This window comes from Tiliqua scincoides, chromosome 4, assembly GCF_035046505.1.
Source record: "Tiliqua scincoides isolate rTilSci1 chromosome 4, rTilSci1.hap2, whole genome shotgun sequence".
Lineage (NCBI taxonomy): Eukaryota > Metazoa > Chordata > Lepidosauria > Squamata > Scincidae > Tiliqua > Tiliqua scincoides.
Genome location: NC_089824.1, coordinates 50,219,083 through 50,431,299, shown reverse-complemented (window position 1 = coordinate 50,431,299; position 212,217 = coordinate 50,219,083). Strand labels below are relative to the sequence as shown.

The window sequence follows — 212,217 nt, the reverse complement described above, 5'->3', positions numbered from 1 at the left end:
TTTTTTATTCATTTTAGTGGCAAGAAGATGGAAAGTTTGTAATACTTTTACATTTACTGCATGCTGGCAGGAGTACAAAGCCATTTTTGGAGCTGAGGTTTTGTCATTTAAAGGAAATCTTTATGTGCTCGAAATGTTTCTTAACACCAAAGCTTTGGCCAACAGCTGTCTTTGTAGAAGCAATGTGTTTGTTAAGCATAAATCAGGAAGCAGCTTTGATGGGGAATGCCTGTCAGAAAAGTGCCCCTAGCTCAACATGGGTGTTAGAATAGTCCACTCTTACCTTTGTCCAACTCTGCTTTTAGTCCCCCCCTTTAATACAATGTTAATGAGTAATACAACCCAACACATAACTTAGTAAGAAAGCAAAAAAACTGAACCACTGATGTACACTTTGTTGAAAACAATTACACAGCAAAACATTAAAAATGGATTTTTATTACAGAAGTATTCTGGAACATAATGGCTGCTGTTTAAGACTTGTAAAGAGCCCTGTTTATGAAGCTGAATATCTTTCTTCACAGGGGACTGTATGACAGCCTGTTCTCATGTTTCAGAATAGTGTCCAGATTAAGGGTACTTCAAATGCAGCCAGCAAGCACTGCCATGTACAAATTAGAGTGCAGCTGATGGGTAATTGTTATGTTCAGCTATTTCACATTACTATATTTTGCTAATATGTTCTGGGAAGGTAAAATTGGCTGTGGCTTCTCAGTAAGCGTACACTACACATGAACTTGATCTACATATAAGAATGAAGTAGCCTTAATAATTATCCTAGTTAAAGAATCTCTTTGGGTTTAATGCCATATTCTCCAGTTTCTCTTCCCCTATATAGGGAGAATGTTTTCTTCCGAAACAAAAACAATCAAGGCTTCTGTTTCACAGTGTAACTTTTCCCCATGTGGTTAGATAATGTCACTCAAGAATGTGGAAAGAACTGACTTTTAAAACACAAGTAGTTTTATGTGGGGAGAGGGACATTTTGATCACTTATATCAAGTAACCCATTGTTCTCTTCATAGAATGTAAAAGTTGAAAAGGACCTTGGAAGTCATCTAATTCAACCCCCTGTTCAATGTAGGCAGCTGCTAGAGCAGCTCTGACTGTCTAACTGTTGAGAAGAGAGAAGAAAGGGAATATACCCTATGAGACAAAAGCTTCTTTAAAAAGACTAGACATAACCTGATGGCAGAAAACCTAAAGAGAAGGAACCGGCAGGCCTCTGTTGGTAGAGGGTTCCACAGTTGTAACACAGCCACCAAGGCAGCCTTTTCATATGTCCAGTAAAACAGACTTTAGATACGAGTCAAAAGACTAACAGCCCAATCCCAACCCATGCTGGAACAGGCAGGCCAGCGGGCATGCACTTTATCCAGCGCAGGGTTGAGGCTGGCTGCTGCACAACTTGCACAGCAGTAGCCCAAATGGGATAATTATAACAATACCACCTTAAGAGGTGGCGCAGATCTGAGCAGTCTGATGTTAGGCCAGGCTGTCTGAGAGAAGGGTTAAGATCCAGCCTAAGTGCATCACCCTCCTCCCACGTCCAGACCACACACGGACCCTCCTATCACCTTCCCTGGAATACCCCCCCTTTACCACCTTCCTCCTGCCCTCCCTGAACGCCCCTGCTGGCCAAGACAGGTCGGCACATACTTACCTATCCACTGGCGCAGCAGGTCCATCTGTGCACCAGCCTACCTCCTCCTGCAGTGGTGTAGTAGTGCCTTATGGCACTTTTGGAACACCTGGAGGTCTGGGGCACAGTTTGGATTGCATCCCCAGGCCTTCATGTAATATCTCACTTGCTCCCAGTGTGGAAGGGATTGTCACTCCTGAATCGGCCTTTTCAGCCACACTAGACGCTGTGCCAGAACCACCATCCAGAGCGCGATACCATAGTCTTCCGAGACTGAAGGTTGCCAACAACATATTTTCTTCTATAATGGGTAGGTTCTATAGCAGCTTCCATGCCTCTGTATGTGCATGTGGAACAAAATATTTGGATTTAGTTTCACTTTACTCCACAACAATTGTACCTGTGGTAAAATACTCCAGTGAGTGAAAAAATTCTTCCACAAATGGAAGGGTACCTTTAGATCCAACTGAGTGTATTTAAGAAATGAGGGCCAATGGGGTGTAGTGGCTAGAGTTAGACTAAGTGGAGCTAGGTTCAAAAATCCTGACACAAAGCATTCTGGATGATAACAACCAAACCTTACCACGCAGACTTCTTGTAAGGATAATAAAAAGTAGGGAACATTTGTTAAAATATTTACATCCTACCATAGATGACTCTAGGCAGCTTATTACATTGCTCTCAGCCCCTTGTATTACCATGTTACAGAAATAACATGAAACTCTCAAAAATGTTCTATTTGTGCAAGAGAGTGTACAACCTCTTGTGTGAACGAAAGAATGAAAACTGCTGAAGAACCTGTCTATTATAGCTTCACATGAATTCTTGTGTTACACACAAGAATTCTGTGTTACACAAGAATTCACGTGAAGCTATAATAGACAGGTTCTTCAGCAGTTTTCATTCTTTACTATCTTGTGGAACAGATAGTGGATATTTAATTTCTGCTCACCGTTCTTTCAAAACTACCTAAAAAACAACAAAAATACCAATTACATTAGCACATACGTTACCATGCTACAATCTGCTGCTAAGGAAATGTGTAATCATCAAATACAGCAAACACAGGGTCATCTTTGAGAAGTGATAGGCTGTGGATGCAAAGGCAAAAATGTAACAGAAGCTGACTTGCAAATACTTTAATGTTAACCATGGTCAGATGGAACCAAGCATCAAAGTTAAGGCAAACCAGGGAAAACTGGGCGGAATTCATGCAGGCGACAGAATGCTCCATCTCCTATTCATGGCCAGCTAGCATTACTTTGCCTACATTGTTATTTGTGAGCGACACACACTCAACTGCAAAGTTAATACTATCAGAATTCGCTAGCCTGATCTTAGTGATACATATGCTATCAGTCTTAGAAAATATTTATACATATACTTTGCTTTGGTTGTCAATGGCTTAGTTACTTTTCACTTTGATTGTGGCAACACCCAACACTGGGGCTGACCCAGAAGATCATTTGAGAAATTACAGCTGGGGCAGAATGCAGCCATGAAGTTGATAATGGAGGCAAGATATTGTGGCCATATTATTTCCCTGTTATTCCAGTTGCATTGGTTACCAGCATTTTTTTGGGTGCCATTCAAGGTGCTGATGATATCTTGAAAGTCCTTAATAGTTTGAGGCCTGGGTATCTCAAGGACTGTCTTCACCCACATGAATCTATCTGTACCCCAAGATAATCAGGCAGGGCCCTCTTGCATATTTGTTACAAGATCAGAAAAGGCACACAGTCTCCTCCTAGTAGAATCTGCTCCCCTAATGTTTGTACATTGGGGAAACTGTATTCAGAATAAAGGGAACTGTACTTTGAAGTTCCCTTTATTTTCATTGTTTTTTTCAGGGTATGTCTAAAATGTTTTCATTGTTTTGGTTATTCCTTTGCACTCCCTGCATCAGTTTTATGCTATGTCGATTTTTTTTTTTGGTTGCTGTTTTATGGTCTTTTTTATAATACAGTAAATAAGCTTGATATTGTCGTAAGTTCTTACAAACACTGTAAGAATGAGGACAGATAAAATTATTTTATAAAAGGATATCTATTTTCAGACAAAGATATGAGTATCGTGCTTGCGCACTTGAAAACCTTTGAGAAGCAGGTTGAAAACAGGTAAGATCAAAATGTTTAATTAGACTAAGAAATCTTTTAAAAAAACCTAATAGGTTGTACTCCGAGGCTGTGAAAACAATCAAATTCATTTTGAAAAACTTCTGTTTCATCTTCGGTTGTCCAGGATCAAATGATTTATCCATTAAGTTCCCAATCGTACTCAACTCTTCAGTACTGATGCAGCCATACCAACAGAGTGCACACTACATCCTGAGGTGGGGGAGGCTGTCACAGAAGCCTCCTCATATTAAGGGAATGTTTGCTTCCTTACCTCGGGGCTGCATTGGTGCTGGACAGATTAGGCCCTTGGTCCCTAGTATCCAAATACTGTATATTTTAATCTATCCATAACCTAATGAAATCATGCAACCTAATGAAATGAATGAACTCTACCCATTTAAAATATCATGAAAATAGTATCTTTAATGTACAATTATATACTTACAATACACCATTGACATTTGTTCATCTACATTAGAGGGTTATTTGCATACGGTTTAAATAAATGTTGCCAGTCACAAATCTTATATAGAGATATTCAAACCAGCTTAGACTTTCACAAGAACACACTTCATTTAAACAACAGAATGTTCACCAAGTCAATAATTTGGGGTTTGTTCTGAGATTTATCTTTTGACAAACACGAAACTAACTGGAAGCTGAACAGCTTAACCCAGAAACTGTTTTTGTTTGAGACAAGTGGAGACTAGAAAATAAATATAAAATTTTACACCTGGTCAGCTTCTGTATGCAAGAACTGGAACTATTTTGAGATGAAAAGGCTCTTTTTCCTAGATGTATTTAGTGATGTACCACCTAGCATTCAGATTTCTTGTTCATGTAGTCTCATGAATTCAACTACAGGTAGTCCACTATGTTGTAGTAGGAATTTTAATGCTCAGAGTTTAAAGAATGATTTCTGAAATTAGAATTTAATGCTCAGATTACAACTGAACCAGATAAAATACTAGTGGTGGTAGGAAAGTAAGCATAAGGCTCCCTGTGCACTGATCTGTCCATGCAGGCATCACCTTTGCAGTGTTACGATGTTTTAACATTGCAAACGCACACTTTACAGCGAGTTGAACGAAATTTGGTTTACTCACCTATAATCTCTAACACAGATGTCTCCAAACCTTTGAGTGCCTCAGAAGTTGTGAAAAGGAATGGCACTTTCCACTGTAAAGTGGTCACCAAGGATGCAGGACCACGCAGAAAATAGCTGTCAAGTGGGTGGGGTCAGGCACAAAATGTGATCTCATGCACATGCTTACCACCCATCCGTATGCACATAGCTTGCAGTCACCCACCCAGGTACATGCACAGATTTTTCAGCTCTCCTCCTCCACCCATCCAGGTTAGTGTGCTGCTCTTCAAAGCTCTGGTTTGCTCAGCACATGCTTATATTGCAAAGAAGCGTGGACAAGAGGGAGATGATCTGCTTTTCTCTCCCCCTATGCTCTTTACACTTCCTTTTTCACAATACAAAGCCCACAGAAGCTAGGTGGCAATGTCAGCAGCAGGCAGGCACAAGACATTTTCACATGTGCATATGCACTTGTGTGTGGAGGACCCTCTAACATCTGGCTGCAGCTTTCCCCCCATTTTAAATAGTGGCCTCTAGTTCCCCTGAGACAAAGTACATATTTAAGCAAGTGTAGAATTCCTCTAAATTTGTTCCTTTTAAATTCCATTCAGGAGATTGGGTAGTTAAGGCACAAGTTTCCATGGCCTGGACTGAATCAGGTCTCCCTACCACTGATTTTCACAACCCAATCAATGAGATCCCCTTTGGTAATACAGTGTAGTAATATGGATGAAACGAAACATGAACCCACACCTCACTAAGAATGTCATCAAGGACCCTGCTTTGCAAACACATTTCTACTCTCAACTGTATCAAGAATAAATTATTTTCATTAACATATTTTAAATCAGGAGGGGAACCTTCAAGACAAAAGCATTTTGGTTTGAAATAGCTTTGACAGACATTGCACTGATCCCTACCATCTACTTCTAATGAAGCTACTGCCATTAAGAAATCAAGATATAGAATATTAAAATTACCATACTGTGTCTGTGACAAAGCAAAATAAAACTAACTTAACCCACAATTTCTTAGCTGCAAACAGCTTTTAAAAGTGCATTTATGAATTGTTATCCAAGTCTTTAATTTTTGTCAACAAAATAATCCTGATCCTGCACATACTTACTGAGAATACCCCACTTAACCCATTTCTGCCCAACCCACAGGTGTGCACATTTGATCCCTGTTGTGTATATGCAACATTGGGCAGAAATGGCTTAATACAATGTGTCTATTCTGTGAAAAGAAAGTGTCTGCAGTTATCCAAAATGAGCCCCATTTGAAATAGTGGGAGTTACTTCCAAGTCAACATGTGTGGGTATAGTTTTGCACATGTCTAAAAGAAACTGAATACAATTCATTGCAATATAGTAGGACTTTGGTTAATCAGAGACAGTATCAGAGTAATCATTACAGATGGACTAATTCTAGTTTTTTTAATTTCCAGAAGAAACCTAACTGAAATCCTGTTGAGAAAAATATACAATAGTACTTGCATACTATTTTTGAAGTATGCTGCATGTAGATTCTGCAGCAAGGATGATTAAGAGTAGGTACATAAATCAACTGCACTGCTCCTAAAAAGGAAATACTGTAAATGCTGCTCTCAATCAGTGCTTGAGTTTGATTTTTGTATTCAACATGCAAAGGATTGCAAATTTATGCTGGGAAGGTACTTAAGCAAAACATGGGAACTCTGAAACCTTATTGAAAATTCCATTGTGTCAGGAAGGTTCATATCTCCAATCCTACTTCATGCTAGTGTTAAAAAATTCCAGCTTGACCTTACACATTAGGGAGTGAACTACAAGAATGCAGGCTGATGCCCTGAGTAATGTCCCGGATTTAAAACGTTACTTATATCATGTCATAGGGGAAAAAAAAATAGTAATCAGTGTCAGATTTTCGTCTCTGGTCCAGAAGTTGTATTTCTAAACGTATTAGGAGCTGTTATGTATGCGGAATGGGTTTGAAGAATTAGTACCATGACTCATTGCAGGGTGTAGAGAGGCTTATGAATGTTTCTCCTATCATTAATTCTCCAGTAAACTAGATTCAAAAAATTACAGATAGCAGGATAATGGACTCTTCAAAGCAACATAGAACAGTAACTTGTAGCAAGAATAGGGAGAGCAACATTCAAATATAGGAATGAGAATCACTATGTGGGATGGCAAAGCATGCAGGGATACTGATACAGATCAGATGTCCACATACAGAACTGGTGAAGGGGAAAATAACTTACCATTCTTGAAGTGAATAAGAAAACAAAAGCCCATTGTCTATAGCACCTGGTTTCTTAAACACGAGAACCTCAAGACAATGATTTTTAAATAAATGTAAGTTACAATCTAAATACTACTTAGATGCCGTGAATAAGAATGTGCTATGCTTCAATAACCCCAGTACTTTAAAAAGTGTGCCAGAAGTAGTGACTTATCAAGAGAAAACTTGCTAGAAATTAATATTTTGCTTGCATCCTGCAGAAGCAGACTTCTCTTAGCAATTAATAGTTTCTAAACTTGTGGTGAGCACAACGTTGCCCCAGCCACAAGGCAGACTGAATCAGCTGTTCTAAGCAGCAGGCTGGAGGAGGCAACATTGATCTAATGTGAGGTGCCCCACATCCTGTATCTGTCTTCTGCACCCCCCAGCCAGCCTGCAAGCCACTCCACCCCACACTCCAATTCCATTCTTGCTTGCTCACAGTTAACATTATTCTTTAGTGTTGGAGAAAGGAGGTGGCAGACGGATCCTGTTCTTAGGATTATCTTCCCACCTCTCTCCTTGCTTGAGAGGGCAAGAAGGCAGTGGAGGGAGAGCAAGCCCTGTACACTCTTACCTTAAGCTCCACTGCCTGCTGATCCCTACCATGCCACTTCTTTAAACACGTGGACTGGTGGGAACATGCTGGGAGCTGAGTCCACTTCTACTTTCAACACACTCCACCCAGCATGTGTTTGAAGAAATGACTAGGTGGGAACCGGCAGCTAATGGGGGGCTCAATGGAAAACAAATGTGGCCAATCCTTTTCAGTTCAGTTTGTTTTAAATGGCTAGACAAGCAAGGAGGTGGTGGTGGTGGGACATGTACAAGCTAATGAGTATGCAAAGCATAATGACAAAAGGGGGAGAGTTGGAAATTAAAGAGCATGCTGCTACCACTGTTGTCTCTCCTGTAGTTAAGTTGATGTGGGGGCATCCTTTCCATGGAGGGCAGAGGCAGCAGCGTGTGGGAGGCAACAGAGGACGGGTACAGCTTCATGTACTGCGTTCATTTGGGCTAGGCCTGGATGGCCATTTCTCAAATCACAAGGGAGAAGCTAGAAACCCTTAGCTTTAATTACATGCCAATTTCTAAAGCAGAGTGGACAGATTTGAAAGGAATTGAACAACTGCAGTTATCAGGCTGTTGCACTCTCTCATTAAAAGGTTAGAAAGGCTGCAATTCTCAAAACATTAACTTAGTTCAGACATGTCAAATCATGGTTTGTACTAAGCAGTTTCCAACCCAAGTCATGATCTAAGCTTCTAGGCATACAACAGGCAAGCCATGGTTTAAAACTCCTTGTCTGCTTCTGTTTTCATATACATGCATTATAAGTGAACTGCTGTTTACATGATGAGGCAGCTTTTGGAGATGGAATAATGACTGTCACTATGATTTGTCAACTTCATCACACCATACCAAATTCAGGTTTGCCAGCCAATATCAAATCATGGATTAATTTAGATGCAGACCAAAACATAGTTAAGCTTTCTTAACAATGATTCGGAATATCTCAATTGAGCCACTGAACTGAAAGTATGGGTTGGTGCATTCAGAAGATTTGCCTATATGGGTGAAGGCCAGCGCTGTCCTTGGTCACACATGAAATCAGGAGAGGGAAAGAGAGAAACCAATACAGGACATTCAGCAGTACTTTTCAAACATTTAAATTACCAGTTTACAGCTCCATTACACTGATTTCTTCTTGCAAGACCACTCACACCTAATAGCATCTCTGTTCACGTGCAGAGAAAGTGCTAGGTATATACCAGTCCTAATTATTATTAATTTTAAAGGAGCTTGTTTTGAAGGCACCATATGCAAAATCAGGATGCAGGATGGGAACTATTCATATGTGGTTAAATCCCCCACAGTCAAAATCATGCACCTTACAATCTCTTGCAAGTGTTCACTAGTTCCTCTAGATTTCTCCATCAAATATAGCATGTAGTATAAATGAATCAGTGGATTCAAGGGTGACCTGTACTGTTTATTTTGTCTTAAAATATAGACAGGAATATTTTATCCTAGTTGTTCAAACCTTTGTGGAAAAGCAATGGAATTAATAATGATGCGGCAGATCTAGATTCCAATGCCAAGACTTCAATATGCTTGCTGTCTATAATAAAGAAAAACTGATAAAAGACATTGTACTTTCCTATTGTACAAAGACTATCCCAGCTTTGCAACAGGTGTGTATCAACTGTGAGGAATTTAAAACACATTTTTTCAAGAGGTGTTGTGCCTCAGGTGCTCTCCATTCCTTAAACTTTTATTTAAATATATCATTAATTCAACTATTTAATTTTGATTAGACTAGTGTTACTTTTTGGGATGTGAATATTTTAATTTAGGTTAAGATTTTAAATTCTGCTATATCCTAATTTTTTATAATATATAAGATCCTTAAAGAAACAGTAGCAACACAAAGCATCCAGGAGAAAACACTAACTGCACTGCTGCACTGTCACCTCCTAATGTTACACTTTGAGCCAGACTCTTCCATCCACATAAGACAATGAGGTGCTGATTCCTGACAATTTGTTTACACAAAAGCAGGCATCAAGATGTACCCAGAAACACAGAAAAGTATTTTGACTGTCTGCAAAGTAGTTGAACATTTTTGCTCATTCTGTGCCAACTTTGAATGCTTTTCTCCAAACAAGTTATTTAACAGCACAATCCTATTCCTTTCTACTCAGAAATAAGCAGTGAGACTAACTCCCAGGTAAGTATGTATAGGGCTGCAGCCTAAGAACGTATAATGTCAGCATTATACACTTCCAGGGGCTGGTGATTTATACTGTATTTGTTGTAAGCTATTCAAAAGAATTCTGTTTGCAAGCAAAGGTCTTTCTAGGCTATAAGCAAACAAGAAAGATGGAAAAATCAAACTCTTATTCTGTGTGAGAAAGAAGTACTGTAGAGCTAGGGCAGCTCATCATATACTTTGCTTGGGCCAGATTTCCTCAAATCCTACCTTTTCTTCCTGGTCATGAAAGAGCAAACACAGAGTGCCAGCCAGTCATGTTAAGTGGTGGCGCTATCTCAAACTCCTTATATCAGGGGTGTCAAACTCATTTCATACAGAGGGCCAAATAGCATTCATAATGTCTGCTGAGGGCCGAAAGTGATGTCATTAAACAGGCCATGTCAAAAAATAAGCACTTTTTCTCACTTAGGAACTCATTAGCTGTAAATGACTGAAGAGAAAATACACATATTTTGATCATATTCAAGATATGGAAGAGCTCAATTTTCAAGTGGGCTTCCCTTTCAGCAGTTAACACCTCAGCACTATTCAGCAGCTGAAAGCCTGAGGGCCAGATAAAAAGCTTTTGCGGGCCGCATCCAACCCCCAGGCCTTATGTTTGGCACCCCGCCTTATATCTTTGTCTCCTCTTAATCCTTTATGTTGAAGAAGGAAGAAGCAGAGAGTAGTGTGGTTTCAGTATCCTTTTGATCCCCTCTCTTCTTTCTTGCCTATCTGAAATGGTAATGACTAAATACAGGAAGGCCACAACAGTGAGAAAGGTTCAATGCATAACAGTAAAGGAGGGGTGCCTGTGCGAATAGAACAATGGCAGCTCATAACAGGATTTAAAAAAAGTTAGTACTGCTCTCATCAAGTCCAGCAATTCTTTCTGAATCAAAGTTCTTTTTCAAGTAGACAGTGCAATATACAATGAACATAAATTTCTTTCTCCATGAGAAATCTTCATGGTCTGGAGATGAAGCTGAGCTGATGTTTTGTATGTTTGAGCTTCTGCACTTTTAACTGGTGCATGGGCTCAGTCAGAAAGGGCTTTTATTATAATCCATACAAAATGGGAGCCAAATCCCAGGGAGGCTCTGCTTGCATAAAATAAATTGCCTCAAATTGTGATTTATCAGATTTGTATCTGCACATTTTTACAGGCAGCATTTCAAAATGCTAAAAACATTGACACTTTCCATTGGATAAGTAAAATTTAAAGGCAAGGTATGCAGCCATCAGAACAAAATCCAAGAGGAAATACATTTATTGGTAAACACACAAAATCAAACTGATTTAATGTGCTGCTGTTCAGCATTGCCTAATCAATAATAATAAATATGATGTCTTAACAGACTACATGAGTACAAATTAAATTCTCTTTAATGTTCACTTTTAGCAGCTGCTGAATGTTCAGGAATGCACAAGGCACACCTTTATGTTTCTGCTATGTACAAAAGTATCTGCGCTCACCACTTAAAACTATGCATAGTAAGAATTTTGTTCTGCTACTATTTACACAAAAGAGAGAGAGAGAAAGATTTTAGTGCAAAAAAATGGGAGACTGTATGTTAGCCTCATTGCTTCGAGCACATTTCTCTGAGTTTTGTTGAACAGATTAGCACTACATTTTAGGTCTCCAGCCGTTAATGAACTGCAGTATTTTCTTAACCTGCAGTTTGCTTAGTTTGAAGTCCTCAGATAGAATGTCTTCATTGAGTTGAAGAAGCAAGTTGCCATCAATCTTCTCAGTAACAAAAAATGATATGATATCTTCCGATAGGCCTATAAATCTCAGGGATTTGGAAACTTCCTCTATTGAGAGTCCAGACAGATCTATAGGGGGCTGCCAAGGAGAGCCATCACCACAAGACCTTGGTGCTAGCTGGAGATGAAGGGGAGATGAGAAAGGATAAGAATTTGCCAGGATGTCCTGCATGCCCGTTTTACCAAGGTACTGATCTTCAGAAAGGTCTGGTGAGCCTGTCTGAGGCTCCTCCTCAGCCCCATCTATCTTGAGAGGGAGTGGACACCGGTCTAGACTTGACTTTTCATCCATCATTTTCAGTGCACGAGGAGGTAAGGCAGGGCATGAGAGAGACTGCAGAGAGCTACTTACTGCCAGGTTTTTCTCATCAGTGCACTCAAGAGAATAACTTGCTGACTTTGGACAACTGGATACAGCGCATCCAAGCTCTGCTGTGGCTGACAGAGTGTCCCCAGTGGAGAGTTCACATTGGTCAAAATCAAATGTAAAAGGTGCTGGACAGTTTATCTTTGGCGTGCCAGGAGTCTTCTGCCTTGGATAACTGTAACTCCGGCTTGGATCCATAAGGAAGTCAGTCCTATTAAGGCCTTCAGCAGCTCCAGAAAAATGATTTGGCCATGACAGTCTACATGACAGCGCATCAGCACAGGGGCTTCCACAAGGCAGTTTGTTGCCAAGCTCTTTCAGTTCAGCTTTCACATTGCCACATGGATAGCAAGCAACAGGAGCACTCTTGGGATTTTCGGCTTCTCCTTCTGCAGCATTGCTTTTGGGTTATTTTTAAAAGAGCAAAAATAATAGTTAGAATAAAGGGTTGGTAGGTAGCAATGCTCTTCTTTATTACCTAGAAGAGTAGTTAACTTTATTGACAACTGCTTTTCACTTCTTAGCTTTAAGCCTGTGTATACTGGACAAAACACATATAACACCGAGTATCTTTACATCTAGCTTATACAGAGTGTTACCTTCATCTAAAAACTAGCCCCCATGGTTTTCTTTGGCCAATAGCCATGGCATTAGAACTTGGACTATGAAAAAAAAGTCAATTAAATTTAAATCAGAATGCATATTACCAAAACCACAACAAAAAGGAACATTACAGAGGTAGTGAAGTACAAGAAACTTCTCTCTATCTTTGTGCAGGTACAAAGTTCACATACGGAGGAATCCTCATAAGGCGCAAGAGAACCCCTCTTTGCCTCAAGTTGTGCGCAGACACTGCACCAGACCAGATGCTCATATTCCTTGACAGAACAGGCTGGATGTGTACATGAGAGGCATGCATGCATGTGCCTGCTGAGGGTGAGAGAAGAAAAGAGCTGTTGTGCCTGTGCAGATCCCTTCATATGCAGGCACTTAACATGAGAAAGAATCTTCTTTATACAACAAACAAAAGCAACATCACTCATTGTTCAAAGGAAAAACAACTGAACATTTTTCTCTCTCATTTGCCTTTTTAGCAATGTATCAAGACTAAAATAGCCCCCCAAAATAAAAGGGCATTCTTAACTTGCATCCATGTTGATTAGAGTCTGCTCTCAAAGCCACAATTGCTTAATTCACCAATTTAACAGATTAAAGTATCCAGCTCCCATGAGAGCTCTCTACTGCTGTGTGCATAAACACATCATAGGAATAAGCATTGTTTTCATATGTATTCACATTATTGTAAAGTAGGGTATATATAATATACATTTTTGGGGGGGGAAAAAGATTGATGTGAAAGCAAAATGGTAGAATAAAAGTTTGGCTGATGCTGAAACTTTTTCCCCACCTAGATGTCACCGAATCCACATTTTAAACATCTCAAAATGAGAAGAATTCATTTTTTTCTTTATACTTTGACCTAGTCAACTGACTTAAGTTTTGAGGTCTATGCTGCAAACTGTGACAATCTAAAGAGTTACCTTCACCTGTTGCCATCCCAGATCCCACAGTTGCCAGCATTATGAAGTGTCAAATCTCACTACAAAACTCCCCAGTTAGGAATGATTTATGTGCAAAAAGTTCCTGCTTTTTCAATCCCAGTTGCATCCTAGGTCTCCACTCCTATCAGCCACTGTAATCCAACTGCTTCAAATGACAGTACCTGTCATTTGCTGCAATGTAGTAGTTACTCCCTTGGATGGCATAAGAGAAGATCTATTTTTGAATCTGCAAAGATTAAATGTTAGTAGGCAGGTTTCACCACACTGAAGATCTCTATCATCTGTTATCTCTAGCTTAGCAAATTTCAAATTGCTATCATTACAATCACATGTATGTTCTACACCAGGAGTGCACAAACCCCGGCCCGGGGGCCACTTGTGGCCCTCGGGAACTCTCAATCAGGCCCTTAGGGAGCCCCCAGTCTCCAATGAGCCTCTGGCCCTCCAGAGACTTGTTGGAGCCCGTGCTGGCCTGACGCAACTGCTGTCAGCAAGAGGACGACTGTTCGACTTCTCACCTGAGCTGTGGGACAAGGGCTCCTTCCGCTACTTGATGCATGTCTGTGATGCAGCGAAGGAAAGGCTGGCCTTGCTTTGTGCAAGGCCTTCATTCATATAAGTTCCATTTCCAATATATTCATTTATGTAAATTTATTCAAATTTTCAATGGTAAATTAATTCTTTTTTCCCCGGCCCCCGACACAGTGTCAGAGAGATGATGTGGCCCTCCTGCCAAAATGTTTGGACACCCCTGTTCTACACAGTTGTGCAGGAACTTAAGAAGCTTACTTACAGTATACTAGGTTAAATCACTGATCCATCTGTTGTCTACACTGATAGTAAATAGCTTTTCAGAGTCGCACGCAGAGAATTTTCTATGTAAGATACAGTAGCCCCACCACAGGTAATACGCTCAAAGACCTGCAGTAGATAGTAGCTAACCCTATATACTGTACTGTATTTTCAGATTCTGGGCTTAAGACACAGAGGCGGCCTGTCTGACAGGATGGTTGACTGCTTTCATGTTGGCTAGAGGGAGCCTCTGGGTGAGATACTGCAAGAGGCAAAGAGGGAAGTGCAGTGGACTACCCTTGCGCTACCTCAGCATGGCCTTCATGGAGAAGCTGCCAGCTGGTAAAATGCTGCTGAGCATGGTTACTGAGACAAGCCTGGGCCTACATTCATACACAATGTGCTACAAAGGGCAGTCCTGATGGACAGGGGAGGCGAGAGGAAGAATATTCCCCCCCCCCAATTTTTGATAGGTGGGTGGCTGAATCTGCAAATATGGGGGGGGGGGGTGCTACTGTAGTTTTTTCTTCTTCTCTTTTCTTCCTAAAGATGTTAGGGATTGAATCTGAGACATTCTGTATGTAGACTATGTGCTCTACAAAAGAATTTTTGAAATGCACATCCAACGCGATACAGTCCATAGTATGTCACATCTGAGCAGGGACAATTTCCTACTGTAGTGAAAATTTCTCCCTGTGCTCATTTGCTCTTCCCTTAATGAGTTAAAAAGGTGGTTGAAGTACAGATACAGCAGCCAAAATAATTATACTGTAGTTATCTTACCTATTAAAGGGAGTGAAAATGGAGAAATTATGTAAAACAGTTTCAAGTAGTAACTATGTTCTGCATAGTTAGTGCAATTACCCATTTCTGAAACTAAGCTCAGCACCAGAAGAAAACACTCAGTACTTACATGCTGTGCAGCCCTGAAGAATAGTATGAGAGAGTTGGACTAGGAGAACGAGTCTGCTGCTGACGTGCTGGTTTGCTTGTCCGAGGAGGAACAGAGGGACTAGTAGATGTAGGCTTTGAATTTCGTGGCGGGACAGGTGGAACATTCAGGAGCCTGCATTCCTCTCTGACCTAGAGTGATGATAATACTGAGCCATTATGTAGCTCTTTCATGGGTTCAGAGCACTCCACATGAACATCTCAGTAATCTTTACAACTCTGCAAGGTAGGGCAGTACTCTATATTGTAGCCAGCCTAAGATCACCTAGCAAATGCATAACTGTAGAAAAATTTGAACCAAGGACCTCCTGGCTCATGGCTCATTCTCTTAGCTCCATATCACATTATATCACTTTATAAACATTTTTAAAACGCCTGAAAAGTAAGAAGGAATAATCTAAGTTGGAGAATCATCTAGTCCTAGTTTGTGAAGGAATAGAAAACAAAGCAATGGCAAAGCTCATCCTTGATAAATCAATATCTGCTAAGAGACTATTTAAAAAATCTGAATACTGGTCAATCTTGTATTCTTGTTAAAAACAGATTCTTGTAGAAAATAGAGCTTGTCCACTTATACGTTGCCAGCAGAGGGCGCATGGCAACTAGTGGAGACAATTCTTTCACTACAAAAGCTGGTACAGGTGCTACTGGAGCCAATTTAGCCTGACAGAACAATTGATAGTGCAAGTAGTCTATTTGAGTGAGTAGTGGAACATCTGTGGAGTGGTGGAACATCGGCAGGGAGACACTGGTGAAAATGAACATTTCTAGCCTATTGCATCCTGATTTGGGTACATAATAATTGCCTCTGTTATCAATATACATTCATTTGCTTGTTTACTGTGACTTGTAATCAGAACAAGAAGTAGGGAAGGAAAGGGATTCATTCACTTCCAACCTTTAGGCAACCTGTTCCAATTAAAAGGCAGATATTGACATTATGTTCCCCTACTTGCATTTGAAAGACTTGATCTAGGGGTAACTGGCAGAAAATGGCCAATTGCATCTTTGTAAGAGATTGTCAGAGATTTGTAAGTTCTGGAGAACATATTGGGAACTTAAAAGCAGTATTTTATCTGTATCAAGTTCTCCTGACATTAAATAAGTGCCTTGCCAGCCAGCTTCTGGCTACTTTCCCACATATAGTTAACCTCTTATCTTGAAAATGTAGCAGAACTGACAGAGTTGTTAAATTCAAAAAAAAAAAAAAAAAAGGCTTTAATTGACTGAACATGAGACATTACTTCATATGGAAAAAAGAGTAACCTCACCTAGTTTTTGAGAGACAAGTCTCATGCAGGAGTCTACTGAAACAATGGTGGATAGCTTACAGACACAACGTGAGTTTCCATCACTATAATTCTTTTCCCTGTAAATACTTACCAGAGGTTACTGCTAATGCAACTCTTCAGTTTATTTTTAATGGTGGGAAGCTTTAGAATAAGCTGCATCAACATATCTGGAATGTGTAACACTGGTGTTAAGTTGCCATTTTGCAAGCAGTTATGCATGTCTAAGTTATAAGGATTTTAAAGGGCTTTAAATATCAGCAACTGTGCAAAGAAATGCAGCCTGAGTATATATATTTTAAAACAGCAAAATATTAGGCCACTGTGGATAACAACGTGGAAATGAAATAAAACTATTTCCAAAGCCTTTGCTTAGGACTTGTTTAAACACTATAGAATAGTCCATAAATGAAGGCAACCAAAGTACACTGTTCCATGGAGATACTTCATGTGGCTAGTGTAAAATTTAAAACCCTCATGTATCCACCCAAATGCACACAGCATATCAAAGGAATGGGAAGTGCTCCAGAAATGGTTCATGCATGGGGGTAAGAGGCTTAGTGCCATCAAGTAGTAGTGCTGCCAGAGAAAATTTTTCTAATGATGGCTACGCAAGGCTGCAATCTTTAAACAAGGTCTCCGTTCCCTAACAAAAAAATTATCAGAATTAGTTATACTTAGTGGCTGTTACTGAATTCAAACATTAAACCTTCAACCATTTCAGAGCTGCTTCGTAGGAAAGCGCAGAATTGATTGAACTCAGACTCAAAAGTCAATGCAGCCTGCTAGGTAATATATGTCCAAGGTTATACAAGAGGCCATTCAATGGAGCTCATCACTACATATACAGGCTTTCGCTGACAGAATGATGCAAAACGTATTCAAGGTTAAAGTTTTCAGGTCAGCTGCAAAACAGCTTCTTATTAGGAAAAAAAATTATACAGCCGTGTTACTAGAAATTATCCACAAGCTACCTATAATTGTTTGATAAAGATTTTCATCTGAAAATCTTTCCTGTATCAATGACATCAACTCACCTCTCCTTTCCCATCAGTACTTTCTAAGTGAGCCATTAACACAGTCCTAAGTACAGGTCCACACATGCATGTACCGTCTATGAATTAACAAGGACTTGATGACTTGCCGTGGAATATGCGAGATCACTCAATTAATACTCACTGTGTCTGAAGCAACATGAAAGTTCTGTCTGGTAACTCGTCTGTGAGGGATCGTTCATACTTTCGATACTATAGCCATCAAATAATGAATGATGTGCAAATTCTCTCTCTATTAAATTAATAATGGACTGTGAAATCTTAAGGCTAATCTCTGCTTGATCAGTTCATCTGCCCCCCCCTCCCCAATCTAAGCAACATAAACACAGCCCTTTGTTTGGTACAACCATACGTAATTATTTTCTACTACACACATCTCTGAAAAGTGCTCTCTCCATTTCTGGGGAAAAAACAATTCAATACTAGAGTGCCTGTTCCTTTTCTGAAGGAAGACCAAGTACAAACATCTGCCATGCACATTAGAAATTCACAAAGGAGTAACATTTCAAAACAAATAAATGACTAAAGACAAATGTTCAGCAGTGACTGAGTTGAACTTGCACTCCAAAAAATAAAACTATTTTACCATGACAAAAAATCTCTATTTTTTTCCATACAATTCCAAGTCCTTACATATTTTTAAAACATGTTTTACTTAGTATTTTTAGGGCCTGATTCTGAGGCCAGTGCACCAGCTTTCTACCAGTGTACACTGTCGCAAACAGGCTGCAAGGCACATTTGCAAGCCCTACTGTGGGCCCAGTGCGAGAGCTAGCCCAGTGGGAGGCCACGCTGGGCCAGCTCTGGCACTGGGCTTCCTGATGTCCAGTAGCTTGTCTGAACCTTCAGGTGGCAGAGAGGTGAGCGGGGGCATGGGGAGAGGTGTCTGGGGTGGGGAGAGATGGGGGAGGAGGCATGGCAGGGAGGGAGGGGGCAGGACTGATGGAGCTCAGCTCCACAAGATCCTAAGCCCGTGCTGGGCTGTGTGTCCTGACACAGAGTTCCATGATTCTCCAGAGCTGCCACAGAATTGAGCAACCCCATTGTGGGGCTACTTCCCCTTACCCAGGGGAAGTGGGTGGAAGTTCTCTTCCTTTGAGGAGCCACTGCAGGCTGCCCAGTGTGCACAGGATACCGCAGCAGCTATTTTTGGCGCTGCAGTAGTAACGCGCACCGGGCAGCTCAGGATTGGGCTGTTAGTTACCAGACATGTTCCCTCTAAGGTGCATGGCTGAGCAGCAGTCTTAGTGGTTATTTGAATGTTACCTTTATTAAATAATTACCAGTCACAAAACACAGAAATGCAGCAAGCTATATCTGGATACCTACTGTGCAGTACATGAAAAGCATCAGAATGTTGTAGTCTAACTGCCCAATCCTAAGGGGCAGTCCAATCCTGAGCTGCCCGGGGAGCCCCCGCTCGGTGGCACCATGAGGGCTGCCGCCGAATCTAGCGGTTACCGCGGGAGGCACCTTGGGAGTAGGGGACATTTGTCCCCTTCCCCTGGGTAAGAGAGGCAGCCCTGCATTTGGGTGCCGCTAAAGTAAAGGCGCTCGTGTAAGGCATGCAGCCTCCATGAGCTCCGAAGATCCTGCGGAGCTCCACGGATCCTCCTCCTTCCCGCCCCTGGGCATGCCTCTGGTACGCACCCCCTCCTGCGTCATGCCGGCCTCCCCGCCCCCTCCCCGCATCATGCTGGCCTCCCCGCCCCAACGGAACGCCCCCGTCCCAGTCCCATTCCCCGTTTCACAGCCCAGCGATCGCAGGCACCGCCGAGCTGCGGAACGCAGGCGCCCACTTGGTAGTGGCTCAGCACCGGCCAGAGCTGAGCCACCTTTGGTGGGAGCCTGGTGGTGAGCCCTGCAAACGTGCCTTACGGCATGTTTGCGACAGTGGTCCATGCTGCGGAGGCACGGTGTGGACCACAGGATTGGGCTCTGAGGCTACTATGATGAGTTTATTGCAATTCCTCCTCCCCCCAAGATTGATGGAATTTATCATGTTTCTGAAAATGGAGCATTTCATTCAAGGTACTTCATGGCATCAAAGTAAGACTGTAATTGTCAATACAATAATGTAATTGTCAATAATTGTCAGATGAAGCAATCCCATTTGGTATTGATACTGAATGTTCTGATATGTGTATGTAAGTGTTGTTTTTTTTTTAAACAAAAGGTGCATGGTTTGCAGCCACAGACTTAAAGAATGCCGATTTTTCACATTGCAATGTATCCCCAATATCCAAAGTATCTAGGTTTTGTGGCTGGCTTTCACTATCAGGTGCTTCCTTTTGGCATTTCACCAACACCAAAAGGAATAGCTATGGACTTATGCCTGTTCACTTTCAAAACTGTGTATCTAACAGCTATTACGTGGGCACGGAAGGTGAATGAACCACATGCTCTACTCTCCAATTCTCTATTATCCTTTTCCTATTATCCATCAGTTTCCAGCCAAAGCGGTGACCCGACACTGCCTTTTCCTAAGGTGGTCTCAACATTCCACATCTACCAAGACATGAAATTGCCAGTATTTCTTTTAAAGTCAACCTCAGCAAGAGAAATAGTTCTGCTCATGTTGGGCTTTAATAAGCAAATCCTTTCCTTCTGTGTTCATCAGAAGGAGCACATCTTCACTCACCAACTAGTTTTAGCCTGTCTTTCAAGATAAGTAAAATGAAAGCGAAGAGCATTTCTTCATGAATGTTTTAAAATACAAGCTTTGTTCAGCAACATAGTGCATGGAAAATACACATTCTATGGGGAAAATGATTTTACTGGTAAATACAGTAAAATCTCATTTATAAAAATTTCTTTCCAAAACAATTTAGAAAAGTAGCAACTGGCAAAATACAGAGTCTTCAAGAAGTTTGTAAAGGACGTCACTTAGATCAGGAAGTAAGGATCTTGCTATGAGGCACAAAGGAAAAAAGCCTCAAAGCAAGTAAAATAAAATAATTCACACTTTTAAAATAATGAGTGGTATTTACCGTAGAAGAATTTGGTATTCTAGGACAGGGGTTTAAACTGATCTCTTACCAAGAATGACTCTGAAGTTTACATCTAATTGAAGAGAATCTCTCCTCCAACTCTGAGTAGAAGATTGAATCAAAATCACTTACCGCGTCAGATTTGGGAGGCACAGGTGGTGGAGGTAGGCAGCCATCTGAAGACTTGGATGTTGTGGTTAAAGGTCCAGGTGCTGGAAGAGATGAAGTGCCACACTTGGAACGGAAAGAACTCCTAAAGTTGTCACATTTGTTCTTTTCACTTTGTGATCGTGTAAGAGGCTGATCGTTGGTTTTTCCACTCCCTTGGTCCAGCCACAGTTCTTCATAAGGAAGTTCCGGTTTGGCAGATAAAAACAATGATTCTTCACTAACTTCTGGAAAAAGGTAGTCACTGCTACCATCCCCAGAATCCTGGTACTGCAAAGTATCGTGAGAAAACAGAGCCCACTCATTACACAAGTCCCTACAACCATGAAGGTTCACCTCACTGTTTCCATGGAGGTTGTTTCCATAAACGCACACAGAGAGGCGGTGGAAAGATTGCGTCAATTCATCCCGAGCATAACTAAGGGAGTTTGGTACGTGATTGTGGCCAGTGGACCGGCCTTTCTGGGGGCTTTTGCAGTCTTCATTCCAGTCGGCTTTCACATCTCTTACAGCACGGGAATACTCATCTATATCAAACTGCTCTTGAGAGAGGCTGAACCAGTGCTTAACAAAGACTTCATGCCACATCTCCCCCTTCACAAGGCTTTCTGGGAGGATAAACTTTGGAAGAGCCAAATGTAATGGAAAGTGCATTGGAATAATTTTGTTACTGCGCAGAGCACAACAAACCACAACAGTCTTGGTCTGAATGTTAACAAACTTGTACCTGTGCCCCTCGCGGATGAAATGCAAGTCGTAAGGATTTCTTGGGGGAGGGCTTGGTACAGTCACATTCACAGGCAGTCGGGTTTTCTCTACAATATTGCGTATGGTGTGCTCACCTTCTTGCATCTGCAGCTCAAGGGGGCTGCGTGTACTGAATCGGCCCTTGCACTGAAAAGGAAGGCTAATGCTTTCATTGGTCCTGTGGTTCATGCAGATCAAGCACGGCATTTTGCCTTTGCCTAATTTGCTGATGGAATTAAGCTTTCCAATTTTCTTGAAGATGGTGTTGAGCCGGGACTTTTCCTTGGAAGATTTTGCATAAAGGATTTCAGCTTGTCCCATTAGAGTTAGCTCATCTCCAGTGCAGAGGGTGATGTTGTAAACTTCGGTGTCTTCATTGCATTCACCCGAAGCCACCTGCAATGCAGAGAGTTTAAAATTAAAATGCTGGAATGAGCCATCTCAAACACTGAGGAGGTAGGGTAATACAAACTGTAAACAATGGTTTTCAACCAAAACAAAAACACCTGTTGTCATTTGACTCTCTAGATTGGTGATTTCCAACATTTTTCACCTCATGGCACACTGCCAAGGCACTAAAATTGTCAAGGTGCACCATTAGTCATTTTTACAATTGACAAGGCACACCCTGCTGCTAGTGGGGAGGCTCACATCCCCCACTGGCCCTACTAATAAATGATCACCAATCAAATTCCAATGGCACACCTACAGACCACTGGTTGAAAATCACTGCTCTAGATAGTGTAATCTATTACTTACACTAGGTTTATGCTTCTAGGGTCTTTGGGAGCTACCAGCATAAATTGGTGGTTTGGGGAGGCAGAGAGCATTACAAAATGGTGGCCTGTATAATTACTTATTTTGTTGTTGTTGTTTTTACCCTCTCCCCATTGACTCAGTAACGCAACCTGCTCTGTATTCTGCTCATGCTCCAAACAAGGATGAACTACGATCTGAAACTAGGCTCCCAGATAGTAGACAAGAAAAAAATTCAAGCAACAGAGACAGGGGATGAGCAGAAGGTTTGGGAGTGATTTGATCACTTCAGGAGCGAACTGTAGCTTTGGAAAGACTTTATCCAGTTCCTATTTTACACTAAGCCCTTCATGAAACAAAGCGCTTATAAAGATGACTGTTCAAGGAAATTCATACACCAACACAGACACAAACCAGAAAAAAATTATGCCCTATTCATAGAAGAAAAGAATACGAATGATTCCTCTATGGAACTTGCTACACAATATAATAAGAGCAAGCATTTGAACAGAGTAAATCCAAACCCCAATTCACACCACCTCACATATTAGTGGTTTAAGGAGTAGCCAGTCCCCTGATTTGCTTTGCTGGACGTTCCTCTTCATCTTTCCTTTACCATGTTGTAATACAGTCTGTAAATTTCCCTTTTTTTAAAAAAAAAATTTTAATTTTCAAAAACTATAAACAAATACACAATATATAACACAAAAAACATAACACAGTTGCCTACACAAAAAACACAAAGGGTGCAGGAAATCATATATCATTATCACATATCACTAAAACTAATAAATCATTACATATCTTGATCAATTCTTCTTCTAAATTTAATATCATTTTTCATTCATCATACATGTATCATATCATATCAAATATAATATATATGTAATACAATCATCTAAATGCCCTATCATATTTCTAAAACTTCATTTTCAACCAAGCATAAAAGGGTTTTTTCCCTTGCTCAATTTGTGTCGGTTTTCGTTGTTAATCCAAAACTTCTAAAAGTCTGTCCATTTCCTTCACATTCATTATTTTCTCTAATAGATAAATAATAAATAAATAAATAGATAAAATAGATAAAAAATAGATAAATAAAATCTAATTCATTTTTCATTAATATTTTAGAATCCTTCCATTATCTAACATATAAGATCCTCACTACAATTAAAATCATAATAACTAAATATACATCATTTTCTTTTTCTATAATATCTAAAATAGCATAAAATTTGTTGCTCTAGTAAATTTTTTTTTATAATGCTTCCAAATCTGTTCCAATTGAACTATTGTGATATTATGGCCTATATTTTACGCCCATTTTATCATGCATTGTTTTACTGTTTCTTCTTACATCTCAAAATCCAATAGTTCATCTTATAATGCATATATTAATTTTGTTCTCAATCTTTCTTTAACATAAATAGCAACACTTTTTCTCATCTCAAGTCACAAAAACTTCTCCTAATTTTTTATTCACCAACAATGCCCTATCATTTAGGACTATCATTTAGTCATCATGTTTCTTTTTACTGGTCTTCCTCTCTTTTTGTCTTTTTCTTGTTGCTAATGGTGAGCGCCTCTTACTCGCTCCTCTGATTCATCTGTTGTTCCTAAATCATCTGATTTCTTTTCATCCGACTCCATCTCTGGTCTACATTCTTCTAATCCTTTTCTCCTTGATTTCTCTTTCTCCTTTTCTTCCTTTCTTATCTCATCTTTCATCACTGTACTCAAGAAGTTTTCTGCTTTCATTGTTGAATTATGTTATATCTCCGTGTCTGATATTGAAGAAACATACCTTCCGGAGAAAGCCATCTGTATGGTATTTGCTTTTCTCTTAAAATTTTTTTCAGATTTTCATATTCTTTTCTCTTCTTCCTCACTCTCCATGGAACATGTCTCAAAATGTTGACTTTATTATCATCCATTGTCCATTCCTTTTCCTGTGACGCCTTCAGTAATTTATCTCTGTAAAAGGTTCTGATGAATTTCACATGGATTTCTTTTGGTAATTCGTGTTTTCTCAGATAAGAAGTGCTCACTCTTCTCACTGAGTCCAATCCTTTAGATATCTCCTCCATCAGTGTATCAATCCATTCTGATATTACTCTGACAATCAGTCGTGATGTGTCTTCTCCTTTCTCCTCAGGTATATTTTGTATCCTCACCACTCGAGCTGCACTATCCATCTGAATTTCCATTAACGCTATCTCCACATCATGCTGATTTTCTTGTATCTCCAATATTTTAGCTTGATCTTTTCTTATCTTTTGTCCCAATGTCTCAATCTTTTGTTTATTTTCTTCTGATGTAATTTTCACCTCCATCAGTTGTCCAGTAAGATCATCTAATCGTTTAATTAAATAATCCACACTAGCTTGAGTTTGTACAGATTGGTTTGATAGTTGCTGTACCATCACCAACAGTTTTTCTATGTTGTCTTGCAGTCTGTTTCCAGTCTTTCCCTTTTGGTTCCTCTTGTTCCTCCTCTTTTCCAAGTCCCGTCTCCAACGCTGGCGAGGCTCGGACTTTCACTGTTTTGCCCGCCATCTTAGCTCTTCCTTCCTTCTATCGCAATGTTCTTTAAGGCCACTAGATGTCCTCAGCGTATTATCTTCTTTGCTTCAATTATAAACACAAACCCAGTTCTTACAATGTCTTTTAAAATCCACTAGATGTCACTGGTGCTGTTTTATTTGTATTTCTCTTATCTTGTTTAGACTTGTAACCTTGGCAATACAGGAATGTCCGACCGCAGGAATGTCCAAAACATCCAGCCGCTCCTTCAGGCACTCCCGAACGATAGTAACAAACCAAGGCAATAAATGCTCCAATACACAAACTTTTCAAGGACAGTTAATCTGTAATCCACCGAAATTCAAAGTTGTAAAGTTGTAATTATATTTTCATATATCCACAGCAAGCTTGGTAAATCTCCTCACACCGATAAACAGCTGGGGGGGAAACCTTCCCCCCCCTTCTCACAGCAAAAAAACAAATCAGGCAATCAAATTACTCAGTCCACGCCAGGCATACACAAACGGAATAATACTTACTTAAGTCTTTCAGCGTCTTTCCCTGCAGGGGCCTTTAGCTTGATTCAAAATGAATTCTTCACCATTGCTGCCAAGACGGCGGAATCTCCTGGGAAAGCCCCCTGGCCAGGCTTTATCTTCTCAGGACTCATGCCATCACATGGAGGAGTTTGTCTCTCCTGACAAACAATCCTCGGATCCGCAGTTTTTTTTTGGGGGGGGGGAACAGAGTGCCTTTTAAGAGCCCGAGAGAGGCACGTCTGTTCAGCTGCTGGCTGGCCCCTCCCCCCCATACATTTCCCTGATGGGGAAATGTAGCCCTGCATTGTGTTAGCTGCCACTTCATCTCTCTCTGGCTCTCTAATTTGGACAACACCAGAAGAGACAGTATGAATGTGCATACATCCACAGGTCTGCCTGTGGATCCCTGCACAGGAAACAGAGTGAACTGTTGTGACAGGCTGACTACTCTCACAACCTGATCCTATCCTGAGCAGGCTCATAGTGTGCAGCAGTGCTGGTGCATCCTCCATTGTATCCTATGGACTGGCTGGGGACCAGGCAGCGATAGAGAGATAGGTAAAAGTTTTATTAACTTACGTTCTCCACTGCAGCATGATTCCTAATGGGCCAAGTGGATTTGTGCCAAGTAAATCTGTGCTGATCCGAGCTGGTGTAAATCTGAGCGAGTCCTGAGGGGTGTGTCAAGGTCAGGTCGAGGGTATAGGATCAGTGCTGCTGCTGCTGATACCTAACCCAGTCCACCCACAACACACCCACAGCAGGCCCCAAATCACTGCCCTGATCCTCCCCTGCCAACTTACCTGCTCTAGTGGGGGCTTGGTACCATTTGCACTAGTGGCTCCAGCCTATGCACCATCGCTGCGGCTGCCACAGTAGCGGCCAAGGCCTTATGCTGATGGAACACAAGTTCTGTCATTGCAAGGCCCAGATAGGATTGGGCCATTAGTCTCCCTTTTCTGAGCCTCAGAGGTTAAAAGCAGATAGACAGAGGACGATGTCAGTGAAAATTTCATACAACTGAGCTACTGGCGCTAGCACTTCCCCATGCTAGGAAACATAGTGCTGTGCTAAGGTGATGGGAACATTTGTAGGAACAGTTCATTAAATGGCTTGTCAACCCATCTGAGTAGTCAAGTGGCAAACTGCATGGCTGAACTAATCATTCACGAAAGATCAGGAGCAAGTCATATGCAGTACTTCAAGCTATATTGTAGTCCAGTGGTTCTCAAACTCTCCCAGAGAGTTTGAGAGCCACTAAGTCTTCGCTGTAGGCAGCGGGGGCAGGGAGAAGGCAGAGACGGGATGCTCAGCATCGTGCCTCTGATCTGGGCGCAGGGGCGCGCTGCCACTCATCCCTGCCTGCAGCAGCCTCCCAGAGGTTGGGGGAGCCCGGCGCCAACCTCAGCAGGGCTTTCCACACAGCGCAGAGCCCTCCAGAAGACGATCAGAAGTGGTCACACACGCTCCAGTCTGAAAACCACTGTTGCAGCCCATCTCTCCTTGATAAATGCCTGTGTTTTCACACATACATGGGTACTCTTTTGGTGCAAGGCCAGAGAAATATACATGCAGTCAATGATGGTTAGCATTTCCAAAGGTTGGCATGTGAGGAGATGCCACATTTTTATAGATAAACTGAATAGCTTCCAAAAATTTCCTGCTCTTTGATAGCACGCACATTTTTGTTGCCAAGAATTAAATGTAAACAGAGATCTCAATCCGACAATCAGCCCAAGCACCACCCCTTCCAGTCACACTGGAAACTGCAGAAATTGAATGCAGGAGAAACAGATCACCAACCCATCAGACTTGCTCGGGCACCCACTATATTCATATAATTCTATATTATAATGGTAGTTGCACCCACCAATGAAATGGTGGATAACAATGAAATAAGTGGGCTATACTCCTCAGCTCCACATATATTTTCCAATGCAGTCCTTCTACAGCACTTTGCCACTTAAGGTTACAAGAACAACACACTTTTGTCAATAGGAGAATGATATAATAGAAGATAGGAAAGATCCTCCCCCAGAACTGTTAGCATGGTGTATGAACAGAGTTCCAAAAGGAAGATTCAGCTTTAAATGTCTGCTGGTACCATCTCTTAGCTTAATAAATTACACAGGAACTTGGTGGTGGTGGTAAATGAAATAAGACACAGGTAGCTCCTGACCTATATCCTGTTTCTACACCAGATGTATCTTCAGAAGTTGGAACTAATATAAGTTGGAACAGTGCTATTGTGCCAGTACAAAAACACAAGACCTGATGGACTGCACCTGCACAAAAGCACCTATGCATCTGACTAGTTGGTTCTTGCCAGCTCAGTGCTTTCACACAGGTGCAATATCCACCCTGAGTATCCAAGATAGTGCATGGAACTGATTTAGTGTTATTGCAGACTGTAAGCAATAATGGAGATTTAAGTTCTCCTTTAGCCTAAGGAACACATTTAGACAGTAAAGTGACATCATTCCAATATTGCTAAAGATAGCTTACTTCCCTTCAGGGAACATTTCTAGATATCAGAGATTGAAATATATTTAGAACCCATCTCTTTGGGGTGAGGGAACATATCAACAAATTAAACAGACAAAACAGAGGTCCTCCTGGTTCAGAAAACCATGGCAAAGGTACTAGACTATTGACTTGTTCTGGATGGAGTCTTTAAAGGAACAGGTGCACAGCTTGGGGGTCCCACTGAATCCAAACTACTTATGGATCATCAAGTGGTGGCTGTGGCAAAGTTGGGGGCTTTTGCCCGCTTCAGCTGGTGTGCCAGTAGCAGCTGTATCCAAGTCAGTTGAACCTGATCATAGTGCTTCAAACCCTTTTGCAGAACTTCACCAGGAAGGAAATCTTGTTTCAGTTAGCTTTTGGGAGTGGGTAGGACAGTGCGGTTTTTATGGTGCTTGGCCTTTTCTCCCTCCACTTACCCTTTTATTTAGTTGGTTTTACCACTTTTACTGCCACTATCTTATTGTTGCTATTTGTCTGTCTGCCTTTATGCTTTAATTCTGCAGTTTTCAAACTCTCTGGGAGTTTGAAAAGTGCAGTAAGTTCTTGCAAGGGAGGGGAGGGAAGCAGCGGAGCAGGGGGAAGGCAGTGCCGCTCAGGGGGGTTGCAGGATCGTGCCGTTCAGGGGGGCTGCAGGGACTGGGATGCACTCACCAGTCCCTGCAGCATCGTCCTAGGGGTGCGGGGAGCCCTGTGTGAGTGCCTGTAGGGCTCCCCAGCTGGTTTGAAGTGAAAGTAGAGTGATTGCGCTCCACTTCCACAAAACCAGAAGCTGGGGAGCTCTGCAGGTGCTTGTGCAGGGTTCCCCGCACCCCAGGAAGGCTGCTGCAGGGCCTGGTGAGTATATCCCAGTCCCTGCAGCCCTTAAGGGGGCAGATGCCAGGGCCCTCAGGCTGGGGGGTCGCAAATACCACTGCTGAATATCTCTTTATCCCTCACACCAGTCTTTTATAAATCTTTAAAGGAAGAATACCACATTTCTGCTCTCTGCAAGCCCTGCTCACAGTGGCACTTTGTTGATGCACTTTAATTCTTTGATACTTATGGTATGTGGATGGCCACTGATAGCAACAATTTGCTATTATTATTGATCTAAAACGCTATGAAAATTCAGCTCATCCCTTGATAACTACATAACAGCAAACAACTTGGTAGAAATGTAAATGTGCAGAAGGAACGTTTTATCATATGTGGTGGACACGTAAAAAAACGCAAATTTATTGGAGGATGGTAAGAAATCTAATACAAGAGATTGTTGGATTTACTATTCCATTGAAACCTGAATTATTTTTGTTCAATATTACTTTAGATGTTATAGATAAAGAAAACGATGCGTACCTAGTTATTATGATTTTAACTGTGGTGAGGATTTTATATGCTAGATATTGGAAGGACTTTAAAATACTAATGAAAGACGAATTAATAGAGAAAATAATGAATGTGGTGGAAATGGATAGACTTTCAGAAAGTTTGGACCAACAACAAAAACTGACACAAACTGAGCAATGGAAACCCTTTTATGCTTGGTTGAAAATGAAGTTTTAGAAATATATGATAGGGTATTTAGATGATTTTACTATATATATTTGATATATGATATGATAGACAAATGATGAATGAAAAATGATATTAAGAGGTAAATTTAGAAGAGGAAATTGATTAGGAGATATGTAATGATTCATTCGCTTTAGTGATATATAATAATGATATATGATTTCCTGCACCCTTTTTTTGTGTAGTAAAGTGTTATGTTTTTTGTGTTATGTGTGTTTGTTTATATTTGTTTTCGAAAATAATAAAAAAAAATTTTAAAAATAAAAAACAGCAATAACTTGGCAAAACTAGAGAAGATGCATCATCTTTGTGAACCTCTGATAGAAAATTGGAACTGTGTTTCACACTGAACACTTTGGTATGTGCAGATGCCTGGCTAATATCTCAGTGTTACAGTTTCCTGAGAGGAAGCTATTCAAATGCTGTGTTATCTAAATATCCTCAGTGGAGTTAATCCAGGAAACAATCACATCCGATCATTCTGGACGTGATACTCATTCAACAAGGCAGTAACAGGAAACAATATTAAAGGATGATATTTATTTATTCACCTTTCTAGTGCAAAGTTGAACCACTCAAGGCAATTAAAGCAAGACTTAAAAACCACTACAAAAAATTAAAAAGCAAGCAAGCAAGCAAGCTGCAGATAACAGCCAGCAAACTAAAGGATATAACAAACAGAAGTTGTTAAAAAAAAACCCGACCAAAGTTCTGCCTGAACAAAACAACATTCAGCTGGTGTCAGAATGACACCAGAGAGAAGATCATAAGAACCTTTCAGGACAGGGCTATCACCAAGAGAGGGCATTGTTGGGTGGCTACTGAGGGTTCTCAGATAGCCCACTGCCTGAACTCCGTCATCACCTCTCTGTTCACAGCATCTCTAAACTTTCTTGGGGCCCAGTCAGGTTGAAGTAGGTCATTAAGGACAACTCATCAAGAGCCCTCTGACACAGCCAGCCTGTGCCAGAACAAGGAACTCCAAAAGATAGGTACCACAACTGAGAATGTGTTATGTCTTGTTCAAATATGTTATCCCCAACTGAGCATTGGATAAAGTTGGGCTTCCCCTGCCCTCTAAATGTCTTTTAAGAGCAGAAAAACATCACTTCCGGTTTTTGAAGGAAAACCGGAAGTTGTGCTTTTTTGCCTCTACACAGAGGCTGTGGGCAAACAGCTTCAGAAAGCCCTCTGAAGGTGACTGGAGCATAGCTCTGGTTGCCTTTGCAAGGCTTAAGGGACCAAAAACGATGGATTTGCTTATCCACGGTTTGTGAGATCTGCGGGGGTCCGAGAATGGATTGCCCATGGATACCACGTCCCCACCTGTACAAGCAACTTTGTCTGCACAATGTCTTGGAAACTAATAACAAGGAACACTATAGGTTGTTCACCTGCCTCCCCAAGGGCCAAAATGAAGCACAAGCCCACTGTTGCTTGCTTGTAATGTCTACAGAGCTGCAATTCAGTGTTACCTTTGTTATCTGAAGCTGCATACAAGACACTGTGTTTCTAGCATTTGTTATCATTATTGTATTTAGTATGAGTATGGCAGAGACAAAGGTAAGAGAAAGGGATGCTATTATAATCAATATTTTTTGACTGGCCCTGCAGATAGTTTGATTCCCTAGAGCAGTGTTTCTCAAACTGTGGGATGGGACTCACTAGGTAGGTCACAAGCCAATTTCAGGTCGGTCTTCATTCATTTCAATATTTTATTTTTAATATTAGATGATGCTACCATGCTATGTGACTGCATTTAGGGAAATGTTACAGCATCTGGGCGAGGAGAAGGCAAGGAGACCTCTGAGTTTTGGAGAAGGAGAGGAGGAGGAGCAGGAGGAGGAGGTAAGTGTACTCATTCTAACGCTTTGTCTTTCTAACTCCCTGTCTTCTAACCTTAACCTTACCTTTAAAGCAACCTTAAATCAAAATTGAAAGTTAGCACCTAAGGGAGGTACATAGGGCTACTCTGAGCAGGAGCAGAGTCCTACTCGTGAGTAAGAGCAGAGTCCTACTCGTGAGTAAGTGCCCAAGGGTCAGGCATTTAAATCAAAATTGAAAGTTAGCTGCACCTAAGGTAGCACTTAATCGAAGGAAGGGAGGAGGATAAAGTGAAAAGCAGGTTTTCTACTTGTTTAAATTAAACCTATACTTAACCCAGGTTAAACCTAATCTAAGTTAGAACATAACCTAAACAGGTCAGTAAATTGGGACACAGGATCTAGAGAGCAATAAATAATTAAACAAACCCAAATAAAAACTAGCTTGAGGTTACAAAAACAGTCCAGCCTAAGAGAACAGAACTAGGAGGGGAAGGGCCAATTCCCAACCCATTAAGAGCCCCATTAGGCTAATCCAAGCAGTCCATTCAGGAGCCTGCAGAGTAGGTCACGCCCATCAGCAGCCATTTGCCTTCCTGAGCTTTTGTAAACTCACCTGGGAAGGCCAGCCCCCTTTCAATCAGGAAGGAAGGAGGGGGGAGGAGCCAGCCAGGAGTATAAAGCTAGGCAGGCCATCACGTGAGGCTCTCTGCAGACGCGTGTGGCCTCTGGGAACCAAGTGCCAGGTAAGGCACAAGAGTTTAGCATCTGGGCGAGTTCAGCAGCAGGGTGAGGAGGCCAGGGCCCCATACACTGCCCTTCCTCTTCCCTAGAGAAAAGGGCTGCTATCCAGTGTACGGTTTTTAAAAGGACCCCTAAATAAAACAACAACAACAACAAAAAAGCTATGCAGTCAGACAGCCAGCAGCAGGGTGGGGGCTATCCAGTGTTCTGCATCGAGTGCCACATGTATGATTATATGCCTCTGGGGCATAAGTCATGGGTGTGTCCTCGATGCAAGGAGCTCCAGGCTCTCAGGGAACGCGTCCGCTCCCTTGAAGCCTTGGTGGCCGACCTGGAGAAGCGCAGGCAGCCAGAGGAGGACCGTGGGGAGACTTCTGGGGACGATCAGGCTTCGTCCCAACCTCAGGCGTGCAGCTCCTCGGCTGCCCGGGTGGGAAGTCTCGGGACTGGAGGACGTCATCCTGGAGAGGAGGGAAACAATCCCCTAGGGGGGATCCCTTCTCCAGGGGATGGGCCCGTATCCGAGCGCACTCGGGATACTCCTCGGCAGGAGGGGGGTCGGGGCCTTCTTGTAGTGGGGGATTCGATTATTAGAAACATAGAGAGGGGGGTTTGCGACGGATGTGAGGACCACATGGTGACTTGCCTACCTGGTGCGAAGGTTGCGGACATCACTTCTCGTCTAGACAGGCTGGTAGACAGTGCTGGGGGAGAGGTAGCGGCTGTGGTGCATGTCGGCACCAACCATGTGGGCAAGTGTAGCTGGGAGGTCCTGGAGGCCAAATTTAGGCTTTTAGGCAGGAAGCTGAAAGCCAGGACCTCAAAGGTAGCGTTCTCTGAAGTGCTACCTGTTCCACGCGCAGGGCCAGCTAGGCAGGCGGAGATCAGGGGTCTCAATGCGTGGATGAGACGGTGGTGTAGGGAGGAGGGGTTTAGATTCGTTAGGCACTGGGGAACGTTTTGGGACAAGCGGGGCCTGTACAAGAGGGACGGGCTCCATTTGAACCAGAATGGAACCAGACTGCTGGCGCATAACATTAAAAAGGTGGCAGAGCAGCTTTTAAACTGATCCCTGGGGGAAGGCCGACAGGAGCCGAGGGGCATCCGGTTCGGGACTCCTCATCCCTATGGGATGAGGATGGGGAGGTTAGAGAACAACAAGACAAAGGCAGGGTAGGAGAAGAAATTGGGAAAGGTAGGGAGATGGGATGTGATAGACGGTTTGGCACAATGAGAGGATGCGGGGACAAAGGAGCGAATAAGCAGCCCATCCTGGGGCATTCCATGTATAAATGCTTTTATGCGAATGCCCGAAGTCTACGAGCAAAGGTGGGAGAACTGGAATGTCTGGTGACAAGGGAAAATATTGACATAGTGGGCATAACGGAAACCTGGTGGAATGCGGAGAATCAGTGGGATACCGCAATCCCGGGCTATAAACTCTACAGGAGGGACAGGCAGGGGCGTGTTGGAGGTGGGGTGGCCCTTTATGTTAAGGAAGGGATAGAATCCAGCAAAGTAGAGATTGAAGGTGGGTCCGACTCCACCGTAGAATCTCTGTGGGTTAAATTACCAGGCTTGTGCAGCGATGTAATACTGGGGGCGTGCTATCGTCCTCCAGACCAGAAATCTGATGGGGACCTTGAAATGAGGAAACAGATCAGGGAGGTGACAAGGAAGGACAGGGTTGTAATCATGGGGGACTTCAATTATCCTCATATTGACTGGGTCAATTTCTGTTCTGGTCACGATAAGGAAACCAGATTTCTTGACGTGCTGAATGACTGTGGCTTAGATCAGCTAGTCACGGAGCCCACCAGAGGACAGGTGACTCTGGATTTAATTTTGTGCGGTACGCAAGACCTGGTTAGAGATGTAAACGTTACTGAGCCATTGGGGAACAGTGATCATGCTGCGATCCGTTTTGACGTGCACGTTGGGGGAAGAATACCAGGCAAATCTCTAACAAAAACCCTTGACTTCCCTCAAATGAGGAGGCTGGTTAGAAGGAGGTTGAAAGGGAGGGTAAAAAGAGTCCAGTCTCTCCAGAATGCATGGAGGCTGCTTAAAACAACAGTAATAGAGGCCCAGCAGAGGTGTATACCGCAAAGAAAGAAGGGTTCCACTAAATCCAGGAGGGTGCCCGCATGGCTAACCAGCCAAGTTAGAGAGGCTGTGAAGGGCAAGGAAGCTTCCTTCTGTAAATGGAAGTCTTGCCCTAATGAGGAGAATAAAAAGGAACATAAACTGTGGCAAAAGAAATGTAAGAAGGTGATAGGGGAGGCTAAGTGAGACTATGAGGAACGCATGGCCAGCAACATTAAGGGGAATAATAAAAGCTTCTTCATATATGTTAGAAGCAGGAAACCCGCCAGAGAAGCGGTTGGCCCTCTGGATGGTGTGGGAGGGAAAGGGGAGATAAAAGGAGACTTAGAGATGGCAGAGAAATTAAATGAGTTCTTTGCATCTGTCTTCACGGCAGAAGACCTCGGGCAGATACCGCTACCCGAACGGCCCCTCCTAACCGAGGAGTTAAGTCAGATAGAGGTTAAAAGAGAAGATGTTTCAGACCTCATTGATAAATTAAAGATCAATAAGTCACTGGGCCCTGATGGCATACACCCAAGGGTTATTAAGGAATTGAAGAATGAAGTTGCAGACCTCTTGACTAAGGTATGCAACTTGTCCCTCAAAATGGCCACAGTACCAGAAGATTGGAGGATAGCAAATGTCACGCCTATTTTTAAAAAGGGAAAGAGGGGGGACCCGGGAAACTATAGGCCGGTCAGCCTAACATCCATACCGGGTAAGATGGTGGAATGCCTCATCAAAGATAGGATCTCAAAACACATAGACAAACAGGCCTTGCTGAGGGAGAGTCAGCATGGCTTCTGTAAGGGTAAGTCTTGCCTCACTAACCTTATAGAATTCTTTGAAAAGTTCAACAGGCATGTGGATGCGGGAGAACCCGTGGACATTATATATCTGGACTTTCAGAAGGCGTTTGACATGGTCCCTCACCAAAGGCTACTGAAAAAACTCCACAGTCAGGGAATTAGAGGACAGGTCCTCTCGTGGATTGAGAACTGGTTGGAGGCCAGGAAGCAGAGAGTGGGTGTCAATGGGCAATTTTCACAGTGGAGAGAGGTGAAAAGCGGTGTGCCCCAAGGATCTGTCCTGGGACCGGTGCTTTTCAACCTCTTCATAAATGACCTGGAGACAGGGTTGAGCAGTGAAGTGGCTAAGTTTGCAGACAACACCAAACTTTTCCGAGTGGTAAAGACCAGAAGTGATTGTGAGGAGCTCCAGAAGGATCTCTCCAGACTGGCAGAATGGGCAGCAAAATGGCAGATGCGCTTCAATGTCAGTAAGTGTAAAGTCATGCACATTGGGGCAAAAAATCAAAACTTTAGATATAGGCTGATGGGTTCTGAGCTGTCTATGACAGATCAGGAGAGAGATCTTGGGGTGGTGGTGGACAGGTCGATGAAAGTGTCGACCCAATGTGCGGTGGCAGTGAAGAAGGCCAATTCTATGCTTGGGATCATTAGGAAGGGTATTGAGAACAAAACGGTTAGTATTATAATGCCGTTGTACAAATCGATGGTAAGGCCACACCTGGAGTATTGTGTCCAGTTCTGGTCGCCGCATCTCAAAAAAGACATAGTGGAAATGGAAAAGGTGCAAAAGAGAGCGACTAAGATGATTATGGGGCTGGGGCACCTTCCTTATGAGGAAAGGCTACGGCGTTTGGGCCTCTTCAGCCTAGAAAAGAGACGCTTGAGGGGGGACATGATTGAGACATACAAAATTATGCAGGGGATGGACAGAGTGGATAGGGAGATGCTCTTTACACTCTCACATAATACCAGAACCAGGGGACATCCACTAAAATTGAGTGTTGGGCGGGTTAGGACAGACAAAAGAAAATATTTCTTTACTCAGCGCGTGGTCGGTCTGTGGAACTCCTTGCCACAGGATGTGGTGCTGGCGTCTAGCCTAGACGCCTTTAAAAGGGGATTGGACGAGTTTCTGGAGGAAAAATCCATTATGGGGTACAAGCCATGATGTGTATGCGCAACCTCCTGATTTTAGGAATGGGTTAAGTCAGAATGCCAGATGCAAGGGAGAGCACCAGGATGAGGTCTCTTGTTATCTGGTGTGCTCCCTGGGGCATTTGGTGGGCCGCTGTGAGATACAGGAAGCTGGACTAGATGGGCCTATGGCCTGATCCAGTGGGGCTGTTCTTATGTTCTTATGTAGACCTGTTCTCTTAACAAGCTATTATGTATATTCTTTTAACAAGGATAGTCAATGGGACTTACTTCAGGGTAAGTGTGGGTAGGAATGCAGCCTAGGATTGTTTAAAATTTTCCTGTCACTTCCGGGCAAGACATCACTTCCGGTGGGTCCAACAGATTCTCATTCTAAAAAGTGGGTCCCAGTGCTAAATGTGTGAGAACCACTGCCCTAGAGATCTACAGTACAATCAGTCCAACAGGGCACAAAAGGTTCAGCCAGCTATTAAGTAACTGACGTGATTCATCTTATGAATTCAATACAGTGAATACAGTTTAGGGACATGTTGAAATAACATACTAGTTTATCAAGAATGCCTAACTTATTTTTAAAAGAGAAACAGTATTTAAAACCTCCCATAACAAGTAGATTAATCAAGTAGATAAATTACAGTGTTTGCAAGATTTCCTCTAAACCATGACTCACAGCTCCTAACTCCTCTGCAGCTTACTAAGACAGGCCACAATTGCAATCCACAGACAACTGCAATGAACTTATCTTTAAAATGTCAAGGGGAGCTACAGATCAGAACTCAAACTATAATAATGTTAACTTCTTTCAGTAGGCATGCACATTTGCGCGTGCCTATTGCGTTTCAATAGCAATCTTGCTCACTTAGTCTATCCCATTTCCAAATCTCCCTCCTTTGCAATGGCATGTACAACTGAGTTCAAAAGAAATAATGCATTCAGTACCACCTCCACATTACGTTGTTATAGTCAAAGCCCTCTATTGATACCTTTCAGCAATCTGTAAGCATTTGTCGTCTGGTCACAACTGGAGATCAAGGTTCCAGTGTACTTGGTCTGACTCCTCTGCTTCCTCCCTCCCACGCTAGGATACAGCAAGCGTCTCAGCCACAGAATGACTCTTTTTGTTGCCTTGTTGTACTCTTTCCAGCCCCCTCTTTTCCAACGGGTTTGGTAAAAATGTTAGTGTTGACTTGGGGACAAGGCCTACTGCTGAACTGGATGCAAGGCAAACTAAAACTTGTTCCAAATCTCTTGCATCTCACAGAAGAAATCTTTTGAATTAAACCATTTCAACCAGAAAGTTTCAGACCTAGCTTTTTTTGGCCTTGTTACAGGAAAAAAGTGCATCACCAACCTGCATCCCCAAGTTCTGCCTTAACGTAACACTCTGTCACATTGAAACTTCAGTTATGCTTGAATGCTATTCATTTCCTTGATCCCTACCAACACAGCTTCTAATTTTGACCATGCATTTGAAGATGCACAGAGTCTGACAGATAAATAAGATAGGATTTTGATATTTGTCATATCCTACTCTTTCTCCAAGAAGCTCAGAATAGCTTACACGAGGCCATCCCATTATACCCTCACAATAATCCAGTGACAAAGGGTAGGATGAGAGGCAGTGACTGAAACGTTAGCATTAGATCTAGCATTAGAGTGTGGATTTCCCATACTCTAGAGCAGGGGTGTCCAAAGTTTTTGGCAGGAGGGCCACATTGTCTCTCTGACTCTGTGTCGGGGGCCAGGGGAAAAAAAGAATTTATATTTCAAATTTGAATAAATTTACATAAGTTTACATAAATGAATATATTAAAGATGAACTTATATGAATGAATGAAGGTCTTGCAATAGCTCAAGGCCTATAAAAGGCCTTGCACAAAGCAAGGCTGGCCTTACCTTTGCTGCCGCTACTGCATCACAGAGGTGAACAGCAAGCAGTGGAGGGATCCCTCATCCCACAGCTCACGTGAGAGGTCAAACAGTCACCCTCATGCTGAGAGCAGTTGCGTCGGGCCAGTGTGGGCTCCAACAAATCTCCAGAGGGCCAAAGGCTCATTGGAAACTGGGGGCTCCCTGAGGGCCGCATTGAGAGGCCTCGAGGGCCGCAAGTGGCCCCAGGGCCGGGGTTTGGGCACCCCCGCTCTAGAGCAGGGGTCTCTAAACTTTTTGGTCGAAGGGCCACATCAGATATCTGGCACAATGTCGAGGGCCAGAAAAAATTTAAATAAATACGTTAGAGATAGAACTTAGATGAATGAATGGGTTCAAATGTCCAGAATTTCTCCAAGCACCAACACAGCCCAAGAAATAAAGCACACACTTAAATGGACCCCCATTGCCCCATCCCACAAGCACAATTCTGGTTGTATTAGGTCAACTGGGCCAGAGGCTCTTAGGGGATCAGAGGCTGGCTGCGGGCCAGATAGAGGCTTGCCGCGGGCCGCATCTGACCCCCCAGGCCGGGGTTTGGAGACCCCTGCTCTAGAGTACCAAGAGTGGTGCGGGGGAAAAGTGCAGGCAGTAAGGAGGTGCATTGAGGCACAGGCAGGAAAGCATGAAGGGGGAAATGCAGGAGAAGAATCACCTCTCTCTCTCTCACTCACACACACACAGCTCAGCCTGGAAGCCCTAGACCCTCTTCTGCCCTTCATGGAGTATCCAGATGTTGAAAGCCCTGGTGAAGGGAGCAGTAGCAGGAGAATAGCAGCAGAACCCGAGACTTCTGTGGAGGTAAGATGACAAAGACGGAGGGGGGGGTGGCAACCAAGTGGCAGCTCTGCTAGCACTAGGGACCAGATGGGCAGCTAGGCTGCAACCAAACTTCTCAGCACCAGGACCCACTTTTAAAAATGACACTATTGGGACCAACCTAGCTTTGAGACTTTTTAAAAAGGTGGTCTAGAAAGTAATATTTTTATTTACAAGTAATATTTTATTTATTTATAGTTATTTATATTTATTTGGAGAAAACACTTAATCCATTTCTTGTAACGAGACTGCCCTAATAAATAACTTCAAAGCCTGAGGGGTTTAATTATGTGACCCAGCCTTCACCTGCCCCCACTACCTGTCATTGACAAACTTGGAAAAAAATACACCAGAAAAAAGACACTCACATTATCTCCTTATATTTACACAAGCTTGCAAACTGCAGGAGCTCAGCTCTTTGCAGGGCAGTTGGCTGATTTCTGAATAGCCTCAGGGCTTGAGGCAATAAGTTATCTGATCTTTCCATCACCAATGTTTTCACTGTAGGCCCTGTAGGACCCACCAGAAACTGGATCACACCACACTAAATGGGTCCTGACCCACAGCTTGAGAACCGCTGGCTTAGTCCCAGACTTGACTCAGTTCCCCCCCCCCCCCATCATGAGAGGAAAGTGGAAGGACTGTGAGAGGAGAGAAAACACACAATAAGAGGCAGCAGGAACTGAGTGGTTGGATGCAACAAAGATGCTGTTTTGAATCTGTGGTATCACTTGTTTTGACCACATCCACAACGATGACATCCGACAGTGGTATGGCGTTGCGCCAATTGCTGACAAGTTGAAAGAAGCCTGGTTTCAATGGTACGCCCACGTTCTGCACGCTGACAACGATACACTGGGGCAGAAGGGCCTTCAGTTGGTGGTAAATGACAAATGACTGAAGGGCCAACAGAAGCAGCACTGGCTTGACATGCTGCATGGCAACATGAAAATCACCCACCTACACCCGGACCAAGCCAGCAATCAAGAGAAATGGTGGTGCTTCATTAGTGGAATTTTCTCCTTGGGTGATATTCCTTAAGTCCCTTCTCTTTTCAGTTTTAAAGTAGTAAAAACCCTCCTGCTCCATAAAGATTTTAATCTCTGGCTTTAGTTAATACATTTTACTGCCATTTCTAATGTTCTATCTGGTTTTTGTTGACAGCCCTAAGAGAACTTATCTTAAATGAATTGCTAACTGGAAAATAAGATCTCTTCTTTGAACAACAAAGAGAGTGATGGTGCCTAACCTTTACAGTTGTTCAATAACCAGAGTTTTATGATTAGCCACTTAATTTCATCAAATAGCCTGGATTAAATATATCAGGTCTTCTAGAGATGCTCTTCAAGCTGTGTGTTAAGAAGGATAGAAATGGAGGGGGGCAGGGAAGAAGACAAATTTGCATATGAAGGAAGAAGCAGTAAAGCATGTGTTTTGCATGCAGGAAGTTCGAGGTTCAATCTCTGGAATTCCCAGGTAGGGCTAGGAAAGTTCCCTGCCTTAAAACCTGGAGAGCTACTGCCAGTCTCTTTAGTCACTACTGATCCAGTTACATCCATAGTACATAAGGCAGCTTCATACATGTTCTCACTGAAAATTCTGTATTCTCCTTCATTCATTATTGATATCCATAATGTAAGTTTAAAAGGAATGCTCAGGGTGAAAAGGGGGCATGACATATTAACCATAGGCAAACCAGCTTCTTCACTTTTCTAAGGGCATCAGACCTGCTTGCTAAATTTGAATAACTCAATTATATGCACAGAATGTAGCAGTGGTACTACAGTCCAACTGGGACCCCCACTTTGCTTTGTTGGATGCTAGATGATAGCAACCCACTTGAACAATGTAGTACATGTGGCAATAATTTGACCTCACCAGCTAGGTTCCTGCAAAACATTTTAAAATTTTTTTCCAAGACAGAAAATGAAGTGTTACTGTAATCTGCACCCTGCATTTCAGCGGCTATATGGTCCGAACTCAATGATACACAGGAAGTTGATATGATAACAAGACATGGCCGGTAAATAAAAAGTTATTCCCTTACCAAAACCTATGAGAGCTACAGGAAATAAACTGCTTCTCAAAGTGACTGTAAAAATATCTTGCCAAGAGCTGACGCAATATGTTGAGTTCGGACTGTCCTAATCTGTTACAGTTTGACAAGGTCAGAGATGATTTTTCCCTTTCACTGACACAATACCCCTTGCATAGCATAGTACTCACTTTGAAGCATTAAACACACAACTCCTGCAAGCATATTAGTATTAGTTTACACCAGTGGTCTCCAAACATTTTGGCCAGAGGGCCGCATCAAATATCTGGCGTGGTGCTGAGGGCCAGAAAAATAATTTAAATATAAAATTTAAATAAACAAATTTGAAATAGAACTTAGATGAGTGAATAAATGAATGAATGGGCTCGTTCATTCAACCTCTCTGGCCCTCAGAACACCCTGCAGACACAATCAGAGCACAGTTCTGGTCATGTTCAGTTGAGTGGGTCAGAGGCTTTCAGGGGACAAGAGGTTGGCTGCGAGTCAGGTAGAGACATGCCATGGGCCGTATCTGGCCCTCGGGCCGGGGTTTGGAGACCCCTGGTTTACACAATAGTCACACATATGGTATACAGAAATTGTGCAACATGATATACAGTACATGCTTAAATCAGATGCTTTCATGAGTCTAAGCCTGAATTAACATTCTAGCCAGTGGGCAATCTAGGGCCATTAAAATTTTTGCCACTATTTAGCAAGGTTAGACATGTATGCTCTGTATGTGGGCACATGAATGTGTGTACATACGCACACACAATATTTTAGGCTTTCTACATACTGATGAAAAAAGAAAAAACAGTCTTGAAGTCACCTAGAATATCACTGAGATTACAATTAGAATGGAGACAGCCTGTAACCCTAATCATGCCCTAGAGTACACGGTCCAAGTCCCTTCCTTCCTTTCCTGCATTAATATTTGACATACTTAAGATATTTTATTATGAGGCAGCAATCAAGGATGCACACTTTAATTTAAAGATCAATTCAACCTTAAAAGCATTATTAATAATAATGCTGTTTCACCCAGGATTACAGTTTTTAATCTTGATTGCAGGGAGACTTGCTTGAATGCAAGCACTGTACAGGTCCAGCCTATTTATACACGGATCTTTTATACACAGATTTGACTCAACACAAATGGCCCCTGCAAATGAGAAAGAATGTGCTGATCCCTGGAGAAGGGGAAAAATGTATCCCTTTAAAATCAGTTTTATAAACTGAACAGTCCTTTAACAACAGCCTCCTTAATGGGAGAGAGAGAGAGAGGGCAGCAGGCTAACAATCCATCAACGCTTCTCTCTCCTTCGGACCCCTCCCTTCCCCCAGCACGTGAAAGAAAGGTGATCATTTTGCATTGGTGAAGGGAGGGGCTGAGTGAAGTGCTGATGGATTGTCTTCTTAATGACTCTTATCTTACAGTCGAAAGGTCAGCAAGGCAGTTTTTCAATCACTGGAGCAAAGAAACTTTGTTTTTTAAATTGATATGCTATAGTGCATTTTTTTTAAATCCATGAGTGCTTGGAACGGAACCCATGCGAATAATTAGTCTCAACCTGTATACGTGCTGCTTCACTAAATAATGTTTAAAGCCTTTTTTTCCTGGAAGAAAGGAAGCATCCTTAGCCTTACCATATTTAGTTCAAAACAATGTAACATGTCATAGAAGAATTTCTGGCACCCTCTGGGTCCGAAGTATCTATACTTGGTGCTCCTAGACCTGGCCTTGAACCTGGACATCCAGGTGATGGCTGTGTCCAGGAGTGCCTTCTGAGCAGCTTATGGTGGTGTGCCAGCTGTGCCTTTCGGACTGGATCGAATAGACAAGGGTTACGTATGATCCAGGCAGTGGTTCCCAAACTCTTTGGCATCGTGACTCACTTCATCCTCTGTGTTGGACCACGACACACCTGGTGGTACTTGAGTTTAAACTCAAATAAAAAGCAGCTTGAGGTTAAAAAACAGTCCAGCCTAAGAGAGCTGAATTAGGAAGGTAAGAACCTAGGAAGGGCCCATTCCCAGCCAGCCAGGGCAATTTAACTTAGCATAGTCATAAATCTAGCAATTTAGCAAATTAGCATACTCATTGTCCTTTAGGAGGTGATAAGAGCCCCATTAGGCAAATCCAAGCACCCCATTCAGGAGCCTACAGAGTAGATTAGGCCCATCAGCAGCCTTTTCTCTTCCTAATCTTTTGTAATCTCACCTGGGAAAACCAGCCCCTTTTCAATCAGCAAGGAGGTAGGGCTAGCTAGGGGTATAAAGCTAGTGCCTGCCACTGCGTGAGCCCACTGCAAAAGCGCGCGTGGCCTCTGGGACACCAAGTGCCTTGGGAACAAAGTGTCAAATAAGGCACTGCGAGTTTATCCTCAGCATGAGTTCAGCAGCAGGACAAGGAGGCCAGGGCCCCAGACACTGTCCTTCTCTTCCCTTGAGAAGAGGGCAGCAAACCAGTGAAGGGTTTTTAAGTACCCCTAAACAAACAAACAATGCAGTCAGATAGCCAGCAGCAGGGTGGGGGCTATCCAGTGTTTTGCATCAAGTGCCACATGTATGACTATATGCCTTTGGGGCATAAGTCATGGATGTGTCCTCGGTGCAAGGAGCTCCAGGGACTCAGGGAACGCGCCCGCTCCCTTGAAGCCTTGGTGGCCGACCAGGAGAAGCAGAGGCAGGCAGAGAAGGACTGTGGGGAGACTTCTTGGGACAACCAGGCATCAATGTTAGAGACATCAATGTTACGGAGCTGTTGGGGAACAGTGATCATGCTGTGATCTGTTTCGACATTCACGTCGGGGGAAGAATATCGGGCAAATCTCTCACAAAAACCCTTGACTTCTGACGAGTGGACTTCCCTCAAATGAGGAGGCTGGTTAGAAGGAGGTTGAAAGGGAGGGTAAAAAGAGTCCAGTCTCTCCAGAGTGCATGGAGGCTGCTTAAAACAACAGTAATAGAGGCCCAGCAGAGGTGTATACCGCAAAGAAAGAAGGGTTCCACTAAATCCAGGAGAGTGCCCGCATGGCTAACCAGCCAAGTTAGAGAGGCTGTGAAGGGCAAGGAAGCTTCCTTCCGTAAATGGAAGTCTTGCCCTAATGAGGAGAATAAAAAGGAACATAAACTGTGGCAAAAGAAATGTAAGAAGGTGATACGAGAGGCCAAGCGAGACTATGAGGAACGCATGGCCAGCAACATTAAGGGGAATAATAAAAGCTTCTTCAAATATGTTAGAAGCAGGAAACCCGCCAGAGAAGTGGTTGGCCCTCTGGATGGTGAGGGAAGGAAAGGGGAGATAAAAGGAGACTTAGAGATGGCAGAGAAATTAAATGAGTTCTTTGCATCTGTCTTCATGGCAGAAGACCGCTGCCTCGGGCAGAACGGCCCCTCCTGACAGAGGAGTTAAGTCAGATAGAGGTTAAAAGAGAAGATGTTTCAGACCTCATTGATAAATTAAAGATCAATAAGTCACCGGGCCCTGATGGCATCCACCCAAGGGTTATTAAGGAATTGAAGAATGAAGTTGCTGATCTCTTGACTAAGGTATGCAACTTGTCCCTCAAAACCAGGGGTGCTCACACTTTTTTGACTAGAGAGCTACTTTGAAACCCAGCAAGGCCTGGAGATCTACCAGAGTTTTTTTTACAATGTTCGCGCCATCATAACATATAACATTTATGTGTACAATGTATGTTGGTGTACCTTGCATAACCGCATGAGCCAATATTGCACAACACAACATAATTAACTATAAACATTTTTTGTAATTACTTGAGTTTACTTTGATGACTTGCAGTGAAGTGAATCAGCCAAGGATGCATAGTCCGGACAGTAGCTGCTGACAGCCAGCCTCACGCACTCTTCCAAATGTTCATCAGTCATGGTGGAACGGTACATAGACTTAACGATCTTCATGTAGGAAAAGGCTGACTCTTTTAATAATAAGTGGAGCCCTTCCTGCCTCAGGTGCTCTTATATCCCTGAGGGCCCTATTGCCTTCAAGTGGCTGCAGCAGTGCAGCACACTCTGCTGGATGCCCAGGCCTTACCCTTAAAGGGGCCACTGCTGACACCACAGCCTACCTCCTCGCCAGTTCTTCCTCGATTCCAATACAAGGGGGGGGGGAAGCAGATCTCTATACAGACCAGTGCAAAAACAGGGGAAAGGTGTGGGGGAGGGAAGATCTCTATATAGACATCACAGCAAGACCAGTGCATAACCCCTTGCACACAGAACCAATAGAAGGAAGTTGGGGGGGGGGCAGATCTCCATACATACCAGTGCAAAAACAGGGGAAGGTAAGTCAGCCCCAGTGGAGTCAACGGGGCTCACTCTCAGGGATGCGTGGACAGGAGAGAAGCCTGCCAGAGGCTCCTCTCCAGGTCTACTCACAAGTCAGCCCCAGTAGAGTCAACGGGGCTCACTCCCAGGGATGCGTGGACAAGAGCTCACTCCCAGGGATGCATCATTCCCAGGGAGCTCACTCCCAGGATGGGGCTCACTCCCAGGACGGGGCTCACTCCCAGGGATGCGTGGACGGGAGACAAGCCTGCGATCGACTCATTTTGCCTCACGATCGACCGGTCGATCGTGATCGACGTATTGAGCACCCCTGCTCAAAACGGCTACGGTGCCAGAAGGTTGGAGGATACCAAATGTCACGCCTATCTTTAAAAAGGGAAAGAGGGGGGACCCAGGAAACTATAGGCCGGTCAGCCTAACATCTATACCAGGTAAGATGGTGGAATGCCTCATCAAAGATAGAATCTCAGAACACATCGACAAACAGGCCTTGCTGAGGGAGAATCAGCATGGCTTCTGTAAGGGTAAGTCTTGCCTCACGAACCTTTTAGAATTCTTCGAAAAGGTCAACAGGCATGTGGATGCAGGAGAACCTGCAGACATTATATATCTGGACTTTCAGAAGGCGTTTGACACGGTCCCTCACCAAAGGCTACTGAAAAATCTCCACAGTCAGGTAATTAGTGGGCAGGTCCTCTCCTGAACTGAGACCTGGTTGAAGACCAGGAAACAGAGAGTGGGTGTCAATGGGCAATTTTCACAATGGAGAGAGGTGAAAAGTGGTGTGCCCCAAGGATCTGTCCTGCAACTGGTGCTTTTCAACCTCTTCATAAATGACCCGGAGACAGGGGTGAGCAGTGAGGTGGCTAAGTTTGCAAATGACACCAAACTTTTCCAAGTGGTGAAGACCAGAAGTGATTGTGAGGAGCTCCAGAAGGATCTCTCCAAACTGACAGAACGGGCAGCAAAATGACAGATGCGTTTCAGTGTCAGTAAGTGTAAAGTCATGCACATTGGGGCAAAAAATCAAAACTTTAGATATAAGCTGATGGGTTCTGAGCTGTCTGTGACAGATCAGGAGAGAGATCTTGGGGCGGTGGTGGACAGGTCGATGAAAGTGTCGACCTAATGTGTGGCGGCAGTAAAGAAGGCCAATTCTATGCTTGGGATCATTAGAAAAGGTATTGAGAACAAAGCGGCTAATATTATAATGCTGTTGTACAAATCGATGGTAAGGCCACACCTGGAGTATTGTGTCCAGTTCTGGTCGCCACATCTCAAAAAGGACATAGTGGAAATGGAAAAGGTGCAAAAGAGAGCGACTAAGATGATTACTGGGCTGGAGCACCTTCCTTATGAGGAAAGGCTACGGTGTTTGGGCCTCTTCAGCCTAGAAAAAAAGCGCCTGAGGGGGGACATGATTGAGACATACAAAATTCTGCATGGGAAGGATAAAATGGATAGAGAGATGCTGTTTACACTCTCACATAACACGAGAACCAGGGGACATCCACTAAAATTGAGCGTTGGGAGGGTTAGAACAGACAAAAGAAAATATTTCTTTACTCAGCATGTGGTTGGTCTGTGGAACTCCTTGCCGCAGGATGTGTTGACAGGATCTGGCCTGGATGCCTTTAAAAGGGGATTGGACAAGTTTCTGGAGGAAAAATCCATAATGGGCTACAAGCCATGATGTGTATGTGCAACCTCCTGATTTTAGAAATGGGCTATGTCAGATGCAAGGGAGGGCACCAGGATGCAGGTCTCTTGTTATCTGGTGTGCTCTCTGGGGCATTTGGTGGGCCGCTGTGAGAAACAGGAAGCTGGACTAAATGGGCCTATGGCCTGATCCAGTGGGGCTGTTCTTATGTTCTTATGGTGCTGTTTACTTTTCAGAAGCAAACCAGAAGTGGCTTTACGAAAACTGGAAGTGGTTCCTAGAGGCTTCTGCAGGCCTCCAGAAGCCTATGGAAGCAGATAAAGTAGGTCCACAGCCCAGCGTGACCCAGAAGGGCCCCCTGGAGGCTCCTAGTAAGTTGTTCTTCTTCCAGAATGGCTCCTGCTTTGAGCCATTCAGGAGCAAGGGCAGGTAGAAAGGCCCAATCCGCGACCCACTGTTTGGGAACTCCTGCAGATCTGTAATGCACTCTACTTGTAAAGGCATGTAAAGATTGTTCAAACAATTGGTACCGAACACAGCCACAAGGATGTTGACTTGTGCCACAATTGTTTCCAAGACACCCCTGTTAATACTTTGGTTGCCTACACTGATTTCTGAGCCCAATTCAAAGTACTAGTGTTGATTTATAAAGCACTTATCTGCTTATCTTTTCCCATTTACCAGGAACAAACTACACTGCACAATCTAGGACAGCTCTTCTTACTGGCCATCATTTCCATGCCCTGGCTGACCACCACTGAAAACAAAAGCTACCTGAATACCCAGGGTCTCTTCCAGCAAGATGATCCTCATCTTTTTATTTTTGATTTTACAACATTTTGATTTTAAAATATTTTTTGTCGATTTCTATCAGTGCATTCAACCATCATTACCACACCAGTTTGAGTAGCACTGCTAGGAGATGCAGATCTGATGTGGCAGGATAGGAAGAAGGAAGAGGATGTGCCATCCTGAGGTTCAGTGCTCTATGACACAATCCTCTATGTCAACAGTTCTCTTGAAACTACACACACACAGCAACCCAGAAATTTTACAAGCAATTACAACCACCCAAAGTGCTGACAACGCAGTTGTATTTTGTATTTGACATAAAATCAATGTTTGTTCCTACAGGCACAGAACAAGAGACGCTGGATTCTGTCAAATAACAACAGAAGGTCTGCCAGCCAGTGCACTTTTGAAGAACCCTAGAAAAATTGAAGCAGGATATGGAAGTTGAACTCACTTGGCCTTTCTCCTGTCCTGAAAGGAAAAGGTCTGAGATCAATAGGGATGAGTGAATTTTCCAACATAACTTTTTCCCCTCAAACCTTGCCAGTTTGGAGTCCCCAAATTCTCCCTGAACTCTCACTGGCTTCCCAATATACTAAATGTGGCTGAGCATAGTCAGATGACTTGCCAAGAGCATGTAACCACATCCAGAATAGTGCTAGCTACTTATTCTATGGTTCTACATATTTTACGTCATCTTGGATATACATGACCCTCCACAGAAAAATAAATCTCTTGCCTTTCCAAGTCTCAGGTACACGAGGAATTAGCTGGCCCCAATGTATAAAGGCCTAATTTGATCAATATATTTCAGGTATATTCAAGAAGAGTATGGCAACAGCTCAAGGCCATTCTATCTAGCAATGCCACTCCAACATATAGAAGTGGGAGGGGAAGTGTCCCGTCTCCCCCAACCTTGGGATTAACTGTAGCTCAGAAGCAGAACAGTGCAGGTTTCAAGTCCAATCTCGAGTCTCCAGCAGGGTAAGACATATCTGTCTGAATTCTGGAGAGCAACTATAAACCAGTGTGAACAATGTCAAGCTAGGTAGACCAGCAGTCTCATTCGGTATAAGGCAGCGTTATACATTCTACATAGCATCATATTCTACATATACTGCAGCCAAGGTTGATGTGGGCAGTTTCAGACATTGCTCTATTTAATATTGTGACTGCTGTTTACAGTTAGTTTTAACAGTAGACCTGTTTGCTCCATTGCCAGTAATTTTATTTTCCTTGGGAACTGTACAGATTTAAAGTCAAGATACTTTAAATATCTTTCCTTTTCCATATAATGTTGATCATCTTCAGTAGTCTGACTTATGAACAACTTCATCTTATTTTATCTCTCTGTGTAGCCCATGACATTTCCCAGAGTGAATGAAGCAGCTGCTGCTTTACCAATAAAATCTAAAGGGTTGGTGGAGGGGGGAACAGGGTGCACAACAAAAGACCGTTTGTTTAAAACCGTGAAGGCAGAATTCCAATTAAACAAAGTTATTGGAGGTGGTTCTCTCCTTGGAAAATGCCTGCATATGTCTTTCATCGAATAGCACAGACTTCAACTTAATTTTAGGAAAAAATGTATACAATAAGTTGCAGTTTAAAAACCATAAAACTACAATGACTCAGTAAACCCAAATTATTTTTCCCACAGCACATAGTTGCTCAGTTGCCACATATATAAAAAGGGTTTAACCATAAACCATTTCATTGGGAATAAATATTTGTTTAGGGGCTACCTTAACGTTGAATGTTATTTCCTCCATGACGTAAACTCGTTCAGGAAATGCTTTAGCCACCTCCTCCACACTGTTAAAATACTGCACTGGCTCCTTAATATCACGGTCTTGTTCCAGCAGCTTAAACTGCCCTGAAAACAGATGATAAATAGAAGAGCAATAAGATATTTATACTGGATTGCTGTTTCTGTGGCAACTGCTAACGCACTGCCTACACTATTTAACTTGGTCAGTTTCCTTGAATTAACAACCGTTAGGCAATGGAAGAACAGATTGCAAAAGTTTTTGCAAACCTGAAAAGGAAAGAGCTACCAAGCTTGGCTAAACCGGAATTAGAAGAATGTGTGGGGGCTGATGTGAAACTTAACAGAACTTACAGGCAAGCTCTCTGGAAGTGGGCTGAAAGTATTAATGCATTTTCAGGGTGGAATTACACATAGACTTCTGTACACTGAGACAGTTTTCAGCATATTACAACATTTCAGGATTTCAAAGTACAAACTCAACTTCAGTTTAGGGAATGAAAAAAGATCACCTCAGAAAAAGAGAATCACAGATATTTAACAGTCTTTTAATCAATTCACAAAACAAGATTCCAAGAACCCCTGTGGGGCATAATTCAGTTTCAGAACCTTTATGGGCATATCGCACACACATATATATACACAAACAACCAGTTCACAGACTTGAAGTGTAATAACGATACCTTGAATGTTAGAAGATACAACCCATTTTCCTAATGCTGTTGACTTAGTTGCGATGTTTCAGAAGATGCTTTAGAAAGGCCCCCAAAGCCTCAATTAAAGTCGGATCCTCAGATGACAACAAATTCCTCAGTTGAATATCGTCTGAACAGTCTGCCCACTTGCTCAAATGGGGGCTAAATATTTGTTACGGGTCATTACATGGAGCATACTATGCAATAAAATGTGGGAAAGAGTCTACCTTACACGGCTCACATCTACAGCATCTTTCATTATATGGGGTCTTATTAAATTTCCCTGTGGGGCATAAAGTTTAGGTGCGCACATGCACACATTTCCCTGCTCCTCTCTTCTGGAAGGAGTTCCTTGTGCTGCATCAGCTGCCCCAGGCTTTCTTGATACAGGTTGAGTATCCCCTATCTGAAACCCGAAATGTTTTTAATTTATCCCATTTTTTTCACTGTATTAATGTACTATATTAATGGCATGCCATATTTTTACTGCCAAGTACTTAAGGGCGAATAAATGTAAAGAAACAATTGCTTATCAGTATTATAAATTCAGAGTTGGGAATTACGGTGATGCCAAAGAACCATAGGTTGTCCACATCGGTGGCTGAGATAGTGACACCTTTGCTTTTTGATGGTTCAATGTAGACAAACTTTGTTTCATGCACAGAATCAGTAAACATATTGTATAAAATTACCTTCAGGTTACGTGTGTAAGACATATATGAAACAAATTTTGTGTTTAGGCTTGGGTCCCATCCCCAAGGTATCTCATTACACATCTGCAAATATTGCCATGCGGCCACATCTGTGCCCCCACGGTTAAGTGAAACCGCTGAAACAGGTGAATACCTCCCCCACACCATCCAGAGCTGAGGGGGGCTCTGCTTCCCTTGCCTCTGGAGAGTCCACTGAGCCCAGCAGAGACCACAGACATCCATCTGTGACCATTGCTGAGCTCAGAAATACAGTTAAAAAACGTGACTGCTGAGCTCCCTTTGCCTCTGGAGGGGGCACATGCAGGGGGCCCTGCGGACTCAATCTGCAGATAAGTGAATCCACGGATATGGGAGCCTCTGCATTCCAAAATAATAATAATAATAAATAATATACAGTATTTATATACCGCCTTTCTTGGTCTTTATTCAAGACTTTATTCAAGGCGGTTTACATAGGCAGGCTTATTAAATCCACGCAGGGATTTTTACAAATTGAAAGAAGGTTCTTTCTTTCAAGAACCACTACATTCAAGATGTTACACTCCGATCTGGTTTAACATTCTGGCCTCCATCCTCCAACGCTCCGAGCAGATGGAACAGCTCAGCTGCAGCTTGCCAGCTGCTTCAAGGTCGCACGGTGCCGGTGGCCTCGAACCGGCGACCTTGTGGATGTTAATCTTCAGGCAAATGGAGGCTCTACCCTCTAGACCAGACCTCCTGGGCACTTCTGATCCCAAGCATTTCAGATAAGGGATATTCAACCTATAGTTTGGCAGAGGTGGTGGAAGCTTCTTCCAGATAGATACTGGTTGGGAGGACTGAATCACACACAGTGAATTCAGCACTCAGCCCTTTGTATTAGGACCAAACAATAGTGCATGGAGTGAATACAAAAATGGTTAACCTGCTGAATACCTGGAGTATTGTGAAACATAGGAAATACTTCGAATTTTGAAGGACTGCTGATATATTTGCTGTATCTTAGGATTTCAGCAAGACAGCTTTTGGTAAATCTAATCTAATTCCTGGGCTTGGAGTTTACCCCGTACAGCAATACAAACTAGTCCAGAAATACAGTCATTGATAACATAATGAATATATATCCAAGGAGTATGTACACCCCCCCCCACACACACTGCCCTACTCCAGGATTTGAACAAAGCAGTATTACATGTAGATTACTTCTTATATATAAATATGGACATATGTGGAAAAACACTTATCACCCTATTTGTATTGGTATAATGGTAAATTAGTATAATGCAGTTCTCATGTATTGAAAAAGTATGTTAAAGACTCATTCTCGCATGGTGTAAGAGGTGGTTAAGTAAAAGTAGCATTCTTAGGCTTTAATCACACAAAGAATACATTATCAGTAATTACATCCAGGCAAGTGATATCAGTGCATCAGTTGGTTATGCCAATTGAATCATGGGATGAGCCGAGTTGTATAACATAAATGAAAGTAAATTTAGCATGAATTAAGCATATCATTTGATGAATGCCTCTACAGTAATCATTTACTGAATTTGGCCTTGACTTCAACCCCTTTAATTTACAAGAACATTACTGGTATAAACTATTACTGTATGCTTTTACAATACTGATGGAGTACACGTGAAGTAGAAGCCACCAACAGTTTATACTTTGATTTCATGTGGATAGAGCTATGTTTCAGCTCATGACAATTACTAGCCATATTCACAGCTAGACAAAGAAGCACGTAATGAGAAAAGCTTAGCCTGTTACCTATTGCGCACTTGTTTGACACGAAGAACATACATGCATTTAATACATTTCCCAAGTGCAAGAAGTCATTTGAAGGAACAAACCACCCATTTACTATATAATCTCTGCTCGAGAAATCCTACATAGCTATTCTAACCACATAGTGAGCCTCTTGGTAAGGGCCATTGCGTGTTGGTGCTTGGTGAGGTGTGTCTTGCTAGTGCATCACGCTTTTCCATGGTTTAGGAAGCATGGCCATGCTCAGCTCACAGCATGGCAGGCACTTACAGACAACTTGCTCTCCAGGTGATTAGAGCTGCTATATGGGGCTCTTGAAAGCAGTGATTATGCAATGTTGCTTGCATAATACCTAGATATTTTGACAAAAAGGACTAAATTTGTTACACTTGTACAGCATACTAACGTCATGCTACAGAGACTTTAGTAGCGGGGAGTGTTGGCTTTGCAGTTTATTCTTTTGCTGAAAAGGTTTGCTGCATTTGTTACTCCTACATCAAGACTCTCCTTTTGAAACAGAATGGATTATACTTCATTCATTGCAATCTTGCTTATTGAGCATTCTTCTGTGCCTTTCAGATTTTAGCCCTGATCAATGTTAAACAGACTATGGCAGAAGTGAAGGATGCGGTACAGTTGAAAAAAATTCAGTCAGACAGACAGTTATGTAAACATTTCTGCCTGGAATCCTGAATAGCATACACAGGCTGAAGAAGAAACCACTGCTTTCAGAAAGCAGCAATTCTGAAAATGCACATAGATCAATTCTATGTAAAAAGACTGCTTTTGTTTCATGGAGCAGGAAGCTTTTAAATTTATTTAATGGAAGACATTTAAAGCCAAAACAAAGAGTATATACTCCTTGGTTAACACACAGTCACAGCATATTATGATGAGAGATTATGTTTATTCAGAGTTTAGCATTTCAAAAAGCTAGTTTTCCAAGTATGCATATACATGGCAGAGAATATTAAAGAACAAAAAGTTTCTCCTGTAGATTCTTAAACAGAAGATAATTCTTCAATGAATGATTTATAATCTGGAGCATGCAAGGAGTTTGCATTTTTCCCTTATAGAACACACCCACACAAAAAAGAATCTGGAGACATTTACCCACCAGCAGAGCAAGTTTCACTATATCTATTTTCAACTCCTAAGTCAAGAGTGACAAGAAAGTTACCAATACCTGCTCATGGGGCGTGAAAATCAAGGTAATGCAAATGTTAACATTGTAAATGTACACATTTTCTGTACTATTGTATTACAACGAGAGTGTAAAATAGCAATTTTTAAAAAAACAAACACCAGAACATAACATAAGAACATAAGAACAGCCCCACTGGATCAGGCCATAGGCCCATCAAGTCCAGCTTCCTGTATCTCACAGCGGCCCACCAAATGCCCCAGGGAGCACACCAGATAACAAGAGACCTCATCCTGGTGCTCTCCCCTACATCTGGCATTCTGACTTAACCCATTCCTAAAATCAGGAGGTTGCGCATACACATCATGGCTTGTACCCCATAATGGATTTTTCCTCCAGAAACTCGTCCAATCCCCTTTTAAAGGCGTCTAGGCTAGACGCCAGCACCACATCCTGTGGCAAGGAGTTCCACAGACCGACCACGCGCTGAGTAAAGAAATATTTTCTTTTGTCTGTCCTAACCCGCCCAACACTCAATTTTAGTGGATGTCCCCTGGTTCTGGTATTATGTGAGAGTGTAAAGAGCATCTCCCTATCCACTCTGTCCATCCCCTGCATAATTTTGTATGTCTCAATCATGTCCCCCCTCAAGCGTCTCTTTTCTAGGCTGAAGAGGCCCAAACGCCGTAGCCTTTCCTCATAAGGAAGGTGCCCCAGCCCCGTAATCATCTTAGTCGCTCTCTTTTGCACCTTTTCCATTTCCACTATGTCTTTTTTGAGATGCGGCAACCAGAACTGGACACAATACTCCAGGTGTGGCCTTACCATAGATTTGTACAACGGCATTATAATACTAACCGTTTTGTTCTCAATACCCTTCCTAATGATCCCAAGCATAGAATTGGCCTTCTTCACTGCTGCCGCACATTGGGTCGACACTTTCATCGACCTGTCCACCACCACCCCAAGATCTCTCTCCTGATCTGTCACAGACAGCTCAGAACCCATCAGCCTATATCTAAAGTTTTGATTTTTTGCCCCAATGTGCATGACTTTACACTTACTGACATTGAAGCGCATCTGCCATTTTGCTGCCCATTCTGCCAGTCTGGAGAGATCCTTCTGGAGCTCCTCACAATCACTTCTGGTCTTTACCACTCGGAAAAGTTTGGTGTCGTCTGCAAACTTTGCCACTTCACTGCTCAACCCTGTCTCCAGGTCATTTATGAAGAGGTTGAAAAGCACCGGTCCCAGGACAGATCCTTGGGGCACACCGCTTTTCACCTCTCTCCATTGTGAAAATTGCCCATTGACACCCACTCTCTGCTTCCTGGCCTCCAACCAGTTCTCAATCCACGAGAGGACCTGTCCTCTAATTCCCTGACTGTGGAGTTTTTTCAGTAGCCTTTCGTGAGGGACCGTGTCAAACGCCTTCTGAAAGTCCAGATATATAATGTCCACGGGTTCTCCCGCATCCACATGCCTGTTGACCTTTTCAAAGAATTCTATAAGGTTTGTGAGGCAAGACTTACCCTTACAGAAGCCATGCTGACTCTCCCTCAGCAAGGCCTGTTCATTTATGTGTTTTGAGATCCTATCTTTGATGAGGCATTCCACCATCTTACCCGGTATAGATGTTAGGCTGACCGGCCTATAGTTTCCCGGGTCCCCCCTCTTTCCCTTTTTAAAAATAGGCGTGACATTTGCTATCCTCCAATCTTCTGGCACCGTGGCCGTTTTGAGGGACAAGTTGCATACCTTAGTCAAGAGATCTGCAACTTCATTCTTCAATTCCTTAATAACCCTTGGGTGTATGCCATCAGGGCCCGGTGACTTATTGATCTTTAATTTATCAATGAGGTCTGAAACATCTTCTCTTTTAACCTCTATCTGACTTAACTCCTCGGTTAGGAGGGGCCGTTCGGGCAGCGGTATCTGCCCGAGGTCTTCTGCCGTGAAGACAGATGCAAAGAACTCATTTAATTTCTCTGCCATCTCTAAGTCTCCTTTTATCTCCCCTTTCCCTCCCTCACCATCCAGAGGGCCAACCGCTTCTCTGGCGGGTTTCCTGCTTCTAACATATTTGAAGAAGCTTTTATTATTCCCCTTAATGTTGCTGGCCATGCGTTCCTCATAGTCTCGCTTGGCCTCCCCTATCACCTTCTTACATTTCTTTTGCCACAGTTTATGTTCCTTTTTATTCTCTTCATTAGGGCAAGACTTCCATTTACGGAAGGAAGCTTCCTTGCCCTTCACAGCCTCTCTAACTTGGCTGGTTAGCCATGCGGGCACTCTCCTGGATTTAGTGGAACCCTTCTTTCTTTGCGGTATACACCTCTGCTGGGCCTCTATTACTGTTGTTTTAAGCAGCCTCCATGCACTCTGGAGAGACTGGACTCTTTTTACCCTCCCTTTCAACCTCCTTCTAACCAGCCTCCTCATTTGAGGGAAGTCCGCCCGTCGGAAGTCAAGGGTTTTTGTTAGAGATTTGCCTGGTATTCTTCCCCCAACGTGCACGTCAAAACGGATCGCAGCATGATCACTGTTCCCCAATGGCTCAGTAACGTTTACATCTCTAACCAGGTCCTGCGTACCGCACAAAATTAAATCCAGAGTCACCTGTCCTCTGGTGGGCTCCGTGACTAGCTGATCTAAGCCACAGTCATTTAGCACGTCAAGAAATCCGGTTTCCTTATCGTGACCAGCACGATAAGAACAACCAGCATGACTGCACCACAGTTAGAGTGTTTCTGAAACAGTTTTTTTTTTTTAGAAACAGCTTTAAGTCACCTAAACGGTGTTAGATAGTGGTTTACAATAGTTTCATATACTTTAATTTCTTAAAGGACTGATACATTGTGAGAAAGTAATACAGGGCAAAAGCACCCTTATTATGACAGAGTAGTCATTATTATTTTGTAGTTTTAATTATTATTAAAATTAGAGTAGATCAACAGGTAGAGGCGTTTGTTTTTGTTGATAATGACATCAGAACACAAAACACTGCACGATATTTTCCAGAACTTGAAAAATTAATAAAATGTAATGGAAAATTACAATTACTTTTCCAGTTAGAAATAATATTGTGGCTGTATCTGCTGACACTATATTATCTACACAGTACAATTTTAAAGTGTTTAATAAACATGAAAACTTGGAATAAAAACCACATAACACTGCTTTCTGCCTTTTTCATTTTTTTCAAACCATGATACATACAAAAAATAAAACAATTTTCAAATACCTCTATCAATAGGCCATGTAGGAACAACAGGACAACCAATTTTCTTATATCTACCACCTGGTATTAAACTTTCTTCTACAACCCTTACATGGTCCCATCCTTTGAAAAGTAAAAGCCTGGCCAGAATGTAATGCCACCACTTTGCTAACTCCAGTCAAAAGGAAAGGTGAAGCTATTATTCACTGTGGCCCCAATTCACTGTGCCCAGCCCTAAACTTGCAGAAAAGCTTGATGTAGGCCCAAGGTGTCACTGACCCCATGATTGTCATTTGTTTATAACTTTGGAAACTTTGAGTTCAAACCACTAACCATATCAGGACAAGGGAAATAACTGATTTGAGATTTTTAGTTGTGCTGCCAGATTGACTGCCAACTCCATGGGTAGCCCAATCCACCATAACTCCCCACAAAGTGAAGCAGTGGCACCAACATGGCATCTGCTACATCCCCTTGAGGTGTTTTGGTCTCTGGAGGCCTCCATGGGGCAAGGCCCCTGCTGGCCTGTTGGGTCTGTTGCTGGCTGAAGAGCAAAGATTTTCAAAAAATCTTTTCAAAAGATTTCTGGGTGGTGGCAGTGGTGAAGGAGAAAGCATTTATTATGTTTCTGTAACGTTTTAAATAAGTTATTCTTCCACGAATCCTTTCATGGAGTTGCATTCACAGAGTGAAAGTTTCACAGAGAATGGAAGGCTTTGGTAAGAACTCTTCCCTTACTCCCTATCGCTACCATGAACAGGGGTGCAATTTAAATCCTTTATTTTACCATTTTTATGGGGAACTGGTCTAATACAAGACTGGCAGACACAACTAAACACATTACAAATATGAGCATTAGTATGAAGACAAGAATTCCTAGTCTTACAATTTACTGTCTTACATAGGATTACTGATAAACTACTCGTATTTAGGAAGCTGACTCCATTATCCCACTAAATGACTTTGTGCTCAGAATTTATTTAAATGAAAAAGATGTTCATTCCCACTCTCCTGCACAAGAAGCTAGTGTCTCAATTACTGCCAAAAGTAAAATAAAATAAAATAAAAACATGTCACAATTGTAACAGATGACATGAGTGAAGAATTGGAGTTACCCACACCATTCATGTCTTTCAACACTTTCCTTACTCCCAGTAAAGTGTTGCAAGATCAAAACCCTACACAAGTAATTAGTTAAAGCTAGAGAACTTCATTTGCCCATTTCTGTAATCCTGAAAGGAGAGTTTTTAAGGGGTTACTTGAACTAACCCAAGACTAGTGGAAGGAAGGAACATTCCCCTCAACTTGTCTTGTTGTTGTCTTCCCTTTACCACTGTTTAAGCCTTCTGCATGTGGTTGTGCTCAAGAGAACCAGTAAGGCATAGTGGTCTGAGTGCTGGACTATGACCAGAAAGTTCAAATTCTGACTCAGCAATGAAGCTCAATGGGTTACCTTGGCCAGCTACCACCTTTCAACCTGGTTTACCTCATAGGGTTATTAGGAAGGTAAAATGGGAAGGGGTTGTGCACATCACTTCCTTGGGGAAAGGATAAAAATGCAATAAATAAAATATGGCAATTTGCATTTCAGATGGTTCGGTTACAATATATATTCAGATGACTAGAAAGGCAGTAGCTATGAGGATAATTAAAACCTCTTGTTCTTTGCTTTCAAGGCTTTTCCAGGTACTGCCATCAACACTACAGTCTAACACTAGAAATGGCAGGATTTCAAAATTTGTTGATCACTTTCAATCATTCTAAAAAACAACAAGATTATTGAACCAGTTCACACACAAGTAAACTATTTCAAACAAGAGAGGTATGTGTACTGGCACTTGCATTTAAGCTCATTACAAAGTGGTACTGGGGAAGTGGCCAAATGTGGCTGGCACAGTAGACCTTTCAGGAAAAAAATAGCTTCCGTGTAGGGTACTTTGCTTCTAGTTAATTCAAAAACGAACTCTCTACAGGAGAATGAATTATCACACATAATTTATAATATACTTTCCATCATGTAAAAAATACTTAATTGGTTTAATGTTTCCTCAGGGGTAGGGAAAAATCACAATTTAAAAAGAGACAAGTCAACAATATACACACAGAGAATATACGCACATAAGTGTAAACTCAAGGGAATTCTACTAATAGCTGATCAAATGCTGTCTAATAGCTGATCAAATCAATAGCACCCAGAGAGCAAGCGAATCAGACCACTCAGACCAACTCATGCCAGTGGGGAGGACTGCATGCCCTGTTGACCCCACAGTGGGAGCCCCAGCTGCCAGCAGAGAGCAGGTAAGTGCCAAGGGGGGAGAAGGTGGGTAGGTGTGGGGGACATAAGAACATAAGAACATAAGAACAGCCCCACTGGATCAGGCCATAGGCCCATCAAGTCCAGCTTCCTGTATCTCACAGCGGCCCACCAAATGCCCCAGGGAGCACACCAGATAACAAGAGACCTCATCCTGGTGCGCTCCCTTGCATCTGGCATTCTGACTTAACCCATTCCTAAAATCAGGAGGTTGCGCATACACATCATGGCTTGTACCCCATAATGGATTTTTCCTCCAGAAACTCGTCCAATCCCCTTTTAAAGGCGTCTAGGCTAGACGCCAGCACCACATCCTGTGGCAAGGAGTTCCACAGACCGACCACGCGCTGAGTAAAGAAATATTTTCTTTTGTCTGTCCTAACCCGCCCAACACTCAATTTTAGTGGATGTCCCCTGGTTCTGGTATTATGTGAGAGTGTAAAGAGCATCTCCCTATCCACTCTGTCCATCCCCTGCATAATTTTGTATGTCTCAATCATGTCCCCCCTCAAGCGTCTCTTTTCTAGGCTGAAGAGGCCCAAACGCCGTAGCCTTTCCTCATAAGGAAGGTGCCCCAGCCCCGTAATCATCTTAGTCGCTCTCTTTTGCACCTTTTCCATTTCCACTATGTCTTTTTTGAGATGCGGCAACCAGAACTGGACACAATACTCCAGGTGTGGCCTTACCATAGATTTGTACAACGGCATTATAATACTAACCGTTTTGTTCTCAATACCCTTCCTAATGATCCCAAGCATAGAATTGGCCTTCTTCACTGCCGCCGCACATTGGGTCGACACTTTCATCGACCTGTCCACCACCACCCCAAGATCTCTCTCCTGATCTGTCACAGACAGCTCAGAACCCATCAGCCTATATCTAAAGTTTTGATTTTTTGCCCCAATGTGCATGACTTTACACTTACTGACACTGAAGCGCATCTGCCATTTTGCTGCCCATTCTGCCAGTCTGGAGAGATCCTTCTGGAGCTCCTCACAATCACTTCTGGTCTTTACCACTCGGAAAAGTTTGGTGTCGTCTGCAAACTTTGCCACTTCACTGCTCAACCCTGTCTCCAGGTCATTTATGAAGAGGTTGAAAAGCACCGGTCCCAGGACAGATCCTTGGGGCACACCGCTTTTCACCTCTCTCCATTGTGAAAATTGCCCATTGACACCCACTCTCTGCTTCCTGGCCTCCAACCAGTTCTCAATCCACGAGAGGACCTGTCCTCTAATTCCCTGACTGTGGAGTTTTTTCAGTAGCCTTTCGTGAGGGACCGTGTCAAACGCCTTCTGAAAGTCCAGATATATAATGTCCACGGGTTCTCCAGCATCCACATGCCTGTTGACCTTTTCAAAGAATTCTATAAGGTTTGTGAGGCAAGACTTACCCTTACAGAAGCCATGCTGACTCTCCCTCAGCAAGGCCTGTTCGTCTATGTGTTTTGAGATCCTATCTTTGATGAGGCATTCCACCATCTTACCCGGTATGGATGTTAGGCTGACCGGCCTATAGTTTCCCGGGTCCCCCCTCTTTCCCTTTTTAAAAATAGGCGTGACATTTGCTATCCTCCAATCTTCTGGCACCGTGGCCGTTTTGAGGGACAAGTTGCATACCTTAGTCAAGAGATCTGCAACTTCATTCTTCAATTCCTTAATAACCCTTGGGTGTATGCCATCAGGGCCCGGTGACTTATTGATCTTTAATTTATCAATGAGGTCTGAAACATCTTCTCTTTTAACCTCTATCTGACTTAACTCCTCGGTTAGGAGGGGCCGTTCGGGCAGCGGTATCTGCCCGAGGTCTTCTGCCGTGAAGACAGATGCAAAGAACTCATTTAATTTCTCTGCCATCTCTAAGTCTCCTTTTATCTCCCCTTTCCCTCCCTCACCATCCAGAGGGCCAACCGCTTCTCTGGCGGGTTTCCTGCTTCTAACATATTTGAAGAAGCTTTTATTATTCCCCTTAATGTTGCTGGCCATGCGTTCTTCATAGTCTCGCTTGGCCTCCCCTATCACCTTCTTACATTTCTTTTGCCACAGTTTATGTTCCTTTTTATTCTCTTCATTAGGGCAAGACTTCCATTTACGGAAGGAAGCTTCCTTGCCCTTCACAGCCTCTCTAACTTGGCTGGTTAGCCATGCGGGCACTCTCCTGGATTTAGTGGAACCCTTCTTTCTTTGCGGTATACACCTCTGCTGGGCCTCTATTACTGTTGTTTTAAGCAGCCTCCATGCACTCTGGAGAGACTGGACTCTTTTTACCCTCCCTTTCAACCTCCTTCTAACCAGCCTCCTCATTTGAGGGAAGTCCGCCCGTCGGAAGTCAAGGGTTTTTGTTAGAGATTTGCCTGGTATTCTTCCCCCAACGTGCACGTCAAAACGGATCGCAGCATGATCACTGTTCCCCAATGGCTCAGTAACGTTTACATCTCTAACCAGGTCCTGCGTACTGCACAAAATTAAATCCAGAGTCACCAGTCCTCTGGTGGGCTCCGTGACTAGCTGATCTAAGGGGAGGCATTCCTGGGCAGAGGTACAGGCTTGGGAAGGGGTAGAACCAGCAGAGGCCTCCTGCACTGAATCCTATCCCGTGGTGGGTTTGGGAGCCCAACACAAGGCTTCTTAAATCTGCACCAGCAAAATAGCTGGCACAGCCTCAAGTAGTCCCATTAAACAGGTTGGGGCGTTATAGGGGGAAAGAATATGAATGTCCCTTTCCTCTGAGACCTCTAGCCTGCTCAGATCCAGCACAGGTAGCCATTTAGCACTGCTGAGCCTGTGCTGGATAGGATTTGGCCCCAATTAAGTGACAAAACAATTTAACAGTATGTGTGTTGGCTGAAGAAAGAATGTTTGAGGCATGTATACAAACCTGGGTTGAAAATAAGCCAACTTAGAACTAATTCTAGTTCAGTGCAGTCAAGACTACTGTGATATTGTGGATGGCCACACTTTTGACAGAAGAAACCAACTCAGACCACCAGCTGGGTTGACTGGGGAAGAAGAGTAGCATGAAACACTGGATGGTTTGAGACTTCACGGCCACACCTCTGCCTGGATCAGGCCCCCCTGATCATGAATCCACTATGGTCCACCATTAGTCCTCCCCCCCCACCAGTACCAAGTTATGATGAGAAAGCTGTTAGCATGTAGCTGGCTCTCATCCTGACTGACCAAAATCAAGATGCATGAAAAAATACCCAACCCCAAGCTTGCCATTTTCTCTTCCCCATTACTTCCTCAGCTCATGCTCTAGGGCAGTGGTTTTCAAACTGGGGCATTGCGACGCCCCAGCCTGAGAGCCCTGTGCTGTTTTCCCTTAAGGGGCAGGGTAAGGTAGAGACGTGATACCCACCATCACGCCTCTGATCCGGGTGCAGGGATGCACTGCCACTCACCGCCACCTGTAGGAGCCTCCCAGGGGTCAGGGGAGTCCAGCGCCAGCCTCTGCAGAGCTCCACACACAGTGAAGAGCCCCCCAGAAGGCAATCGCAACCACTTCTGGTTTTGCAATCAGGAGGCTCCTGCAGGCAGCGGTTAGTGGCAGTGCGCCCCTGCACCCTGATCAGAGGTGTGATGCTGCCACCCCCCTGCCTTCTGACTCGAAGACTCTGAGGCTCTCAAACTCTCCTGCTCTAGGGAACAACAGTTTGCCTGCACAAAAGCTCCACGTGTCATCTGAACTCAAAACTGTTTAACTGTGGTTTAATCCATTCCAGATTTCTGGTTTGACTGTGGTTTGAAAACTGCAGTTAAAATGGTTTTCGGATTCAGATGACATCCAGAGTTATCTGTTGAGCAAACCAAGATGTTGACGTTGTAGCTTCACATAGGAGCTGGAGGGGCGTGGAGCATACAGACTTGGGAGATTAGGGATGCATTCATGGCTAAATGAGTCCTAGTCTGTTTGGTTGTTTAAGCTGACTTAATGAATCAGTGCAAGCACTGCCTCTTCAACTTTCCTAGACTTAAGGAGCTACACAATCGATAAGTACTATAAAACTGACAGGATCTTCAAAAAAAAAAAAGAGAGACATTTAAGATCCATTGTAGACCTGTGTACTAGATAATGATATGAAAAAGAAAAGCCGCATGGTCTTGGAAACAGCCTCAAGACAACTGTGAGTGGGAAGTTGACTGATGAGCAAGCATAGACCAAGGACATAGAAAAAGATAAGTAGAGCTATTGGTTTAAGACCTAGTTGTACTTACAATATGGGTTTCCAATAAGCCTTGACAAACTTTAAAGTGTGTTTGGAAAAATCTCTGTTGGAACCGGTTTCTTTGCTCTTCAGATATTGATGATGTGGAAATTATAAGCTCCAATATATTAACTTCCAAGCACCACAACATTGAGGCACTGTTGTAGACAGTTGTCCTATTTGGCCGAATTTGTTGCTTCTCTTCAAACCAAAGTAGAACCAGAAAATATATTTGGAACTGAGCCACTTGCCATAGCAGATATGGCAGAAAAAGCAGAAGTATTTAATACAGAGAGGTATGTAAATTTTTATTTTATTTTAAGACCCAACTTTAGAGGCTAACAACTATAACTCAGCAAAAGAAATGAAGGAAGAGGAGCAATAAAGAATATTTCTTATGGAATTTCTAGTAAATTCACCTGGTATTCTGTATACGAAGATTCATAGGCTTTAGCTACCCCTCAAAATCCTTCAAGGCTGATTCAAGTATGTGAAGGGGGAATGCAGTGGGAAAGAAACAGAGCCTTCATAGTCCAACATGCTATCCCCCTTTGTGAAACCTGGCATGCTCCCTGCTGGAGTGCCAGCTTCGGCTATGAAGTTCACCTGAGACTTGTCCACAGACCACAAAATTGCCTGAAAAGTATGAAGCTAAGATCCATCAGCTGGCCACAGACATGCAGCAGCTAAAACCAACAAGCCCATCCAGCAGGGACCAGCTGTTTTTACTTTGTTTGGTAAAACTAGAGCATGCCATCTGTCTCTCTCATCAGGTAGGCTCATCTTTCTTCAGTTCTGCTTACACAACACACTTTTTTCTGCAGAAGAAATTACAGTTTCTTATAAAATGTATTTGTATCCCTTTTTAGACATGTAGAAATGGAAACAAACTGCCATGGGAATTAGAAAGGAAAAATAAGTACAAGACCATGTGTTCTTATCCCATTTTTCTTTGCTACTGCAAGGTTCTCTCCCAATGTATGCTTTTGGTTATTTTTAATCTAATCTAAGTTGACAGAAGTAAGGGCGCAATCCTAACCCACTTTCCAGCACCAACATCAGGGCTGTGCAGCTCCTAGGTAAGGAAACAAACATTCCCTTACCTTGAGGAGGCCTCCGTGAGTGCGCTCCAACTGCAGATGCAGCAAACACCCCATTGGCACAGCTATGCCAGGGCTGGAAAGTGGGTTAGGATTTGGGCCTAAATGTTGCTGCTTAGTTAGACCTTCAGCAGCTCTCAAACTCTCAGGAAGCTTGGGATAAGTATTTGCAGGAGACGGTAGGAACGTGATCCCCAGGATCACTCTGCTGCCAGGGAAGAGGGCTTTTTCCATTTCCCTACAGCCAGCGCCAGACTCCTGGAGGTCTGGGGAAGCCTCTGCAGGGCGCCCCAAGCCTCCAAACGTCTGGAAAAGTAAAAAACAAAAACAAAAAAAAACCCACTTTCTGTTTTTGTCAGGTTGCTGCCTTCCCCCATTCCCTTCCCCATAGTGGACCAGAGACCGTGCTTCTCAGCCTGGTGGGACAAGGCGCTTTGAGAACTCCTGTTCTAAAAAAACCCCAAACAATTCACTCATTAAATTTCATTCCACAATTGTTACAGCCTTCAAAGAGATCTCAAATAATGTAGAAATTTGGTGAAACAACGGTTTCCCTTAAGAAACATTACCTTGTACCCCTTGACTTGTTGATACCATTAATCAGTTTTGATAAGTGTGTCAATTGACGCTTATAGAACTGTGGCTATACTTTTAACTGAATGTATATGCATTAATGCCACTAAATATGCAGTTCATTGAACTTTATTTTTTTTAAAAATAAATGAACTTTTAATTTATATTACAAAACATCTCTCAAGGTCATTTAACTCAGATATGCCATATTGAGCCTCTTCCTAAGGAAGGCAGACATTTTTTGTCTGAGGTACTACAACTGGGCAAGTTTATTAGAAGATGGAGGGTGTACGCTGTGTTTTACAGTTAATCAAAAAGCAAAGTCTCAGAATAACTGGGATAATAGCTGCATTGGCCTCCATGTCAATCCACAGAAATGGAAAACAAGGATAAACACAGCTGTCCATTCTGCAGGGAGTACACTCATCTTTTTCAATGAAGAGAAGTACACAATTGGAGGGTAACTATGGGGGAGAAACCTACACTAAGCCTGTGCTGTGATGAGCATTTGTCACATTTCACTTTTTCTTGTTGCCCTGGTAGCAATTGCTTGGCACTTCCTATTCAAACACACTTCCTCCTCTCAGAATTATGTAGGTTTGGGATGATTCTGTTGTTTTCTTCTAAAACAATACCAAAATTGAAAAATTGCTCTTCAGTTCCCCTACACAATCAAATCAATTAGATGCAGCATGGTAAGTAGAGAATCTTTGGTCCAATCCTATGCTGACTGGGTGCCAATGTACCAAATGCTGCAGTGGTTGAGGTTGCTTTACAGCAGTTGCAAAGCAGCCTCTACCAGAATGTGCTGCTATGCTGCTAGCTGGGAGGAGAAGACTCCTGTCTCCCAGCAGGCAGCCAAGAACCCACTGGAGCAAGTAAGGCTGTGAAGAGGGTGGAACAGGGAAGTGACAGGGTGGGGAGGAGGGAGTATCAGGCCCGGGAGGGGAGGGTGGGATTGGCAGCAGCGCACCCCTTTCCCTGACCTGATCTGCCTTCTTGAGTCAACATGGACTTGCGCCAGTGATTGAACTGGCACAGGTTCAAGCTGACCCATGGCAGCAGCTGGGGGTTATCCTGTGGCAAGGGAACTAATGTTCCTTCACCCCAAGGAGGCTTTCACTGGCCAAAAATCCCCTGCAAGATACAGCACAGGCTGCACCCCTGCCACTGCATTGCCATGCAGGGGTTTAGTTGGGATTCGACTGCTTGAGAAAAAACTGTGAAGGGCAAGTGATGAGCGATTGTGAAATAGCCAAGATTAGTTTCTACTAACAGAAAGTGATTTGCATAGAAGCAATGGTACAATAGCACAAATTTAACATTAAAATAATGTGCCTTTGGGTTTTTAAAAAAATCTCTGGCAATAACCGAAGAAATAGCAAGACAACAGATGGAAAGAGAGGCAGTGCAAGGCTGCTGTCCAGGCTAACTGCAAGGACTGCACCTCTAATAAGGTTCAAGAATCCATGGCCCGTCAAACCAACAAGGAAATCACTAGTATCAAGGAAATCGGAGGCCAGAATGTGATACCAGATCAAAAAGATCCATCTGAAATATTGTGGTTCTTGAAAGATAGAACCTTTCTTCAATTGTAAAAATCCCTACGGGAATTTAGAATAGCCTGCCCATGTAAACTGCCTTGAATAAAGTCTGAGGAGAAATCTGATGACCAAGAAAGGCAGTATATAAATACATGTATTAATTATTATTATTATTATTGTTAGTATCAGATGGTATCATGATTTACAGTTAGACTAAGCTGAATTATTGAAGAAAATTAACCCATGATTTTTAAAAAGTTAGCCAATTCCTTTCCTTTAAGAAGAAAATATCTTAATTGAAGTTCAGGTATGTACAGGTTGTGTCTCGTTATCCATTGGGATTCAGTTCTGTAACCCTCAGTGATAAAAAAAATCAGTGGATACCAAATCAGTGGAAAAATAACTTTAAAACCCCACTAACAGGTTTCTTGTCCTCCATTATCACTCCAGAATGCATTGGTATATAGACCAATGCATCGCTTCACCATTCTACCTCCTTCACAGCCTTACCTGCTCCAGTGACTTTCTGGCTGCCTGCTGGTGCACAGAAGTCTGCTCCTCCCAGTAGCACATGCTGGTGGAGGCTGCTTTGCAACAGCCGTAAAGCAGCGTTCAGCCATTAGATGGGGTGAATAATGGAATGAAATTATGGTTGGATGTGGTACAGTGTCTATACTGATGCATTCTAGGGTGACAACGGAGGAGCAAGAAACCCAAAAGTGGGTCTTTAAAGCTATCATATCTGAGAAGCTTGAACCCAGTGCTGTTTAACATCACAAAGACAGGAAATGGGATTTTCGCACTTTTTTTTTTTTTGTAACAAGACATTTAAAGGTGGACCCTGGTATCAGTGGTGTGTCAAATCAGTGAATAACGAGGCACAACCAGTATATCTAAAAACAGGAGAGAGCTGCTGTAGAAGATTACATTTAATGTTGTGTTCAGATATAAAATCTCTCCAGAAACTGAAATCAAGGGAAACTGGTTCTACCAGTTCTACCAGCTAGCTTTGGCTGTACAGAGTGCTGTTGATTGGCTCATTCTCAATCAGGGGCTCATTCTGTTATCTCGTTGATTGAACAAAACTCTTACTAGCTGTGGAAAAGGTGAAAACAGGGAAAACCTAGAGAAAAGGAATCTACTCCCAACACCTTTCTTTCCCCCCCTCCAACCATTGCAATGTATCTGACACCATTCTTGTAAAATGAAGAGTTTTAGAATTGCTTTAAATGGCTAATGTGAAATGACAGTGAAATTATTGAAGCCCTTCCTTGGTTTGTTTACTGAAGCACCACTTAACCATTTGCTTAACAACAGACCACACATGTGACAGTGGTCAAAGCACAATAAAGATACTCTTAGGCTGAAATCCTAACCACACTTTCCTGAGAATAAGCCCCATTGAACAAAATAGGACTTACTTCTGAGCAGACCTGGTTAGATTGTGCCCTTAATGAGGCAATTGTGTCTCCCTTAGCCTGCAGCAGATTGTCTGTTTACGCAACAGAGAGGCTCTAAATGCAAAGAAGAGGCAATCCATCTCCAGTAGCCTGTGCAGCCGACCAGTGTCTGGCAGGGAGTGTCTGTTTACACAACAAAGGCACTAGATTGGAGTGAATGTTCATTTAATGACCTAATCGCATAACAACAGGGATCAGAGAACGTATCTGTGAGGCATACCTGCATAGATATTGTTGCCTCAAAATGAGAGGCACCTTGTGAATGCAGCAAAATGAAGAGGTGAGTGGGTGAGTATACAAGGGTATGCTTGGGGAAGGACAATGCATCCTCCTGTCTTTTATACGGTTGAACCTGTGTAATGGTAGAGGTGGGAAGGAGAAAAGATAAGAGTCTCTTCTCTGGTTTCCTTCCTACCTCTGAATTTTCTGAGTCATAAACCAAACTAAGTGGAAAGTTTTCAACACTATGATTACCATATGAACTAACTACAGTACTTCAAAAGTGGCTCATTACAATAATAATTATTAAAGAATATTTATACTGCACAGATGGGACCTCAGTATCCATTGATTTGGTATCCACTGATTTGACTCGCCACTGATATCAAAGTCCACATTTAAATGCCTTATAAAAAGGAAAAAAGCATCAAAATCCAATTTCTTACCTTCGTGCTGTTAAATAATTATAATTTCATTCCACTAGATTCTATTATTCACCCCATCTAGTGGCTGAATGTGCTATAGCATCTATACCAGCCATTTTCTACCACTGTGCCGTGGCATACTGGTGTGCTGCGAGTGGTCCACAGGTGTGCCACAGGAAGTTGGGAGAAGGTCATTTATTAGTATGGACAATGGGAGATTTGAGCCTCCCACTGGCAGCATGGTGCGCCTTGTCATTTGTCAAAAGCCTGATGATGTGCCTTGACCGTTTTAGTGCCTTGTCAGCGTGCTGTGAGATGAGAAAGGTTGAAAATCATTGGTCTATACCAGGGGTGCCCAAACCCCGGTCCGGGGGCCACTTGCGGCCCTCGAGGCCTCTCAATGCGGCCCTCAGGGAGCCCCCCGTCTCCAATGAGCCTCTGGCCCTCCGGAGATTTGTTGAAGCCCACACTGGCCCAACGCAACTTCTCTCAGCGTGAGGGCGATTGTTTGACCTCTCGTGTGAGCTGTGGGATGAGAGCTCCCTCCGCTGCTTGCTCTTTCACATCTGTGATGCAGCAGCAGCAGCAAAGGAAAGGCCAGCCTTGCTTTGTGCAAGGCCTTTTATAGGCATTGAGCTATTGCAAGACCTTCATTCATTCATATAAGTTCATCTTTAATATATTCATTTGTGTAAACTTACGTAAATTTATTCAAATTTTAAATGTAAATTAATTTTTTTCCCCGGCCCCTGACACAGTGTCAAAGAGCTGATGTGGCCCTCCTGCCAAAAACTTTGGACACCCCTGGTCTATACCATTGGTTTTCAAATCTCTGGGAAAATTTGAGCCACTCTAAGTTCTTGCATAGGTGGGGGGAGGCAGCTGCATGATCCCCAGGATTGCACTGCTCAGGGGTGCTGCAGGGGCTTGGGTGCACTTACCCAAGCCTCCTGCAGCCTCCCGGGGGTGTGGGTGAGCCCTGTGCGACCTGTGCACAGGTGAGCCCTGTGCGACCGTCTGAAGCCCTGTGCTTCAGAAGTGAAAGTGGAGTGATCATGCTCTACTTCCACTTTAGCTGAGGTGGGGTGTGATCACTCTGCTTTCGCTATCAAAGCTGCAGTGAGACGTGCAGAAGGCTTGGGTAAGTGCACCCAAGCTGCTGTACCCCCCTGTGTCCTGCCTCCTCCCTGCCTCCAGGTTGCCCCCACCCCTTAACGTGAAAGTGGCCAGGGCCCGCAGGCTGGGACATCACCAATGCATTTTGGGGAGACAATGGAGGAGCAAGAAACCTGAAATGGGTCTTTAAAGCTATTTTTCCACTGATTTGGTATTCACTGATTTTTTTTATCCACCTGGGATTCCGGAACAAAAGTCATTTTCATAGCTAAAATAGTTTACATAGCTGAAAGTCATTTATATAGCCAAACTGCAGTTAACAATGAGTTTTATAGCTATTGCAGTTACTCACTGCAGTTGCCAATGAGTTATTTGTTGATGGTATTCCATGGTGGTCACCATATGGTTGGTTGGCAATTCACTGCTTAGACCACTGATTTTCAACCTTTATCATCTTGTGGCACACTGACAAGGGGTCAAAATTGTAAAGGCACACCATGCTGCTGGTAGGGGGCTCAAATTCCCCAATTGCCCTACTAATAAATGACTTTTCCCAAAGTCCCGCAGCATACCTGCAGACCATGCGCAGCACACCAGTGTGACATGGCACAGTGGCTGAAAATCACTGGCTTAGAGCCCAAACGAAAACCGCCAGTCCTCTGCCAGTGCTGAGTGTAGACATGCCATAAGGCATGTCTGCAGCCCTCAGCACCGGCCCGGCACTGGGCCAGCATTGGTGGAACACTGGTTCCACTGGTTCTCCCGCTCAGGAGTCAAGCGGATCGCCTTGCAGCAGAGAGGGGGGTGAGGCGGGTGGTAGACGTTCTGGGGTGGAAAAGTGGTGTGTCGAGGAGGGAACGGGGCAGGAGGTGGAACCGGTAGAGCTCTGCTTCACTGCATCTAAAGTCTCCGTGTTGGAAGCTCGTGATTCTACAACAGCTCAAGGGTTGCCCAGAATTGAGTAGCCCAATTGCGGGGTTACGTGCCTTACCTGGGGAAGGGGACTAAAGTTCCCTTTCTTCGAGGAGCCACCCGCAGCTGCCCTGTAGTGTACAGGATGCCATGGCAGCTGTTTCGGCACTGCTGTTAGACTATTCTTTTGCTAAACTTTTTATCACATAAACCAGTGTTTCTCAAACTGTGGATCAGGACCCACTAGGGTCTCCACTCAATATTTTATTTTCAATATATTAGACGATACTACCATGCGATGTGACTGCATTTGGGGTACTGTTACGGTTCTGTACTTTTAACAGGCTACTATGTATATTCTTTTAACAATGACAGTAAATGGGATTGTTAAAAATGTTCCTGCTTGATGATGTCACTTCTGATCATGACATCACTTCTGATGGGTCCTGAGATTCTCCTTCTAATAAGTGGGTCCTGGTGCTAAATGTATGAGAACCACTGATATAAACCATAAATCAAAGACTCACTATTCTGAATATGATTTTAATTTGAATTGGAGTTCCCATCACTCATATGTTTTAAAGATGAGGGTGTAGGTAACCTACTGATCTGAAAAGCAAGGGTTCTAATAATCAGTATGAAATACACTTGCACTTTTCTCAAATTTACTGCCTTATCCGCACGCGCTCTCTCTCTCTCCACACACACACACACACACACACACACACACACACTTTAATGAAGTGAAAAACTATTAATGCTAAAATCAGGATTTACTTCACTTGTTTCATCATTTCTGGCTTTTAGCCACATGCAAAATTAGTGCCACTAAACTTAGGGACCATGCGAAACCAGTTTGTTTGATGCACTGGCAGTCTCTGAGATTCTCATTGAGCCTTTTTCCTCCAGCACTTTCCATCTTTCAGTTGTCGTGCTCTACAATGTTCCACATTTCAAGTTCATTGCTGCTCATTTCAGAGGCCGAAGGCACCTGTTTAAGCTCACATTTCAGAACTGCATATAAGAAGCAAGGCCTTTGCTTATAAAAATCATAGGATCAAAGCTTTGATTCCAAGATGCTACAGAAAAGTCAAGAAGCTGCCAGACTTGCGAAATCCAGAATAGACATAACAAGTTGTGTGTCAGGCATATTACAACCAATTCAATGCAACAAAATTCATGATATACATTTGACCATTTTTCCCCCTCTTCAGTTTATCCAACTGTTTGCCAACTAACTGGACACTGATGAACTGAATTAGGAACACAGGAAGTTCCTTCATAATGAATTAGACCAGTGGTACTCAAACTTTTCTGGTCAGTGGCTCCCTTGACCCCCGTGGCTGTTGGCCATGACTCCCCACCATGTTCCTGAGGACTGGAAGTGACATCATTAAACAGGAAGTGGCCAGAAATATTAACTATATTAAATATATTATATTTATTATAACATAATATTAAATAGTAAATATATATTAACTATATTAATATTAATTATATTAATCATTTCATTAAATGCAAATCTTAAAAAATTATTAATACACAGCAATATACATGCTTTATAAATGATCAGCTGCTGATCACGGTTGGAGACAGGATGCTGGAGCAGGTAGATTTTGTCTGGTCCAGGAGGACTCATTTTTTTAAACTTTGTAAGCATACCAATAGAATTGTTATATCAAATGAACTTTGTGAACAACCAGTCTGATCAACATCACACACACACACCCCTGTGGACCCCAATCCAACTAGTCATTTCTCCCATTCTCCTTGGATAGGATTGAACCCTTTATTAATTTAATTAAATTTTTCCAGCAGCTGGTGGGGAAAACAAAAATAGACCATGAAAATATATCAGAGCTGATAAGGGTTTGGTTAGGAAGCTGATTTGTCTCCTATACTAGGAGATGCACAGCTCAAGCCTATGCATGTCTACTCAGAAGTAAGTCCCATTAGAGTCAATGGGGCTTACTCCCAGGAAAGTGTGGATAGGATTGGGCTGGCCATCAATGGCTGATAAGTATTCCCTTCAAATAGCAAGGTTCATCACTTTAAAAATACAGCCTTTCCTCTTCAAACAACAAGATTAATAAATCACTTTAAAAACAGTACCCTTTTTCTGCTCCTGGCCAAGTAAAGTGTGTGCTTGTCTCTCCCCTCCCCCCTTTGCCAACTACATGGAAGCTACTTTAAGAGTCCTGATGACTGGTAAAATAGGAAGCATTTTATTTGGGGAGGGGGAGGAAAGCGGGAAGGTTTGGAGATCGAAAGGGGGGAGTGGAAGAGGGAGGGGGTTGAAAAGAGAGATTTCACTTTGATGAGAAGCGATCGCAGGCTGGGAACTAGGAGACAACCAGACAAGGATCAGCGAGGGTTAAGGACTGCAAGTTGAGCGTGCTCGGTACTTGCCAGATGGGGGTTGGAGTCAAAGAGCTTTGGAAACAACATGCAGGGAACACAGAAGATGGCAGCCTCCGAGTGGGCGGGGCGGCAGCAGCCACTCTCGAAGCTGAGCAACTCCTTCTTCTGCTTTAAAAAAAAAAGCGCAGAGATGGGCAGGACGGGCTCGTATTCTGCCCAGGGTGTGACTGTGTCACTGCAAGAGGACATCCCGTGCCTCCCCTTTGAGTTCCTGGTGCCTCCCTAAAGAGCCGTGCCTCACAGTTTGAATAACATTGAATTAGACCATTGTTTCCTGTGGCTGACCCTAACTGGCAGTGGCTCTCCAGTGTTTCAGAAGGGGGTTCCCCCCCCCCAGCTCTATCTGGGAAGTGCCAGGGCTTGAATCAAGATCTTTCTGTATGTAAAGCAGATGCACCACCGAAATAAGGCTGCATCTCCATGAGAAATGGATGAATTATTGCATCACTAATGATCTGTTTCAGCTGGGCTTGCTTGCAAGTGTGCAGAGGACAAGCATCTTAGTTACACTTAACTGTGCTCAAGACCAATGTGGAAGTACATTTAATATATTTCCACCTCTCGCAACTGAAGTAGGTTTGCGGAAGCATGAGGTACTTCGTTCATCCTTGCTAGACAGAGTGGAAATTACTTGACACAAGAGTTCAGAATGACATATTCAGGTGGGCTACGAAGCAGCTGTGGCACAGTGAAAAACTATTCAAGCATGTCAGGAAGCACGTGCTGTGAACCTATCAAGGGACCCAGAATTTCATTTCCCAAAGATTTGTCACCTGTAAGTTTCAGGCTTTCAGCATGCCCATGTATACTGCCAAGCCCTGAAGTATTTTTTCTTGAATGAACACATAGTTAAACCAAGATGGAGCTGCCATATTAGGTTATAAGATATTAACTTGGGTTAATACCACACTGAGAAATTCATCTGAATTGGTGGCAAATACCATAACTATTGTTATAGTGCTCATAACAAGGGTTTTTTTCTGGGGCGGGGGAGAAACATATTTTGGGGTAAAAACTGGTCTTAATCTCACTATTCAGATGCACAAACAGTAGGATAATTATCAGATTGCGACACGCATACTTTTCGACATATCTGGATAACTAAACACACAAAAACACTTTGGCAATCCAATCTTGCAGGGCAGGCACATTCGCCTTTCAAATGCTACTTGGCAAAGATTCAAAGCATAGTATTCTGAATAAAATCCATGTAATGCAACCCCTTTAAATGAGGGAAGTGTTTCTCAAGAAACAGTAAGTATTATTTCATCAAACCGCAGAACTCCAGATAGGAACTGGAAGTAGTACCTATCTGATCTGTTCTATCTCAGTTCTCATTAAGCTTTGACATTTTCTGAATTTAAAGAGCTTCCCCTCCCCTGCACAAAAGCTAAATATACTTTGGCAACATTTCTTCCCTTTAAAATAGGGGTATCCAAACTTTTTGGCAGGAGGGCCACATCATCTCTCTGACACTGTGGAAAAGGACGCTGTGGCCAGGAAAAAAAGAATTAACTTACATTTCAAATTTGAATAAATTTACATAAATGAATATATTAGAGATGGAACTTATATGAATGAATGAATGGTCTTGCAATAGCTCAAGGCCTATAAATGGGCTTGCACTTCACTGCAGCTGCTGCATCACAGATGCAAAACAGCAAGCAGTGGAGGAAGCCCTCATTCCACAGCTCACGCAAGAGTTGTCCTCATGTTGAGAGCAGTTGCATCAGGCCAGCATGGGCTCCAGTAAGTTTCCAGAGGGCCAGAGGCTCATTGGAGTCTGGGGGTTCCCCATGGGCCGGATTAGGAGTTGACGAGGGCTGCAAGTGGCCCCCGGGCCGGGATTTGAGCACCCCTGCTTTAAAACAACAATTTGGTCAGGTGAGCAGGTCCCCTTTTTGTTTCAGGTTTTCATTGACTGAAGTGGCTATTCAAGAAGGTAAAGAGGATGAGGTAGAGTACAATACAAACTCATGATTGGATTTTACCTCTGACATTTAAACATTATTTTCAGATGCATACAATAATCTAGCTTTTGGTAAATTGCAAAGCACCTTCGGTTTTTTGAAAGCAAGGAATAAAGACATCCTGCAGTTCCAGCAGGTCTTTTCTAATGCAGAAAAGAAATAGTTCAAGACAAAGACACAAACTCTTCCCAATTCCTAATAGACAGGATACTCAGTCAATGGGGCATTTTATCTCCAAAGCATAAAGATTTCACCCTTCACCTCCAAAGACAGACTAAAATTCTGCACCATTGGACTTCAACATTCCTTTCAAGGGAACATTAATTTAGGGAGTTAAGAACAAGGAAACTTCAGCACACTTGTTCAGCACACTTCCTCTCAAAGGTGTCAGATGAATATCTTTCTCACAGACAGCAAATCTGCAAGCATTTAAAGAAACCTCCCCCCCCCCCCAAAAAAAAAAACTATAGGAAACAGAAGAGATCAAGATGTCAGCTATATAAGTATGCCGCCTCCAATTTATAACATATGATTTTTCTGGTTTATGATTAAAGTATAGGCATTCTGGCAATTGCAACCTAACATGTCAGACTTGGTTTCCTATGGAAAAGGATAAGTTCATATGAATGAATTTCTCTTCAGCATCTAGAGTTTGTTAGCCCAACAAACTAACAACCAACTATTAAGGTTGGTTAATACTTAATACTACATTTTAAAACTCTGTCCAACAAGATTGCCCCAGCAGAGCTGTAAACAATTCTGAATCATGTTTTCTTAGAAGATGATGAAAGTTATTAATAAATTTGCTATCCCGCTGAAGGTTTAATGGTTTCCCATGTAAACCATAGTGCTCTGGCATCAGATCCAAGTTTGGAAAGCAGAAAGTATGCAGTTGGTTTCTGTTAACCTAACTGAAAAATATCATAACAGAAAACAGTACAGTTGAATTATAAGACTAAGGACAAGAACAAAAGATTTCTGACTTGCTTGCTCGCTCACTCACTCTTATAACAAGCATGCAAAAAGGACTGAGATAGTTCACTTGCTCCTCTACAATGAACCCAGAAATGCAATACAACATCTGTGCCAAGGGGTTAACATCTTTTTAAGGCATAAAAAAGGGAGACATAAGATAACTCCAAATGTTACAGAAAGGCAAATCTAGGTTTGCCACCAAGTATTCACTGAAGAAAGATGCAGTCAATCATGGCTCCTTAAGTTTCAGTGCATACCTAAAAATATTACATGAGAAGTGATCTGGAGCACACCACATGGCCTACATCTGAGGTATTCAATCTGTGCATCGGGACTCCCTTGGGAGGTGGGGAAAGCCCCCAGGGGCGTCATGAGGTATCTTGGGGAGAACGGTGGCCATAACTGCTCAGGTCAGCTGCACATGCTGCCTCCCTACTTGCTGCTTTTCTGCAGATGTGAACAAGGTGGGTGGGGCAGTGTGAGGTGGGGAGGACATGTGAAACATGGTGGGGGGAAGTGGGGGAGCCTCCCAAGCATCGGCATTGGGTTTACCTCCGGTAAGAGGGTCGCCAGCCTGACCATTCCAGCTTCCTGTGCTGCATACACTTGGGCTTCCCTCCCCATCTGGAGAAAGCTTGCCAGAAATTGTACTGAGCTCTGAGCAGAGTGTGACTGCTGTCCAGGGCTTCCCTCTCGGTCTGGAGAAGCTGGCTGGGTGGCGTTGCGTGTGCTTCCCAGCCAAGCCCTCTCCAGTGTGCTCTGGCACTAGAGAAAGCTTGGCTGGAAAGCACTCAGTGGCGCTGAATCTCGTTGCCAGTCAGCCTTCTCTAGTTTCGGGCTTTTCTCGTGCTCCACAGAGGACCCTCCAGCAAGCACGGGGCATCTTGCCACCTCGTGCTGAGCATTCTTGCTGGCCGCATCCTCCCTGGAGCAGGAGGGAAGCCAAACCGACAAAAGGCTGGCTGGATAGCTGTGGAGGTGCTGCATCTCATCAATGCAGGGTGCGCTCCTGGCAGGCTTCAAACTGGGAGGGAAGCCTGACCTGGAGAGAGCTCCACCAATAAGTGCAGGCAGTGCAGCGCTTCCCTCCGCTTGGGAAGGAGGGAGCCCAGCCTGCTCTTCATAGGGGGGGGTGTGTCCAAACGCCACAGCCTGCATTCCTCCATCTTGCCTGGGGGGAATAGGGGTGGCATCTGCATGTTGGGGTGTATATGTGTGTGAACATGCCTCCATCTACTTTGGGGGTGAGTTGTAATCTTGCTCTGCGTGGCTGCGATCCACACTTTCCTGGGAGTAAACCCCATTGACTCAAATGGGACTTACTTCTGAGTAGAACTACATAGGCTTGGGCTCTGTGTCAGCTTAACCAAGGATCTTCACCTTTCCCTTTTCCCTCCCCCATCAAAAAAGAAAAAAAAGCCACTCTTGATCAGTGAAGCTTTGTCTCCAAAAATTGATTAAAAAATAAAAATACCTATTCCTTTTCAGTCATCTGCCTTTTTCCTCCTGCCTCCTTTGGGGGGGGGGGGACTTCCCAAGTTGGCTGCTAGTATTAGACAAAGGGCACAATCCTAGCTGGGTCTACTCAGAAGTAAGTCCTATTGTGTTCAATGAGACTTACTCCCAGGAAAGTGAGGTTAGGATTACAGCCAAACAGTCTCTGGGTCTCAGTTTCACATCAGTTTGTAAATAGCAGATACACACAAAACAAAGTCTTCCCCCCCCAGCAAATTTCATCACTTTCCCCCCCCCCCTTATAAGAAAGAAAAAACATCCCTTTCCAAAAAACCCAGGTGTGCTGCTAACAAACTCAGGGCAAAATCCTAGCTGGGTCTACTCAGAAGTAAGTCCCATTTTGTTCAATGGGGCTCACTCTCAGGTAAGTGTGGTTAGGATTGCAGCCTCAGAGTGCTGGCAGCTCTGCTGAAGATTTGGCTTCTCTGGTTTTTTTTGTTTCTAGTGTACAATTATAACACCTTCATTCCCATTTTCAGGGTAACTGAGGTGAGGTGATGCTTTTGCTCCCTTCTTCATCAGACTCATCAGGAAGGAAAGCAGGAAACAGAGAGCATGATGAAACGACCTCAGCAAGCTAAGGATTTCCTATTTAGCTTCGGGAGCCTGAATGGAGTCAAGAAAACAGGCAGGATCATTGCATTCTGATCCTCAGAGCACACTGATCTGGCCCACTGCATTCTTCTCACATTGCTCCAATAAATGTTGGCTTACATCTTTCGCAGATACAACTGAAGCTGCTGCTTAATTTCAAAGTGATTGCTTAAATCTATATGTCAAGAAAAGGAAACAGTAATTTAGGACCTGCTGCAACAGATTTTTACTCAGTTATCACTCAATTCAAGCTGCACAGGAGTCCTGATAATAACAGCTACACTGGCTTGTCTGGGAGGGGAGAAAAAGCAGAAGTAGGCAATGAAGGCAAACAGTGAAGGCAATGCACAATAAAACTAAAGATTTATTGCATGCTATACCAAGGTCAGTGCCTCAAGAAGTCTCAAATTAAGTTTTATCACTTCTTTAGTAAAGCTTTTAGCTCATATCCAGCAGGGCTCAGTCTGGCTCTCTATGTTTCTTGTGCTTGTCCCCTACTGCCTTAACGTAGCCAATAAGCTGCATTCAGCATGCACAGTCTTAACTCTTGATCCTTTTGTTTCTACCACACTTCATGAGTTCCCAAAAATAGAGTTGAAGACACACACAGAAGGGAACTTTCCTAAAACCTGTCATTCCTGTGGACACGTTCACTCTGCATTTCCAGATACCATAGCACACTCTACAGAAATAGCATGGCAAAAACACAAGGGCCTGCTTTTTCTAAAATGTGCAGTGCAGTTCTTGTGGCCTAAGTAGGTGCTATGAAGGATGCATGGCTGTCATGTACCTGCACCTCCCCCATGAATCTTCTAAAAAACAGCACACATGATGGGACATCACATGGCATTTTTATGAAATACTGTTGGGGAGATGTCTAGAGGAGATATGGGTTGTGATAGTCATGCATTCCCTAATTAACACCTTAAGTTCCTTTAAAATGTCAATACAGTGTCTGTTATGAATTTTTGGAGTCTTCCTGCTTGCATCCCTTTGTACCATTTCATATTGTTTGTCACCAGACTTCTGCACAACTGAAGGAATTTAGGACAACGAAAGTAGAGTAAGAGGAGAAGAGGAGAAGAGAACTCCTCTCTTATGAAAGTTCTCATAAGAGGAGAACTTTCCAAGAAAATAGCCAAAATTATGTTTTTACAGTACTATGATACGAATGCAGCTTCACCAAACAGATGAATACAACCAATTCACTTAAGGATGTAAACAGATCGATGATGGCTATGGAAAAGCCATCTCCACACATAACTAGTTGCTTAATTTACAAAAAAAATTTAAATAAAGGGGGACATTAGAAATAGCTCTTCTAAAAAGTGGACCTAGGATGATGTTTATCATGTGGCAAAGCATTTCACAAGTATTATCTGGATGTAATCCTTTCATTACCCTGTAGGGGAAATAAGTATTATCATCCCCATATTACAACTGAGGTTGAGAGGAAACGGCTTTCCTAAGGCCACCTACTGAGATAATGGCAGAGGCAAAATTCAAAGTGAAGACGTTCTGATTCAAGGCTCAGTCTCTTAGCCACTATACACTGTGAAAGTTTGAGCTAAACAAACGCATCGGTAAAGCAGCTACCATGTTTTCCAGACTCACAAAGAGAGTCTGGTCCAACAAGAAGCTGACAGAACACACCAAGATCCAGGTCTACAGAGCCTGAGTACACTTCTGTACTGCAGCGAGTCATGGACTCTTCGCTCACAACAGGAGAGGAAACTGAATGCTTTCCACATGCGGTGCCTCCGACGCATTCTCGGCATCACCTGGCAGGACAAAGTTCCAAACAACACAGTCCTGGAATGTGCTGGAATCCCTAGCCTGTATGCACTGCTGAAACAGAGACGCCTGTGTTGGCTCGGTCATGTCGTGAGAATGGATGATGGCCAGATCCCAAAGGATCTCCTCTATGGAGAACTCGTGCAAGGAAAGTGCCCTACAGGTAGACCACAGCTGCGATACAAGGACATCTGCAAGAGGAATCTGAAGGCCTTAGGAGTGGACCTCAACAAGTGGGAAACCCTGGCCTCTGAGTGGCCCGCTTGCAGGCAGGCTGTGCAGCATGGCCTTTCCCAGTCTGAAGAGACACTTGGCCAACAGTCTGAGGCTAAGAGGCAAAGAAGGAAGGCCCATAGCCAGGGAGACAGACCAGGGACAGACTGCACTTGCTCCCAGTGTGGAAGGGATTGTCACTCCCGAATTGGCCTTTTCAGCCACACTAGACGCTGTTCCAGAACCACCTTTCAGAGCGCGATACCATAGTCTTTTGAGACTGAAGGTTGCCAACATATACTGTGAAAGTTACAAAATACTGGGTTTGAAGGAAACCACACCTTCTGACCTAGAAACCATGACTCATTAATCTCAGATATGTTGAAGTATGTTGCGGTTAGCAACAAATGGTAAAAGAAATGTACACTGCACATACAGGCACATGCACAATCCAGAACTCAGCACTCAAAGCACATTCCAGAACTGATCGCACAGGTCCTGGAGCAGCGCCCTGGAAAATACAGGCTCAAACTAGTTCCTAAAGGAATATAATACATAAAGGAAAAGGAGTCAATAATGAGAGTTTGGGGTCATATTCAACTTCCATGCATAGGGACTGATTCACATAATAGTAGCTACATATTTGTTGATTTGGGACCCACAGACTTAACTCACCGCAGGTTCTGAACCTGTGGTGGAGGGCCAGACTTGAGTTCCCAGATGCAATCAGAGGTATTCTCCAGTTGTGACCAAGAGGCTTTCTGAAGCCCACAGAGCCGTGTGCGTCTGAATGCCTCCAGACGCAACCTATGTGGTCATGTCAGGAGCTAATATTGGTCCAACTCGCAGATTCGCTTATCCTTAGGTTTTGGTATCCATGAGGGACAGGGAGCGGATCCCCTATGGACCCCAAGGTCCAACTGTACCTTTAAAAGGTCCAACTGTACCTTTATATAGCACAGCCTTGCTGAGAGCCCAGAGTTAATGGATAAGAACAATGTGGAAGTCAGCACAATTGTGATCAAACCCCAACATACAGTGACACAGATACTACTCAATATATTCTTAATTCCCAACCTGTGTAAGGCAAACAGTTTTAGGCTAACATGCATATTCTGCTTTGTTGTAGAGAAGAATGAACCCCTTTTCACACAGTTATACATTTGCAAGCTAAGCATCTTTTAAATACATCTTAAACTGAACTATTTTTTGCTTCTTTCATGACCCTCGGGAAGCTTTCATAGAAGAGGCAAAAAGCACTTACTGAAAATAAGCGTATTACAATCAGTCTCTGTTGCCAACAATTTGATCGCAATCATCAGAAGTGTAAAAAAAATTTTGGCACTAGACCACACATATACTGAATGAGCAGCCAAATAAGGAGTGGGAGGTTTTATTACATAGTCAACAGCTTGCAGTGTCTGTTGCCTCCTCAAGGCAACTAACATCGGTTTAGTACTCTTAACATTAGAAGTTCAATCTAGCTGGAGAACCTTGCTAAAAGTTTCATAAAATGACTTTCATATTAACATAAATATACAGATCCATTTCAATGCAAGATTAACCTAGTAGCAAAAGTAACGTATGCCACAAGGGCCCTGCATTAATGCTTGCAAGCTGTCTCTGGTGAAACTGGCATCCCACAAACTGGCAACCCTGTTTTTCATGCCAGGAGAGCTGCATGGCACATAATCGTTACATACATCATTAATAACATGATACAAATAGATATTTTCATTTAAATTTAAGTTCAGGCAGGATTCTATTGTGCCTCAGCACCAGCTGAGAGCATGCTTTGCTGGTGCTGGTTGTCGCAGGCATGCTAGAAAGCAAGTCACAACAGCAGAAGAGTTTGAGGCACTGGTGGGAAGGCCTGCACCGACATGCTGGCGTCCGCAGAAGACAAGCATGTGCTGGAGCAGGTAAGCTCCCTGCAGGCCAGTGGAGAGGGGAGGGGGAAGTGGTGATGGGGGTAGGGTGGGTGGTTCAGGTCCCGGAAGGGGGCAGGAATGCAACAGCAGTTCCCACCATATCCTATTCCTTCCTGAGCCCAATTTGAATTAGTTTATTCTGCAAGTAAATAATTTATGTTTTAATATTTATGGGCATTTTTAAAAATTTAGAGCCCCTTTATAACATATGCAACAGGCCTTGCACAAGCTTAATATGGCCCTGGTTCTTTTACTGTTTTCAGTCTATAAAGTCAGCTGTGACTGTCACACGATTGCACAGTACACTTTAATGTCCAATGGGTCACCAGCTTGACATAAGGACTGCCTGTGACGTTCAGATTACTTAAATTCCAATTTATATAAGGCCAAAGTAATCAGGATTCATACTGAAGCGCATTACATTGCCATCTGTCACATGCAAGTGTTACATATGTCTGGATTATACATTTCTCCAAACTCTGACACTATGTGCAGCATAAAGGTGGTAGTGTTTTTCCTACAATGGCAAGATTAGTAGTGCTCAGACATATACTTAAAATTAATCCAGGTTAATTGAAAATACACAGTGCATCTGTGAAGGTCTGTTTTTCAGACTACAGCACTTTAATTTTTCTTGCTTCTCATAGTTGAAAATGGAGCCCTCTCATCCACTCCGAACACAGAAAGTGTCCAACCACTGTGGGTTAGTTTTCAGAGACTATAAATTGTGGGTTTACACAATACACATTTGTTCACAAATAGCTAAGGCAGAGAGCTCCAGTTCAACAAGCACTGCCTGGTACCACAATTCAGTCACAGTCTGAGAAACCTATGAGGTCAGTTGCTTTAATAGACAAGGCTGACGTGACTGGCATTGGTTCCCAGACATGAAGTGCTTCTGGTTTCCACGGAAAGGATGCTGACAGAGGTATTCCAACCATACTTCCTACCAGTATTCCCTAGACCTAGGCACATATTTTTGGATATCTGAGCAAACATTAAACCCAATGCTATAGGTGTTTTTCAGTGCCCTCCTTTTAAAGCACAAAGAGTCTAAAATTCACTGCACATTTAACAGCCATTCAGTTTAAAACAGTTCTTTTTGTAATGGAATTAATGTGTTTGGAAAGTAAGGGTTGTGTATGGTTTCCTTTATCAATGATTCTGAGACTGAGTCAGGATGAAGGGAGGATATCTATAGAGATATCAATGTGAAACAACTCCAGAGAAGTACCTCTCTTTCAGATGTGGTCATCTACAGTACAGAATACTTGTTTCAGGTTTATGTTGCAGGAGAAATTTCAGCAAGGGTAAAGATACCACTACTAGAAAACATCCATCTAGGTATTAAACAATGACAGATACAGGTGTGCCCCTGTATCTGTGGGGAATCCATTCCAGGGACCCTATGGAAATAGAAACTGTGGATATAGGGAACCCTGTCTTGGTGGCCCCCCCCACACCCCATAGCTATTAGTGTTATTCAGGGATGGGCAAGTCCAGTATGGCTTGACTCAAGATGGGTTCGAGTCTCCGTCCCCTGCAGCTCAACTCAAAAACGAGTCCTAACGGGCAGACTTTGAGACTCAAATCTTTCCCCCTTTAAAAAGCCAGTCGCAGCTCTGTAGAAAAAGACAGGGCTGCTGCTAGGCTGTGTGTTTCTGAGTTCTCTTTAAGCACTCCCCTACTGTTCTCACCCATCCCATCTGCAAGGCATCAGTACAAAACAAGCCAATCTGTTCCCTCAGTACGATCCCACCCCAGCTGTGACAAAATCCACCCGCTTCACTTCACAGGAGAACCTAAGGGAGGGAAGGAGGGAGGAAACATCCCAGCTCAGCAAAGCGGGAGGAGACTGTTGCAGTGTGTGAGTGAGCAATGCAATGAGGATGTGAGCCATGGGTGGCTCTTTATTGCTCCAAAACTGCCTCCCCCAGCTTCTTTCTGCCTCCTCCAACCCCTCCCGCTTGTAAACCCCACTTGTCCCTATGGTGAAAAATGGTTCCTCCTCTCCCCATCCTGGGGACATATCCTTTGTCCAATGAATGGTCTGGGGACAAGAAGAAGCGCCTCCCTCCCCTGTGTTCTGTACACATGCAGGACCCTCATGTGGAGTACCCAGTCAGCTAAAATTAATACTTTTGCAAAGGTTGTAACAAGTTCTGCAACCCAAGACCCTGCAAGTTTCAAGACGAAACAAAAATAAGTTAACCATTTCACTCCACTCTCCCAGCATGTCTCTGAACATAACGTACCCTGCTGTTGGTGCTGCTGCTTGCACGCGCAAAGCCCAACTTCTGGACTGACACAAGAGGCTTTTTCGGGTGAGACGGAGGTGGTGCAATCCTAGCCATCTGTGGGCAACTTGAGTCACCCAAACCCATGGCGACTCCCAAATGGGAGCCCCAGACTTCTTTGCCCAAGTTTCTGACACACATGACTCGAGTCTGCACAAATAAGTGAAACACACACATTTTTGTGACTTGACTTGAGTTCCCATCTGTGGCAATATTTAAATGTTTACCCCAATGAGAATATTCTTCCTTTACAGGGTCACTATAAGCATTCAAGCTTATAGCTAAACTGCTTGGGTGCAACATATTCCAAAAGCAGGTGAGAAATAGAAGTATGAGTCCACCTTCATTAATCTTCCAGAAAATGGAGAAAGGTATAACCTTTTCACTAGGGTCAACCCTGAAAACTCTAAAAAAAAAAAAAAAAAAAAAAAAAGAATATATGTTCTACATGCAATCCTGATCAGCTTTAGAAACTGCAAGAAAAGATGGTGGGAAGTGTCATGTCTTGAGAGATCATTTTTAGTTCCATAGTTTTATGTCCAGAGATGGGCATGATTATGGAAAAGAATAACGGAACTGATGACGCTCTCTAGATGAACTAGGGGATTAGTTTTAATAACCACATGAAGCATGTGGACAATAAAATGCAAATAAAAAAATTGGTTGAATTTTTTCCTAGGCTAAGACAATCCTAAGCAGCTGGAAGACAGCTGTTGGATCTCACCCACCCTCCTCCTCCCTCCTACACACAGGCACAGATCTTCTCTTTTTGTTCCTTTCATGCTTGGCTGTTAAGCGATCCTTGCAAGAAGCACCCTTGGCTTGTACACTTAAGTGTACTTAATGTGCGGCGGCAGTGAAGAAGGCCAATTCTATGCTTGGGATCATTAGGAAGGGTACTGAGAACAAAACGGCTAGTATTATAATGCCGTTGTACAAATCTATGGTAAGGCCACACCTGGAGTATTGTGTCCAGTTCTGGTCGCCGCATCTCAAAAAAGACATAGTGGAAATGGAAAAGGTGCAAAAGAGAGCGACTAAGATGATTACGGGACTGGGGCACCTTCCTTATGAGGAAAGGCTACGGCGTTTGGGCCTCTTCAGCCTAGAAAAGAGACGCTTGAGGGGGGACATGATTGAGACATACAAAATTATGCAGGGGATGGACAGAGTGGATAGGGAGATGCTTTTTACACTCTCACATAATACCAGAACCAGGGGACATCCACTAAAATTGAGTGTCGGGAGAGTTAGGACAGACAAAAGAAAATATTTCTTTACTCAGCGCGTGGTCAGTCTGTGGAACTCCTTGCCACAGGATGTGGTGCTGGCGTCTAGCCTAGATGCCTTTAAAAGGGGATTGGACAAGTTTCTGGAGGAAAAATCCATTACGGGGTACAAGCCATGATGTGTATGCGCAACCTCCTGATTTTAGGAATGGGTTATGTCAGAATGCCAGATGTAGGGGAGGGCACCAGGATGAGGTATCTTGTTATCTGGTGTGCTCCCTGGGGCATTTGGTGGGCCGCTGTGAGATACAGGAAGCTGGACTAGATGGGCCTATGGCCTGATCCAGTGGGGCTGTTCTTATGTTCTTATGTTATGTTCTTAAGTGCCTGCCAAGTTTTTGCCCTGACCCAAATATTATTCATTTGGCACAGAGATTCTTTCTTGCTAGGAATCCCAAATCCAGCAGCAATATATACATGCACATGGATTTTCGCTGCAGCCTATATACTAACAGGAAACCCAATGACACTGAAATAATAATTTAAAAAACCCTTAAGTTCCAAGTCTGCAGTCAGCCATTAGTTTCAGGTGGAAAAACTTGATCCAGTTAGCAATCTCTGCCCCATATTTCTAAGCTGAGAAGTTGCAAGAGTCTAGGTTTGCCCAAAAAGTGAACTTTAAACCAAGGAGTGTTTATGTCTTGGTCTCAGATGCATGGTTACTGGTTACTTTATAACAGCGCCAGTTCATCATTACTATTGTACAATATGTCAACACCTACCATTTTTTTTAAACAGTAAAAACCCAACATCCTATACCAGTGTTTTCCAAACTGTGGATTGGGACCCACTAGGTGAGTCATGATCCAATTTCAGGTGGGTCCCCATTCATTTCAATATTTTATTTTTAATATGTTAGACTTGATGCTATCATGGTATGTGACTGCATTTGGGGAAATGTTACAGCTCTGTACTTTTAACAGGCTAATATATATATGGTTTTAACAAGGATAGTCAATGGAACTTACTCCTGGGTAAGTGTGGGTAGGATTGGAGCCTAGGATTGTTAAAAATTTTCCTGCTTGATGATGTCACTTCTGGTCATGACATCACTTCCAGTGGGTCCTGACAGATTCACATTCTAAAAAGTGGGTCCTGGTGCTGAAAGTGTGAGAACCACTATCCTATACCATTCTTAATATCAGCGTAGATAAGTATAACTAGTTGATAAAAAAAGAAATTTGATGCTCGACTCTAAGTTGGGGTACTAGCACAGTATACAAAGAAGAGTTCACAGTGTTCTTCCGTGCCTGTTTCTATAGAGGAGGGCAGAATGCTAAATGCTTTCATGGTTTTCAAATAAGACACCAGAGAGAACAACATTTCTGAGGAGGACCTAAAATGGCTAGTACCAATTATTCTTAAGCTAACTTTAATAAAATCAACACCTTTCTATCTGGGCTGAATCTTAGTAATAATCATGTATGAGAAGATTACTCAGCGTGTGGTTGGTCTGTGGAACTCCTTGCCACAGGATGTGGTGATGGCGTCTGGCCTGGACAAGTTTCTGGAGGAAAAATCCTATACGGGTTACAAGCCATGATGTGTATGTGCAACCTCCTGATTTTAGAAATGGGCTACGTCAGAATGCCAGATGCAAGGGAGGGCACCAGGATGAGGTCTCTAGTTATCTGGTGTGCTCCCTGGGGCATTTGGTGGGCCGCTGTGAGATACAGGATGCTGGACTAGATGGGCCTATGGCCTGATCCAGTGGGACTGTTCTTAAGTTCTTATGAGTCTGTAACTTGCAAGTAGATTTTGATTTCTATTATCCTGTTAAGTATTTCACCTAATATCAAGTCCTCAAACTGAAAAAAAAACAACTGGTTGCTCTGTAGAGCACAAGCGAGATTTAGCGGTGAATAAGCCATGACAGATCATCAACAATGCAGAAATGTGTTTTTATAAGTGCTATTTGTGTTCCGTCTTTGCTGACATTAACAGCCAACTCTATTGAGAGGGGAGATACTCTGGAATGGAAGTACCAACAGAACAGTCTCTAACACAAACCTATGCATCCCTAAACAGTAATTGTGATTTGTGTTTCTCAAGAAATTGTGTATACCAGTGGGTCCCAAACCTTTCAGTGCCGTGACCCACGTCGTCCTTCCCAACAGGTCATAATGTGCTGCTGTGTCTTGCCAGGCCCCAGAGGCCTCTTTTGGGCTCGTGACCCATCTTACTAGCCTCTGCAGGCCTTAGAATAGCGCACAGAAGCCTTGGAAAAATCACTTTTCCAATTGATTTTTTGAAGTCACCAGGACCTGATGGCATCCACCCAAGAGTTATTAAGGAATTGAAGAATGAAATTGCAGATCTCTCGACTAAGGTATGCAACTTGTCCCTCAAAATGGCCACGGTGCCAGAAGATTGGAGGATAGCAAATGTCACCCCTATATTTAAAAAGGGAAAGAGGGGGGACCCGGGAAACTATAGGCTGGTCAGCCTAACATCTATACCGGGTAAGATGGTGGAATACCTCATCAAAGATAGGATCTCAAAACACACAGACGAACAGGCCTTGCTGAGGGAGAATCAGCATGGCTTCTGTAAGAGTAAGTCTTGCCTCACGAACCTTACAGAATTCTTTGAAAAGGTCAACAGGCATGTGGATGTGGGTGAACCCATGAACATTATATATCTGGACTTTCAGAAGGCGTTCGACACGGTTCCTCACCAAAGGCTACTGAAAAATGTCCACAGTCAGGGAATTAGAGGACAGGTCCTCTCATGGATTGAGAACTGGTTGGAGGCCAGGAAGCAGAGAGTGGGTGTCAATGGGCAATTTTCACAATGTAGAGAAGTGTAAAGCGGTGTGCCCCAAGGATCTGTCCTGGGACCGGTGCTTTTCAACCTCTTCATAAATGACCTGGAGACAGGGTTGAGCAGTGAGGTGGCTAAGTTTGCAGACAACACCAAACTTTTCCGAGTGGTGAAGACCAGAAGTGATTGTGAGGAGCTCCAGAAGGATCTCTCCAGACTGGCAGAATGGGCAGCAAAATGGCAGATGCTCTTCAATGTAAGTAAGTGTAAAGTCATGCACATTGGGGCAAAAAATCAAAAATTTAGATATAGGCTGATGGGTTCTGAGCTGTCTGTGACAGATCAGGAGAGAGATCTTGGGGTGGTGGTGGACAGGTCAATGAAAGTGTTGACCCAATGTGCGGCGGCAGTAAAGAAGGCCAATTCTATGCTTGGGATCATTAGGAAGGGTACTGAGAACAAAACGGCTATTATAATAATGCCGTTGTACAAATCGATGGTAAGGCCACACCTGGAGTATTGTGTCCAGTTCTGGTCGCCGCATCTCAAAAAAGACATAGTGGAAATGGAAAAGGTGCAAAAGAGAGCGACTAAGATGATTACGGGACTGGGGCACCTTCCTTATGAGGAAAGGCTACGGCGTTTGGGCCTCTTCAGCCTAGAAAAGAGACGCTTGAGGGGGGACATGATTGAGACATACAAAATTATGCAGGGGATGGACAGAGTGGATAGGGAGATGCTCTTTACACTCTCACATAATACCAGAACCAGGGAACATCCACTAAAATTGAGTGTTGGGCGGGTTAGGACAGACAAAAGAAAATATTTCTTTACTCAGCGTGTGGTCGGTCTGTGGAACTCCTTGCCACAGGATGTGGTGCTGGCGTCTAGCCTAGACGCCTTTAAAAGGGGATTGGACAAGTTTCTGGAGGAAAAATCCATTACGGGGTACAAGCCATGATGTGTATGCGTAACCTCCTGATTTTAGAAATGGGTTATGTCAGAATGCCAGATGCAAGGGAGGGCACCAGGATGAGGTCTCTTGTTATCTGGTGTGCTCCCTGGGGCATTTGATGGGCCGCTGTGAGATACAGGAAGCTGGACTAGATGGGCCTATGGCCTGATCCAGTGGGCTGTTCTTATGTTCTTATGTTCACTTCCAGTTTTACCAGAAGTGACTTTCTGAGGCTCCTGTGGGCCATTCTGAGGCCTGTGGAGGCCAATAGGGTGGGTCACCAACCCAGAAGAGGCCTCCGGGGCCTCCAAATGCTTCCGACATGGTTCCAATCTGGGAAGCACAGATGGGCGGGAAGGCCCAAGTTGTGACCCACTAGACATGGGCTCATGACCAACAGGTGAGTCTTGACACACACTTTGGGAAGCCTTGGTGGATACAACTGCAGCTTTATTTTTGTTGGGAAAAAAATGTTTCACTTGGATAGTTGTTTGAAGGTTGAATCTTCCCTACTGGTATTCTATTACCAGTTACAATAGTTACAAACGGTGGTGAAGCAGGGTGATATCCTCACTTCATTCCTGCTTCATGTTTTCATAAATGCTGTTTTAGAACTGAATGGCAAATATATCTGTTCTATCAAAGAGAAATTTATATTATATGGTGTTTCAGTGATATGCAGCTGTGGATTTTCAAAGCTCAAAGCCCTAGCTGTAAAAGATATTTGCTGGTAATAAATTATGATGATCAGAAAAGGCTTATTCCTGAACAGCATATAATGCATCCCTTGTGTAGTTTTACTCAGTTTCTCAAGGTACCTGCTCTACCTTTTTAGTTATTTCCCCACTTGCAGACTGCTTCAGTTGTATCACAGCTGTAGTCTGTACTTGTTTGAGCCACAATGACCAGATATTCTGTGTGAATGGTATTTCATGGCAGCAGGGGACTTGTAAGCACATGCAACAGCTGTATGCCTTTAGACAAACAAAACATCTTCTGTGGGCTTTGCCTCCAGACATGTAAGACTCTGCAGTGTTATTATTATTAACAATATTTATATAAGTTCTCCATTGTCTTAAGAGTTTAAATGGAAGAATAAACCTTGCAACATGATGACATATGGTGGGTGTTAAGAGCATTAACACTTTGGAGTACATTAAAAGTATGCAATCGGCACATGCCCTAGCATGTTGCTTACGTGAATATTTTCAAAGTTCTCTGCGCATCTATAATTCAACTTATTTAAAGTTGAAGCCTACGTCATACACAGTGAATCAGCTGACGGGATGAATCACAGAACGTATTTACCAGTTTTGTTGGCTGGGTCGCTGAAGAGTCATGTTGCAGTTAGTAACCTCCAATACACTTTAGCTTGTTTTGTGACAAGACCATTTCTAAAAGACTCGAGCTAGTTTGAACACTACAGTGCTATGGATTTTACAGGGGGCAGGAAATTCACAAATCATGGGATGAGTGAAGTTTTTTGCTTAAACAATTTACAAGGTGCAGAAGGGAGTTTTCCCTCATTCAGCTGTATGAAATAAGGTGGATCCAACAAGAGCCGCTAGTGATCTAACTACAGCACCATCCACGCCATAGCCTGATGAAATTATATAGCCTACAGCAATGTGGATAAGGCCTTCTCACCTAAAACGTGCAGGACTATGAAAAAAGACACAGCTCTACACCTGGCACCACCAATACTTAAAACAAAAAAACATTGACCTCATGAAGTACAATGCTGCAGAGGCATTGACCATAACACAAAAAGCAAGAAAAGAGATGCCTTGTGACAGACCTTGCCCACAACTGGCAAAAAGCCAAGATACCATGGCATGGCTACAGCTGCTCAGTTTTTGAAATATTTCTGAGAGTTATAGCAAGAAGTTTGAACATAGGTACTAAGAGATCAAGCTTATGCTAAAACTCCATTCCAAGACCTAAACAGACGCAGATAGTTGGGAGAGGAATCATGCTAGCCTTCCCCACCTTCCTCCAGCAGCTCTAAGAATACATTTTGAGAGAACTGGTAACCTCCAGCTCCCCATCTTGCACCATCATGTTTCACAGACTCCGAGGTGCCCGAGAAGCCAAGCTGAGAAAAGTATTAGCAACTAGGCTGTATGTGTAATCAGCACAGTACTGACCCATATTAAAATTGGGCAGGAATGCAATTAACTGCATATATAGTTTGGCTTCTCTTTTTTCTAGATTTAAAGAGTTACTGCTTTTCCATTTACAAAAGAGGTTATAAACCACACATTCATTTAATGCAGTGGTTCTCACACATTTAGTACCAGGACCAACTTTTTAGAATGAGAATCTGCCAGTGATGTCATGACTGGAAGTGACATTATCAAGCAGGAAAATATTCAACAATCCTAGATTGCAATCCTACCCACACTTACCCAGGAATAAGTCCCGTTGACTATCATTGTTAAAAGAATATACATAGTAGCTTGTTAAAAATACAGGTCTGTAACATTTCCCCAAATGCAGTCACATACCATGGTAGCATCAAGTCTCGTATATTTAAAATAAAATATTGAAATGGGTCCCGATCCACAGTTTGAGAAACACTGGTTTGATGTATAAAAGGAATTAAGAAGTATTGTAATACCTCCAAATGCATACGAGAGCTATTGAGAACATCTAGATTGATATTCAGTGGTTCACCTGTGCTTAAATCAATCCATATGATTCAACACTAAGGTGAACTGTCAAGGAAACAAGTATCACTTTGTTCTGAAAAGTATACTGAGCAGCAGGTGTTCCTTGAACTATTTCATAAGATGACAACTCCCTGACACAGATTTTCACTACTTAATGAAGAGAGACTTGGCATCACTTACCCTGGGAAAAGACACTGTACTGTCAAAACAGCAATACTATTGTCTTTGAACTCTCGCAATGTTTACTGTTTGCAACATACTCCAGAGGCAGATATGCGGAATATATTTTGATGCAGAACATATTTTGATTCCAACACAGTACCCTGGATCTCATTAAAATATCGTCTTGAGGAGAAAGGCAACATTCAGCCTCTTTTAATTATTTTAAATTGCACTGACTAGATAGTGTCTCAAAATATTTAGATGGAATCCAGAATGGCAACTAAACTACAAAAACCAAACACAACCACAAACAGAAATCATGGCTTCCCCAAAGTATCCTGCAAACTGTAGTGCTGTGAGGTCATCAGGGAGCTTTAGAAGCAACAATCACATTCAGGGTACCTTGGAAAAAAGTCACAACTGTTTTCAGTTTGTAGTATAGATGTGGCTTAGGAAGCAAATAGAAAGGAATGTTAGTAACAGGATGTCTGAAGTAACTATTAACACTGGTAACTGCTTTGAATAAATATCCCATGGTAATTATTCATATAATGAAGAAGATTAAGGTTCAGAAACTGAAGATGGAACTGGCTCTCAAACATGCTTTTTATATGACTCTGTAAACTGGATTCTTGTATATTTTAGCATTCACTTGCACAACTCTAAACGCAAAAGCACATCTAGTGTTTAGGAACACCACAAGAAATGCAACACCACCATATGGTGTTCAACTTATAAAGTCCTCAAAAGTACTCTTTAAAATGCTGTTTGGTTTAATTGCCTGCCCACTGATCTGTGCAGCTTCTGAGTATCCACTGTGGCCTCTGGCTGTCTGACATTAGACCAAATTGTGGCAGATATTATTACAGTAGAATAGCAGTAAGATTAATTATTGCCAGTGCTGTGCCTACATGCCCCCTTAGGCCCTCCTTCCTCCTCCTCTCTTTTGTACTTCAAGAAAAAAAAATACTTCACATTCCCCTGAAAGACAGGAGTTACCATTTAAATATTTGCTCTTTAAGATAAAATGTTTTAGGTCAACTAGGAGTAATCAAAAGTGTTTCAAGGCTAGAGGCACTTAACAACACTAAATAGTGCAATGTGAATAGAAATTTGACCAAATTTTTGAAAGACTTGAAAGGAAGACAGTTAGAGAAAATTTAATTCATAGTCCATATGTGAGAGTAAATCTGCTTTGAAAAAATTGGCGGCTTAGTACAAAGAAGAAAGAAAAGACAGACAACATCTCCAGCACAGGGGCAGGGCAGAAGACTACCCTGTAGGAAGCACCACAAGCATCTGCTCTAGCCAGACGTACCTTCTCTAGAGTTCTAAGTTGCACAGCCACACACTTTGTGAGCTCTGCGCAGCTTGGCTTTCCCAGAAGAGGATGTATGATGAAGTCACCAAACATCTAGACACACTGCTGTGCCACAGAACAGCCACAGGAAGGGTCTGTGCAGTGGCATGGATCTTTTAGAGGGAACACAGACACTCTTAAAACTTGACAGAAAAAGAATGGTATGTATGAATTTGCAATGACTATAGGGTAGATGAACAATAGTTGCTCACAAGAGACAATAAACAAAAAGTGAACCTCAAACTGGCACTCTTTCAACAGCGTGCATTCATTCAAAAGTACTTACTGTTGCTGCCAGGAACTGACCAGAGCAGGCTGTCATGTGAATCAATAAATTTTCAGACATAAAGTAGCCAGTATATGAACATTTTCCAAAGCAACTTAAGAGGACAGTTTTGGAAAAGAGTTATGGCATTTTTTTCACCCAGCAGTTGAGATGTTTACTAGTAAAGTCATACAATTAAGTTGTTACAAATACATTTCTTATTTTTGCATTTACTTCGCTAAAAACATGACTGTGTCCTTTAGTGTCAATTTTATTTTCTTTTGCTAAGCAACCAAACAGCTGGTGTAATTGGTAGGCAACTCATTCACCTTTTATTTTTATCAGAGCTGAAGCCACACTTACCAGCATAATGCACAGGGATTTCTATTTTCGGCCCTATGACATAATGACCTTCCTCCAGACTATGAGCTGTAATTGTCGTCCACTGCCGGCATGAATGAATCAAAAGGTAATCACTCTCTCTAAGACCATCTATGGGTTCACCTATTTAAAAAAAAGATAGAATTTCAAGTGAATCAATGAGCAAAATAATTTCAAACTTCAACACATAAGCTAATATCAATGTAGTAACTAAGAAATATAAATCAAACCTTTCCTAGTAGAAATCTAGCTGCTGCTATGAATTCACCAGGTGGTCTTAGGCTTTCAACTTGTTTCCCAGATCTGAAATGTGGAGTTAGACTAAAGTCCTAGTAGAGTTGTTGGCAGGATCCCCAAGATTAAGATCAAGTACTGTGCACACCCTGAAGTGCCACTGAGATCCTAAGTATTTTCAGAACACTGCTGCTTGCTTTTCAGACCTATTCACATCACCATTTCAGTGCCTGATGACCTTAGGGACAAACCTGTCTAGGACAAGTCACTCACAAGCACCCACTAGCAGATACAGATTTGCTTTTCATTACACAATCGTGTTACTTTTCAAGTCTCTGCTATGGCATGTCAACGGTTGTAAACAGATGTATACATGGTTTGCCATAGGCCTAAGCAGCTGGTAACTAATAGGTAAGAGTTCTCTCACAGTTGCCATGTAGCGCAGTGATTTTTAACCTTTTTCATCTCATGGCATACAGACAAGGTACTAAAGTTATCAAGGCACACTATCAGTTTTTTGACAAGGCACACCGCACTGACAGCAGGGGCTTGCATCCCTCAGAGGCTCGACTAACAAATGATCCTCCCCCGAACTCCCACGGAACACCTACAGACCATTTGTGGCTCGCCAGTGTGCCACAGCACAGTGGTTGAAAACAGCTGATTTAGCGAAGTAGTAGCGTGAGCAGAACATGAATTAAAGATTTTAATACACACTATATTTACTTATTGGTCAATTGAGAACTGGATTCTATAAGCCGAACTTTAGCTATCACAGCAGCAGCTTGCATTACGGCAACTGGAATGGCAAGGAAGGTAAAGCTACAGGGAAACCTCTTTGTGAACTTTTTGTTGAAAAGCGGTATATAAATACTGTTGTTAATAATAATAATAATAATAATAATAATAATAATAATAATACAGTGTCTCCATCAAAAAATGTTCAACTTTGTACTTTTCCAAAAAGAGAAGGTACAACTCTGCACTAGCACATAGGTCCGTGGAAGAGTCTCATGAACTTCATAATGTGCCTCTTCTTACACCAACAACTAGGTAACTATTCACATTAGTGAAAAAGTGGATGGTGTAGTAAAAGTACTATGTCAATGGGTACTCTTGTTACAGCATTAGAGTTGGGTGCATCATTAGTACCCTTCCAGTAGCACTGGATTCTTAACACCCAATCCCAAGAACTTCTACACCAGTCATCCAAGCCACACAAATTCTTTATTCTTTATACTTCCAAATTTCACTTCCAGGTCAAGGCTACTTTAGACCAGGGGTGAGCAAATCCTGGTCTGCAGGCCATTTGTGGCCCTCAGGGACCCCCAATCCGGCCGACAGGAAACCCCCAATCTCCGATGGGCCAGTTGGAGCCCACGCTGGTCCGCAACTACCAGTCACAACTGCCAGACGTGAGCTGTGGGTCAAGTTAGAGCAAGGCCTTTTATTGTTTCCATGTATTTTCTACTTTTCCCTGGGCATTATTTTAAACCCACCCCCCCCCGCCACTGCCTCTGAACAACTTACATCTCCATGTGTTTCTGGCTTGGTCTGTATGTTTTCACTGTGCAAGACATGTGTTGCAAAGAGTTCATAGTTTTCATGTGGTTCTACACGTCTATATTATAGTTCTCTTGTGCATTATAAAGAAGTTCAGTAAAATTCATTCATATATATAAGTTCTGACTCTAATGTATTCATTTATGTAAATTTATTCAAATTTGAAATGTAAATTAATTTTTCCCCCAGCCCCCCACACAGTGTCAGAGAGATTATGTAGCCCTCCTGCCAAAATGTCTGCCCACCCCTGCTTTGGACCCATGTGAATAGGTCTAAACCAGGGGTGTCCAAAGTCCTTGGCAGGAGGGTCACATCAGCTCTCTGACACTGTGTTGGGGGCTGGGGGAAAAAAAGAATTTACATTTCAAATTTGAATAAATTTACATAAGTTTACATAAATGAATATATTAAAGATGAACTTATATGAATGAATGAAGGCCTTGCAATAGCTCAAGGCCTATTAAAGGCCTAGCATAAAGCAAGGGTAGCCTTTCCTTCGCTGCCACTGCTGAACCACAGACATGAAACAGCAAGCAGTGGAGGGAGCCCACACCCCACACGAGAGGTCAAACAGTTGCCCTCAGGCTGAAATCAGTTGCATTGGGCCAGTGTGGGCTCTAACAAATCTCTAGAGGACCAGAGGCTCACTGGAGACTGAGGGCTCCCTGAGAGCCGCATTTAGAGGCCTCGAGGGCCGCAAGTGGCCCAGGGCCAGGGTTTGGGCACCCCTGGTCTAAACTAAAATAATGCACAGAGGAAGCCATGCATTCCAAACAAAAACATACATACTTAAGTCCCCTGCTAACTGGGTAAGAGGCACTTTTTCAAGGGGGTGCTCCTCTTATTTAGCAGGGGGAGAGTAACTGGCCCACCTCATCCCAGCAGTGTCTTTTCTAGTGGCTATCTGCTGGTGTTCTTTTGCATCTTTTTAGATTGCAAGCCCTTTTAGGACAGGGAGACATTAGTTCAGGGGTGCTCACACTTTTTTGGCTCAAGAGCTACTTTGAAACCCAGCAAGTCCCGGAGATCTACCAGAGTTTTTTTTTACAATGTTCGCGCCATCATAACATATAACATTTATGTGTACAATGTATGTTGGTGTACCTTGAGCCCCACTGAGTATAACAGGACTTACTCCTGAGTAGACATGCCTAGGATTAGGCTGTGAGGCTGCAATCCTAGCCACACTTACCTGGGAGTAAGCCCCATTGAGTACAATGGGCCTTACTCCCAGCGCTTCCTTCCAGAGGCACCTGAAGGGGGGGATCGGCACTCCGCAATCTACTCATTTTGCTTCGCGATCTACCGGTAGATTGCGATCCACCTCTTGAGCACCCCTGCATTAGTTATTTGATTTTTCTCTGTAAACCGCTTTGAGAACTTCTTGCTGGAAAGCATTATTATTAATAGTATTTATATACCACGTCATCCAGATAAATCACTGTTCGGTTAAGCATATTCCTAATTTTGGTTTGAAGAGAGATGTATCACATCACTTGAAACATGCATTCCTGCTACAGTGTTATATGCTTCTCTCACACTTGCATATCTGAATAGGCAGAATGGGCCCGGACCTACATTAGAAAAAATGCCTGACACAGATATTTGTTAATGCTACTGTGAGAAAATCAAGGAGAGACAAGGTACCATTCATTCAACATTCACATGGCTTTAGTCTAGTCTCAGTTTTTTTCCGAGACACGTTTTATGGTTTCAGGGAAAGTTTACTATGGTTTCCCAACCTCTCCTATCCCAACAACACTTCATCCTCAATTCCTGTTTTGTGATCAGAGCAGATCTTTTTATTTGCTCTTGAACACCTGAATCACATTACATGGCTATACTCCAATATAACCAAGTTGTTTCTCTAGGTGCTTCTAGGTAATTCCTCCTCTGTGGGAACCAGGTCACTGACTACTGTGCTTGTGGCAAGTGTATACGATTTGTACCTCCTTCCTACCCTTTCTCCTTGGGTGGCAAAATTCTAAAGTGGATTTTTTTTTTTTTGAAACACTGATCTGCCTACACTTATTTCCCTGTCAATAGTTGTGGCAAAATGCAATAAATTAATATTGTAGAAGGCAACACTTTGCTACATGATGTTCTCTTTGAAAGCAGAAAACTCAGTGAGGCTAGGTACTTACTGAGGTTTACTCACAACACTCAGCATCCTTTCTGCAACCAGGGAGAGGAAGTATTGTTCATTGTGGTTGCAAAGCACATGTTGCTGCTCTCCAATACAAGTAGGCAACACAGTCCTCTATGAACAGAAGTTCCCCAGGCCAGCAGACCAACAAGAAGAATCACTTGTTGCTGATGGTCCAAGCTTGATAATATACAAAGTCAAATAGGATAAAAAGAGAATCAGCAAGCCCCAGCATACATCTCTTACTTAAACTGAACATTCTTTTTCTCTCTCTGTCATGCATTTTTAAACATTCCCAAGCTCAGTGTTCCTCAAACTGTGTGTCAGGACCCACTAGGTATGTTGCAAGCCAATTCCAGGTGGGTCCCCATTCATTTCCACATTTTATTTTTAATATATTAGACTTGGTGCTACCATGGCATGTAACTGCATTTGGGGAAATGTTACAGACCTGTACTTTCAACAAGCTACTATGTATAATCCTAACAACGATAGTAAATAGGACTTACTCCTGGTTAAGTATGGGCAAGTTTGCAGCCTAGGATTGTTAAAAATTTTCCTGCTTGATGTCACTTCTTGTCATGACATCACTTCCGGTGGGTCCTGACAGATTCTCATTCTAAAAAGTGGGGTCCTGGTGCTAAATGTGTGAGAACCACTGCCCTAGCTTATTTTCAAAGTTGCACTTATATAGAGAACAGCCTGAAGATATTCATGTATTTGCATCTGAAGCTAAGGAATCCATGTATGATGGTTTGATAAACGTAGAGCAGGGGTGCCTAAACCCTGGCCCTGGGGCCACTTGCAGCCCTGGAGAACTCCCAATTTGGCCCTCAGGGAACCCCCAGTTGCCAGTGAGCCTCTGGCCCTCAGGAGACTTGCTGGAGCCAGTGCTGGCCTGATGCAACTGCTCTCAGCATGACGGCCAATTGTTTGACCTCTCCTGTGAGCTGTAGGATGAGGGCTCCCTCCACTGCTTGCTGTTTCATATCCATGATGCAGCAGTAGCAGCAAAGGAAAGGCTGGCCTTGCTTTGTACAAGGTCTTTTTATAGGCCTTGAGCTACTGCAAGACCTTCATTCACTCATAGAATGAATATCTATATCTCTAATATATTCATTTATGTAAATTTATTCAAATTTGAAATGTAAATTAATTCTGACACATAGTGTGAGAGATGATGTGGCCCTCCTGCCAAAAAGTTTGGTCACCCCTGACGCAGAGGAAGGTTGGGATACCCATATCACATATATAACTCAAACAGTTTATGGCAGATTTGGAAGCACAACTTGCCATCTAAGTGAGCTTTCTACAGTTATACTGTTAAGTGTAGTACGCTGCCTCATATCAAGTCAGATGCTTTGGTCCATCTAGTTCAGTAGCATCTACATCAGGGTGTCAAACATAAGGCCAGATATGGCTCATGGAAACTCTTTCCTCCCCTCCACCCAGTACTAACATCAGCTGCTCAGCTTTGAAGCAACTCATTGACAGAAGCAGCACTGCTGAAAGGGTGGTGCTGGGAAAGCCCAATTATCATTCAGGCCACCCTTTGAGCAGCACCTCTTCTGCTGAGGCACTTGGAGAAAGATGGAAAGAGGCCTCAGAAGTTGAGGAACAATATGGGAAAAGGCACAGACCAAGAGGGGTGAGAAAGGGAGACACTCCAGAGGCACTAGAGAGCCCAATTATCACACAGGTTGCCCTTTAAGCAAAGAAGCTTCTGCTGAGGCATCATTTTGCGGAGTACCTCTCACTGGCTGAGCTGTAAAGTGATGCCTTGGCAGAAGCTGATACAAATGCATATTTCTTTTGGACTCTGCACTTTGTGTTCTCCCAAGAGGTCATTCTTTTAATCTAAAATTTTACATAAATATCACACACACATTCCACAATTGCCAACAAAATTTCACTTTGCCAACAGTCTGAGGCTAAGAGGCAAAGAAGGAAGGCCCATAGCCAGGGAGACAGACCACGGACAGACTGCACTTGCTCCCGGTGTGGAAGGGATTGTCACTCCTGGATTGGCCTTTTCAGCCACACTAGACGCTGTGCCAGAACCACCTTTCAGAGCGCGATACCATAGTCTTTCGAGACTGAAGGTTGCCAATACAATTCCACAATTTCATTTAGGAATTGCTAAATGGTACTGAAAGAGATCACATGCTTTCAAAATTTGGAAAACACATTTCCAGAATAATGCACACATTAAAAAAAAACTGGCATCTTCTATTGTGCAAACATCCCATCAGTCTAGAAAGCAGGTGGGGTAGAGGAGAAATGTTATCACCAAAACCATGGAGATAAATGGCACGCATTTACTTTACAAACTGCAAGATGACACAAGAACACAGCAAGGGTATAGACTCTAGAATGCCAACTCTGCTTTTCAACACTTGCAACAGAGAGACTTCAGACTTGGAGTAACAGCACAATCCTATAAATGTGAACTCAGAAGTAAATCCCACTGTGTTCGTTAGGACTGATTCTTAGGTGTGTATAGGATTACAGCCCAAATGAATCAATCAGCTACAACAGACAATCCATCGCTACTGCAGAATTCCTACCAGTCCAAAATATTGCAGGACATTTTACAGAAAAAGAGACTGCCTTTACAGCTTTGTAAACTGAGCCCAAGATCACTGCATCGTTGCCTGAGTAAGGGAGTTGAGCAAATCCATTTCCCCATTCAGGAAGGTGACATTTTCTGTGTCTATGTGGGAGTAAAATCAGCAGATGTGAAATACACCAGCAACCCACTCTCTCATTTAATTGTACTCCCACACTTTGGCATATGATCTTTCAGACAAGCCAAAGGAAGGAAGAACGCAATCTGGTTACTTCAAAGGAAGACACATTAGATTAATTAGAACTATGCATATATTTGGTGTGTATTCCTACATTCCCTTTATTCCCACCCCATATGTCTAGAAACATAATTAAATCATCACTGAGAGCATCTGAGGCATGAGATTAATTTAAAATTATTTATCTCCTAAGAATCATAATTTAAGCACCCACACACATGCTTTTCCCAAGCATATGTATCGATATTATGGACAACAAGATAAGCAGGTTCTGTCTAGCAGCAAGGAAATCTGTGAATGCACCCTTATGCCTATGTCACTTTATACAATCAGCATTGTTGCATCAAAGTACACAGAAAGATACAAGAATTCTCATTTGAACTGTGTATCTCAAGGCCTGTCCTTCACAATGTAGATTTTACCTTACAATAAGATGGACAGGGAATCATCTCATGTGTGTTTTGTCATGTTAACCACTTTGAATTTTGTTGTTGCTGAAGAGTGATATATAGCCTTGATTAATAACAATAACTTTATCACATGCTGTTGCAGATATTATGTGATGGTAAAGAAAAGTTCAAATCAATCCAATCCTCTCACAAATCCTAACAGATTTCTGTTGTTTTCAGGGCCTGAACCTGGTGTGTCTAATTCTTTCAGAAAGACTTCAGTCTTTTTATATGCTTTTACATGGACTCTCACAAATTTCTGATCAAATCTGCATTTGCTTAATTTTAAAATTCTGCAGCTTCCGGACCAGTCAATGAGCTCAGGATTATCATTCCAAGCACACCCCTTGCAAGTCAATTCCATTGGTGCTTTTTCCAGGTTAACATGGGTGGACCTGGGCTGCACGTTACAGAAAAACTCCAAATATAGTTTGGCACCTGCTGCACATGAAAGTGATGTAATAAGTACAGCAGTGGTTCTCACACATTTAGCACTGGGACTCCACTTTTTAGAATGAGAATCTGTCACCCACCAGAAGTGATGTAATGACTGGAAGTGACATCATCAACCAGGAAAATTTTTAACAATCCTAGGCTGCAAAACTACCCACACTTACCCAGGACTAAGTCCCATTTACGATTATTGTTAAAATAATATACATAGTAGCTTGTTAAAAGTACAAGTCTTTAACATTTCCACAAATGCAGTCACATTCCAGGATAGCATCAAATCTAACATATTAAAAATAAAATATTGAAATGAACGGGGGACCCACCTGAAATTGGGTCCCGACCCATAGTTTGAGAAACACTGAAGTACAGTTATACCTCCTGTATCACTGCTTTCTATAACTGTTTCATTATAGCACTCTCTGCCTGGATGTAATTTGTATAATAATCATTAAAGAGAAAGAAGTTAAAATCCATAAAACCAGTCAAAAGCAGCCTGTGTTGCCAATGGGGGCTGTGTGTTCTTCTGACTATAATTTTCTTATTCTGGTGAAAACAGGGCCAATCATTTGCAACCAGGGCAGGCAAGACAATCTACCTTAGATGCCTCTTTTAACAAGAAGCCTAAAGTTCCCACAGATGAGTCACACCTGGCTCATCCACCCAAGAAGTATCTTCTCTCATCATCTTCTTCTGTTGTCATGCAAGAGGATCGATAGCAGCAGTGGGCAATTAGGCAGCTCACTCTGAACTAATGAATTAGGAAGAAGTGTTCCCTCTAACCTAGTGGTTCCCAAACTGATTCATCTGGTGGCTCCCTTTACCTACTGGTTGCATTGGTTGCAGCTCCCCATTAGGGCTACAATCCTATACAATGTAAAGAGTGGCAGGCCTTTTGCAGGATTCCACAGCTGCTCTGGCTGGTTTCCATAGCCTCCCAGGGAGTCACAGATCACAGTTTGGGAACCACTGCTCTAACCTTTGCCCCCAAAGTGCACAGAGCCCTTCTCATGGCTGAGTGGGAGCAGCTCTGGGGTGTTAGTCGATTATGTCTTTATCATGATGCTCTGGAGTGCTGAGATGCGAAGTTGTGCAGAGCTTCCATTAGAGAGCTGTGCAGCCATGAAGCCGCCCAGCTTAGAGGGAATGTTGCTGCTGAGTACAGTACTGTGAACACATCTACATTAGAGCAATGTTATAGTTGTCTTTTACAGTGCTGCACACAAAGCACTCTTTTCCAGGAACACATCCACAGGGTTAGGAGGAATTATGGTACTACAAACCTGAAATATTGCAAGTCCCCTAGCTGGGATGTGATTAAGTTAGATATTTAGAGCTAGTCTGCTTTTCAAATACTATGCCATCCACAGTATAATATGAATTAGGTTGGTCACATGTTTATCAGACTACAAAGAGACTACAATTGATAAAGTATTCATTAATGTTAACCACAGCTAGTTCAAAAGTTCAAGCAAAAATCACAGCTGTCCTTTGAGAGAGTTGAAAGTTGGATTATTGTGGGTTTAAAAGCTTCACATGCAGTTCAAACACAATCTCTATTAATCCTTTATAAAGTACACCATGGTCTTCTTTAAGAAAATTCTGGCCTACATATATATGCATGTGCATGCACACGAGCTAGAACTTACAGTTTAAAACTTTGCTTTACAAACAAAGCTATAATGAACACATCTTTCAAAAATAAAGCAGTGATTCAGATTGCATTCTTAGTGTGCTAATTGAGAATAGCAGGGGTGTCCAAACTTTTTGGCAGGAGGGCCACATCATCTCTCTTGACACTGTGTCAGGGGCCAGGGAAAAAGAATTTACATTTCAAATTTGAATAAATTTACATAAATTAATATATTAGAGATGGAACTTCCATGAATGAATGAAGGTCTTGCAATAGCTCAAGGCCTATAAAAGGCTTACCACTGCTGCATCACAAATGTGAAACAGTAAGTAGTGGAGGGAGCCCTCACCCACAGCTCATGCGAGAGGTTGAACAGTCACCCTCATGCTGAGAGCACTCACTTCAGGCAAGCATGAGCTCCAGCAAGTCTCTGGAGGGCCAGCGTCTCATTGGAGATTGGGGGCTCTCCACAGGCTGCATTGGGAGTCCCCAAGGGCTGCAAGTGGCCCCCAGGTCGGGGTTTGGGCACCCCTGGAGTATAGCACAGTATGTGCCTAAAGAGTCCAACACCGTATGATTTGTGGTTTGTTGTGCAATGTGATAGTAAGGACAGAGTTGCCGTTTGACTAAGTGTCTTTAAAAAAAAATGCCCTGAAAAGTACTCTCTAAATTGCACTATGACAATGGTGTCTATCAGGGACAGTTGACTAAATTGCAGCTTGTTTTGCAGCTGTTCTGTTCCTTCTTGGCCTACAGGTCCCAGATGGTGGTGCTGCGAATGCCTGTTCAGCACTCTGACTATTGACTTGTAGGGTGCCACAGGAGTCTACCTTGCCCGCCCCCCCCCCGCATGATCTTTGAACACCTACAGGGAACCATTGGGAGAGGTCAACTGAGGATTTGAGTTGGGTGCCTCCAACATGCCAATGATACAATATATCTGTGCATCTGTCTCCTTTCCATCAAATACTGAAGTCACTGTTAGAGCCCTGGAGCTTTGCCTGAAGATGGTGGGGGACTGGATGTGGGTTAATAAACCAAAATTATACCTGGACAAAATAGAGGTCCTCCTGTTTCAGAAATCCACCATGTAGGTGACTTTTGACCTATTCTGGGTGTGGTTGCATTTGCAGAACAGGTGCACAGCTTGGGAGTCCTCATGACCCATACATAAGAACAGCCCCACTGGATCAGGCCATAGGCCCATCTAGTCCAGCTTCCTGTATCTCACAGTGGCCCACCAAATGCCCCAGGGAGCACACCAGATAACAAGAGACATCTGGTGCCCTCCCTTGCATCTGGCATTCTGACATAGCCCATTTCTAAAATCAGGAGGTTGCACATACACATCATGGCTTGTAACCCATAATGGATTTTTCCTCCAGAAACTTGTCCAATCCCTTTCAAAAGGCATCCAGGTCAGATGCCATCACCACATCCTGCGGCAAGGAGTTCCACAGACTGACCACACGCTGAGTAAAGAAATATTTTCTTTTGTCTGTCCTAACTCTCCCAACACTCAATTTTAGTGGATGTCCCCTGGTTCTGGTGTTATGTGAGACTGTAAAGAGCATCTCTCTATTCACTTTATCCTTCCCATGCATAATTTTGTATGTCTCAATCATGTCCCCCCTCAGGCGCCTCTTTTCTATGCTGAAGAGGCCCAAGCGCTGTAGCCTTTCCTCATAAGGAAAGGTGCCCCAGCCCAGTAATCATCTTAGTCGCTCTCTTTTGCACCTTTTCCATTTCCACTATGTCCTTTTTGAGATGTGGCGACCAGAACTGGACACAATACTCCAGGTGTGGCCTTACCACCGATTTGTACATACATACTCCTGGATTATCAGAAGGCAGCTGTGGCAAGAAAGGCTTTTGACCAGCTTTGGCAGCTATGCTAGCTGCAGCCAAGCCTGGGTCAGTTAGACCTGGTGATGGTGGCCCATGCCCTGATGACAACTTGATTAGATTACTATAATGTACTCTGCCATTGAAGACTGTCTGGGAAACTGCAATTATAGCAGAATGTAGTGGCCTGTGTGGTCGCTGCAGCTAGGTGGGTCAACTCTCAGGCTGCTGCACCAGCTGCCAATTTGTTTCCAAGTACAATTCAGGGTGCTGGTTTTAATCTTTAAAATCCTTTACAGCTTGCAACTAGGGTATCTAAGGGAACACCTCCTTCTATACAGTCCAGCCCACACCTGGGGTCATCTGACAGGGCCCGCTTGCAAATGCCACCCCTACTGTAGATTACGGGGTGGCAGCAATAAATATGATCTTCCTGGTGGTGGCATTGTAATTGTGGAACTTCCTCCTGGATTAAGGGATTTCAGAATTGTTCTGGTGGGGGCTGAATGGCTTTTTAGGTGGGTGGGTTAAAAGTTACGCATCTAGAGAGTCTGCTTTTGCTGCTGTTTTAGTTATTGTTTTATTGCTGGTTTTGTTTTTGAACTTCTTTATGAAATTGCTATTTTTAAACTGTTTGAAATCTTTTGTACTGTGTAATACTTTTATGGATAGATGTTTTACAGACGTTTCTATACCGATGTACTTTAATAATGTTAGCTGCCTTGAATGTCATTTGGAAAAAAAGCAGGATAGAAATGTTTTAAATGAATAAAATAAATAAGCAAGTATAAACCATGGGTCAGTTTACAGTCAGGCTGCCACAGTGCCTGGTAGGCAGTGGAAAGGAAAAGGACACAAAAAGGTTGGATGGACATGAGACAGTAAGCATGTGTGTTTTCTGCTTGACTGGACGAACAGCAAGAGAAAAATTGTGGAAATTGGTGGTTTGCAGGAAATGTGAAGAGGTCCCCTAGAGGCTGGCTGAACCCAATGGACACATGTGGTTCCACTCTACTGGGTCCAAGTCTTGGCAGATGAGGCATTTCAAAAGTGGAATTGACTATACTCTGTGGGTGTTTTTCAGAGAGTGAAGGTGCAATTCTGCCCAGGAAAGAAGCAAGTGAGAAGGGAATGCAGTCTTGTTTCTTCCTGCAAACTGAGGCAGGCTTATGAATTATATGAGAACTTCAGGCAGCAACAGGACACGACAGAGGCATACCACGACCAGGTAGATAGCTCAGTTGCTGTCATGGAGTCATAAGGAAGGAGGACATACTTCCCTAAGCTAAGGGTGAAAACGATGTAATAATGAGTGACTTCAGTTACCCACACAGGCTGTGTAGATTTATATTCAGATCATGACAAAGAAAATTTCTAGACATTCTAAAAATGACTGTGCACTAGAACACTTGGTCTTGGAACCCGTTCTTAAAATTAGCTAGAAGACTGAAAAGGAGCCAATGTAACACTGGTATTTAAAAAGGGATCCGGGAAATTACAGGCCAGTCAAGTTCTGTTCCAGATACACTGGCAGAAAGCATAATTAAAGATGAAAATATGAAGCATCTCAAACAATGAGCCTGGGTTTCTGCATGAGAATGAGCACGGTTTTTGCAAAGTCCTAACACACTAGACTTCTTTGAGAGTGTCAACAGGTATACTGATAAAGGTGATCCAGTTGCACTGTACACACAGACTTTCAAAGATCCGGATAAAGTCCCACTGAGGCTCTTCAGTAAACGTGGCAATTATGGGTTATGGAGATTGGTACCTGGTGGAAGAACAGGAAGCTGAGAGTCAAGAATAAATGGGCAATGCCGGCAGTAGAATTAAGACAGACACGAGGTCTCTCAAAGATCTGTATTGGGACCAGTGCTTTTAAAACTCAAAACAAACTGGAATTAAGGAGTAAAACAATGAGGTGACACCAAATTATGCAGGACAGTAAAAGCCAGAGTAGATTGTGAAGAGCTCCAAAAGGATCTCTCCAAACTGGGTGAATGGCAACCAAGTGGCTCAGTATCAATAAGTGTAGAGTGATGCACTTTCAGGCAACCCCCCCCCCCAACTTCAATTATATACAGATGCAGTGCAAGCTATCTGTAACAGAACTGGAAAAAGATAATGGGGTTGTGGTGGCTAGCTGAATGAGAACTTTACTGCACTGTGCAGCAGTGGCAATTCCACAAAAGAGATAATGAGGAAAGGGATCAGGAATATTGCCCCTATGTAAAATCTGTGGTGTAGTCACATTTGGAATACTGTGTACAATCAAGGAGGATATGGTAGATCTGGAGAAGGTGTAATAAAAGGCAACTGAAATGACAAAAGGACTAGAGCAGCCCATGAGGCCTCTTGGTGCCCTTTGAAAAGTCCTGCTGCACCCTCCTGCTTCAGCAGCTTTTCAATCTCCCTGCTTTGCTGTTCTGGCTTCTCCTGTTTGGCTCCCCAATTGGCAGAGGGGGTTCTTACTGCTTAGCACTGCAGCACCAACAACAGAAAGCCCTTTGCCAAATATTTCTGCCCAACATTGCATATATTCCACAGGGATCAAATGTGTACACCTGTGAGTTGGGCAGAAATAGCTTAAAAAAGGTTCTTGGGTTTTAAGATTCTTAGCCCCTTTTGTGCCTGCCTTGTTGCTTTTGACAGACCGACTGGCATTCTGGCCCTCTGCATCACTGGCAGGCGCTTTCCTGCTTTTTGGAGATTTAAAGGCTTCTTTGATGTGCACTTTGTCATCAGGTTTTTTCTCTTGAATGATCTGGCCTTCTGGGATTTAATATGGAGCAACCTAGAGATCTCTTGAGAAGGAGCAGAATGGATAAGGATCTGGATGGGGAGAAATTTCTTTGCATATTAACACCTCCTTTCTCCTATTCAGGTCAGAAAAAAGGTCTTTTTTTTGAAGAAAGAGAATGGCTGTGACCCTGCTTGCTGGAGCACACAGGACCAGAACTAGGAGTGACCATGTGTGGGGTGGAGCAACAATTCCAAATCACATGGCCCGTCTCTCAAGAAGCAAACAGGAGGGACAACTCACTTTTTAAATCATTGCATTATTTTTATTATATTTGTGTTGCGACTCTTAAGCCCCATAAGGGTCAAAGGTTGGAAAAGAAATGTTTTAAATAAAAACACTTGTGGGAGATATAGGTTTACAAGAAGCTAATCTTTTAGAACTCCACGTAAAACTGGTCACTATTAATTGTATATGCAGTTATTGATTTATTTTGAGTTCTTGAGATATTCAAATTACATTTCTTAAATATGTCTTTGAAGATCCTACATACTATTTTTATGTGGTATTAAACTAAGGGCACAAGCCTAACCAGGTCTACTCAGAAGTAAGTTCTATTTTGTTCAATGGGACTTACTCTCAGGAAAGTATGGTTAGGATTGCAGCCTAAGTTGGTCATTTTTCACATGTGACAGGAAGTCACATCACCTACAAACAGTCTTTCAAAGAAAGTTAAAACACTACCAATATTTTTTCTCCTTCAAAATATTGACGCCAAAAACATTTCCTGAAGCCTGAGAGCTCATACTGGGATCCATGGAATCCAGCGCTCCATTTAGGAATTTTGTTTCTTTAAAAAAATGCTAGCAAAGCAGAACACTCTCTGAAGACTTCAGTGACACAAACCCCGAATGATTTCCATCTACCTCTTTTAAAAGACATGACTGCAAACACTAAACACCCACACTAGTAAAGTAAGTGTCCTATGTGGTGATGTACTGGGTAAGAAAATGAGGGGAGAACTAGGCCAGGTGGCGTTTCCTGCCTATTAACAGATCAACCCTCCTGTAAGGTATGCAGAAAAATGGCGGTTTTTCAAAACCACCAGTCACCCACACTTGTGCAGGGACTGGGCATGTGTCCTGACTGCATGCTGCTACTAAAAATTGTCAGTAGAGAACACTGCACAGGCTAAAGCCCAAAGGCAAAGAACTGGCATTCTGGCTGAAGCGAAACAAGCAGTTTGCCATTTACTTCCTTTCAACATGGGATTTAAACAGGGGGAAGGAAGTGGCTGCAAAAGCCACACACCTTTAAGCAAACACCCTTCAAGCCCACTCCCCACCTTACACAGAATGTTTTAAACTGCGAGACAGTTGCCTCTTTGCAATTTAAAAAGGGAGGGAGGAGAAAAGGTGTTGAATGAGCTCTCATTCAAAAATGAGCCACCAAAGTGGCTCTGCTGGCTACTCCACTGAGCCACCAGACAGCATAAATCTTTGCAGGGTGGCAAATGATTCTTTAAGCTGCACCAGAGATTGCCCCATCACAGTTTAAAAGTATCCTGGGAGTAAGGAAATTGGCTTATGGGAGTGTCTCTCCCACATATAAACACACACCCTGAATGGAATCCAGGATTAATAGGATGCATGCTCCAAAATACTGAACCCTCACTGCCCTGCTTTCAATGGAATGTATATTTCAAGCTGATTGAGCCTCCACTCTCACAGTGGTCACAGAACCACCAAGTGCAATGGGAGGGAAAGAAAAAAACCCAATACCACTGCAACCTCCATATGTTTTAACCTTTCAAGCTGACAGGTCCCCACACCACTCTCAGCAGCCATTGAACTACTAACTGCCCTGTGAGGAGGAGCAGAAGTAGCAGACAAACTGCTCCTGATATACAACTTCCTTCCCTGCACTCCTGTAATGATTTCCCTACTGACTGATGTTCTGTAGACCACTCAGAGCCTTTTCTGCTAAAGTGCAGGATACAAATGCTTTAAATACATACACAAAAACATGCATCCCACTATGCATTCCACTGAAAGTAATGCAGTGCATTTAGAATACTTCCACTGGAGAGCCGCTGCAGTCATCATAGAGAATATTGACTTAGATGGACCAATGCCTGACTTGGCATAAAGAAGTTTACATGGCATATGCATTTAGATGCATACCCCAAGCACAAAGAGCAACAATTTTCCCAGGTCTATACTTCATCACTATGCTTTTTTTTTCCTTTTGGAGGATGAATGGGGAAAAGGGACCTGCCTTATTTCCAAAATGCTACAAGTATTCCTTGGAAAAATGCCAGTGCTGGAATGCCAATGAGGTCAAAGTCCAAGAGACACAGTTCATATAAATGGACTACAGCCAAATGGAAACAGACAATACAGTTGGCTGGTTTCTTTGCTATATACCACAGTCAGATAATGGCCTTATCTGCAGATGCAGTTGACTTGTCCTTCTCAAGACTACAGGCAAATAGTCTCAACTGCTCAAATTTTATCACTCAATAAAAGATATTGTTTATGGAACATGCAATTAATCATTCAGCAATATATAAGCTTAATTATAAATATATCATGGTCCTGAAAGGTACACTAAGAAGGGAGGATTCTACTCTCCACAATTTGTACCCAAACTATAGATTTTTTTTCAGCTATTCATTTACATTTGTGCTCAGGATGGCACAAAAGATTATATATAGGTCTAGGACTTGCACTAAGAGTTGCACTAGTGGGGAGGGGGAAAGGAAAGGACTGGGTCACAAGAGAATGCATTCCAATCGTTTAATCCCAAAAGGGGTTTGAGCGTAGAGGCAAAAGAAAACACTCTATTTCCTTTCTAATTCAGTGGTGTCAAACACTAAACCTTCTGTCTCCAATGTAATAATCGAGATTCTTTTACTGAATGAAGGACATAGACTGCTCTTGAGAAGTTACTTAATTTTTTTTAAGAAGTGTCAGTACAACTCCTGACCAGCCCCCTTTCACCAGCTTAGTCAGTGTCTGCAAAATACTGTTTTTTGTTCTGGACATTTAAGTTTTCTAGAAGACACTGGAAAAATGCAAGTCAGTTAATTTTACACTTTGCTGTTGACAAAGAACAACATCCAAAACCTTTAAATCAACAGAATGAGCAGCCTTATATAACTTGTTTGAAATATGCCATCAGGCAATCACAACAAATTGGACATCATATTGATTAACAATCCAGTCTCTGGAAAGGATTTCATGCAAATGAGACATTCAGGAAGACATAACTGGTATTATTTAAGTATTGAAAAGGTTATGCAAAAACTTTGCCTTATTGACTTAACCAGAGGTTCCCAAACTGGGGCATCTCTAAACCCCAGCCAGGGAAGCTCTCTTGCTGCCGCCTTAAGTAGAGGGCAAAAGCAGCAATGTGACTGGAACAATTGTGCTGCTACTGGGGAGGGAAAGGGTTTTAAAACTTACCTGGTGGTTGCTGTGGCTCTCCGGAAGGTCTGGGGAGCCGTGACACCCACTACAGCCCTCCATGAGCATCCAAAGTCCTGTAATAAAGAAAAAACCACTTCTAGTTTCACAAGAAAGATAGGAAGTGGTTTTTTCCCTGCTTATTATAAAACTTTAGAGGCTTATGGAGGATTGCAGCAGGGATTGCAGGGTCCCCAGACCCTCCGGAGAGCCATAGCAACCCTCACGTAAGTTTTAAAATCTCTTCCCTCCCTGGTAGCAGCACGATTGTCCTGAACATGTTGCTGCCTCTCCCCTTCCCCGCCCTAAAAATACTTACTGGTTTCTAAACTTTTCCTGTGAGTTTGGGAACCACTGGACTTGATCCATAACAAAGGCATAACAGGAAAAATAAAATGTGCAAGGATTAATAGTGTCAGCTGCCAGTGTTAAGCTCTTTCAACTTTCTTGAAGATCAAGTCCTACCTAGCAAGTTGTAGCTATCAAGGAAAGAGCTCTAGATTGGAGGTGTCTGTGGGAGGACACACAAAATGTTAGCATTTGTTCTCTGTGATCCAGTTTGACACCTTGAACTTCAGAGAGAAGTACAACCACATATGGTCAAAGCAAGCGAAAATTCTACTTTTTAATAATACTGAACAATGCAGCCAAATTCTACAAAGGCTGCAAATCCTACCCGAGATGATGTTTAAAGAATCTGTATTACAAATCATTTTGCCAACCTGAGCAAGACGAACATGACCCAGGTGTTTTTCTCTCTGTTTTTATTTGAAATGGCAGCCAGCCAGCTAGAAATCTTACACTCCAGTGGCAAATTTATGATAGCACTGAAAGAATCTCAGTATTATACCAGCACAGTAGTACATCACCATTTATACACAGTTTTTTTAGATGTCACAAGAGCCTATTTCATCTAAACATTCATTTTAGCTTATAATCTTGACACCTATTGTTCACCAGAGGAAAGCTGAAACAGCTGGAGCACACATGGAAATGAAAAGAGCTTGATACAAGTCCTTTCTGCCCAAGGGCCAATCAGTGTTAATTTTCCAATCAGATCACAACCTCCACAGTCATTGCCTCAGATATCTTGTTTTATTTTTGATGCACTGCTACTACTGCCATTTCTCCAGCATAGCAGACCTTCTTCAAAGCTTCCTTTTTCAGTTAATAGGAAGCAAAGATTCATTTCCCATAGTTTTTGTTCTTTGTTTTACACTTCAGGAAAATAAATGCAGTGATACTGGAGAACAAATTCATACTCTTACCCACAAACATGATGCACACTTACCATGAAAAAGCTCAAAGTAGAACATGCAAAATGGTAGATATGCATACAGTGTCACTCACACGATGTACAAGACTTTTGCAAATTCTCCTTCCCTGGAGAACTGGGATTTACATACTGAAAAGCTAGTAGTCAAAAACTCCCATTTGTCTAGCACCAAACAAAATCCTAAACATATTATTCAGAAGCCTGCCAATTTCAATACATGCTCCTATGTAAGAGTGCATGGGTCTGAAGCTTTATTATGACCAAACTCACAATCAGTGAAGTCTTTGTGGCTTTTTGCATTTTCTGAAATAAACAATGATGCATCTTCAGTTTTTAACAGCTAGATGCTAACCATATTTACTCAGAAGTAAGTCATGCAAAATCAGTGAGACTTCTATGCTTAACAGACAAGACAATCCGAGAAGGTATCTTTACCATGCAAGATACCAGTAGGGCAGGGGTGCTCATACTTTTTTTTGGCTCGAGAGCTACTTTGAAACCCAACAAGGCCCGGAGATCTACCAGGAGGGAAGGAAGCATCTGACAGACACCCCCTTTAATGTATGGAGCCCCTTCTGGAGTCTAGTCAGTTTCGTCAGTTTTGTTGCTGCATGCCTGAAGAGCAGCTAAAGTGTCAGTTTCAGTTTAGTGTCAGCTAAATATGTCAGTTTCGTCTAGTCACTAATATGTCCAAACTGACATATTAACAGTTTGGAGAGACAGGGCTCAGTGATCTACTCATTTTGCCTCGTGATCTACCGGTAGATCGCGATCCACCTATTGAGCACCCCTGCACTAGGGTTTTCTGGGTCAATGGGGTAGTACATCTTCAAACAAAGGTTATATGAATGGTCTACAAAGTACAGGTGTGCACCACTTACTGACAGGGATACTATCCCTGCTGTTATATGATTAAGTCATTAAGTGAATATTCAGCCCAATCTAGTGCCTTTGTTGTGTAAACCAGACACTCACACAAGCTACTGGAGATAGCCTCTTCTTTGCATCAGAAGCCTCCTTGTTGTGTAAACAGACACTCTGCTGCAGACTTTGGGAGATCTGACTGCCTCATAAACAGCCTCTTTGTTGTGCTTTGACCACCATTGTATTTCTGGTCCATCTCAAGGGGAAGGTTGTTAAGCAGTACACACCTGTATATGGGATCCAGAATTTACCAGAAATTACAAATCCCAAAAGATCTGATTATGTTCTCTGAAAAATGAACACACACACAAAATCATACTACTATTACTACCTCTAACCTCACTGTTATTGACTAAAGCACTCCTGCTTATATCTATTCACCCTTGGAATGACTGATCCATTTTATGAAGTTTAGGCGTCTCCCCCAGCTACTTCTTCTAGGGAGGAAGTAGGGTCACATCAAATTCCAAAACCACATATAATGGTCACTCAACAGGCAGCCTATTCCATGGTAGCCTCTTCTTCCCATTAAGGTTAACTCTACCATACCACATGGTCCCACTGCCTTCAGGATTTACTGTAACTATGAACCAACTACATTCATGGCTATAGGCAAATCATGCATTTTTCCTTGCAAATTAAAAGACAAAGCAGTTAATAGGAAAAATTGTGGACCGAGAAGAAAACCAGTTTTATATAGATAGGCAACTTTCATCACTATGGCTTCTGCACCTTTTACAAAAGCACAGAAGTAATGTCAACAGATGCAGTTTCCTTACAGTAGACAGAAAAACAGCAGCTGCTTAAGTTCTGTCATGTATGGGGAGTTGGCAACCTTCAGTCTTGAAAGACTATGGTATCGCGCTCTGAAAGGTGGTTCCGGAACAGCTTCTAGTGTGGCTGAAAAGGCCAATTTGGGAGTGACAATCCCTTCCACACTGGGAGCAAGTGCAGTCTGTCCCTGGTCTGTCTCCCTGGCTATGGGCCTTCCTTCTTTGTCTCTTTGCCTCAGACTGTTGGCCAAGTGTCTCTTCAAACTGGGAAAGGCCATGCTGCACAGCCTGCCTCCAAGCGGGCCGCTCAGAGGCCAGGGTTTCCCACTTGTTGAGGTCAACTCCTAAGGCCTTCAGATCCCTCTTGCAGATGTCCTTGTATCGCAGCTGTGGTCTACCTGTAGGGCGCTTTCCTTGCACGAGTTCTCCATAGAGGAGATCCTTTGGGATCCGGCCATCATCCATTCTCACGACATGACCGAGCCAACACAGGCGTCTCTGTTTCAGCAGTGCATACATGCTAGGGATTCCAGCACGTTCCAGGACTGTGTTGTTTGGAACTTTGTCCTGCCAGGTTATGCCGAGAATGTGTCGGAGGCAGCGCATATGGAAAGCGTTCAGTTTCCTCTCTATTAAAAGTATAGGACCCCAATGACTAAATAGTTGTCATTTCAATCATAGTTTCCCCCCCCCCCCCACTCTGGCCTGGTCCCTGCCTCCTGACCTCAACATGCTGCCCCCACACCAACATATCAGCACTGGGTTGGATTGATGGCCATGGCAGCACTTCTCTGATGCTGCTCCCCTGCTTGGCAGTGGTGGCTCAGAATGGCCTGCTGGTAACACATTGCATGCAGTGTTGAAAAGCCATTTATGACTCTGTCCCACTGTCATAGGGCAGCACATAGGATCAGGCTGTTAGATAGGTGGTGCTATATGCCAATTATACTACAAAAGATTATCCAGGGGTGAATAATGTATTCTGGCAATGTGGCAGTAGGGTTGATACATTTATACTTAAAGGTGGCTCCCACATCCAAAGGGGAAAACGCGATTACAGAGTAAAGAATATTGTATACAGGATACTATATAAAGAGTGTCCCCTGACCCCATTATAGTACCTTTTTATTTCCATAGTAGCATGAGTGTTTCTTACTTAACTGAAGAACCAAATGTGCAGGCAACCAGCCTGCACACTACTGAGAGAACAACAGAAGCAGAAACTTACCAGCTTCCCATTAGTCACCCTCTAGCATGCAGGCTGGTTGCCTGCATGTTTGGTTTATTCAGCACAACGAGAACGTTTAAGCAAGGAACACTCATGTTGCAAATGCTACTACTGAAATAAAAAGGTACTACATACATAGCCGCCTTGAGTCCCTTCGGGGAGAAAGGCAGAGTAAAAATAAAGTTATTATTATTTATTATTACATAAATAATGGGTACACAGGGAGAGGTGGATCACTGAATCCACAGATACTGGATTTGTGGAAATGGGGGCCTGCCTGTATATGGTAGAAACACCAACTTTTGTGAAGAACTTTTGAAAGAAAGTGACTTATACCATCAATAGATTGATAAGATATGCAATGCCAAAAAGACCATCAGTATACATCCTGGAGTTTGGACAACACTACATGAGACAGATGACTTGCACACTGCTTATGAATCTGATTACTGCTGTAAGGATTACTGTGAATGTCCTGGGAAGAAGGGGCAGACCAAAAGTACAGATGCAGTTATATGTCAGCATGTGGTGCTTATGAACAAAATTATATGGACAAAACTTATTGGGAAGGGACTCTGATGACAGTGAATCAATCACTGTGGAGACCTTTCATAAACTACTAGAATATAACAATGTCAGCTGAGGCTATAATGTAAAGATGCAGCACACTGATCAACTCAATTAGGGTAACATTTTACACTGTTTTGTTAGGCTTTGTCAGGACAGCAGGGGAGGATAGCCCTTGCCTTCCCAATAGCAGAGTGTCACGGGAGCACAGGGAGATAGCACAAGAAGTAGGTGATCCCAAACAGAGCCAAAGAAGCAGATACAGGCTTGTTTGCTGCAGAAGCATGTATTGGTAAAAGGAGAAGGCAGAAGAGTAGTCAGTCAAACGGTCCAGGAGTCAGGGATACAGTCACAATAAGGCAGTCCAAGAACAGACACCAAATGTGGGTTGCTGTGGTGGAGTTTCTGCGTGTTGTGCTGACACATGCTCTGGTGGAGTTTCTGTCGTGTCGTGATAAATTGTGAATAGGGAGGATGGAAAAAGAAAAAATGGAGAATATGTAGCAAAACGACTATTAGTAATATAAAAACTGAATGAGGATTGAGTAGATTGGATATTTACTAGATTCTATTGTTGGATGTTTGGAGATAAGGGATACAATACTCATTTCTGTGTATATCTTTTCTGACTCAAAAATTGCACACCATTTAGCAGTCAGTATAAATTTTTGACTTTCATTTCAGATAATACTCTTGCTCCTAAACATTTTTAGCAATTAAAAATTTCACACATGAAGAGTAAAGAACATCTTCGCTTCTCCTTGCTTTTAAAAAAATTTTTAGAACACAAACATTAAACACATGAAATGGGAAGGCGGTTTGAGAAAGATTTTCTTCTGGTGCAGTACTTTTCATTATACTACATTCAGCAATAAGCTCCCAAGGGGAGAAAAATATCCAGTGGAGTTAAGGAATGCAAGTAATGTGAGATGGCTGTAGCCCTATGGCAGAGTAGCCCTGTGACAGAACCCTGCAATGGACCCCCCACAATCACCACACACACAGCAATCCCTGCCCACTGTGATAGGTGTAATGGGCACTGTTACAAGTAGATTACTCCTTATCTAGATATCCAAAATCTGGGCTATTCAAAAAATCCAGACATTTTAGTCCTAGACTTTTTTTTTTAAAAAAAACTTTCTATAGTGTGAACACACTAGAAGTTCTTGAGTTCATTCCCATGTACAGTGCAGGTACAGGGTGTAAGTTCTCTCTGCTCCATGATGTGCAACCGTGCAGACATCGTTGAAAAATGTCAGATGCCTGCAGACATCCATATGGGTAACTGTGAAAAGAGCAAGCTTTTTTCATTATTTTTATGCAATTATTCCAAAATCCAGACAAATTCAATATCCCGACACCTTCCCACCCTAAGCAATCCAGATAAAAGATACTCAACCTGTGCTAGTACAGAGATTTCAGGGCTGGGCCTGGCCAGGTAAGCCGTTAATCAGTGCTTAATTTCTGATACCGACCATAGACATAAGAACTGAAGAGCCCCTCTGGACTGGTTCAAGGGCCCCTCTAGTCTAGCATCCCCTTTTGCACAATGGCAAACCAGATGTCTCTAGAAAGATCACAAGGAGGACATGAAGGCCATCTCCCTTATTCAGTACTGCACAGACCCCTTTGAATACAGAGATTCAACTTTTAGCCAATGCGATTAAGTCACTGAAAGAATTATCTTTCAATGAACTCCTTTCAATGCCACCTAAGCAAGCGGTCATGACATTTTCTGGCAGAGAACTCCAGAAACTGCTCTGAGAAGAACTTTCTCTTACTTGTCCTGAATCTACTGCCCATCCATTTTATTCAAGGAACTCCTCATTCTAGGATTATGGAAGTGGGAGAAAAAGTTCTCACCATCAACTTCCTTTATACCATGCATCATTTTGAATATCACCCCAACCCTGGAGCTGGGAAAATGGTGGGGATCACTGTGCAACCATCAGAACAATCCTGACCCACCTCTGTGCCTTCATGATTGGAACAAAGGCTGGGGCTCACCCTATATGCAGAAGGGCAGAAGCACACTTACAACAAACAAAAATGAGGAGCCCTGCCCAAATCTAACAAGTCTGTAAATGATAAAGAATTTGAATCCAGGATTACTTTCCACTGATACCACCCTCCTCAGAGTTTTAATACCTCCTTTAGAGTTGTATTCTCTCTATAAGGGACTAACATTTTCCCCACTAAACCACAACAGTCCTGCTATTTATTCATTTAGGCTTTCCTAGAACTGAGCGTACATGCTGGGAAATGGCTTAAGAGTTGAGTGACAACTGCTTCCATTAAGGAAGGCTATTAACATGATGCATTGTCTGGGTATATTACAGAATGACTGTCATAGAGGAAAACTCACCCTTTTGGTCCTGTTTTATTTACAAGACCAATTGCAGCTTTTGTTTTATATAGACTATTATTAGCATGTGGTCTTTTGTGGAAATTTCAAACAGAAAAAATTCCACAAATAGCAGAACATCTAAAATGACAAGAGGGATTCCAATTTAGAGAATGCAAATACTGTAGGTCTTCCTCATGCACCAATATTTGCACCCATACAGGATATTTACAATATACAGAAACCAAAAAGTTTGCAGTTTAAGAGTTATGTAATAAAAACCTGGACAAACTTTAACTATCTGTTGTATCTGTATCACTATCATCAACTAGATGTGCAGATATTTAAGGAGTAATGGTCATCTTCATGCTATGGAAAGCTTTATCTGCCGATTTATGCATATCAAACTGCTGTTAAAAGGCAGGAAAGCAAGCCAGTTCAGTTTTTGCTTTTCAGCTAACAAACCAATTACTGCTAATCATACTGCTAATCATACTGCTAATAAAAATGTTGGAAGTAGGTATTTCAGCTTGAAGAGTTTGGAAAACCTATAGAAGGAGTACAGTGGTAGAATATTCAGGGCACACAGGAACACACCTTATTCATGCACTGAAAAACTACCTCAATGCACAAAAACACAGCATTTTTGAGAAAGTTTAGGGTAGCTAAAATAGGATGATGACTGCATTAACTCCCCTATTTAATGCTACCCTTGGAGAGTGGTGTGCCTTTATATTTAAAAGTCAACAGCACGGCCTTAAGAATATGATCGATATATGAGCACATGAAGCTGTATGAATCCGAGCTGGGACATTGCTGTACATATCCAATTCAGTATTGTCAATGCTGACTAGCAGCAGTTTTCCATGACAAGCAGCTTTCCATGTATCTTTCCTAGCAGAGCCTTATGTCCCGACAAAAGGGGCATAACCTTTTGTATGCACAGTGTGCTCTACCTATGAACTATAACCTTATACCACAAATTACTATCAAACACAGTGGAATTTACTCCCAAATACGAGCTTAGGGTCAGGCTGTAACTTATGGAAGATAAGCAGAGCACGAAAAGCACACAGGACAGCAGTCGTAACAAGTAACTGTAGTTATTTAGCAAATACAGTATACACTACTCATCAAGTACAACTACTGCTAAATTATTCAGAATCTAGCTCTGAAAAGGCTCTGTTTGTTTCAGACACAATGAAGAAGCCACAGAGTTAAATTAAAAGCTTTGCCACTAAGTTACTTCTAGAGCACAAATCAGGCTATTGAAAGAGGAGTCAGGTGGTGTTTCATGGCAGGCTTTCAGTATTTTGTTCTGCTCTTGTTTTCATGATAGTGAAATCAACAGAACACAAGGAAACAAAGGCCGTTCAGATCTCTTCATCTTGAGGGCTTGAGCAAAACATGTGATTAATGGATCTGTGTGGGAAGTTGCTTAATACCTGTTAGAAATATTGATACAATCGAGGAAAACAGATTGAGAAAGACTTAAGTATTCACAGCCATACCACCTCCTTATTGCCTATGACAAAATTCTCCTATTGCGTTCAACTAATTTATTCATCACTAGAACCTATAGTTAAGTCCAATATACTAGCCTACACAGGACTGATCACAACAACATACTGGCATACCCAGAACTGATCACAACAAAGAAGCAATACTGCATCGCACGCTGCATCAAGTATTTTCTTAACAATGTTTTACAGAGTCATTCCTCTAATTGTACTGTAAAGCAATGTGCAAAAGTTTTGTTTGCCTATGTCTGATAATCTTTACCAAACTGCATTAGAAAAAGGTCTTTTGGCATTCAAAGCCTTCAGAACCAACTACACGGGACATTTTGGCACCGACAATGACAAGAGACTAGGAGGTTTCTCCCACCACTCATTTCAATGATCCAAAAGAAGCCATGTGAACAAAGGAAAATAGGTATTTTTTTTAATTTTGGCAGTCAGCTCTACTCCTGAAGAGACAAGCTACTTTTAAAAATGAGTTGATTTGTACAATACCTTAATTAGGTGCTATACAAAAATTAAAGAAAGGTCCTTTCCATAGGCTGTCTGGTACAGCAAATGAAGAGCTGGAAAAAGGAAACAAGAATGGGGGCTTGCCTCTCCAGAGATTTGAGCTACTTGCTAAGAAAGTGCAAGCTGAGCATGTAAGCATGAGCTAATACAGTGTAGGGACTAAGAACCCAATCTTATTGCTGGCAAGTGCTGGCACAGTGGCCACTGCGCTAGTGCTAGGTGTTGCAAAAGTGCTGTAAAGTGCTTTTTGACACCTGGAGAGTAAGCAGTACCAGCAGGAAGACCTGCGGGCACCACATCCAGCCCAACATGTGATGGGGCAGGTAAGTGATATACTAGGCAGTGGAGGGAAGGTGGAACAGGAGGGGATGTTTGGGGGCAGGGATGGTGGAGGAGACCCCATGCAGTATCCTAATCCCTGTCCCAGGCCTGAAAACCTTACATGGGGCTACTTGGTACTGTGTCAGTGATTTAGCTGGCACATATTCAAGTAGCCCCCTTTAGTAGGCTGAGGGTTGACCTGGGGTAAGGCAGCTGTTTTCAAACTCTCATGGAAAGTTTGCACTGCTGTAAGACCTTGCAGGGGCAGGGGGGAGGCAGCTGGGGCAGGAGGAAGGCAGCAACGCGATTCCCAGGATCGTGCTTCTCTGGAGGGCTGCAGGGACTGGGATGAACTCACCAGTCCCTGCAGCGGCCATCCTGGGGCGTGGGGAGCCCTGTGCGAGCATCTGCAGGGCTCCCCAGCTCATTAGAAGTGAAAGTGGAGCGATCACACTCCACTTCCATTTTTGCTGAAGTGGAGGCGCGATCGCTCTACTTTCACTTCTAACAAGGTGGAAAGCCCTGCAGGCGCTCGCACCGGGCTCTCCATGCCCCAGGATGGCTGCTGCAGGGACTAGTGAGTGCATCTCAGTCACTGCACCCCTCCTGAGCGGCGCGATCCTGGGGATCGCATTGCTGCCTCCCCCTTCCCCCCCCCTTAAGGGAAAAGAGGCCAGGGCCTTTGAAGCCCCAGCCTGAAATGCCCCAGTCTGAAAACCACTGGGGTAAGGGAACAAATAGTCCCTTACCCCAGGGAGACCTCCAGCCTGCCCATTTTCAGCACTGGATACAGCATAGGCCTGGTGGTTCCACTCTGCCAATGCTGAATGGGATAGGTTGCCCGGCGACAATCCTGCCCCCTACCTGGAAGCAAGTTCCATTTAACTCAATGGAGTTTATTTCTAAATAGACATGCATAGAATTGTGCTGTAAGACTGAGCTGTTAATCAGCACTTCCCTGGTTCGAAACTTGCCTCTGCCATGAACTCACTAGTTGGCCTTAAGCAATGCACAGCTGCAATGTGGGAGATATTTATGTTAAAGGGTGTTTGGAAGAATTACACTTAGCTAATATGCTTGAAGCATTTTGCACACTCTAAAGCACTATACAAATGCCAAGTATTCAAATACTTATTTGGTTCAGGGTTTAAGCCTCCATTTTCTGGGTTTATTCAAGTTTAATATATCTTTATACATCTCAAGTGCAGTTCCAGTCAGAACTGTGACTATACAATATAATAAATACAAACGAATCTTTCACTGAAGCAGCCATCTCTCCCGCTGCAGTTTTTAAAAAGGACAGTTTAACCAGAGGTCACCACTCATGCCTGCCATCCTTACAACATGGTCTTGTTATGGGTTTTCCGCTTCTCAAGAGCAGCACAGTTTTCTTTGTCTTGGAGTAGCTCTGTACGATGTACTTATGTCACCAGCCAGGGGAAAGAACTTTCCTTTCTGAGGGATGAAAACAGACTTGGAGGAACTTCACAAGAACTCTGAGGGAAACTATCAAAGCCAAATCGTACACTAGCAACTCAGTGTCAATAGCACCATTCCGATCTAACAGTCAATTTATTTTTACAGAACAAAAGCAATTCCTGGCAAGCTGGTTACAGATAACAGAGGCCCAGCTCACTATACAGAATTCTCTGGCATTCAGAGCTCATCTGTGTTTTTCTCTCAGAAGAAAAAAAAAATCAGCAGACTATATCAGGCTAAGTACTGCTAGAATAGAGAAGCCGGGCAAAAGTGACAGCAGTATTTCAAATTCTACTAACAGTTCAGTTCTCTACCTCTGAATGCCTAAACATGAAGCATGCTGTTCATAGTGTACAATGCATAATGTGTACCACCCAGCATATAAGGTTTTTTCTTGACTTACAACAAACTGAGAGCTAGAATTATTGTGAAACGGCTATGAACTCCACTTGGATCCTTAAATTTAGCTCTCCTTTACAGAAACCGGTCTAGCAGCAATCATATTCTTGCAGAACTTGTGGATGTCAGGAAAAACAGGCTAAAGCTGTATTTAAACTTGAATGCATTTTGGTCCATGATAGCAGAGGAAAGCATTATAGTCCTGCTGCTTTTACATTCTGCTGACCAGTATAGACATACCAAGCCTATCTTAGGCCTGCCAAACCTTTGCAAACCTCTGTGGTACAACCCAGCAATAGTGTGCAAATGCATGTTTACACAATTTTTAATAAGACTATTGCATGTGAATATATAAATGTCCATGTATTTGACAGCAGCTGAGATCAGTAGTTATGATGTTAAGTCATAGCACTGGAATGTCATTATCTTTACCACAGTCCTTTCAAGGACATGTTTAGTGTGGCTGTAATTCTGTGTTCAGTAGAGATGCCACGAGTACTGCTCCAAAGATGCTATGGAGCCATATAAACCACTTTGTGAACTACTTTTTTGCTGAAAAATATTCTTAATAATAATAATAATAATAATCCCATGGGAAAATAATAATCAATACAAATGAATTAACTGCTTAAAATAAGAAAAAACACATCGGAAGGAAAAAAGCTAACATGAGTTTACTGCATTAGACAAAGACTTACAGTAGTAATTAAACCTTTCAAGAATTGCATTGAGGAAGGAGTAAGTAGTTGGTCAACTGGTTCTAACCATGATGAGTGGCAAGAGAAATAGAACACATTCAAATACAAGCCATCTTTTGTCTCTTAAATTCTTGGAAGAAAAGGAGTTAGCATCAATACAAAATGTTACTAAAAGCCTGTATATTTTTTTCAAGTTTACAAACTAAATGGTGTAGCAAACTCAAAATGCACTGTGTCTATTAAAATCTTAATGAGAGAATGAAAGCTTCTCTCCAATCTTAATTGCTGTGGTTGGATGTGATTTGGACATCCAATGACTTGGTGTGGCTAGGACATCTTCAACCAATACACTGGGCAGCAAAAATGCTTTTATAGCAATGTTTCCCAAACTGTGGATGGAAATCCACAGGTGGGTTGGGACCTGATTGTTGGTGCATAGTGAAACTGACACTGACAAGCAGATAGCTGACAAGGAAAATGCATTGAGCCCTATGGAAAGTGAAACTGAGCCACACGTGCACATTTACTTGCAAGAAAGCAAATGTGCCTTGGCTCTAATTGAAGGAGAGCACAAGGCCATCAAAATGTTCCTGATTGTGAAGCTCAACAAACAATCCAGAAGGAAGCCCTCCCCCCCTCCTCTCAAAAGGATAAGGATAAAAGGATAAAACAGAGGCCTGAGTGGCTGGTAAAGTGAAACTTTTTTAGTCTTGTAAAGCTAGGCGGGTCCCGATAGAGTGTCATTTGAAAAAGTGAGTCCCACTAAAATGTTTGGGAACCACTATTTTATAGTCAAGCTGCTAAATGTGAAATAATCTTCCTTTCTCAAGACATAACCTGTACAGAACTTGTCTGGAGAACAACTCAGTTTATAAGGTAGTACAACTTTCCTTACAGTAATTCATCATAGCTCTTAAAGAAGCAAATGCACTAATGTGTTCCCATTTCTTGTCCAAGACATTATCATATTGGATTATAATATTTCTGGAAAATTAACACATTACCTTTAGGTTACAAGTAAACATACAAGAGAATGTACAAGTAAAAAGCATTATTAAAAAAATAACATGTTCCTTTTGACTGTGAGATTCAGGGTTGTAAACACCTGTGCATGCTGAATGAGTGATACATGCAATTATCATATGTACACCCAACAGTGTTGCACATTTGTGCAATGGGAATTACTAAGCAGCAGTGACCAAACGTACACAATGAAATTGATGTTCAACCTTCTACACAAGTCCCTATCATGTTTGAAGAGACTCATACAGGCATTCTTTCTACCACCATCCTGCCCCTTGAATGGAATGTCCTATTTCATTATTTTGCTGGTCTTTCAACTGAACCAGCTGTAATTTGTGTATTTAATTTTAACTATAGTTTCCACAACATTCACTAACAGGAAGTGGTTTCACTTTTTTTGAAATACTCTCATACATTTAATTTGCTTCGGGATGGGAAAGGCAGGATATAGATTTCTCAAATAATAAATAAATACTGCCACCATTAACCAGGCAGACTAGCTCCCAGTAAGAGCATACTGGATTATACTAATGCAGGGTCTCCAAACCCCAGCCCGGGGCCAGATGCGGCCCACGGCCAGCCTCTTGTCCCCTGAAAGCTTCTGGCCCACTTGGTCGAACATGATCGGAGCTGTGCTCTGGTTGCATCTGGAGGGTGTTCTAAGAGCCAGAAAAGTTGAATGAATGAGCCCATTCATTCATTTATTCACTCATGTAAGTGCCATCTCAAATTTATATACATTTTATATTTAAATTTTTTTCCTGGCCCTCTACACCAGGTCAGATATTTGATATAGCCCTCTGACCAAAAAGTTTGGAGACCCCTGTACTAATGGTTGAGGGACCAAACACAGGCAAACCGAAATCTATCTCAGGAACATAAAACGCAACTTATATTTTGCATCCTATTTTCCTGATAGTGAAAGGACAAAATTTGGTAAGTCAGATGCTGCCCCTACTCCACCAGAATTCTTAAGGCTAACTATTAACTTGGGGGTGGGGAAAGAATATACAATTCTGCTTTGAGCAACTTTCACATTCAATCATGCACTGGTCTGATAAACAGCTATGGACAAAAGGCAAAGGTAGATATTGACACAAAATTAAGTTTATGCACTATTTTTGTTACAAACGTAAACAAATTTCCCCCATTGGAATATGAAAATTAGTTTGACTACATGACAAATGCCAGTGAAAGACAGATCAGAACTTGCTTGTGTTCACTTACGAGTATTTGTGTAATAATAATAACTTAATAATAACTTTATTTTTACCCCGCCCTTCTCCCAGAAGGGACTCAAGGCGGCTTACAACAGATTAAAAACCATAATTTAAAACAAATAAAAACATATTAACACATATAATAAAAAACAGCAGTCAGAATAAAAAAATAGGTAAAAAGAGCATAGAGCAGCAGCAAGTCATAAAAAAATCAGGCCTGTAAAAAATATTAAAAGATGTTAAAAAGATGTTAAAAAGGCCGAGAACTCAGAAGGCTTGCTTAAACAGAAGGGTCTTCAGGCCTTGCCGAAAGGTCTCAAGAGAGGGAGCCATTCTTAAGTCAAGGGGAAGGGAGTTCCATAGCGTTGGTGCCACTACTGAGAAGGCCCTATTTCTCGCCGCCCCGCCCCCCACGTACCACCCTAAGCAGCGGCACTTGTAAAAAGTCCTTCTCTGATGACCTAAGAGGACGAGCCGGATTGCATGGGAGTAGGTGATCTCTAAGATACCCTGGCCCAGAGCAGTATAGGGCTTTAAAGGTCAAAACCAGCACCTTGAATTGGGCCCAGAAATGAATGGGCAGCCAATGCGGCCGCTGGAGAAGCGGACTGACAGGATCGAACCACCTACCTCCAGTAACCACATGGGCCGCCGCATTCTGCACTAGTTGCAGTTTCCGAACCGTCTTCAAGGGCAGCCCCACATAGAGCGTGTTACAGTAATCTAACCTCTACCTGTATTTTTTCTACTTTGTCTTTTGATTCATGTTATCCATTTTTTCATTAAAATTTAATAAATACTCTCACAAACTGAAATATAGAATGATATGTGGCAGAAAACTTTCCATTTCTAAGAACACATTGTTTTATAAAATGAACTGATAATGAATGGAACAATACTATTCATTTTGCTTTCAAAGTTATGATTAATGTTCGGATGACTGTTCCTAGAAATCTCTCACACATGACTCTTTAGATGTGCTAAATAAGTATGTTAAGTGCTTTCATTTTTTCTTTAGAATTAGATGTAAATGCAATTGAATTGTGACTTCTTAATACTTAATGTTTACAAGTATTCTGATAAAAATATTTTTACTTAAAGCCTTGAACTTCTTGGAACAAAACATTTGAATGAAATTAAGGGAAAATGCACTTAAAGAAGTATTTTGGTTCAAATATTTTTGGTATATAGCATGTAAAATTAATGTGTACCATTTTTAGTTTTGTTTTACGAAGTGCTAAATCAATTCAATTGATTTATGTCTTGAAAAGTGTTCCAATTTAAAGTTTTCTGGAAAATTCATATCACTGGGTTATACAAAGATTCAAAGGTTATACAAAGAAATAATTCAGGCTGAAATCAAGGGATCAAGGGAAGATGTAAATAAATTCAAGTCACTCACAGCAGTAGCTACTCAGGAGGTGAGACTTGGCTTAGTCATCAGGAAGTCATTAGCACCTTGTGTATCTCACCCCCTCCCATTCCCACCTGTCCTGTGAAACAGACTGATACTATTTAATATCCCTTTCAATTGCCTCCTATAACAACAGTAAAATGGAGTAAAGTATTTTGAGCATGTTCCAGAGTTAGGAGACAAGAGGGCACCCAGTTGCCAACAATGGTCACAGACAGCAGAGATACATAAATTGCAGAAGATTCAAAACAAAAGCTTTCAAATAAATTTCACAGGAACCACTTTGTAGTCAGGAGGAAATGCATTAACTCAAACACTGCACTGCAGTTTGTAGAAAATCACTGTAGAGTGATTGTAAGAGATTGTAGAAAATCATGAGAAACAGAGCAATGAAAGTAAGAGCTCCAGTCAAACCACGAATGAACATGCTGCTCAACTCATCGATAATTCTTTTGCAAAGGGAATAGTACAACAGTATCTATGTTTATACTCCTTCAGGAGTGAAGAGGACACATAATGAAGACCTGACAGAGGATAGCCCACTGGCAGGTAACAAAAATGTAAGAAATAAACTTTTCATGCCCTCCTTTACTACCACATTTTGTAACTCAGCTACTAGTTTAATTCATTAAAAAAAGGCTCTAATGAACTAAAAGTATACGATGGGGGAAAAATCAGGGCAGAATACTCCATGAAGTGTGTAATCTCTTGCTAAGTGAATGTCTGGTTTAATCAATTGGGAAGCCCTCAATATATCAGAGTGAACAGGTGATGCAGAGTTGGAACCATTATCTAATAAATATTTAAAGAGGCATAAATACTGCATCATAGCTTTCATTCTCCTATATTACATATGTAAATAAGGCACAAATAATGCAATTCACTCAGGAGAGAAAGGAAATAGTTGCATGCAAGTAATCCAATCCTGTTTTACTGAAGTGCTTTCATGTCTTTAAAATTTGACTTGTGCAATAAGAATCAGAGAATTTGATTAAATTCACTTTATTTGGAAGATGGCTGCACTTTAGATATGATCCTAATGAGAACACAGTTCTTTCAGGCAAAAACAAAAATTGGTATTCTTTAACACTACACTGTCACAAACTACACAGTTAAAAAAACGGTTTTTAGCTAGTTTAGGAAGCACATATGGATTACTGAAGTAGTATGCAATTGTTATAATTACTGCCATCTATTTATCAAATTATCATCATCTATCAAATTAACACATTTCCTTTGTAAAGAGAAATGCAAACCACAACACATGAAAACATTCAAACTCATATAGAGAAGTTTGAAGATCTATCACATACTATTGTAATGAGGTGAGCTGCATCTCTGCACTTAGTAACATAATCCATTATATGAGGGCTGGCCCACCCATGAGGCCAACTGAAGAAACTGCATCAGGCAACAGATTGGATGGGACACCCATCTCTGTTTACTTGCCTCCACTGCTCCTCCTTCTCCTTCCACCCTTGGAAAGGAAAGGGGGATGGAGAGTAAGAGTGCTGAGCTAAAATACTGAAGAGTGAAATGAGTAGAAGCTGGCACATCATCAGCTTGAGGAGGTAGCATTTTGTATGCCGCCTCAGTAGGTCTTGGGCAAGCCCTGTATTATTTAATATGGGGGGGGGAGCTTTACAATCTTAATTCCCTCCACTCCCATGTTCACCCCTATTAAATACAGTATTGCCATTTATGGGGGAAAATTGATGGCTACTGAACGAATATCCAATTTGACTGTTGAGATGGAGCCCAATACTTTATGCACCAACCCACAATCTAACACAATGTGTGCTTGGAACTGTAATCACTCTTCAGTGGGAGTACGTTCCAGCAAATTTACTTCTGAGTAAATACGCTTAGGATTGTGCCATTTTTTTCAGTCAGCTAAAGCAGACAAACAGTGCCACTTCCTTCCTTTTCCAATCCAGGGACCAGAGGTTGACATATTATGAGGTAAAAGAGGAGGTAACAACAGAGAGAAACTTTATCGGAGTTTCAAAACCGATAAAGGGGGAGGGAATGAAACAGAGTGGGGGAAGGAGGTCTGGTCTAGAGGGTAGAGCCTCCATTTGCCTGAAGATAACATCCACAGGTCAACAGTTCGAGGCCACCGGCACTGTGCAACCTTGAAGCAGCTGACAAGCTGAGCTGAGTTATTCCATCTGCTCTGAGCGTGGGAGGGTGGAGGCCAGAATGTAAAACCAGATCAGAGTGAAACATCTGGACTGTTGTGGTTCTTGAAAGATAGAACCTTCTTTCAATTATAAAAATCCCTATGGGGATTTAATCAGCCTGCCTATGTAAACCGCCTTGAATAAAGTCTGAGGAGAAATCTGACAACCGAGAAAGGCAGTATATAAATACCTGTATTATTATTATTATTATTATTATTATTATTATTATTATTATTAAGGTGTGACAAGGGTGGGCAGAACAATGGTGGGGAGAGACAACTCAAGGGAGGGGGCAGGGTAGCAACAGTCAGGAAAGTCTTTGGAGCCCAGATCTACTGGGCTTCCCAATGTAGAGCCCAGTTCTACCTGCTGTAAAGCACTGGCAGCTAGGCACAGTATTGCATAAAACCAAACACACTCTTAAATCTCTCTAAAATAGTTTAACTATAGAACATCATTGCAGAAAATTAGCATCATTGTACTTAGGTTCACACTGGAATGGAAAGTGTCCTAGGTGTAACAAAACTTACTTCTGCAGCAGCTGTAGCCCCACAGCTCTGTCCCTGAGCTCCTACGCATTCTTCATGGTAAGCGGATCTACATACCAAAGAGCTACTGTAGCAGGCCAGTTTTCTGCCAGACCTAACACTGTGTTACAGAGCGTCACATATGCATTCCTCATCCTAGCATATAAGGCTTTCAGTAGCACCAGTAGCCACTCACCCAGCATCCCACACGGGCATTGAGTCCAGGTGAGAAAGGAAAATATAAGATCTCAGGAACTTTCTGGGCCCCCTTCTTTGGTTTGGGCCCTCTTTATAACCCTGGGCCTGGGTACAAATCATCCCCTTAACCCCTCCCATGGGTCCTGTAGAACAACATGTGGCATGCCACCTCCATCATCAAGAGGTCCTGGAGGCATCCCTCTAGCAACCATTTTAAACTACTCTATTGCTGTGTGTGTGCAAACAGAAGTTAAAGGTTTTCAGTGGCTGCCCTTGGCAACAGCATGCCTACACTTAGACAACAAACAGCTCATCACGATCATGCCATGCCAGAACAGTGCCCAGTCCGCCGGCTGCAGCAGCCAAGCCCACATCACCACTACTTTCCCCCTCCTGCAATTCGACAGCAGATCAAAGCGCCGGCATTCATTCGCCTTCCTTATAGCCCATTCATATTTTGGTCACGTGTCCCCTTCTCCCCAGAAGGACTCGCGGCTGGAGTTTGGCCAGTATTCAAGTCCAGAGAAGAAGGCAGCTCTGGCAGTGAGGTGCCCAGTTAAATCGCTCAAGGGAAGCAGAAGCAGTGGCAGCTCACAGCTTTCCACCTCCTGGCAGCCCAGTCGTATGCAAGTCTACTCAGAAAGTAAATCCTGTTATAACCAGTGAGGCTTACTCCCCTGTAAGCATGGATAGGATTGCAGCCTAAGAACCCCATCCTATGCATGCCTGTGATGGGATTTACTTCGGAGTAGACACGAATGGGATGGGGCTCTTAGACTGCAATCTTGTCCACACTTCCTGGGCTTTCTCCCAGGAAAGTGTGGATAAGACTGCAGCCTAGGAGCCCCATCCCATGCATGTCTACTCAGAAGTAAATTCCATTATAGTCTATGCGCTTTCTCCCAGGAAAGTGCGGACAAGACTGCAGCCTAAGAGCCCCCATCCCATGCACGTCAACTCAGAAGCAAGTCCCACTGCGTCCAACGGGGCTTCCTCGCAGGGAAGCGCGGCCAGGCTCGCAGCCCAAGTTAACGAGCGGGGTCCCTTCGCCCTCCTCGGCGCGCCGGGTACTCACCGCCGTCCAGCCTGACGACCTGGGGCAGGCGGTAGGTGCTGACCAGCAGGTCCAACGGGACGGAGACGGAGCTCCACTTCACATCCTTGAGACCGGAGCCGGGCGAGGGGCCCGCATCCATCTTCCCGCCCTGCGGTGGCTCTGGGGAGGGGGAGTCGGGCGCCGCCTCGCAGGGTCCTGCGGCTGCCAGAGCAGAGCGGAGCGGAGCGCGCGCCTCCGTCAGCCCCTGCTGCGGTCGCCCGGAGGAGCCATGGCGAGGTGGCCTAAGGACGGGCGGGCTCCCCCCCGACAGCTGCCGCCGCTCCGCCAAGCCCCCGGCTGCAGAGCGAGCGTGGGCTGCAGAGGCGGCTGCTGCTCCGGGCGCTTCTGCTGGCGGCTCCAGCTGGCCCAGGAAGCGCCATCCCAGCGCGCACTGACTAATCAACAAGGTGCGGGAGACGCCTGCGCACGCGGAGCGCTCCTCCTCCTGCGCTCCGTGGAAAGGCTGTCCGGCGCTCCCTCCTTCCCGGGCGGCGGGGAGGGGGGTCCGTCTGGGCTTGCGACTGGGAAGCCTCGAGCAAACTCTGGCCCTCTCGCTCCCCCCTCGGGCCGCTCCGGCGATTGCAAGCCTCCCATCCCGCGCAGGCTGCAGCCCCGGCTGCTTTGGCTTTCCCACGCTCCGGTCTGTGCAACTCACTCAGTGCGCGAGGGCGGGTGGGTCGGGACCCGCTGGGTGGGTCGCGAGCCATTTCCAGGTGGGTCCCCATTCATTTCAATATTTTATTGCGAATAGATCTGACATGGTATGTGACTGCATTTGGGGAGTTGTTACAGATCTATATACTTTTCACAGGCTACTATGTATATCAGTGATTTCCAGCCTTTTTCATCTCACTGCACACTGACAAAGCACCATCAGGAGTTTGGCAACTGACAAGGCACACTATGCAGCCAGTGGGGGGGGGATCACATCCCCTATTGGCCCTACTAATAAATGACCTTCCCTCACATTCCTGTGGCACACCTGTGGACCTCTTGTGGCATACCAATGTGCCATGGCTGAAAATAGCTGATGTATATGCTTTTAACAATGATAGTAAATGGGACTTACTTCTGGGTAAGTGTGAGTAGGATTACTGCCTAGAATCATTAAAAATGTTCCTGCTTGATGATGCCACTTCTGGTCATGACATCACTTCTGGTGGGTCCTGACAGATTCACATTCTAAAAAGTAAGTCCCAGTGCTAAAAGTTTGAGAACCACTGTGCTAGAAGATATGCAATCCTGTCCTCACTTTCATAGGAGTAAGTCCCATTGACTCTCATGGAACTTACTTCTGAGTAGACATGCATAGGTTTGGGCTCTCAGTCAGGAATTTCAGCAAGTTAAGCTGGAAATAACTCCCTCTGGAGTAAATGAATGGAAACACTAAACACAGTTAGAGTTGCCAAATAGAGTAGATAATTTTTATGGCTGTATCCCTAAGTATGATTGCTTGGGAGTAAACCCCATATAACTCATAATTGTCTCTGGGGAAATATACAGGATCAGGCTGAAGAACTACAGGGCTGTTTATACCTTGGTAGTGTGTTTTGATATTCTGAGTTGGGTCTATCTGGCAGCGTTTCTCAATGTTTGTCCACCACCGGACCACTTCTCATGGTCCACCTAATAGAAGAATCAGCGGACATAACTGGCACTCATGTCATTCTCATTTATTTCTGGATTGGGAGGCTAGATGCAAAGTGACGAACACCAGTAAGAGGCTCAGGGTGGACAGGACGGCTTTTTTGAGCATGCAAAAAGTGCATGCTGGAGGTATGCCCACTGAGCTGAGCTTTCGACTGCTGCTTGTCATGTTGCATTGCTGGTGTCGCTGCCAGGCAGTGGGGGTCTGGGGATCCCATGGGTACCACCATTCCCCACCTTGAGTACCACTGGTTGAGAAACGTGTCTGGGCATAATAGCAACCATGAAAGATCAAGACCAACACTCAGTTTAGTTCAGTCCCTGCCCCCCAGTTGCCTACACTGGCATCTGAACAACTCTATTTCAGAGAGAGAAAGTATGTGTGTATTTGCATATGCACACATGCTCATGCTCAGGCGCCAGCTACTGAGTGGGACTTACCTGGGCCATCCAGCCTACTTCCTCCTTCATCTGGACTTCCTTTGTCACAGTGTGCCTACCAACCCTTGTTTGCTTACCTGTTTGGGTACAGGGCAGATGATGAACACATAGTCACAGTGATGGAAGCAAGCAGGTAAGATTTTGCCATAATTGAACTGGCAAGAAGCAGCAGTGGTTTGACGGTCTGCCCCTGATATTGAGTGGGGTGGAATGAGGGGAAGGAATAACTTTATTTTTCCTCCATTTCATATTTCATCAGTGGAATACCAGGAGGAATCAGCAGGTATAAGTGTTCCTGGATGGCATGGCTGGGGGAGTGGTGCTGCCCCCTAGCTGTCCCGCCTGGTTCCGTGCTGCTCTGTGGGCTGCCTGCTGTGTTCCCTTTTTTAAAAAAGTGGAGGAGGTGGGTGGTCCTCAGAATAGTGTGGAACTGCTGCAATGGTGGCTGCTGAGGGGGGACAAGTACTCTGGCCCTCCTCAAAGCCACCATTGGAGCTTTTCTGCACCACACTGAGGGCCACCCCCATTTCTTTTTTTTAAAGGAGAAGTAGCAGGTGGCCCTCAGAGCAGCATGGAAAAGTTCTGGTGGTGGCTGTGAGCTGCAGCCACAATTGGTGCTTTTACACACCACTCCAAAGGCCGCCTGCCTTCTCCTTAAATAAAGGTGGTATAGGACGGCAGCCCTCAGAAGTAATTATGATGTCAACACATCACTGCAATTACTTCCAGTCAGGTAGGGGCAGTTGTAGTCACACCCCAAGCGGCACAGGGACCAGACCTGCCGCTACTGCTCCTGTGTGAGTCTGTTGTACCATCTGCCATAAGTCCACTGATTATTCTTGGGGATCACTTCAGATAAACAGATGTTATGCTGTCCAGTATATGACAGCTTAGTGGATGCCAGAGTGACAAACTACCATGAACAGGCTATGTGGACACTTCCAAAATCAAGGACAGCAGTGCCCCTTTGAGATTGACATTCCAGAACAAGAGATAATCCTTAAAAATAAAGGGTTTGACAACTCAACTGGATACACAACTGGGTCTACCATTAATTACTAACAAGGAATGTTACCCTAGGAAACATGAAATTTATTTGTACAAGAAGAATTCATTTGCCAGTCTAGATTCCTACTTGCTCAGGCTCAAATGTCTTTTCTACAAAATTCACATCAATTTTGCATCCTGCCAGCAATATTTTCACTAGTATTCCTCTATTATAGTAGAATTGGCCCTACAAGGTTCAGTCTTCCTAGCACAAGAAAGACAACTAGACCTTACCAATGCAGCTATCAGTCTAAACTTTGCTCCTCCATTTATGTGAATAGCATACATAATTTACAATCTCTGTAGTTGTTCTTATGGGTAGAGTCATCTTCTTGGTTGCAAACTTTTTTGTGCTAAGGATAATTTCCTTTCACATCTGGTGTGGCTGTGTGACTACCCCCAAGCAAGATGGAGTTGAAAGCAAGTGATTTGCATCATAAACACTGCTTGATCACCTGAGCTTTAGCAATGACTCATGCAAGAGCCTCAGGCTTCTTGCTACCTTGATAAAGAAGATGAGGAGCAGAGCAGTGTGCTTAATATTCTTCAGTTCTCCAGTGTAGCCCTTTTCAGAGATCCAGTAATGTCTGAACAGGTTAGAAAGAACTGGAACATTATAACAAGTGCCAAAAGTATCTTGAAGGGTAATTCTGATGATAGATCACGGACAGGAAATTGTGTTAAAGAGTAATAACATTTTTCTTGGAGCTCATTTTGTTAAGGTAGATTTGGGGACTGGGAGAGGTCACTTTCATTAAAGCAATTGGGTCAGCATTTTGCCCTTACTGCTAACAAAAATAGAGAGTTACATTTTCTTCTTTCTTCCATAAACTGCAATAAGGCTTCAGTCCTCTTGTCAGGGAAAGGAACTCTTAAGGAAAATGCTAGTTGACCAAGGGAAGTAGCACTAAGTGGCTTGCAGGCATGTGTCTTCCTGCTCCCCATTTTCTCTTTATTGGACCAGCAGCTGAATAGGGGAAAACCTTGGTAGTTTGTAACTACTGCAACCATCCCAGGCTACTAGGGAAGCCCTCCCAGAAGAGCACTGAACCCAAGTTTTTATTAGAAATCAAATCCACAGTAGCATGTACAGAGCAAAGAGATGTGACAGTCCAATGAATTCCCATGAACATGGACCAGGTAAAAATTTAAGTACTTTATTAAATGTACAAAAGAAAGAAAGTTAACAAAAACAGCAAAAGAAAAGGTGGGTAGTAAAAGTACATGCAGGCAGTTGAAAAGTGCCTGAGCTTGGCTGGAAAGTACAAAGAAAGGTTTTCACCAAATGGATGCAGTAACTAGTAATGCCCAGCAGATGAAGATGGGATGCTACTCAAAACTTTCAGCTCATAACCCCACTCCACCTGTGTCACCCCCTTAAACTGGGGGAAGTTTGCAGGCTGACTGGAGTCACTTAGCAGACTAAGTAACAAAAAGTCCCTAATCGTAATCTAGCTAGATAGCTTAACCCATTTCTGCCCAGCCCACAGGTGTACACATTTGATCCCTGTTGCGTATATGCAGTGTTGGGCAGAAATTGTTTAAGCTACTTACATTGCTCAAGGAACCCCCAGACCTTGCACTTGCAGATGAGTAAGTGGCTGCTCTCTTCTAAGCTCCCACAAATGGTTCGATCAGGTAAGCAGCAAAGAAAGCCCCACACTTGCTGTGGGTTGGGAAATACCTTAGAACACTGGTACTCAAACTTGGGAGTAAATCTCCTGAGACAAGTCTTTGCAGGAGAGAGGGGAAAGTAGTGACACAATAACCAGGATCATGCCACTGTGGGGAAAGGGGGGGCTATTTTTAAACTTCCCTTACCTTCTGCTGGGGTGGGGGGTGCAGAGAGCTCTGCAGAGCATTCTTCAGGGCTCCCTGTAGCTTGTAAAAAGTGAATATTGTGATCACAACCCACTTCTAGGGTGCAATCACAAAATAGGAAGTGGGTCAGGATTGCAACTTTCACTTTTTACAAGCCATGGGGAGCCTTGCAGAGACAGGGCTCCCCGGATCCTAGCAGAAGGTAAGGAAAGTTTAAAAATCACCCTCCCAAGTAGCGGCACAATCCTGGGGATCACATCGGTGCTTTCTCCCTGCCCCCACCCCTTTAAAGGAAAAGAGCAAGGGTTCTCAGGTTCATGGGTCCTGACCCACCAGTTTGAGGATCACTGCCCTAGAAGGGTATACCTGGAATACCTTACCAATCCTGGAAGGGTGGTAGCCATTCCAAATAGAAAGAAAAACCAAATGCATAAATAGCATATATTTGGGGTTTCCAAACAAAGGCAGTTTGCAAGATGATACCTCAGTAGTTTTTTAGCTCATGTGCAAGTCATCAGTTTGTTTGTTGAGGTTAAAAGTGCCAAAAATACAGGAAGAATAGGGGGGAAAACAAGGTATACATCACAACCTACGCACACTGACCTGGGGGTAAACATAATTGAATACAGAGAAACTTACTTCTGAGTAAATAGGATTACTCTGCCTAGAACTGAATGAATCCTGATTTTTAAAGCCTTAGCAGTATTATGCTATGTTCATGATGTATCTAACCTAGAAGCATTTGAAAATTGTGTTATTTATTTTACTCAGATGCAGGCCCATTGTGTTCACGAAGATTTAGGTTGTAATCCTATTTTACTCAACAGAAACAAACAGCTCTAACCTAGCCTCTTAAAGGGCACTTTTTCCTTTTTCAACTAACTGTAAGTTAAACTTGCAACTAGCTTTGTCCAATATTGAAATTAAATTCCACATCCAGAAAAATAATGCTATTATCTTTACTGAGTGTTTGACCTTTACCAAATGCTATCTTTCAGCCAATTCTCTGAATTTTGTTCAACAAAACTTCATAGCCATAAAAAAGATCACAGAATTGAACAAAATAATCTATAGACTGTATGCCTTTGAATTTCCTTTTACTGAAAGCCAGTATATTTCAAATAGTACACTTGAGTCTATTCATCACTTCAGATCCTCAGGATGACTGTGCTGCTTCCATTCACAAGAGATGAAAGAGACCATTTGAATGCATAGTTGAAACTAAAATAAGAACACAACTTTCACTTTGGACCAGTTCACATATGGAAGCCAGCCAATTCTTTCCTCCATGCGATCCTCCTGACATTCCCAGGTGCAGGATCATATAAAGCAATGAAATGTCTGAAGTGGTGCTACATTTTTTTAAAGCTTTTTTACCACCCTTTTCCTGCAGAAACCAAAGTGAGTTTATAACAAAAAGTAAACAGTGCAAATTAACAATAAAACAATAATACAGTAATAATCATCACAAACAATAATTCAGTAGCCAGCCAAAAATACAAGCCAACTTCAGAGAGCTTGCCCAACACCAAATGCCATTTTAAAAAGCAGAGTTTTTACAGCAGTTTTTGCTTAAAAACTATAGGTGTACAGTCCCAGTGCTCTCTGTGACAGGTGATGCTGAGGTATGAAAAAACAGTTACCTTTTCCTTTCTTCTTTGCTTATCTATCTTTGTTGTGTTTTTAGATTATGTCTCTATAGGAGAGGCCAAGTTTGCTTCTTGTAGCATTACAAAATGCTTTGTACCGATTAGGTGAGCTAGTTGGATTCCACACTACTGTGTTTTCCTAAACAAACATCAACTTTGCTCAGTACTATCACTGATATATTTCATAGGTTTGCATTCAAATAGACTTTACAATATGACCTTATGTGCGAGTCATGAATTTGTTTGTTTTAAACACGGATAACAGGCAGTTAAAAATGTTATAAGGGACACAATACCATCTAAATACAACCTGAAAAGGAGAATGAAAAAAATATGAAGTTCAAAGTTGGTATGTACAAAATAGATAAACTAGACAGACAACACAGACAATCACAATTTGCAGCAAGTTGTCTTTTTTGTGCCTGCATTTAGGTCTACTGCATCCACGTCAAGCAGTACACAAGAACTCTGGAAAACAAAAAAGGAAGCAACTATAGAATTGACTCCAAATGCAAATCAGTAGTATAAACATGTAACACGATTATTATCTGAACTAAAACCTTCTAAGTTAGGAGTCTTTAAAAAATAGTAATACAATACGAAATTAAAGGCACAATCCTATCCTGAGCTAGAACAAGCAAGCCAAGAGGCTTGTGCTGTATCCAGCAGAGGCTAGGTGCCCAAAGTGGCTCAGCCAGAGGTAAGGAGAAACTTTTCCCCTTACCTCCTGATAAGCCACCCTGGTCCATATAAGCCACCTCCTGAGGTGGCACAAGTCCAAGGAGAGTGGAGCAGCTTGAAGCCAATCTGAACTCCCTGGGAACAGGAGAGCCCCACCTCCCACTCCCCACCCGCCCTGGAAAAACTTTCCTCCTGCCTGCTCCCTGCCACCACCCCGCCCACCCCAGAGTCTTACATTGGCCAAGCTCGGCCAACGCAAGACTGAGAGTGTCCGTTGGTGCGGAGGCTTATTCTAGCCTCCGCAGGCTGGCAAGCTTCCACACACCGGCCTAGCCACAAGGAGGCGCAAACGTGCCTCACAGCACGTTAGCAACCCTCCTGGGCTGGTGTAAGGGATTTGTGCCAGCCCAAGTGCAGTTCAGGATTGCGCTGCACTTTTGTTAGGGAGAGGAGTAAGATCCTCATACATAACTGTGGGATCTCACTGCAAAAATCCTGTAAAAATGATTAGCATACAGTGATTTTCAACCTTTTCCATCTCATGGCACACTGACAAGGCCCTAAAATGGTCAAGGCATACCACCAGGTTTTTGACAATCAACAAGGCACACCATGTTGCTAGTGGGGGCTCACATCTCCCATTTGCCCTATTAATAAATGACCTTCCCCCAAATTCCTGTGGCACACCTGTGGACCACTCACGGCACACCAGTGTACCGTGCACAGTGGTTGAAAATGGCTGGCGTACACCTGTGAATATTAGCGGACAGATGACAAGCTTATCATATGGTTGCCTGATCTATATTATCTCACAAACTGTGTATATATTACCACATATTCTCATATATGATTGTAGCCATCCCCACACCATCCAATTCATTCCCAAAGGGAAGAGCCACATCGTTGGGCATGGGTTATGACCTAGCTGGGGTATTCAGGGAGAGAGAAATTGCATGTATGACAGAATGCACTTGGGTTTATTCAACAAAGGTAGGCATGTTGGTCTACAAAGGATAAATGAACAGTCCATCATCCATTGCACAGTCACTCTCCCTAGTTAACCATAGGGGGGAAGCATCTTCAAAGGCTTAGAGGCCCTCTGTCTTCTGATCCTGGATCACTGGGAGGAGGTAAATAAACTAGCAGAGGGTTTGTGGTGGTCAAGCCACCTCCCAAAAGGTTGCAATTCAGGGGGTGCCTATGGTTCCCTGGGGTTGTAGGACAGTGCTTTGGGGGATTTTCCTTCCTCTGTCCATTGGGGCTTCCTGCTCTTTTATAGTAAGGAACTTCCCTGCAATCCTCTCCCAGCAGTCCTGGCTCCTTCCCCCTGACCATGCCTTCCTAGGTTCTCCTTTCTCACTCTCTAGCAGTCTGTACCCTGCTCCAGCTTGTATTCCTTTCCCACCTTATTCCTCTTGTCTCTGTCTTGCCTCTCCATCTTTTTCCAGATGCACTTTTCTCCCTGCTTCACCTTTCACTTCATTCTCCTCCTCCTTTCGACCTTCAAATGTTCCTCTCTTTCTTCTTTTAAACCTGCCCTCTCCCAAACAGTCTGCTGGGCTGAGTCCTCTTGGCCTATGTTGGTTCTGTGACACCTGGCAATGACATTATCACCAGCTGTATTAGAGTAAGATGGCCAAACTACACAGTGGTAAATATGTGATGCTTTACCAAGAAGTAAGATTTTCCTATATTTGTTGTCAGGACTAATAACAACAGTGTGTGCCCGTTGGTTAAAAAGGCGGGGTACAAATTAATAAAATAATAATAATAATAACACAGGCCAACACACATTTTGCTTCCTTATACGTTACACCAATTCCTGGGTATATTTGGGGTCCGGATTCAAAAAATGGCATCCATTTTGCCCTATCACGTCTAGTTTTGGAGACACGGCATAGCGTCTTTAGTGAATGGTTCAAGCAGCTTCCTCATGAGAAAGCCTATACCATGGCTTCTTCATGAGGAAGCTGCTTGAACCATTCACTAATGAGGCTATACTATATCTCCAAAACTAGACAAAGGGCAAAGTGATAGGGCAAAATGGGTAAAACTAGTGATAGGGCAAAACAGAAGCCATTTTTGGAATCGGCACCCCAAATTCATATCAAACCACCATAAAGTTTGGGAAAAACTTTTCTGACCCTCAATTTTGTAGGCCTGTGTAATCGATAGTTAGTGATTCAAGTAATAATAGTAATTGCTAGTTCCTCCCTTAGCAAAAAGTGTTCCTTCCAGCTCGGGGACTCAAACCCTTGCCACAGAGACACTTATGTGTTCATTTCACATTATTGTTGTCCTCCATCTTTTCCTCTGCTGTGGCCAAGATATATATTTCTTGGATGTCATTCATTAGACCTGCCCCTACCCCGTCCTCCTGCTTGGTTCATTCTAGTAACACATCTCTGGTCACTGGCACTGGAGCTGAGTTGATTGGCAATTGGCTCAGTGCATGCTGGACTGACCCTGAGCCAACATCAGGTTGCCACTCCATAATTGGTGGGCTGTGTTGGGGTTTCCATGGATGCCTGTGGCATTAGTGGGACATTTGCCCCAGTGTGGTGTTGCCTGGCCTCTGGTATTCCTCCCTCCCCCCCGCTTTGGGTGGACTTTGGATGTGGTGGACATCCTGCTGAATTTGTGCTATCATTGCTGAGCAGCTTGCACAGATTGGATTGCTGACAGAATGAACAAGGGACATCAGATTTTCAGCAATGCTGAACTCATAAAAAGAAGGGGCTTCAAGGCTGAATAAAACTGCAGATTTGGAAGAGGATTCATTATTTCCCATTTATCATGGCATGCTTGATCAACTCCTTCGTATGAAGAGTAGTAAAGTTATAGGAAAAGTATGCATGAAGTTATGTTGCTGTTGATGAACATACTTTACAAGTAATTAAAATATGGGTTATGGTGGGAATATGAACTTTGGAGATGCTTAGAATGACAGTGACATTACAAATGCCAATGATCTCACACAAAGAATGAAGACAATTCTTGCCAGTTCGAAACAACCGGAAGTACACGAGAACTGACAACGCGCTGATATACTGATGAGCTGACCCTCGGTGGCAAAAAGGAGTTGCCCTCAAGTGGAGCATGGGAGGCGAAGGGCCAGACTGGGAAGGAATCCAGCTGGAACGAGGAGTTCTATGAAAGACTAGAACTATTCAATTGTAAAAATCCCTCCAGGGGTTTAGAACAGCCTGCCTTGGATTAAAGTCTGAGGAGAAATCTGACGACCAAAGAAAGGCGGTATATAATTGAAGGTTGGCAACCTTCAGTCTCAAAAGACTATGGTATAAGCCTACAGCACCTGGTATTCCCAGGCGGTCTCCCATCCAAGTACTGCCTGTATGAAATAAATAAATGTGGTCATCATGTGGAGGCTAATTGTCATATGACATCAAATGAACAAGATCATAATTGGTATGTGTGTTAAATTGTCAAAAAAGCAGGTGATGATGACTCTATGGTTAGTTCTTGTACAGTAAAAATCCTGGCTTTTCAGTTCTTGCTGACTAATATTATTCCAGATAACTGCAGGTAAAACTTGCAGTCAGGAGAAAGCTTCACTTTTTAACACTCAGGAGTGTGAACATAGAACAAGATAGAGGACTAGGAATTAATAATAATTTATTATTATTTTTCACATTTTTATACCGCCCTTCCTCCATAGAGCTCAGGGTGGTGTACACAGCTGCTCCCCTCCTTTTGTCCTCACAACAACCCTGTGAGGTAGGTGAGGCTAAGAGAAAGTGACTGGCCCAAGGTCACCCAGGAAGCTTCATGGCTGAGGGGGGATTCGAACCTATAGCTTCCAGGTTTAAGTCCACCTTTCAAACCACCACATCACCCAGACAAGGAACAGTAAAAAAAAATCTTACACAGGATAGTGTTCTTCATTCTGAACGTTTTTGTTTCTGAAAATGAGAGAGTGGGTGGAAAGAACAGATGCAAGAGCAAAAGAAATGAATGAATATCTTTCTAAAATAGTGACTGAGTTGGTATCACATTACAAAACTAGGGCTTGTGGGCTGTTTTTTTGAGAAGGCAAAAATATTTTTGAAACATTAGGTTTAGCCCCAGCAGTATCCAAGTAAAATTCTCTTTTATGAGAATTCCTTTTATTCACTTCCTCGGAATTAAATGAAAATCTCCTAGCTGTTTCCTATAGTTTCTAACAATCCTCAATCTCTGAATGAAAAAATCTGCCACAAGTCTCTAATAATCAGGATAAATAACAATTAGTGTGTGCTTAATACGTCTGATTTTTTTAATGAGTAAAGTTTTTTTTAAAAAATCAGTTATATAAATAATCCTTAAACAAACCGATTTACAATTATATCTGAATACACAAATATTAAATTCTACACACAAAACTCTTAACACTAAATTCCATCAATGACCAATTTCCATCAATCAATGACACAATAAATCATATATTTTATGACTGTGCAAATTATGAGTATTTATACTGTGCCAACCAGACAGCATGACCATGTACATTCCATGTTATGGTGACTCCTGTTCTGCACAGTAATTACCAGCCCTTTCTTTGGAAAGTTCTGGGTAGTTAGGTTTCAAGAGATATGGGTGTACAGAGGGCGCCAAACAAATCCTTAATTCATAATTGCTCCCCGAAACAGATTAAAATTTGTAGCGCAAAAGGCATGTGAACTGCATAACCAGAGGTTTTGAATTATGTTGCTGAGTAGTATAAAGACATTATTGAGTTGCAAACCTGTTTTGTTGAACAACTAAGTGCATTCATGTTTGTTCAGCACAAATATGAATTAAAAGTTTGAAATATGATTTAATTTGGCCTTTTCTTTTTTACAGCATAATCCTATGCAAGTCTATTAAGAAGTACCGTTAAATCCCATTGAGTTCAATAGGATTTACTCCCAGGTAAATGTGAATAGGGTTACAGCCCTACAGTCAAATCCACCATAACTCCCTGTGCAGTGATGCAATTGCAACAATGTGACGTTCATAGTATCCTGCAGCGGGGAGGGGGGGGAAGGTGGTTTGCCTGGTGAGGCCTCCTTGGGGTAAGGGAACATTTGTTCCCTTGCCCTGGGGGAAGATCCATGCTGGCTTGACTGGTGTACTTGGGTCTGTGCCAGCAATATCACTGGAGCAAGTCAACTCTGACCCATGAAGACAGATCAGGCTCAGGAAGGGGGTAAGGATTCAGTAGGCACCACTGCTGCTGAACCCACCCCTTCACAGACTTGATGTGACCTCCCCCACCCCATCTCCCCCCCCCTTTTCTGAAAATGGGAAAGCATATAAGTAAAATTACTTTATAACATCCTCATAGCACCCTGTAAGATCAGTCCCAATATATTCTCCATTTTATTCCTGTGGAACTGAGGGAGAAATTGGGTGGCTTACCCAAGTCATCCAGGAACTCAACCAGGAACCATTTAATTTAGTTAAAACCATGCTTAACTTGCATCTTCCAGTTTCAGTCTAATACCACCCTTGTAACTACACTTCATCGCCTAGATTTCAGCCTATCCCTGGTGGTTAGGATTCAGCAATTTCATTTCCATTGTCCTGGTTCAATCCCATGTCAGGGAAGCTTTTAAGGGGAAGGGCCATATTTCAGTGGTAAGTACCTATGTAGAAGATCTAGGTTCAATCCCAGATATTACCATGTAGGACTGGGAAATATTCCTGAAACTAGAGAGACGCTGAGACAGTTCTGAACTAGATAGGCCACTGGTCTCATTCAGTAGAAGGCAGCTTTTGTGGGAATAGATACCAAACTAGAGAAATGAACTGGCAGCGCAGTCATATTGTGCTGTTACAGAGTTGGATCCTGTGGTATATTTCCATATGTCCCAGGATGGTTCAGCAAATGTTACACCATCGCTGTGTGCTACAGAGCTGCAGGCTCCATATGTACACCTGCAGCTCCTGGACATCTTGCTAGAGCATATAAGGTGGCAGAGGGGGAGGTTTGGAAGGAGAATTGAAGCAGGGAGTGGGCTGAACTGTGGATGGTGCATGGCTAAGAGGGGAGATCTTGGCAGCAGCTGTGCATGCCAAGATCCTATACTTGCCTCTCCCAGGCCGTCTGGTGCCCCACTAGCATGCAATGTGTGATCTGTTTGCGGAGCTGTATGCTCTGGGCTGGCAGGGTACAGGATTAGGCCATAAAGCTGCAATCCTATATACACATACTTGAGAGTAAGTCCCTTTGAACTTAATGGAACTCAGTTCTGGATAGAAATAAATAGTGCTGTGACAGAATTTGCAAACACCAATTTTAAGCACATAACTTACAACTTTTGTATGACATACATCATATAATCCTAACCAGAAAAACTGATGTCTGACTTCAACATGCAAGGATTAGGGAATACACAAAAGGGAGTGAAAAATTGGAACAATGTGAAAGTCTATCAAATGAGCCAGGCAGCTCACAATCATTCCCAGACACTGAAACTAGATCTTGTCAAAACAGACATTATGCAAAAGAATGAGTTTCACGTGGTTATTGACACACATTTTCATAAATACTTAAGGAAGATGTACTCCTGAAAAGTGCTCCAAAGTGAAGGAAGGCAGAGTTCAGCTGTTCCCAACATTAGAAGACATGATGCTATCACTGTTTGCTATGAAGAATGAAAAAATTGCCAACTCACATGGAATAACTACTGTGAACAGCAAGCACCTTTTGATAACTGATATATTTTCATGAAACTCGCCCATTGTCAAAAGAGCTTACATTACACACAGTTAAACAGATACCTCAGCACAGTTTAATAAACTTCTCTTATGTTTTAACTCCTCACATGCTCCAGAACTGGTAATTTGAGTTGCCTCAAACCCCCTGAGGGGGGAGTGTTCCTCACTGAAAACTATTTGTATAGAGAATGGCAGTCATAACATTTGTGGTTTTAGTGCAAACTATGATAGTTTGTACAAAATGCTGGTACACTGGTGATGCAAAGGACTTGGAGCAAATTAAAACATTATTGAGTCTGGGGAGTTAGCAAGAGGTGGGAGAACTTTGCCTTCCAGTCCCAGCAAGTTTATGCTGGGAAGTCAAAGCTCCTCTAGAAAGAACAAGTAATCAATTTGTCTGCTTGCTCCTGAATAGCTACATTCTTTAGAAGGGAAAATATTGTGTTTTTGATGTCTCTGATGCCAATTGGGTAAGCGGGTGTGATGGTATCTAGTTTCCATGAACATCCAAAATTTTCAGAGAAGAAAACTAAGCAACTAAGGGCGCAATCCTATCCTGCACTGGAACAGGCAAGCCAAGACGCTTGCGCTGTATCCAGTGCAGAATAGGAGCCAGAATCATCTCAGCAAGAGGCAAGGGGAAACTTTTCCCCTTACCCCTGGGCAAGGCACCCTGGCCCCTCCTGAGGTGGTGCAAGACTGAGGAGAGCAGAGCGGCTTCAAGCCGCTCCGAAATCCCTGGGAACGGGGGTTGGGATCTGGCATAATTGCCTGATCCCAGTCCTGCCTTCCGCTCTCCATCCACCCGCCCCTGGGGCCACCCACTGCCTGCCCTCCCTCCACCCAGGAATGCCTCCCTCTCGTCTCCTCCACACCTCCTCCCCACCCACCCCAGAGCCTCCTCCGCACCCACAAGCCGCCAGGGAGGCTGGATTCAGCCTCTGTGTGCCTGCACACCTCTGTGTGCTGGCACAGCTTGCTCATGAGGAGGCATAAATGTGTTTTATGGCACATTTGCGACCCTCCTGGGTTGGTGCAAGAGACTTGCACTGGCCCAAGTGCAGCTTAGGATTGTGCTGCACATGTTCACAGTTCAGCTTCTGCATGAAGCCATAGTTGACAGTTTGGCTGGAATTCAACCCAGGCCTTAAGAGAAAGAGAAGTTGTGCTGGGCAGACTAGGGAATAGAAAGCTGATGGGAGGAAGTCTGAATAGGTAGAAAGATTACCCTACAGATGCCTGATCTCATCTGAACTCGGAAGCTAAGCAGGGTCAGGCCTGGTTAGTACTTGGATGGGAGACTGCCTGGGAATACCAGGTGTTGTAGGCTTATACCATAGTCTTTCAAGACTGAAGGTTGCCAACCATTACAGAGATAGGATGGCTGAAGGAAAAGGCCAGAGTAAACAGTGAGCGATATAAATGAACTTCAGAGAAGGGAGGTGGAAGAGGCAGACCTGGAGAAAAATATTGGGACTATAGACTAGGAGACAAGGGTTGGAAAGTCTTGACTCTGAGAAAGTTCCTGAACTTTGAAGGAATTACATGGGAGGATGAATTCTGCAGCTGTGGGTTTAATGGTCACTCAGAGTATTGTTATTTAATCATCTTAAGGACAAGTGAGGATGATAAAGTAGTGGTGGAGCACAGTGAGGTAATGAATTTCATATACTGATTTGAACTAAACAAACCAATTCTTTGGTTGCAGGCTTCTAGTAGTCTTCATTCATTTGGCTGCTTAAACTACTCTCTGCCGATAGCCAATTAAGGCCTTTGTGACTGAAAATCTAATCTTTGGGATGTGATTAAACAGAAGTACTCTTGGGTCACTGTTAATGCTCAACAGTTCGATAAGGAAGTCCTGAATGGAAGTTCAAGTTCTTTATTGAGAAAATGAGGAGAATCCATAGGCAACAGTCTGAAAAACATTTTACTAGCCAGCTGCTTGTGGGGAGACAGTTCATACAGCCTCTTCTCAGTGCTCATGTATAAAAGTGAAGATCAGCGGAAGAATGAGACAACAGAAACAGCTCATTCGTCTATGCACTAGTGCTACTATTCTCCCCTTCAGATATAGGCAGAAGGGAATTTGCTCACCCACTGTCAGGACCTAGCCATAATTTGACCCAAACCCTGATAAGACCTCCAGGGAAGAGAAGGAGCAGACCCTGAAGGGGCTGTTGGCATAGGCAATGATCCCCCAGAAGTCGCAGCCCCTGAGGACCGCCAAAGTTTACCCCTTCTGAAGACATTCTGTAAGGAGGTTAATATCTCCATAGAAGTAATGGCTCATATTTAGACCCCCTTCCATTGTTCCCAAGAATAGCAATGATGAAGAGTTAAGACTGCAATCTAGAACCTTGGACAAAGTGTTAGTTTGGATGCCAGATGCCTCCTTTTCACAGGCATACCAGGAGGAAGCAAGTTCAGATGCATGCCCTGATCAAGACTCAGCAAAGATACAGGAAGGAGCATGGCTTTTACTGCTCCTATTGTTATAAAAAGACTTCAGCATCAATTTATCAGCTACTAGTGCAACAACTCCACAGTGAGACCTCCTTGCAGATTCAACTTCCAGTTTTTACTCCAAGTCTTTGCTTCAGCCTTCAGCTTTGCTTTGGCTTCCTGCTTCAGTGACAGTTCTGGACCAAGCCAGAGGAAGAGGGTTCACACCTTTTACATATAGACCTTTTAGCACCTGTAGAGTGCTATGATCTCTACAGGTTCTCTCTATTTTATCATCTTTCAGCTGAATGCACATGCATAAGGGGGTGAGGCTTTATCTGTGCTTTCTTTGGAAAGGTTCTAATTGGGAATAAACTCCATTTTTGTTTTTGCTTTCTCTTCCTGCCCAAAGGAGGGAGAAAGGAATCCAAAGGAAGTGGCATTAGCACTAAATATTGTCAAAGGATATTGCTCCCAAGCAGCTCATGAACAACAATTTGGAAAACATTCTAAAATTCAGTTATTATCGTCTCTTGCTTGTAAGTAAGGCACAGGCTCTTCATTCAACAGAACCTTTGTGGAACCTTTATCCATAAGCAAACACACTTCAAATCCCTTGGCTTTAAGAAAGAGCTTCCTAAGCAAGTCTGCTCAGAGAAATTACAGTTCTGTTACTGAGCTCTTTGTGCTCTCTGATCTTTGCATTGCAGAAAAATGAACATAATTTATAAGCTTCTGTTTCAGCGCAGTTTAAAATTTCCATTTGGGACCAGTATCTCCAGACACGTGGTATTGGTCCCAAATGGAAATTTACAGGACACTGACCTATAAACTGCAGCATCCTTCAAACAATTGAATGCATGATTTAGGGCACAATCCTAACCAGGTTTACTTAGAAGTAAGTCCTATTTTGTTCAGTGGGGCTTACTCTCAGGAAAGTGTGGTTAGGATTGCAACCTATATCTAAGGGAAAAAAAACCTGACATATTTGGCTTTATCCACATCCTTCTCAATCTGCACTTTTTTTTCCAACGAAATAACCTACCTTGTTCAATATTTCTTTGGCTAGCACTAAAAAGGCATCTTCAATGTTTGTGTTGTCTTTAGCACTGGTTTCAAAAAAAGGTATTCCATACTCCCAAGCAAGCTGGAAAACAAAAGGGAATGAGAGACTGTGTATTTTGACACAGACTACTGAATTTAATGCTTCCAATCAAAGTATAATTCATAGCAAAAACAATTTAAAAAGGGGCTTACATAGTCCTGATTATAAACACATTTACACACTGAAATCAATGAACATTTCAAAGTAAATTGTTTAAGGTTAGGATGAAGTCTATCTCAAGACATTTCTGGACCATTTCATTTCCCCTCTAATTATTGGATAATAAGTCCTAACCAACAGTCAATGTGGGATACGTAGATTGTGATAGTTGGAGGTTTTCATCATAGCTTTCAATGTACTGGGAGTTCTGATTAATTTCAGTAATCTGTAGCAAAAATTCTCTTCAAGGTTCAAATCAACCCTTATTTATAAAATTTATTTATTTAAAAGAATTTTACCCTGGATTTCCAGTAATGCTCAAGGTAGCTTATCACTTTGGATTCCCCAAAGGAAACATATCTATGGGACCCATCAAGCAGATATTTTGCATTTAAAACCCAAATAAACTATTCCAATTTTAAATCAATTTACTGTTGCACAGAATAATGTATTTAAACTGAAAGTAGTAGTTGTCCAAGGTTTTTCATTTGATATTATTCCAAAATCAAATAAATATCATTATTCCAACAGACAGACAGTCTCCAACATAGACTGTTCCATCTCACTGACACTTGAAATGCTTCCTTTTGGTGCATCATAATGTGCAGCAAATTTCTCATTTAGCCTTCTATTGTAGATAACAAGTATGGCTGCAATCCTATACACACTAATCTGTAAGTAAGCCCTGTAAGTAATTAAACTGTAAGTAACACAGTGACTTCTGAGTAAACAGTCAGAAGCTAGATAGCACTATTACTTTTCTAGTACTGTACTTTGTCAATAGAGTCCTAGCAGTGGCCAACACACTTTCCATGAAGACCCTGTATCGCTTTTCTAATGTTTGATTTTAGGTAACCCTAAAGAATTACAAGAAGATATTCATGATATTTCATATACAATAAAGTTTTTTAATATTTCTAAGAATGAGCTTTCAATATACAGATACTTGATTCAGATCCACCATGTGTGCATAAAATCTGCCACTTTTTCAATGCTACACTTGGCAAAAGGGTTATAATAGTGAAGTAGCAGATTTTATGCATACTACATTTTTTTTTAAATTTTGGTTGAAATTTGCCTGTGCAAGTTCAAACGAAATGAATGAGAGCTGCACAAGAGCACAGAGAAGAGTTCAAAATAATATACATGCAAAACCCCTTTAACTTTTTCACTGAACAACACTTTAGCAAAAGGCAGATGAAAGCAACCAAATGCCACACGTCACAACTGAGCTATTCATTCTTAATTGCCCAATGAAATATTGTAATTAAAAATGACCTTTAGCTTTGCTTTAAAAAGATTTCAGTTCCTTGCCTACAGTACTCTCCAAATAACTTATAGAAAATTCAATATCCTCCTACTGCATCACATTTAAATTGTTGTTGTTGTTGTTTCAAAATGGCAAACCTTTAAAGCTGAAACTAAGTACAGTACAATAGTCTCCATCCACACATAATAGTTGGTATGCAATGAAATTAGTGAGCATTTGTTTAACAGGTACAGTATCATTATTTTATAAATTGCACACAGGTTTTCAAATATAAAGTGTGTGTGTGCATTTTTTTGTTTGCAGTACCATTTCAAAATACACATGGGATTTCAAGCTCTCCTTGAAGAAATGTTGGGAAAGGAAGAAAGACAAGTGAAATAAATGGGAGGAGTGAAGAAGCAGGCTGCTTTTCAAATTTAATTATGTTCCCTGATTTTAGTGTAGCTCCCCCAGTTAGGAGCATTTCCTCCAGGTGAGTGGAGGGGGAGGGGGAGAGAGAGAGAGAGAGATGAAGGCACAGAATTTATAGCTATTTTGAGCACCTGTAATTATTGGTTGCTCTGGTTTCTATAGCAAACTACATGGAGCAAATGAAAGGGATTGAATTATTCATGCCAACAGGAGGAAACGAAGAGAGAACAAATCTATTAATCACATTTGGGTGGGAGTCTAAAAATGTTCATAACAAAATAATTTACTATTCAGAATCACCCTAAACACTTTGCATGGGTTCTTACTTCCACTCTTAGGCTGCAATCCTATGCACACTTTCCTGAGAGTAAGCCCTATTGAACACAATGGGACTTACTTCCAAGTAGACATGCATAGGATTGTCCCCAAGTTTATGATGGAATAGGAAGCTTATCAGTTAAATAGTTTACCCAGTGATCCATATAATTCCTATTGCAAGTATCCTGTTACCTTTCTCTGCTGAATGTGGTGAAAGAAACACCAGTCTTTCTCTCCAAGAGCAGGGACTGCACTCAGAAGTATGGCAAAATTTAATGGAAAAAAATCCCTGCCCTCTTCTTCATCTCCCAGCTGGAAAGGAAGGCAAGAATTGCTGTTTGACCTTGGCAGCTCCAGCAGCAGCAAAACCAGTCCACCTCTTCCCCATCCAGCTCCAGAGGGAAAGAATTGGTGATATGGTCCTTGGCCTTCAAAGCGCTTTGAGTACCTCAGCACTCCAGCACCAACATAAGCCCCTGTTCACCCAGCTCCAACCCCCACCACCTGCACCCCCATACACAGCTCTAACTTTGAAACTGGGGATTGGGGATGTGGATAGCCTTTGCAATTATGTTGCACTCCTCAGCCAAGTGCAACTGTGGAGACAACTTGGAACTGGGAAGCAACTCTGGAGAAAACTTGGAGTTGGGAAGGAGAGCAGGGCATTATCCCTGACACAGAAGCATAGGGCATAGTCTGGGTATCACGGGCAAGGGAGGACAAACAGAAGTTATTGAGACCCCAAGCTGGATGGGAACTGCAGCAAACGAACAAAAGGTTCCACTCTCCCACATCATCACTCTAAGCTATATCAGGTACCCACAGCTTCTGTTTACACACACACACACACACACACACACACACACACACACACAGGGCCAAACAATTTGTTTCAAGTCACTTCTAGTTTAGTCCTCAGTTTTCTCATAAAGTAAAATAAAGTTGTATAACATTTTTAAAATTTAGGACAGACAGCATGAACGTTTGAGGTTTGAGAAACATTTTTTTGGTACATACTTGGCCATAAAAAGCAGGTTGATAAAAGGGGCCAATTAAAAAATATTAGGAAATGATATTGATATAAAATAATGAAGGTTTTGCAAGGAGACATACAATTGTAAAGCATGTTGTCAAATACAAACTGCTATATAAAGGTTAATAAAGACAATATTAACAAGTGAAATAATACAAACAGAAAACAAGAAAAGTATATGCCGAAACAAATTTCTGCATACGGCAAGAAATGAGTAACTGAAAATATTTTTAAAACTGGAAAAATGTTGCCTGGGTGTTCCTGGCTGAAAAACAACATTTTTGTCTAGCCTTTTATTTTTCTACCACCCACACATCAAATGTCAATACATCTCACATTTTTTAGTTCTCTTGGGGCACAATCCTATCCAACTTTCCAGCACCCATACAGCTGTGTCAACGGGTGTGTGCCGCATCCTGCGGTGGGGGGGGCAGTCACGGAGGCCTTTTTGAGGTAACGGAATGCTTGTTCTCTTACCTCAGGGCTGCATAGCAGTTGCTTTCAGTGTTGGAAAGTTGGATGCCATACGAGTTTGGACTTGGGGCTTATTGGCTTGGGGTGCAATTCTAAAGAGTGCACACTGGCTCACCACCGGTGCGCACTGTTGCAAACATGCTGTTTGCGGACCCTAGCGCCAGTGAAGCACTGGCTGTGCTGGGCTAGTGCCACTGGAGTACCCGACCTCCGGCGCTCGGTGGTCACACAGACCGCTGGGCAGTGGTAAGGAGGAGGCAGGAAGGAGGCGTTCCTGGTCACCCGACACGAAGGCACTTCATTCTACGCCGATCTTCAGGTAGTCACAGAACCAAGTAGCCCCACTGCGGGGCTACTCACTTTACCTTGGGGAAGGGGACAAAAGTTCCCTTCTCCTGAAGAGGCAGCAGCAGCTGTACTGGACACAGCGGCAACCATTTTTGGCGCTGCTGGAGCCCCACGTGCCGGGCAGACCAGAATTGGGCTGTTGATCATTTATCAAATTTAGAACAGTGTACATCAGGGGTGCTCAATAGGTAGATTGCGATCTACCGGTAGATCGCGAGGCAAAATGAGTAGATCGCGGAGCCCTGTCTCTCCAAACTGTTAATAGGTCAGTTTCGTCTAGTGACTAGACGAAACTGACATATTTAGCTGACACTAAACTGACACTGAAACTGACACTTTAGCTGCTCTTCAGGCATGCAGCAACAAAACTGACTAGACTCTAGTCAGTTTCATCAGTTTCGTGGCGCTGCATGCCGGAAGAGCAGGAGCTAAAGTGGGCGGCGGCGGGAGGGGGAGCAGGGCTGCACCGGACTGAGGCGCTTCCTGGGGCTCCGTAGCAGAAGGGGGGAGGGGCAGGAGTTCGAGATGGAGTCGCTCTGATGGCGGTTGCTGTGGGAGGCCCCGAGTGACCCTCCCCTTCCCTTCCAGTCAGGTCCGGCCCAACCCAGCCCAGCCCAGCTGCCCCTGTAGGAGCCCAGAGGTAAGTGCTGCGGCTGCTGCCACTCTCAGTCGGGGCTGACAGGTGAGACGACCCCCCTGGCCCCCCCGCTGCTGCAGGAGGAGGGCCGGTGGGAGCAGTGTCTCTCCTGCCTGCCGCCTGCACATGCAGCCCCTCTCCATGGAAATGGGGAAGCCTCCCGCCCCTTCTGAGGAGGACCTGCAACGCCTCCCTCTCCCTGCTGGTCTCGGGGTGCAGCCACAAAGAGTTTGGGGGGCGGGGAGTGGGGAGCTCCTCCCCCCCGTAGTGCAGCAAGGCTGGGCATGTGCCTCTTGGGGGAACCTGTGGCTGCCCCCAGTATGTGGGGTGGGGAGAGAGGAGAGGCCTCCCGTGTGCTTCCTGAAGCATCTGGTGGGCCACTGTGGGGCACAGGAAGCTGGACTTGGTGGGCCTCCTCTGACCTGGTCCAGCAGGGGCTCCATACATCAAAGGGGGTGTCTGTCAGATGCTTCCTTCCCCCCTGGTAGATCTCCGGGCCTTGCTGGGTTTCAAAGTAGCTCTGGAGCCAAAAACGTGTGAGCACCCCTGGTGTACATGTTCAAGGGGTATATCCAGCAATTTTCAAGAAAGAGAAGTCCTAAACAGGGGTCCTAAATTGACCCCTGCTAATTGGATAAGAGGCACTTTTTCAAGTGGGTACTCCTTTTTTTAGCAGGGGGAGAGTAACTGGCCCACCTCACCCCAGCACTGTCTGTTCTAGTGGCTGTCTGCTGGTATTCATTTGCATCTTTTTAGATTGTGAGCCCTTTTGGGACAGGGAGCCATTTAGTTATTTGATTTTTCTCTGTAAACCACTTTGTGAACTTTTAGTTGAAAAGCGGTATATAAATACTGTTAATAATAATAATTAATAATAATAAACAGAAAATCTTGCTGGTCAGGATAAATAATAATAATAATAACAACAACTTTATTTTTACCCCGCCTTTCTCCCCGAAAGGACTCAAGGCGGCTTACAACAGGTTAAATTACCTGTTGGTATCTTCAATTACCCTAACTATGGTATAGTTTATATAGTCGACACTATTCTGTTAAAGCTGTGCTTCCCAAACCCCTATTAGGAGCACTGTAAATTGTTGCAGGGGAGGGGGGAAGGCAGCAACACAATCCCCAGGATTGTGCTGTTGCCAGGGATGGGAGGGGGATTTTCTACTTACCTGCAGCCAGCGCTGCAGTCCTGCGGGGTCCGGTAGGGTGCGGGGAACCCTCCACAGGGTTCATCATGCCTGCAAAAGTGTGCAAAAAAGGGGGGAAAAAAGAAACAGGCACTTTCGGTTTTTGTGATGATCTGGCAACACCATGATCCTGGGGGTCGCATTGCTGCCTTTCCCCCCCTCCACGCCCCTGAAAGGGACATTGGCCAGTGCTTCCCAGGCTGGTGGGCTGCAATCCACGAGATTGGGAATTGCTGTGTGAAGGTGATCATCTGGTGTCTAAAATGGATGCTCGTTTTATGTTTTTATGCACCCCTTGGCAGAAAGCCAATACTATAATGCTGACCACCTTTCAGGCATGAGGGCAAGATGGCAACCCCAAAGACTCAGCACAAAGAGATCTAATTCTACTGGGCATCTATTTTATTTAAAAATAACACATGAAGCCCAGTTCTATGTTCCAAATACACTAGTGTACCTTCACATATGCTGGCACAAGGATAGCCCTGCTGGGACAGAACTCTGCCTTCAACTGATGTGTGATGGATGCTGGCACAATGCCAGAAAAATGAACTGACATAGCTCATACACCAAAAAGAAGAGGAGATTGGGGCATAATGTGGTAGGAATGATGAGGAGTTGATGAATGTTATATCCACCTCTCCCCACACAGATGATGGATGCAGCCCCAATGCCAGAAAAAAAGCACTACAACAAAGACAGAGCTGGCATAGGATGGAGTTACCCCATAAGAAAAAATGGGGCTAGGGAAAAAAGCACTAGAAAATTGTACCTCCTGCCACTCTTGCTCCACCCCACCCATTGTCCTGAAAAGTAACACAGGAAACTACACAGTGAAGCCAATCACAGCACACCAACCCCAGTTCCTGCCAGGGAAACTATAGCACAGATCCATTTTGATGATGAGCTTCATGTTAGCGGCTGGAGTGAAAAAGGTCAGTGAAAGAAGCCATAGCAAAAAGTTCTACAATATTCTTAACATCTGCCCTCCCCATTATTTTTTCAGAATGTCCACCATCATTCCACATAGTGCCAAAAAATCTATGGCACTGTGTACTCATATTCAACTTCCGGAACAATATTCCACACGTATGCAAGCAACTACATTATGTACAGTAACTCTTCGCCTTCTAACCCCTTGCCACCATGGGCAGAACAGAAAACAGAGGGGAGGTAATAAGTTGCTTTTTGGGAAATCTATATGCCTTTACCATGAGCAAGAACATCCTTCCCTAGGAATGGCAATGGGGAAAGCCAGTCTGACTAGGCAGGTTTGTGTTACAGCAACAACAGCTTGTAAATTACAGGGCGCCCTGTATACATGGATCCCGTATCCACTGATTCACTTATCTGCAGATCGGGACCATGGCCCCCTGCACGTGGCCCCTCCAGAGCCAAGGGGAGCAGAGCTTGCCTCCAGAGGGTCCTCTGAGCCCAGCAGAGGCCACAGACATCTGTCCAGGGCCTCTGCTGGGCTCAAACTGATAATTTAAAAACACACACACACACACACAATTGCCAGTTTCTCCATGAAACCAAAAATGACATTTGTAATGCCTTATAAGGAAGTTGCGTTTTTTAAACTGTCCGGCTCAGTCTGAGTTCAGAAGAGGCCACGGATAGACATCCCCTTGGCTCTGGATGGTAGGGGGAGGTGTTTGCCTGTATTCGCAATTTCTTGGGATTCCAGGGGTTCCGGAACGGAACCCCCATGGATATGGGGGCACACCTGTAATCCTACTCACTACGATTTGTGCCAACGTCTGCTTTCACTGAGTAAAACTGGACGGGGGGGTGGGTGGGTGAGTGTTTTAGTAGAGAAGCAGCAAGAAAGCCTTCGTATCCTGTTTCCCACATCTCTTGCCCCCTTGCTTCACTACACTGCCTCATTTGCCCCTCTCTCCTCAGACTTCTTTTGCTACCACTCCTTTTCTTTGCTTCCTCTTTCTTTTTTCAGGCTTTCAAGTTTGTCACAGCACTACTTTCCTTGCCTTCTCTCTCTCCTTTTCTTCCTTCACAGTTGTGTTCCTTGGTTGCTTGCTTCCTCCATTTACCCCATTTTTCCTAGCAGGAGTCTAAACCATTTTAAATTGCACTTGATTTTCCATTATTTAAGAAAGATTTTAATAAGAAAAGTATGCAGACTACAAATGCATAAAAAGAGGGAACACCTTTTATGGATATACATCATATAATGTCACATACTGTAATCTGACTGGAACAAACTGAATGCAATACTCTAATTTCACATAGTGTCTTTTATTTGAAATAATAAGCAAAATAAAATCAAAACAGTTTATCCCTCAAAGTGTAGACTGAAAGAAAAATGGTTTGACAACCTTAGAATAAGACAACAAAAGGTTATATTTTTGTGTGAATGTTATCTCTGTGAGTGATAGAAATAGAAAAACAGGCACCCCCCCAGTATCTGTGGGAGAATCTGTTCCAGGCCCACCCCATGCATAAAGAAACAGCAGATGCAAGAGAACCCTATATGTACTGTATAGAGAAGTAATTCACGCCTCCTGCACCAATTATATTCCATTTCTTTTCATTAGCAAGCAGGCTTTTTTTTGTGCTTTTACAGAGGCTAGAACAGGAACGAAACAAGCAGGCAGGCAGCCAGTATGCTAGGGGAACACAGAACATTAAAGAAAGCAGGCTTCCTGTGTCTTACCATTCTGACTGTGTCCCCCACTGCGCCAGCTGCCTGCCTGCTTGTTGCATTTCTGTCCTAGCCTCAGTAAAAGCAAGAACCATGCCTGCTTGCTAATGAAAAGAACAGAAGGTAATGGGCGTGGGGGAAGTGCAGACAACCACAACCCAATCCTGAGCCGCCCAGTGCACAGGGCTGCAGCAGCACTGAAAATGGCTACTGCTGCATCCAGCTTACCCCAGGCAGCCACTGCTGCCTCCTGGGAGCAGGGGACTTTCATCCACTTCCCCTGCGTAAGGTGAGTAGCTCTGCAATGGGGCTACTCGATTCTACGCCGACCCAAGGGTCAGTGTAGAATGAAGGGCCTCTGTGTCAGGCAGCCAGCTGGACATGGAGGCTCAGTATCCGGTGGAGCGAAGCTGCACCGATCTTGCCTCCCCCCCCAGCATGTCTCCTTCCTGCCCTCTCCTCACCCTCCCTTTGCCCCCCCGCCCCTGAAATTCCACCTCCCCGCCTCCCCCCCATGCCCCTACCTTCCTCACGACCACTGAGCAGTGGCACTCCGGTGCTCCACCAATGCTAACTCAGCGCCGGCCAGCACTGGGCTAGCACCAGTCCTCTACTGGTGGTGAGCCGGTGCACAGTGCATAGGATTGGGCCCTGAATCTGTGGATACTGGTTTCATGGATATGGGGGAATGCCTATATTACAGCACATTTGGTCTAGAATTAAAACAAAATAGAATTCCAAATGAATGAGAGAGTGTGGTCTTAACTAACAACAGAAATGATGCAACAGGGCCAGAGTGGATTAAAAAGTCCATTATTTTTTAATTAAAAATGTCAGGTTTTTTTTTTTAAAAACACTTAAATCAGATGCTGCAATTTTATTTTTTTAAATTTTAAATATAACAATGTTCTCTTTTTAAAGACCATCTGGTCTGAATTAAACCTGAACACAAGTGTATTAAACTACTCCTATAGGCCTGTATCCTAAGGTTTCTCAGACTGGTACGTTTTTGCCAGACACTTCTAGGAATGGAAAAAGCACCTGATGACTGAGCTATGTTTGATAAAACTTTAGGATACAATGCAATGACTCTTAAAACTGAATCAATGGCACCTTATCAAAAAAATGAGTTACAGTCTGCTTTTCTGCATAAGTAAAGAATAGGAAAAATATTTTTTATACGCAGCATCATAATGTGGCACTTTATTGTTTACTCTTTATAGTTGTTTTGGGCTTGATATTAGGGGCCCACCCTGCTTCCTCCCCTGCCCCGTCTTCTCCCTGCCCTCCCTCCAACCCAGAACGCTTCCCCACATCCTGACTCACCACACCTGCAGTGCAGAGCTTGTCCTTTGCTCCAGGGGGAGTGTGGCAGGCCTCCAGCTAGCACTAACCCGGCACTGAGTCTCGCAGGCTTGCCTGATGGCATATTCATGACACTCAGTGCCAGCGGAGGGCCAGCGCTGGGCCGTTTGGATCAAGCCCTAAGACATTTTCATGTTATAAAAGTCAACAGCTTTCCCAAGCAATTATTAGCTTTTGCTTCTAGAAAGTTCTGGGCATGCAGTTGTCTTGAGTCAGACAAAGAGACTGCAATGAGGAAATGTTTTATATTGTTTGCTACTTCATGTTTCTGGGTTGGGCATGGAAAGGGGCAAGACACACGAGTTATGTAGTACAAAAGAAAGAACACTGTAATAGAATGTAGTGACACTGGAAATATATCCTCCTAGATAGTGTAAATGCTCTATTAACTTGTAAATTTAACATGACTAGTGGTTAGATTAGCCAATTGTTTTATTTATTATACATATTTACAACTCAACTTTCCAGCTATGATCATAGCCATGATAGCTAGCATGTAAAAATAACAATCAAATAGTCATAAAATCCCTATCACACTCATAAAAGACATAGAACAACAAATGCAGAAAGTGCGGCAGATTAAATTCCATCAAAGCTGTTCCAGATAGCAGTAGGATTAAGGCTGCAGTCCTATACATGCTTACCTGAAAGTAAGTTCCACCAAACCGAATGGGACTTCTGAGTAAACATGTAAGAATTGTGCATAAACTGGGCAGCAAAGGGCCCTATCCTATCCAACTTCCCAACACTGATGCAGCTGTGCTAATGGGTGTGTGTGCTGGATCCTATGGTGGGGGGGGGGCAGTCACAGAGGTAAGGGAACATTTTTTCCCTTACCTGGGAACTGCATTGCGGCTCCATCAGCACTGGAAAGTTAGATAGGTTGGGTCCTCAAGAATTAAAAGCCTGGCAAAACAAAAAGGTCTTGATGTGGCCACAAAAGATTGCCCAAGAGGGCCTAGCTCTTTGGTAAGACACAAACTCTCAATGTAGAAAGTCCCCTGATCAATCCCTAGAATCTCCAGGTAGGGCTGGGGAAGTTCCCTGACTGACAGCCTTGGCCAATCAGTGTTCAAAATACTGACCTTGATGGATCGATGGATTGAGGAGAAGGCAGCTTTCTAGGACCATGGCATTTGCGGATGAGATATTTACCCTTTTCTCGCTGTGCCACTGCCCTGACAGAAATTGCACCCTTGAAACTATTATTCTTTGAAAGAAAGCATTGGAGCCATGAGGAGCTTTCCTCCTGGAGCAAACAGTAGTTTCTGAGGTGAGATTATAGTTGGGTCCATGGTGTGTCAGAAAAGTGTTAAATGCCCACTTCTCCGTGTGTCATAATCCCAGTGCTGATCCCCACCATCCTACCAGAAAACTGCTATTAGATTAACACAAGAAAGGCCAAACTATGTATGTATTACATACATACTTGGCCCTAACAGAATATTATATTAGTGAGGCCAATGCTACAAAATATGACTTGACTCTTGGTAATATTGGAGCAAGTGAACAGTATTAGCTATCTTGTTCCCAAGGAAAATTTCACCAACCGGAGTCTCTCATACTGTGAAAAATAAATGCTGTGAGAAGGTCAATTCAGAACTCAAAGTAAATCTAGAGAGCAGACTGCTTAATGAGGAGGTAATAGATTGTTTCATTAACAAGAAATTACTCTGTTAAGCATTTTTCAATTGAATGGTTAAGTATTCAGAAGTTTAAAAATGTGATACCTTAACACTGCCCCCTTGTGAATATTCATCATGATAGCTTTCAATTGTTTTAACAGCAAATTTTTGCTTTGGGAAAGATAAGTTTTCCCAGTTTTTCTAATGACATGATGCTTATGTGAGTGTGTTTTTGTTTTGTTTATTCTAGCCTGTAGTTTTTGTTTATTCTAGGTATATGCAGAATGATAAAATTTATGGGACTAGTACATTCTTCTTTAAAATGAACTCTTTTATAAAGACATTATCTGAAAAATTTGTCCCTACCATCTTCAATCTGACCAACTTATGAGCACTGCAGTAATGTATGAATGGTGCTATTTCACAATATGTTAGCCTAGAGCAGTGATTTTCAATCTTTTTTATCTCATGGCACACTGACAAGGTACTAAAATTGTCAAGGCACACCATCCGTTTTTGGACAGTTGACAAGGCACACCTTTCTGTTGGTGGGGGGCTCATATCCCCAATGGTCCTATTAATAAATGATCCTCCACCAAACTCCTGCGGCACATCTGGGGACCATTTGCGGCACACCAGTGTGCCACGGTACAGTGGTTGAAAATGGCTGGCCTAGAGGTTCCCAAACTGTGGGTCTGGGACCCAGCAGTGGGTCATGGTACAATTTTTGGTGGTTCATGACACTGACAGTGCAGATTAGACTATGTGCATCAAGGGTTAAGCAAATTGCTACTAGGGGGAGGGAGCACTGCTGGCCATCACCATTATATCTAGACTCCTTGGTATTTATAAATCAGGAAGCAGCCTCTAGGGTCTCTAAAAAGTTTGAGAACCACTGTTTGCCCTTTTGAGCCCTATTCAGACATCATTCAAACTGGGTTCGGGGGAAAGGGACACACGGGGTAGCCATCTATTCCCGATGTGTTTCATGGTCATGCCCTCACATCTCTCCATGAGTAAATCAATTGTCTAAAGCAGGGGTCTCCAAACTTTTTGGCCAGAGGGCCGCATCAAATATCTGGCATGGTGTGGAGGGCCGGAAAAGAAATTTAAATATAAAATTTAAATAAATTAGAGATGGAACTTGGATGAGTGAATAAAAGAATGAATGGGCTCATTCATTCAACCTCTCTGGCCCTCAGAACACCCTCCAAACACAATCAGAGCACAGTTCTGGTCAAGTCCAGTTGAGTGGGCCAGAGACTTTCAGGGGACAAGAGATTGGTCGAGGGCTGGAAAGAGGCTTGCTGCAGGCCGCAACTGGCCCCCGGGCTGGAGTTTAGAGAGGGTCTAAAGAGGCAAATGCTGAAAGCAAGGAGAATTTCTTCCTACAATCTGGAACACTGGCTGCATAAATAGGCAAGAGTCAGTCAGTGATTCATGATTCACAAATGGGGCTCTCTTCACAACTGTGGAGAGAACATTCCTTGTGCAGTTCCTCCCCTCCCCTACCAGTGACAAGCTGGGCTGCCATTGGGCAGGCTGGAAGGGGAGGGCCTCATCAGGCTGCTTCGCAGCTCTGAGGCCTCCTGTAGCCATTCTGTTCTTGGTTGTGATGGACTCTGGCCATCTGCCTTATAGGCATCAATCTAAGATTAGCTGGCCACCATGCAGGGCTTCGTAGAAACCTTTTGCTCCAGATTGGGGGGAGTTTTTCACTTATCCCAGACTTAGGATTGCGCTTTAGCCTGGTAGACCATGGCTGGCAGGAAGACTAGGGATAAGGTGTCTGTCTTAGGCAAGCAAGAGGGCAAAACCAGAACTGTTTCTCAGAAGGGGTACCAGCTCTTTAACCCCCAGGCCTACCTTATAAGTTGTCCAGCTGAAGAGGAGTAGAGCAATTCAGCTTCCTTGACCCCCTTTACAGAGGTTGGTGGCAAGGAAGCTCACATAAGGCCACAGGGCTTATTAGTGTCTGTTCCTGTGAACAGCCATTGGTGAAATAGCGCCCTTACCCTACTACAAATTAAGCACTGATGTATGCTTCAGCTATTTCTGTTTTCAAAATAGTGTATTTTAAATACAGATTTTACACCATACTTTTGAAATAATAAAATCAAATTTGGAGCATAAAAATGTATTTGTGATCAATGCTCACCTTTTCTCCGCTGTTTTTTGGAACTACACGTTCTGTCTCCTTATCACACTTGTTACCCAACAATATTACCTCAACGTCTTCATCTGTCTTCTGCAAATAAACAAAGCAACAGACATTTCAACATTGACATCAATAAACTGAAGTACAAAACATAGTAATACTCAGCATTTTGTTTCTTCCAGAGCCCAATCCTTTCTTCCCGCCCCCCCCACCGCCGATGCAACCATATCTGAAACAAGTTGCAACATCATCCACTGCGTCAATGAACTGAAAAGGTGAATGAAGTTCCGTGTCTGGGGTTGCTGTGGTGCCAGCCTGATATAAGCTTCTAGCATAATCACTAGAGCAGTAAATCCATACAATGAATTGTGGTATTATAGCACTATTAGCACCTTTGCACCTATCCTATATACTTCTGGAGCACTGAAGGAACTGTTCCCAGATGCAGAAACATCAAGTGCAGTCCACAACCACAAATTAAGAGCAGTCATATGCAAGAGTTTTAAAAAATGAGAAAAAAAAACACAAAATCCCAGCAAATAGCTCAAGGGAACTGAAAGACGCCACTCCGGCAAAAGCAGAATCTTTTATAATACAGCTGACTAAAACACAACCCATGTCAATAACATTGAACTACCACTCTACTAGCATCTCTTCCCTAGCTCATATTATTCACAGAATAGCAAGATTAATCCCCTAAAGGTACAGGCCATTAGTGTACTGCATCTAAAGTCCCAATGCTATGGGCCATTTGCAACAGCAAGAGGAGTGTACTGCTGTTGCAAAATGTCCAGTGATGGCGTGCAGAGTGCACTGTCACCAAGCCAATTCAAGCCTCCACAACAAAGTGACAGCAGCATCAGAGCCCTGTAGCTGCGGACCCTGAGCTGTGTCACTTTTGACAAGTCAGCAGTGAGGGGGGGTGTTGTGGACAGAGAGGGGGTGGGCAGATGGAGTTTTGGGGATGATTAGTGAGGGCAGGAGTGTTTCGGGGCAGGGAGATGAAGCAGCTTAGGGTTGGGCTGTTAAAAGCTTAAATAGAATCAGTGGTCTTCACCAATTCCAAGGGAACAAATGTCTACATGATTAACATGAACATCAAAACTACTCCTAATTCTTGGCAGAAATATATATAAATTTTCTAAATGCAGTGCAAATCAAGTTAAGGTAACTTGTTTTGGTTCAGCTGAGCGCCCAAAGTAATTTCATGTCAACACCAGTCTCATACCCAAGAATTATTACAAAGAAAGGTCCCATACTACCACAAAGTTGTGCCCATTCCCTGAAAAACAGAAAGGCATGAGATATTTATTCATAAACAAGAGGGATTGTTATTATTATTAGGTTCTATGCACACTCACAACTATATTACTTCATATTCGCAGCACAAAATTCATTATTAAGTCTGCCATTGCATCTCTTTTTTAATTCACTCAACTAATCTCATTTCATAACTGCAACTGATGTTCAGGATAATGCAGTCTTTAAAATGAAGTCTTTGTAAGAGTACGAAGTACAGGTCTAAAATAATGAATCAATCTAACTTGGATTAATAGACCAAAATGCTGGTTGTTTCAGAAGGCACTGGAGCTTTTCTCATTAAGGTCAATGGCTCTTAGACATGAATTATATTCATAAGTCTCTCAAAAGAGAGTATAGTAAATAGGCAAGTAATACTTGTGTTTAATTTGAGAAGAGACTACTTACATGCTTTCAAAACAACATTAGACATTACTTTGAAGTAAGAGAGAAAAGGGAGATAATGCTCTGTTGCTGCATTAAAAAAAATGCAATGCATGGTTTTAAAAAAAGGGAACAATTTTTCTTCATTGTGAAAATATATGTACGTTTTAAACTAAGAAGTCCTTTTCCAAAATAATTTCAAGCTTTAAAATAATTTCAACTTTAAAAAGTTGAATATAAATGGATAAATAAATCATGTTTGTTCAGATAAATGCATTTGTTTATATCTGCCGCTTCAACTGAACTTGTAAAACAGGAATCAGTTTATCTCACTGTGTTTATAACTGAGATTTTTAAAAATAGCATTATTTCAAGAAATTCATGACCAGTTACTTATATTCGATTCCTATGGTCATCCCTTAAGCCAAAGTCAAGTTTCTTCACTATGGGAGAAACTGAGACTGATTTTACAGCTCTGAAGATTAACAAGTTAGCTCATAGTCTGAATTCTTTGTGATTTTTGGCCACAGGGAGGAGCAGTTCAATAACATGAACATCGGTTTGCTGAAGTAACTGATTATGTGTAGACTAGAGGCTCAATGCAAGAGAAGTCTGCCCAAGAGCTGATACTAACTGATGCTACAGGGTATTTTCCTCTAAGGTCAAATACACAGCCCAGTTTCCAAATACGTAAAAGAACTTAAGAGTGTAAACACATTTTTATATATCATAAAATGAACACCCAAAACAAGATAATCCTACTTTTATCAGTTAATGTTTGACTTCACAATCACTTTATACCATGACAATTAGTTTTAAAATTAGTTGTAATGTTTTGCCAACTGGGCAAAAAAGGCACCTTTTCAGTGGTGGCAATGTCCCAATTCATCCCAGCACAGCATCTTTTCCAGTTACTGTTTGCTGGTATCTTATTGATTTTCATATTTCAAATTGTGAGCCCATTGGAGACAGGAAACTTTTAATTCATTCATTCATTCATTCACTATGTAAATTGCTTTCTGAACTTGGTTGTTGTTGAAAATATAAAATATGCTAAATTTGAAAAAACCCTCTAATGTGTTAGCTAAAAATATCTCTACTGGGTCAATGCTGCCTTGATTTATGAGAACTTCATAAAAGAATAAATTTTGAAGCATTTTTCCTGAAATATACATGCTGATTGTCTTGTTGTGTTCAGCATCATAAGTACAGACTGTTAAACCACCCTCGTTTGAAAGGTAAGATTCATTTCCATGTTAAAATCCTAGTATATCTCAAACTCTCTGGTAAGCAAAGTGTATTCCTACAATGGAATTTCCAAACCTTGTACATTATTAGTATAATTGGCATTCAAATGCAATGATATTACATTATTATTTAATTTTATACTGACTGCCTAATTCTGACTGAGGACAGTCTACTGATGATGAACAAAGATACTGTTCCTCCACTAAGGCATAGATAGACAATTGATAGGCTTATTGTATTCACAATAAAAAGATAAAGAAATAGGGTCAATCAAGACTAAAGAAAGAGGAAGTATTCTCTGCATATCCTTAGGAGCCACAGTGAAAGCAGGGTGCACATTGGCAGTCCAGTTCTATCCCCTGCCACTGGTGCCAATGCAGTAATGGCAAAAAGGTGCAAGCTGCATCCTGTCGTGATGATGGGGCGAGTGGTAGGCAAACAGGAGGTAAGTAAAAATATTTTTTATTTGCATAAGCCCTTGGGGCCATCTATGGCTCTTCTTGGGTCTATGCCAGTCATTTTGGTGGCAAATGACTGATGCTTTATGCCCATTCTGCTGAAAGAGTAGGGGCAAGGACCAAGAACAACATAAGTGGCACAGGGAAGGTACCCAGAGAAATCACATCTGATTCAATTTTATTTGCTATTTGTCTTTTATCAACTTTGCTAATTTTTCCTGTCCGCTTCTTCTTTTGATAGTTTATCATTGTCTTGTTTTTATCTTTGCATTTTTTTTCCTTCTCACTTTTTTTGTATTTTATAATCTTCCATTGAACTGCTTGTATTTTTACTGACTGGTCTCAGTTTTACCTGACTGGGTTGCCACATCTCCTTGACCATTCATATTCTGCTACTCTTTGATTTTAAGAGATCTCCCTGGATTTGGGGGCTCAATCTGGGAGGGAGGTTTTTCCAAGGCAGCCTCTTCTGTATGGGCTTTCTAGCTTTGGTTGGTAGTGGCAAGACCTGCATTCTCCCAGATCATTCCCAGTTTACCCAGTTAAAAGGGTAAAGTAGGAGATGGGTGCCAGTTGCTTACTATTAGGCATTGTACTCGTTTTGCCCTTCATGCACTCTTGCAGCCCAAATAATTATTTGTTTAATTAGGATTGTATCTAGGCAGGTTACATAATGTTATGTAACAAGATATTAAAGTATTAAAGTATTGGCAACCTTCAGTCTCGAAAGACTATGGTATCGCGCTCTGAAAGGTGGTTCTGGCACAGCGTCTAGTGTGGCTGAAAAGGCCAATCCGGGAGTGACAATCCCTTCCACACCGGGAGCAAGTGCAGTCTGTCCCTGGTCTGTCTCCCTGGCTATGGGCCTTCCTTCTTTGCCTCTTAGCCTCAGACTGTTGGCAAAGTGTCTCTTCAAACTGGGAAAGGCCATGCTGCACAGCCTGCCTCCAAGCGGGCCGCTCAGAGGCCAGGGTTTCCCACTTGTTGAGGTCCATCCCTAAGGCCTTCAGATCCCTCTTGCAGATGTCCTTGTATCGCAGCTGTGGTCTACCTGTAGGGCGCTTTCCTTGCACGAGTTCTCCATAGAGGAGATCCTTTGGGATCCGGCCATCATCCATTCTCACGACATGACCAAGCCAACGCAGGCGTCTCTGTTTCAGCAGTGAATACATGCTAGGGATTCCGGCACGTTCCAGGACTGTGTTGTTTGGAACTTTGTCCTGCCAGGTGATGCCGAGGATGCGTCGGAGGCAGCGCATGTGGAAAGCGCTCAGTTTCCTCTCCTGTTGTGGGCGAAGAGTCCATGACTCGCTGCAGTACAGAAGTGTACTCAGGACGCAAGCTCTGTAGACCTGGATCTTGGTATGTTCCGTCAGCTTCTTGTTGGACCAGACTCTCTTTGTGAGTCTGGAAAACGTGGTAGCTGCTTTACCGATGCGCCTGTTTAGCTCGGCATCGAGAGAATGAGTGTCGGAGATCGTTGAGCCAAGGTACACAAAGTCATGGACAACCTCCAGTTCATGCTCAGAGATTGTAATGCAGGGAGGTGAGTCCACATCCTGAACCATGACCTGTGTTTTCTTCAGGCTGATTGTCAGTCCAAAATCTTGGCAGGCCTTGCTAAAACGATCCATGAGCTGCTGGAGATCTTTGGCAGAGTGGGTAGTGACAGCTGCATCGTCGGCAAAGAGGAGGTCACGCAGACATTTCAGCTGGACTTTGGATTTTGCTCTCAGTCTGGAGAGGTTGAAGAGCTTTCCGTCTGATCTGGTCCGGAGATAGATGCCTTCTGTTGCAGTTCCAAAGGCCTGCTTCAGCAGGACAGCGAAGAAAATCCCAAACAAGGTTGGTGCAAGAACACAGCCCTGCTTCACTCCGCTTCGGATGTCAAAAGGGTCTGATGTGGAGCCATCGAAGACAACAGTGCCCTTCATGTCCTTGTGGAAGGATCTGATGATGCTGAGGATATTAGAGATCTGTTAACCTAACTTGTGTTCAGGTAAATTGGTAGGAAAAAAAAATACTAAAGCTAGAATTGTTAAGCCCATAGAAAAACAAGTAATGTAGATAAGGGAGATCTGGTGAATAATGATGGGAAAAGGGGGTTGAGGCATGTATATCAAGCAGGGTTATAAAGCAGAAGACCTTTTCCCTCAAACAATCCACCAACCCACACTAGGTTGCTGCTGAGAATAAAATAGGAGCAGAGGCAGTAAAAAGGCAGATAAAACATATACTTGCAGTTTAAAAGGGAAAAAAAATCCCCATATATTTGTAGTTTGCACAGGTCCTAAACGTGTGGAACAGAGGATCCGAAAAGATATCCCCTTTGCATGTGCTCAAGGATCCTCATCGTGGCTGATGCAATGTGGTCAAGTCAGCACCACCGAAGGCTGCACACCACTGAAAGTGCCCCACACTGCCACTTCTGCAGTTTTGCTGATGTTGGTGCTGGATTGGGCAGGGCTGGAGGCCAATGGGAGACAGTTTGGTGACGTATCTCCGTGGTTTTGGAAGCCACAGATTTCTATACTCCCATCCAGGGCCTGACATGCCCCCTACTGTGTAACAGATCTAAGCCAGCAAAAGAGCTGGGATAGATCTGAGTAGGCTCATAGGTAACCAGGCAGTGTAAAAAGTATAATTTTTCTTTACTTACTTTTCCTGGCTGGCCTGGTCCCCAGCTGGCCTGCAGGATTTAGAAGACAGTGCATCAGCAGCTCTACATCCTGCACACTGGCCCAAGAAAGGGTTAGTCCCATTGCATTCAACGGAGCTTACTTCTGAGCAGACATGCATAGAATTGTACTGTTAGCAGTACATGCAATAAGTCTTCCAATGGATTAGTAATGGATTAAACAACATGAAGCAGCAGTTGGAATAAACTGATAGGCTTCACAGTGGAGGAAAGGAAGCAGGCACTTTCAAGGATCTGAGAGATCACAGCTGGTAAAGGATTGAACCTCAGTGGCAGAACACTCACTTTGCATCAGCAGGTCCCAGATTCAATCCTTGGCATCTCCAAGTAGAGCTGGGAAAGACCACTTCCAGTCAGGCAATACTGACTGACCAATAGGCAGATGGACCAATAGGCAAATAATGCAATATAGGCAGCTTCTTAGGTAATCTGTACTGGAACCAGTGCTGCTTAATTTAATGCATTCATAAATTATCTGCAGCACAGAATTTGCACAACTGAACCTATGCACTTCTGTGCCTATACTCATCTCAAGCAATCTGACGCAGTGTCTCTCATGCCCATCATAGAGGAAAAAGTAAACTTCAGACGGAATTGTGAAATAGTTTGGCGTCAGGATAGTGAAGGGTCTAAAATATTAATCTCTTAGCTGGTGAAACTAGCAAGGTGTCTGGGTGTGTGAATGTTCAAATATAATGCTGCATATTCACTAAAAGAAAAGAAAAAGACTCCAACTGTGGAGGAGGAAAGGCAGAACAAAGGGCAAGAGGTGAGAGAAAGAAAGAGTTTGTTCCTCACCAGTCTTGCCAGTGCCTCATACCTTTCGATAAGAGTATGACACCTCTACACAAGAAAGAAAACCAAGAAGTGAAAAAGAAGAAATAATCACAGGATGCAGTTAGACTTGTCTCATCTAAATACCAATAGAAGATTGTGCAAAAACTTGCCATATTGGAAAAAACTATCAAGATTACTACATTTGTGCTCAGAAAGATTTATATAGTGCAGTGTTTCTCAAACTGTGGGTTGGGACCCACTAGGTGGGTCGAGAGCCAATTTCACGTGTGACCCCATTCATTTCAATATTTTATTATTAATATATTAGACTTTATGCTACCATGCTATGTGATTGCATTTGGGGAAATGTTACAGGACTGTTCTTTTAGCAAGCTACTATGTATATTCTTTTAACAATGATAGTCAATGGGACTTACTCCTGGGTAAGTGTGGGTAGGATTGCAGCCTAGGATTGTTAAAAATTTTCCTGCTTGATGATGTCACTTCCGGTCATGACATCACTTCTGGTGGGTCCTGACAGATTTTCATTCTAAAAAGTAGGTCCCAGTGCTAAATGTGTGAGAACCATTGGTACAGTGCAGGGGTCTCCAAACTTTTTGGCCAGAGGGCTGCATCAAATATCTGGCTTGGTGTGGAGGGCCGGAAAAGAAATTTAAATAAATAAAATAGAGATGGAACTTAGATGAGTGAATAAATGAATTAATGGGCTCATTCATTCAACCTCTCTGGCCCTCAGAACACCCTCCAGACACAATCAGAGCACAGTTCTGGTCATGTTCAGTTGAGTGGGCCAGAGGCTTTCAGGGGACAAGAAGTTGGCCACAGGCCAGAAAGACGCTTGCTGCAGGTCGCATCTGGCCCCCAGGCCAGGGTTTGGAGACCCCTGGTATAATGGACCCACAGTATCTATGGGTCTGGCATTCACAGATCTGACTCATCGCAGATGCCAGTGGATACTGGGCTCCACCCTAAAACATCAAAATGCCTTAAAACACGAAAAGTGCTGAATTTGCAACTCCTACAGTATCACCATCAAACGACTCCATTTAGCAGCCTGTAGAGCTGCTTTTACCACTGAAAAACTTACTTCCATGTTGCTGGGAGGCTCCTTGCTCCTCTAGCCTTGCCCAGAATGCATTGCAGCCTGTATAAACTCACCTCATGTATATCTTGCATCCAGTGGCTGATGTTTTGAAAACTCTTCGCATTTGTGATATCATAGACAAGAACAATTCCATGTGCTCCACGGAAAAAACTAGTAGTAAAGGTGTGGAATCGTTCCTGGCCAGCAGTGTCCCTAAAATACATGGTAAAGAATCACTTGGCATTGCAAGAAGCACTTGAAATTACATCACTGATATTGCAAGAATGTGAACAGACAGCCCTCACTCATTAAGATTCGTTTTCTATAAGGAGTGGTGCATACCAGTAGAAACCACAAATGACTTGATTGCACTTATTTTGAACAATGTCTCAGCATATCTGCACTGAAGATTTATTCCAGGGCAGGTTTTATTCAAAACTGGTTACTAAGAGTTCAGGTAGTCCCCACTCTAAATCTTGAAGTTGGCCTTGAAAAAGAATGGGGTATGCTGGCTATTAATGGACTAATCTTACAAAGCAGTTCACCAACAAACCATATGATTCAAGGATGGCTGCACTAGAATGATGAGGATAACAGCATGTCACCATTGCCACAATCAGTAGCGTAGCTAGAGCTGTGCAAATGGTAAGTAGTGCAAGAGTGTGAGCAGTCCCTCCCACTTGCCCTTAGAGCCATTCAGGCAGCAACAACAATGCACAGAGGTTGCTGCCTGAATGGCTCCGAGTGCAAGTGGGAGTGGCTGCTTACACTCACCACATTCACAAAGGATGTGGATTTAAATGTTGTCCAGTGTCACATCAAACTTCCCATCTTCCACTAGCTAAAACCAGATAGCTGATCAACCAAATGACAAAGAAAGAAGCAAATGCAATGCCCCGTCTAGTTCTCTCTTGGGTTTTATGGGTAAACTAGGTGACCTACTTTAGCCGTATGACCCCAATAAGTCATAAAAACATAGAATCAAGAAAATATAGTTTCAGTTTCAGTACCTTTATTGGCATACAATTACAAAAAACATTGAACACTTTCATACATAACAAAAAAATAGCTTAAAAGAGCTAACTAATGGTTCATTTACTAAAAACATAACAAGCTACAATTAACTCCTAGAAACCAAGGACTTCAAGAAATAGGGGCACGCTTCAAGTTGGACACCACAATTTGTGAGATGAATGTAGCAATCTGAAAAATGGTGTTAGGGTCAGTGGTAGCTAATAGGTATTGCAGTATGACAGAGTCCTCAAAAAGGGAATTAAGATGGGGTTGAAGAACTACGCATTTCCTCCTGGCCTCATTGTGGAGTGGACAATGAAAAAGAAGGTGGTCTAACATCAAGAAAATATGTAAGTTCCCAATTTTTGTCATTACATCTTCATTTAACAATTAGTCACCTAAAAATATGGGGTGTCTTCAAATATCAAAAGCATTTATTAAAATTGTTCTTGAATACAGGTACTTGATGCTCTAATAATAATTCTTTGCTAAACATACCATATTTGAAGTCTTACTGTTGTGTCATTAAATGAAATTGTTTTTACTTTGAAATCAATGCCTAAAAGAAAGAACAAAATAACTGTATCAACAAATAAGAAATGGAAACAAATCAATTCTATATTTCTCAAAGGGTGCAAAAAATCCACACCATCTATAATTCTGTATGAACTTTTTCAAGCAAAGTACTACATGAAGGTGAAGCTTTTGTAAAAGAGGAGTGCCCATAATTATGTTTCCTTATTAATTGTATGTTGACAGCATTTCCCCCAGTCTACATGAAAGAGACTTTGAAACCTTCTGAAGCATACATACATACATAAGACCTTTATTGGCATAAAGGAAATACACAACAACAAACAAACAATCAGGACAAACAAACAGAAAACAATAAAATAAAACAATCATAATCATTCATTTTCCCCTCCCCCACTCACCATAGTGTAACAGAAGACCCAGAATTCCGTCCCGCCAGTACCCCAGAAACAAAGTTAGCAACCTTGTTGAGAGAATCAGTTTCCAATATGGAAAGAAGAGATTGTAACCTAATTGAATCCTCCAAACCCTGCATTTTATTCAGCAGCTTCTGAAGCAAAATTTTTGCAGGATGTAAAAATTCATGTTATTTTTAAATGAATGCTTAGAAGTATTGTTTAGGTTAACCAACCTAACCTAACCAACTTTCCAGCACCGATGCAGCTGTGCCAAGGGGGCACGCACTGCATTCTGTGGGGGTAGTGCCATCATAGAGGCCTTCTCAAGGTTGGGGAACATTTGTACCCTTACATACGGGCTGCATTGCAACTGCACCAGCACTGGAAAGTTGGTTAGGATTGGGCTGTGAGTCTTTATCAAATGATAAATTCGCACTAAAGATCCAAGGGAAGAAAAATACTAAATAACCAGTCATTGTATTTCTTTTTTTCCTATTACAGCTTCCTTGCTAAAATGAATGTTAAACGAAGTGAAATTTAAGCCAGACATTGCTATGCCCACACACAGCCATCTCTGAAAACAACATTTAGGAAAATGATTCCTTTTAGTTACAGAGTACCACCTATGCTAACTGGGTAAGAGGCACTTTTTCAAGTGGGTGCTCCTCTTTTTTTAGCAGGGGGAGAGTAACTGGCCCACCTCACCCCAGCAGTGTCTGTTCTAGTGGCTGTCTGCTGGTGTTCTTTTTGCATCTTTTTAGATTGTGAGCCCTTTTGGGACAGGGAGCCATTAGTTATTTGATTTTTCTCTGTAAACCGCTTTGTGAACTTTAGTTGAAAAGCGGTATATAAATACTGTTAATAATAATAATAATAATTTATTTTGTATAGCTTTGTACAGTAGCTGAAACAGCATTTCAGAGGGGCTGCAAGATTAGTAGGGTACAGGAAGGTCAGTTTCAAAATACTAAACTGGAAATACTTAAAATAATAACTCAGCTGGGGATTTCCAATCCTGCAAGAAAACGTTTTCTATTTGACATAAATTTTAATAATAAATTGACATGAGCATTTTTATTTATAAAAAGAGAACTAAAGAGTGCTGAATCAGACAAAAATTTAATCTAAATTAAAATAAGGCATATTGACTTCTTAAATCAACTTTACATTTATTGACCTAAAAGGGCAATGCATGTTAGTGAAAAACAGAAGTCAATAAGTATTGCATGCATGAGTTGTTCATAGCTTTATATAAAATTTCAAACAAATTTCACGAATGGACAAGGCTGGAAGAAAATGCAAGGCCAAAGTCCATTGCAAATGATATTATGTTGACACCATTATAATACAATACTGTATGTGGTCATTATAAGAAAACTAATAGTGATCACTAGCCAGATAAATATTGTTTGATTGCATTGCACATTTGCTTGTATTTTTCATATCATTATGAGCATAGTACACAATCCAACTGTGTACCATGCAATCCAACAATCCAATCCAGCTCTAAGGAACAGTTTCAGACTTCAGTTTGGCAATTGTGTTATGAATGCACAAGATACAGTGAACCCTTCATTTAACAGCACTCAATTTAATAGACTTCCAAAATAACAGATGTTGTCTGCTTTAATAAAAAGTAGTCAAATATGTTTTGTGCATGGACACATGCATTTGGATTTAATGGACATTCAGCATTCCCCCTCTCTCCCCATTACAGCCCAGTCCTATACTCACGTCAGCATAGATCCATGTACACCAGTGCTAAGAAGGCCCCACCTGCATGGAAACCCATTTGCTTACTGACACACCCCAGATGCTGCAGCTAAGCTGTGCTGATGTAGCTCAGCTTACCAGCACAACTTTGCTGGTGCAGAAAACAAAACGGAAATGTGATTGGGTTGTGATGTGGAAGCGGAGGAGTCTATGCCATACACGCTAACCCCCATTCAGATAAGAGACATGCTTCCAATGCCTGAAAAGTGCTATGCCAACAACTCAGCTGGCATAGGAAGGGGTAAAGCTACAGGGAACAATGGGAAAGGGAAAACCACTAGAAAATTGACCTCCTGTCACCTATACCCCACCCCTAGGAAAGAGCATAAGATACAAACCACATTGACAGTCAGTATTGAACCTAATCAATAGGTTGATGGGAGACTGCCTGCCGGGGACCCTGTGCACATAACTTTGAATTTGAAAATGGATAGATATGAATGAAAAAATCTATTTGACATTACATTGATATCACAGCATGGGCCCAAAACAAGGGGCAAAAACCTTGTTTCTGCTTTGATCATAGCCTTTTGAATAACTTCAAAAGCTAAGGTGTTTTCCTTTGATCCTGCTCCCACTACCTCAAAAGTTATGTCTCACTTCTAAAGAGTTCTGAGATCACTGTGCATCTTTTGTACACAATACCTGAAGGCACAACTGTGAAATTCTTGTCAAGGAAATATGTTATGGAAGTAGTTCAGAACTTATTTGGTGAAGCATCGCCATGTTCACTTGGACATGCAAATCCCTTTCCCCCCCATAAACTTTTCCCCTGGCGTTCAACGAGGTGCCATTGTTTAAACAAAAACAGTTATTCTTTATAGTCTGCTATTCTCAATGTGATGAGTCTGCCTTATGATCCGTATAAGTTTAATTAGAAAACTATAGCTGCTTATAATTCACAAAAACTGCATAATTGAAGAGGAAGAAGGGCAACCATCCCTGAGAGTTTAAGTGCTGAATAAAGTGCTTTCAATGAAAATTTACTGTGAATGCATTTTTTATTTTTTAAGAAAAGCAAATCTTGAACAACTAAATGCTGCTATCACAGCTGCAACCACCCAACGTTGATAGCAAACTAGCAACACACTACTGTGATTTTGGAATTGTAAGCGGGATCTGAAGTACCCAAACAAAGCCAGTATGCTGAGCAACAATACTCTGTTGCTATCCTTGTTGCTCTGTAGTCCTTTGCACTCTGGGCAAAATGAAGAGGACTCTCTTTCACCAATACTGAAGAGTTCCCTGCTCATTGAGGACTGGGGTGGGGAAAACCATGGGAATTAGGAGCATGAAAGGAATTGATGTCCCTTATAAGAAAAGTGATGCATCTTTTCCCAAGGGTACTGCTTTTGGACCAGGTCTGAGCACTGCACTTGCTCTACATTTTTGCTGCATTCACAAGGGTTGCAACATTACAATGTATCCATTTGTCTGCAATACCACAAGGTTCCACTGTAGAGGCAAGTAGATTTTACTGACCAGGCGCAAAGCGTTCCTGTCCAGTCTTTAATACTGTTTATCTAAAATGTAAGCAATAAAGGGCACAATCCTAACCAGGTCTACTCAGAGGTAAGTTCTATTTTGTTCAATGGGGCTTACTCTCAGGAAGGTGTGGTTAGGATTTCAGCCTTATAGTCTCAGCTATACAATATACCACATGACAGCACACAGGTGACATGTAGCAATTCCCATCCACCCCAGGGCAATTATTATTCGTATTAATTTTTAAAAGGTCTTCCTCACCTTTCCACCTCCAGAGGGACCAACGTGGTGGCTTATAATAATTATTCAAGCAAAACAAGTTGGAAAATTGATAGATAAAATCTAAACAACCACTACAATGTAGCAGCAGTAACAAATAGCAAAAAAGAGCAGAGATCAAAAACAAACAGGCAAAAGGCCAGTAGGAATAAATAGGTCTTGACCATATTTGTCAAAGCAACTAAGGAGCCAGTTATACCTGCCAAGGGAGGGAGTTCCACAGTCAGTGTGCTCAGAGGCGCCACTAGGGTTTGTGTCAACTGGTGCGCCAGCTAACTGCATCACTCCTATGATGGACCAGAGCATACAGAATAAACTAAACTATCATACACACAACCTAAATGCAGTGGCCTCATAGGGCTGATGTAACTCTCATTAACTTTATTTATTTAAATATATAACAGTACAGGTCACCCAACAAATCATGAACCAACAAAAAAACAGTGGCCAACTTGATAACACACAACTGAAGTGTTCCAGTTGTTCTACTATTCTAGTAGAGTACTAGTATTAGCTCTGATACATGGAAATGAGAACAGGCTTATACTAACACCTCACTGGTTCCCTGCTGTATCATAATACCACCTCATTGGCTCTTGGAACAATCAGTCTAATTGATCAGTTTTGAATTTAGAAAATCAACTTTTGGTTTCATAAGGCAGTTGTGTTTTCCTTTTTTGATTATTTGTCCATAACTTTTGATAGCATACATATATTTAAACATGGTTTCTTTCATTGCATTCCACATGACATTCCAGATCAAATTATATATAACAGGATGATATTATTTAAAAAATACCAAGATTTCACAATTTTGGCTAGTAGTGGTATCACCCCCCCCCCGGAGTGCGTCAGCTAGTGCAATCCGCACCTCCAGCACCTCCTTAGCAATGCAACCGAGTGTGCTGTAGCTGAAAAGGCCCTGCCCCTTGTTCCTGCCAGTTGTATGTCGCTGAGAAGAGGGACTCAAAACAAGGCCTCCAATGAGGAGTAGACTGCACAGGCAGATATGTGTGGGAGAAGGCACTTTTCCAAATAATCAAATGTCAAATGCAATTTCCTTCCCACCAATTCCTGGACAAGACTGGCAGCCACCATAGTATTATGTAATAGTTCCCAGCCAGGGAAACACAGCAGCAAGATATGGCCACTACAAGTTGTAGTATTTACTCTTGCAACAGCCACAGAGCTCTGTTTTCTCCAGTAAAGGAATCACAGCTGGGGCTTCTGCCAGTCACAGCACTCTCACTCTCTCTTCCCTATGGCAGAAAGTGAGATGAAAAGTTAATAGGTACTTTATCCTTTTTAAATCACAAACAGCATGACATGGGACAACCCAGTACCGACACTAATCCTGACACCATGCTGATATGAGCACAACAATCACATCAGCAATTGTGCCAGTGTGTAATATAGATTCTGCAACCTAGTTGTGCGTTGCCATGTAGCTGACACACAGCAGATACACATGATTCATATTGCTTTTGCATTGGCTCCACAGCAATGCACAACCAATCTGCAGATTTTCACCTGCGCACTCCCAGTCTTAGCTGTGCCTTAGCTGGAAAACAATTTGCAAAAGAGGATTTTAAAACCAGTCACATAATAGGGCTTTTAAATATCAAACCTAGCTGAAAAAGAACAGCTATGCTCAGTCCAAAGCATGCACAAAGCTGCTGCATCTAAAACCTTCAAGAATTAGCTTTGGATGATATTACCAATATGATTACTTTAGAGTATGACATATTCTGATCTTTATCTGCTTTAACAGTGAAATGCTTGCTCAGCTATAACTGTTTGTCTCATTTCATGAAAACACTGCTTGTTCTTGTCCCTTCATTTCAAATCCATAATATATTTTATTATATTATATCTCTGTCTCACATACAATCCCTTGGTCAAACTCCAACATAACCAGGAACCAGGGCAGGAATATGCAAATAGAGGGGGGAACTGAAACACAGCAATGCTAAGTAGAGGGGTGAGCCTCTACTCTTGGGCCCCTACTCTTGAGGCCCCTACTCTTAGATAGTTGCACCTCCTGCTCAATTTCAGATTTATTTTATTTATTACAGTATTTGTATACCGCCCTTCTCAAAGAATCAAGCCTTGCAGACTCAGGGCAGTTTACATGGGCAGGCTGATGATAAACCCTCTTTTTTTCAAATGAGGTTTTTTACAAGTGGTGCAATATAATCCTAACCCCCAGGTTAGGTTGGCACAAGTCACCTGTGCCAACCCAGGGGTGTTGCAAATGTGCCGTAAGGAACGTTTGTGCTGACTTTAGAATTGGGGAGGCCAGCGCAAGGCGTTGCTTTGGCAACCTCATGCTGGATCCAGACCCAGTAAGGTAAGTTTGCGTCAGCCAAGCTTGGGAATCTGGAAAGGTGTGGGGAGGGTGGGAAGGAGGTGTTTTGGGGCAGGGGGAAGGCGGGTGGCGGGCGGTCCCAGGGGCAGGCAGGAGGGGGAAGCGGGGCCAGGATCCAGCGGTTATACTGGATCCTGACTCCATTCCTGAGTGGTGTGGAGCAGCCTCTGGCTGCTCTGGTCTACTCGAATTTGCACCACCTCCTGAGTAGACCCATTGGGGTCAGTGCTGCATGTCACAGGGTAAGGGAAGAATTTCCCCCTTGCCTTGGGTTGCACTGATTCTGGCCCCAAACTTGTGCCTTTATTCTGTGAGAGAAAGGCATAGGATCCTCCAGTTTTCCAGATGTTTCCCTTCATGGTGCAATCATTGTCCTGGTGCACAGCTCTTGTGTTTTCAAGCTTCCACAGATCAATCCCGTTTTTCCAGTAGCAGTGCAAGTGTTGAGAGGAGGTATCCTCCTTCACTCACAACAACTCAGCTGAGGAGGTAGGGCATGATTTTAATCAAGGAAACAACAGGGGGTGGAGTTTTTAAAAATCTTCCTCCTCTAGTGCAGCAATCTTGACTGGGGCCTCCCATGACAGCTATTTTTAAAATGGTAAAGGAACTAGGTATTGAACATACATTGAATTTGACCCTTAGTTACCATTGCCTCTAGGTCCTCTTCCCAGGCAGTTTCCTAGCCCTCAGCACCCTTATATTTCTACTGCTACAGCTGGTATATACATTCCCTTTAGTTCCTATGTCATGTGTGACAGTTTTGTTTCTGTTTTTAACCATCCAAGCTGAGTTTTACTTTCTTGCACAGAATTTGCACACTTTATAATTCTGTTGCTGACAAATTTCTACCTAAGAGGTTTAAATATTAACATATAACTTCAGACATCACAGCAAAAATGATAAAGGCTAGGAGAGGCATATGGGTTACAACCATGAGAGTCAGCCATGAATCCTGTTTTGCAGAATCCACTCCATTTACCCCTTCTTAGCCAGCCCTGTTTCAGCAGACAGGAAATCTTTTGTGTTTATAAGAGATGAACAATTCCTATTTCGACAGCTGACAAGTTATACAAAGCATGTGACCATATGTTTTCAGGGAAGTTACAATTCAAAATATAGGAACATGTGCAGCTCAGAGGTGTGCTTGATATGGGTGCCACCTAGTGCAGCACTTACTGGGAAAGCTTGGTGTTAAGAAATTCAGGGATGATGTAATGATGTAATCATGTTACCCCAGACCCTTCCAAGCTATCACATTGCTTAAAATGCGAAAAGCCCAGCTCTGAACTGCCTCCATTCAGCGATCTTCAGTCCACTCTGGGCCCAGTTGCTTTGCGTTCTTGCCAGCAAGCAGCAAAAACACAATTATCATCAAGAGTGCAAGGCAGCAAGCCAATGATCACCAAACAGAGGCTCAGCCAGTGTGGTGTCACCCCTCCTGAGGGGTGGGCCTGCACCCCTGTTGTGACCCTACTGGCTTAGCTCAGACTGAATGTGCATGGACTTCACCATAATGCACAGAGATTGCAACTTACTATGACACTCAAATGTCTTGAAGTTCCACGTTACCAAGTCCTCTTAGAAAGATGTAAATAATTTAGTTTTGGTCATAGACTCTCAAAAAATTGTTACTTCAGGATACAATCCCTGCAGTCTAGAAACTCCCCAAACCTGCCATATTTTGGTTTGCCAGATCTTCATTTACAGCAGTGTGTAATTTTACAGTTCTAGTAATCACGTTCTCTGCTTCTAATTGAAAATTGGGTTGGAGACCTTTTAGGCCTGTCCATTAAAGAACGAATCATGTATTGCAAGAAGGATAAATCAGAGAAATTTAATGCAATTTGGCAGCCTTTTCTAGCATTGTTCTCTAATTGATCGTTAATCTTCTGCTGGAGTCTCATCCATGCACAAAAAGCCTCCCCCCTTTTTTCTTTCATTTACTTTTTCCCCATTCTGTTAAAACCTTCTTTGTCTTGCTCAAAACCCATGTTGATTGGGTAATCAAGCCAGATGGGCTTGCTAAATTGGGAGTCATCAAAAACTGCTATATTTTCTTGGAATACTGGCCTTACTGTTAATATCTAATAAGATATTGGCAACAAATGCATTGCAGTGGTGTGGTAAACCAGGATCTGTATTTGTGACAGAGCATTCAAAAACTGCTTCTTCTCATTTGAAAACTACACAGATTGAATGAGCTCAAAAAGTGGTCATATGCATCAAATCAATTTGGTCAATATCCAATCCTGCCATTTTTTTTCTTTTTCTTGCTCACAATGAAAGGATTCTCTGAATAGTCCAACAAGGATACAAACTACTATTCTGCATGCTGCTGCAAATCATCCCAGTCTGGCTCAAGCAGTGGAACATAGCTGAGCTTGTGACAAATGAATTGGACAACAGTAGCATGATTTGGCTATGGGCTAACCCATACCCTGCAGAGTTCCAACATGCACATTCCGAGTCTGTCACATAGGGACATATGAAGACAAACCAAGCACATTCAGGTCACGCAGTAGTAATTTTATTCTCAAGTTATAATGCTTTTTGCTTCTGTTTTTCTTCACTGTGGTTACACAGAGTTATTTATTATCTTTACAGAAGTCCGGTCTGTTTTCAGTACTTTTCCTGCTTTTTCTCCCCTCGGTGAACCAATTCCTAATTCTCTCCTATTATCCTTTCACAGAGAATGGGCCTACTCCCTCTTCACTTGCTCCCAGAGGAAGAGGCCACCTTCCTTCTCAGAATCAATGGTCTGATGGCAGCTGCTTTAAACTGTAAACTTCCAGATGGGTTTGACTATAAAGAGCAGAGCTTCATTAGCATATTTACATTAGATTGACAGAATTTAGCCTTAATTCATCTACCTCTCATAAAGATTCTGACATTTTTATTCATTTTGACAAATTGAATGGAAATTAGCGAGACTGAAGGATGTCCAAAGTAGTCTTTAGTCAGCATACAAGTGGATTTTTAGTATATTTTTCAGGTAAGCTGCTATGCTACCTTTTTAAATTCTCAATACCAAACTACAATAATACAAAACAATGCTTACAAGGAAAGAGAAATAAAACTAGATGCACTAAAGTCATTTGAATAAATAGGCTCAAGTGTGGCTAACACTGAGTTGGATTGTGACCTACAGATAAATTACCATCATACCATTAAAACATATGTTACAGCTGAAATAATCAACGTATTTTTCTCATCTATAACCAAGTCTAACTGCATTTGCTCAGATTCATGCCTCTCATCGTTCCTTCCTCAGCCTTCCACTTCCACTGTTGTCACTATCAAAATGTTAATTGTAAGCTCCAGGGACCTGTCTCTGTTGCTTATGGAACTCTGTAAAAAATCTTGTACAGCACATTGATGGCCCTGTATAAGCAAAATGTAAACACAAAAATAAATATTTTAAACTGAATGCCTACTTATAGGGGATTTCTGGCAGACTTTTTTTCTTAGTTCCATAAATCTGAACCACTTGAGTGAAGGCCTCGCTCATTCCCCCAATTGGTTTCACAAGGTAGGTGAACAGTATCTTAAACAGATCATCCCATGTGATCCCTGGGAGGGCTCATGTGCGATGAGACACTCCTTAAGATTTGCTGGCTCCAGACTGTTTGGAGTAAACAAGGCTTGTGGATGATACAATGAACAGTTAATACACACTGGCATAACAAAATTGTTTTTAACATACAGTACTATGTCTTTCATTGCCCATGGCACTTCTAAAATGAATGTAAACAAATGTTTCAACCATTAAAAGAACATAATGCTACTGGCAATCCTGCTTAATTTGTTTGAGAGTTCCATACCAAATTGATGGAACTGATATTCTGAAGTTCTGCTCACACAAAGGGTGGAGAGGCAATGGGAAGACAATAAAGTCTGGGAATATTCCACTATGGCAGCAGTTCTCAAGTTCTCCAGGAGTTTGAAAACCGCTCTTGCGGGGGTGGGGGGAGGCAGCGGGGGTGGGGGGAAGGCAGCTGCACGATCTCCAGGATCACATCGCTCAGGGAGCTACAGGAACTTGGGTGCACTTACCCAAGCCTCCTGCAGCCTCCCGGGGGTGTGGGGAGCCCTGTGCGATCTTCTGCAGGGCTCCCTGCAGCTTCGAAAGTGAAAGTGGAACGATCAAGCTCCACTTCTGGTTTTGTGGAAGTGGAGTGTGATCGTTCCACTTTTACTTCTGAAGCTGTGGGGAGCCCTGCAGAAGATCGCACAGGGCTCCCCGCACGGGAGGCTGCAGGAGGCTCAGGTAAGTGCACCCAAGTCCCTGCAGCCCCCTAAGCGGTGTGATACTGGGGATTGGGCTGCTGCCTCCTTGCTGCCCCCACCCCTCAAGGGGACAGAGGCCAGGGCCCACAGGCTGGGGTGTCACGATGCCCCAGTCTGAAAAGCCCTGCACTAAGGAATAACCCTAAGCTGCAACTGGGCCTTTTAAAAATAATATTAATATCTGAATGTATAATCACAATAACCCTTCTCTAAACTAACTACATTTTAGTGCTTGCACAACTCCATGTGATTATGATCCACCTGGGCAATATCTGAAGATGTCAAAGTTGGTGTGATGCTTGGAACATGGGTTTGAAAGGATGAATTGCTCAACATCTGTAAAGGCATGTACCCACACTTTTCTTGGGGGACCGTGTGTACTCATTCAATGTATTTGATTCCCACAGGCTACAAAACATTAATGAACAGTGTGCCACATCCAGATGAAACACAGGCTGCATACAGGGTGGCCTGACCACACAGGAAGAGAGCAGTGTAGGTACAAATACCTCTTAATAGAGCTGGCCCATCCATGAGACCAAGTAAAGCAGTCGCCTCAGGTAGCAATTGAAAGGAGCACCCCCTCCACCCACCAGCTTGCTTCTACAGATCCTCCTCTTCTCACTCCTTGAATTGGAAAAGGAAGATGGGACAGAGTGGATATGTGGAAGAAGGAAAAGTAGTGGGCTAGAAGGAGCAGAAGCTGCCACATCGTCAGGTAAGGGGGGAGCAGCATTTGACACACCAACTCTGTAGCTAGAAGGTCTCAGGCTGGCCCTGTCTGTACATTGCATAGTACTTTTCTTTACAAGCACAGCTTTCTATAATTCTGATGGTGTGCCAAAGCAAAATGCAGTAAGTGCAAGAAATCCTATGCAGATATAAAGGGCTGCTTCTTTTTAAAAAATGTCACCATTACAGTCCAATTGAAATCTCTGAGGACTCTGCAATCACATACACAGAATGGGTCTGCAAATCTGCTTCAAATGTGATACTGTACATCACGTGTATACATTATGTACCGGAAAAAAATGCTGGCATGCAGGGAAGGAGCAAAATGCATGGGAGGCATTCAGTGTGTGAATTTTGTTCCACATATTCAATTTTTGAAAGAAAAATAATGGTGTTATAAGTTTTTCCATCCTCCACTTGCAGTTAGGATTGTCATAAGAGGGATGCACCCCTCCAGTGTCTGAAGCCCCAAGGTAAAAAGGAATAGGAAAAGGAGGCTGTGGGCAAAGCAACCAAGCCTCAGAGTTCAGTGGTGGAGAGGGGGTTGCCTCAACTTCCTCCACCAGCCTCCTGGCTGTACAGCTTAGACAAGTCTCAATCTCCCCTCCCTCAAGTAACTTATCAGAAACCAACTTACTATTGCTTCTGAGAGACTTATGTAGCTCTGGACCATCCTGCCCCCCTTACATGGCCCTAGGGTTAAAAGGGCAGCACTACCCCAGAGCCATCATCCTGTGAGGAGCAGCTGAAGTCAAAGATGTGCTCAGTGGTCTCTGCTGCATCTACCACCAACCTGCTATCTTCAGACATGGCCCATTTCCCTGAGACTTGGTACATCCTTGTCAGTATTTGCAGAAGGATCTCAGCAACATTGTGCCCTGGTGGTTTAGGGGGCAGTGGGTGGAATGGACATTAATCTGTGCTTTGGCAGCCTGGTGCCAGTTGCGGCTCCCCTGATGAGGTTTTGATGGGGCTGTCTGGAATCCCCAAAGTGGTGGGGAGAATCTGGCAGCAGACAGGTGTATTTCACGTTAATTCTCCCATAAGCAGCTCATGATTTTTAATCATTTATAGGGGTCCAGGAATGGGGTGAAGGGGTCACTCAGAGTGGGGGCCCAATCCTATCCAACAAACTTTTGAGTCACAATGCAGCCCTGAGGTAAGAAAACACGTTCCCCTACCTTGAGGAGGTCTCTGTGACTGCCACCCCACCACAGGATGCAATGCATGCCTCAGTGGCGTGGTTGTACCAGCACTGGGAAATTGGATAGGATTGGGCCCTGAGTTACTTATCTGGAGCACTCACCCTTCTTGCCCTCTCTAGTAGCGCGCGCGCACACACACACACACACACACACACACACATATATATATATGAATGGTGACTGTGGTCATTACATGATATCCATAAACGTGGCCACAGCTCACCCAGACAGAGGGAGGGAATGCCACTGTAGTGTTTAAAAAAACATATCGCATGAATCCAGCTCACAACCAGCACACCATTGGCCAGAGGTGGGTTCCCCCCCCTCCCCAGTAAGATAGGATTAAAGCTGAAGTCTTACTGAACACAAGGGACTTCCTTCTGAGTCAAATAAGTAACAGCTTTCCAAGCCCTGCACCACTAGCTCAAGTGAAAGGAGCCACAGTGTGCAGGTCTTCTGGGAGGGGCCAGGATGCATCACTGTGGGCGAGATACAGAGCCGGAAGGGAAGTAACTTTTCCGATTGCTGGCAGCTGCTACTGCTTGGCGACCTCTGCAGCTCCCGAGGTGTGCAGGCCGAACGAGAAGGCTCCAGCACAGTTCTGGGGAGCCTGGAGGATGCCAAGACCGGGACAGTCAAGGCTCCGCTGGGAAGGACTGGCTGGGCTTCTGCTTCGGGGCTGGCGAGGAAACGCGGGCTGCAGTCCCAGCCACGCTGTGCCGGAGTCAGCTCCATTGGCTACAGCGGGCCTGGGGCTGCAAGTGCTTTTCAGTCCCGCGCGTCGACTGCAGGGAGGGAGGCTGAGCGGGGACCAGAGTGCCGGGGGGCGCGCGGGGGCCGCCCCTCTGCTGACTCACCGACGGTGCCGATCCGGGAACTGGGCAGCGCGCCCTGGGATGGGCAGAGGGCGGTGTATCGCCACAGGATCGCGGTCTTCCCCACGTGCGTGTCCCCCACCATCACTATCTTGGCCTGCAGCGCTCTGTGGGCCATGCCCTGGCACAAGAGCAACACCTCCCCGGCCAAGACTGAACCGAAACCTGCTCTATCAGAGTGGCTCCTTCCTTCCCCTCTAGAGACTCGGCCCGCCCTTCCTCCCCTGGGCTCCTTCCTGCAGCCAGGGTGGCCAGGCGTCCTCATTTTCCAGGACACGCCCTCTTTTTTCAGCCTCCTGTCCTGGAGAAGAACTTCAGTGTCCTCCTTTGCCCTGGGAGCAGGCAGTGCGCAGCCTTCTTGCAATGAATGAATCATGTGTACTGTAGCTTTAAATCTAGTCCTTACATTAACCCCATGAAATCCATATACCTTTGTAGCTTTTATGTCCTCATGTCCTGCATTTTTCTTGGATGTCCTACATTTCAAGGTGCCTCGTCCTCTTTTGCGGTGATGACATCTGGACATCCTGCCTGCAACAGCCCCAAGTTTACACAAGCTGCAGCCTGGCACTCTAGGACCCTGTCCTGAGTTTGGGGGCTCTGCTGTTCCAGTCCCGTCCCCCCCAATGGCCTGTGTCACCTCATAATCTCTGGGAATACAGAGTCCTGGCAGGCTTCCTCCCCTTTAATGGCAAGTAGTAAATAATTGGGACACTCACCCAGCCCCTTCCTTTCCCAGGAGCATATTAGGCAGAAATTCAAGTACTGTCATGACATGTCCATACTTTGGCTACAATCCTGTCCACTTCTTACCTGGGAGTAAGCCCCATTGGTTAGAATGGGGCTTACTTTCTGATTCAACATGCATAGGATTGGGCTCTCTGTTTGGGGGGGGGTTGGGGGGTTGGAAACGTGTGTGTATTAGGCTGCAATCCTAACCACACTTTCCTGAGAGTAAGCCCCTTTGAACAAAATAGGACTTACTTCTGAGTAGACCTGGTTAGGATTGTGCCCTTAAGGACATTTCTGTCCAGCATTGCATATATGCAACAGGGATCAAATTTGTGCACCTGTGAGCTGGGCAGAAATGGGTTAAGCCCTGGCTACCAGCACAGGAGACCTGCCCAGAGGAAACAGCCACACACAGAAGATACTGGCCTTTTCGACTCATTCTTGGGCATCTCCTTAGATGCAGCATCATTCACAGATTTAACATCCTTCCCACACCTGATGTGGGGATCCTACCTTGCAGCTGTCGAGTTGTGTGGGTCAAAAATAAGCAAACCATGCTTGTCTGTCACTTCCTCAGCCCATCCCATATTTTGCTTTCTGCCACCCTTGAAAGTAATCCTCAAGACCGCTAACCCCATTAGCTGGCATTACTCCCACCTGTAGTTTCTTATTGACTGCAGTATGCCAACACCTGCCATTTTGGAAAACCACATTGCATGATTTGCTTTATTTGTTAAAAAATGTTCTGAACTGAAGCCAACACCAACATCAGTTCCAAAAGAGTTTACTTTCCCCTGCGCTGTTGCATGGTGGAGTGAGTGGTTGAGGCAGGATAGCTATGGGGCACTAGTAAGTGAGTGTTGACTGGACAGCCACTGCCCATTGTAAATGTTATACCATACTTTTGTTCTCCAGCCTCCAGACAGCGTTGAGAGTCCCAAAGTGTTCAGGTCTGATAACTGAAGGGGAGATCTCCTACAACAGCAATTTTCAACCCTTTTCATCTTATGGCACACTGACAAGGCACTTAAATGGTCAAGGCACACCATTAGTTTTTTTGACAATTGACAAGGCACACCACACTGACAGCAGGGGCTTGCATTCCCCAGTGGCCCTACAGACAAATGGTCCTCCCCTAAACTTCTGTGACACACCTGCAGACCATCTGTGGTACACCAGTGTACCATGGCAAGGTCTTTGAAAATGGCTGTGCTAGCAGCTGATGATGAACTGAATGAAGATCAGGCTGCATGAGTAAAAGAAGACTCCACAAGACAGCAGGTGGTGAGCAAATCTGGGGTTTTAATTCTTTGGAGTGCGGAAGCAGAAGGGACAGTAATTGGATAGGATCTGAGTGGGGAATAGCTTTTGGTGGGCTTACAGGGGAATGAATTGGGAATATTGGCCAGCCACATGTCCCTCGAAGTGTAAAAGCACAGTATGAAAGTGATGGCTATTCTATTGTCTTGTGCATCTTGTATTGAGGAATACTGCCCTTGAACATGGAGGTTCCATTTAGCTCTCATAATTAATTGCTGATAGATCTCTCCTCCTTGAATTTACCGAAATGCCATACCATGCAGCAGAGAATGACATAATGGATTTATTTTAAACATTTTTCTGCATTTCTCCATTTTTCAGGGTGTATATAAGTGATTATAAGTATATAATCATCTCTCAAGGTGGAGGATGGGAGGGGGGAAGGTATTTGAAGTGGGCCTCCATTAATGTTAAGTGAACAGGCATGTTCCTATGGGAGTCCTTCAGGCACTCTAGTTCCAAACTCTTTGGGGCTTTGAAGGTAAGAACCAGTACATTGATTTGAGCCAGAAACATTCATCAGTATCAAGATCAGAGTAATATGATTATTGTAATGGGTCAATAATTTTACTGCTATAATTGGAGTCAGTTGATGATTCGGGGCATTTCCAAAGGTAGTCTCATGTATTACATTATAGAAATCTCATCTGCAAGTTACTAGAACACAAATCATTTTGGTGAGGTCATCCTTGTTCAGGAGAGGGCATAGTGTACAGGGGATAAGCACAGTGGTAGAGTGCCTGCACATATATGATCCCAAGTTCATCTGCAGGTAGTGCAGGAAAGAGCCTGAAATTCTGGAATGCCTCTCCCACTCAGTACTGATCAAAGTGATTGAGATGAACCAATGTTATCACTCAGTATAAGATAGTTGCATATGTTCATAGTTGGTGCACTAAGTGAATTTGGTGAAAGGCACGTTGAGCTGCAGATGCCACCTGGATATACATAGACAAAGATTAAAAAATGAAAAACCAAGTTATAAATCTGCTCCCTAAGGGTGGGGGGGGGGGTGCAGTCCCATCCAGGATAGGTGGAGTCCTGGACCAAGGAGTCCTGGACTTCAAACACACAAACCAAACAGAGGAGGAAGGAATAGAAGCATTAAATGTGTCAACAATTTGACTGTATTTGAGTCACAAAAGATAGGGGGAGCACCTATTTGGTTTTTTGAGGGCTAAGTTGCCTGTTTGTATCTGCTGAGGTGAAACTTGTATTGTTGCAGGGATTGTGGGACGAGGGTGCCAAGACTCTATATTTATTCAGAGGTAGGGGAAAAGGCAGAAAAAGATTTCATAGGCAAACCCAGGAGGACTGGATAGTAACCTTAGCTAGTTTTGGGTAGCAAGATTGCAAAGCCACCAAAGTAGGCAGAGGCGGTGGCTTTGCTATTTCAGCCTCCAAAGTAAACGGAGCAGGGCAGCAGGATATTTTGAGGCAGGCAGATCATTGCCTCTAGCAATGCTTCTGCCATTTAGTTCAATGGGAACTATATCAAAGTAAGCAAGTACCGCTTACTTTTTGGATTGCAACTTTTTGGTTTGCAACCCTAAATACAGTTTTTCTCTCAGTCTGACAACCCATTGAGTTGGTACATATCAATTCAAAACTAGAAGTGGGTGCTGAACGGCATTGTTATCAGCAGCAGGAAGGCCCACAGAGGGGGCTATAAGCCTCCCGTACACTCCCAGAAGCCAGCACAACCCCCCCAGTTAAGTTTTACAGCCCTTGATCCCCATGGCACCACAATTGCTACAGCACTATCAGGGCACTAATTTCTGGGCCACTTCTTTTCAGGGGGAATGGCCCTCTTCCTGTTCCCCTGGTGGATCATGACCTACCAGTTTGGGAACCACTGCCCTAAGTGATTATTGGGTAAGGCCAGCAGTTTTCTCTCCCATTCCTTTTGAAAGTGTGATATCACACGTGGCTCTAAATTTCAGTTGCCCAGTTTAAAATCCTATATTCTTTCTGATCAGTGTTCTAAGAGACATGGCCCTATGAAACACTATGTTCTGTGTGGGTTTCCTCTTTCCCTTGAAGCTCTCTCTTTCATTTTTTCCCTTCTTTCCCCCTTTCTTTAGAATTCTTCCCCAATCCATACCTCACTTTTTTTAATACTAAATTTATGTTGCAATGATTTAAGCTGTTTCTGTTACATTGGACCCAGTTTGCATGCTCTGATAAATATTATAGCTGTCTGGTGCCTGACTAAGTAGTGAGCAAACGTTCTGAGGCACTATCTCCTTGCATATATTATATACACACATATACATATGTTACACACACACACACACACACACACACACACACACAATATATATATATGTTAAACATTATATATACATATGTGTGTGTGTGTTTTAAACAGATCTGGATGCTCTGATCTGAAAAATGGCAGTGCAGATATTAAGTCTTCATAGTAATCAGGACTTAATTGCTGTTCATAGGAGGTAACCAAGAGCTGAAAAGAGATGTGACCTGTCCATTCTGCTCTTTGTGTATTGCTCTGAATGGGCAATTCCTAATTGTTAATCTCCATCAGATTCATCATCACTGAAGTACAAGTCCACCCTGGTCTCCTTGGATCTGAACAGAACATACTCAGAACATACTCTGCTGGCATGTGTAGGAATAGCATTCACAGAAGCAATTTGAATTATGAAGCTTTTCCAAGTCAGACTGGAACTTTTTAGATACACTAACTTCCCAATCCTATCTCTTGTTTTAGCAGTGGGAGAGTGTGTGTGATGGGGACAAGGTGCAGAAGAAAGTAATTTGTTGGTGTAGGTCTGAGGACAGAAAAGGGGTGGGGTGATCCTTTTTGAGAAAAAGGCTTGAGAAAAGGAGATAAGATACAGTGTCACCGAGATCCAACCCCTCCTTCCCCATTCATGACATGCCTCTGCCACATCCCTGTTGGTCATACATTCCAATAGGAAGGTGTTGGCCTACTTCTCATCTCATGTGTTAAGTACAAAAACATTGTCGAGGAAGAAGATTCAGTATCACCTTATTGCGTCAAAGCTTTCCAGAGGGTTCCATTCTTCATCCTGTGTAAGCAGAATGGGTTTCTGTGTATGTAGTTGCTCAGGGTAGCTTGCAGTGTTACCTTGTGGCTGTTTCCTGACATTGTTTTTTTTAAGAAACATGTTTCAATGGAAACAGCTCTCAGCTGCTCAGAAAATCAAATGACTTATCTAAAGGCCAATATATTTACTTGTTGATTTTAGGTTATCAAAGTGGAAAACTTGAGGAGTTGGCCTCTCTGATTATTTGAGAGAGAACTGCAAGCATGGGCTTGTCCTGTCTTTCCTAATCTTTTATGCACCTACCGTTTCCAGAATCACCTCTATGAAAAAAGAATATTCCTAGTTTGCAGTGCATGCTTACTTAATGGAATCATGCTTCCAAGAACCCACAAATCTTAAATGAATTCTAAAGCATGTGCCCTTGTGAATAGCAATATACACCTAAAATATTTGTGAGCAATAAGATCATGTTCTGAATGGTTAATTTTCCTACCAGGGATGTTAGCTTCAATCCACCTGTCATGAATTACCATACAGAAGAAAAAGAAATCTGTAATTCCACTCCTCAGTGTCTTTATTTGGAGTCTGAAGAGATGCCCGAGAGCTGCTTGGCTTCCAAAGAGGGTTCTTGCAGTGTTGCAGACTTAATTTTAGAATACTTTTCTAATAAATCACCAGGAAAGATTATGGACTAAGGGTGGTGGTGGTGGGAAGGCTGCAGGATATTAATAATTACATCATCCCTCCCAAAGCTATTCACAGATGTTGTGCTGGATTGATAAATATTAGAGTTTGCAAAAGACAGAATACAACAAATGTCCTTGCAAACCTGAAGAGGTCTGTTTTGAAAGGAGGTGGGAGAAATAGTGAGAACTGTAGTTGTTATAATGCAGTTAATGGGTGACAGTATGCTAATAAGTCAGATTAACTAAGCAGGTGATTCATGCAGTAATCCTTCTTGAAAGAAAGTGCCCATTTTGAGATGCTAAATGGGAACATAAATGCAGTCAGGCATAGAAGCCTTGAAAGATAGAAAGTGTGCAGACCTGCTTGTTAATGTAGTCAGTGAAATTAATTTTGGGGGGTGAAAGGGGTTCATTTTTCATATTCTGTGATCATTTTATAGGTGTGAGGTTCAAAATCAAAAGGAAGACAAGTATATTTCTGCTCAGTCTGGATTAATGCAAAGACTTAGGAGAGCAGAATGATATTCCTCAATTTCGGTGTCTCTTTGAGAGAGAATGGGCACTTCAATTATTATTATTATTAACAGTATTTATATAACGCTTTTCAACTAAAAGTTCACAAAGCGGTTTACAGAGAAAAATCAAACAACTAGTGGCTCCCTGTCCCAAAAGGGCTCACAATCTAAAAAGATGCAAAAGAACACCAGCAGACAGTCACTAGAAAAGACACTGCTGGGGTGAGGTGGGCTAGTTACTCTCCCCCTGCTATAAAGAAGAGCACCCACTTGAAAAAGTGCCTCTTACCCAGTTAGCAGGGGTTAATTCTCTCCTTCAAATAAGATGGCTGTCACTATGCTGCTGTATTTACATGGGCATAATCTAGTTGGGATCCTTTGCTTTCCCAATGGAAAAGTAGGATGGAGGAGGAAGGAATTCTAACATGTCACTTAAGGAATCCCTAGCAAGTCCATTGCCACCCATCAATCACAATGATACTCATCAATGGGTGGGGGGCATATTATCCATGTGTGAAAGCGACAATCAACATGCAGCAACATCAGGAACATTGATACAAGATCATTTACCTATTCCATAGTGATTTCCACCCCTCCCCCCCCAATACAGACACACAAGTAGGCTACCAGGAAGAACCTATAGCATTTCATCCAACACAGGCTTCCATGGGTCTGTGGATAAAAAGGCTTACGCATTGAGTTGATTGATGATACTACCTATGATGCTTTCCCACTTCATATGCCTCATCCAGACCCAACTCCCTAATGGATGTGAACATTTGCCTTGCATCCTGGTGATGCCTGTGTCTGGGAATTTACCTGCTAGAAGCAATAATGTCAGGACAGTACTCACTTATCTAGTGGAGGGAGTGGCAATGCAGCTCTTCAGTTGCTGTTGGTTCTCCTCCATGTGCCCTAGGTGTGATCCTGCAAGGAAGAATGAATTTGACATGCTTGGCCAGCAGTACCAATGGAGTATGTGCTGTTTACCAACAAAAGTATTTGTCCTTCATTGCCTTCTTCAGTGCACTGTGGGAGTTAATCTGTGTTCAGGGATTTCTTGAGAACAGGGCTCTTCTTTTTAGCTATGTCCCACTTGTTCCACTACTCTAGTGTACTTTATAGATATTAAGGCAGCGATCTCCAACCCCTTTCAACTCATGGCATATTGACAGGGTACTAAAATTGTCAAGGCACACCATCAGTTTTTTAACAATTGACAAGGTCTACCACACTGCAGGTGGGGAGCATATCCCCCAGTGGTCCTATTAATAAATGACTCTTCCCCAAGCTCCCATGGCACACCTGTTGATCATTTGCAGCACACCCATTGAAAATCACTATCTTTGAGCCAAGTGATAGTGCTCTATGTTCTGTGTTCCCTTACTGGAGATTATACTTTTGTGCTGTGACTATTTGCTCGATCAGAATTGTGTTCTCCAGTGCTGCATTTTGTCATGGGGACAATAATGGTGCGTTTTTTCTCTCTTGCAACACCTATTTTGTATGTTCCACATTAATGGAACAGGAGACCATGACCTCTTACGGAGCATAGGACCTTGGTTCTGCTGGCCATCAACTTCAGACTGACAAAGGTGAAGGTCCTGCCCCACTACACCTGTTTTTTCCCACTTGTGGTGATATTGTGCAATTTGTGTAGGTTTTGTTTTTGCCAGTCTGGGCTATGCTGGTGTGGACTTACTACATCAGAATGAATATATTTTGTCAACATTAATACTTTTATTTATCAATATGACCTTGTTCAATCTGTGTACCATTGTGAATAGGACTGCACCCTCCAATGGGTGTGGTCTAATTATAATTAGAACAAAGTCCAAATAATCCCCCTAACTTTGCACCTTCATTCTCAGACTGCAGAATTGCACCCTCTCTTGATGTTTTACAGGGAGGCACTATGAAGTTGAGCGAAGTTTGCTCACTGCACAGGACCAGCAAGAAGGAAGTGCATTGTCACATTGCCTAGATAGTACTAGTACTATAAGTACTAGATAGTATTAGAAGCTAGGCAAGTATCCCAAAAGATAACTGGGCAATACTTGCTCTCTTCCTGCACTCTGCTTCAGCTCAACAGTACCCAAAACTGGGCATTAAGGCAAAATGGCTCAGTGAAATAGAGGGGGTGTGTGTGTGTGAACAGCAAAAGAAGAAACAGAGGAGGAACATACATGGGAGGGGGGGGCATTTTTTGTCCGATAGCCACACTTACTACATTCCAGATTTTTTTCATGTGCAATACTTTGGCTCAGCCCTAATTACCAAAAAAAAAAAACCATTTTGTGTGCTTCACTGTGCTGGCAGAGAAAGCTGCTTGTACTGATCCCTAAGAAAATACAGTAAACTTGGCAACTCCTCTGATTCTCTTTCACCATGCTCCCCCAACATCCATTTTTCTCCAGCTAGCATTGTTACAATGACATAGTGCTTCTACTGGCCCAGGCTGGCTCTAGGATCACTGCTGTACTGCTATAAATTCACTCTACTTCTGTAACTTTGTGCTCTACTCGCACATGAACATCTGGTTGCGATCCTAACTCTGTCTATTTGGCAAAACTGCAGAACTGGATTGCGCTGTTAGATGATGACTGAAATTAATTTTTTTTCTACATACTGTAATCATGCAAAAGTGCTATGAGACTTGCAAAAAGCATTGTATAAATTAATAACATCAGAGGTCAGCTGGACATTTAGTAAATAATTCAGTCTAATGAGAGATGGGCACAATGCAGTGAAACTGGAAGGAGAGGAAACCATCTTCTCAAACAGGGTTTTATTGACTGATCACATTTATCAAAAGGATTTTAGTGATAGAGCAGATAAGCGTGCACTGCAATTGTGCAGTTCACTGTAATATCTGTAACTGGTTTTGATGTCTTACTCAGCTTTGTACCAATATGATTTTTAGGAAGACTGTACATTATTTTCATGAAAACAAATATGAGGATGAAGAAGCATTTTCCCCTGTGTGCAATTCCTACTAAAGAATTTACATTCTTCTAATTTATTGGTTTACTGCACCACTTAGTGCACTCCGGAGATGTGCAGAATGTCCTCGCTGTTAAGAATATGCAGACTTTTTGCACCAAGTCACTCACTGCCTCCTTGAAGTCATCACACTCTTTCTCAAAAAAATTTCTTCTGCTTTGTATGTTGGCAGGGAGAATCTTAGCGGTAAGGATGAAATCCTCTGTTGAACAAAGCAGCAGCAATGCAGACTTCCATCAGTAAGAAGCAGTGAGTGGGGGAAGGGAAACAAAGCTCTGGAGAACTGTAAAAGTGCAGTTCATGTAAGTAAGCAAAATGATGGGTGGTTTATGGGCTAGCACAGTATTCTCCAAACTTGGGGTCGGGACCCACCCCTTGAATTGCCTCAGTTTTAGCTAGATAATGTCTTCTAAAACCAGTAGCTAAGGAGTTGTCACAAAAGGTAAGGTGCCCCCCCCCCGAGTAATTCAAATATTATGCACTGGAAGATTTTTCTAGGAATCAAGCAATACCCTATAAACAGTTTGGGCTTCTTGTTGTTAAAAGTTGATTCTTTTCATAAAAAGTTTTTCTGCAGTTTCCTTTTTTGGACTGAGGTTTGGATTTCCAGACATCTTTCAAGGCCAAACTACATGTGGTTTTTGAAGTGCCATTAGGCAAGTTGGGCTCAGTTTTCTTTAGTTAAATATCTGCTGCATTTGGACTTTGCATTTGAACATGGTCCTGGGGCACAGCACCTCCTCCAAATCCAGCTGCTGTTTCTTTGGGAAAATGCTCCCATTGATACCAAAGCGAGCTTTTTTTCCAGGGTAAATAGCAACCCTGGAAAAAACCCTTGTCAGGATCTCTCATTGACTGGATCAGTGACAGAAAGTAGGATTTAAGAGCTCTACCCCTATCACCATGGTCCCAGTCCATTGGTGGCTCTGATATAGCTGCTGTCAATTAAAGAAAAACAGACCTTTTCAGGACTATGAACACTTTAAACATGTAGTCTGGCTTTCAGATCTTGAGTTCTGAACCCATTGCATGCTTAAATTGTGACACTGTTTATGCATACAGTGAAAATGTGAATAATTTCTCAAATCTGTTATGGTGGAAGATAAACAGCAATAAATAAATAACAAAATAAATAAGAACCTTATTTTCTTTTGTCATGTGCAAGCAATCCTTTTATGGTTATCTTTTTAAACAACTCTGTGAATTCTCCCACTAGTTTCAATAGGTGACAACTTTATTCTCTTTTCATTGGTCCTAGTTGCTTTTTTTTTTTTTTAATTATATCCACAACTGATTAACTTGGCATCAGTAGCTTAGCTTATATTTTTGCTGCTCTTCAGCCACTTTGAGTACTACATAGGAAGGTAGAAATTCTTGAAATATTCATAGAATAGTCATATTCCAAGAGAATCAGAATTTCTCTTTGAGCTCTGAATCAGAGAGGCATTCTGCAGTTTTGTCGTGCATTACAACAGTTGAGTGGGAGAAGCATCATCCAAAGAGCTTCGGTTTCCTACAGTTCTCAATGTCTCATTTCTCGTAATAAAATTAACCTATGTATTTGTGATTTATATCGCTAAACTGACACCTTGACTCTAAAATGTATACTGTATTAAAAACATTAGTGCATTTTACCATTATAGTTTTCCATATCCAGGAAATTCAATATTATACACTTGCGGCAACACCATGTCTGACAATTATGTCTTCACAAAAAGGACTAAACAATGGGGGGGGGGGGAGAGTCAGCATTCAGGTGGAACAATACAGGCATATGGAATTCTTTAATCTCATCCCAGCAATAAAGGATGTTCTATCTGTGAACTCTACAAACCAAACGTTATAACATACATTGCACTGTAGTTCAGAAATATCATTGCGTTAATTTACAGTATGAACAGAATGGTATGAGTTTAAGCATACATACAGTCCATAATTTTTAATACTATAGCCCAGGGGTCTCCAAACTTTTCGGCCAAAGGTCCACATCAAATATCTGACACAGTATCGAGGGCCGGAAAAAAAATTGTATTTATTTAAATTTTATATTTGAGATGGAACTTAGATGAATGACTGAAATGAATGAATGGGCTCAAATGTCCAGGATTTCTCCAAGCACCAACACAGCCCAAGAAATAAAGCACACACTTAAATGGACCCCCATTCTTCCACCCCACAAGCACAACTCTGGTTGTGTTTGGTCAACTGGGCCAGAGGTTCTCAGGGGATCAGAGACTGGCCGAGGGCCGGACAAAGGCTCTCCGCGGGCCTCACCTGGCCCCTAGGCCGGGGTTTGGAGACCCCTGCTATAGACAACCTATTAGATACGTAGGAGGGTAAATTATGTTATGCAGAATTTATGCCAATTGAAGATTTCAGCGTTTATCATTTTTTGTCAGCAGAATGGAAGAGGTAATGTGTTAGTCTTTCCCTAATGCAGTATTAGCATTGATTCGTGCTCTGGATGAAAAGAGGCACAGCAGCCCCAATCCAGTGATTCTTGTGTATAGCAGCCTGCTGTGTGTCTGCTGCTGCTGAACACAGTGACATTTGCATGTGAGAATATCCTTTGCTGAAGTGATGTATTGCGCTATCAGAAATTGCATCTGTACAAAGGCTAATTGCAAGCCACGCATGTACATAAACTTTGTCTAAGGTCTTGCATAACATCTGCATATCACCAAGCAAATTTAGCAGTCCCCCCTTTGGCTGACAGCATGAATCATCTATTTGATAGTGCTGGAGCAATGTGACTCTTTGGTTACTGGATGCAGGACTTTCCATCTGTTACAAACAAGCTCCCCGCTGCTGAGGAGCCCCCTTACCCCCTCCCCCTAAATAACAGTGCTCTGAATGCACTGATGATTTAGGAATCAGCCTGTCGCATCATACCGTGCATAATTTTATAAACCACAATCATGTCCCCTCTTAATCCTTTTGTTTTTCTAAGCTAAAAGACCCTGAACATTGTAGCCTTACTTGATTATTTTGGTTGCAATCTTCTACAAATTTTCACTCTACAATAGGTGTGGTGACCAAAACTGTACATAATACTGTGAGCTTGGTACTTGGTAGTCACAGACATTGCACTCCAGGACTCCCTGAGGATACAAAAACCTGTGGATGATTAAATCTGCAGGTCTCAGACCCTCTAATCCTCCGGAGGTGATGGCAATTTATTTATCTATTTATACCTCCCCTTTCCCATGCTGAAGCAAATGCCCAAGGTGGCTTACAGGGCTTTATAATCAAGTACAAAATGTCACAAGTAAAAAAAAAAACATCAAATAAGACATTAAAACATTAGTTTTAACACTGAATGATAAAAACAATATCAAAACAGAGCCAAAAAAATTTAAGGGAGAAAAGAACTCAATGAGCCAATGGGGAACCCAAGGAGGCAATCAAGTCACTGCAGTATGTAAGAGCTCTAGAGGGCAAAAAGCCACTCGGCAGCTGAATGCCTGACGAAACAGGAATATTTTGGGGTTTTGCCGAAAAGCCATGAGAGAAGAAGTTGTTCTCAGTTCCTCTGGGAGGACATTCCACAGTTGTGGTGCCACCACAGAGAACACTTGCACCCAAGCAACCACCCCTCTCACTTGGGACAAAGGCGGCACTTGTAGAAGAGCCCCTTCAGCTGACCTAAGAGGGCGGGCTGGAATGTATGGAAGAAGGTGGTCTTTCAGGTAGCCTGGACCCAGGTCATGGAGAGCCTTAAAGGTTAGAACTAGCACCTTGAATTGGGACTGGAAGTGTATGCGCAGCCAGTGTAACTGCTGGAGCAGTGGAGGGAATTACCTCCAGAGGATTTCTGAGGGTCAGGGAGGCTATGTGCAGCTTCTCCCCCAGAAGCCTTCAGCAGGCCTTAGAAGGTCTAGTTTATTGTAAAAACTGGAAGTGATGTTTAAAGGCCTTTGGAGGGTTGAGGTCGGGCCAACCCCACGTGTTTGGGACCTGTGGACAGTGAAATCCATGGGTACTGAATCTGCAGATACGATGGGCACATGATATTCCAAATTTGGCCACATCAGAGATTAATACAGGGGCGATGTATTTTTAACAGTCTAAGGACCCAGTCCTATCCAGTTTTCCAGTACTGGTGCAGCTGTGCCAATGGGGCATGCACTGCATCCTGTTGTGGGGAGGTAGTCACAGAGGCCTCCTCAAGGTATGGGAACATTTGTTCCCTTACCTCAGGGCTATACTGTGGCTGCACCAGTGCTGGAAAGTTGGATAGGATTGGGCCATAATTCTCAATCCCTTTTCTAATGAGCCTGAGAGTGGAATTTGCTTTTTCCCCTGCTGCTGCTCACTAGCTCGACATTTTCATTGGGATTTCCAGCACAGGTATCTGCCTTATGTCTCGTATATTGAAGGCAGATGCAAATAATGTGTTCATTTTCTTTGTGATCACCCCGTTCCCTTTAAATGTCCCTTTCATTTTCTTGTTATCCAACAATGACCACATCCTCTCTGACAGGTTTCCTGCTTTCGGTGTATTTGAAAGTATTTTTAATTGTATTATCTTGATGGAACCCTTACAACAACAACACTAGAAGTATTATGATCCTCATATTACAGCTGGGAAGCTCAGGATCAGAAGGCGTGGCTTGCCTAGTGAGCTCATGGCGGAGGTGAGATTCAAACCAAGAAAGATCTGACTAGTAGTTCAGTCTCTAGGTCACTACCTGACACCAGCAAAGCAGATAGCACTTGCTGAAAGATTTATCAATACATACACTTTATTGTAAATCTTATCAGTTCTGTTAAATAAATTCCTAGCCTATGACGGAAAAGGACATAAATACTGAGTATTTTCACTTATGGAATTTCTGATGATAATTCAGAGTAATGTCCTGTAATATCTCAGTTGCTGCTAAGAAATCAGAATTGAGGTTTTATATTGCCTTAGGCCAATGAAAGCAGAGATGGTAAGGTCCCCTGTGCAAGCTCTGAATCATTACTGACCCTTGAGGGCGACGCCACTTCTGCAACATTTTCATGGCAGACTATAAATGGGGTGGTTTGCCATTGCCTTCTCCAGTCATATTACCCTTCCCCCAGCAAGCTGGATACTCATTTTACCGACCTTGAACAGATGAAAGGCTGAGTTGACTTCAAGCCACCTACCTGAGCTCCAGCTTCTGCTGGGATAGAACACATGTCCTGGGGAGAGTTATTGGTTGCAGTACTGCAACCTACCCCTCTGCACCACACAAGGCTTGTAGAAACAGTAGTAATGAATTTAAAACTGGGAACTAACTCCAGCTGATGTTGTCCTGATGTTGTCCTATCGAGTCTGGAGATGACTTGTTGCACGATTAAGGCCTTGAATTTATGCATTACTATAACCTATGGTGTCGGTACTTCAACACACTTAAAATGTCCAGTGTGTTTACTCTTTGTAGCTCCTTTTTCACTGATTTGGAAATGGATGCATTTACGTTGCTGTGCCACTGGCTACACTTTGTTATGAATGTGTATTTTAGTTTTTACAGCTTTGGCTTACCTATTCTCAGTGCTTTTTTTGTAAAAAAATAGGTGCAGGAACTCACAACTTTTTATTTATTTATTTATTTTTAAACCATTTTTTTATACATGCGCGCACGCGCACGCGCACGCACACACACACACACACACACACACACACACACACACGTCCATCCCGTGTGAGATCCCTGGTAGCAAAAGCACTCCTGCCACAGCTGGAGTGAATCACCCCATTTTTTTTTAGGTGGGGAGGTGCTCCATTGGGCTATAGGAAACTCTCTCCATTGGGCTATAGGAAAGCCTATACAGTAGTTAAAGTGTTCAGAACAAATATATAAGGTGTTCAGCCCAGCTGGTGGCCATCAGTGCCTCAAGTATTAGTTCCAAACACTTTGAACTTAAGACCTCTGGTGGCTTAGTGGTTAAATTATAGATCTCTGGAGCTAGAGGCCTGGGGTTCAAATCCCAATGAGGAATAATAATAATTATTTGTTTTTTTAAGGTGGGAAGGTGCTCAATGGCTGCAAAATATAAAGGTTGGTTGCTAGTTGCCAAAAGGGGGGCCAGTAGAGGCTGCAAAACTCCTCAAAGTTCAGTCCCAGGCAGGCTCTTTTTTTAACTTTTTTTTTTTAAGTCCCAGGTAGGACTTAACCCACAGCCTCCAGCAGGGGGCTCACTCCAGGAGCTTAACTGTGGGTTAAGTCCTAACTGGAACTTAAAAAAAAAAAAAAAAAGTTCAAAAAAGAGCCTGCCTGGGACTGAACTTTGAGGAGTTTTGCAGCCTCAACTGGCCCCCCTTTTGGCAACTAGCAACCAACCTTTATATTTTGCAGCCATGGAGCACCTTCCCACCTTAAAAAAAAAAAATTATTCCTCAGTGGGATTTAAACCCCAAGCCTCTGGCTCCAAAAACCTATAATTTAACCACTGAACCACCAGAGGTCTTAGATTCAAAGGGTTTGGAACTAATACTTGAGGCACTGATAGCCACCAGCTGGGGTGAAGACCTTATATATTAGTTCTGAACACTTTGACAACAGGCTTTCCTATAGCCTAATGGAGAGAGTGCTGGGCTGTGGAGCATAAGGTTGGAGGTTCGAATTCCTCCCTAGCCAGCAGTGCAGAGCGGGGTGGTGCAGGCAGGGGAAAAAAGGTGGGGGCAGAGAGGAGGGGAAAAAAGGTGCCGGAACACCGTTCCGGTGCGTTCCATTACAAAAAAAGCCCTGCCTATTCCAAAAAAAGCCCTGCCTATTCTTTGAAATGTTTTTGCATAATTTTTTTGCCATGTGGTCTGCTTGGTTGATAATATTTAGCTCAATGGCTGTTTCATAGCCTAAATGTCTTACTTCCCTTTAGTCATGGAGAAGTTTGCAGTCCTCTCTTGTGTTTTTAGATTTCAACATAGTAAATTTTTGATGTACATCTTCCCCTAGAACCCATGTACATGTATGCAGTGATTGTGTATCCAAGTGCTGTACACTTCAGTCTTCCATAGGCTATTCTTTTAGGAAAGCAGATAGATGACTCTGTATCACAAGCAACTGTATTTCAGTCTCTTCCCATGCAAATAGTTGTTTCAGGCTACTGTTTGCAACTCTGTGTGTATATTTTGGTTTTGTTTTTATTCCAGAAACATAATCTTCTTCAGTCTTTAGTTTTTGGCTTATTTGATTGACCCAGGATTTGTTTGTGTTTATCTCTCTCTGAAACTTTTATACCAGACTGCATACTTGATGGCAAAATTCTTTTTCTCTCAAAAACTGCAGTCTTTTCCTTTTGCAAGACATGCATTTTTATGGGGATAACTGTCGCCACAGAAGAAGCAGGAATGTTCTTTGCAAACTGATTCAGCTTTAGTCTTATCATTTTGACTCTGCATCTCTTCTTCTGAGGCTGATCAGAGTTTTCAGTACTGGGCACTTCTGCCATAACCCTTTCCATAGTGTGCAATCTAGCAGTTCTGCTAATGTAGCACCATCACTGACCCTTTGCTTTCACTGTCTCGTTGAGCTGCAATGGCTGTTTGATCTGTGGTTTGATCTCTCCAAGAGACCTTCCAAGTGCACAGTTCATTGCTAATTGACTCAGCCTGTTGTGGTATTCATCCATTGTGTCTGTAGTTTGCTGCTCTGCTGATTTTAAACGTGGGTTTTTCAAACTCAGTGTTTGTTTTAGAGTCAGGATTGTCCATGGAGTTTTTTTAAAGCTTTATGGAAGTCATTTTCATCCTCTCCTTTTGGGAGATGTCAAATATACTACAGATTCATTCTCCTGAATCAAGAGCAAAGGTTTTATTGGTATTATATCTGGCCAAGGGCCAAAGATATGTTTTGTAGTCTCAAGGTCCTTTCCCCCCAAACCCCTAACCTTGAATCCACAGCACCTTCTGCAAGCACTTCAAATTGTGGGAACACTAGCAGGCCTTGAGCAGCAACTGGACCAACAACTTGCTAAGGCTCAAATGTAAAGCTCCCATCACTGCTGCCACCTCCCCATTTCTCCAACTCAAAGTGCTTATCTTGGGGGAGAAGAAGAAAGCCACAGAACACATTTCCAGGGATCTGGTGGCCTCCTTTCTGGTGGGGACTGTTCCTAGTTAGAGGAAACCACCTTCCTTTTTCTATGCATTTTTTATGAAAGACTCATTACTCAAAGGACTTGAAATTTTTCAAGTCATGATGAGCACGCGCTATGACTCACAAGTCAAGTTGTTGGGTTGCTGACTTGTGACTCAGGCTCAATGACTGGAGCACATCCCTGCTATTTCCCTAGTAACTTATCACTTGTCCCTGGGAAGTCTACAAGCAGAAAAGAAAGACCTCTTTCCTGTCAGTATTTAGACACTGACAGTTTAAATACTATGCACCTGGTATTTAGAGTTATACTGCTACTGAATCTGGAGGTAGCATATAGCCATTGTGACTGGTAGCTACTGTTAGACACCTTCTGTAATATGTGTAATTCTCTTTTAAAGCCAGTTAAACTAATACAGGCATGCATCTGCAGGGGATCTGTTCCAGAGGACCCCCCCCAAGATATGGAAACTGTGGATACGGGGAACCCTGTCTCCACGCCCATTAATATTGTTTAAATGCTTACCAGACCGAAAATGTTCTTGCTTTACAGGTCTCTCTATAAGCATACAAGCTTATAGCAACGTGTAGACTGAACACTTGAAAAAATGAGATGAAGGTTAACAGGAAACAGTTAACTTCCGCTTCCTGTTAACCTTGATCTAGTTTTTTTAAAGTGTTCAGGCTGACAGGAGGCACCTTATTGTTGCTATCAGCTTGTATGCTTATAACAACCTGTAAAGTAAGAACATTTTCGGTCTGATTGATGGAAGGTGACAGAATAACCAGGGTAATATGCCATTGGGGCAAAAGCTTAAAAGCTTAAAAGCCACACTGCTAAAGCATAAAGGCATACAGAATAGAAAGGTTGTTTTTAGTTAGAAAAATCATAGTTAGTCTCACAGAAAAGCTGCTTGAAAGACTCATTTTAGAAAGCTGTTTTGCTAGTTTCACAGAAGCTGAGACCTTGGGGCCTCAAAGTCTTGCGTTGATACATTTTGGAATTTGGAAAAGAGAGTCTTATCTAAGGCAAAGATAGATAGGCTTCATTATTGGCAGAAGTACACGACTCGCCAAGGACATCACAATGCTGAGAAAACACATATATGCAACAATTGTAGTCATTAGAAGTAAGTTTTAGCTGCTGGCTTATCAGTTGGCAATGCTTCTTGGCAAACTAATATAGCGTCTAGCTAGCTAACCACAGACACCTGCAAGAGACAAATTTAGAAGACAGTACACATTTTAATTAGATAAGCAAGAGCATCCTTGAGAATTAAGAAACTTCTGCTTTTGGAGTCTTTGTTTGAATTGCAACTGAAATGGAGAAATGTATGTTTAGAGGGATTGGTGAAAGTTGGTTAGGAAGGTACAGAGAGAGAGAGAGAGAGAGAGAGGCCTAGTGAATGTAATGTAAGGAAATCTGAGCAACTTGTTTGAAGGTAAGTGGGACAAGGATTTGTTAAAATATATGAAGAACCAAGCAGGGAAGGCGATGTTGTTCTGATGATTCAAGGATATAAGAGAGCAAAAAGCTGGCTGAAGCCTTAAAGAGGTCACTTCTTAGCAAGGATATACACTACTATACCCCTTAAATGTACTCAAAGTAACTGGTCACAAATAGAATTAAGAAATAGAGTGACACAGTTAAAGGAAGTTTAAAGGCCTTTGCCTCGCTGCGGTTGGCAGAGGGCCCCACAGTGTTTTGCTAAAGCCAGGAGAAGGAATGCAGGAAAGATAAGACTGCAGAATAAGCTGCAGAAGCGCGTGCGGCCTCTGGGACACCAAGTGCCTCTGGGAACAAAGTGCCAGGTAAGGCACCACGAGTTTAGCATCTGGGCGAGGAGAAGGCAAGTGGACCTCGGAGTTTTGGAGGAGAGGAGAGGAGGAGGATGAGAAGGAGAAGGTAAGTGTACTCTTTCTAACTCCTTGTCTAACTCTTTGTCTTTTAACTTTAAATCAACCTTAAATAAACATTGAAATTTAGCTTTATCTAAGCTAGCACCTAATCTAACCTAAGGGAGGGAATCTAAGGTCCAGCGAGTTGGGGCACAGGAGCTAGGTGAGGGCAATAAAAATAAATACGTAGGTATGTACATAGGTCTACTTTGAGCAGGAGCAGAGTCCTACTCATGAGTAAGAGCCCAAGGGTCAGGCATTTGGAAAAATAAATAAAACAGGAGGATAAAGTGGAAAGCAAGTTTTTTTCCTTTGTTTTAAATTAACCCTATACTTAACCCAAGTTAAACTTAATCTAAATTAGAACATAATCTAAACAGTTCAGTAAATTGGGACACAGGATCTAGGTGAGCAATAAATAAATGAACAAACTCAAATAAAAACTAGCTTGAGGTTAAAAAACAGTCCAGCCTAAGAGAACTGTAGGAGGGTAAGAACCTAAGAAGGGCCAGTCCCCAACCAGACAGGGCAATTTAACATAGTCATTGACCTTTAGGAGGTGATAAGAGCCCCATTAGGCTAATCCAAGCAACCCATTCAGGGGCCTGCAGAGTGGATTAAGCCCATCAACAGCCTTTTGTCTTCTTGAGCTTTTGTAATCTCACCTGGGAAGACCAGCCCCCTTTCAATCAGCAAGGAGGGAGGGAGGAGGAGCTGGCTAGGGGTATAAAGCTATTGCCTGCCACCGCGTGAGCCTCTCTGCAGAAGCGCGCATGGCCTCTGGGAACCCAGTGCCTTGTGCCAGGTAAGTGCCAGGTAAGGTACCATGAGTTTAGCATCTGGACGAGTTCAGCAGAAGGGGGAGGAAGCCAGGGCCCCAGACACCGCCCTTCTCTTCCCTTGGGAAGAGGGCAGCAAACCAGTGAAGGGTTTTTAAAGTACCCCTAAATAAAAACAAAAAAAAAGCGCTATGCAGTCAGACAGCCAGCAGCAGGGCGGGGGCTATCCAATGTTTTGCATCGTATGACTATATGCCTCTAGGGCATAAGTCATGGGTGTGTCCTTGCTGCAAGGAGCTCCAGGGTCTCAGGGAACAAGTCCACTCCCTTGAAGCCTTGGCGGCTGACTGGAGAAGCAGAGGCAGGCAGGAAAGGACTGTGGGGAGACTTCTGGGGATGATTAGGCTTCGTCCCAACCTCAGGCATGCAGCTCCTCAGTTGCCCGGGTGCGAAGTCTTGGGGCTGGAGGACATCATCCTGGAGAGGAGGGAAACAACCCCGAGGGGGGACCCCTTCTCCAGGGGATGGGCCTGTATCTGAACGCACCCAGGATACTCCTTGGTGGGAGGGGGGTCGAGGGCTTCTTGTAGTGCGGGATTCGATTATTAGAAACATAGAGAGGGGGGTTTGCGATGGATATGAGAACCGCATGGCGACTTGCCTGCCTGGTGTAAAGGTTGCGGACATCACTTCTTGTCTAGACAGGCTGGCAGACAGTGCTGGGGAGGAGGTAGCGGTTTTGGTGCATGTTGGCACCAATGACGTGGGCAAGTGTAGCCGGGATGTCCTGGAGACCAAATTTAGGCTTTTAGGTAGGAAACTGAAAGCCAGGACCTCCAAGGTAGCGTTCTCTGAAGTGCTATCTGTTCCAGGCACAGGGCCAGCTAGGCAGGCGGAGATCAGGGGTCTCAATGCGTGGATGAGACGGTGGAGTAGGGAGGAGGGGTTTAGATTCATTAGGCACTGGGGAACGTTTTGAGACAAGCAGGGCCTGTACAAGAGGGATGGGCTTCACTTGAACCAGAATGGAACTAGACTGCTGGCGCATAACATTAAAAAGGTGGCAAAGCAGCTTTTAAACTGATCCCTGGGGGAAGGCTGACAGGAGCTGAGGGGCATCTGGTTTGGGACTCCTCATCCCTATAGGATGAGGATGGGGAGGTTAGAGAACAACAAGACAAAGGCAGATTAGGAGAAGAAATTGGGAATGGTAGCGTGATGGGATGTGATAGACGGTTTAGCACCATGAGAGGATGTGGGGACAAAGGAGCGAATAAGCAGCTCATGGGGCATTCCATGTACAAATGCTTTTATGCAAATGCCCGAAGTCTCTGAGCAAAGATGGGAGAACTGGAATGTCTGGTGACAAGGGAAAACATTGACATAGTGGGCATAACGGAAACCTGGTGGAATGCGGAGAATCAGTGGGATACCGCAATCCCGGGCTATATACTCTACAGGAGGGACAGGGAGGGGCGTGTTGGAGGTGGGGTGGCTGTTTATGTTAAGGAAGGGATAGAATCCAGCAAAGTAGAGATTGAAGGTGGGTCCGACTCCACTGTAGAATCTCTGTGGGTTAAATTACCAGGCCTGTGGAACGATGTAATACTGGGGGCGTACTATCATCCTCCAGACCAGAAATCGGAAGTGGACCTTGAAATGAGGAAACAGATCAGGGAGGTGACAAGGAGGGACAGGGTTGTAATCATGGGGGACTTAAATTATCCTCATATTGACTGGGTCAAGTTGTGTTCTGGTCATGAAAAGGAGACCGGATTCCTTGACATGCTAAATGACTGTGCCTTAGAGCAGCTAGTCACGGAGCCCACCAGAGGACAGGTGACTCTGGATTTAATATTGTGAAATTACTCAGGACCTGGTTAGAGATGTGAGTGTTATGGAGCCGTTGGGGAACAGTGATCATGCTGTGATCCGTTTCGACATGCACGTCGGGGGAAGAATACTGGGCAAATCTCTCACAAAAGCCCTTGACTTCTGATGGGCGGACTTCCCTCAAATGAGGAGGCTGGTTGGAAGGAGGTTGAAAGGGAAGGTAAAAAGAGTCCAATCTCTCAAGAATGCATGGAGGCTGTTTAAAACAACAGTAATAGAGGCCCAGCAGAGGTGTATACCACAAAGAAAGAAGGGCTCTACTAAATTCAGGAGGGTGCCCACATGGCTAACAAGCCAAGTTAGAGAGGCTGTAAAGGGCAAGGAAGCTTCCTTCCGTAAACGGAAGTCTTACCCTAATGAAGAGAATAAAAAGGAACATAAACGGTGGCAAAAGAAATGTAAGAAGGTGATATGGGAGGCCAAGAGAGACTATGAGGAACGCATAGCCAGCAACATTAAGGGGAATAATAAAAGCTTCTTCAAATATGTTAGAAGCAGGAAACCTGCCAGAGAAGCAGTTGACCCTCTGGATGGTGAGGGAGGGAAAGGGGAGATAAAAGGAGACTTAGAGATGGCAGAGAAATTAAATGAGTTATTTGCATCTGTCTTCATGGCAGAAGACCTCGGGCAGATACTGCTGCCCGAACAGCCCCTCCTGACCAAGGAATTAAGTCAGATAGAGGTTAAAAGAGAAGATGTTTCAGACCTCATTGATAAATTAAAGATCAATAAATTACCGGGCCCTGATGGCATCCACCCAAGAGTTATTAAGGAATTGAAGAATGAAGTTGCTGATCTCTTGACTAAAATATGCAACTCGTCCCTCAGAACAGCCACGGTGCCAGAAGATTGGAGGATAGCAAATGTCACACAGATCATTCAAAAGGGAAAGAGGGGGGACCCGGGAAACTATAGGCCAGTCAGCCTAACATATATACCAGGTAAGATGGTGGAATGCCTCATCAAAGATAGAATCTCAAAACACACAGACGAACAGGCCTTGCTGAGGGAGAATCAGCATGGCTTCTGTAAGGGTAAGTCTTGCCTCACGAACCTTATAGAATTCTTTGAAAAGGTCAACAGGCATGTGGATGCGGGAGAACCCGTAGACATTATATATCTGGACATTCAGAAGGCGTTCGACACGGTTCCTCACCAAAGGCTACTGAAAAAACTCCACAGTCAGGGAATTAGAGGACAGGTCCTCTCATGGATTGAGAACTGATTGAAGACCAGGAAACAGAGAATAGGTGTCAATGGGCAATTTTCACAATGGAGAGAGGTGAAAAGCAGTGTGCCCCAAGGATCTGTCCTGGGACCGGTGCTTTTCAACCACTTCATAAACGACCAGGAGATAGGGGTGAGCAGTGAGGTGGCAAAGTTTGCAGACGACACCAAACTTTTCGGAGTGGTGAAGACCAGAAGTGATTGTGAGGAGCTCCAGAAGGATCTCTCCAGACTGGCAGAATGGGCAGCAAAATGGCAGATGCGCTTCAGTGTCAGTAAGTTTAAAGTCATGCACATTGGGGCAAAAAATCAAAACTTAATTATGCACTGTATGCAGAACTGTCTTTCTTCTGTCCTAAGTCTTCCTCCAATGAGATTCATTGGATGATTCTGGTCATAGTACTGTGAGAGTGGAGAGGGAGAAAAACTTTGCTCTGTCCACTCTCTTCAAACTGTGTGCAATGTTACAGTCTCAATATAATCCCCTTAAATCAGTGCTTCCCAAACTTTTTAGCATCGGGACCCACTTTTAAAAATGATGATCTGTCACAATCCACTAAACAAAACAGCACTAGACAACTAAACATCACTACAGCTGCAACAGCCACCAACATACAAATACCAGCACAAGGCAACGAACAGTTAAAAATATCAAAAATACAAATATCAAAAATATCATATTATTGCCCACATCTGCACCTGAAGGACAGCCCCACTCACCATATGCACCAACAGCATTAGAGGAGTTTGTATTGTTGGTGTATACAGAATTTGCCGTTGCGAACATCTCAGTTCATATCTTGTCCTCCTGAAGCAAGATATCTTGCTTCATAGGAAAATCTTTTGATTTTCCCTTCTTCACCTTTATGTTCCAAAGCTTAGGATATGGGCCCTGTGAATAGATCAATCTTTTCATTCTTAAACATGTCTGGAGAACAATTTGTTCCTGAAATTGGGATGTGTATTATTTGGCATTCCTGAGGCAGACCTCCTTTTGAGGAGTGTGCCTGTAACAGGCAGGCCTTGAGGGAAAGAAGTATGGAGGGGCATTCTAGGCTCTTTGGAAAGTCTTGGCCTTTGGAAAGCCAGTTGCTTCAGCATCCATGCAAAACAAAACCAGGCAAGAGGCCTACAAGTGAACGTATCCACCAAACCCTCTGAGCAGAAGTTAGATGCATGCAGCTTTCCTTAGGGGCAAATACCAGCAACCTACTTTCCTGCATGACCCTAGATTATAGCCCAACCAAGTCCAGGCATGTGTAATGGAAGATCAGAAGATCATCAGGTAGATGATGTGGTGTTGACAGTGATCCCATGTTTTGACAGCTGGTTGACAGCTCTGGGAAGGGCAGGGCTGGCTCCACAGCTGTAATCAATCAAGGCCAATGGAGACCTGGTTGGACACCTGAGCTTCACTTGACCTTGATGGGGCTTTGAAGGAGCTAAGGAGGTAGCTCACAGCTGAGCTGCATTTGCACTTAATGCAAAATTATTTCATTAATTTTACATTGTTATTTCTGCAGCAAATCAGGAAGCAGGTTGTATCATGGGATGCCTTTATCCCAAATCTGAACAGAAATAGTACCTACATGAGGTAGGAGCAAACACAGGTTAACAGCATTACATCTGAACCAATGGCAAAGGGGAAAATAAACTCAAGTGAAGTGACAATCTTTACTGCTGAGTAGACATACATAGAGTAGCACTGTAAGAGGTAGTTAACCACCATGTTGGCTTAGAAAATGGTAACGTTTGTTCTCCAGAGTAATAAAAGGATTTTAAAAAATAAACCCACAGTTGGTCACAGGAAAGCCAATGATATAACAACGCAGTTGGAACTGTATTTATACTCAGTCCCTTACAATTAAAATAATACACTGAGTGGCCACATTTCTTGTAAGGGTATATGCTGTTCTTTGCTTCAGTAAGGGACACAGAGATAATGTCCTTGCACATCTTCTGTAGTTTTACTTTGCAATTCATGGTTGCTTTATTAATCAACGCAGGATGCATTCATTGAACTGGATTAATCCTGCATAAGTAATTTTGAAATTTCCTGCTGAAGTTATTTTTCATTTCTGTGAACAAATAATTTATTTGGATTTTCATATATCAGGATCACAGAGATTTGCCACAGTCAGATTTTAATTTTAGTTACATCTGACTTGGCTTATATATTAGGGCACAGAGTTTTGCATGAGAGCCTCTTCTAAAATCTGTAATTGGTGTGGAACACTGACATGTACAGAATAAATCTGACAAGGTCCAGGGAGCTGGGTTCAGTTTCACTGATCAACATCTATGCTGCAGATTAACTGAATCTTTTATGGCATTACAAGCACTCTAGAATTCATTAGTGTAGCTTCCCCTCCCACTAACCACTCTGACCTCCGGTACTACTAAGGCTTCATGGTTGCCATGAATTTTAAAACTTGCAACAAGACAGGAAAAGCAAAATGTCCCATTATATTGCTTGAAGCACTCACACACATACAAAATATATCCCAGAAATCTTGAAATATATGGTAATTACTAAAAATGCAGTTATATATTGCCGCTTGAACATTATGCCTTTCTTCTACCTGACCTAGTAGTCTCTGTTAAAGGGGAGATGGCCATTTAAGGGTGAAATCCAATATATACTTACCTTGGAGAAAGTCCCATTAAGCTCAATGGGAATTACTAAGTAAATGTGCACAGGACTGCACTGTAAATCATTCAGTACTTCAAAGGATTTGACCGTCTTTCCTTTTCCATTTAAGTCCATATAGTTATTTAGGCCAAAACTATATTTTAAGAGCTGAAATATGCATTTGGATAATTATGACATGTTAACACATCTATGTGCTGAAAAGTATTTTTAACAATTTAATGTTGAATTTATTAAACACACAATTTACCAGATATGTCAGACAGCTATATTATTACATAAGATTTTATTTAAACTTCCCTCCCCCTACAAGCAAGCTTCATTTACACTTTCTAATACTGTACAGAATTTACATTATTGGTGGCTTGGGTGGTTTTCCTTGGTCATGCCTTTCAGAAAGAGAAAGATTTACATATAATCCTTATAAATGCTTTTAATTATCTTTGTTTTAAAAAAGAACTTTCAAGTGGACAAGAAACCCCCATCCCTTCCCATTCATGTGGCATTTTTAACAGTAGTATGTGACTAACAGTAGTATGTGACAACGTTCAGTGGCAGATGTCCTGATTTTAAATGCCATAAAAGATTTTCTCATTTAGTGTTGTAACAAGCTTCATTTTCATATATTTATATATACATATATATTTCTCAACAAATGCCCTCAAAATTCATGATTGCACGAAGTATTATTTTACAAGGAATCCCTTGATTCTGAACAACACAAATAAATACAAAACTAACAGAGATTGCACAACAGAGAAAAAATGGGTTGAATTTCTGGGACAAACTCCAGTTTCAGGACTTCCTTAGCTGGGTTTCATTATGTTCTTTCTTTCTTTAAATATATAGAGTTCACTTAACAATTCATTTGCTACATTTGAAGAGACTGAGGCTGCAATCCTAACCACACTTTCCTGAGAGTAAGCTCC

General features: G+C 42.9%; 2 protein-coding genes and 1 pseudogene across 2 annotated transcripts; 1 reads left to right on the top strand and 2 right to left on the bottom strand.

The window, feature by feature from the left end:
- Positions 1-9,494: 9,494 nt before the first annotated feature.
- GAREM1 (GRB2 associated regulator of MAPK1 subtype 1) lies at positions 9,495-131,735 on the bottom strand. The gene is made up of 6 exons (XM_066625105.1): positions 131,347-131,735; positions 94,313-94,453; positions 49,363-49,493; positions 20,775-21,953; positions 15,271-15,440; positions 9,495-12,403 (listed from the first exon to the last, which is right to left on the bottom strand). Exons 1-6 carry the CDS (start codon positions 131,465-131,467, stop codon positions 11,494-11,496), a joined length of 2,652 nt encoding a protein of 883 aa, XP_066481202.1. The 5' UTR covers positions 131,468-131,735; the 3' UTR covers positions 9,495-11,493.
- Positions 131,736-136,596: 4,861 nt separating this feature from the next.
- LOC136648310 (ras-related protein Rab-10-like) lies at positions 136,597-185,604 on the bottom strand. The gene is made up of 6 exons (XM_066624423.1): positions 185,469-185,604; positions 172,046-172,106; positions 170,608-170,746; positions 162,565-162,654; positions 148,846-148,947; positions 136,597-138,440 (listed from the first exon to the last, which is right to left on the bottom strand). Exons 1-6 carry the CDS (start codon positions 185,602-185,604, stop codon positions 138,363-138,365), a joined length of 606 nt encoding a protein of 201 aa, XP_066480520.1. The 3' UTR covers positions 136,597-138,362.
- On the top strand, positions 146,567-146,685 carry LOC136650314 (5S ribosomal RNA; annotated as a pseudogene).
- Positions 185,605-212,217: the final 26,613 nt, after the last annotated feature.

Bases quoted from the DNA above. Each gene is read 5' to 3' on its own strand.
- GAREM1 (XM_066625105.1), bottom strand. From the start codon at position 131,467: ATGGATGCGGGCCCCTCGCCCGGCTCCGGTCTCAAGGATGTGAAGTGG. The intron at 49,494-94,312 runs GTAAGTGTGGCT...ATCTGTTTTCAG, and splicing joins AATCCCTGTGCATTATGCTG to GGCAGTTTAAGCTGCTGGAA. The intron at 15,441-20,774 runs GTAAGTGATTTT...TCATCACTCTAG, and splicing joins TGCCTCCCAAATCTGACGCG to GTCAGAGAGGAATGCAGGCT.
- LOC136648310 (XM_066624423.1), bottom strand. From the start codon at position 185,604: ATGGCCCACAGAGCGCTGCAGGCCAAGATAGTGATGGTGGGGGACACG. The intron at 162,655-170,607 runs GTGAGTTTATAC...GTTTATTTGCAG, and splicing joins GGATGCAAGATATACATGAG to AAGACAGATGAAGACGTTGA. The intron at 148,948-162,564 runs GTGAGCATTGAT...TTTGTTTTCCAG, and splicing joins CAAAAAACAGCGGAGAAAAG to CTTGCTTGGGAGTATGGAAT.